This window comes from Pagrus major, chromosome 23 (genome assembly GCF_040436345.1).
Source record: "Pagrus major chromosome 23, Pma_NU_1.0".
NCBI lineage: Eukaryota > Metazoa > Chordata > Actinopteri > Spariformes > Sparidae > Pagrus > Pagrus major.
Genome location: NC_133237.1, coordinates 15821454 through 16107555, shown reverse-complemented (window position 1 = coordinate 16107555; position 286102 = coordinate 15821454). Strand labels below are relative to the sequence as shown.

The 286102-nt window shown below is 42.2% G+C and overlaps 16 protein-coding genes, 1 non-coding gene and 1 pseudogene across 19 annotated transcripts in view; 7 read left to right on the top strand and 11 right to left on the bottom strand.

Moving 5' to 3' along the window:
- The window catches only part of LOC141019757 (dual specificity mitogen-activated protein kinase kinase 6-like), an 11121-nt gene extending 3364 nt beyond the window's left edge, over nt 1-7757 (bottom strand). The window contains exons 1-8 of one of the 2 annotated variants that reach the window (XM_073494755.1): nt 7429-7757; nt 2743-2812; nt 1736-1784; nt 1528-1641; nt 1200-1319; nt 989-1105; nt 821-872; nt 599-726 (exon numbers count right to left, since the gene is read on the bottom strand). In XM_073494755.1, the coding sequence (XP_073350856.1) occupies nt 599-726; nt 821-872; nt 989-1105; nt 1200-1319; nt 1528-1641; nt 1736-1784; nt 2743-2812; nt 7429-7447 (669 nt within the window). In that variant the 5' untranslated portion in view covers nt 7448-7757. The remainder of the gene's footprint in view (nt 1-598; nt 727-820; nt 873-988; nt 1106-1199; nt 1320-1527; nt 1642-1735; nt 1785-2742; nt 2813-7428) is intronic. The other variant, XM_073494756.1, reaches the window with a different exon arrangement.
- Nucleotides 7758-9440: 1683 nt separating this feature from the next.
- On the bottom strand, nt 9441-12835 carry btbd17b (BTB (POZ) domain containing 17b). Its single transcript, XM_073495000.1, has 4 exons — nt 12721-12835; nt 12550-12639; nt 11010-11295; nt 9441-10515 (listed from the first exon to the last, which is right to left on the bottom strand). Exons 1-4 carry the CDS (start codon nt 12833-12835, stop codon nt 9441-9443), a joined length of 1566 nt encoding a protein of 521 aa, XP_073351101.1.
- Nucleotides 12836-19544: 6709 nt separating this feature from the next.
- On the top strand, nt 19545-22946 carry LOC141019961 (G-protein coupled receptor family C group 5 member C-like). Its single transcript, XM_073494999.1, has 3 exons — nt 19545-20511; nt 22669-22772; nt 22848-22946. Exons 1-3 carry the CDS (start codon nt 19545-19547, stop codon nt 22944-22946), a joined length of 1170 nt encoding a protein of 389 aa, XP_073351100.1.
- Nucleotides 22947-26785: 3839 nt separating this feature from the next.
- Nucleotides 26786-29403, bottom strand: ccdc137 (coiled-coil domain containing 137). The gene is made up of 6 exons (XM_073494320.1): nt 29235-29403; nt 28897-29033; nt 28586-28805; nt 28375-28457; nt 27478-27557; nt 26786-27377 (listed from the first exon to the last, which is right to left on the bottom strand). Exons 1-6 carry the CDS (start codon nt 29303-29305, stop codon nt 27177-27179), a joined length of 792 nt encoding a protein of 263 aa, XP_073350421.1. The 5' UTR covers nt 29306-29403; the 3' UTR covers nt 26786-27176.
- On the top strand, nt 28997-31689 carry LOC141019960 (retinal cone rhodopsin-sensitive cGMP 3',5'-cyclic phosphodiesterase subunit gamma-like; annotated as a pseudogene).
- Nucleotides 31690-32853: 1164 nt separating this feature from the next.
- tspan10 (tetraspanin 10) lies at nt 32854-34094 on the bottom strand. Its single transcript, XM_073494998.1, has 3 exons — nt 34005-34094; nt 33266-33861; nt 32854-33160 (listed from the first exon to the last, which is right to left on the bottom strand). The coding sequence occupies exons 1-3, from the start codon at nt 34092-34094 to the stop codon at nt 32854-32856; spliced, it is 993 nt and encodes a 330-aa protein (XP_073351099.1).
- A 9910-nt stretch (nt 34095-44004) lies between these two features.
- LOC141018971 (cytochrome P450 2K1-like) lies at nt 44005-49327 on the top strand. The gene is made up of 10 exons (XM_073493727.1): nt 44005-44086; nt 44759-44970; nt 45157-45319; nt 45407-45556; nt 45640-45800; nt 46214-46393; nt 46476-46617; nt 46729-46913; nt 47047-47188; nt 47283-49327. Exons 2-10 carry the CDS (start codon nt 44773-44775, stop codon nt 47468-47470), a joined length of 1509 nt encoding a protein of 502 aa, XP_073349828.1. The 5' UTR covers nt 44005-44086; nt 44759-44772; the 3' UTR covers nt 47471-49327.
- On the top strand, nt 49162-57701 carry LOC141018970 (cytochrome P450 2K1-like). Of its 2 annotated transcripts, XM_073493726.1 has the most exons (10): nt 49162-49184; nt 50170-50262; nt 50356-50518; nt 53063-53212; nt 53464-53624; nt 55026-55205; nt 55292-55433; nt 56400-56584; nt 56680-56821; nt 56923-57701. In XM_073493726.1, the coding sequence occupies exons 2-10, from the start codon at nt 50173-50175 to the stop codon at nt 57108-57110; spliced, it is 1401 nt and encodes a 466-aa protein (XP_073349827.1). In that variant the 5' UTR covers nt 49162-49184; nt 50170-50172; the 3' UTR covers nt 57111-57701. The 2 variants fall into 2 exon arrangements, with proteins under 2 accessions (XP_073349827.1, XP_073349825.1); XM_073493724.1 differs by lacking the exon at nt 49162-49184 and having other exon boundaries at nt 50029-50262.
- Nucleotides 57702-58279: 578 nt separating this feature from the next.
- On the bottom strand, nt 58280-87653 carry abca3b (ATP-binding cassette, sub-family A (ABC1), member 3b). Its single transcript, XM_073493754.1, has 31 exons — nt 87352-87653; nt 86246-86338; nt 82440-82686; nt 79524-79651; nt 77989-78154; nt 76942-77201; nt 76741-76857; nt 75432-75552; nt 72951-73124; nt 72658-72839; nt 70857-71003; nt 70607-70736; nt 70361-70515; nt 69992-70147; nt 69405-69615; nt 69142-69292; nt 68566-68664; nt 66822-67020; nt 66433-66739; nt 66079-66352; nt 65607-65811; nt 65297-65516; nt 64806-64964; nt 64350-64522; nt 62873-63010; nt 62565-62759; nt 62224-62411; nt 61939-62109; nt 61522-61718; nt 61213-61286; nt 58280-60628 (listed from the first exon to the last, which is right to left on the bottom strand). Exons 2-31 carry the CDS (start codon nt 86297-86299, stop codon nt 60497-60499), a joined length of 5130 nt encoding a protein of 1709 aa, XP_073349855.1. The 5' UTR covers nt 86300-86338; nt 87352-87653; the 3' UTR covers nt 58280-60496.
- A 2847-nt stretch (nt 87654-90500) lies between these two features.
- On the bottom strand, nt 90501-102509 carry ccnf (cyclin F). Its single transcript, XM_073494602.1, has 17 exons — nt 102272-102509; nt 101297-101451; nt 101036-101142; nt 100883-100950; nt 100520-100716; nt 100043-100096; nt 99565-99669; nt 99334-99411; nt 98671-98825; nt 97990-98154; nt 97619-97742; nt 97348-97528; nt 97104-97191; nt 94696-94795; nt 94441-94574; nt 92747-92925; nt 90501-92412 (listed from the first exon to the last, which is right to left on the bottom strand). The coding sequence occupies exons 1-17, from the start codon at nt 102282-102284 to the stop codon at nt 91973-91975; spliced, it is 2343 nt and encodes a 780-aa protein (XP_073350703.1). The 5' UTR covers nt 102285-102509; the 3' UTR covers nt 90501-91972.
- Nucleotides 102510-116813: 14304 nt separating this feature from the next.
- tedc2 (tubulin epsilon and delta complex 2) lies at nt 116814-123018 on the bottom strand. The gene is made up of 9 exons (XM_073494688.1): nt 122548-123018; nt 121486-121544; nt 120524-121121; nt 120378-120431; nt 120210-120288; nt 118952-119096; nt 118527-118598; nt 117434-117627; nt 116814-117290 (listed from the first exon to the last, which is right to left on the bottom strand). The coding sequence occupies exons 1-9, from the start codon at nt 122649-122651 to the stop codon at nt 117141-117143; spliced, it is 1455 nt and encodes a 484-aa protein (XP_073350789.1). The 5' UTR covers nt 122652-123018; the 3' UTR covers nt 116814-117140.
- Nucleotides 122195-122268, bottom strand: trnat-agu (transfer RNA threonine (anticodon AGU)). Its single transcript has one exon. It is a non-coding gene; the product is annotated as a tRNA-Thr (tRNA).
- A 4256-nt stretch (nt 123019-127274) lies between the features above and the next one.
- On the top strand, nt 127275-132549 carry hmox2b (heme oxygenase 2b). The gene is made up of 7 exons (XM_073494929.1): nt 127275-127355; nt 127854-127997; nt 128552-128647; nt 128740-128857; nt 129007-129498; nt 129947-130070; nt 130216-132549. Exons 3-7 carry the CDS (start codon nt 128565-128567, stop codon nt 130341-130343), a joined length of 945 nt encoding a protein of 314 aa, XP_073351030.1. The 5' UTR covers nt 127275-127355; nt 127854-127997; nt 128552-128564; the 3' UTR covers nt 130344-132549.
- A 915-nt stretch (nt 132550-133464) lies between these two features.
- On the bottom strand, nt 133465-138689 carry dnaja3a (DnaJ heat shock protein family (Hsp40) member A3a). The gene is made up of 11 exons (XM_073494474.1): nt 138450-138689; nt 137732-137868; nt 137569-137652; nt 137261-137467; nt 137000-137152; nt 136771-136918; nt 136093-136157; nt 135732-135860; nt 135521-135636; nt 135262-135359; nt 133465-134273 (listed from the first exon to the last, which is right to left on the bottom strand). Exons 1-11 carry the CDS (start codon nt 138655-138657, stop codon nt 134251-134253), a joined length of 1368 nt encoding a protein of 455 aa, XP_073350575.1. The 5' UTR covers nt 138658-138689; the 3' UTR covers nt 133465-134250.
- A 357-nt stretch (nt 138690-139046) lies between these two features.
- On the top strand, nt 139047-251757 carry coro7 (coronin 7). Its single transcript, XM_073494472.1, has 28 exons — nt 139047-139206; nt 141549-141645; nt 142079-142159; nt 142344-142414; nt 143244-143430; nt 144389-144465; nt 148929-148979; nt 174645-174728; nt 175184-175266; nt 244732-244786; nt 244917-244974; nt 245075-245220; nt 245309-245407; nt 245489-245593; nt 245690-245849; nt 245944-246119; nt 246242-246350; nt 246471-246557; nt 246674-246816; nt 246986-247090; nt 247187-247272; nt 247450-247591; nt 247689-247778; nt 247907-248023; nt 248780-248915; nt 249070-249161; nt 249308-249394; nt 250082-251757. Exons 1-28 carry the CDS (start codon nt 139147-139149, stop codon nt 250088-250090), a joined length of 2793 nt encoding a protein of 930 aa, XP_073350573.1. The 5' UTR covers nt 139047-139146; the 3' UTR covers nt 250091-251757.
- Nucleotides 197883-222523, bottom strand: vasnb (vasorin b). Its single transcript, XM_073495114.1, has 3 exons — nt 222330-222523; nt 215029-215084; nt 197883-201877 (listed from the first exon to the last, which is right to left on the bottom strand). The coding sequence occupies exon 3, from the start codon at nt 201868-201870 to the stop codon at nt 199789-199791; it is 2082 nt and encodes a 693-aa protein (XP_073351215.1). The 5' UTR covers nt 201871-201877; nt 215029-215084; nt 222330-222523; the 3' UTR covers nt 197883-199788.
- Nucleotides 251758-252685: 928 nt separating the features above from the next.
- pam16 (presequence translocase associated motor 16) lies at nt 252686-255416 on the top strand. The gene is made up of 5 exons (XM_073494475.1): nt 252686-252769; nt 253140-253224; nt 253762-253898; nt 254381-254446; nt 255256-255416. Exons 1-5 carry the CDS (start codon nt 252767-252769, stop codon nt 255334-255336), a joined length of 372 nt encoding a protein of 123 aa, XP_073350576.1. The 5' UTR covers nt 252686-252766; the 3' UTR covers nt 255337-255416.
- Nucleotides 255417-260685: 5269 nt separating this feature from the next.
- On the bottom strand, nt 260686-285847 carry glis2b (GLIS family zinc finger 2b). Its single transcript, XM_073494473.1, has 7 exons — nt 285741-285847; nt 265185-265386; nt 263631-263761; nt 262172-262321; nt 261944-262077; nt 261707-261825; nt 260686-261458 (listed from the first exon to the last, which is right to left on the bottom strand). Exons 2-7 carry the CDS (start codon nt 265360-265362, stop codon nt 260737-260739), a joined length of 1434 nt encoding a protein of 477 aa, XP_073350574.1. The 5' UTR covers nt 265363-265386; nt 285741-285847; the 3' UTR covers nt 260686-260736.
- Nucleotides 285848-286102: the final 255 nt, after the last annotated feature.

Here is a 286102-nt window from a genome sequence, read left to right as displayed (position 1 = left end):
ATGAGGGGCTTTTACATACACAAAATGTTGTGCTTTTTACCTTTCTTCTGAAAAAGACATGGCTGGTAATGAAAATTAATATTCCACTGAAATTCTTGTTGACATGCGGCTGGTCATACTCCAATTAACAAACTCAGCCTCCCTCTTTCTTTCGTTCAACCGACTTTTTGAAAAGGTCGGGGTCGCAATATTTGTGCGTATCCAAAAATCTGTTGATATCCAAGTCTTTCACAATGTTTACAAGTAGGTGTGTTTCTCCTTCTGACCAGAAATGTGGGCTTTTCTTTTGTGCATGGTCAATGATCTCAACCCCAAACTGTTGGCTAGGGCTATAGCTATAGCTATAGCTGACCATTTACAAGCAACGTCACAGTGATTTGGTCCATGTATGTCCAAAGAATCCTCCTAAAACCCGGCATATCTCAATGCTACAGTCGGATTAAGGTCTTAATCTGAATTCACCAACGGAGAAACGCTGTTTACATGACCCATACAAAATTTGGAATATTGTCATATTTTGCACAACTGTGGAACGTGCATGCAAACATTGACACCAATCTTAAATCTCAGCTAGATGGCACCAGGAGACCCCACTTACCGCCATGTATGGCTTACAGCCTGCATCCATTGTTTTGGCCACGGAGTCCACCAGGTGGCCACTGATGCCAAAGTCGCACATTTTCACTTGGCCCTCAGTGTTGATCAGAACATTGGAGGGCTTCACATCTGGAGAAGGACACGAGAGAAGGAACTTAGCAAACCAACAATAAGAAACATCATCAGGAAACTGTACACACTGACGATGTGATCCTCTGATTACCTCTGTGTATCACTGACAGGTTACTGTGCAGGTGCTCTAATGCCTTGACGATCTGCGGAGTGACAAGAGACAATTAAAGAAAGGGTTGAATTCTTTAAGACAAAATCAAGAGTAGAAAAATGTTGTAGTATTCCTTTAAAAAGATGTAAAATGTATGAGAGAACTTACTGCTACTGTGATCTTTCCCAAGATGTCCTCTGGGATGGTTATGCCTTTTTCAATAACCTTCTTATAAAACTTATCCAGAGATGTGTCCATCAGCTCCATACAGATCCAAACATCCCCCTGAAGAAAGACACAATACGAAACAAGATGATCACACACTCAGCGCAACATATGCAGGAGCTCGTGCCCGTCATGAACATTATCGTTCGTTCACCTCTCTGAAGAGGGCGCCATAGAAGGTCACAGTGAAGAAGCAGTCCACTGTCCTCATGGAGATGTCCAGGTCCATCAGGAGCCTCTTCTGCTCCAGAGTGTTGACAGTGGCACGAATCCTCTGTGGACACAAACATCACAGCATTATCCCCCGTGTGTGTCCTATAACCCTCAAAATAACATGTCATAGATCCAGTACATCTCATCCACATGTTTACAAGATGAGCTCATCAGCTGAATATATCCATGTGTCATGGTACTATTTTAAACACAGTGTATTTACAGTGACGCCACATCAGGTAACCTGATTCAGCAGCTCCCCAGCCTACCTTGACAGCCATGATAACACCACTGGGCACATGTTTCATCTTGTCCACCACCCCGTACGCTCCCCGCCCGAGCTCGCCGATCTGCTCCAAGTCATCTGCCTTCACCACAAAGTTCTGGACGGAGGAGACAAACATTTTATTCATGCATTTATTCAACTCGGGAAATGTTTTAAAGAGAAGGGATGGGCGTGTTTCCAGACAACTTTACCTGATCTCCAATTGTGACACAAGCTTTCGAGTCGAGATCTCGAGGGGGCCTGCAGGGAGAGAGCGACACTGGTTACAGTCGGTGCTAAACCAGTTGTACTCTATATGTTATGAATGTAACTCTGATGCTTGTCATTCTTGGTCAATTTTAACTTTATCTTTTATCTTCTTTCCTCTTACCTGTAGTGCTACCAATCCGTCTAGATTATTTTGGTGTGAGTTGCCAAGTTTCTGAGGTACCGGCTGTAGAGATGTCTGCCTTCACTCTAATATAATGGAACTAGATGGCACTTTGCTTGTGGTGCTCAAAGCGCAAAAAAAAGATGCATGCACCTACTCATGGACGAGAGACTTGTTCATCAATTGCTTCCCCCTCTGCTGAGCAGCAATGTTAGCATGCTTAGTTAAGCTAAGCTAAATCCATACTACAGGATCTTAGCCCTGATGATCATTTTTTGGGGTGTGCCTACAAAAAGGTTTAGAGGCAATTGGGGCTTGCTCACTTTTAATGCGTGACTTCCTGTCGTTGATCAGTAATGTAGTTTATAAACCACAAAGACTCCCGCTTACAAGAAAGGAAGTTGTGTTGTGTGAACAGTACAGCGATCTGACGACTTTGAAAATGGCGTAACTATTAGCTTGGTAAGCTTGCCTCTCATCCTTGAGCGCATGCACGTTTCCTTCTGCCAGTGATGCCTAAAAATAGTTCCTATATGAAACTGCTCACAGCAAGGTTTTTTGATAGTCTAGATGGATTGATAGCACTATAGGGAAGAGGAAAAATGTGGATTTCTGATTTAGGGGTGAACTGTCTGTTAATCAGACTGGTATTTCTAGTGGCGACTAATGAGGGTAGCAACGGCTAATTAACCAATCGTGCACATCCCTAATTTTCACCACTCAAAAGATATACATCACATTTTAGAGTGCTGGCTTTAATTTTGAGACCCTCTTGAGGTCGTATGGCTACCATCACTGCAACATTATAAAATAAAAAAGGTGCCTTACGCTGCTGCTGCTGGTGTGGGCTGCGCAAACACTTCTTTGGCCAGCTTCAGCCCAGGGTTCTTCTTCTTCCCTGAGAGACAAGAAATTAGAAAACTGTTACCACCTCCGCTCCATGTTGGATATTACAGAGCGATCGATGAAAGCTGTATTTAGCAGCAACAAGCTTGTATGATATGCAGTGTAATGTGGAAGAACTCAAGCAAATGGACTCCACACCTACAACATTACTCTGAGTTTAGAGCAGAGGTTTGCCACAACAAAGAGCCCCAGTTCTAATTCAGATCATCAAGTGCAAACTAAATGGACTTTGCTTGTTTTCACATGTGCACGTCGGCCTGTTGAGAGGAGGTTTTATTCTATTCTGGTTGCGAGGAGAGTTTTCAAGGTTGCAATCAATTTGTAGTTGCCTCCGACACAAACTTAAGCGAATGATCTGTTATCTAACTGGAGATTAGGTGTACTCAAAGCTGAGGCCCTGCAATGGAGAGAAGGTGGACTAAATGACTAATCGACATTGGTATGATGACTCAAATGGAGAGAGAGAGAGAGAGAGAGAGGAGGGGGGTGTTCCAGGGAATCAAGCTTTCCTTCCTGTCATGCTTTTTTACTGGTACAATCACTGCTATTTCAGGTCAAGTTCCAAGGATTTTTTTTTTCATTTTCCTAATATCTGGAGAATGGTGCCGTAAACTGTGCAGCCCTGGGACCGTTCTGTGTTAAATCACTGACAGCAGTCCATTCATAAACACAGTTTACCAGCAGCCTCTGGGACTTCCCACAACGGCCTGCGAGTCCATGCCAGAATGACACAGCTACCGGGCCTACGCGGAACAACACAGGAAAAACAACTCCACTTTACTCGGCGGGGACACTCGCGTTCAGCGTGTTCGCTCTTGCTGCAAGGTCGACAGGAAAAACAGAGCACTTTTCTTGACCTTTATTCTGTGTGTGCGCGACGACGCGGCCACAGTTTTGCCCCACTGGGAAACGATGAGAAACAGTTTAGAGCTGGCTGGTTATTTCCTGTTCTTGTCCTGCTGCACACAGGCTCAAACCAGGCCGTGTAGTCACTCTACCCCAGTTCAGAGAAACTGGTTTAAAGCGCAAACAAGTCGCCTTCACTTTAAAAACAAATGCAACAGCTCTTTAGAAAGCTTGCAAAAGTAAGCAACGGGGCAGTTTATTGGTGTGATTTCAACTCATTATTACTGCAGGGTTGTATTTGCCATTGAGTGAGTCACACCGCTCCAGCGTAGAGGAAGTGCGATTGGGTAAACCCCTCCTTGCTAGATTGAGCTGGAAGGGAAGTGAGGTTTTACTAAGATTTTTAGATTCTATGGCCAACCACTGAAACGTCAGACAGGTCCATTTTGTACTGCAGACCCAAAAATAGGCCGACAGTGTCTGGACAGACTACAGCAGTCTCATGTGGTAGGGAGAGATTCAAGTGTGATTTACTCACACATGCTCCAGTCAGAAATAGACTTTGCATTTCCTCTGCATGGGATGAAGTTTGAGCACTCAAAGCCTTCAGATGACCTGACGAATGAGACTAAAAAGCCCGTTGTTCGCGCAACAAAATTAGGGCAGCACGCAAACACGGTGGCGCAGTACAAAAACATCTGGCACGCCAACTTCTACGACACACATGCAGCATAAAATCCTGTACATTATGGTTTGAGTTGCTGCTAGACGTATTTACATTGGAGTATTAGTGGACTTGAAATACAAGCCCCTCTCAGGTGGCAGCTTGTGCAGCGATCCTGTAGCCAGGACTGTGGGGTTGGGACATGACTCACAGCCAGTCAGACTGGACACATCCGCTTAAAACACAACAACTGTCATGGACCCTTTGGGAAATATGATGTCACTTCACTTGGCCCCGGCTTGCTGCTCGCTGCCCCTGTCAGGGCCAACTGAGGCCAGCTCCTCAGCAGCTTTCTGCTCCAACACCTGGCTGCTGAGCCCGATAAGACACAATAGCGCCATGACATCGGCCTCGGCTGCAGTCAAGGTATATATCGAGGCAGGACAGGTAAAATAAATACATTTTCAAGATACCACTGACTTCGATAGTAGTAAGTAGAGGGAGTGTGCGCTGCCAGTAAGCCCAGTGCGTTTTTCCCCCACGCATGGGAAAATGTTTTTTCCGATCTAGTATCTGTATCGATACTGACATAATGCACTCATCGGGTATCGGGCTGATGTCACTGATCCAGATTCGATAGTCTGACGGTCAATTTCACTTTCGCTCTTTGATATTCTCGTTTCTTTTGAACCCATGTATAGAAATCTACTTACCAGTAATTGACAATACATTGCTGTGCACTTGATTTACTCAAGTTTTTCAAAACATTAAAGACGATGCCCTAGTAATTTAATCTCCTTCATCTGTTTGTAATGCAAAACATACTTTTTAAACTTACAGTTTGAATAAATTTAAATTGATTGCATTTTTGTGTTTTTTTTCCTCTGTTAAGAAGTCCAGTGTGGTTTCCTACAGCCTCATGCAACCTTACATAGCACCAACAACGATAATGACGATATTAATATTCAAGAAAAAAGAGCTCTGGGATCAGTATCTGCATCAGCAGGCATACAAATTCAAAAATTGGAATAAAAAGTGGGTCGGTGCATCTCTGTGTTAATAGGAGACACCGCTGAACAGCATGCTATGTACAGCTTGCTCTCTGTCACTCGCTACAGTACATTGAAGAAGAGATGAAGAAAGGGAGACCAGAGAGAACAAAGATGTTATTAAATATGTTCGTGCAATCTTTTTCACCCACATGACACGTACTGCTAGGGGATGAAACTATGTCATGGCAGGTGCATCGCTCAGAACACGAGTAAGTTCAGTGGCGAGTGTTGAGATGTTTGAATGTGCGGTTTTCGAGGAAAGCTGCAAGCACCGATACCTGAGGCCAAGCAATCGGCCCGTTGTGAGCAGGCACTGCACTTGTCTTAACTATAACAACTGGTCCATTAACTAATTAATCTACCGACGGAAATTGAATTGCCGAATATTTTGATAAATGATAATCGTTTTTTGTCAAGCAAAAATGTCAAACATTTGCTGGCTCCCGCTAAACAATCGGTCAGTTAATCATGGAAATAATCAGCAGATTATTCCATTATTGAATAAATCATTTGCAGGCCTAGTTTTAACAAACTCAATCTTTTTTGCAGATGCTGTGTTTGAGATCTTTGGGTCTGCATCGGCTGCTTTAAACTGCAAATGTGAATTCATGCACTCTGACAGGAAATGCATTCTTAGAAAACCAAAAGATGTTTTTCCGGGGAAACTACCAAGAGTGCAGTAATACATACGTAATGAGGACAAGAATTTCTGGATTGTGCATGGGATCAAAGTGCCAATAGCTGTGTGGGGAGTCACCACCAGGAAGCTCCATATACAGAAAAAGGATGAGTCATGCACAGATAATTTTCCACGCCACCCTATCTGTGCTATTGGGCAGAACCCAATCTCCAAACATGCCTCAGCAATAGGCAGAAAAAACACAGCACCTCAACACACTTGTGCCTTGCGGCGGGGTCAAGGGTGGAGTGGGCTCAACTCCTCCTGAGGTCCAGAGAGGGAAAAGCGCTCTCACAAAAAGGCACCTGGGGCCTGCTGTGGTGGTGCACGCAGTAATTAGAGCACAGAACCTGTGTGGCAGCTATGTGCTTGCAGCCAGTGAACTGTCAACAAAAGAGAGGCTGCACTAGGTATTGGTGCTGCAAGTCAAAACATGCCATGGTAGGCCAAAGGCTGAGATTGCCTGAGCCAATCTACGGCGGCCCTCTCAAAACAGTGTGTACTCCCGACCATGGTAACGCTAGTATGATTGTGTAACAGCACAAGCGGTGAACTTGAAATGTAAATTGACATCATCATCATCATCATCATCATCATCATGCCCTGTGTCTATGTGTGTGTGTGTGACGCAGAGGAAGGACCTTGATTTTTCCAAGGTGTGTATTTTAATCAACAGTGTACAGTAATTACACATTACACACTCGCTGGCTGGCTGGCTGGCTGGCTGGCGGAAGTGTGTGATAGCGCCTTTGCTTTTAAAAAATAAAGCAATTTCCACCCCCGGAAAAAAAAAAATGTTCACGTTGACGGCTAAAGATGATTGAGCGCTAACGCTGGCTAAAAAGGAGCAAACACTGTCGATCCGCGGTGAGTCAGGAGAGGCCGGAAAATACAAACACCTGTGGTCCCAGTGTGCTTTACTTGAACCTAAAAAAGGAGAAACTGATCCCAGCGCGGTGGTTTCCAGCTGCTTGATAATTACAGCTTGGCAAAAGTCCTTTATTGTCGAGAAAAGCGGTGTTAGCTAACCACAATACGGGAACTTCAAAGCCAAGCGACGCGCCTGCACCAGTTAGCTAAAATGTGGAAAAACTCAAACCTTCAGCGCACTTTCTGGAAGTCTACGGCGGCTATCTCCACACAGCAGGGTGTGTTGAGACTTTTCGTACTGATAGAAAGCAGTAAAGACATGCTGGCTAGCTTCTTTCCACCACCACCTCTCATACATGCAGCTTTCCACCTGGCAAGGTTACGTTACTCAAACAAAGCTAGCTAAACTACTTCCACGCACAACTGCATCTCGATGTTTAAAACAAATGCACGGTCGTTTCAAAAAACCAGAAGAAGAGAGGAGAAGAAGCACTCACCTCCTTTAGACAGAGACATTTCCCCTTTGCTTTGATGAGGGGGAAGGGAAGCACAAAGACTTTTGCCTTTTTTTACTCCCTCCCTCCCTGCATCTAGCCTTACACCCGCTCAGGATCGCTGGCTTCTGCAAAAAAAAAAAAAAAAAAAAAACTAGCAGCTTTTAAAACTAATTATTCGTCCGCGTGCAATCTCGGTGAGTCGATCAGCAGCTCGCACGTTCAAAGATCGATTATCGGATGAATGCACAACTTTAAATGAGGTCGGCGCGGGTCGGACAGTTCGAGTTAGTTTGCTAACAAAACCTGCACTTTTAGGGTGGCCAAAGTCTGACAGCTGAAGGTTCCAGCGACGTGGTGACGTGTTTCCGGCTTCGCGCTAAGCAGCATGGGATGCGTAGTTCCCCCTCGCGTTAATTCCCATTAAAAAAGTTTTTTTTTTTCTTTTTTCTCTTTCTTTTCTTCATCATTTCACCACAGGCAGATATATTATTTTTATTTTATTTATTTATTTTCCTGAATGTGTGTCAGGATTAAAGCCAGATAAAATGAATGTGTGCAAGCGTTAAACTTTAACGTTACGTTTTCTTCATTATTTGTTCCCTTTTTTTTAACATGTGATAAGATGTATTCGGAGAGGAAAAAATATTTAATTTCCACTTTAATTTCCTTCATTAAAGGTTATTTTTACAAACCATTACAGGTCAACACAGACAGTTTCTTATGTTTTTGTTTTTCGCGTATGTCAGGATGAAAATCACAATCCGGTGTCTTAAAAAGGTAGATAAAAGGAATACGTAACAATAAATAAATACCAGTGTATTTTTCTTTTTCTTTATCTTTTCTTCATCATTTGTTCATCATTTGAATTCCAACAATTACTGTAACTAATCAAAAATGTTAACCCACATTAAATTTTCTCCATTCTCCAAATTTTAACGAACCATTACAAGTCACCACAGAAAGTTTTGCTATGTTATTGTTTTTTATTTTATTTATTTATTTATTTAGTGTGTGTCAGGAGGAAAATCACAAACTGGTGTCTTTAAAGGCTACATAAGATTTGTAACAATAAAAAAATATATACATATATACCAGTATAGTATACATATATACTATATTTCTTCATCATTTGTTCCCTTGTCTACATGTTATAAGATTTATTCAGAGAAAAAAAATAATGATGAAAATATAAAAATTCAAAATTAAATTAAACTACTGTAACTAATCAAACTTATTAAACAGCATTTTTCTTTCATTGATGTTTATTTTTATAAATCATTACAGTTCAACACAGACAGATTTTTTTTTACATTATTGTTTTTTATTTTATTCTGATTTTTTTGTGTGTCAGGATGAAAATCACATACCTGTGTCTTTAAAAGCTAAATCAAATAAATGTGTGACAATAAATAAGAAAAATAAAATACCAGTCATCACTGTCTTGCAAGTAACTTACATTTTACAAAGGAACACTGATAATGGGATTGCACTTTCATTTACACAGTCTGGCATGAAAACAACAAACATGTATACAAGTACCTTGAACTAAAAATCTAGATTTGACTGCTGAATAGTGAAATGCATAAACTCAAAAGCAAGAACGTTTTCATTTTAAAGCAAAACCTCTATAGCACCTATGCAAACAACATTAACCAGCAGGTTTTACTAAATTCAAGGAACAAACCGCCGAACTATAAAATACCTGAACAAATACAGTACAGTGACGTGTTTGACTTCTTTTCTAAGTATGAATGAAACACTGAAAAAAACCCACCATCATTATTGTGATAATTACTGCGGAACTGTTGAATTGTGAGTCATTTATTGTACCAAACGCCTTCTTGCTAAATAGTTGGAAGACAACAAAATGCACAGACTACTCAACTATGGAGATGTCACAGACCTGATGCATACACATGTGCTGTGATATGAGTTGACTTTGGAATAAGTGCGTGTGATTGCGTGGGTGGAGGGTGGATGACAGACAATGGGGCCACACTGAATTCCCGCCTTTACTTCCTGGCAACAAGGAGGGTATGGTAGAGAGGTTTGATCACAACGTGCAGGTAGAGGGAGCTGTCAATGAGGTACTCGGATGCACGGCGCTGCAGGTCGGCATCCACCAGGAAATCCCCAGCCTCCTCTGTGCTTTGGTGGAAGTTGTAGACATGGCGAACCACCACTTTTCCTTGCTGTCTTGACATCACAATCACCGTCTTCTGGAAGCTCACACCGGCAAAGTCTGGGCTGGAAGTGGCCGGCGTTACGATGATGCGAGGTCGACCTCCGTCCGTGCGTGTAGGCTGCATAGCGCCCAGCTCGGTGTAGGTTGATCTGGCGCTGAGGGGGAGCCAGCGAGGGGAGAACAGGGCGTTCCAGGTCACTCTCTTACTGGAGTCATGGCCGCTGGGCCCGAGCTGGGTCTGGAAGCTGTAACTGCGGTCATCACGGGTGGGGTTATTGATGACCCAAGGGGAGCCCCAAGAGGACGACAGGTAGTTACGGGGAGTGAAAATACTGCAGTTGACATCAAAGTACTTGGCCAGTTGGATAGGCGAGGCGGAGTGAAATTGGAAAGCTAGATAGAGTAGATCACGGATGGACTCGTAATACTTCAGCATGAGCTGGGATTGCTTCTGAAGACGGAAGAGGTGCTGAGGGGGGATCATGCCGTATCGAACCGCCTTCAGGGCAATTTCCACTGTCGCACTGACAGGCTGGTTCTGGCTAATCCAGGCCTCCAGGGCCTCATAGAGCTCCAGCTCGCTCTGCAGAATGAGGTCAGAGCGCTGGAGCAAGGAGAGGAGCAGGTCTTCGCTGATGGCGCCCCATTCTCCGCTCTGCAGCACCGAAGTCAGGTTCCAGGCCAGGTACTGCAGGCAGCTGTCCCGCAGAGCCATGTCCCCGATTTGTAGTGCATAGTTGTACCAGCCGACCACGTGGCCCGTCGGAGATTCGCTCGACAGATGTTGGGTCATATACTGGGTCAGACCCTGCTGCAAGCCCCACACCCGGTACTTGCTGGCCAGCTTGTGCAGGGAGATGGCCTGATCTAGCCGCACAGAGATGTCCCCGCAGTACAGATACCTGCAAGAGAGAGTAAAGTCAGTGAAGCATATTTTGAAGCTCTTCTCTTTCTCTCCTCACATCTGAGTCACTGAGTAAACCCACACAGTCCGATTTTTCGGCTTCGAGCTTAAAACAGCAGATGTAATTTTAGAGAGCACCTCACTCCTCCGGAGGTGAGTAGCAAAATGGTGAGTGAGGACCGATAACTTTATACTTGTGGAAAGTACAATAGCATCTACATTTAGCTCCACCGTTTCTTGAATGTTTGCATTTGATCTGAATCAATTGGCACTGTGTAGTTTTGGAGAAGAAATTCAAACTCAAATTTTGATATTAGCCATATAAATGAGGTAATGATACAAACTCAGAAATGGGCAGTTTGTTTATTCAGTTTATTCAGTCATGACAATGAAGAGAGTTTGTTTGTTTACAGATAAAAAAAATCAGTCAATGAAGATCTTTCCCCTCTGATTGAAATTTCTACATAGTGCACCTTTAAGAGTCACCCTCACCTGACAAACTTATCAAAGACAGCCGCACAGTCGGCCGGCTCCCTCAGGACCAGAGCGCTGTTGTTGCGGCTGAGCAGCAGCTCCTCGAACACGTCGCTCTGCATTGTGAGAACCAGGCTGTGGGCCTGGATCACCTTCACCTCGTCGGTGTTGATGGTGTGCACGCGGAGAGTGACATCACTGCCATTCCCCATGGTGAGCAGGGTCTCCAAACGCTGCACCAAACTCATGGAGTGATTCAGCACCGTGGCCCCATTGTCCAATGCTGTCTCCTGCTTCAGGGCAGCTGTGGAGGGGAAATGAACAGAAATGTCATCATCACTATTTAAATGAAGCTTTTTGTGAGATTTCTTTCTTACTCATCTCCATCATTTGCATCAGCCCCGACTCTGCTTCTTAAGATTTCACAGTTGAATTCATGCACATTTGTTCTACAACTTTAATCAGATTTGACTCAGCAGGAACTGGAAAAGCACTCCCGAACTCTGAAGACTAAACCACAACTGTCGTGGAGAAAGCAGACGAGCACATCCTTCTGTTCTCCTGGTTTTCGATGAATAGCCCGGTGGCTGACTCAAAAAACCTCTCGTACCAGGTGCTCGGAATAGAGTTTGAAGCACCATTGCAGATGGCATCTTCTATGGGCCCTCTTGTGCGTAAGTACAAGTAGCACATACTGGAGAAGCACACATGAAAGCCTCAGCGTGACAAGCTACTGTTTCCATCCTGCTCTGCCACAGCCATCAGTGGCCCATTACTGGGGGCTTAATGAGACACAGGGGGAGCACACTTGGCTCCCTGGAACGCCTCACAGTCTTCATATCTTTACCACAATCAAGCACCCCCACTTCAAAGTAACCTTTTTCCAATTAGCCAGTCCTGCACCCTGAGCCAGCTGAGCAGAGTGGAGCGTGTGGGGGTGAGTTTTGTTAAAATGATTCTGGCACAGCGAGGCCAGTTGAAACGATATATACTATCTGTTACATAATTTAAGAAGAAAACATCGAAGAGATTCAATTCAAAGTCGACAAAGAAAGTTATGAATAAAGAATGTTTCACTCCAGCCGAGAGGAGCTAAATAAAACATTTTAAGCACAGAGCCTAAATATAGGACTCTGCGCTCATGAGGAATTTCAAATAAAAATCTGACAGCACAGGAATGTGGCCTTCAACAGCTTTCAAGTCAGACTTTCTTTTCTTTTTTTTTTAAAGGAATAAATGCCTTCCCTCACTGCTTCTACTGTACTGTATGACTGAGCCGGCACAAAGCCAGGCAGCAAATGGACCTGCCTGTCCTCCCCCTGCACCCAGCAGACAGACAGATGAGGACAGGATGAGTAGAATAGATAAAGACCCGTCCTCTGCCCTGAGGCTGAGCACGAGCCACGCATTCATGCTGTGCCCTACTATCCACTGACAGTATGAGGGAAGCTGGACTGAAATAGAACAATACAGCTTCTCTTAGAAATGTCAGAGAAAAAAGAAGATGCACAACTCTTTTAAATCAAACAATCCAAAGTGATGCCGTTTGTTGTCTTACCTCCTCTAACTGTGACAGAGTGGATTAAGAGGAGCAGGGTGCCCACATAGACCCAGGCAGGGATCCCTTGTTCACATGAGCGTACCATTTCTTCTCAGTTCTTCCCTGCCTCTCTTTCCTTTGTCCTTTCCCCCTCTCTTCCTCACTCTTCTCCTGACTCTGCTTTCTCGCCGCTGCTGTGCCTGGATTTGTCGCGTGCGCGCAGAAAGGTGTGTTGCCCCGTGTGTGCCGCCCGGCTCCCTGTCCCGCACTCTTTATGTAGGACGTTGGCCTTTCCCTGGCGCATCTCGCAACCCCACGGGCTCCATTGATTGGTGGAATCTGGCAGGGGCGTTGCTATAGCGACAGCTTTGATTTTGAATTTCTCCCTTTTGGATGTTACATGGCATTGATCGGCGGCACCAGGCCAACCAAGGACTCAGCTTAATGGTTTTGTTTTTTTGTTTAAAAGTCGGGGGAGTTTTAGGCACTATTAACAATCAATATTAACACAGTTTCATGTTTTAATGGTACTCAGAATGCAGCAAGTCTCCAGGCTGCAAAATGTTATTTATGGGATCTAAGTTAAGTACAATCAGTGCCATATAATTAGTCAATTAATTACAGGAGGTTGCCACTGAGACTATCTGCCAAAAGTAATTGAGGTCCTAAAATGTGTGACCAACTGCAGTCAATCAAATTTTTATAATCCATTTTTTTCAGCTGAGAGCAATTATGTCTCTGAAGCCATGTTAATCTCACTAATGGGAGGGTAATTTCATTGGCGCTGGGGCTGCTCATCAATCTCAGGCGAGCTCTGTTTATCAAATTCAACTGCCAATCAGGACTTTATGTAGTCACAATACTGATTAGAGCCTGACCGATAACGAGTTTTGGGGCTGATACCAATATTAGGGAGTGAAAAATTCTGACCATGTCGGCCAATATGCACACATTTTGGGGTTTATTTTGCAGTGATCCCTCAATAAAGATGGGATATTCTACAGTTTAAACTGGCAATAGACAACTTTTATGCTTTAACTAATCATCTGAAGTAAATGCTGATGACACGTTGTAATGACACCACCCGCATATAGATTGTTTCATATAAACCTTGCTTTCACTATGCTATTCGGCCTGCTGCCGGGCTTGATTTTTTTCCCCGCAAAGATAAATAATGAATTACAGGACCGTGCCTGCCATTGCCCAAACAAAACAGGAAGAGGCGTTGTTTTCCCAGGTCACAATCCACAGGTAACGGTGGAACAACTGGAATAACTGTGGAAACTCGACACTGCAAAAGAAAGAGAGCCCCGCTGATGGAGGAGGCTGAGAAAGACACTGAGGTGAAACAAAAGTGAACAGACGAGCCTTCACTCCATGTTGTGTCAAAGTCTGTTCCCTCGCTGATGTGTTTTTCCTTACCACAGGGACCTCAGACGGCTCAAACCCGACTTTATTTCTACTAGATCAGTAAGTAACAAAACCTGACAACTTATTAATACAACCCAGTGTTTTACTTTGCTTTTTCATAGCACTGAGATTCGAGGTCAAATTAGGATTCTTAAGGTAGGTTTTTCCTTTGGACAGTAGCCAGGTCGTTATCGGTAGCAATTTTGCTAACAAGGAACAAGGAAACACTTGGAGGGGTGAAGTTTCTCCATTGAAGCATCTTTAAAAAATCAGGTCTCATATTAACATATATGCTGATACAGATATATCTGCGATAAGCCAATATCGGCCGATAATATCGACTAACCGTCTAATGCCGATAGTGAAATATATGTTGTTGTTTTAAAATTATCTGTGTAAAATGCGTTTTCTAAAGGTCGGGTGATTATGCAGGATCATGTTCAGCTTCTTCAGGTGCAGCTGTTCACAAACCATACAGAGGGCAGAGGCAGAGGTGGAGATTTCGGGGATCAGGCGAAGGGATGCAGGGGAACATATCCCCCTCATTTTCCCCCGTCCCAGTAAAAACATCATGTTATTTGCCTGCAAGCCTTATATTCATTATACATTACTCTATAATATTTGACTTGTCATGACGACGGAGATTTGTGTTTTCCTTGAAACAAATAAAGACATTTCCAACATAAAATGATGCAGAAAAGGATTGGGGCATAATAATTTGCAGGAACTGAAATGTTTGTCACTCTAAATTTCCTACAGGAGGACCCCGATATCCGCTGCTTAATGTGGCACCCAAATGGTGAAATGAAGCCTGTGCCCTTGGGCAGAGGATTTAATGAATGTGTGTGATACATATTTCAGCTGCATACGGAGTTAATGGCTTGCAGCTCGCAGGGAACATACAATGATAATCAATACCAAATGCCAAAATGAGTCAATGTGCACTTGACAGCCACACGGCATGAGAGAGTAGAATAACATTATAGTATGTTTAATGTGGAATGGCAGGAGCCTTAATTTATCCCTCAGTTAGCATTGATCTGTTAGTCAGAGATGGGTCAGTCAATACTGAGATCTCCACAGAAAGATAAGCTCAGCATGCATCTGATTTTAAAAGAAAAATCTTTGCAGCTGACTATGCCATTAGTCCGATCACAATATTCATTCTTGCGTGCATCTACCGTGCCCGCAGACAGAGAGACAGACAAGGAGGAAAGACATCATTTCACAGGGAATTGGGTTGTTATGAAGCCCCGAGGGCTGCCAGGCTGCAGTGAAAATGCAGGAGAAGAGACGTCCTGCGAAACCCCAACCTGAGCCACTGCTATGAATAACCTGACAGGTTCTCAGAGGGGAGCGGAGCTGCTGAGGTGCCCTAATGAAGCCTGCTGCAACAAACTGGACGAGACAACACAGACGAGGGACAGGATCCTACTTTCTGTGATGGCGTCTTCTGTTTGTTTGACTTTCTGCATACATATGCACACAAATAAGATTCATGAGCCTCTTATAAATGCAATGAATCTATAACACAAATCTATACATATATATTTGGCTTAGATTGGTTTACAGCTCAGAATCTGAGTCGGGCAACTGTTGTGTAGCCACACAATGAGAACAGTATGAACCCAGAGCCCTTTATGCCCTTCATTCAGGTCACATTGCTTTCTCCTTTGAGATCAGCTCCTATTAAGAATCTGCTCACAGGACCACAATGCAAAGGGGCGGATCGACGGGCTGCTCGGTTTGTGAGAGCACCCCTCAGGACGATATCCATTGTGGGATCGATGCACCACGGGGGGCTCCATCCCGCAGTATAAACAGTACGTTTAGTGCGGGATGAGTGCCAGAGTCGGCTCCGGCAAGGTGTCCTGGATGACCTTACTCTGGCGCTGGGCCCGCAGGGGGTGCACTATAGTTAATCGGGTCTCCAAAACATGACACAAATGGCTTTTGATACAGTCATTTGACATGTTGCGTGCAGAAAGTGTACAGAGAATAAAAAGAGCAGATATGTAGGCTATAAAAACAGCATTTTGTCGTCTTACACTGATATGGGTTCACTGTGACACTGTTCTGCTGTTTTACAGCTGTTTTACAGCTAAATGAGGACAAGAGATGTGAGGGAAGTTTTATCACTTTAAATATCTTTGTAAAAAATCTCAGAAATAAGCCATAGGACACTAAATTCTGCTCTTAATAAACTGCTTTTTATCATTTTTTGTCACCAAAAAACACCAACTGACATCTAATGAATCTTTTTAGGCACAATAACAAATATTGTTATAGTTTCATATTCTGCAAGTTTCAGATGTGTAATTATTTAAAACAAAATAACATTTTTAAGGAATGTTTCGCAATTTTGCTGAGAAAAGACAATTTAAAAGTCTAAAAACAAGGTTCCTAATAATCAAATGATTGCTAAGTGGCCTGGCCCACAACAGATCAATATCAAGATCTATTCTGTTGTGCACTCTGATTTGATTATGTAACACAGGAGTCCATCTCTCCTGTAACAATATTTTCCACCAGGTGGCTCTGCAAACTGGCTGCACACTCTCCCCTCTGATGCTGACTGATCTAAAGTAGAGTGGAGTATGATTAGATGCCTGTTTATGTTTAAAGTATCAATGTAATTATTGAGCGTGTGCTTAATGGCATCAATTAGAGGTGAATCATTCTGAAACTGAACTCTATGTGGACATTTTTCAACTGTAAAACTGACGTATATCTAGCAGCCTTCACAGAATAAAAACAAAACCAGTTGTGGGATGTAACTAAGTAAGTATTCACTGAAGTACTGTTGGCTACTTCAGTACAACAGGAGGACAGTGATGCTGCAAACACATGACGATCTTATTGAATATGATGCATTACACTACATTAAAAATGCTCATCCTTATCACATCTACAGCAGTTAAATGCAACATAAACATGAATGCAGCCGTTAAAACATCACGGACAAACTTACTTAGTATACTGCAAAATGAGTACCTTTACTTTTGGCAATACTTCTTTAAGTTAAGTAAAGGACAGTGGTGAAAACTAACTAAGGGCATTGTACTCTTTACTGCAGTATCTTATAAAGTTACTTCGTGGATTACGATTAATATAATGAATTAAGATAACATATCATAATATATAAAACATATTATAACTATGTGGCAGAAAGTGTCACCTGTGTGATCTAGGGGAGGTTGAATATGAATTCAGGTTTAGTTCTTAAAGCAACAGTTTGTAGAAATTGGCATTTTGTGCAATTTGGCATTTGTCATTTATTAATGATGCCTATTATAAAATGTTGTATAATCATAATACAGTAATTATATATATGTATATATACTTTTTCTGAAATGGTATGGTGAGTATATTTTGATGCTATACTTTTACACCTTTAATTAAGTAAACAGAGTATTTCTACAGTGTTGTTTCACTACTTTAACTTATTTTATTTATCTTTTTAACGTGTGCACTTCTTCCACCTCCACCTCTGGTTAAGGATCTGAATACCTGCACCACTGATCTAATCACTAAAACCCGTGAAAGCCATTAATCATCGATGCCTCTGAAATCAAAGCCTGTGCCCACATGTCCACCAGGTCACAGCTGTGTCGCACAGCCCGTAAATTACAAGTGTGTCACGAGAGATGAGTGGCCCCTTTGTTTGGATGTAAGCTGCCTGAAACAAATAAGAAGGCTGGGTACCTAATCTCACCGAATATGCAAAGCCGCGAACACAGCAGAGAGGTCGGGCAGGGTCCGGAGAGTGGCGGTGAGAGAGAGCGCCGCACCGACAGGAGGACAAACATCAGGTGTGGACGGGACAGCTGCTCTCATGAGACTTATTCTAACATGATCCAACAGCGACAGACGAGGAGAGGACAGATGGAGGACTGTCCGTGAAGAAACACCTGTGGATCGATTCGAGTTTGAACGCGAAGATAGTAATATTTCCAGCAAAGTAACGTGCTCTGTTTGTCTGGATTACTTGGATACATCTATCAGACTCACCTGTTGGAGCGTCAGTCCAGGTGAGAAATCACTACCGGCTTATTACAGCCAGTATTCCTCATCATTCAACTCGTCCATGGACGTCATGCTGTGCTGAAACCTTATGGTAACACTTTATAATAACCATCATCAATTAATGGAAAGCACACAGTTAGTTATTTCACTGTAAAATGCGTTATAAAGCATTTATTAAGCGATTGTTTACTGTAAAGTTGCTCCTGGTGGTAAATGGTTAATACACACTGTGTAGTTCATCTATAATGGCCTTTATGAAGTTGGAACTTGTGTTTATAAACCTTTACAACTGCTTCATAAATGGTTTATAAAGTGATACTTAACTAAAAGTAAAGATTTCATGTTAAAAGTATCTGATATTAAAGTATCAAAAATACAATTAAAATCAATTAGACATATATTAAATGTATGTATATACTGTATACTATGTGTCGACTGATTGTCTGATCCCATATTCAGCATTTTTCTGATTAGTTGAGTCGATGTTTTTCAACCGATTGTCAAAATTCATCAAGAAAAAATGACGACTTTGGCTCTGATGCAGCATGAAATCTGCAAAGGAACTAGTAACTAAAGTTTTCATATAAACGTAGTGGAGTAAAAAGTACATTTAGCTACAAAATGTAGTGGAGAGGAAGTCTGAAGTAGCAGAAAATGGAAATACTGAAGTAAAGTACCTCCAAATTGTACTTAAGTACAGTTCTTGAGTAGATGTACTTAGTTACATTCCATCATTACTATTAACTAAACTTTAATTAACGATAAATGTACCATTTACTGATGATAGATGGTTATTATAAAGTGTCACGTACTGAACATTATAACATTTGTAAAGGCAGAGCTGTTGTATTAAATGTTGTGTTGCATTAGCCAAAACCTTGAATGCACCATTCTAGTTAGTTAGTTATTATTAATATCAGTTATTCGGGAGTAAAGTTCGTGTTTGTACTGTTCATATGTACTGTTGAGTTTTATTTGTTTTAAAGGCTCATCCAGGGACGGGTATTCAAATTAGCTTTGCCTATAAATGCTGTGGTGTGTGGCATCAGTTAAAACTACAATCTTGTCCCCAAACAAATACATTCAATAAATAAATCATAAAATTAGCCCGACATCTGACCAAATGTCAACTTCTCATGCAGGAAGTAATAGCCCCTGTGGTGGACAAAACATGGTGAAGTGCACCCTCTTCACGACTTTCTGCACGCTGGTACCTAAAGGACAGATGCAAAACTATAGTTCTAGTTATATTTGCATGTACATTTTCTCCGCCCCTGCCCCTCAATCACCCACTGTCCGCCACTGCTGTCATTACAACATGTTCCCATGTTGTAATTAAAGACAGGGGAGACCACTGCGCTATTCTTCAGAGACTCGCATGAATGTATTTCACTGGGCAGCAGCTTCAGCGTAACATAGAAAGCGATCGTCCATGGAAATATATTTGGTTTGGTATTCAAATTCAGTTCTTAAAGGATAGATGCAAAACTGTAGTTTGTAAGCATATTTGCATGCATGTTTAAATAACCAGGGCATTTTTGTTGCAGCTTTAAATAAAAACAACCTGCAGTGAAGCCATGGCTGAAGCTCCAAAAGGTTGTGACGCCAGCATCAGCTCCATATATTACAACCTGTGTGACCTGACGACAGTGTGGGGGATTGTAGTGGAGGCCGTCGCTGCAGCCGGCGTGGTGACCTCCTTTGTTCTGTTCATCATCCTCATGGCCACGTTACCATTTGTGACGGACAAGAAGAGGAAGGGTATGGTGGCCCTGCAGGCAGGCATCCTCATCTTCACTCTGGGACTCTTTGGACTCACTTTTGCCTTCATCGTGGGTCGATACTCCACCAGCTGTGCAGCACGTAGGTTCCTCTTTGGAGTACTGTTCTCAGGATGTCTAGCCTGCCTGCTCATGCACGGCTTGTGGCTCGCCCTGCTGCAGCGGCGAGGCCGGGGGCCCAGGAGCTGGATGTTGTGCACGGGAGCCCTGGGCCTGTGGCTGGTGGAGGTGATCATCAACACTGAGTGGCTCATCATCACTGTGGTTCGGAGCCCAGTCGGGAATGTCATCCCCGACCTGTCCTGCAGAATTGCTAACCAGGACTTTGTGCTGTCTCTGATGTATGTGATGGTTCTGCTGCTAGCTGTGGTGCTGATGCCTGTTCCCTCACTGAGACACAAGCACAAGCAGTGGCGGCGAGATGGAGCGTTCATCCTCATCACAGGGCTCTTCACACTGGCTATCTGGGTCGCTTGGATTGTCATGTACATCCACGGGAACATAGTGGCTGGGAGTCCAACCTGGGACGACCCTACTTTGGCTGTAGCTGTGGTGTCAAACGCCTGGGTGTTCCTCTTCCTCTACACCATCCCAGAAATCTGCTTACTGACCCTGGAGGACCCGGACCAGGAGGAGCCGCATGATGGAGACGTTTATCCTGCCAGGAGCCTGGTTTACGACAACATCCTGAAGGAGCCGGAGCCACCCCAGCAGAACATCTACTTGGAGAATAAAGCCTTCACTATGGACGAGCCTCCAACAGGTGCAGCATGACACATCATGATCTCATCTCACAATAACAGTGTCACAGTATGTGTAGATGTGTGCTGAATCATCAGAATCAGCAAGACGGCACTCCAATTAAATGATTAATTCATGCACTTCCAACCAAGCACAGATGAAATAATGAAGCATAGCAAGGCAGCTAATGGGAGATGACATTAATCTGATGTTGCCTCTGGAGCCGAAGGGAAAGATTGTGAAATAATTGTCAGATTACTTTTTCTATTTCTGACAAAACAACGAACACAGCAACCATTTTGCTGCTATTTGTCATTTCGTCTCCTAGTAGTATAATGTGATTCAAGTCATTTGATCCAAGTCTCAAGCAAGTCGAGTCCCAGCCACGTTGATCACTTTTTAATGCCACTGGGCAACAGTTGCAGTCCTTGCTGTCAGCAGCGTTCTGTATTTGCATGTGTTTTCCTATGTAGCAGTGCGGTGAGCCCTCAGACTTACTGTACTTTTAGCTTCACGTGGGATTAAACCAAGTGCATTAACCAAAAGTTTGCGTCGCGTTCACACATTTTGAGGTTTTGAATCGGAACTTGGTGTGAACATAAAACGGCACCCACTGTTAATCAGCGGCAACTGCTCAGTGTCTGAGAAGAGAGGGGGAGGGGATATCTGTGCGTAAAGACCTCTTAAATGTGATGAACTGAGTGGCGCCTGCCATGCAAAAAACAGTCTGTCTGATGCCTATTCCTGCCAGGAAAAATTCATCAGACAAGATAATAGCACGCTCTTTGATGTTGACCTGCCTGAGAGGTCAGGCCCGCCCACACTGAGTTGCTATTATGTCCACATAACATGACAGTGTCTGGCAGTGCCCATAAGAGTCTGCTTATAGGATAAAACTAAAAGAAAACTTTCAGAGACAAACGTCTGATCCACTTATTAAAGGTTGTGTCTATGGCAGGTGGTAACATCAGTCACCTCCTTGGAAACAACAAATACAACATCACAGTTAAAAAGTCTTTAATTAATAAATGTACTTACTTGTATATGGGATTTGCTTGGAAGTCTAACATTGCCTTACTAATAGCACTACCTATACTAGTACTATGAGCATCAGGTTTATCTACTACAACTCACAGAAACTTACTAGGAAGAGGAAAATAGTGATGTAGAATGATGAATGTTTGGTTGTCAGGATGGTAAATGTAGTGAATGAAGTGGTCAAATATTTAAAGGAGCAATATTTAAGAAATGGCCTGAATTTTAGTGTAAAACATTAAAAAAAAATGAACGAACATTATCAACAGTGTGAAGAAACAACAGTGTTGATGTTATGTGATAGATATCCATGTATTGTGCTGCAGAGATATCTACTGGAGTTAGCATGCTAACCAGCTAGCTCTGGTCTGTCCTGTCACTCATTTTTACACCTATTTTCGTCACTAAAAAGCAAAATATAACTTTACAACTTTAGATTCAAGTTTTTGAGCTTGGTAACTCATCGTATCCATCATTAACTTGACAAAAACAAAATAAAACACACCACAACAGTCTTGGTTTGTTTTTCCACAATCACCTCCACTTTGGTTGATATTAATCCTCAATTCATCAAGTAACATGTGAAAATATTACGGCTCTACAAGCCATTTTCCCCTGATACAGATGCCTGATTATCCATATCCTGTCCCCGTCTGCCATGTCTTCTCATCTTAAGAGTCATATTCCTGGTCAGAGCTGCTGTTAATCGCCTCCATACTGTATCTGCCGGTCTCAGAGGCTGTGTTCATTCCCAGTCTGGTGTCCAGCTGTGTGTACCGGGAGGCCATCCAAGGCTGTGGTTCAGGCACACTCCAGTCAACTAATAGAGTTAATTAGCTCGACAGCTAGCTAAGCTGATTGCTAACGGTGGCTAGTCGCTACAGCCAAAGATAGCTACAGCAAGTCCGGTATATTGTGCAGGAGGACCCGGTTAAGATGGAACTACCTTTGAATTCTTGCCATATCTTACAAATTACACCTTTAAAATAAGACACGTGTGTGTGTGATGTGTCTGATCAACCCAGACAGATGCAGCAAATATTGATTCGCTTATCTGGTTCGTTTAAGTAATGACTGTTGTTATCTCTTTAAACAATGGCAGATATTTGAAATAACAAACTATCCTCCGCCTTTCCTTTACCAGTACCCACAAAGCCAGTGTCTCCATACGGTGCTTACAACGGTCAGCTACGAAGCGGCGTGTACCAGCCCACTGAAATAGCCCTGATCGCCAAGGGCCTGACCAAGGTGAGTGTGCGCCCAATTTCAGAATCTCCTCTTCTGTCACAGCTGAAATAATCACTTCTCTGCACATTTCTACAGATGGACCAGGACGCAATGATCCCTCGAGCCAGAGCCCCGTCTTTGATTCCAGGAAGTGGCAGCTCCCTGCCTCGCTCAGTCGAGTCCTTTCCCCCCTAAGGAGCGTCACACGCCGGATCTCACAGTTCCAAGTATCGACTGCTCGTCTGTTCTGCATGCACAAGGGCTGAGTGTCACAAATCAAATGTTAAAAAGACACCAACAATATCAGACAAGGGCAGCGTATGAAGGCTAATGTATACAGAGCGGCCAGCTTAGCTCCTCGATTTCATTTCCGTTCTCAATTTTCAGGCAACTAGCGCCTTAGAGGTTTTACTTTCAGCTATAAACCAGCTTGCAGCTTCACTCCTTGGACTCCCAAAAAATCATAAAGAAAGAGTGTAGACATGTATGTAGCTCTATAGGGAAGCATTCACCTTGCAAAAACTGTTCTATTTACAAAATCTAAATCTAAAAGGTGAACTATTTATACATTTTTTAGCTGACACACGACCCACAGTAGGCTGATTTTGGAGCAACAGTAGTTAAGCATTAGATACAGAGAGCTTAAAGGTCTATTATTTAACTGTTACATATTACTTTTCATCGATGTGCATTGAAAGGTCTCACCAGTATCTTTTTATCATAAATATGTTGAGTGTAATTGATTGTAAAACATTATGTCGTGATTCAGACTTCCCATGAAAGCCATGTGATTTTGTAGCGTCTTTATAAAAATGTAATTTTATGTATAAATTCTAACTTATTAAACCTGCCGAGGTTACGTAAGCCCTGTGTGGATGTTTGGATTGTGACAGCTGACAACTCACAAAGAGGAAGGTGTGGCACAACGCAAGAGGAAGTGTCACAAGGATCATCATGTACACTGTACAGCACTTATTTACATATGTGGCTTTTAACAGTCCTACCTGAGGCCTCGTTCAGGGATTGTGTCTATTTTAGGTGGCGCTGACAGGGATCATGTGGGAATGTTACACCACCCGAACAGTAAGATGTGATAATGAACTTACATAATTCTCCTTTCAGGATGGAATTTAAAAAGGGACAGCTCACGCCAAAATCGAAAATACATACTTTCCCTCGTACCTGTAGCGTTATTTATTGTTCTGGGTGGTTTTGGCGTGAGTGGCGAGTTTTGACTTTCCCCTCTTCTTATTTCTCAGTTTGTACATCCTCGTCTCCTTTCCTCGCACCTTAGTCCCTCTCTACGATGGGAGCAGAGGAGGCAAGGAAGAGACATGAGGAAACCGGAATATGGGAAAGTGAAATATGACGTGTGGCACGACCGCATAATCTGTCTATTGTTTGGTTATAGCCTCCCGCTGTTTTATGATCTCTGTCAGACTGTTAATGGCAACTTATTTACTCTAAATTCAATTCACAACGTGGCACAATGTGACACGAGTTATATCAAGGTGAAATACATGGGTAGCACAGAACTTTACGAGGCGCTACACAATTTGTGAAGGGCAGGACGTTTCATCACCTCAAATAAGTTATACAACTCATGAATACAAAGAAACACATCTGTAGATTTCCGTTTCAACCATGGTTTGTATATTGCAGCGGGCCTCTTTTATGTCCCAGGTGCCGAAAAGAATACAAAGGATACACCTGTGCATCCTCATTCAAAGCTCCTCCAGCAAGCCTCATCTCTCCTTGAGGTGCATTTTAGGAATAGATGTGTGTTGAGATTAATTTCCAGACAGGAGTATGGAAGAGACAAGGAGACACAAAATAGAGAGATGAGAAGAGCTCATGGACTGAAGGCTAGCTAACTAAGCTAGCAAAGCGAAGATGTTATGGATGTTTACATCCCGCGTTTTCACAGCACAAGCCAAGAGCGGGTGCATGCTCCCTTCTGCGTGGCGATACATGTTTAGTTCAGTAGAAAGAAAATAGTTCCCGCATGAAACTGTTCACACAAGGTATGCGGATTATCTTGAGTAATCGGGTCAGGATTTCTGGAAAGAGATATTTCTGCCAAGCCGAGTGCCATCTGGTTCCATTATATTCGAGAGAAGGCAGACATCTCTACGGTTGATATCTCCAAAACTTGGCAACTCACACTAAAACAAGCACGATGGATACACAGCACTACAAGTAAAGAAGAAAAAAAATGTTTTAGATTTGAGGGTGAACTTAACCTTTAAGACAGAAACAGTGAGTGTGGTTTGATTATTGAAAATGTTATGTTTCAAAATGTTACTGAGGGTATATAGTTTTGAGACACAAACATTATTCTGAAAGGACATATTAGCATGTACTGTAAAGCCGCTTTGACTTCTGCTTTGAACTTGAGTTCCCCATTTTATCTACAGGGACAGAAACAATTATTCACAAATGATTTATCACACACACACACACACACACACACACACACACACACACACACACACACACTCTCAGAGCTCTAGAGTGAGTGTTGGCTGCCTAGCAGCAGGCTGAGTAGGCTCTATCCCATTTACTCCCACCACCTTGTACTGTCAGCAGCCACGAGTATTTGCTCAGTGAGGAAACTGCTCACCAACTGGAAATCATACAGATCAGAGAACATGTGCGGGCGTGTCCAGATTTTACTCTGCAATGGCCCATTTGATTGTGTGCGTGTGAACGCAAAGAGCTGAAAATTCATTTAAATTTAGCCGATTTAAACAAAGCAGAGCATTCAAACATTTCATACGGCATTTTCTTTGTGTTTCATACCACATTTGCCTCTTTACTTGTCTAACATCAATAATCTGGTCGCGCTATGCAAGCAACACGATTTTACACGTGCATCATAAAAAGAGTCTATTAGACATGAATTCCTGATCCACAGTAACTTGAGCTGAAATCAAAAGCAGCATCTTTCTCTGACAGACAGCGGCTGTAAATCCCCTGACAATATGAATAGCTGTCATGTGCACATGGACACGGGTGGTTACATGACCAGTGGCGGTGGAGCTTGGCTCGAGGGAGTCAGCCCTACCAATCACAAACAGCTGTCCCCACTTAATGCATTTCCTTGTCACTGTGACAACCCTCAGTGGACAAACACAGACAGGGAAAAAAAGCTGATGGAACAGGAATGACTGCGAACCCACAGACCAGACAACAGGGAGGCAGTATTAATAGGTAATAGCATCTGGTGGTGGTATTATATAGTAGATCTCTCTTGCACATCATATCACTATAATGTTTGCTTTTAGATCTGAACATGTCAAACTAAGTATCTCTGAATTTGTACAGTTTGTCCCAGACACCAATGTTTGAACAAAGGCCGTGTTCATGAAGGTAAACCTTTTAAGGATTACAAAAGTAAATAGCTGTGCCAGGCTCTAATAAGTGCCCCGCATTCAGAAAGGCTGACGTGATTTATTTATCCCAGGATTTAGGCACTCAGAGAGGTACATATAGAAACAAGGTATGAACTGTTTATTTGTTTAATTTACCAATATTATTTCTTGAAAAATATCACTTGATCTGCAAAGGCAATCATGTGATCTGTTGAAAGCTGCATGATAAAAGGATAGAGGATAAAAGTTCAGTAAAGAACTTTTGTCCTCATCTTTTTAAGCCGATAAAATCACCCTCAACAAAAAAGATTTGAACAACTCTGACAATCGGGCAAAAGCTCCAGATCAGCTACTAAACAAACCTTATGGTTGACTGTTTTATTAACTTATTTCTTTTTCGTTTAAAATGTAAATAAATTGTCATTTGAACTCATTTAACACTGTAAAGACTACAGCCATAAATCCACATGTATAGCAGCGCCACCAAAAATACATTTTTAAAAAGCTATGTTATTTAAAAGCATCTTTCAGCTCCCCATACAAACAATATTGTCTCTACTGGAGGACTGCCATCTAGTGGAACAACAGCAAACAACGAGGTTTATCGTCTCCTTGAGCCTTAATGATTTTATTGTCTACCAAATCACAAAAGTCATCATAGTTGTTACCTAACGATGCATTTATTAAAAACAGTGTATATACAACTGGACATCCAACACAGTTACAAAGGTAAGAAATCAACAGGTCGCCTGTCTGGATGTTTTTGATTAGGGATGATCAGTTTGTCTTCTTTATAAGACATTTAAACAGGCATTAATAATCTGAATGTCCTGTTGCTTCTGAGCTTTATGTAATACTAAAAGGTGAATGTTAATAACTACTCACCTCATACTGTGGACCTGTGGATGCAAATGTTTGCCTGACAGTTGTTAGAGACATTGTGCTAAACTCCCCCGCTGGCATATCAGTCCATCAGTTAACACATACAGATATGGTTATCTTGCGATCCTTCTCAGTTTCTGAACTTCACTGATGACTACAGCCTTCAACGTCACTGAAGGTTCTTGAGTTTTTCCAGACCAGCAGTCCTGGCCTCCTGCTGCTGCTGTTTCTGTTTCTTCAGATGGCGGTAGGCCTCCACCGCTCGCATCCTCTCCTCCTCCATGATCCTCTGTCGGGCCATGGAGGGCTTGGCTGTGGAGGACATGGTTTGGCCGAGGAGAGAGTTGAGGAGCAGCTTCTTTGGTGCATTCTGGATCGTGAAGGCAAGAGGGTGATAAAAAACATAGTGAACTTCTTATTCAACCACTCAAGTCACAGACATATTATGTGATAACTGAAGCGCAGGTTACCTGAGATTTGACCGGAGCTTTCCTGGGTTTGCTGCTAAAAGATGGCGGAGCCATTGCAACTTCACCAAAAGGAACATTATCTACAAAACAAACACACATCATATCATTATACAAACGAGTTCTTAATCGACAATTGGATCCTCCTCTACAGAGAAATTCTGAAGTGATAATACCGAAAATTTTGGCTATTATCGAGGCTGAAGAAGAAATTGTAAAAGCGAGACTTGTATAATCTCTAATTAAAGATCCAGCGTGTAGGATTCAGGGGCAGAAATGGATTATAATATTCATGATTATGTTTTCATTATAAAAAAATTGTCTCTTTTAGCTCTGCTCTGTAGTTCTATGGTAAATATATTGTTTGTTGCACCTTAGCTGCCAAATGCGGCACTTTGTTGTCCAGCTAGCTGCTAGGTTGGTTGGTGTGAGCAGGACTGTGGCCTAGAAAACTAAAAAAATTATACAAAATTTTTTTTTTTTTTTTTAAAAAAAAGCTCGGTACAGTTGAAGAAACAACAGGGTTGGAAGGTGATTGTTGAAGGTTCTTCATTATTATATAGCAAACAGCTATAGCAGCTTCTTTACACAAAAATCAAAATATAATACATTTTGATTTAATAATATTGCATTCAGTTACTTCTCACGTTGATTTCAGGACCATACACTTGTAAAAAGAAAACATGTTGAGCTACATTACAAATAAAATCTGTAGCCTTATCGTCACCTAAAAGAAGAGCGAGAATTACAGGTTCTAAGTCCTTAAAAGCAGGACTGCACCGATTGTGAAATTGTGGGTTTATACTGATATCAATGTTTAAAATAAGAATTTTGTAGTAGGAGTAGCTCCCTCACATCCTTCGTAGTCGCAAATGTTCCTGAAAAACATGCTTTTTTTACCTACGAACATCTCCTTCTCCATCTTGTCCTCCTGTCTGTCCAACTTTTTCAGCTGTAGCCTCTGTAATCTGCCTTTATCGTGCCTGCAGGCAGACAGACAGCAAAGATCAGGTAGATTATGCATCAGACATGTAACATCCAGGAATGATAATCACTGATGTGTAATATCATCACAAACACATAATGATGAAGAAAAAAGCTGCGCACTCACTCCTTCTTCTTCTCAGTCTTGCCCTTGTCTGTGGGATTGTCTTGCTTGTCATCATCCAGCTCAGGCTGTCTGTCTACTTGGTTCTTGGTGAGGAAGAGGATGTGTTTGGTCTCATTCTCCATGCGCCGCACATACGCTTTCTCACTTTCCTGATTTCCTCTCTTGAAGTGAGGGACAGGTATGTCTCCAACTTCCCCTGGTTTGCTTTGATGGGAGATGGCTAAATAGACAGAAACAAAGTCCCCACTGGTCATAAACAAAACAAAACAAAACAAACATGCATGCGAAAAGTCTTAAGAGGCTCGTCTCACCTTGTTTTAGCTTTTTGGCCTTCAAGGATCCCGTCTTCATCCTCTCCTTGCTCTTCATGATCTCTCGGAGCCTGAAGGGGATGTCTTTGAGATGGTCTGGCTTGGCTTTCTTAGCATCTCGTTTGAGCTTCTTGGCACTGAAATTAAGACACATTAGGAAGCATGTGGGAAAGAGTGGAGAGGTGTGTATAATACAGGTTCGTGTCCTCACTTGAATAAAAGGATAAAGTTGTCAAGTTGAGTCTCATTTTCATTATTCGCAATAAACTAAGAGATAATAACAGTTAGCTACTGCAGCTAGCTAGCTAGCAGTTTTCCTGTTAGCTTCCTGACGTTACCTTGAATGTTTTCCGGCCTTGTCCGCTTGTTTTCCAGAGACGTTAGTTTTCTTATTCTTATTCTTCCCCATGTTACTGCTGTTTATATCAATGCATGACAAATGATCTTAATAAAAACAAAAACACATGTGAAGCAGCGTGTATCGCCTTTAACCTACGAACTTTGACCTGCTGGCGACAGGGAGTGAGGAAGTGAAGAACTCTCACTGTGTGGCTTTTTTTGGATACCAACCTCATACTGTCTTACTTCTCCTCGATCTCACAGAGGCTTGAAGAAAATCTATTAAAGAAAAAGAATGTGCAGTTTCCCTCACATGTAAGTATTCATTTCGCCTTTAAAATAAAAAAAACATAATAATAATAATTTCAGAGTCTTTAAAAACCCCAATAACTGGTAATTTTGTGCATCTTGCTATTCTCTAGTTCAGCTGTATTTTATAGTGCTCTGTGTATAATTGATGTTGTTGAATAGACTTAAATTAATAATGACACAATGTTCATTATAATATCGTTAATAAAACACAATACGTACGTTTCTAACATCGTTTTCACAGACAAAACTAAAATTCTGCCTAAAGGGAAATTTTTGATCGCGGAGTGGTTCACTTAAATATTTGACGATCTTTGCTGGAATCGTCACGCTGATTGGCTAAAATAACTTCTGGTGCTTTTTATCTGCCATCACAAGATGGCGTCGTTTTCCAAGTTTATCCACACAGTGCTACTTTGATTAAACGGAATTTGAAGTTCAGATAAAATGCAGTTTATTTATGTATTTATACATAAAATAATGACTGAATGAATAACTAGCTTAATAAATAAATAAATGTCGACTACATAAACAAACAGATAACAGACAAACATGATGATAAAATGATATTTTATGATGCCTATAATGTTCAGTTTTCATAGAGATGTTGATAACATATTTTTTCAAATTTCATTGCTTGTAGACTAAATCAAATTTAGAGGCATTTTAATTTTTTTGTCCTCCGTATTTACATACACAAGGTGGCAGAATATCAGAAAGATCTCTCAATATAATGCAGCCCAGTACAACACCACCTTTAATCTCAATAATAAACAACAACAACATATAATTGAATGAACACATTTATGAAACATTATAAAATTGTTAGAGGCAGATCTGTTGTATGCAATATGTAGAATATCACACACAGAATTTATAGTTTACTTGCAGTTAAAGTTAAAGTATTAACTAAATTGAATCAGCTTTGAATTTCTATGTATTTATTTAATTTATTTAATTACTGCTTTTTTAACTGTCAAATACCTCCACACCAGTAATATTTTCCCTGTAATAATCTTGCAGTTTTGTAGTTTCCTTTAAAAAAATCTCCTTTCACTGGTCGACAATCTGATTGAGTAATTAATGAGCTCCTGTCAGGTCAGGATCACAAGCAAATTCAGCATGACCTCACAGTAATCTGATTATATAAAGGGTCTGTGAATTTTAAAGGCATTGTGGAGGGTTTATTATCAGTAATCTAAGTGTGGCATTACAAGAGCCTTCATTGTTTGTATACTGTACTTTAAGTTTGTATTTCTTTAGATATTAAGATCGATTTCTATCAGTTTGTCTGGTTTAAAAGCAACATACACAGTAGGAAGTGCAGGTTTGTCTTGAATCCAATGTATTGCCATGATAAAATTCTCAACATTTTCATGCATTACATCATTTTTATGACACATTGATTGTCCCATTACAGTTGCGACAGCATGGATTTCTATGTTGCCAAACATGAAGCCAAGTTTGCCAACAAAGCTGTTCTCAGAGCCACACGTCCCGAATCCGGCCCACCCAAGTTCTGACAGAGGAGCATCTGCCAGTTCAAGAGCAAGCTTCCCAGGAGGGGCAGTATGGGGTGGGCTTGTCTTGAGTAAACTGTCATGAGTGTCATCTTAGGTTTGCAATTCCCCACAATTAAGCTTTCTTTTCTCCGCAGCTTCAGAGAGGAGACCCCAGGAATGGAATGGCTTGGCACTGGTAAGCATAAATACCAAGTGAGGCCACTGCATTTTAACTACACACAAACCACATAACTTTTTACTTTTTGGCTACTAACAATGTGTTCTTTTTTCAGATATTGCCCTAATCTGCCCATGGGAAGCGTACAGCCATCTAGAGCTACATGAACGAGCTCAGTGTCTAAGTGTCTTCGCTGAGAAATTATTGTTATATCCACTAAAGGGAACTGATGTGGCAAGTTCAGCAACAACCACGCTGATCATCAATATTGGCTTTTTGTAATGATTAACCACTAAGAAAAAGAACTAGCATGTAAAAGTGTATATTATAGATGTAAATAGATATGTATAGATTGTATATAATGGACGCTGCTCTTTGCCCACATTGTTTTATACATTAAATCTAAGACTCTAAAGCTGCCTTTTTAATGCTGATCCTGAATGTGTCCTGCAGTCAGAGCTGTAACCGGAAGCTGGGTTACTTCAATGACGGACTTTCTCTACAATTTACGGGTTAGGGTTAGGCTTAGGGTTAAGCTTGAATTGAAGAAAAAACAATTGCCAAACTTTGTGTCTTATTCAACCATGCTACTGTTTTTGAAACATCAGAAAATTGCCATTATAATGTTTTATTTATCCCTTATCAACGAAGAGTAGCATGTGAATCTACTTACCTGCACATCTTATATCTTGCTTGTAATATAAAAACAACAAATAGTGGTTTTATGGCGATTATGCAGTGATGTTTGAGGGACTATTTCTTGTCCTGATAGTAGGTCCTCGCTTGATGGCCTTTCGCTGGGGTCTCAAGCTAAGGTAAGGTAGGAAGGAAGGTAAGGTATCTGTCATTAATATGCTGCCCATTCATTGTGTATGTAAGCAACCGTGCAAAGAGTTCTGGTAGCACTGCATTGTGTTTCTAGAGACGAGGAGTCGCGTTGCTCGCTCAACAGCAACTGCATGGCTTATTCCTCACCTCGTATAAGTGAAAGTTTTCAAACAAGCCGCAATGTTGATCTGGTTTAGGATCCCAGAGCAGATAGTCCGTAAGTGGTGCTGGACTTGTGGCTAAGCGTTAGTAGCCACACCCCAAAGCTTTATCATCTATTTTACTCTAAATGGGACCATAATTTATAAAATTAACTTCATCCAGTGTTGAAGAAGACTTTAAACTAGCGGCTAAGACCATAAACTTGTTAGGAAACTGCTTACTGAGGTGATAAATCAAGTGAGAAGTAGGGTCTTCTTCCTCCTAAGCTTACATATAATCTGACTTGTTTTCAGTGGAGTTTCCCCCTGATGGCTGTAAGAAAGAGTGAAAAGAAAGTGCACTCCATATTTTTACATTCTTTACATTCACATAATCAAAACATGGAGTTATGCCAGCCGAATAATGCACCTTAGTCTGTCACCTTGATGTTTAATGCTGGAATTTGATTTGCGTCCATAAAATGAAGAGTTATTTATCACTTCGACCGACAAAACAGGCGCAGTCGTCCGACTTCTTTGCAGTCAAGCTGAGGAATTTTCTTCTTGTTTGGTCGCTCTTTACAGTTTGTTTACAAGGTGGCGATCCAAAAGCACTTAGCACGTAATAAATATCAACGCACAACATATTCATCACCTTATGTTACATGTAAAGTTTATGCCACTGGATGCTTTCGAGCAGTCGTGTGGAAATAAACAGAGTCAGAACCTGGACCCCCAGCACAACAACTCCAACTGTTCCTATCAGGCCCTGGTGCTGCTCGATCCAGCGAGAGATTCCCCCGAGACAGCCGCCCAGGAAGATGACACTCTGAGCGGTAAACTCATCCAGCTGCTGGGCTCCGACACCACACTGAGAGTTCCACACCGTGCCGTTCTCCAGAGGGTCCACACAGCACGTGGCAGGGACGCCGCAGGCCAGCACTCCTGGAGCTGAGCAGTTGTAATATCTGGGGAGAGGGAAATATTTACTTCTTCAAAGCATTCCTGCATCATGACCAATTAGTCACAATGTACTTATTTATAAATATCCAACTTAGTCACCCTTTACTCACATGTTGATCTCCCAGTCGCGGTAGTTTTCTGCCCCGCAGCACTGCAGATTCGACTGAATCTCGTCCACGATGAACCTCAGATCCAGATCATCCTGGTAGCGCACCATGGCGGACAGCATCCCCGACCGCAGGTAGCCTCCGACTTGACCTTGTAGACTGTAGGCCAAAATGGCAGCCAGCACCTGGGCTGTGATGAGCACCAGCACCGCTGTGGTAAACAGCTTCAGTAAGGAGCAGTTCTCACGTAGGGCGCCCACACAGCCTGACAGGCAGAGCAGAGTCAACACGAAGCCCAGAGACACAAGTATCAGCATCGGGTCGGTGCCGATACTGCCGATCTTCTCCTGAGCAAACGACTCTTTACTGATGAGACCCCAGATGCCCAGACCAAGAACCACCAGGCCCAGAATTGTGAACGTCAGATTGCATAGGAACAGGAAGTATTTTAGGAAATAGTCCATAAAAGTGTATCTGTAGAGGGGTTGGACTCTTCCGAATACAGGGCTGTCGTTGTCCTGTCTATCGTTTGGATCCGTTTGGTGCAAATCAGTGGTGACATGACCAGGCTCCTCAGCATCTTCTTTTGCGGAGCCTGCCTTTAAAAACACAGGATATTTACTAAATACCATGGTTCATAAGAACTAGTGCCAACTTAAACCTTTACTCAACACAGAGAGGTACTCATTATTCAGAAAAGAACTTAACGAAACAAGACAGAAGCTCCAAAGTGACCCCTTACCTTTGGTATGAGCGGACTGGACTCATTCTGCGTGGTGTCCCTGCGCCACCACGGCAAAGGAAACCTTTTTATCCCCAAATATCTCCTCATGTTGTCAGCCACTGCAGGGAGACGACTCTCCCTGTGCTTTTAGAAACTCAGAGTGACCCAAGCTAAAGTACAGCTTAGGGGGAGCATTCACTACAGTATGTACAGCGGAGCATGTGAGCTGAGGAGGAGAAACCATGCAGAGTTTAGCCTCTGGCTGCTGCGAGGCGCAGGATTTCTTCATCATGTGAGAGTCACAGTTAGGGGATTACGGCTATCAGAGCGTGTATTACAGACTCACTCACACTGACTAGAACAAGAGACTTTTGATGTGAGGTTCACTCAAAAACCACTTAGATGTCAAGGTTTTATGTACCAAAATGACTGCACTTGGAAAGATTAAGTGTATAGTTAAAGAGAAAGTGGTATGTGTTTCTGAAATCAAAAACAAACCAACTGTTAACAAGAACTGTTAATTTAATATGTGCAGATCTGACTTTTTAGGTCAAGATCAGCTATAAACTTCAGCCAAATCTTTGGAGTCATGAGATGATTAACAGGAAACTACAGCAGAAAAAGGCAAACAGTTACTACAAGGCATACTTACAAGCTAATGGTTAGCAGGTATGTTAACCATATGCACCATTTTAGATTAGTGTGTTAGCTAACATGTACTAATTAGCAATAAAGTACAGCTACAGTATTTTGTCATAAACCAAAGAATTGGACAAATTCAAATTTTGACCTGATGGTGGCGCTGCAGGAAGAGTCAGGTGGTCAGTTCAGTCATTTTCCTGTTTTGTTTTGTAGGTTCTCTCCTCGTGTATCATGTGTGGTGTCGTGTTTTGCTTCACACTTCCTGTCTTTGTCTTTTTCACACCCTTTCTCCTGTTCACCTGTGGTTCATAGTTAATCTTTTAAGTCAGTGTTTTCCCTCACTCTTCGTCGGTTCCACTGCATGTGTATGTTTCCCAGTCCTGTTTGCTCCTTGTGTCCTACCTGCGTTTTCTTTGTATTATCCTGGTTTGGACTTTGTTTATTTCTTGCACTTGGTTTCTTGCTTTTGTTGCCTGCCATTGTTTTTTTTGTTTTTTTTGGAAGGTGGCTTTGCGTCATTAAAGCCACCTTTTTTTGTTTTTCTACCTGCCTGACTCGGTGTGTTGCGTTTGGGTCCTTTTTGGCTAAAACATAAAATACATTTGCATTTGGTGAATCTGGGAACTTTTACACTCAATTTACAAGTGTCTCGTATCCAGATGGTATTCAATACACTTTTGTTTACACTTAATTCAGATGCTTGCGTCTCGTGCCGGTCCTACTCCAATCCAGTGTGCACGTTTTTCAATGCAATTTAGCGGTTTAGTTACAATAACAGTTAAGCTTGCTACATAGCTGACAACTACTAAAATGTTTTATCGCGTTCATTTTTCCCAACTTTACAACCGAACTCCGCCTTGGTCAGGTGTAAATTCAGGTAGATTCCTAATATTTCTTGTCCTAACTATCTATATAGATATATGTAGTTCAGCGTCATGTTTATTAGCCAGACCATAATATTTACAGACTCAGACTCAGATCCAGTTCTAGAAACATATTTTCCTAATTGTTCTCATGTGAGCTATTTAGTCAAATATGTCTCACTTTCATTGCTCACACAGTTGAAGCTGTTTGGCTTAGAAGAACAGATCAGCTGGCCCCGGTGTTGTGGACTGGGATTTATTTTGCCAGCTGGAAGAAGACGACCAACCAAAGTTTCCACCATCCATCTCAACAGAATTTTTTTTTAAAAATCCAGGCTTGTCTGGTGTGTTGAAAAACAGCAGAAAGGCTAATAATAATGATATAATCACGCACATGAAACATGAATATGTTAGAATGACTGAAGTGCAAACACAAAAACATTTTGCTTTGATCACAGACGGTACCTTTCTTTGATGGAGAAGGGAGAAGGCGATCCAGGCTTGTTAATGTTGCATATTACAGGCTCCAGCCTGGCTCACTGTGTTTTAGCAGAAACAAAAATCACCATGCAACTCTCTCCAACATGGTGTTGTTATTATGCTGTGTTTGCCTGTTCCACCATTTAGTCCCAGCATCCAACAAAATCATTTCATGATCATGTTTTGAGTAAAGTCACTCAAGTAAATGTTATTAAAATCCTCACGAACGACTAAATATTAGGTTGTGATGCATGATGTGATCTGACCAGAGACGTGGACTCGAGTCAAGTCAAGTCACGGTTCTAACGACTTGCAGCTTGACTTGACAGGAAATGAATTACTTGACTTCAAGTTGGGAACAGGACATAAGTAATAATGATAAATAAATCTAAATGAAATGACTGATATAACAAAACCAACCAAAATCTAATTTCTCTAAAAAGTTCTTGTAACATACTGACTGCATCAGCACATTTATAATTTGGAAAGGCTCAAAGTATTTCTTAAATCCCATCCTGAAGGGTTCAAGCGATGGGCTAGACCTCGAAAACTTGTTTTTATAAATGTGAAATGTCCTCAGTGAAATGAATGAGTTAACAGCACTGCTGAACTTTGTGAGTTTTCTTTACATCCTTGGCTTCCAGTTTAAGTTATTAATTGGTTTAGGTGCCGATATAGTCTTCCATTTTTCCTCCAGAATCCTGATCTGCAATGATATTCATAAAACAGATGTTTAGTTGTTTCTTCTTTATTTTTTACAAAACTGACATTTGTTATTGATATCAACAAATCTCAACTGAGCATCCTCATGGTCATCTGTCTCCCTCCATAAAAAAATCGCATTCATGTGGCTCAGTAGGGAACATGTAAGTCTCATGGTGCACCTTCTGTTTGGCGTCGGTTTTTGAGATATAAGCGCTGCTGTAAAATATAGTTGAACTATCCTCCTAATACCGCTCTGATAAAGTCATTATGAAGTGATGTGCTGCTGTGAGTCAATAACAAGTAGCATAGGAGGGAGCAAATGGGACAGTGAGTTAAAAACCAGGCAGAGATCGGCCTGGTTATCTCACTCTCTGGCTCTGCAGGCCCGCTGCTGTCATTCTTTCCTCTGGCTGAGCTGGACGGAGCTGCAGGCAGCTGGAAGGAAGTCAGTCTACTGACTGCTGGTGGAGTCCAGATGGAGCTGTAAGGCTTAAAGGGCTGGGCATCATCAGTGCTGACTAAAATCTGTTTCCATATTAGTGTGTATGAACAGAAAAACAAATTAGTACATTTTGTTACGCTCATCACTGACCTCCCAGATGACTGTGTGCATAGTCTGTAATAGTTTTCACAGGAGTACAGAGTTTTTCCTTCTTGGCAGTGCAGATCATTGTGTGCGTTGGTGTGCATGTATGGATATACACTTAGGAGGTACCTGTTTTCACTGCTCTACTAATCTACACAGAAGCAGTGTTGGAAAGCAACTATGAACATTTACTTGAGCTACTTAATTTCCATTTTATGCTACTTTATGCTTCTACTTTGCTACATTTCAAGGGCAAATATAATACTCCCCACCACACATTTATCTTACTGTGAAGATTACAGATTTACATTCATGAATGAACCTAACATATCAAACATAAACAGTAAACATACCTTAAATACCTTACACATTAGTTACTTTTTGTGTATCTTCAAGTGAACTTATATGTCATAATCATAACTAATGAGGGACTACTTAGTAGCTACTCAGTAACTACTTAGTAACTATGTATCACATAATTTGAAAGAGTAACAAATGATTAAGTCATTAGTATTTAGTGAGTCTACTTGGTAACTACTCACTATTATGTTTCACTTTAATTGAGGGTGCACAGAGTAACTAATGATTCAGTAACTAGTAATAATGAGTTGTCAGTAGTTTGTGCCATTCAGCAGTTGGTTCACAGATAATCAGGAAGACATCATGAGGAAAGTAGTCAGTATGTTAATTCACAGATATTAATGAAGTAATCATTACCTAATGATTCATTAATGTTGTATCTCCTAGTCTCTTACACTCCAGTAACTCATAATTATCTACTATATAGTCCTTGAATCAGTTATTCAGAAATTTCTCATTAACAATTCAGTAACTATCAAGTTGTCCCTGACTCACCCCTCAGTAGTTTAAGTAAGTAAATTTGCCATCAACATAAAATGCATCCTGCAACCCAATCGCCACAATAAATTCTGGTGATGTACGTTTCTGCAAACCCTGGATATGTTGAAACTTTACATTTCTTTAGGTTGAATGTGAACATATCAGTGGTTTGCAAAAATGCCAACATTTTATTTTTGCAACTGGGAATACAACAGTGACCGAGGCCATAATGAGTAGTTTACTTACTTATGATTCCTCTTCCAGCTGATTGTTTTGTATTTGTACGTTGATAAAGTAAAGAATGCATGCCTTGTACTTGTATTGGACCATGTACCTGGAGGTGTTGCTCAATGTTACTTTCCTCCATACCTTTTCCTACTGCTCTGCTGCTATTGCACATTTCCACTGATGTAGTGGAAAATAATAAGCTGGGGGAACAATAAACTTCAGTCTGTCTTCAGTCTGTGATGATTGAAAGATAAACAATGACCAACTCAAATCATGGAAAATGTAATGAAAACATTTCAAACCAAAGAATTAACTGTGACTGGTTGTTGACAGGATGGATTATCGGTTGGGTGTCAGTTGAGTTCTTCTTTTACAAATCTCACTGTTGCCTTGTTTTTAAGTCTCTCGTGGGGATTCCCACTGTTTGAATAAAATCCAGCTCATTCTGTAGTGTTGTCAGCATTGAAGACGTATGGTAGAGATGGCATGATGTTCATCACACTTACAGCATGCAGTACTATCTTGTCTCTATGGGTTTAAAGTTAGTGCAGATGGCAGGGACCGCTGCCCACTCAGATTCCTTTTCAGCAGTGATGAAAACCTCATGCCATTTATCCGTTCTGTCTGCAGACATCAGCACAGGATGCAGCAGTATTAAGGAAGAAGGAGCTGATTTGGAAGAGATCAGAGCTGGAATTCCTTGCAACAAAAGGTATTTCATTTCGAAGATGACAAGGAAAAAGTGCTCCATTTGCCCGGTATTTCAAAATGAAGGGAAAATTTACTCCGGTGATATGTATCTTTCTTTGGCATCCAGCTGCATTTGCACTTCCCAAAGTCGTCCAGGATTATAGATTGAAGAAGATTATTGAAGAAATCTGTTTCAGGAATAAAATGAAAGAAGATGTGTTGCTTCAACCTCCATCAACAGTTTTATTAACAAGCACCATCGAGGGTGGCTTAATGTCAAACTTAGTCAAGCGATTTCCTAAATCATACAACAGCTTATTTGAGTTAGGGATGTCGGTAGTCTAGGGGTGATGAAATCACTTAGAGGATGTGTATTTTTCTAATTACCACACAATAGTAGGTAGATAAAACATGATAAAGTGTCCTCTAGAGTGCCCCTACAGGGCCCAGGTCCCTGCCCCCTCAAACATCCTGAGTCCACCACTGGCTAAAATGCACCCATTCACCAGAATATACAAGGTTGTATATGAGCTGTTGGGAAGAGGAGGCAGCCCCCTAGGGACCATCGCTCAAACTATGTTTTAAAACAGTAGCAAGCATCTAACCATTTGATATTTGTAACATGACATTGGGTAATTTTCCAGCTGTGTTTGTGGCGACAGAACCAGGTATTCTTACGCCAAAACATGATCTATTCCTAAACATATCGAGCGGTTTTTGTGCCTTAACCTCACCTGATCATAAGCACAGTGTTGTCACAACGTGAAACGGAACATTGAACTTAAAGAAACATAAAGTTGCAACATAAAGAAATGTAAAGGTTCAGCATATCCATGATTGCAGAAACACTGTTAAAACGATTTACATTTAAAGTTTCATTTGTTTATATTCAGCTTCATCACTCCTGACAGTTAAAGTGACTGGCTGGGTCTGTCGTAGCCCAGATGCTGAGCAGATTGTATTACAGTAGGCAGTAAGAATGCTATGCTGGAGCCACATGGTTACATCAAACACCTCCTCTGGATCAGAGCCCATAGGGAGTGCAGTTGCCCTCCACCACCCCCAGATGTGGGGGATACAGGGAGTAAAGTTAGGGGATTATTAGGACCTCCCATTCAGCCTCTGTGGGTTATTAATCATTATTGTAGATGCATTTTCTGCAAGGCACAAATCGGAGGCTGGAGCAGAAAGCATGTGTGTCTGCATGTGTTTGGGGAGATTTGCCCTCAGTGTGTCTGCGCATGCAACAGAGTGTGTTATTGCTGCATCACTGGAGTGGGTGGGAGCAGGTGGGGGGAACAGCCCGTGCAGATTGGGGAGGCAGTTATAAGAGGGTGCTGGCCAGGTCATGTTTTCTCAGTGTGTCACTGTTGAAGGATCGTAGCGCAGAGTGTGTGCTGCTTTTTTCACCTGGAAAGACTTCTGGCATCACTTCACAGGTATTAAAACTCATTATATCCTTTGTTTAGTGATTCACCTACAGAACAGTGAAACAGCATGAAGCTAGAAGTGAAAATTAAATTTCCTCAAGTATATGCATGCATGTCTTATATCAGAAATGAGGGACAAAATCTTGTTTTCCCAGTAAAATTAAAAAAAGAATCAGATTTGTGTTTATTGCCAAGTACTTTTTTTTAACACAAGGAATTGTTTTGGTTTGGCGGTGCATAGCAATAAAGATAATACTAGAAAAAGGAGCAGGAAAAGAATAAAAGCAGTTCTTTCTTTAAGTCAGTGACCATTAATAGAAAAATAAGACTGAAAATAAAGAATTAAAAGTAGTAAAATTATCATAATAGTAATAGAAACAACAGTGATAAAAGTAACAAGTATTTATAATGTGACTATTTAAATAAAAGAATTGTACAAATATTGTCCAAGGAATGTGCAGAAGTTCACAGTATTATTTAAGTTTTAGGTCATATTTAAGTATTATATTAATTGCATTAGTTGCAAGATTGAGTCCAATTAAAACGATATACAGTTTGTAAGGATAAGGATGTTGTGGCGTATCTACAGGAATGTACAAAAATTTGCCAGTACAGAGACAAACGTTAATGTAACACATTGGTACATGTGCAGATTATTAAATATATTAAGTGGAATTGGAACGTAAGTGGAATTTTTTGCCATGGTGTAAGAAGTTTTCTTCAAGTGAAAGTGGCCTAAACTTTCCTGGCATCACTTTTCTGTACACTTGTTTCTCAGCAGCACCCTCATTTTTATCATTTTTCTGTTCTGGTCAGGTGAGGAAGATGAAGATGAAGGGGATTCTGGTCCTTCTGAGCATGACCTTAACATGTGGAGCTCAGAAATGGAAACAGGAAACTTCACGCTGGGACCCTAAAGGTCAGGCACGACATGATTTTCCACAATTATCTTTTTAAGGTTAAATAAAAGGCTGCATGCTCTTATAAATATACATTTCTGTCTTCAGCAGAAGACACCAACGGAAAGACTTGCTCCAACCTGACCCAGGTGCTGGACAACTGGAAATATGCTATTGTAACCCAAGTGAAAGACCTGCTGATCAATGACCACGCCTCTGTCCTGCCTGAGTACAACAGGTGGGTCGCACTGACTTCTGACTGTAAATTGCGGTGACGGTATACGAAGAAGCAAGAACAAGAAAATAGAGTCAAGATGTTGAGTAAGAGAGAGGAGAATAACAGCAGCAAGTTACGTCAGTGAATATTTTATTGTTCACTCACAGTCATATGAAATTAGATATTATGTAACTTCCTTTGCTCTGCACATGACCAGCTTGTAATGTGATCCATGATTGTTCCGGTTCACTCGTCTTTTTAACTGATCTCACTTCGGAGGATGTGCCAGAAGAAGACGGGAAATGTTTCTGAATGGATTCAGTGTTTCTGGCAGATATTACTACAAGTCACAAACCTCTTCTCTTAGAGACAGTGATACAAACAGCTAAGAGCATGTTAGAGTTAACATTTCATTTTCACAGCAGGTTCGTGTCCTTTTCCAAACTTGGGCCAAAAATCAGCTATTTTTAATCTCATTTGAAGAGATTCAGTTGTTATGTCTGTTATCCTGATGTTTCCTGCAGATGATGGGACTGTTCCTGCTTAAACAGCACATTGAGACTTTCATGTTCACATTGCAAAGTTGACTTGGTTCTCCTCTTGGTTGTGTTTTTCCCAATAAACAATGTTCCTATTACATGTGAGCTCACAGAACATAACAGTGCCAATGAAATCATGTACTATTTTGAACTTTCCCAAATCTCTTTACACGTGTCCATCCAGGATCCAGCCTCTGTCAGATGCTCTGGGGGACCTCTACAGGCAGTTCAATGCCCTAAAAGACGAGCTGGGAAAGCTCACGTCAAAGTTTGACGGCGTGGAGGGTTTTGTGGACGAACTCAAGGCTGGCAGATTCACTCCGCCTCAGCGGCCTGTACAGAGGTTCCCCCCCGGCATTGGTCTGAGGTCTCCACTGCGAGCACAGATGAGGGCTCCAGTCAGGGGGATCATCAGGGGGCCAACACTGATCAGAGCGAGGAGGAGAGGGCCGCAGAGCCCTTAGACCTGCTGCCTACCAGCTTTTCTCTTGTATCAATGCTGATGTATAAACAAGAGTTGATGTTTTTATTCTATTATTTCAGAAGAAGACGATTTGTTTATACGATTTTATTGACGAGTGTGATGTGAGAATAGGTCACATGAATAAGACTGATGCATGGTGTAGAATATTTCGCTGTACAAAGTCACTTTCAACTACAAGGTGGCACCATTTATCAGATTATCTTGTCATCCTGCTGCTCTACGCGTGTTAAAAGCTGGACATTAAGTAACATAATGGCTGAAAATCAAGTCTTCAATTTTGTGATATGATATAAAGTATAAATATTTTTCTCTTATTAAAGGGGCACTATGTCGTTTTGGAGAAGAAATTCAGACTCAGAATTTTAATATTTACAATATTGATGAGGTAATAATACAAAGTCAAAAAAATATTTATTCTTTCCTTAACTGAATAAACAAGCTGTTCTCAGAGGAGAATGAGGTCCCCAGGACACTGTTTGAAGACAGAAAGCAGGGCAGGGTCCGCCAAATATAAACAGAGTAAAACAGTATGAAACTGTGTTGTCCTTTAAGTTCAGTCAATGAGGATCTTTCTCCACTGATAAAATTTTCTTCCCCAAAGCTACACAGTGCACCTGTAATGAACAGTGTATGATACTTGTTTGTATACTTTGATACTACTTTGTATTTTTTGCTCAAATAATTATTAAAAAATAGATGTGCAACTTACATGCATTAGCATTTGGCAGTCGTTACATTGATTGTAGTTATTACATCACTGGCTGCTACAAGAAACCCACAACGCAGCCAATTTAAAATCCATATTCTGTCACAATCTACATGGGCAACTACGACCCTGGACGACCCTTATTAATACAAACAGAATTGTTGTTCCTGTATTTGTTAACCATGAACAAAAAAAACTTGGCTGCAATGGCTGAACACCAACTGGAAGACTTTGACAAGTTAAAGTGCAACCTTTAGTCTGCTAAATGTTTTACCTTTTTTTTCAGACATCTGCTAAATCTATTCTTTTCCTTTCTTGCTAAATTATATTTTCAGCCAAATCTGGTCAGGAGCAGGTTTAATGTGAATTATTAACTTTGCAGTTATGCAGTAACGGCAGCTGTCCCGCCATGCTCTCTTCTTCACTGATGACTGACGGCTGTCATAATCATATATGTTTTTTAAAGCAATGTATTTCTGAGTTTGTATTATTACCTCATTAATACTGTAAATATTAAAATTCAGATTTTTTTATTTCTTCTCTGAAACTACACAGTGCCCCTGTAGGAGCCATGTATTTTATATGTGTTAAATGTAATACTCCTCCTGAGCACTAGGAGGCTGTATGGTAAAGGCTGAGGCTGCCACAGGTGATGTAAGTTCACATTCACAGGTGTTGCTTATGGGAACAGAGCAAACAGTTTGTGACTGTACTCGGACAAGATCACACGGCTGTATTTGTTTCACCTTTGTATCGACACTTATTGGAAGTGACGGACATGATGGACACAAGTAAGAAAATAAACGCATTATGATATAAAGTTATGTTGAAGACTAAGTAACATTTTTTCCGAGTACATGCCTAAACAATTCAGCCCAATGTATATGTGACTTGGCTGAATACCTGATGGTTATTATTATTATTGTTATTATTATTATTATTATTTTTATTATATTATGCCATTATATTACTGAGAGATGTTCAACTCAATACAAAAAATGCATACATTACAATGCATTTCAAACAGCAGCGACTGTGCAGCAAAACTTAATAAATGAATTTAGACCACCTTGATGTATTAATACTATTACTACAGCAACTACTAATAATGATGATGATATATTAAAGTTTGGGAAAAAAACATGTAGGTATCAGTTTACTCCAAACTGAACGTATGTACTCGTAAACCGGCTGCACAGCTTTGTCTTTGTCATGCAGCAAAACTGGTTTCTGCCTGCCCGTATGTTTAAGATAAAGGTCGCAATAAGGACACCAAATGAATCTGAACCTCTACTGAAGGAGTTTCATCGGTGCAATCACTGTGATTCAGAGTGGATTGGTGAAGGCCCCTGAAAGACGGAGGGACTATAGTCTGCAAACACACCCAGAAATGTTTACTGAGGTGCACTTTGAACTCACTCTGAGGGACATCTGTTTAGTAAAAAACATTTATTTGGCTCCAGGTATCTGAAGCATCATGTTTGAAGATCTTTTCCAGTCCGCCACGTCAGTCACCCTGCTGGTAGCCATTGTGGGCCTGCTGGTCCTGCATCTTCTTTACTCCAGCTTCACCTCCTACGATGAGAGAAGGGAGCCTCCAGGACCAAAACCTCTCCCCCTGCTTGGTAACCTGCTTCAGGTGGATCTCAAGAAGCTCGACAGTTGTCTTTGTGAGGTCAGAAACAAGTTGTGTGTCTTAAACAGCTTGATGCTTTCTATTGCTTTGATAGAAGACAGTTTAATTTTTATTTCAGTAATTATATTACTTGCAAAATCCAAAATATTTTAAGTAAGAGTCTAATAAATTTCATTTATTATCTCAGAATGAGAGTCTCACTTTTACCTGCCTCCATCTTTGTAGCTGTCCAGAACATATGGACCAGTGTTCACAGTCTACTTTGGACTGAAGAAGGTGGTGGTGCTGGCAGGATACAGGACAGTCAAAGAGGCCCTGGTCAACCATGCTGAAGAGTTTGGAGACCGGGAGGTTACTCCCATATTCTATGATTTCAACCAAGAACATGGTGAGAAAACATCTTAAGAGTTTTTTTGTTTTTTTTTTGTAACTTGCTTCTGTTCTTGTCTAAACAAGTCACCGCTGTTGTTTCCAGGTATAATCTTTTCCAACGGTGACACATGGAAGGAAATGAGGCGTTTTGCTCTCACCACTCTGAGAGACTTTGGGATGGGCAAAAGGCTTACTGAAGGGAAAATAATCGAGGAATGTCACTCCCTAATTGAAGCATTTGAACAATACGAAGGTAACATTATCTCCATGAGAGCATACCTTAGTGATACCTTACAGTCTCTAGCTAACTCTTGTCCGTAACCATTTTTCTCTCAGGTAAAGCCTTCAACAACACCCAGACAATCAGTTATGCATCTTCAAATATAATATCGGCTATCATGTTCGGAAAGAGATTTGAATACAAAGACACTGTCTTCCAAGCCATGGTGGAGAGAGACCACGAGACCATTCGTCTAACAGGATCAGCTTCTATCCTGGTACCTGGCACAACTACTACTATAATACTCAAGAGATCAAGTATTGTGTCCGTGTAGTCGCAGAAATATTTGGTAAAACTTTATTTTACAGGTCCTTAAAGGTGCAATATGTAAAAACTGGTCACCTGTAAAATTCATACTCAAAACAAAATAGAGGGCAGCATATGACCAGAGTAACCGCTAACTGCTTCTAACTGTAGCTGCCCTTAGCTAGTTAGCTCAGTTAGCCATGCAGCTAGTTGTTCAGACTGGGAGCTCAGGGATCAGGGGAGTGTTAGTTAGTGTTTACACAGCTAGCACAGGACCTGGTGCATGTTAATAATTAGCAGAACGGAAATAAAAACCACTGATTTAATGAAACCAGGTGAGCCTCAACGGTTATGTTACACTGTAATTATTGTGCTCCATTACAGTTATACAACATGTTTCCTTGGCTGCGCCCTTTTCTTAAAAACTGGAGAGATATAATGAAGAATGTGGAGGAAAACAAGCAGGAATTAAGAAGCCTCATAGCAGATCTTAAGGAGACCCTGAACCCGGAGATGTGCAGATGCTTCATTGACGCATTCCTGACCCGTAGGCAAAATCTGGAGGTGAGGTGTCCCAACTGCAGTGAATTCCCTCCTTGGCTTTAAATCATTAAGTATAATCTGTCTTTTGTGCATTTTATACTAGGAGTCTAAAATCAAGGATTCACTCTATCATGATGACAACCTGCTCTACAGTGTGATGAATCTGTTTGCAGCTGGAACTGACACCACAGGAAATACACTTCAGTGGTGTCTACTTTTCATGGCCAAGTATCCTCATTTTCAAGGTGCAAAAATACATCTGCATATTTGTCTAAGTTGGTAGTCCTCACATGAAACTTGAGTTAAAGTTGCATCTCATATTCATCAGATTTAATGCCTGTTTCACGTGCATTCAGACCAGGTCCAGGAGGAGCTGAGCAGGGTGGTCGGAAGCCGTCAGGTCCGAGTAGAGGACAGGAAGAACATGCCCTACACTGACGCTGTGATCCACGAGGCACAAAGACTGGCCAACATCGTCCCCATGGCTATTCCTCACAAAACCAGCAGAGACATCACCTTCCAGGGCTATTTTATCAAAGGGGTCAGTTGCCCGTGTCAGTCCAAAGCTACACATTTGTTTTTGTTATATATGTGCTTCTCTGAAAACACTTGAGAGCAGTGCTTTGGTTCAAACACTTAACATGATACACTCCACTTTCTTCCTTTGCCTACAGGGGACGACTGTGCTTCCTCTTCTTACTTCTGTCCTGTATGATGAGAGTGAATGGGAGAGCCCGCACACTTTCAACCCTTCACACTTCCTGGATAAGGATGGTAAATTTTTCAGAAGAGACGCCTTCATGCCCTTTTCTGCAGGTACAACAACTTAATTAGCTTGTTCTCTACAGATATTTAACAACTGTGAAGATATGATCTGCATTAACTTGTTGCGACTTGTTTGTTCTTGCAGGTCGCAGGGCTTGTCTCGGAGAAGGTCTGGCCAGAATGGAGATCTTTCTCTTCTTCACCTCTCTCCTCCAGCGCTTTCGTTTCACTCCTCCACCTGGAGTTACAGAGGATGACCTGGATCTCACACCAGTTGTGGGCTTCACCCTCACCCCCACACCTCATGAGCTGTGTGCTATCAGTCGCCACTGATTAAGAGAGCTGCAACTTCAGTAGACTAGTTGAATAGTTGAAGTTTGTCCAATCAGAAGAACGTGGGCCATAAAGAGACAAAAGCTAAAATGGCCACAGAGGATGAAGGGCTGCATAAAGGGCCAGTATACGATATATAAGCAATTGTCAATCATGCAAAACTAAGCTTGTAGGTTCCCAGAATAAAAATATAGAGCGGGAAAGGAGCATAATATGTCGCTTTTAACAAATCAAATTGCATCCATGATGTACCATACAATCATTTTGCTGTATTGAACTGGAAATGACTCATGTTCATATGATTGTTGCCTAATTTAAGTTAGACCCAGCTTTACTTACCCATACATAGGACAATATATATATTAATGTTAGGATGTAATCATATTGAAGAACATGTATATCTATAGGTATCACTTTCCTCCCAACAGAACTCTTGTATTCATACTAGTAATATGCAGTTTTTGTCCTTGTCAAGTAGCAAAACTGGTTTCTGTAGTGGGGGGATTTCGACAAGGACCTCAAATTAAACTGTATTCTGCTCCTGTTTACTGACAGGAGGAGAGCTCAAATATTGCATTTTAACTTTTGGGATTAGAAAGTGGATTTTCTGACGTTTCTGTTGTCAAACTTGCCTCACTGTTGATGTATACACTATTCAACATCCACCACTGATGATGAAATTCTATCTCCTGTGACTCAGGCACGAATGTTTAAAGTTTTATTTGCGTTAAGTTTAGTCTCATTCGACAACTTCTCTATTCCAGCAGTAGCGACAGGCTATGAAACTAACTGTTACCTAGAATAAAATTATGCATTTGCTGGGTTTGAACATTGTTGGAAGTACACATCTCAACAAAATATGTAACAAAGGCCTAGTCGTTTATAACATTTTAATGCAGAATATTTTATCTTTAACTCAAACCATCTTTTCCAAAGCCTAACCTAGCACTTTTGTAATAAGGAAACACAAACAAAATAACAACTCAAATCTACATTGTTTGTATATGTTTGCAGCGAGCAGTCCGGTGGCAAATGCCGGCTTCCCGAAACCAAGTCGTTCAAGCTGGGTTTGTTTGGCGAGGCGGTCCTGAGAGTAAATTAATAATAATAATAATGACTTTTTTTTGACAAATAACATGTTGTAAGGTGAGGTGCAGGATAGCATGGTGAAAGATAAAACATCACGCTGGCAGGGAGCTGTGCAGAAAAAATAGGCAGACTTTTATTTGTAGTTTCAAAAAAAAACATGAAACAAAGACAAACATTCTTTACACAGCTCAAGACAGTTCTGGTGCTACTCGTCAAAAAAAAAACAAAAAAAAACCCAGACCATTCTCTCCCCTTCCACTCACTTATATAGCACGAGAGTCCGCCTTTCCAGTTCAAACTGGCCTATGAGGGCAGATCTCTATAATGGAGAGTTGACAAGGTTAATAACAAATATACATAGTTTTCTTAACTTGCTCCTACCAACAAGGTCTAAATTCATTCTTCAACATGTTAAGATAACTACTGTACATTCAAAATAAACAAATCATTTGTACATCATTCAGTATTTATCTTAATTAGCTGTCATTTCATCACACGTCCACTATCCAATCAAATCTGAGAACACGCCTACTCATACACCACATAAAAAGGCTACTGTTGAGGCGCGCTTCCTCTTTCAGCACCAGCACAAGATGGCCACCACAAAGGACTCAAACGCTGACAGGTTATTGCTTTGATTACAGCATGTCTTTTAATATATTTTGAGGAATAAACTTCCCCCTTCTCAAATTCTAATGCTGAGTATAATTCTTTGTATTTATCAATTGATGTTGGAACTATAATTTAAATAAAGAAAACAGAAAACTGTGTGTGAGTGTTTGTCCACCTTTCTGAACAAAAAGGGTTTAGCAAATAGTGAGGGAGCTGGTGCTTCATCACAATGTAAAACTACAGTGACGGTACATTTTGGCACTGGAAAAAACCTGAACTGAAAGAGAAAAAAGTCAGCATTGAAACATTTATTCATTGGGAAATTAAACTGTGAGTGGTTCCTACTCTACTTGGATCAACTTCTGACTCGTTAAGACACAAAGTATTATTTTGTTGACGACCTTAAACTTGTCCTGAGGGGCATCTACATTTCTCCTCCACTTGACCTAGAAAAATGTCCACATTTCCAGGACAAGCCTTCATGTTGAGCTCTGCAAACATTCACTATAGTAACAAGCCAAAAAAGTCAGCAACTGCTGGTCAAGACAGGTACAACTATGAAGACACCAAAAGACTGTTAACCAACACAGATGACCTACATTTTAACCTATAATTACCTGTACCTGGAATCAGAGATGCTAAAGCATTAACACTATGGTCTATGAGCATGTTGGTTGACAAGTAAAACCTGTCAGATGAGTCCATGTGTTTCTACATGTGTGTGACCTGTCTCACTCATGTGACCCGCCTCTCACAGCAGAGCCCAGAGGGGCGGGGAGACAATTAGTAATCCTATACCATATCTGCAAGCACATTCCAGGTTGTGTATGTCTAAGTGCATAGCAGCAAGGCTCAGTCAGATACCACCGTCAACAGCAGAAAAGATGTCTCTTTTGGTGGACTTTATTACCTTTCTCTTCTCCACTCCCACTACTCTGTTGGGAACTGTTGTTCTCCTGCTCATTATCCATCTTCTTTCCAATGGTTTTATCACCCAGAAAATGGAGGAGCCTCCAGGACCGTGGCCTCTTCCGCTGCTTGGCAACCTGTTGCAGCTTGATCTCAAGAGGCCCTACAAAACCCTCTGTGAGGTGAGTTTAGCACTCTTGATGCACAACAACACCATTTTGTAACGCGTCGATCTATCTCGGACATATTCTACAACATTTTTGGTTTCTTTCCAGCTGTCAAAGAAATATGGGTCTGTATTTACGGTGTACTTTGGAACCAATAAAGTGGTGGTCCTGGCTGGATACAAGGCTGTCAAAGAGGCTCTGGTCAGCAATGCAGAAGAGTTTGGACAAAGAGACATCGCCCCTATCTTTTATGATATTAATGAAGGTCATGGTATGTTCTTCTTTTACATAATTTTTTACATATTGGTACAAAGCAAAATGATGTGAAGAGTTATAACCAGACACGGATTAATGCATAGGCTTCCCTAGGCTGCAGCCTAGGGGCCCCACGTGTGGAGGGGCAGTGGCGTCACAGCCGTGGGGGACTTTTAAAACAAGGTGATTTCTTCCCCCCGACTTTCTCCTAAGGTATTAAACCGTTGGCTCGCCCTCGCGGTGTACCAGTGTACTAAAATGGAGCGCACCTCAGTCCCCCATACATGAAAACCCATTGGCCAAGTTAGATTGATTGACAGCCATCAAGCCAATCACAGCCATTTGACCAAACACACTAGTCCCGGCCCCCGGGAAAGTAAACACGTACATGTAACACGGAGCTGCCGCCACTCGCTGCCGCAGACAGCGAACAGAGCAGAGGTGTGAAACGGTTATTTAACTAGTTAATAATGTAGGATTGTGTCTGTAAATAACTAAACTATGTCTTGCTTTGTGGCATGTCCGCTAATATTAAGCAAGCCAGGTGGCAAACAAAGTTAATGCAAGCCAGGTAAAGTTAATGGTAACTGACAGATAGTTTTCTAGAGACATCCACTGATTTTGATATTATTCAACATTATCATTATTCTTTTTGTTAGGAATGCCAAACAGGAAGAGGCAGCAGAAGATTGACTTCTTTTTCAAGTCAAGTTGTCATTTAATTGGAGTTATGTGACAGGAGGGAAACAGAAAGCTAGCTTTCAATCCATAAATGCACTAATTCAATTTTATGGTAGTACATTCATATTCTTGCATTGATGCCATGTAGGTGTTCATTTACGTAACTTAAAGCTATTTGTTGGAGCTTAAAACCTTCTTTTCAATGAAGAGATCTCCTACATCAACTCATCCCTGTTACTGCTCTCAGAAACTAGAAAAGAATAGAAATGAAGACAATGAAATGCAATAAAACTATTAAAATCTTAAATAATAAGAGGAATAAAATAATATAGAGTACAATAAAGGCTAGGATGAAAGATTAGTTAAAACAGATTAGAACAACAAAATATATGTAAAATAATTAATAAAAAGCAGATAAAAGAACAACAAAAGAATTGAATGTTTCCTAATCAAAATCAAGGCTGTTTGTTCTGAGTTTAAATAAAATATTTCAACACTTCCATGTTCAGAAATATTAACACTGAGTTCTTTATGTAGGATGTTTCTGAGGAAGGGAAGTTCAGGAGTCAGGACAAAGGAGAGCATGGAGAAGATGAGGGAGAGAACAGGAGAGAAGACAAGAGGGGGAGAACATGAGAGAAGGAGAGGGAGATAACACAAGAGAAGAGGGAGGAACACAGTGTTCTTGCCAATTTCACTCACTCACACTTGTTCTTTAATAAGACATATACATTAATTTCTTAATACCATGGTATGTGATTGCTTGTGAATATATAATATCTTAGGTTAAAGAGCGTTGTGCTATAATGTACATTTTGAATGCAATATTATTGGCATATCCTAGTGAAGAAAATCTAGAAATGCATCGCATTAGTTTTGGAGACTGAAACAGGGGCCAAAGGTGGTTGCGGTGCTCATGTGCTACCCCAGAACCCCCCCCCACATTTAAAATTGCTGCTCCACCCCTGTGGAGGGGTCCTTGAATTGGTCAGATTATTTTTTAGAAATTTAAATACACTTGTATAATTATGGTACTTGTACAATAATGGAAAAATTCATTGACCTCTATTGGTCCATGGGGTAATAAACAAACAAAAAAGCACTGATTGGGCAGACACGGGTCACCTCATCCAATCAAGCTCATCGATTCGATTTGACCTACCTGTGTGCTAACTGGAGTGTATGTGGATCATGTTTGCCGAATATTCTCCTGCACTGTTACACATGGTGCAAAATTACATTTTTTCTGGGAGAGCATGATGCATAAGGGGGGGCCCACATAAAAAATAGCCTAGGGGCCCATGACTACCTTAATCCTCCTCTGGTTATAACACAAATAATGTTGTCCTGACCCACCATGCATCCTGGAAAGTGACAAAGTTACATTTTTCGCTCTAAATTACATAATTACATAATCACCATCAGTAAACATGACGCTGTCTGACTCTCTCACTCGCGGGGAGGGATGCTGTTTTCTGGGGGAAAGTTCACTGAAGTCTCTGGTCGGGAAGGCTGACCGTCTGGTGAACACATTTTTGGCCATAACTCAAGAATTCATACAATTATGATAAAATGACAGGATAAAATGATGAAATTCATATGATTTGATTGACATTTGATATCAAAAGGTCAGAGGTTAAATGCACTGCTACATCATAATATTCAGCAAAAAATGTTCTGGCAATTATTCCACCCCACAGCTCAGGGGCAGCAACTTGACCGTTGCGCGGAGGCACACAACTAGTCATTATCTGTTCCAGTGTTCAGTCTTTTACTTTTTCGTTTGTTTTATTTTCATCTGAATCATTGATAAGTACGATAACAAATACAGTACATGACAAGTACAGGTTGATTTTCACTCACATGTCATGTTTGATAGGGATTCTGTTTGCAAATGGAGAAGTGTGGAAAGAGATGAGACGTTTTGCCCTCACCACCCTGAGAGACTTTGGGATGGGCAAAAGGATGGCTGAGGATAAAATCTTGGAGGAATGCCGCCATCTGATCCAAATGTTTGAAGAGCATAAAGGTATGGAGTGAAAATGCACGACAAGGTGTTCTGATATACAAAGATTACAGATGACGTCAATGTCTCGTCATAATGCTTATTGATATTTCTTCCAGGTAGTCTATTATTTTCCACATCAGGACACAGGCTGTGCTCAAATAATCCAACTTTTTAAAGAAATATTTTCATAGCCATGTATAAAGATTTTCAAGATTTGCACTTTTCGTGTTGTAGTCTTTATACTTTAATAAGTTGTCACTGCCACGTTACAGGGAATCCATTTGATACTACATCTCCAGTCAACTATGCAACATCCAATATCATCTCCGCCATTGTGTATGGAAGTAGGTTTGAATACAGTGACCCCCGATTCAAAAACTTGGTGGCAAGAGCCAATGAGAGCATACGCATTGCTGGCTCAGCACAAATCCAGGTAAACTTTATATTTGGTTTTTGAATTGGTGGCATTTATTATTAATAATAATAATAATAAGAAGAATGATAATAAAAATAATGAGCAAGAGTTTGTTCGGGAGCGAGTTCCAGAGGGTGGGAGGTGCAATGAAGACGGCCCTGTTCTCCCAGGTCCGGTGGTTAGTCCTCATCTGATACAGATTAGAAGTAATAATTGCGTGAATTAGAGTTTTACAGCTGAGAAGGAGTGGGATGGATGGAGACGGACAATGTTTTAGAGGTGTAAAAGGCTGGGGGGGTTTTTGGTGATGTGCTTGTCATGTTGATCAAAGGAAAGGCTTTGGTCAAAAATGATGCCGAGGTTGCGGACATGAGTGGAGGTGAGCACAGTCTATTTCTATTATGAGGGAGAAGTTTTGGGTAGATTTGGTGAGAGCTTTGAGACGTTAGGGACTTTTCAAATTGAGGAAGTTGGTTTGGAGCCTATTTCCAGAGTAGAGTGAGTGGTAGAGGGGATTGCTTTGGTGGAGATATAGAGCTGGATGTCATCAGCAAAGAAGCAGAGCTGAAGTCCATTACGGCAGATTATGTGGCCAAGGGGGGAAGAAGGAAAAAGGAAGAAGAGGAGGGGGGCCGAGAACTGAACCTTGGGGAACACCTTGGGAGAGGGGAGTAGTGGAGGATTTGCAGTTGTTGATGCTAATGAACTGATATATGTCAGAGGGGGCCAGGAGAGGGCGGTGATGTTGAAAACGGTTTTGAGGCTGGAGAGAAGGATGGAATGATTGATGGTGTCAAATGTTGATTTCAAGAGGATACCACCCATGATAATTCAACAGTAACTGACTAAATTCACTGGCCAAAGATCTTGCACAATCTGATATGGCTGTGTTGGATCATCGTCTCATTTTTATCATTGCTTTGCATCTCAGGAAAAAGACCTAAAACATATGCAGGGTCTATTCTAAGAGCCAAACCATGAACTTTTCTAAAACCTCACCTAGTATTTTTGTTGCCTGAAATGAAAAACAAAGTAAACTTTAGCCGAAACAGCTTGCTCCAAGTGTGGAAGTCTGGTCCCTTTTTACTCAGTTTTAATGATGGTCCTCTATATAGCAACTCATCCTCAGCTTCCATCTCCTGTGGTGGAGAGGCCACATTGTCCAAAAATAAATCTTTTCACTGTTATGCAGAAGACACACAGATCTACCTCCCCCTAGAGCCTTACAAATCCAATGGACCTCAATAACTGTCTTCACCACAACAACTCCTGGACGGCTGAACATTTTCTTCAGCTCAATGAGAATAAACAGAAGTTATTTTGTTTCTATCGCAGCATTTGAACAACTGTATCATTCCTCATCATGGCTGTTGTGTTGTCTTCAGTAATCTCTGTTGTTTTTTTACTGGTGTGTCGCAGGTTTACAATATGTTTCCCAGGCTGGTCAGTTGGATCAAAAATCGGCAGAAAATGTTAAATAATCGTGACATGACTGTCAAAGATGTCAAAGATTTAATCAAGCATCTGAAAGAGACACTGAACCCTCACATGTGCAGAGGACTTGTGGACTGTTTTCTGATTCGGCAGCAGAAAGAAGAGGTAAGACTTTTGTGTTTCTCAGCTGCAACATCAACAGCAATGTTGCACATGTCTATTTTATAATATGTGGTTGTTCTTTCTCTTAGGAATCTTTTGTTATGGACTCTCACTTCAATGAGACGAACTTGATATACACAGTGACCAACCTGTTCGGAGCTGGCACTGACACTACAGCAGCTACATTGAGATGGGGTTTGCTGCTCATGGCCAAATATCCACATATACAAGGTGAGGTGAGAGAGGAGGCTTGTTGACATGTGGGGTTTGGATAGAAATGTTTCAACAGCTTTTGGATTGCCACGACTTATCTTTTAACCTTTGTCTTAAAATTTGGTTAATGACTGATGTGACAGAGCAGCTCTGTCCCTGACTGTGGGCAGCACACACACACACTGCATATTTCTCCACTGTGTTGCTAGTTACGGGGCCCCACGCACACACAAAAAAACATGCGTTTTCAGGGTCATGTGCTCAGTAGAGCAGTTCATTGTGATTTTGTTGCACATTAACTTTGGTTATGGGGAAAATATTAAGACAGCGGTGGAAAACTGATGTGTAAAATATGCTTATGTTCAATAGGCTGTAAATGTCTTCTCTGCCAGATTATATTGTTAATTGTATATTCTTAAGTAAGTAAATACGCCCAGGGAAGGGGCTATTAGTTTAAAGGGAGCCATCTTGGCCTGGTGAGGTCAGTCTTGGTTCGGTTATGGAGAAAATAACATCCATTGAGGTCTCAGACTGCAAATTGGATTGTTTTTGTTTGTTTTTTTGCCTGTTTCTGATATTGAGTTATTGACTCAATTCACAGTGCTATTTGATAATCTTGTAAAGTTTATTTTAAAAATGGACTGTTCCTATATTTTTCGACTACGCCATAGTTTTTTAATGTTTTGAGGAGTTGGAAGTAGAAACCCATGACACTAAATACCAGCAAAAACTGATGACATTCCCAACAGCCTGTGTTTGGTGATAATCGGCATGTTGGCACGTTAAACTAAAGTGATGTACAAGGTAAACCTGCTCAACATCGCCATGTCAGTCGATGTGAACGAAGGGTGAGGATTATGCCGACATCAGCATTTAGCTCAAAGCTAAAACTGTGCCACAGAGCAGCTTCACAGAGCAGCCTTGACTCTTAGTCTTGTTAGAACGAATGCAGACAGTTTTAATCAATTTTTTGTGTGTGTTCAGACCAGGTTCAGGACGAGCTGAGCAGGGTGGTAGGGAACCGTCATGTCCGGGTAGACGACAGGAAAAATCTGCCGTACGTCGAGGCCGTCATCCATGAGACACAGAGACTGGCCAACATTGTTCCAATGGCTATTCCTCATAAAACCAGTCGAGACGTCACCTTCCAGGGCTACTTTATCAAAGAGGTTGGGTGCTCACATCTGTTTCAGAATCTGGGAATACTTTAAACTTTCATTTAGAGATTTTATAAGATATACCTGCTCTTGTCTTTTGCCTACAGGGGACGACTGTGTTTCCTCTTCTTACTTCTGTCCTGTATGATGAGAGCGAATGGGAGAGCCCGCACACTTTCAACCCTTCACACTTCCTGGATAAGGATGGTAAATTTATCAGGAGAGATGCTTTCATGCCCTTTTCTGCAGGTACGACAACTTAATTAGCTTGTTCTCTACAGATATTTAACGATTGTGATATGATCCAGTTTAACTTTGTATGTGGATTTTGCGGCTCTTCGTTCTTGCAGGTCGCAGGGTGTGTCTCGGAGAAAGTCTGGCTAAGATGGAGCTCTTCCTCTTCTTCACCTCTCTCCTCCAGCGCTTTCGTTTCACTCCTCCACCTGGAGTTACAGAGGATGAACTGGATCTCACACCTGCTGTGGGCTTCACCGTCAGTCCTTCACCTCATAAGCTCTGTGCAGTCAGTCGTCAGTGAAGAAGAGAGCATGACGTTATAACTGCATGTGCCAAATGGCAAAAATGTTGTTTTACTCACCCTCACACAGGGTTTAGTTTTCTCATACTGCAAGACGTAGCAAAAATCTTGACATTTCAATAACTGTGCACTTTCATTCATACTTTTATGCAGGGTTGGAAGGGTTACTTTAGAAATGTATTTTAATACAGTTAATTATCTGTTAAAAGATTTAGTCAGTACCATAATCCAAGTATCACAATATTAAAGTAATGTAACCTGATTACTTTGCATTATTTTTGGATTGCCGCAATAGCAAACATATCTAACATATGCAAAAAAAATGCTCGAGAAAAGAAAAATCAATAAGATGACTTCTGTTTAATCTTAATGAGTGTGTGTGTTCTGTAACAGGACACAATTGTGTAAAGAGCGATGTCAAATTGTAATGTTAGTAATCCCCTTTTTTAATGAACGTATCTGTAATCTGATTACATCTTTTTTCTGTAACTTTACTGGAATACAGTCACCCTTATTGTATCCTAATTACATATTAACGGTACATGGATTCAGTTGCTTCCAGAGCCTGCTATTATGTATCTTATACCTCATAAAAATAAAGTGAATTTATACCAATCTTTCATTTTGGTCATTGTGCTCTCCATTATTTTTCTACAGGAATACTTAATAATAACAACATACTAGAAACACTTTTTCAGTGTTTTCTGATGGAAAAAGACAAAAGTTAAGGTAATGCAGAGGATTTAATAAACCAATAATGTCTTCTTAAAACTGCTTTAACATTTTTGACCATTTGACAGTCAGCCAGATAATTAAAATTTGTCCTATTCATGTGCACACAAAGAGAACGGTTATCACAAAAAAGAAGACAAAAAATACCTTCACACGAGGAGGATGGCACAGAGGCCGCTGCAGGGAGGAAAAGGCTGAAGTACTCTGATCTCGCTGCAGAGTGCAAGGACAGAGGTAGAATGCTGCGGGTTCGTGGGAACATCAGTTATTCAGCAAACCAGCGGAAAGGCCCTGAAAGATCCGGCTGAAGAGGCAGAGAGCAGCTTTTGGCTCTGGTTGAGGAGGAAGTAACACCTGGCTAGCACGAGGGCCAGCTGCAGGGGGATGTCCCTGCCGCTGCCCCGCCACCAGGAGAAAAATGAGACCAGGCTCTGGTATTTGCTTCCATTTGCATAGAGCATTATTTAATTTAAAAAGAATAGCGATACACATACAGTTGACAAGGTCAGTTGGTACAGTACAGTACACAATTACAATGATGTAAATTCCCTTCTTTATATATGGTACACTGTATTTCAGCACAACTCAAACCTTCAATATCAGCAGCGCAAACCTTTTCACTGTTCCTCAAACTATGTATCTAACATTGCAATTGATTCAAGTCATACAAGTAATGAGACAAAAATTGTGCAAGTACACAAACAAATGTAACAAAGGTCAAAATGAAGATCAATAAGCCACATGTCCGTGTCTTTCTGGAATGTCAGTCTCTACTTTTTCGCCCTCACACATATCTGGTGACATGAAGAAAGTGCCGTAAATCACATGAAGTTGTTAATAAAAGCTGATTACTGAGTGCTTTTTGCTTTTGTGTAAGACAGTAAATACATTCATCTCACTTATGTGAAGTCAGAGTGATTCTTTCGAGAGTAGGAATGTCATTTGCACACCAATTCATCCTGGATTATAATATTGATCTCCACCGTGGATAAAAAGCAGGAAACTGAGAAAACATTTCTCATCAATATGTGTGGGAATTTTTTCCCCCCCTTTTTTGGAAACTGCATAATGTTATTCAATATATTCCTACAGAAGTTCTTTAAAGTACAGACATGACTCGGGGAATGATTAATTGGGCATGCTCTGAGATGAGGTTCATAGTAGCACATCCAAATGACAGAGGAACAAACATTGCGCTGATCATTCTTCCTCAAAAAGGCATCTATTTGTACGCAGAGGACTTATGTTTAACCATCCATACCACTGCTGGGCCTTTTTATTGCATTTCCTGGCGTTCCCTGAAGGAGCATCTCTAGAAAGTTTGTCCGCTGCACAATAACAATCACTTGGTTTTTGACATTTAATGACTATCATACCATTGTTTTAATATAGACGGATCGGATTCAGGAATCGTGTGTTGCCATACACTCTCACACACACTCACACATTTATAAACACTCACACACACGTGCACCGAGTGAAATGCAGAGCTGCAAGACATAAGAAAAAAAACAAATGTACAAAAACACCTTAAGAGGTCATTGCAGTCTTGTTGTTTTAGGTCCAAATAAACCACATGCAGTCTGAAACTTAAAGTCAAGACCTCCCATTTTTACTGTATCACACACCGATCATGATTTCTATCTAAACAGCTTCTGTTAAAGCTATAATGGCTGGATATTCACATGGTAGCACGCTGTTAGTGTAACTTGTTTGGCAGCAAAAACAGAATCATTGGTCCACAAGACCTGAACAATGGAGGCATACTAAATGTACTCAGACTGGACTACATGTTCTCAGAGGATTAATCCTCAGTAAGGACGGTTCTTCTAGCAGCTCTCTGCTCTCTCAGCGTCATGCACTCTGTACATCGTATTCTATGCATGCATTCGTTAATGTGCCCAAAACAGTCTTTAAATGAGTAAATCGTCTGCTCTGGTCTGAATGAGTAAGTGGTTTTTAGTACCATGAACACATCACATTATTTACATCTGGCAACAACATTAAGAGGCTCTTAAGGATAACCAGGCATTTTGTATAGGGCGGTATAAAGAAACAAGAACCCTCATTTGTTAGATAAGGCGCAAAAGGTGTGCAACAATTTCATAAATGTATCAAATGGAGTGGTTCATTCTCTGATCACAAAAAAGCACAACATAATCAAGTAATAAAATAAGATCATAAATAACAAAAAGACAAGCAGTACACACACACAAATCAACCCTGTCACACACAATTAAAAGTAGTGGTAGTATCTAATGAGTGGTATCATTGTCTTTGACCTCGCTAAGAAAAGGTGCAATACTCAAGAGTTCATCACTTGGTGTAATCAACATGTCATTATCTCAGTTCTCCTCCGTTCTCGTCACAGAACAACAACAATAACAACGGCATGAATGACCCAACAAAGACACACCGACATGATACAGTAGTAGAAATGCTGAAGTTGGATGCGACTGGCCCAGTGTGTGTGTGTGTGTGTGTGTGTGTATGTTGGTGGTTAAGGTAAAAATGGAGCTGGAGATTAACCACGCTCTGCTCCAGCCTGTGTACACAGCTGCTGTGTAACTGAGGCAAGTCCACGTATGCAGGTCCAACGCAAACACACACCGTAGAAGTGGACGATGGATGGGCGGACGGACTTCTCGCTCCACTCACTTCCTCCCGCTCTCTGTGCAGTGCTGGAACTGGGCAAAACTGAGGAAAACCTGCTCCAGTGATATCTGGCTCACACAGTAGTCTTCAATGTGGTATTTCTCTTTGGCTGCCTCCAAAGTGCCAAACACCTTAGTGGGAGAGGAGAACAGGGATTGAGGGAATATGGAAAAGTGGGCACCAAAAAAACAAACAGGCCTAAGTATACTTTATTGCTAGGTAATCCTAAACTGATTGATTTGCCAGAGACCGGAATTGAACTGTTTTTCAGCACGAATGGCCGTGACTCCACCAGACTCCACCAGACTCCACCAGACATGGAGCCAGTTTTATTTACCAGGAAGTTACGGTGAACAAACATTGTGATTCGGTCTACACAATTTAATTTTTTGTTAAAGAAAGGTTACAAAAATGTTTGTGTATGCCGTCAATTGAAATTCTCCAAACCCAAATTGGCAGGTCAAAAAAAAAACAAAACAGGATTCGACCAGACTGCCTCCTTTCACCATCCACATGTTAAACATCTGTGATCGCTATATAAATCAGGATTACTCCTGCGCCTTTACAATGAAAATGCCTCATCAAGATGTAATGTTTTTTTTTACAGCCACATCGCTTTATTTAAGAGTTACAGTGTGCCATTTTATCCACTAGAGGGAGCTCTAATACAGCACAAGTGCCGAGATGTACTGTACTTCTGTATACAATCACCTACCTGGGCCCAAGTAAGTGTTTTGTCAGTCAAATGGTAGTGCACCATTCCCTGGTGCTCGTCCTTCAGCTGACTTCCTGTAGTGGAAAAATAGATATAGGCATAGACATTTGAATAGGCAGATCCCAAAAGTGCAGCTACAATATCAACATTTTATTTGAAAAACCGACAAATACAATTACAGTTATGGTCTTTGTTTAAAACTTCTATTTTTTTTCTTATTTTTAAAGACACGTTAGTGGTAACTCCATCTTTTATAGTTTTAGTAATCTTGATAGTTGTATTATAAATGAAACACTGTATGCCTCTAACCTGGAAAGGTACTTTCGATGAAGTCTTTGAATAGCTGCAGGTCACTGTCCTCCAGCTCGGCCTCTATGTGAACTTTAGCCAGCAGAGTGTAGCCGCTGCCGAACTTGCTCTTCAGGTGTTGGGGGCTCCCGAGGCACTTGAACTGACCGTTGACCATCACTGCCAGCCTGGTGCACAGGGCCTCACACTCCTCCATGCTGGTGAGGGAACATATCAGGGTGTCACATCATGTATACGCTCTACTGTGTTTCTAAAACAACTTCTTTTAAAGGGTAACTCCACCAAGTGTAATCATTAGTGTGTTTACAGGTCTTGGGGAGTAATACAGTACTAGTAGTAGTATAAAGCCTTTTGTGCCTCCAGAAGAAGATGCATCATATGTGAAATATGAATAAAGCATATTTGCATAAAGCTCACCTATGAGAAGTGATGATTATGGCCTTTCCAGACTCTCGTGTGCGTGTAACAGCGTCCCACAGCAGCCTCCTGGCCACAGGGTCCATCCCGGTTGAAGGCTCATCCAGGAAGATGACCGGAGGCCCACCGATCAGAGCTATCCCTGCACTCAGCTTCCGCTTGTTACCGCCACTGCGTGTGTTGAAAGTCAGATAATATTACCACACACTTGCTCAAGAAAAGTAATAAAATGTGAACCGTACAGCACAAAAGAATGAGGAACAGCTCAGACTTTCTTCTACCTACCTGTAGCTGCGGACCAGTTTATCAGCATGAGGCTCCAGCAGCAGCGACCTCAGGACATTCTCCACGCAGCCAGACACATACCTCTCTGGTATTCCTCTCAGCCTGGCATACATACTCAGCGTTTCTCTTCCTGTCATGTGGTCCAACACGGCGTCAAACTGAGGGCAGTAACCAATGCGCTGCTGCACCTGCAAACCAGAGATAAGTGTCCTCTTTCAAATCTTGGCCTTTTGAAAGCAGCATGCCTCTCCACATTAAACATTCAGTACACTTAAATCCCAAAGTTGAGCCACTGAAATCGACTTATCTTTGAATTAAATGTCCTCTCTCTTTGCTCTCACCTTCTTAATGTCCCTCAAGATGCTGTATCCGTCAATATAGGCGTCCCCAGAGGTAACGCTCTCGTCACCTGTCAGCATCTTAAAGGTTGTGGTCTTGCCTGCTCCATTGAAGCCCAGGAGACCGAAGCACTCTCCTTTTCCTACTGCTAGAGACAGCCTGTCCACAGCCAGAAGATTCTGCCCGCTGCTGTACACCTGAGAGGGAGAGATAACAGTGGGTCTGTGCCATCTTGTCATTATCTCACAGAGGCAGACATATTTCAGCACTGACAGACACAAAAAAGACATTCGGACTCGTGCGTACGTACCTTGCTGAGCTCCTGCAGTATGAGGGGGCTGCCAACCATAGACTCTACTACGGGCTCCAAGCACTCCAGGATCCTCTTCCTCTCGTCAGCCACATCCCTGTCCTCTGGATGCAGGGTTGCATCCTCTATCAGAGGTAGCTAACACACAAAAAGTAAGAGATTAACCCTGTGTCAAAGTAAAATACTACTCAGACTTTTGGGGTAGACCAAAATAATACAAACACTTCATAAACAAGATGACACCATTCCTCATAGAGGCATTAAGGGCTGCAACTGACAATAATTTGAATTATCAATTAGTCTGCCTGTTGTTTTCTCCATTAGATACACAGTATGCATTTTCTGCCACTAGGGGTCTCTTACTCAAAACACCTCTCTAGCTTCAAACAGTGCTCTGGGGACCTTAATTTGACCTAGTTTGTATTATTACCTGATTAATATTGTAAATGTTGAAGTGCCCCTTTAATGGTAATAATGAAAAATATCTGTTACAAGCCAATAGATAGCTTGTTTTGTCTGAGCAACTGTCTAAACCCAAAGATATTCAATTAACTATCACATAAGGCAATCCTCACAATTGAGAAGCTAAAACAAATTTTGTGGCATTTTGGCTTGAAAAACGACATTAAAGATAATTCGATAATCGAAATGGCTCCCATTGCGGTCTATTAATAATCCATAATCATCTCATTTCAGCTCTAAATGTTTTCTGTTTCAACGCCGCAGTATCACAAGTGTTTTCTGAAATCGGCTGGAGGACTTTCAGTCTTTTAGATGAGATATGCAACACTTAAATCCCTTTATTAAAGTCGATGTGCTGATGAATGCAGAGGTGGTAATATATCTTAGAGGTGTGAAGAGGCTCAAGTAACAACACCTCGTTGCCTCTTCTGTCTGATGAAGAGCAGCTGGTCACTCTGGTTTCATTATGGAAGGAGCGATATATGAAATGTTCTGTGTCCATTCTGGAACAACTGGTTAGCATATTCATCAATATTCATCTTGTTTAATTCAAGATTATTACCCTTGATATAATACTAAAAGAAATCAACAGATGACAGCAGATGATTTAGCTTCTTTAGTGCTCTGTTATTACTCTCATGCTGCATTGAAAGCTCACAAATCAAAGTGTTAATTGCCAGAGCTCTTTTAATGAGCGACATATGCTGCCAACTGGCATTCAACCCAATACGAAGCAACCCAGTAGCAGTTTTTCTCACTGTGACTCAGTTACAGTTATGTTTCCTCTTTATGAAGTGTTTACACCATTTTCCATTCCCCGTACATTTAATATCAGCTGATGATCAGAGACTACAACCATTACTCAAGTTGTCCTCTGAGACTTCTCTTTTTTTCCACTTTCAGTCTGAGTCGGATATCTAACCACACTTTGAAAATAGTTTCCCAGGGAGACCTCCTTCGCAGTGCAATAAAAAGACAAACATGGCATTGTTCACTGCTCCCACAATTCACCTACCTGTTTGCGTCTCCTGCACAGGGAGGCGAGGAGTCGGCGGAGAGTGCGGACACACTGCAGCTCGATGACAAACAGCAGAATAATGAAGACTACACCCTGCACTGAGAAGGCCACGAGGAAGCGTCCCACGCCAGGCTCCGACATGGAGAAGTAGTTTGTTTGGTACGTGATGTCTGGAACCAGAAGAATACTTGAGTTATGTCACGTGAATAAAGAGCATAAATATGCAGTTTCTGAGGTTGTTTATGCTGTATAAAGTTACAGAACAGCTTGGATACATGTGTTGAAATGATCAACCATCATCATTCCAATGTATGTGTAATACTACCACTAACATTATGACTCATCATTATAATTATATCTTCTATAAATGTATCCATCACATATTAAATGGTGAATTCAGGTAGTAGACCACATTTTCATTGTTTTATTCTGTTACATTTATGCAGTACTTACTTAATGCGTCGCACACAGCTTTGGTGATGGGATTGGAGGGGCAAAATGATATGAATTCATAGTTCTGGTAGAACTGGCTGAAGGACATGCCCAGGCAATAGTTTGGGAAGATCAGGAACACCTTATCCAGTAAGTGCGACAGGTGCTGCAGCTTCAACTCTGGAGAAGGAATTCATAAGAAGGCCATCAATAGGAATCATAAGGAATTTATTTTATTTTCCAACATTTCCCCCAGGATTTCTAGAACATAATCCCTCACTGGCTTCCCACCAACAAATACTGCATATTTGTTTTCAATGAGGGACTTCGGCCAAGCCAGACGCACTCATGCTGGGGACTGAAACCAGCTGTAACTGCAACTGTATTTTAAAACAGCCGTCTGAAAAGGCGGGGCTGTCTTAAAATCAGCATCGTCTTTACATTCAAGCCAATATGGTGATTTGAGACACTTTAAAAGTCTGCCAGTGATGTTAGCCAGGGTCTCCTCTCACCTGGGATGGTCATGATGGTGACAGCCAGAAAGGTCGCTGTGCCAGTGATCATGTTGAAGATGGTGAGGCGTGTGTAGGCAGTAGCGGCAGAGGAGAAGAAGAAGCTGAGCAGATACATAAGAGGCACCACAGCCCAGCCGTACAGCAGCAGCATCAACAACACATCTACCAGGTGGTTTTTGTCTACAAAGGCCTTGACTCCGAATGCCTGAAATACCACCTAAAAGCATAACACAACACAACAATTTTATCCAAACTTAATTCTCTGACCAGTTTGTTTACAGTAAGTGATATCGGCAGTCATACTGACCAGCATGAGGAGACAGGGCAGCAGGAAGTTGACCAGGTCCCACAGAAGGGCAGAAAACCAGAAGTTTGACAGGTAGACGCCGCTGACCTGCTGCACATGCTTGGACTTGATGGAGGACTCAGTTACGAGCAGCAGGGCAAAGGTGCTGGACAGGGAGGCCATACCGTACATCAGGTTGATGGCAATGGCAAAGCCTGTCTTTCCCCTACAGATGGAGGAAAAGAGTGAGACGGTTAGGAGGAAAAATGGGGCTGATGACAGGAAACTGAAGAGAAATGGTCCAAAGGAACAAGGAAGGAAATATGTAAAAAAGCAAATGTTTTCCCCCGTTTGATCCATTTTCTACTTGGTGTGCCTCTGGTATTTGAAGTACTCTTAAATAACAAACATGCTGTTTTTAACTGTGCTAGAACTTGTCTCCCCCTTAGCTTCTGATATTAACCAAATACTTCCCAGCCTTCCCTCCACTCACTCTGTGAGCTGACTCCGGGCCATCTCAGACAGGTTACGTGGCATGGGGTAATTGCTCGTCTCGATGGAAGCGTTCGGCCCTGCTAGAAGCTTGAACAGAGCATTGTCCACCATCATGAGGGCTGTTGCTGGTGTATGGTAGCCCTGATTATTGAAGTAGGCTGTTGCTTCTGCATAGTGGCTGCTGCTGCCCCGGAAAGCAGCACCCACCACACAGCGCTCATTAAAGCTGCCGCCCTCCTCCTCTGCCTTATTCAGGATGTAATCAGTAAAATCTGATGGGAAGCAGAAGAACGTGGTGAGTAAATACTCAGCTAAGCAGTCAAATCATGTCCCTGTCTTTCACTTGGTTTACCTGTGATGTTGATGAGCTCGCCGAGCTGGGCAGAGAGCTCTGAGCTGTATGTGTTCGCCAAGACAGAGGCCAGGGGACCCGGCTCCGGCTGCAAAGCCACAGGGACTTTGGTGTGACCATAGCGGCTGAGTGCCAGCTTCAGCTGAGGGGCGTTCTGGTGGTTGGGTAAGGTGCGTGCCACAACTAAGGCCACAACTGTGAAGACCAAAGGGACCAGGAACTGAGCCACCATCACCTTCCAGTTTCTCCAGCTGTACAGAGCCCTCTTCAGAAACATGGCGTAGAACTGCTGCAGGTAGAGTCTGACCTGATGGGAAAGGAAAGGAAAATGTGAGAACATACATGTGCAGAAAACATGACAAGCCTTAGTTTGCTTCCTCTCATCTCACCCCGGTGTTCAGCTTGATGTTGGAGCAGTCCTCTGAGATGAGCGTGCCGCTGTCTGTGAAGTCAGTGATATCGGTCATGCCGCTGATGCTGCTGGCGTCATCTGTGGTCCAGTCGTGGGAGCGTCTCTCATGTTGGTACTGCAGGGCTGGCAGCTGGATTGCCTGGATGTCCAAACTGGAATCCACAAGCTTCCCAACTCTGAGCACACAAATCAATCTGTGGTTAACCAAAAGGACATCACGATGCACAAAGATCTTTAGTTGCCTCGCTTGGTTGGAGCTTTAAGCAGGACTGCTTTACTTTGAAGTGGTTTTACTGATTCTTCTGGTTACTGGAAACTTATTTCTGGGAATTAACTTTAATGATCAGTTAGCCATTAGTCAAACCTTAACCATATAGTCAATTTAAAGCCATGATAACAAACCTCCCTGCTTTGCGTGTTTTGTTCTGCTTTTTTTCTCGTTCTTCAACATCATTGTAAATGACGGCGCCCTCAATGGTTTAAATAAAAGGTTTGAATAAATGAATGAGCAAAATTAATGAATCCACCTACTTACTGAAAACAGTAACAAAATGTGCCTTATATGCAAAGTATTCAGTTCTGTCAGCAACCAGCCAGAGAACAGGAACATTTTAATTAACAAAATCCAGCAAAATAAATGACTGCTACTTTAAAAATCTTTGCTGAAATCAGAACAAGGCACAAAACTCAATCTATAAAACAACATTCAAGGGAGAACAACATCTCCAATATGCATATTTACAAAAATAAATGACAGCACTTTTTGTGTGAGAACAGTCACTTGCTGTAAAAATCCATCCACTCTGTCTATTTTTCATTCCTTTCAGAGGCTCTGTAGGGTGGAGAAAGGTGCAGAGTGCAGGGTTGCTTGCAAATAAAGCTGAACGTTAAAAATACAATTATCAGTGAGTCCATCTAATCAAGGCACCTACACAGGAGGGCAGATCTAACTACATTAGACAACCTCCTCCCTCCAGATCTAGTGTGAGCCTCATTACAACTTTCCTACAAGTCCATCAGTCTATCCTTTCTGCTCCGCTTATCCTGGAATTTAATTAAAGAAATTGAATAAACTGAGATTAAAGATTTGTTTTAAATTTAAACCATCACTGTTTGTATGTCTGAGCTCTATGACAATAAACCTGCTAAACTGTGACAATTCACAATAAAAACATTACAGCATAATCCAGTCTAAAATAGGGCTGCAACTCTAATTATTATTTCCATTGTCGATAAGATTGAAGATGAAGATGATTTAGATCTCAGGTAAAGACCAGTATACACTACTTAATTAGGGAATTTATGATAATGTAATCAAGAATGTAATAATGGCAGGAGTTTTACGACCTGACTGGCAAATTGTTTTACTTGGCTGCAAAATCCTGAACACCAGAGGAGAGCTAAATGACCAAATCTTCAAACCGCAGCTTCTCCTGGTGTTTGATGTTTGGTGTGTGGTGGCCAGAATGAAGCCTGTTGTGATGTCAAACACTCGTGCTAGTAGAAGTAGCATGCAGTGTTAGCAGTCCGCAGTGGAAGCGCTCTCGTGCTTGTTGCCACAGATACGAGTCCACAGGGAGGCAGAAATAATGGCTCAGTGTGCAGCAGGCAGCTTTGACTGAGATGTGTGAGCGAAGGCGAACATATTAGCCATAGCACTGGCTTGTTTCATTTTACGCTAAAGGTGTGGTTAAATGTAGACGTCATGTTTCATGTTCTACCTGAGGAAAACCTCTTCCATAGTGGTTACTGAAGCTCCGTAGCTGGCGATGCCCAGCTCCTCCCTGTTCATCTCCAGCTCTGCAAACAGCAGCTCAAACCTGACAGAAAAAACAGAGTGCACCAAGGAAACAGATCAAACAAATAACTCAATACTACAATATGAGCTCTTGATGAGTGTACAGGTGCAATATTTCACTCCTTATCACTTTGTTTTTAAAAGATGGAATCTGTTGTAGCTTTAATTCTGCCTTAAATCGAATCCTGGAACAGTTTTAAGTGCCACGGTGGAGTCAAAGTCCAATTTGTGGAGGGGAAAATATTGATTTTCTGACTATAAAAAGAACATAAAACAAGGTAAAAGGTGAGGTGGCTATAAAAGGAAAAATAAATAACCTGGAGAGAGAGAGAAATTGAAAGGCAATAGCAAAGTAAGAGATTTCCATTTTTGTGTAATATTCTGGTATAAAAAAAGAAAGGTTCAGCAGGTGTCACTTCTGGTCAATGGTCTTTCTCGCCTTGAGGCCACTTCACACTTTCCACTGTTATTGTTCTGCTTATGAACCTGCATGACTCACCTGCTGGTGCTTTCTTTGGGCAGGATGTAAGAAAGCTCGGCCCCAGCACTGCTCTCCATTGTGGCATTAGGGACGTACATGTGGACAAGGCGGGTGATCTCGGACACGTTACAAAGAGCATCCTTCACTATCACCATGTGGTAGCCAGCACCTGGTGAGCACATGAGATGAACAGGCTGGTATGCATGACATTTTCCTCTGAGATTGACATCTTGCTATTTTTTGAGCCTGCTGCAGCGATTTCCACTCCTCTCTCCACCCACCATATTTGTTCTTCAGGAAGAGCGGCGACCCGCAGCACTGCAGCTCTCCTCCTGCCATGATGGCGATGCGGTCGCCGAGCAGGTCAGCCTCGTCCATAAAGTGCGTGGTGAGCAGGATGGTGCGACCGCGCTTCTCCCCTTGCAGAAGGTCCCAGGTGGCACGTCGAGCCGATGGGTCCATACCTGATGTTGGTTCATCTAACATCACCACCTGGGATGAACAGAGTTAGGGGGGAGATGAGACTCTAAACTGATTTTATTATTAACAACGCTTTAAAACGTCACAGTTTTGTTACTGTAAAGGCTCAGCTACACTGGCTGTTACTGTTCTTGCTCTCAAGAAAGAGACATTACAGTATGGTGCATCATTTTTATTTTTCCATGAAAAAGCAGGAAAAGGAACATTGCACGGTCTATAAATTAACGCTCACCAAAAGGGCATGTAATATCGTCAAGGTCTTTAGTTTTTACTTAAACTTTTTTTTCTCAATTGTATCGTCAAAATCTATCCTAGATGAGACGAAGTTAATGTAGCGGAAGGATGGGAAAAAGGAATGAGAGTGAATAACACTCATGACATTCCTAACCTTCGAGTCTCCGATGAGGGCAATGCCAATGGAGAGTTTTCTCCTCATGCCACCAGAGAGGGTCTTGGAGCGAGCCTGTCGCTTGTCCTCAAGGTTCAGGATACGGATGATCCGGTCTACCTCATCTGGAATCTTGTCTTTGGAGTAGCCTTTCAGCTGGATATCAAGCAGATAAACATACCAAATGAGCCTTACTCTCATCCAAACACCCAGCATCTATGTCACAATGACGCTGATGCAGAGTTAGTGCAAGCAACAAATATACAGTACTACAGTCCAGTGCAATACCACCACTAACTACAACCTAAATAATATACATAAAGCTGAATTAACACCTCTTAGAAAGCCAAAGAGTTGCTGTGTGCGTACCTGTGCATAGAAGAGCAGGTGCTCCCTGACAGTAAGGTTATCAAAGAGTACATCGTGCTGGGGACAGAGTCCCAGGCTGCGGCGGATCAGAGCCATGTCCTGACAGATGTCGTACCCGTTGATATAAGCCCTGCCACTGGAGGGGGGAAACAGCCCTGTAGGCACAAGCACAAAGACATACAGGTGAGTTAAGATATGTAGGTGGCGTCTGTCTTGCTTGTGTGCAGGTGTGGTTGAGCTGCTCACCTGTCAGCATGGACAATGTTGTGGTCTTCCCAGCACCGTTGTGTCCCAGCAGCACCGTGATCTGACCCTCGAACATGTTCAGCGTAAGATCCCGCACAGCCTGCCGCGTCTTGTTGCCGACTCTGAATTCCTGTCGAGTGGATAAACATTTAACAGTAACATTTCTGCTTATTCACCATCTCACTGTCTGCACGTTTTTTAACTTGCAGCCCTTTACAGTACTTAAACATGTTAACCTTCTGCTGCTCACCTTAGCTAGGTGTTTAATCTTGATCCCAGAGACGAGTCCAGCCGGCTCCTCCTCTATAAACTCCCCTTTCAGAGCCTTTTCTGCATCCTCCTCTTCCTCTTTCTCATTCACCAAAGCCATGCGTGGACTGCTGCACCAGTATGAAGGCTGCAGATGAGGGGATTGGGAGAAAGCGTGGAAGGGATTAAAGAAGGAATTTGAAACTGACAGCATAAAATATTTCCACAAGATGTTTTACAGAATTAAAGTTAAAAATGACATCATATATTGGTATATTGGAAGCAAGGTAATTAATTACAGAATGTAATAAGGGAAGCAGAGGAACCGAATCATTCATAAAATCACAAAGAAGAGAAAATGGGCTGACATTGTTCATGTACGCTCTATTAGAAGTGAAGTTTCCTGACCAGACCTCCCCCTGCTGAACTTCCTACGAACCGACGTCAAACCACCCTTTCTACATTGTAGAAACAGTATCTCACACACACAAAGGACATAAAGTGCGTCAGCATCTAATCCACACCCTGCTGGCAGCCATTTGAATTCCTGACTACTTGGAAATGGTCGAGCATCAGTTTATTTTCGTGTGTGTGTCAAGGCACGCCATTTCGTGATCATCCAGAGTTGTTATAAAGATGAACTTTATTTGCATTGGCTGGACACACTCAGACACTTCCTGTTATTCTGGCTAACTGAACCCAAAGACTTCCTCTGACTGATATTTTATGACCTCAAGCTTTCAATCGCCCCCCCCCCACCTTCACTATATCAGAGCACTTTCTTTAATCGAATCTTCCAGGAGACCTTGACCTTGCAACTACCTGATTGGGGCTGTAAATGCTGAACACCAGCTACTTGCAGCATTTCATCAGATGATGATGTGTCTTTAACGGCAAACCAGAATATTTGATTTAAAGTTTGTTAAAGAAACAAAGTTTGACAGGAAAATAAAATAATGTTAAAGCAACTGCAAGGAACTTTTATTTTTTGTTGACTCTGGTGGCCCCCGTGGACACAAGTGGTGTAACTGTGCATTCATGTGCCGTCGGGAATTATCAGAAAAAAGTTTGGTACACAAGTTGCCGAGTTGACATCATATGACGCTGTTACTTCGCAGATGAAAGTAAGCATTGGGTTGATAGTGGGAAAGTTTTATCAAAGTCATGTATTGTTAGTCATTGAATCGTTTGCTTTTTCACTAAAATACCAGAAACAGCTGTCAACGTGTTGTTTAAACACTCTGAGTGATATAATCCAAAACAACTTCTTTTTGGCGTCCATGCTGCTTCCACGTTCCGACATGACTCACATGATCACATCGAAGTTTTATGACTTATCCGACCTGGTGAGAGCCATTTTGAATAACTATATAGAAATAGCCAATCTTCTCGCTGATGATCTTCTTTGCTTAAGAAGGTCATATAAAGGCATCAGTATCAAATTATGACTGTTTCATAACCAGTTAAAAGTTCCTTGTAGGATGTTTAAGTAATCAACAAACATGTTTTGAAATGTAATGCTAGCATCACGGAGAAAAACTGTTGACAACATATGACACAGCAAATTGTCCCTGGGAGAGGTGATTATAATAACCACACTGATGATTCTGTGTTTTTTGTTCGTGAGAAACTTCCCCCATTTCGTTGGTGTCTCAAGTCACTGTGACGATGATGATCAGATAACCGCAGTTAATCTTAAACATTTGCTTCACTTCCGAATGCATCATCCGTTCATGCATACATCCCACTTCTGTATCTGTGTTTACTTACAACCCCGGTGTGTAACAGGCTCTGAAGCTTACCAGTACAAAGAAATAAGAGGGTCGAGGCACGCCGTACTCCCCGGGAAAAACTGCCTCCATGTACCAGGCCACCAATCCATAGAGCATCGAGTCAAACAGCAGCAAGCCCAACACCTGGGCCATGGAGAAGTCATCGTCCACCGTCACAGAGTCAAACAAGTTCGACCACTGGATTCCTGTACCTATAGTGGGGAGAGGGGCCATTTTTAGAAATGCAGTTTAAAGGAAAGGAACAGAGAAATTGACCACGACCATGGACAAAATTCACTTTCCACCATAACATCAAGTCTCACCTTTGCCTTCAAACATTCCTATGAGCTGAGATCCCATGGCCATGGCCACATTGGAGATGAGGCAGGCAGACACTTTCTGGGCATGGCTCAGTAAGTCGTAGCGTGGCCACAGGAACAAATAAGGCAAGTAGCTCAGGAAATAGATGAAGCCGCCTGCTGCTGCTGCCACATTGGCTGAAGTCAGACAAGAACAAAAGAATGAGAGGTTGAGGGGATGCTGAACAATAGAAAAACTTGTATAACATCAAAAAATATGCGGTCTGACACAGACAAAACAGTGAATTGAACAGTGTAACCACAGCTCTTGTCACTGTTAGCTTCCACGATTGACAGATAAAGTCTGTGAGTGCTGCTCAGATGAGGCATTAAGGGTGAACAAGTGAGCGATGGGGAGGAAATGCTGTCGATGAGGCGCATGAATGACTGTCAGGGCGTTTATTTGCCTTCATTTCTGAGCACCATGACAAGACCTCTCAAAAAGAGCACTTGTGGCAGACAATTTGTGTGGAAAATGCATTGATTGAGGACAATTTTCAATTCCTATGAAGCACATAAGTGGGTGGGTAGAAGTATCCAGACAGCTGCTCACACAATGGAAGCCGGGACAGAAAAATAGTCCGTCTTTGTTCAGAAAAGGGCACAGAAGGATCTTCTGTCGGTTTGGCGTATTTTCTGTAATAGCCGCTTTCCTCTGAATCATCACGACTGAACCTTGTCAGAGTTAATTTCATATGATCTTTGTGTTGTTGCAGGTTTATATTTATGTCTAGTGTCACAACATCATGATGATAGAGCATCTGATGCAGTATTAAAGACTTTAGTCAGGCTGTCAAATGTCACAGTTTGGACAATTATTCATTAAACAGGCTGAAGGATGACAGAGAAGGCAGGAAGAAGAGAAGAAGAGCATGTCAAGATCTGAAGAATGACACCTTCAGTACCTTGTCTCATTATGTCAAAGCAGAATGGGAAAACTGTCTCGGCAGGTGACAGAGTTGGATACACAAGATGATAAATGGAAAGCGGATGTTTTTAGTTCTCTCTTCTCTTTAACTCAGGCCCTGTGGACAAAAGGCTAACTAGGGACGTTAATGATTACTGATTCATCGATTAATTGCAGTTAATACCGATATTATTACATTTTGGCCATTTAGCGGCCTCAATTTGCGTTGGATTTTGTTGGGCTAGTTGATGAACAGCGACAGATGGAAGCTCCCCAATTAAAATTAGGTCATTATTTTGTGTTATTTAGTTCATCATTAAGGGATTCATTGCTGTTTACTTTATCTGTTCTTTTAACAGATAACGTAGCCTATTCTGATTGTATTTGGAGTAAATAAGAACAAAAATAAATAAAGTACTAAAATATAAAAAGCACTAACATATAAGAATAACTTTTTTTTTAAGAAAGAAAGAAAAAAGGGCATTAAAACTGTAATATGTGACAAATGTGTATATATATTAAGAAATCATACTAGAAATATAGATGTAACAATATGTACCACAAAGTTATATATCAATATGTAAAAATTGAGAATGTTTTTCTAATAGAAACATATTTTATATATTGTTAAGGATCAACTATCAATGAGAGTAATTGCTTAAAATTTGCAACTCTAATGGAAAAACTGTGTGGGCAGGTGACAGAGAACATTACATTACTCAGAGTGTCATATACAAGATGATTAATGGAAAGAGAAATTCGACACACAAGTTACTTTTCTTGTCAACTCAGCCCCTGTGGACAAAATGCTTCATCATAACTGATAATTATCAAGGCAATGATTCTTATGACTGTAGTTGAAAAAAGCCAAAGACTACAGCGGGGCTGGCACATAACTGAGGAAGTGCTTCTGTGCAACTGCTTTGCAACAGAATGCAGACAACCGAGGCGGAGCAACACTTGCAACCTGAGCTGCTTTGTTGGGGAAAGTTGGAAGGACACTGATGCTGGTCTGAATGAAAAGAGAGTGAGTAAGAGTGCAACGAGGGAAAAAGAGGAAGAATATGAGAAAGGAGAGATGAGGCTTTTATGTTGTTCAGGCCAGACAGAATGAGCTCCCAACTACTGAATGGAGAAACACATTTCTAGTCTAGTTTTTATAGCGAACAAAACATTTCTTCTGACCATGAAAAGGCACCACACAACAACAGCAGAGGCTAAAACAGATTTTATGTATCAGTGATTGCATGACGCTAACATTTACGCTCTCAGAGTTAATCAATACAACTAGTTAACAGTTATATTGATTTGTTCTCTGATGTAGTTTAGACATGCTTTTTTATAGCTGGTGTGCCTTTTATTGCTGCCTTTATGACTTTGAACCAGCAATGAGGAAGAAGCAGCGCAAACAAAGCTTGGACCCACATCTGAGAGAACGCATAATGTTTCACCACACGTTCTGCACAGAGATCGACAATCACAAAGAGACGTGATTATCGTTCAGAAAAGAGTGGACAGACACAGAAACACACACACACCTCGTGAGAAGAAGGTACTGATCATGAAGCTGAAGTTGATGGTGGCCACGGTGAAGACGAGCAGGAACACAAAGACCAGTGTGGGGTCACTGTAGGTCAGCACCGCTCCGTTAGGGCTCACCTAGAAATGACAGTGCTCAGTTATGACAACCTGAGGCACATTTATAGCCTCTAAACCAAACATACTAACAACCTACTTAAAGTTTAAGTATCCAATGCAGTGAAAGGCCACGGTGATTGTAATACTATTATATTTTATATCAGTGGATTATTTCTGCTCATGCATTACTGTAGAATTTCACTGTTGGAGTTTGTTGAGCTGAACCACTTTGAGTAGGACTAGAACTAATGATTATTTTCAATGTGAATTAATATCCATGAATCGAATGATTTCTTTGAATGGTAAAATGCTGAAAATGGTGAGAAAACAGAATTACGCAAATTAACTTCCGACTAAACCTGTCAGTTGAATGTAGCATAATAAAATAAAATTTCCCGCTGAAATGTAGTGTAGTTGAAGAAATATGGAGAATTAAAACTGCCAAAATCGAATATATATACAGAACCATCAACCACCAAATCAATTTTCCATTAAATGCACCAAAAATACCAAAATTAAATAAATGTAGGCATTAATAAATTTACAAAATCTGACATAAATTGATAGTAGTTTTATTCATTTACCTTGTTTTAATTTCCCAATTTATTTACATTCCCATTTATTCAAACATTTAATTCATTTTTAAATTTATTGCACAAATGTATACAGAAATGTAAAAAGAAAACAGAGAAATAAAAATGTTTGTGGATATACTGTAAGATGCAATGGGAAAATAAATTAAAACTGAAATAAATACATTTAAAAATGAATACATTAATAAAATGAAAAATTGAAGTGGAAAGTAAATAAATAAGGGAATAAGTACAAAGGTAAATAAATACAGATGCAATTAAAACAGAAATATCAATTTATGTCACATTCTATAAATTATTTAAGGCCTACATTTATTTTTCATGTTACTTATTGATGCATTTAATGGTATTTATTTACTTTTGATTTAGGCAGTTTCGGTCCTCTATAGAGAAGTAGAAAGTGTCATGAAAAGAAAATACAAAGTACAGTAGAAGTACCTCAAATTTGTACTTAGGTAGAGTACTTGAGTAAATGTTGGTTGCATTCCACCGCCGCTAAACACTACTTAGATAATGACATTGTATAACCATTGGCTTATCTCAGAAGCTGCTTAAATATGTGGTTAAGGCATTACGTGCTGGAATGTGGTTTGAGTAACAACGAACACAAACTCACCTGAATACAGAGGAGCAGCGTGACGAAAAAGACTGACACGGAGAGGAAGAGGAAGAACATGAGGAACCAAGCGCTCCAGTGGAGCCAGTTGCTGAGACCCATCATCCTCATGTACTCCTGAAACACACAAGAAAAAGGAGGAGATTAAGGATCAGGTAGACCATTTTTCATCACTGGTCATAAGGAGAAACGAAAACACACCTTGAGCTTCCTTTCCTTCTCCTGCACCACAGCTCGTACAATGTTGAGCGAGGTGTAGGTAAAGCTGAGCACCAGCAGTAAGGGCAGTTGGTTCTGAATGGCCAGGATGAAGACGTCATATATAAAGGCAGGGTAGGGGAAGCGTGACAGGACCACTCTAGTCTGTCCGATCAGAGCGGAAGCAGCAGTTTTGTTGTAAGAGCGCATGATGGCTTTGTCCACTGCATGCTGTACAGCTAGGAATCCCTCTCGGAAATAACCTGAAAAGAGAAAATATGTTAATACCGCCATTACATCAGCAAGACCCTACTAACAAAGCTACCTGCTCCACAAGGCAAAGTCCTTCTAACTTCTACAGTTAACATTACAACGGGTGAGAGGCCTTGAGGAACCAAAGCAGCGCTGCAGTCGTGAGTTAATATGCATGTGGAGGTTGGAAATCCATATTCATGTGACTCTAAAAGCAGTTCTATTATGCTGTGAGGATGACTTCATGTTTTGGAGCAGGCCTCTTTGTCCCATTATAGTTACACTCAACTCTGGAACTTCATTATGAAAAAAGGATCTGGGCCTGCTGGGGGACAGCAGAACAGTCTCTTATCAAATCCCCAATTCATGGTAATCACATAATTTAAATCTGACAAAACAAAAGACTAGAGGTGGCAACTGTGAAGATCAAGTTCAGAGTATTTGATATCCCCTGACACCTCAGAAATGATGTGAGGGCAGGATGCATCCTCGTGGGGACAAAAGTATATTAATGCCGATAATGCTGAAGATGTGTAAGGCTGTGGTTGCCATGGAAACATGGCTTGTAGAGAGGGTTCTCCAGAGATAGCGGAAAATAAGTGCTTTTAGTCAATCATAGTCATTATGTCGGATGGACCAAATGCTAATATGAATAAATCTTCTAAAAAATGTGACATTTTAAAGAATATTTTTAACATGTATTTTTGGTTGAGAGCAGTCGGGATGTTTTGGCATGTGAGAGACAGATAAAGACAAAAATACAAAGTAGGTGAAACAGGAAGAGATAGCGGTTCTCACCAGGCGTGCCCCCGTCCTTGTCATACTGCTCCCTCGGCCCCGGCAGTTGAAAGAGGGGAAAGAGGCTGAGCGTGTGCCAGTCCAGGTCACTGTTCGGGCTCAGCTCGGACTTTTCTTTTAAGGGTGCGTTGCGTGGGGTGAAGGTGAAACGAAGGTGGTAGCGCACCTGTATTTGAGAGAATAGAATAAGTGAACCTGAACAAAGCCAAAAGAAATGAAGTGGTGTGAATTTCACACATCAGTGTCTCTTTTTCAACTTGGCTCCAAGCACTGCCGCTACCTCTCAGTTTCGCTGGAGAGTGAATAGATCAAATAAGCAAAAAATAAGCCTGGACTATGGAGTCAATGAAAGAGAAGGCTATTCCTATGAAATATTTTGGGTCTCTTTATGAAGTAAATGATAAGACTGATAGACTGAAAGAAATGCTGGAATGATTGGCATACCATTTTTAAAACAAACAATTAAATAGGATAGTAACCACAATTTGTGTGCATGCTGTTTGTGTATAAATCCAATTTTGCTTATTTGAGGATACAACAAAGGACTGATTGATGTAGCAGAAGGCTAAAGACTTTGGCAACTCATTTTCTTTGGCTGAGCTTTTGCTTTGAAGCTTGTGACACTAGTAACAAGTCACACTCCTTTGTTGTAAGAATACATGTGACAAAAAGGTTGCGAACAACAGATGGGGTGGCTGAAAAACAAAGCAAATGAAAGATGCTTATATCTAAGCTTTGTTTTATCGCCTTTTGTTTCCTCATGTTTACAGTTTTATTCATCTGGCAGAAAGGAGAACCTTCTACAAGGACAAAAACATTGTATTGAACTGATCTGAAAGAGGAATGGGGAGACAGGCACACAATTAAAGAACATCTCTCTCTCCAGAAGGTTTTGAGCTGTCTAATGCCTTGAACACACCGCGAGACTTTCAAAGTCGTCAGATCGCTTTGTTGTTCGCACTACACAACTTTCTGCCACACACTTGAGAAGTGACACGGGTGTGACGCGGTCAAGCAGTCCTCGAGCTTCTGGATCACGTCTTTTAACAGATCACACATAGCAATCGTCATTCACAGGAGTGCTTGCCTATCTGCCTCTGATCTGGAGCTTCTTGTCGGCAATCTCCAAAAAAGCATCAGCAACAGCAAGATCAGGGCTAAAATCCTGTAGTGTGAACTTGACATAAAGTGTTGAAGCCTCCTGATTCTATACTTTTCCATCACACACAAACCTGTGAGTTCACCTGTCCTCTGTCAGGTTTTTCCTGCTATGCAACAGGTAAGCAAAAACAGCAAGTAAACAGGTTTTCAGTTAGCAGAAAGTGCCTGAAGCAGTATTACTGGTAACATACTGTAAATGTTAAGTATTCATTCCTCCTTACACTAACAATGACTACTTAATCATGTTGTCCCTAGCCTCCCTAAGACAATAACCAGCCCTCAAAACTATGCACTGCAGTTGCAACCACTCGACAGGTGCAGATATCAACCATCTACCTGCCAGTGTGTGCGACAGTGTGTGTGCAGCCTCTTACCTTTATGGGCAGAGGTTCATCGTCATGGGTGTAAGGGTGCTCAAACACCACAGCAGCCAGCACCTTTCCTGATGCAGGGTCATTTCTCACAAAGTCCTCAAAGTGCTCCTCTGTCTCAAAGCCACGCACTGGGAAGGAGACACACACGCACACACAGATAGGAAGATCATTACATTAGTTATGGTGTGGTATTCATCTCACGTACGTCTGTTTTCATGCCTGTCTCATTGTCCGACCTTGGTGCTCGCTACTGTCGCTGACAGGCAGGAAGTTGGTCGAGACGCTGTCAGCATACTGAATTGTACGGCCAATATTATCGATAAATATTCAAGCCTGTTGAATACGCCTACATACATGCTTTTTTTGGACACAGATGCTCAAATACACAAAAAGCGAAGAGATAGCTGAAACACAAAGGAAGTAATAACACCAACAATACTAAAGAAACAGCTTGAAAAACCCAAGCAGTCCAAATGAAATGAAAAACTGACAACAGGATGATGAAAGATAAAAGAGATTAGGTTTTCTTTTTACTTCTTTCTTCGACTGGATTTCTCAATTACGTTTTTTGTTCCACTAATCAAGCACACATGAAGGTATTCTGAGTCTGGCAAAGGACGTCAGTATTACACATCAGTCCAACAGTCAAATCTGGGTCAGTCTCATAAAACAAACACTTAAATGACACACGGAGGGCACAGAGGGAAATGGGTCAAGGGCAACCTGGAGCCTAACAAACAGGTTCACGCATGCATTCAACATATTAGTCTTCACTTCAGCTGTTTTTTTTTAATACTACTGAAATGGTAAGTGGTTTAACGTAGTAATTTTTGTTTCCAGGGGTTACTTCGGCATTTGCCAGGGGTTATATAAAAATATTGAAGAGTGGCTTCACTAATTTGAAAAAAAAAGAAATTATGATTTGCTCAAAGTCATATATCCACATATTTCTGTTCAGGAAAAAATAAACATCCAAATAGATTAAAAAGCTAAAATTATTAGCTAACGTAATGGATAAAACAGTTAAAATGATTAGCTATATACAATGCATTGAAAGTTGAAAATTAGCTGACTTAATGGCCTCACAGTTTTCATAATTAGCTCAAGGTAATGGATAACAATTGAGAAAGATGGCTAAAATGAATAATAAATGGTTAAAAAATTAACTACAAGAAGCAACAAATCAAAGTAAAATTCTGCCACGTACCACAGCTTCAGATATAATCATTGATTAGTTTGATTGTGTAGTAATAGCCAATTGCAGTCATTTTCAAACTTTCCCATTGAGCTCTAATGACCAGTGAAGAGGATGTCATTACATTTAAAAATCAAATAAAAATGTTTCTTGCAGCCTTATGGCTGAATGAAAACATCTGTCAGTGATGATCTACACGAGATTACATCAACTTTTTCAACAACAAGAATAACACAAATGCGTTGCGTTTTTTAGCGGGTCCAATTCAACAATCCTTGTGTTGTTTAAATATGCAAAACTCTGACATTTGAAATATTACAGGGCTTTTAAACTGCTGTCAACTTAACCTGTTCAACAGAGGCTGAACAGTGAGGTCACCTTTTGGTTCATGACATATTAAAATTCCGCCTTGATCATTCCCCTCCACCTTATCCCTCTGAACGCTGCGACCAACTAAATTATTCATTCATGGCTGAGCTGGGATCTCACCCGGCTGTATACAGCACAACCTGCAGTTACACAGATCTGTCTACCTGCTTCCGATTCTCTACCTTCAGCCTCGCTCTGCTGCTATTTGTCCATCTTGCTGATCGTCTCTCATGAACAAATACTGTATGTAAATAGGCTGTTTGCGCACCTGTCAGTCAGACTGTATGTTTATCTGACTAGCTGGTCACACAGAGGAGTGTGTGTGTGTGTGTGTGTGTGTGTGTGTGTGTGTGTGTGTGTGTGTGTGTGTGTGTGTGTGTGTGTGTGTGTGTGTGTGTGTGTGTGTGTGTGTGTGTGTGTGTGTGTGTGTGTGTGGATTTAAAAGAGATGGACTGTAGTCTAAACTCCCAGCTGACACTAGTATAGGGTGCGGTCTGTTTGCTCTCTTGAGGGCCGTATCTAGAGAAACCAGTATTCCCAGCTCTGTCCTGAATTACAATCGGTGTCAAAGCTGTGGTATTTGTGCCACTGGTTGTAGTGGTGGTACTAACAGCTCAAACTGGGAATGTAAATATGTGGTTGTGCTGAAATAGAATCCAGATTTTTATAAACAACAATCCAATATTATAAAAGATTTAATGGAGCATCAATATCACTCCCATATTGCCCTGATAAATTTAAGTCTACATCCATGAGCCTGTTAGCTTAACTCAGGATAAAGACTGGAAACAAGGTGGAGAAGTTAAGCACATAACCGCATGTAAAACATTTAATTGTCGTTTCCACATTTCAGTTTTTGAACAGATTAAAGTAACAAGATAGAGCATGTTAATTGGAAGGATTTAGATGTGCTTGGCCTTCTTGTGTTAGCTGTTGATTGGCCAGTGGCATTCAGTAGAGCGCATACCTCTGCCAAAGCCCAAAAGTCCCCTTTTGTACTCACTTATAGATACCAGCCATCTAAATAAGCCTGATTTTTCTAATCAAGATCCATGCATTATATATATTATTCCCTGAGAAATAAACCAAAATGTGGGAAATCACAATCTCGCACTGTTAAAGAAAGTGAGTAAATATTGTCTTTATCTGAATCCACACTAAACGTTAATGGGGTCCGTTCTGGGGCGAGACCCAAGTTTCGTGGAAATCCGTTCAGTAGTTTTTGTGCAATGCCTCAGACAAACCAACAAACCAACAGGCCAACAAACAAATGGGACACGGGTGAAAACATAACCTCCTTTTTTAGTGTTGTATTGAACCTGCCGCCCATTTCTTGCCCGACTATGACCTACCTGAGGAGATGAACAGCATGCTGCGCACATCCTCTGCCACCTGACGCACCACACTGGAGTTACCGGGCACATAAGCCAGCTGTAAGCTTTGAAGATAACTATTGGGAAGGTCCTCAACAGCATAGCTCTCATAGACTGTGGCATTCGGGTAGTCCTTAAAAGGCACCTTCTGACGTAGCACGATGAGGATGCTGGAAAAGAGTAGAGGCAGGAGTATCTCCACCAGAGTCACCAGGATTTGACGTTTCTGGAGAGCAAGAATAGAGAAAATCGGTCATTAATGATAGATTTAAAAAAAAAAAAGAGTGAAAGAGGAATGAAGGGTTTGAGAGAATATAAGGTCATAAGAAGAATGAACTATGCTATATTTGACAGATTATTCATGACTTTAAGTAACTTAAACGTCCATGAAAATTAATAAATGCCTCCATATTTCAGCCACAGGTGAGCCATGTACAATGAATTCCCTTTTATCTCCTCAGACACCTGAACTGAGAGCGCTGCAGCTTTCAAAAGAAAACGCGACCCCATTTCAAAATGCTAACTACAAATTATTTTCAGTCAAGGTGTGGGCATCAATTTATTCTTTTCACACCAGTCAGATTTGGAACTAAAGGATTTCACAGACAGTTGGAAAATAACATAATTTATATGACGGCCTCCTGCTGTTGAGTGATTGGAGTACAAAGTGACTTGGACAGTTTCAGGACATTACAGTCAATCTCAGAGGGGTGCCAACATCAGACCTTCACCACTCAATCAAAACGATCACTTCGAGAGGAATAAATACAACTTAAGAAAAGACATCTTCCCTGTTTATAAAATGTGATTGAATGCATATATATTAATGCATTTAAAGTGTTTTGTGTAAGGCTGCATATTAAACCTGAATACTTAAAGTCACCTTATGGCTTGGTCAGTGTTGTTTACTTTCATCGGATATTATGTGAACTGAATAACAGTGTTTTTTAGATTAATCCTTTATTTTATGTATTATTGAATACATGTCTACACTCAGTAAGGAATCAAAATTTGTATTGTGCTGTTATTGAAACACCAAATTCCTAGTGCTATGTAATTCGATACCGGACTAATACATTTGGTTTTGTAAAATCAGAAAAATGTGCTACCGTTTGTTGAGCACAGATCATAGTTTTCAATCACAAATCATCGTAAAACCCACTGTTTAAAAGGTCATATTATGCTTTTTGAGTTTTTGCCTTTGCTTTATTGTGTTATGAAGCATTTTTGTGCACTTAATAGGTCTGCAAAGTGAAAGAGCGCCACGCCAAAGGGAGTTACTCTCTCCCACAGAAAACACTGCTCCTGCACCGCCTGAAACGCCTGGTTTGGAGTAGAGCTTTTACTTCTGTAACTTATGCGTGTCACTATGTAACAGGCGTTTTATAAATATATATTTTTATATATATTATTAAATATATACACTCTGGTCAGTCAGCAGACATACAGTTGCTACTGCTGTAGCGGCGGTATTTTAGATCACAGTACCTTGCTCGGCATGACCCACCCTACTCTGCCTCTGATTGGCTACATCCTGCCTGTTAAGTAATGCACATGTGCAATGTGATGTCTCACTCTGCAGCAATGCACCATATGAGAAAAATAATGTGTTTTTTGAAAGTTAAAGTATGTAAACATATTCTACTAGAACCACCAAATAAAAGTATGATCCTGAAAATTAGCATAACATGACCTATTTAATAATAAAAAAAAATAACTCAAATGATTTACTTTTGTCAAGCATGTACGCATTTAACTGAAACTACTGTAACTTCTACCATGAGTTCCTTTCAGCCGTATGTTCAGTGTCAGTATCCAGGACAGTCGAGACTGCCATGGTGCCTCTAATGTCAGTGAAGCAAAGGCCAAACAGGAAGTGGTGCACCGGGAACTCAATGCATCACTTGAATAACACTGGGGTAAATCGTTTCAAGCACTATCAGTGAAAACATGAGCTATCGCCTACAAATCATTGATAGACAAAATGCTGTTTTAGCTCAGTGATAACATTCATGAGTATAGCAAACGAAAGGCAAAAAACTGAAATCCCATAAGCTTGTCACGTTACATGTCATGTAAGTTAAAGGATAAGTTCACCAAAAAATGGAAATTCAGCTATTATCTACTCATCCTCATGCTGACGGAAAGTCAGGTGAAAGTTTCGTAGTCCACAAAACATTTCTGGAGCTTCACTGCAAAACAGCGTTGCAACATTCGCGTAAACAACTGAAGTGGATGGGGACCAAGTCTTTGAAAGCCCACAAATCCCAAACTGATTTGAAAATATGTTATTTACACCCTTGATGCACAGTCGAGCTCATGCACCTGCTTCAGATGGGGTGTGTGGTAACGCTATTAGAATAACGTCTTTTCAAGTCAATTGGGGATCTAGGAGCATCCAGAGACTTAAGTAGTGGTGTAATCTATGTTTTCTTTCAGTTTTTTGTCTATTTTTTACATTTTAAAACAAATCCTCATCTACTTCAGTCGTTTAGGAGAATGCTCCAGAAATGTTTGATGAACTTCAACCCTTCACCAGACTTTCCATCGACATGGGGCTGATGAGATAATGACTGGATTTTTCATTTTTGGGGGAATTTAATCCTTCAAGTCTCTAACTGGGTCAGTTGGCCCCACACCATGGGACTAAAAACAGGATGTCCCATAAATACAAGGTTGAATTATGTGTGGACACTGTAAATCAGAATTACAGAAGGTAAAATGTTGTAATTTTAAGTGATTAACATGCAGCCTGAGTCTGTTTTCTGCAGCCAAGATGGAGAAGCAAACCGACAATGCTCAGTATTTCTTCCTGTCTGCTCCTAATGGAGTCTCTGTGGTCTCTAGACAACCACCACTGGAGTAGCAGCGAGTGGATAAAGAATGTTGGAGCAACAACCTCACAGCAAGCATGCTATAAAGCAGATAGCCAATTCCATATCTGAATAGTTGTGCAACCATCAACTGATGTTAATGTTCAAAGTTATGCAAGCTGCCATTCAGAGCAACACACTGGCACTGTTTAGCTTACAAATTCTTTCTTATCTTCTGTAAACTGAAGACAGCCCCTGAATTTAAGGATATGGTTTTCTAAGAACTACACAAAAGCACAAACCTCAAGCGAACTGCAAATGTAAGGCGCCTTTGTCTGCCTTGGCGTGGGTAACCTGACAAACATGTTTACCAACAATTGAAAAAGTAAAAATAACTCATAACTTTTCACCCGCATTCTTTTTCCTTATTATTTAAATTTGATGTATTTATCTGCTCTCTATTTTATTTTTTTGTTTGTTTGTTTTCGATATTCTTACTTACAGCAACAGACTTCAAGTGACTGATGTCATTAAAAAATAAAAGTAGACGTCTGCATAGATATGTGAATCTGATTGTAATCATTCCTGTCTCGTGATCTATGTCACAACAATAAAAAATGTAAGCAACATCTTAAAGCGATTCCCCCCCCAGAAGATAGCCTTATAAGGCTGGGAAAGCATGTGACAGCTACTAGCTGGTTGACCTAGCAGAGTCTGTGTGACACAACAACAGTGCAGGCATGCTGTATATTATTGGGGTCAACCAGTTGCCTGGTAGCTGGGTAACATCATAAGTTTTAGAATACAAATTGTTAGTCAGTTTACTGTATTTATGATGCTCGCTTAACGCGTATAACTCAACAAATACTGTCATACAGGCCTCTGCTCTGTAAATACAGCTACCTCTGACAATTCACAGTTGAAAACAGTGTCAGCCCTGAAAAAGGACACATACATGATTTGTGAACTCACCTGCTGAAGATAGTTTTTCCACACCAGTAGTCCAAATTGTCGTGCGATAGCCATTCTTAAATAGGACACAGTCCAGTCAGCCTTCTACAGTGGCTGGAAACAGAAAAATAATGACATTTTTTAGTTTCAGCACAGAGTTAAAAGTACAATGTGCTCTTTTTGAAAAGGTTTCTTGAAGCTGTGTTGTTCTAAACCTTTTTCGACCAACAGTGATGCTATGAAGGTTCCTGACATAAGAAAAACTCCAGAAACCAAAAAAAGAGAAGTGAAATTGAGCAACATGCAGTCACAATTAGCATGATGTTTGGTATAATCACAAGATAGAGATTGGGAAACAAGACTATGGTATCATAAAACGAAAGGGGTGGTTATCTACTTGGAACTAAGACCTGTTGGGAAAAACCACCACAGGCAAATGACCATAAGATTGAAAAAAAAAAAAACGGTGGTTAACTCCATGATTTGGATGATAAGATAGTGACAGAGACATCTTCATGCCTGATTTAACAGCCCACGCCAACAGGATATGAACTTGTACTAATACTGACAGTCACATTTGCAGTTATAGACAAATAACTACAGATACAGCAGTCAGCTCTGCCTCATTAGATTTCAATTTCACAGCACACGAGTTCATAAATGTAATAAAGTAGTCATACTGGGACTGTCCGGATTCACACTAGTGCTATTCATCTGAGTAGCTACATCCCTTTCATGATACATCAGGGGTCAGTGAGTGTCTTATCCATGTAATTGGATTCAGAAGATCATGTGCAACATGATTACAACGACCATTTCTCTTTCAGTATCGTGTAGGAAACAATAAACAAGCCATTAGAGATGTGATCCTTTTCCATAAAAACAAAAAAACAGCCCTGCTCCTCTCTGATTGGTCCAGAGCAGGCTTCTGGGCCTCCTGATTGGACAGTCGACCTGCCCGTCAATCCCTAAGGATTCTGATGAATGCTAATGATGGAGCTGGGGGACAAAGCTAGGTATTTCTTAAACACAACGCGCTGACTCACCGACATTATGACACTTGGCACACTATTACTCATTACATGTTTGATTCGGACGTGTTTCACAACATTTCTGTGTCAAATTACCTCAAATAAAAGCGGGTTTCGGCATGTGAACTTCACGAGCTGTGGTCCCTCTTCCTGGTGGAGGTGAAAACAATTCCTCCTTTTTCCTCTCAGACCGACAACAAAACCATCACGGCGGGGCTTCTCCCTCCTTTCACCGACACTGTCGAGGCTCGGCTAGCATTAGTGAAGCTACGGGGACGTCTGCAGCCCGGGTCCAGGTTATTCCCCCTTCAGTTTGCTGCCTTCTAGCGAGGCGATGACATTGCACCAGCGGCTTGATAAGCCCGTGAATTCATCGTGCGAAGCGCAGCGACAACCGTCAACAAAACACCTCACGTGACCTCAGTGGAGCAGAGTGTCACGTGATCTCTACAGCTGGGCTTGTAGCCATATGTACCTAATAGTAATATAATGTATGTGCTGTGGCTATTTCTGTATTTTTCCATTAAATGTATTAGTCCAGTGTCTTGCACCAGTGCTGCTACTGAGTGTTGTGGTCTTTTATTTTGTTTTCTCTCAAGAATATTTACCTTTTTTGTTTTTTTCTATAATGAAATAATGAGACTCACCAGTGCAATGTGGTTGTGATGAGCTCATGAATTCAACTTTTTAATCTCCAAGCTGAAACAAAGGTTTACTATGTACAGTATGCCCTTCAGATGAGATAGGATAAAATAATCCTTTGTTAGTCCCACAAGGGGAAATGTGTAATATTACAACAGCAACAGTGTAACAGTGGCAATGAATAGAAAGGAAAGAAACAAAAACTCAAAGTTGCACTTTGTAGTTTTAGGGAAGACATTTTAATCAGAAGAGAACATGATTTTTGTGCCTGAACAAACTACATCAACAAACTTGAAAACTGAATTAATAAACTGATGATGTTTGTTATAATCACAAGATAGAGATTGGGAAACAAGACAATGGTATCATAAAACGAAAGGGGTGGTTATCTGCTTGGAACTAAGTTCAGTTGGGAAAAATAAAACCACAGGCAAGTGACTAAAAGATAAAAAACAAACGGTGGCTAACGTCCATGACTTGGATGATAAGATGGTGACAGACAGAGATATCTTCATGCCTGATTTAACAGTCCATGCCAACAGGATATGAACTTGTACTAATACTGACAGTCACAACTGTGTTGACCTTAAAGGACAACACAGTTTCATCCTGTTTTACTTTGTATTTATATTTGGCGGACCCTGCCACCGTTCTAGCTTCAAACAGTGTTAAGGGGACCTTATTTTCCTCAGAGAACAGCTTGTGTATTTAGTTATGGAAAAGATAAATATTTCAGAGTTTGTAAATATTACAATTCTGTGTTTGAATTTCCTCTCAAAAACAACATAGTGCTCCTTTAAGCTCAAGGAATGTTGGCCTGTTTATCTATTTAAGTGCTTTGTTTTTAAAGGGGCACTATGTCGAAACTCAAACTCAAAGAATCTTAATATTTACAATATTAACAAGGTTATAACATAAACTCAGAAATATTCATTTTTCCCATAACTGAATAAACAAACTGCTCTCAGAGGAAAATAAGGTCCCCAAGAACACTGATAAAATTTTGACAGATTTAACAGATTTAACTATGAAATTTCCCATTTTATTTCTTACATTTTCTGTAATGTTATGCTTAATTATGCATAGGACACACAGTGTAGTTAAATATGCACCAATTTGCATACATTTCCAAAAGAGAAATTTGAACATTGGATAAAGTCAAAGGTTTTTACAGAGGGAATTTTGGATATCGCTTTTAAGAACTCCATAAATCAGAAAATACTGTCAAAGGCCATGAAAAAATCTAATTGTGCTAAGTTTTTATGAATAAATTGTTATATTAAATCAGGCTATTATTGACATATGAACAAACCCCCCTGTAAAACCTTCAGAAAAGAGATAGGAATAAAACTGAAAAGTTTGGTATAAAAAGTGCTACTGAAGTGGATATTTCTGGCTCCAAGTATGAGAAAAACTAATTTTAAGGAAAAGGGCCTTTAAATACAGAGGGAAAAGGTGAAAAGGATGACCATTTGAACTAATACACATCACAAAACATCCCCAGTTGATTGCTTACATTAAGATTTATTTTTTTTCTGTATTAAAAGTTTTGATATTTTGTGTCTAGATGTGCAAATGATGCCAATTATTTGGACATTTCTTTTGACCATTCTGAAAGAAGACGTGTTATGGAAGCAAAATAGCCCAAAATCATTTACCATTAGATGAATAGATGATGTTCTCACCTGTGGTGTCTTGCCTTAAAGTTGTACTCTATATTGCAATTTCAATAAGGTGGGGGATCTTTCAAGAGTGAGATTTAAACAAGAATGGTCAAAATCCATTTAGCCGAGATACCCTGACTGAAGTTAGTCGCTTTTAGCTTCATAATGGCTTCTTAATGGCTGGACACCACAATTTCCATATTACAACTCATTAGTGTCTTTTAATTAGACCCTCCCAGCTGGGTGAACTACCTCTTTTCTATTTTGTATTCTCTCAGACTCTGGAAAGCTTCCTCCAGTGCTGCAGGAACACAATGTTTCCCGCTGGCTGTTAAAGGGTGAGAAGTACTGCTCATAAAAGGTTAATTAAACTTTATGGGAAAATTAAAAAAATAGTTATAGGGAAAATAGAGACTTCTGAGTTTCTATTTTAGTCATGAGTTTAATGAGCTTTCCTGAGTTTGTAAGGGGCTGTTGAATTTGCCTAAAAGGACAGCTCTCTTTAAAAACAAATATTGAAAAAAACATTTGACTAAGCACACAACTGAAACATTTCATAACTAAGATCATGTAGACACTCCTCCTAGTGGGAGTCCTTTTCACAGCCTCAGTATTTATTCTGTGGGTACTGCCCTGTGTAATAGTGCCCTCTGGTTTGGCCTGCTTTTGAACATAACTTCAATCTCTAAACCCAAACAGATACGATTTAAAAATATCTTTCAGACAGCCCATTTATTTCTTTTTCTGTTAACATATTTCTTCTCTAATTTGCTTGTGAAGAAAAACAGTTTGTTTGGGGAAAGGATACAAACTGCAATAAGCCCACATATTCTTATTATAAACCTCTGTTTGGCTCAAAGTAATCAGGGAACAATATATGTATTAAAAATTACACTGTCTGTGGTCACAAAGGCATGAAACATAAAACTGAAAGGAAGCTTGCATGATGGCTTCTTTTATTTGAATTCAATACAAAATTACATATTCACATCACAGGTCTATTGAGAAAACACTGTACTGGAGAACAAACAGGTTTCACAAAGAAAACTGCCTTTTTGGAATGAAGCAAAAAACAATTTCAAGTAGTGGCATTTTCTTTGTCTTTCTAGATTTATACATATACTACTATGTACAGTTATAAAACACAGGAGAGAACCAGTCTGGCGTAACAGTTTTAAAATTTACAGTCAGTCACAATCATTTACACACTATGTCCTCACTGTGCTGAATGAGGTGTAGAGTACTTTCAAAGCTCCACCGAGTTATAATTTTCATTTAGCGTCTGAACTTACCCCTCTCACTCCAAGAAGGCAAAGCAAATCGAACAAAAATATGTCAGCATTGATTGTTCACGCGAGGAAATGATTACATTTCATTGAGCTGCGCTCCTTCTGTGATGATCAAAGTGCTCGACATTCATTCAGACGGGAGGAAAAGTGGGTGAAGTCCAACTCCTCAGCATCAGGTACCTCATTAAATTTGAGCAAAATACTTAGTGACTGTGCAGCACTAAACACCTGGATGATGAGCTGAGGTTCGTACCATACTCATCCAGCTGGACATTGAGCATAGTGTGTCAATATTTCAACAGTTAACCTCTTAATGCCTTTCGGTGCCTGGTTGGATCAGTGTGCTGTAGATCTTTTCTCGACAGCACAACTGATGTATATGTACAAGACTCAAGAAGATGCAAACTACCAAAAGACTCATTTCACAGCTCTGTTTCTCTGTAACTAGAGGCCCCTGAAAACACAAATGACACCACCACAGTACCTTTGGCAAACACACGTAGAACTAAGGACAAAACTGAACAAGAGAAATTCATACAATCATTTCTTTTTTCGGCTTATAATGCAGACATTTCCATCAGATAGATGACAGCAGTCACCTATGGATGACATTCACCAAATACAAGATAGGTACTTGTACAGACAGTGCATCTCAGAAACTATGATAACCAAAACAATTACAATAACATGAAAGCATGTGTTAATGTTTTTTTCCCCACAAGATGATCTTGTTTTTCTTCCAAAAATAAGTCCATGAGGTTTCATTTCTTTTACATCTAAAGGTAAGCTGAGGTTGTAGAACAACAGAATTTGTACTTGGGTCCTGAGGAAAGTCAAGTCATGTTCCAGTGGTTTCAGAGCTGACTGCAAGTCTTTGATCAAGGGAGGTATTTCACTGTGCCTGTAAACGTGTAAATGAAATGTAATACAATGCAATAGAACGGCTAGTTTTAAAAAGGTAATTCATATTCATTTTCCCTTTGTCCTGAAACTTTAAGTCTCTTGATCGTTTGGCAGTATGGTGAACCAGTGCAGACTGACAGCATCGAGAACAAAGTGCTGGAGGATGATAACTGAGCAGGTGGTCTGTGAGCTTCCTGAGGCCAGTCGAACAACTGCTGTCTATAAGCTCAGAAACCCTGCACTGGCAGTATACTTATCTCCTTTCCCTTCTTCTTCTCCTTCTCCTTCCACCTCACCTCCACTATGAGCCGCCGAGTTTTTCCTCTTCACTTGTTTGCTGGAGGTGCCCCGGGGCCTCTGCATGGGCACCAAAAGGCGAAAGCCTGGCTGGGCATTGGCGGAGGCTGCACCCAGGGACGTGGTAAAGGTCTTGAATGTGCAAGGCATGAGGAGGGAGGGGGGAGAGGAGGAGGTTGTGGATGAGGGGCTGACACTCTGGATGGAGGAGTATCCTGAGGAGAAGGAAAGAGGGTCCCGATCCTTGCTCACCTCACTTTCTGCTTCACAGAAGCTGTCTTCATCGCTGGACAAGGCTCTGCAGTGCTCTAGTCTTTTGTCTTCGTCAGTCAGTGTGTGCAGTTTGATGGATATCATGGAAGCTATTGAAAGAGAAGAGGCGTCAGAGTTTATAACAGTGAATTACTTTAGACAAGGTTTACACAAAGCACAGATGCCAACACGCTCTGTACAGCTGCCATCATCCATCCTCATTTGTTCCTGACCGTAAGTCTGCATAATATTAAGGCTCAAGAGTACGTGCTGGTTTATTATGCTGGACGTTGCAACTGCTGAGTCATCCCTAACCACGTAATGTCCTAATGGAGGAGTGACTCATGCATTACTCTCCTCTCTATATACGGATTAGATCATTTATATACACTTAAGGGAAAACACACTGGAATAAATACACCCAGACCCTTTCTCAACACTTACAGTCTCCCTCTTTCTCCCCCTCGCTCTCCTCCTCCTGGTCCCCCTCGTAACCGGAAGAGGAAGTGTCCAGGCTCCAGTCCAGGATGTCGCCCAGCAGCGTCTCTTCCTGATTGGACAGCTCTGCTGTGGGCGTGGCCACGAAGCCAGCTCTGTGGGCCTGCATGGCGTCATCGCGTCTCCTGGGGAAAAGTGGACAAGCAGCGTTGTTAACAGCAAGTCACTGGACCATCTCACAGATGGCACAAACAACTTCTGGACAAGACGGTTCACGCGTCCCGTTTGTCACGGAGCACAGGAGAGAGGCGGGGGCGCTGGTCCTTTGACCGTCATTGGGTGAGTCGTTTCTCATAACATTTAATTCAATTCCTGTCACACAGGCACCTTAAATACTATGGTACCAATTAATTTTTTTGTGCAATATGTGTTGAAAGGTTGGAAGCAACAGTATGTGAATACACAGGATATTGTTATATGGGATAGTTTTCATCAGTGAGTATCAGAGTATATCGTGTACATTTGCTTATTCAAGGTATGGAATTCTATTGTATATTTATGTTATTAAAAATATACATTTTTATATATTATAAGTTTATATCAGGATTCATGTCTTTTAGGACATAATATCGTGTGAAATTTAAATCAAAATTAAGATAATCTTAATGTTAAAAGAGAGTTTAAACTCAGATTAATCAAATGGCCAGCAGGACAATGCACACTGCCACACCTCAAAAACTGCTCAGGAATGGCCCCATCCGTGGGATGTGCTGGAGCAAGTCCGATCCCTTTTTTCATAATGAAGTTCCAAAGTTGAGCGGGACCAGGAGGCCTGCTCCAAAGGATGAAGTCACAGCATAATAGAACTGAAAAGCTTTTAGAGTCACATGAATATGGATTTCCAACCTCCACATGCATATTAACTCACGACTGCAGCGCTGCCTTGGTCCTCAAGGCCTCTTACCTGTTGTAATGTTGACTGTATAAGTTAGAAGGACTTTGCCTTTTGGAGCAGGTAGCTTTGTTAGCAGGGTTGTGCTGATATAATGGTGGTATTAACATATTTTCTCTGTTCTCCCTTTTCAGGTTATGGTTGAGAGGAATTCTAGTCTGTACAGCATCCAGTGGACTGAGCCATCATGCGCACTTACAACAGAACTGTTGCAACAGATTAGAGTGGTCCTGTCACGCCTCCCCTACTTTGCCTTTATACATGATGTCCTCATCCTGGCTATTCAGAACCAACTGCCCTTACTGCTGGTGCTCAGCTTTACCTAGACCTCGCTCTCGTATCAGCTGTGGTGCAGGAGAATGAGAGAAACCTTTTCTGTTAATTTCGCGTGTTCATGAGGATGATGGGTCTCTGCAATTGGCTCCATTGGAGCTCTTTGTTCCTCATGTTCTTCTTCTGAGTTTCAGTCTTTTTTGTCATGCTGCTCCTCTGTATTCAGGTAAGTTACATTTATTAGATTTACTCAAGTTAGGCACAAATTTGACACACTTGTACTCAAATTTACTATTTTGTTTTCCTGCAACTTTCTACAGGTACACAGGCATTCTGTGGTAAATGCTGTTGTATAATATGTAATTGCATCAACATGCAGTTTATATTTAAATGTCTCTTTAATCCAAAAACTGTTTTTTTTAACATCACCCAGCCCTTAAGTGTCTGAATGGGAATGTGTTGGTGACTGGCTTACCTCTTGCTGGTGCTGGACGGAGATGCCAGGAAGGTGTGGATGTCTGCGGGTTGACCAGTGGGACTGGGAGGCTCCATCTGAGGCTCCTCCTCGGGAATCTCCAAGATCTGACACAACTCTTTAAAGTCCATCATCTTGAGGGAGGCCATGAAATAATTATCAGTGACCAGTTTCAGTGACAACAAATGAAAGAAATGTCTTTATTTTTGATGATTTTTCCAATATCTGCAATAAAAAAAAATACAAATCCAGTACCTTTTCTTTGCTGATGTGCTGGTAGGCCTCATCTTCAAACCGCTGCTTCACGCCGGTAAGAGACACGTGCCTGTAATCTTTGGGAACATCTTGGCAGAAACTAAAGGAGACAGAACGAGGGGGAAACAGAGACAAGAAAAATGACTGAGTTTCATCCACTTTGCTTGCTACATCTTTCTAATCAACTCTTGGGGACAAATCTCGTTACTTGTCCATTTGAGAATTATAGTTTGTCGATGGGATGCTCACCTATCAAAGTGACTCACCCCGAGGCACGTTTCTGTGACTCAGTTGGTGATTCACTGATGGTTACACACCCCCACCCCACAGCCTGAATGTCGCCTGCAGTCTTTTATGAATCTGCAGCTCTCCCCAGGCTTCAAGTTTGCTTTAATACCTTAATGGCCATCCATTTTCTTCGTCACCAGACGCTATAAACAATCTTATATCTAATCAGTGTTGCTATATGAGCATGTTGAAAACAGCCAGACACATCACCAATCAATTTTTCTGATCTGTTTGCGTGGGGGAAGGTGACTTAGTAGGTCTCGGTAAGAGTCAAGGTGCAGTAAGATATCAGAAAATGGAGTGGGTCATTTTCAGTGTTTCCTCCAGAATACAGGCTTTGAAAAGCTGCTGCATAGCATATTAATGGTTTAAATGAAAATAATTATTAATTCCTTGTTATAGAAAGTCTGCTTGTTTTCACTCTCTTTGTATTCCCAGGCTATGAACAAGATCCTTGACTAGCTACATCAGTTATGTCAAACACTTGAAACCTGGCTCATGACATGACTACTAATACAACAGTAAGGCTCTGAAGGGGTTACGTTGTATTACAGTAAAAGAGATTAAACATGGCACACAAAACTGCTGTCAAATAAAAAATGCAGAACAAGTTGTTCCCAACCTCAGGGTCGGCAATCACAAGGAATTCATGAGATGATCAACAAGTTAGGGGAAAAAAGGAACAAAAACTGACTCTTTAAAAACTCTTTCATTTTGGGAAATGTATCTATTTACTTTATTTTGAAATGTACTAGATAGTTTTAATTCTTCTCTTTAAAAATAATCAAATCAAACAATCTGAATTAAAAAAAAAAGAAAGAAGTTCTTTGCTTCAAGCAATCACAGCTTGTGGAATACAGTATGTACCATTTGATGAGGGATTGTGTGTTGACTTTGAATTGTTTGAAAACAAAACATGCTCACTGAAGAGAGGCTGTCCTGAAGAGAAAGGGGGGACATGCCAGAGGGAGTGAGAGGAGATGTTTCACTTTTTACAGATGGCATCATTCTCTCAGACTTTTATGACAGAACAGAAAATGCTAAGCTCTTAAATAAAAATTCAATATGTGGCCAGTTTTGCACTTCAATTTTGGGCGTTTTTTTATTAAAATACAATAGCAGTAAAGTAAAAGGAACGAATGTCTACTCAATGAACAAATCTCCTAAATAGTAGAATATTCAGGTCTAGCCATACTAATGAAATGTTTTATTTATCAGAACATTTTTTCAGGTTTTTTTTTTTTAAATCATTATTAGCTCTCTATTTCCCTGCTGTGAAGGAAAGAAACTACATATAGAAATCTATTCAAAATACATAACAGCATAGCAACTCTCCTTAGCAACCGGCTTTTAAGTGAGACTGTAGATTTTATTAGAGTAAAAATTTAATCTGCAGGGATTTTAACACTACTTTACTTGTATATATGTATACGACCTCAAAATGCAGCTTATGGATCTGTAATTTAAAATACACAGAACAAATCAGTAAGTCCCTGCTGTATGATGGGGTGTGTTTGGTCAAATGCCATTTTGCAGAAAACACACATAATTTCAACGTGCTGAACACTTCTCAGCCTTTAGAAAATGAACAAATATACAAGCTGGATAATGCTATGGTTTAATAGGAACTGTGCTGCCTACAGAAACAGACTAAAAACATAATTTACCAGTCAGAACCCACTTCACTTGTTGGCCTCGGCGATCAAAAGCATAGCTAGGGGAGGTCAGGATGAAATGTCAAAAGCTTTTCTTTATAAATTGGACCACTTCAAAAGCTGTACTTTTTGAACTGATTACATTCATCACTTGGGGAGACCATGCTGAGGTCACAACAGATGAAGTGCCTTTGAAATGTGCCTTTCAAGACCAACAACAACAACACTATGTGCTTGCTCTCCGTCTTCCAGGTCATGATAACACCAATGAAGTTCTTATTAGGACTTCTTTCATCAGGGCTGATCGCGTCACTTGAAACTAATGAAAAACAAACGGTTCGAGTGTGCCCTGTTGTGAAGACTGCACAGGGCTGTCTCTATATCTGTATGTATGGAGTTGGAGGAGAAAAAAAATGAATTGCTTGGCTACCAATCCAGTCAAAACACACACTGTAAGTAGCTTACCATTTGACGTAGAGCAGCACAGAGAGGGAGGTGAGGTCTTGCTTGGAGAAGCCTGTGTAGTCGACTAACTGGCTAGGCCAGAGGGGAGCTGTAGAGGGAGATCACAAACATAAGTCAAGGTGAACATAAACTTAACATTCAACTAAACCTGTAAATTGTATCTGTTTGAAAGGACTATACTGCATGCATTTCTTTTGTTCAAACAGGCTGTGTTGTACGTCTGAGTCTCAGTGAGTGTTATTACCATAGTGATGTAGTGCTCGTGTAAGCAGTAGTGCAGCGCAGGCCAATTTGGCAGGTGGCGGCGTGGCGAGAGCAGAGTAGAGCAGCGACAGCTCACAGACGTAGCTGAATAGGTGAGTGGTTCGTCTCTCCAGAGGGAGGAGAGACAGCAGCACCTCTCCATAGTCCAGCAGCGTGGGGCTCTGACGAGAAATTCAGCAAATTCAATACATATACTCCAACAGAATTTTTTTCAATCATTTACATTACAAAAGGATATTTGTTGTACTCACCCTGATCTTTCCCTCCAGCACAGACACAACCTCTCCCATCATTCGAACCAGGTCTTCATATCTGTAGGTGTTGTCTGTGAGCCAGACAGCTTCACGTATGGTCAGGATTTCTTTACTGATATAGCTGAAAAGAAAAGAACCAAACGTTAAAAACAGAAACCCTTTTATTTTTCCTTTTTTGTTTGCTGCTTGTTTTCTACCATTTTTACATACATTTTCTAAATCCTTACAATTTGTAGACTTAAGAAACACTTCTTTCAGCCTCAAAGCTGGTTTCCCTACATAATCCCTTAATCAATAGTGTCACAACATTAACATTAAAAAGGAAAGCACAGAAAGATTTCAGAGAATAAGCTTGCATGTATTCTCACCGAGTACAAACTACCATGCAGGCGATACCCAACAGCTGGAGGCAAGCCTTGGGGACTGAGCGCAGAGCCAGGTAGCGGTCCACACAGCCCACTGTAACATGCAGCGTCAGGCTGGAGAAGTCCTTCATGGTGGTCACCTCCACAAGCCAGTCCACCAGGATGTACCTGGAGAGGCAGAAAAAGAGGGAGAGGAGAAGAAATTGAGGGTCATTTGTATTGAAAAAGACAGGATGATTGATCAAGATTTTAGTCTTTTAATAAATAAATAAACAGTCTGTGACCCCCATGCCAAAGATCTTGTGCTAAATGATAAATTGAACAATGTTATCGCACATTTCAGATTTTGCTCAGATTGTGCAGGCCTACTACAAAACAAACTAGCAGACATTATCTGACCTTAGAAATTATCCACAATGGCAAAATCACAACTTAAAATCCGCCTGACGCCTTTGGGGTATGTCCACAGGGAAAAGGTTCAACTTTCTTTTCTGAGAGACCTTTGACTTGTGCTGGCGTTCTGTTTCATCTACCCTTTAGTAATGTCATTAAAGATATCTACAGTGATCAAAACAAAGCGAGTCATCACAATGACTAACAGGAACATTCAATCTCGAAAGATCTAATTCACCAACAGACTTATCATTCCAGTAATAACATGGTGGAGTTTCTGTTCCTGTTTACCTCATGGTGTCCTTGATGCCTTGTCTCAGGATGGCTTGAGAGGAGGGTCGTGATGCCGGGTTAGAGGAACTAAAAAGCTGGGCCACTAAGTCAGAGCAGGCTTTTGACTCCAAACCCAGTGGATTCCCACTGCTGCACACTTTGGCCAGGGAGAGCTGCAGCAAAGAAAAGACTGTTAAATAAATGTTTCAGAAAGGCTTACAATGACCTTACAACTTGTTGAATTGGGTCAACCTAAAAGTGAGTATTGCAACAGTCTGCTGCGGTAAATACAAAGCTTGTGATTTGGATGAGTCACATTTTTGTGATTCATTGGTGCCACTTTGGCAAAGCTTTGAAAGGCGTTATACACGCAGACACGCACAAAAAATCTAAATCAACAGCTGTCAAGGCCTCTTGACATTGCCTGAAAGTGCTTCAATAAGTTCCTATTCTGGACAAATGGAGGAGTGGGAAATGAAAATGAGAAATGAAACAAAACAACAGCTGAAATGCTGTCAAAAGACAAACACTTCACTTCTTTTGTGTTATTACAGTAAATGGTTGGGGAAATAAAAAGCTGCTGACTGACAAATAAGATCATCACGAGACTGAAAATGCACAACGACACACATTAAATCAACTGCTGCGGTAATTGGCAATTTTCTGCGTTTAATCACACACCTGTGCCTCCCAGCATCCTTTGCCAGCATAGTCTCTGAGGGTTCTGACACACTGGAGGTACCTGCCTGGATCTGCCATCTGAAATTCAAATACATAAAAACTAATCAAAAAAATAAATTCAATTCATGTTTTGGCAAAACGTCTTTCTGCCCACAATAAAATTGTTGATACATTAATACTTAATGTTCCCAAGAAAACCATTAAAAAACGAAATGAGAGATTCACACTCACAGCTGCTTTCCGGTTGTGCTCCCACAACAGGTAGGAGCTCTGTAGACAGCCAGCCTGTGACGACTGCTCCAGCATAGATATGGCATCGGCGCGCCTTTCATCCTCCTGGAAAATGTAACACGGTTTACAAAATGTTCTGTTCCTAGACACTAACAAAGTGCTCATCTACATAGAAATGCTTTAGTGTCGTGATCCTGAAAAATAAACCAGCGTTCTGTGAAAGCAGCGTGAAATCATTTGTCACTCCATTAAATAGCAAAGCACACCAGGGCTGTGAGTAAGAAGACTCAACAGGGACTGTGAGGCAACAGCTGTGTTAGATGAAGAGGAGAAAGCAACTATTAGCCCATCTGTGCTGGTAATGACTAGTCAGCCAAGCCCAGCACACAGCCATACACTTTGATTGGAGGCTAATAGAAACTAGGCTCACCACACCCATTAAGAGATAGTCGGTTTCAGTTTTTACTGTCATACTCACTTCGAACAGCTGCAGAACTCTGGCCAAACAGTGCAGCAAGGGTCCTCTCTTCTCCTTTAGAGGAAAGAAAAATAAATTAATTATCACCAATTTAGTATCATCTTCTTTACCAACACTCTGCAACCTGTGCAAAACTTTTTCCAGTTCAGTGTAAATGTTTCTGTGAATTTAAACCATGGCAGTCTGTCAACTGAGCAATAAAAGAAGATTTGCCTTGTTTTGGAGCTTTATTTGGTGCCAGGTAAAAAGTATGCAAAGAATTCGATTTGAATGGTCAGAGTCAAAAGAGTCTGATTTTGATAAAGCATTTACATTACTGCCACTGACCTCAGACTTGCATTAATACCAGTAGAAAGGTAAAGATTTAAGAACACCATAAGTGCTTATCAACTGTTGACACAAGTTAAAAATGACTGCAGATTAAGTTTCCTTTGAGTTTGGTTAAAGAAGAATTACATTTGCAGCACCAAAACCTACCACGTTGCTGTCACACTCTGCCTTGAGACGGTCAAACACCACAGCTTTGCAGCAGCTACCAGTGGGTGACCACGGTGGACGGATGAACACCCAGATGAAGGGATCCGCCAAGGGAGAGCGCAGGCTCTCCGCAAGGCTGAAGAAGTGGGAGGCCTTGCGGCCACATACATCCGCTCGCCCCTCGTCACTCAGCAACGCTGGTGGAGAGAAACAAGGCCCAGGTCAAAAACAGTAGTCACTTGTGGAAATCATTAAGATGGCCATCTGACCAATTAACCAGGATGCTCTTCTAAAGATAGATGCTTACATGTACTAACAGACATCTGTATATGTTCAATTAAGCAATTGTGTAGTTTAACTCACGTCCTTCGTTGTACAAATAAGCGATCCCTAGCTTCACAGCAGCTTCAAAATTCCCTTTCTCAGCAGCTCTGTAAAGAGAGAAGTTTCAGGTATAACATACAGAAAAACAGACAATATATTAGTGAGATTTGTTTTTGACAGAAGTGACTTTACCTTTCAAATAGCCATAATGTCTCGGGCCATGGCCACGTGTCCCTGAAACTGACCCTGGCCCAAACACTGGAGTGGTTGTCGACAATGTCCCGCAGCTGGGAGTGAACCTGTGACAGAAGAAGACAGTTGGTGCCTCAACAAAAGATATGTGTGACCTATCAAATGAGGTGGTCACAAGATGATCGGGGGAAAACAAATCTGGGATAACATGGCACATGCATGCTAGAGGTTGTGCACCGGTGTCACAGTGTATATACTCACTGCTCTGACAGACAGCAGGTCCTCAGCAGAGAGGCACTGGAGCACACATAGGAGGATCTCCTCAGGTAGAGACAGCAAGGTAAGGGCTGGAGTTCGCTTACGGACCCGCTTCCGTGCTGGGACTGAGTAGCATTTTGAACAACGACAGTGGACCACTGGAAGACAAAGTTAGGCAAAATTAGGCAAATAGCAAGAAGTTCCCCATTTTGTTGCATGGCTCTCAATCAGCATTTGGAGTGCACACAAAACCACAAAAAGGAATTTCACATCTCAGTGCAGAGCTCACAAACTAATTCACACATTATCGCCAAGCAAATATTTGCACTTCATTTAAAGCAGACCAGTGGTCAATATGTTAGCTGGCAGTCAGGCACAGCAAGGTGAAGGTTATGGCTCCATATTCAAAACGCCTAACGTAAGCCATCTCCGGGTGGTCTAGCAGACAAGCCCTCTGTTTGAATGCTATAAAGTTTGAAATTCATGCAAAGACGAATACCTAAAAAGCGCCAACATGAGCATGTAACATCATATAAGTCAAGCGTGTTAAGCATTAAAAGCTAGTTAACGGTGGCGATGTGGGCATCTGACTGGGAGAAGTCAAACCGAGTGAGCGCCCAAATTTCCCTCCTGAGGTTCAAATGAAACTAACGCAAAGTTACGACTAGGTTTCATGAAGTTTAACATTATATCATAGTTTTTAATGAGCACGAACGCGGTTAATACCAAGAGGAGGCACGTTTTAAACAAATATCGCCCGTGTTAATCCATTTGTGAGTACAGTAGCTTACAGGAGGACTCCATGGCTACCCCGGTTAACGTTTGTGTTGGCTAGGAGCTAGTGGAGTCACTAGTGCTAGCTTACTCCGTAAAATTGAGAGCATTTAGCACACATTCACAAACATTCATTACATTAAGACATACTTATATTTCTTCTAGTAAGAGCTGGTTTAAGTTGACTTCAGTTTAGTTACTTACCGCCCGCTTTCATTGCAAGTGTAGTGAGCTCTCCTCAAACAGCCTGTGATGCCTGTAGCTACAGCACTGAGCAGCGATTTAAACGTTACGGCGATGCTAGCTACTTTTACACAAACAAATATACAGACTATCTGACCAGAAAAATAAAGATGTACGGTGTTCAAAAATAGTCCCCACAGCCTATGTCGTGCTGTAGTAGTTGACTAATACCGTAACAAGTTGTTAGCTCTTGCCTGGATTCAAATTCAAGCACGCGTCCCCACTTGTTGGACCCGCCCCAATGCTCCTCTAGGACCGCCCGCGCTCACCGTTTAAACTCCACATTCAATCTGATTGGTCGAGCGTTGTGACGCCCATCTGCTACATAGTGGCTCTTTGATTGGCCAGCGTATGGAACGCCCGCGACGATTGGCCAGATTTTATAAACCGCAAAATGTCAGGAGATCATTGGACAACGTAACACCATTTCGAAGTACGCGCTCGCCACGGAATGTCTTTGATTGGTTGACCTGATTATGAAGAACGTCTACTGACACACCTATTTCCTGTAGTGCATGGGAAATGTAGTGAAACAGGAAATGCCGTTTAAAGGTACTGTGTTTAAAGGGACAGGTGCACAGTCAGCTCCAGAGTGGATTTTGTGTTGTGCCAGAATGCAAACAATTACCAAAACAAGCAGGGAAAGTGCTTTTAACACCAAGTCCTTGTGAAACAATAATAGTTTAAACAGGAGTGTTGCATAAAGTACCCAAAAGTCATTCTTTTTAAAAGTTAAAAAGTGAAAGTCACTCATGAATATTTCTTGAGTAAAAGTCTTCGAGTATCTGATATTGAATGTACTTATGTATTACAAGTAATTTTCTGACAATAAATGTACTTAAGTACGGAAGCCCTAAAGGGCCATGCATTCATACATTTTATTTCCTCCGTTTTCCCGTGATAACGAGTTAATTTCATTTGTTTTCTCGAGATCTCGAGTTATTATCTCGAAATAACAACTGCCGTTTTCCCGAGATGACGGGATAATTTTCTCGAGATCTCGAGATAACGAAACTTTGTTTTCCCGAGATAAAGATATAATTAATTTGAGATCTTGAGCCGTTGTAACATTCATTCATCCCTTCGTCAAAAACTAATTTAGTATAGAAAGCATAAACGCATAAATCAAATGGAGAAACAGACTTAACTACAGTCGTGTTCAAGAAACCCATCGGTCAGCATGCCGTGCCACTTGTGTGTGATGGAAATCTCAGGCCTATCATATCACAGTCATTATCTCGAGATCTCAAATTAATTATATCGTTATCTCGGGAAAACAAAGTTTCGTTATCTCGAGATCTCGAGAAAATTATCCCGTTATCTCGGGAAAACAGCAGTTGTTATTTCGAGATAATAACTCGAGATCTCGAAAAAACAAATGAATTTAACCACATTTGATTCAGATAATCAGAAAAATGCTGAATATCGGATCTGATAATTGGCCAGGCAGTACATACAGTACATACATGTAAATATATGTATAATTTACTTTTACTTAAGTACGGAAGCCCTAAAGGGCCATGCATTCATACATTTTATTTCCTCCGTTTTCCCGTGATAACGAGTTAATTTCGTTTGTTTTCTCGAGATCTCGAGTTATTATCTCGAAATAACAACTGCCGTTTTCCCGAGATGACGGGATAATTTTCTCGAGATCTCGAGATAACGAAACTTTGTTTTCCCGAGATAAAGATATAATTAATTTGAGATCTTGAGCCGTTGTAACATTCATTCATCCCTTCGTCAAAAACTAATTTAGTATAGAAAGCATAAACGCATAAATCAAATGGAGAAACAGACTTAACTACAGTCGTGTTCAAGAAACCCATCGGTCAGCATGCCGTGCCACTTGTGTGTGATGGAAATCTCAGGCCTATCATATCACAGTCATTATCTCGAGATCTCAAATTAATTATATCGTTATCTCGGGAAAACAAAGTTTCGTTATCTCGAGATCTCGAGAAAATTATCCCGTTATCTCGGGAAAACAGCAGTTGTTATTTCGAGATAATAACTCGAGATCTCGAAAAAACAAATGAAATTAACCACATTTGATTCAGATAATCAGAAAAATGCTGAATATCGGATCTGATAATTGGCCAAGCAGTACTTACAGTACATACATGTAAATATATGTATAATTTACTTTTACTTGTACTTTTGATACTTAAGTACGGAAGCCCTAAAGGGCCATGCATTCATACATTTTATTTCCTCCGTTTTCCTGTGATAATGAGTTAATTTCATTTGTTTTTTAGAGATCTCAAGTTATTATCTCAAAATAACAACTGCCGTTTTCCTGAGATAACGGGATAATTTTCTCGAGATAACGAAACTTTGTTTTCCAGAGATAACGATATAATTAATTCGAAATCTCGAGATAATGACTGTGATATGATAGGCCTGAGATTTCCATCACACACAAGTGGCATGGCATGCTGACCGATGGGTTCTTTGAACACTACTGTAGTTAAGTCTGTTTCTCCGTTTGTTTTGTGCGTAACAAATACAAGTCCCTCAAAATTGTACTAACTGTAAGAAAAAAACTTGAGTAAATGTACCTAGTTACACTCCATCACTGTTAAACAGATATAGCTTGTGTCTGCCTTGGGCATACACTTTTTTTGGCTCCAGAGGAAGCTGCATATAATTTGATATACTGCCTCCAGTGATGTCACTCAGTGGCTAAATTGCATTGTGGGTTATGTAGGCACCAGGTTTTGAAAAGCAGTCCACTGGTCTAGCACTGCATTCCTATTGCACTGTTGGACTCATTTTGGACAGTTTAACAGCAAATGATCAGAATCAATACAGCAGAATCAGAGATATTGCCTTACCTGGTGCCTACATTACCCACAATGCAACCTTGCCACAGACTGACATCACTGTAGACAGTTTATCAGAATACATGCAGCTTCTTCTGGAGCAACAAAAGGCTTTAAATCCTGCCAATGAAACCCCCAACCCCACTTGACGCACATTATTGCGTTTGATCTGCATAATCTTAACATATCAAACTGTAAAAGCTCAATTTGAAAATACCCACATAGCATATATGTAACTCATCAGCCTTTCAGGTGGAGACGTGCCAAGTTTTAATTGTATTGGCTTAGCATGAATCTACATTACATACAGAAGCAGCGTAGTGCGTATTCAATAATGCTTGTCAGGTTGAAGGTTAATCAAGGAAAGTCCAAAGTAAACCTATGTGTGAGCAGTGGTTCAGCTATTAAAAATAACAGTGGAGCAAACAAGAACATTGATGTGTTCTTTGTAATGAAGCATAATAAGAAATCATTATATCGGTTGCCTTGTCCTTTTACACATCACACACACACACACACACACACACACACATACACACACACACACACACACACACACACACACACACGTAAAACATATTAAGTCATCAATACTTGTGTGACCGAAGAGAGATGTTAACGAATAAAGGAACAGACTGGTTCGGCCTCTGACGCAGCTGCCTTTGAGGAAACGACTCAATAATTAGGAGCATTTTCTTGGATACCCATTGTGATTGAATTGACTATTCTCTTGGCTGAATAGTGTCTTCTTGATTGCTGCTCTTTAGAAGAGGGTCATCATCAAGGAGCTGAGTACACTATGGCAGTAATCACTTGTTCCTTTCAGGCTCACTATTGATCTGCACATCATCTGCTCACCCTTTTCTCATCATTACCTACAAGAGCAAGTGTGCCACATCACATCGACCACTCAGGAGAAAAAGCTTACGTAAATTATAAAACAAATAATACTTTATATAATTTAATCACATCTAAAAAGCATGACGCGAGTCCGATGAGAAGTTCAATGTATTTTCTGCATCAGTTACTCTTCTATAAACTGCACATTAGCGTTGGTGAATAAAGAAAACACTTTTTTTCTCCCTGTTCATTGAGCTGTGTAATTCTTGCTGGGTTTGGAGGTGTTGTAAGATCTAATTATCCTGAAGCCGGTTGACCCCAGACAGGGCAGGGGCTGTGACATCCTCAGTTGGATGCAGACAGCCACTGTTTCCATAGAAACTCCAACCAATCTCGACCACTTTCTCAGTAAAACACAAAGTGGACAGTAATGGCATGGGAGAAGCAATCGGTCGGTGCGATTAACCTAAATTGAAAATAATTATAGCAATAAAACCATACGGATTGTGCTTATAAAACCGTAAGGTCCAAGTGTGTCATTTTTTGTTCCCTGAGCATCCATTATTTCTTGGCATAATGATGCATCGTTACAAAGACGCTGCCTCACACAGGAAGTAATTGAGTTTGATCTGAGAAGTAGATGGGAAAGCGACAGCTTCACACCTGAGCAGTTTACGCTTAATTAATCAAATACAGAGAAGGAAGCTCTTGTGGACTGAAACGCTGACATCTGTTGACCGGCATTTGAGATAAAAAGAGAGAGGAAATCAAAAATTCAGAGAATGTTGGAGTAAACAGTAGGTGTGATTCATGAGGGATAGAAAAAATACAGCAAATCACGTTGGTTATTGGCAACGTCTCCTACTCATGCTCATCCAGAAAAGATAAAAAATAATCAGTGTTCAGTGCTTGTGCCAGTGTTTCTCTCAATCCAATAGCGTCACATAACATTTGTCTCTATTATAATACCTACATTGTGTTTTAATTTCATTTTCCCTGTGATTTAATTTGGCTGTCTGGCCAGGCATGTGTGATTTCCATCACACCTGTCTCCAAAACAGCTGGCATGTTATCTGAGGCAGATGCACCTCCGTCCTGCTACAGAGGTATAATTTGGAACTAACAGCAGGCGCTGAATGATTACATCCACAGGCACAGACGCTGTTGATCAGAAATTCAAATTACACATAAATAAAGTCATGAGGCCACAGTGTGGCTCAATTCCCGACTTCATAATCTCCTGCCGTGCTGCCTGTTGCATCAGTCTGTCTCTACGTTTTAAACTGATGTCACTTTTTCGTACTTCAGAGCATTTGATAAAAGCCAAATAGCACTGAATGCCTGGGTTTGAAGCCAAGTCCTGGAGATTGAGAGGCGGATGAGTTGCTCCCATCTGGTTTCCTGTAATCTGTGCTGACCCTAGCAATCCAACTGACCACTTCCAGCCCATCTGCACTTTGCCCCTGCTGGCCTCCCCGCCCTTTATCCAGACCTAAACACTGTTCCCTCCACACCCACAGCAGTTTCCCAGCACAGTTACCACAGAATGATAAATTATATAACGTGTTCCTATTAACCCCTGGTAAACTGCTCCGACCTGTATGCAATGGTGAATGGTAACTAAATACATTTACTCAAGTACTGTACTTAAAGGGGCTCTATGTAACAATTTGTAGCAATTTACATGAATAACTTTTTAATTGGTCGTATGTGAGCGGATTGTAACGTGACGTGAAAAATGTGACCTTCCCCGTCTCTCTTGGTTGCTTATAGAAGCCTGTGGATGCACTCGGGTCAAATGTTCTGCAACAGTCCAAAGGATGTGACTTTATGCACGTTCTCGAGTGCCTCGTCTCAGCGCCTCTCTCTGCTCCGCTACCAGAGAATAGCAGTAGCTTACATTAGAAATGGAGTCCACTTCAAGAAGCTAACAAAAAAACACAGACGGTGCTCAGAGCCCCTTTAAGTACAAATTTGCGGTGCTTGTACTTTACTTGAGTATTTCCCTTTTATGTGACTTTAAAGTTACTTTTCTTCCATATGCTTCTTTTCCAGCGAAAACCATTTACTCAATCTCCAAATGTGAAGATTTTGGTAATAAACTGAGGGATGAAGTATTCCTGTATGGGTTGAGGAAATTCTCCTGTTTCTTATGTTAAATAAACGTATTATATTATATTAAGATATATTTAAAAATGCTTCTACAATAGTTGGTAAACAGGCTGTTTTTTTCGGTGCTCATGAAAAGTTAGCTTTCATAGAATATGATGCACTGCTGTGGATTAAATTACTCAACAATATATAAATTAGATAAAAACAAAGCAGTGAAATGCAACATACATAAATATTAATCCTTAAACATTGTATACAACAGTAAGACACTGACAAGGGACCATCTTACTGCACATTAGGTACTTTTGATACCTTCAGTACATTATGCTGATAATACTTAAGTAAGGTTTGTGCAGTATAAGTACCTCTACTTAAGTAATATAAAAGTATATATCTTTGACACTGTGAGGGTAGTTTGCCTACTTTATCATTTTGCCAGTAGGTGGTGTCATTTATTCTGGGTGATACTGGACATGTCTGTTTTCATAACAACCAAAGGGTCCCGCGTGTCTCTAGGTATCCGACCAAGTCATCCAAGCTGGCAGGGCAGCACACGGCAGCGTGTCTATATACAGCATCAAAACTTCAAGCACAGGGGAAGCTCAGGTGGTGTCCTCAACAAAGATGTTTTTTATTATCTATGTAAATGGTTGAAGGATAAATTCACCCAAAAAATGAAAATTCAGCCCATACCTACTGACCCTAATGCTGATGGAAAGTCAGGTGAAGTTTCGTAGCCCACAAAACATTTCTGGAGCTTCACAGCAAAACAGAGTTACAGCACTCTCCTCAACAACTGAGGTAGGAAAAAAAAAAACTGAAAGAATACATAAAATGGCTCCATACAGCTTGTCCAGCATAATCCGAGTCTCCAGAAACCCGGAGATCCCAAATTGATTTGAAAATACTTTGTTTACACCTTTAACGCCACATCAGATGGGATATGCTCACGCTTTTAGTTTCGCAGCGGCAGTGATGATTTCGGCTAAAAATAAAAAAGGTGTATATAACGTTTTTTCAAATCTTGGATTTCAGGGCTTCTGGGGACTTGGATTAAGTTGGGCAAGCTGTATGGAGCCATTTAATATATTTTTATATCAATACTATTTTATGTTTTAAAACAAGTCCCCATCTACTTCAGTTGTTCAGGCGAATGCTGCAACACTGCTTGGCTGTGAAGCTCCAGAAACATTTTGTTGACTACAAAACGTCACCCGACACCCCATCACCATGTGGGTGAGGAGATAATGGCTGAGTTTAAATTTATGGGTGAACTAATCCTTTAACACAAAGTCATATTTAATAATTGCTTGAGGAGTTTCTCCACAAGCCACAAACTACAACATCGAAGACCAAGGCGTTCACATTACATTTATTTAATACAACAATTAAAATGTACATGTAAGTAGAAATATACAGTAGAAATATAAAATAATCGTATATACAGCACCAAATATTAGAGGGCACACAAATAAACATATTCTGCATCACTCGCTGGAGTGGCAAACAGCATAGGCAGACAGCATGGCTGTCTACTGGGTGAGGGACATACAGTATTTCCCCTGCAGCACAGAGAGGTAGATTTTCCCTTTTAGTTTTTCAGAAGGCAGAAGGGAAATCACTTCACATCACTAACAAACAAATTCTGGTCACCTGCAATCAATTTTTATTGTCAATAAACTGGCACATTATAGCTTGAAAATCAGCACGTACGACTATGCAACCACAATGTACAACATGTGGAAACTGCATCGATACACAAGCCAAAATTCAGGGCGGCGTAAAAGCTTATATTTGTGTCACTGTCATAAGCTAATGTAATGTAATGCTGGGGTTTCTCTCTCGCCTCACGGTTTGGAGGAAACTACTGCACTGTACTAAAAAAATCACACTCATAAATAGTCTGTGTGAGCATTATGTTTGACGTTTACCTTGAAAGAAAATAAGGGCCGATGTGGCCGTACAGCATGCAGGTGATCTATGTTAGTTTTTGTCAGTCGATAAAGATAAATAGAAGATTTACTATAACTTGGCCACTTGGCATTTTCACTGCCAGTAATGCATCACATCACCTAAGAATAATACTGCTCTGTTCAGGATGGCTGCTCCCAATCTAACTGCAGGGATAGCTCCCGACTCCAACATAAAACTGAAAGGAATGACTTTCCAGGTCCTGCTTTTGTCTTCCACTATTACCCCCTCACTCCCCGTCCTTCCCTTTGTTTGAGTTCGGCTGTCAATCTGTGTGTCACAGAACACCTAAATGCCCACTGAGCTGCAAATTATATGTGAGAGAGGACTGATACATTACACGTCTATTGAAGCAGGCAGGCAGATGCAGCCTTGTAATTGGAAAGCTGGCCCTCAGGACGGTCTTTGGCATTGTGTGTTAACTGCTACCTCTGGATGCATAGACACATTTTACTCAGCAACAAGCGTCACTAATCTGGGAGCCAGAATCGATGCAACAATGATCAATGATGGTTCTCAAGGGTAAAAAGGAGTGCTAGTACACGGTCCTTCACATGGAGACACTCGGTCTACACTCCTTTAAATCTCTATACACTCTGTACATTGCACTTTTTCCTTCCATGTTACATTCAGCGACCAAAAAGAGAACATTTAAGACACGAATAAAATGCCATTGTGTGTCTCATCCTGTGAGACCACACACCAACAGAAAGCACCTATTCACAGATGTGGAGCTGAGTGCAGCTACACTCGCTCTGAAAGAAAAAGTGTCGGAAAGGGAAACCCCCATGTCTAACAATCTGTTTTCACCAGAGAACAGAACATATCCTATTTTCAGACTGACAAAGAGACTCTCAGTCAATATTCTTTTCACTGTGAGAGAAAATAATCCACTTTCTTTGGCACAGAGAGATAAAGTCAGATGCCAATGGAATACGGGGCTTACATTTAAGCGTATGTGTATGTGTGTCTTAACATGTGTGTCAAAAGGCTGTACACACTCCCTCCTGGGCTATATCACAGTGGGGAAATGAAAGGGATCAAGGCATGTCGTATGGAGGAAGGCATATAGGTTGGATGAGGATGGCCAGAGAAAGAGAGAGAACAAGGGGGTAAATTCTCTGGGGTTCAGATGAGAAATGGGGGAATGCGACAGAGCCTTTTTCCATGAGTGCTTGCTCAAGGCACCAGGCGGGAGGGGCCGTAGGGGAGCAGGATCAGTCAAAGTGTCCCTGCAGTGGCATGTCCCCTCGGGTAGTGTCCTTCAATAATTCTGGCCTGTGGGGTTGAGGTGCCCCACAAAGACACAAGGCTGGGCGTAAATGCTCACATATTGACAGGAGGCCAGTCAGTCAGTCAGTCAGTCAGTCAGCCAGTCAGTCAGAATGTCAGTGCCCCTCTCCTTTGTAATGTGAGGCTTAAGCTACAAAAGGCCTTTCAGAGTGTGTTGCTCTACTAAAAGTTTTTCTTGCTTGGCATGGACATGGTCATATGTGCAAATCATTTGTTCCTTCGTAGTGAGGCCCAACAGTCTCTCAGGTCTTTATTTGAGCTCACACAAACACCTTCCACTTCCCCAGCAGGTCCTCTGCCCTCTCTAGTTCATCGTCCACACAGATGCCAGTAAGATCCTGCTGGACTCAAGTTCCACTCTCCCATTGCGTAAAAAAAGCCCCCAACACATTGCTGCGGTGTCACAGGACGAGTGAATGACGCTGGCCACTGACGCGGGTGTGCTGCTCTTTCGACTGGGTATCAGGTTGCCGTCTTTGGCCCACTTCTGGCCTCTTGGAGAGTCACCTGTCCTGGCAGGAGGAATGCTGTGACTGACGTGTCTAGTGACGGCAGCATTGACTCCAGCAGCAGCTCTGCATAGCGTGTTAGGTGTCTGCGCGAGCTCTCACTGTCACTCCCAGTGCATATGTGAGTGAGGACTGCGAGGGCCATGTATCTGTGCGTGTAAATATGCATGTAGTACGCAATGCATATGTGTGTCTCCTCGGAGGTTGTTTTGACACTGGACACCTGCTGTCTGATGATAAAAAGGACGTGGGAGGTGTTGGTGATCCCTCCTTGCCATTCCAAAATGGTCCAGACTAAACAGATCCTCAGTGTCCCGTCTATCTGTCCTTCCACTCTATGATTTCTCAGCCCAAGTTCTCTCCAGTATGAGCTGAGCCAAACTCTGCGATAAAGAATAGAGGGGAATTGGAGCTGGGAGGAGGTGAAGTGGCAGCTTCTTAGCCAACCCTTGAGCTCCCAGCCCTGGGTGTATCTCTGCTATCGAGGTCCTACCACTGCTTTCCCCGCGCGCCTCACAGGGGACACTGCTCAGACGTGAATGAGCCTCCCTCTTTCTTTTTCCTCCTCTTCTTCTTGTGGACAGTCCAACAGGCTGTGGCCATCAGCAACATCAAAAGTCCCATGACAAGCAGCACCACTGACACCACTTTAGTCTGAGGCAGGTCATTATAAGTGTAGGTCACTCCCGTTCCTGCAACACCGATCACCAAAGAGATGATTCCAAAGGGAAAGATGCAGCGGTACCAGGACTTCTCCATGCCCCCGGTGGCCTGCGACAGACGCTCCAGAGAGGAGAGCACCTCAGGCACTTTGGCGCCACCAGCCTCCAGGGACTGACCCTCCTGCCCCAAGCCGGTCTGGGGCTGGGTTTGGCAAGCCAGGTGGCCCGTTGTACAGCCCATCCTGATGGTGAGGTCTGGTGTATCCTGAAAACAGGCTGCAGCGTGAGCCTCTTGGATCCCGTTAGTCAGCTCTAGCCTGGAGAAACAGAAAGTAAGGTAGAAAAAGAGAGGAAGGAGAAGGAGGTCTATGTGAGCAGGAATGGCTGGAGCGTGTCAGATGAAGGCATCTAAAGTCAACGCTGAAATCCACTCACACTTTCCCGTTCTCTGCCTCCCTCTCTTGCTGTTTCTCTGTACACTGTCTGCTGGCTCTCTGGCAGCACATTGTACACTCTGAACTGCTGAATGTTGTGGCAGGAGATATATAAGGGACCATGGAAAGGGGAGGAGCTAGGGAAGAGAAAAGGGTATGTCCAAGTGCACTGATTGGTCTCCCTTTGTGTGACGTCAAACATTGAAGCAGAGAGAATAGGGGTTGACGAAGCACAGGAGGGGGGAGGGGAGAAGAGTTAACTGCTCCCTCTTTTCTTCATCTCCCCATCACTGCCTCTCAATTGCGGTCTTTTTTTTTGTTTTTTCTGCAGTACAGAAGCCACCCCTGGGGAATACAAAAGCCTATGCTGACTGGAAATCAGGAGGAGAAAGGGGAATCCCTCTGCCACAATATCTTTAATGGGGGAAGGGGCATCTCACCCCGCGCTGCAACAGCATGGATGTCTCACCTCCATATGGTAATTATATAGTAATGGTGTTCCCATTGCACCCCACAGCTAACAGAAATCCTACAACCACCCACACACTCCTCTTTTCATGTGCATGCAGGCACCAGATGACACCTATTTGTAGGAGGGCATTAAATATACAGCATTTCTATAATGCAAGTGTAAATACACTAATGAGCGAGCCCACACGTGACAAAAAACACATTTGTGGAGAAAACACAGGCAGCTCCCACTCCTTTCCCACCCACGCACACAGCTGGTGCCAGCCCTTTCTGAATGAAAGGCAAACGTAGTTGATCCACCAGCACGCTCGTCCGCCCGCCATGAAAAGAAAATCAATCCAGACAGCTCTCTTCTACTGAACTTGCTAATCTCATTCCTCCACATCTGAAAAGCTGCTTTAGGGAAGGATGAATGTGTGTACACAGCTGAACGTCTTGGTTTTTATTTTCACGTATTACTGGATTTACTATGGCATCAGTTTCTCTTCTTTTTCTTTTCCAAGCTTTCTTTAAAAAATGAACCGTGAACTTAATATTGATTATGGCAATTGTTGCTGAATGGCTTTGGAATTTGATTGTAACTTAAAGGTGCACTATGTAGTTTTGGGGAAGACATTTTAAGAAAAAGATGTTCATTGATTTATTTTTCTATGTCTAAACAAACTAAATGAACAAACTGACCTTAAAGGACAACACTTTCATACTGTTTTACTTGTTTATATTTGGTGGACCCTGCCACCTTTCTAGCTTCAAACAGTGTTCTGGGACCTTATTTTCCTCTGAGAGCAGCTTGTTTATTCAGGAATAGACATAATAAATATTTCTGAGTCTGTATTATTACCTCATTAATATTGTAAATATTAAAATTACGAGTTTTAATTTCTTCTCCAAAGCCACATAGTACCCACTGTTTTCAAGCATATTTGAAGATGTAAATTTGTGATGAGACAACAGGCCTCTTTCATAAGCATGCCAAAAAATATTTTACCTCAATATACAGGTCTTAAAAGTAATCTCTTGAAAATCTTCAGGTATAAAACCATTGCTCATGACGTTTGAATAATATCTCTGTGTTTTTTAGCTGAACAACAGGGCTTCTCCTCATAATTACATCAAAGGATTCCTGCTTTTCAATGCCCACAGGCAGAAATTATTGGATTAAGAGCTATGTAATATTGTCATAAAAAAGCAGAACATGGCTCAGTCTCCACAGGACTACTGTTTTTCAGTTTAGACACTGTATTATGTGCCTTGGCAGAAAAATTCAACTTGACGGAGGAAGCTGGCTCAGAGTGTTCGACTGGTGAGGAAAATCAAATAATAAACCCTAATGCAACCTAACGATCTCTGCTGTAGTTCAATGGGGCTGTAGACGGGCAACAGAGGAGTGAAAGAGGGGAAGTGAGGAATGTGTTTTTTGAGGGGCGGGGTGCAGGAGAAAAGAGATGTTCAATAGCAATGGCCATTTGAGGGAGAGAAGTGGATTCTTTGGGAGCACTGTTCGGTTTCTGTGGATTTGTACTTGGGAGTCCAGCACTGGAGTGGACTGAGGCTAAAAAGGGAAAATGAAAAGGGTGAAGTAGGAAGGAATGTGTACAACAAAAAACACTTCAACTCTGTCTCTCCCATGTGTGACATGGGAAAGAAAATGATGCTGCTTCCACGGAAAGTAAAATTGCCTCGGATCTTCCATTATGTGACAAAAAGAGGCGTGGGAAATATGGGACAAAGGCGTGAGACATGGGTAACCTGGGCAGGGCCAGGCCATGGTGGTGGGAGTGGAAGAGCTCTGCTGGTGACAGCCGGAGCAAGACAGCAGCTGATGTATGCAGGTCACAGGAAGGCTGAGTTGCGTAGGCGCCACACCCTCTGGGACCTGTGTGTAGTGTTGACGTGATCTCAGGGATGCTTCCTTGCCTCCTCCTTTATTCCCTTCACACACACTGATCCAAGACTGTATCAGTGGACCATAAGCCAACAGTGACACTTGCCTGCAATCCACAAGTGGTGAGACACTTGTGGTGCTGGAAAAGAGATTTTGCGAACATTTGTGATAATCTGCTGTTGTTTTAGAAACAGGGAACTGACTAAGTGAAGCTGAAATATTCCTCTCCCTTTTTGAATGTTTTTATTCCTCTACTCAGGGAAACATGCCATTTCCAGCTTGAAGCATTCAGAGAGCCAGGCCCCCCAAGTGCATCTTCTTTGTGACTCAGCCGGCTTTGGGTGTGCGTTTGTGTGCACACGAGAGTTGGTGCAGCAGTGCTCGAACGCCCACGTCATGCTGTGTGAACCCAGCGCCACCTGTCGCCCAGTCTGGCAAAGCCTGTGCCATCCACACGTCATCTGTGGGTATGAGCCTTTTAGGCCTCTCCAAGCCCTCCTGCATCTCACATTCGCCCTCACATCACATTTGCGGAGGGCAAAATCACAATTACCGGTCTTCTCACATCATGGAGACATAATATTGGCTCCATACGTGCCATCTATCATTCAATGTATGCCAGATTCTAAAAGTCAAGCATGGAAATCAAACACATCACAGAGTTTGGGTGGTTTCTCGTGTTTCATTACTAGTTGCAGGTCCCTCTCATACCGAACAAGCACAATCATTCATACTGTGAGCTCCTAAGACATAAGCCAAACAGTAGGAAGAAATGGGAACATATGGAGGATGAGCCTGAAGTCATGGCATCCCTGCTGCTTTCAGCAAAAGGCAGGATAAAACCAGGATCAAACATCTCCATTGTTCCTTTAAATCACTTAAATCCAGACACCAGCATGCTGACAGTCATGCAGCATACTGATTAGAAGCCGTTACTTATTCATGTTTTATCAAAACTAGTATTATTTCCACACCTAATTCTAGGTCACGGATTGAATCCAACTGATGACCGATTGATTGCTTTTGATGCAACTAAACAAGCAATTAGTCACCTGCTAACATGTTCTATGGTCACTTCTATGAGTTGAGTGCCACCTGCTGGTGCAGTCAGTGTTGCAAAAGCTCCATTACCGACTCCAGGTTTCCATTATACATTATTCTAGTAAAACACAAATATTAAATATAATGTCATTATTTATTTATTCTTTTATATTTTTGGGGCTTTTGTGCACTTATTATGATAGTGACAGCCAGAGATCCTGACAGGAAGGGGGGTGGGGCAGCAAAGGCCCACAGATTCGATTTGGCTCGAACCCCAGGCCACTGTGGCAAGGACACAGCCTCTGCACATGGAGCACACGCTCCACCAACCAAGCCACTGGCGCGCCCCATAAAATGTAATTTTAACATGAAAATAACAATGAACCAAGGTTAAGTGTTCCTTTGAGGGTTGAGAACATTCTTCTGCTTCTAAAGACAAACAAACCCTTTTAAAACCCAGTTTTGGAGATACTTCATTTTCATTGGCAAGCAACAAAATTCACAGTCAGAAACAACATTGAGAGAAATGCTAATAACAACATTGGCTTTCTTCTAGTCATACAAGTTATTAAATGGCATCAGTTATCTAATAAATACAGTCACTGCAGACTGAAAAAAACATTGATTCTTCACAAAAGTCACACTGATTCCTGAATTAAGGTTGAATATACACTTATTAGGTACACCAGCTTGTTCTAAAGCAATACAATATAATGATCCTGTTTTATTGACGGTGTCAGAGGGGAGAACTTCATAAACTGATAAATCAGTGTAATGTGGTCTGTAGTCAGTCAGGCTCAGAGTCCAGGACTATGGCAGGGAAACGCTGCCCTCCTTCACCGAGCAGGGAGTATACAGCTCTCAGAGCACTGACGTTGGGACATCCAGGCCCAGATACTATAGACGAAAGCTGAGGGGACAGAGTGTCCAGCAGAGCCTGTCACATAGAAGAAGAGACTGTCAGCATGTTACTTATTAGTATTTATGTACTACAACTTAACAGAACATACAGATGGTCTAATCAATTAGCACAATTAAATATCTGATGAGCTGTTATGTCACCAGGTGCATAACCCTTACCTGCTCGAGGGAAATCTCCTGCTGCAGCAGTGCCACCCTCATCCTCAGCGTCTCCAGCTCTCGGAGCTCTGCCTCTGTCGTGTAGGTTATAGTAGGGGGCAGGGGTGCTATCATCCCATCTCCCCACACACCATATGCCCCAGTGGGGCAAAGACAACCTCCCTCTGGCCTCCATCGATCCCATGCTTCCCACTCTGATGGAAAATACGGTTATTTTTAGAGCGTGAGCGTGAGCAACCGTACCCTAAAACGTTTTTCTGCTCTGCTGCTGCAGCTTTAAATAGCTAGGCCCTTGCCTAGCCACGTCAGGATAGACAGCTTTAAAACCCCACCGTCACGGGGAGGGGGATCTGTTGAGGCCAAGGAAAGTACTGATCTGGCACTGAGGTTTCACTGCGGCTCTGTTTTCATTTTCCATGCGCCAAGATGGAGAGGCTGCATTAGCTCGTTAGCACGCTGCTATCATCACAATCATTTTTCAAATGCTGCTAAAATGCAATAAACGATAAACCCCTCTATGGAAAATCAAACGCTATGAAATGAAACACTCGCTGAACTGTCGGTGTGAGATGCTAAATTGAATGCATATCATCACCACACCAGACGGAGGTGTGTGGGCCAAACAGGGAGTTAGAAATCACTGGAAACTTCTCTCGCACACTGGCTTTAGCGACATACTTGCGCTGCACTGGAGCTATAACTGGTAAACATAAACAAAACTTCCTCCCTGAAGGTGATACGGTCATTTGAGTGGCGTGAATGGAAAATCTCTGAGCATTCAGCTTCATTATAATTGTGTCGCTGGAGGAAATGGAAATCATACCATGTTACATACTGTAGGTACTGAGTGAGTGACACCCTGACACCCAGACATGATAATTCAAACACAGTTGGGTAATCAGAGTCAAACACAGGGTCATGATTTCTCCCGATGTCCTCTTTCTTATGCAAGTCTGTGCCGTGGAATAAATCATCGTAATAATGTTTTTTTTTTCTGCTCATGACCGCTGTCATATAACCAGAGTCAGGTTAACATTTGATTCTTTTAGGAGGGAACACATGGTTTTAAAAATAAATAAATAAAAATTCCTACCTTGTTTCACTTGGCCTGCAAAGTTTTGAAGCTCTGCTGCTGCCGTCTGCAACCTTTCAAGTGTCTTATCACCTGTACAGAAATACATTAAAAAAACAACATAATTTCATTTGTAACGTAACAGGAGATACAGCAGTTGTTTAGCTTCATTTCAGTGTGTTAATTAGTCTCATGGTTGCAGTCACTGTAATTGTTAAAAAATCTCACATGCTCATTCCAGGGTCTTGAGTATAATTAGCAGAGGAAAGGCTCAACCTTGATAAATCATTCTAAATAGCTCTCAGAAAGTCACTTCCTGCCAAGTCCCTGTGCAGCTTCTTCCCAAAATTATCATTTTCTGCCCACACACTTGTGTCATCAATCTCTAAATTTTCCCTCGTTTCTTTCTCAACATCTTTTGTGCGCAATTACGTGCGAGCTTTTACCCGGCTCTGTGGCTTCTTCTGGGGTCTGTTTGGCCAGAAGCTCATTTGCCCTGTAGCTGTGGATGAGGTCATGCCCTTGGTGAGTCAGTCTGTGGACCAGAGTCCTGGTCTGGTCTGGGCTACCATGCGGCCAATCCTTGGGGAACTAGAGGGCCAGAGAGAAGAGGTCAAACACAACGTGCTGGGAATCAGACTGCTTGGAAAAATGAAAGCATATTTAACAGGATTTGTTCAGAAATATAGTCTGAATGGAAATCAGTGGAATTCTACCTTAACTCTGATGCTAGAGCAGTGGTTCCCAGCCTTTTTCTATAGAAATCCCTCTTGTATCATAGTGTAAACCATCGGTGCCCCAACTTTTCCCATTCAAGGACTACCTATAGCATCGTATTGTTAACAAGTGTCACGCTGACCTAGACCAATTTTTGAAAAATCTATTAAATCATAATGATGTAACAGTTTTTGGAGTCTTGTTTGTACCAAACAAATATGTTTTCTTACATCTCGAGAACAGGATGTACAGGCCAGGGCATCGCTGCAGCTGCTTTGTTACACATTAGACCTTTTTCAGAAAAATTGAAGCTTCTGTGATTTAGATAATATTTTCATTACCTGTGCAGCCCTTATGCACATCAATACCAATACAGAACAGCTGATAAAATGTACAATTAACACAAACAGTGCATGGAGTTTATGTAAAACAAGGGATTTGGTTGTATTGTGAGGAGATTATTTCCTGTAAATATTGTATCATTTATGAGTTTTCTACTATTCTTGTATGTATTGTTTTATTTTTAACAATCATTCATACTTAATAGGTTTCTCTTTTTTTCACAAATTCAGTGTTTTCCTCTGTCTGATGTTTGACTATTGTTCTATCATCTCTTTGGTTGTTTTAACTGCATAGTTTTCGAATGCAGGAGGAGGCTGTTGAGCAGATAATTAAGGCTCTTTCAATATAGCTTGTATTCAGGTCTTCAACGGACCCTTATCCTGTGAGATTTCATTTAGTTTATATCTTAAATAATAATCTAACCTTAAAAAAATGTAGTTTTTGATATAAGCCTACTGTATATTTAAAAAAGAAATGTTTTCTTACGCCTCTGAAACTTTTGGCTACCCCTAGTGGGGGTCAGGTTCAGGTTGGGAACTTGTACACTAGAGTATGTTTCTGACCTCAAGATTACATAACAGGGAAAAACTTGTCTGAGGCTTCCCAGCCCATTTTGACGAGCTTCACTAGAAAAAGGAAGGATACCATCATTCTCATTCTCTCCATGAAGTGACTCCTCCCAGGCACAGATTTCCTTTGTAGGGCATCGACTTCATCCCACAACCTAAAGATAACGCAGAGAGGGAAACTTAGTTCCCAGGAAAAAAATTGTATAATGAGTTGTAAAATTTGATTTGAACTGATGTCGCCCACCTGTTTTTCTTTGTCCTTAGAGATTTCCATTTTGCAGTTTGATCGGAATCTGTCCTGTCATGAGACAAAGGCAAACAGAATGATTATAAAAACACAGAAAAATAATATTCAACCCATGAGTGTGGTCCAGTTGTGTAAAGACATACCTGTTCTGTCTGGGTAAACTAGACTCCCCTGTATGTGAAGCAGGTGCTGTCTTATTTGAAGAAGGCGTAGAGATAGCTGCAGCTTTGCCAGGGTCATTGCCACTCAACACTTTGCTTCTAATAGTCTTGTTTTTAGCGTGGAGGGCTGAAGTGTGTAACTGACCCAGGTCAAGAGATCCAGACGCTGAGACAGCCTGCTGTGATTTCCTTCCTGCCTGGTGATGCACAGTCCCAGCTGAATAGACAGCACGGGTCTGGATTGTGTTTCTGTTCGTGGTTTTGCACTGTACAGGATTGCAGCCAACTGAAGATTTTGAGCCCACTGTGGAGGATGCTGATGTGCCAGGCCTTTTTCGGTAAAGACTGGCAGAGTTAGAAGTCAATCTGGTGGTGGTTTGACTACCTTTAGAAGCTGCAGATGCCTGTGTTCCCTCTTTGGATGTTAGTACTGTAGGGCCTGGTTCCTTTCTTCGATGGGCAGATTGTTTCTTTGAGTCTGTTTTAGAAGGTCCAGTACCAGTACGGACCTGAAGGGCTTTCTCCAGAGCTCGTTCAAGCAATTCTATATCTTCTTTCTCCACTGGTGCGGTATCTGTGTCTGAAGACAGCAACACGCAAACATGTGCTTACAATTAAGTTATTTTACTTCGTATTAACCTAAACTTTCAGCCGACAGTCTCTAATTCACAAATAGTACAATAGTACACGAGAAGTGTGACTACTTTAAAGAGGAACAGTCATAACACTGCACATGACTGCGCTCTTCTCTACATGCATCAATAATGCTAAAATCCACCTTCTTTCATGTTACATGTGATGTTCTCCTCAATCTTTAGAATCTTTCTGACATTCAGCGAGTAACAGAAGAAAAGTTGCCCTCAAGCTCAACTCATTTACAGCTCTTATTATTATTATTATTATTATTATTATTATTATTATTATTATTATTATTATACTATTACCAGTAGCAGCATCATCAGCAGAATCCGACTCCTCAAAGCCTGTCTTTGGTTGTGGTGTTCTGCAGGAAAAAGACTTTGTGTCAATTAAGCGAGCTTAGGCAAGAATGATATATATAACATATAGTAATAATAGACAGAATTCCTAGTTGCAGTTGTGTATGAAACCGGCAGATTTGTTGAAGGTGCATTATGTAGTTTTGGGGAAGAATTTTTAATCAGAAGAAACACCTTCATTGACTGATTTTTATGCCTAAACAAACTAAATAAACAAACTCTGAGTTTGAACATATTTTTTTACAAAACTAGACTTTAAGACTTATCCGTTAACGGAATACAGATGTTACCACCTAGAAATATGCAGAGTACCATCGATCTAAAGTGATAAGTGGATTTTTCTAACATTAAGAGAATTTCTGAAAAAAATACAGTAAGCTTGGTTACTGAAGAACTGTAATCAAGAAACATTGGGAGCTGTAAATTATAAAGTAACAGAATTATTGTCAGTGCTCTCTTGGTGATAAAACAATGCAACATAATGTAAATAACATAATGCAATACCTCATTTAATAATGCAGACCCAGCACTTCTGTCACTATAGATACAGTTCCACACTAATCTGTCTTACTCTCTATACAGTACATCTTGCACATGACATACATCTGTCCTTGAATGCCTCAGTAAGGGAGGTGTAACTCTGAACAGCTTGAAAAGGCACTGCTGGGATTCGAACCCAGGATCTCCTGTTTACTAGACAGGCGCTTTAACCAACTAAGCCACAGCGCCGGATGGGGGCCTTCACACACAGATCATGAACTTAAACGCTCAAAACTCTGGCTTTGCTTGGGTAATACTAATAAAGTAACTACATGAATACGTTTGTGATCAATTGTAAATATTAATCGACTTAAGGTTACATACTAGCAGCATATAAATCGTTCTGTGATATAATTGTTTTGCACTTTTAAACTTAAAATTAGTCTTTTCTTACGAATACCCGACACAAGTGAAATCTCGACCACTGGTAAACCAGTATAGTTAATAACTCGGGTGTAGAGTACTTACAAGGCCTGTAATATGTCTCTGTGGAGTTGAATGCTGCCATTAATCCTGGCTTGTTCAGCTTTGCATGCCTTGATAGCATCCTCGACCACAGACAGAAGCGACATGCTTGTGTCTGGATGTCGCTCCGAATTGACTCCAGTCCTCTGCCACAGGCAAGAAACGATTAACCCACGAAACAGTTGGGTTTAAACTATTGTTATGAAGCACTGAATTAGTACACGCTAGTACACGTTAAGAGATATTGGCAGTCGGTCTCGAATCTGCGGAATACCTCGTTGTTAGCATCTCTTTATAAAAGCGATTTAACGCTAGCTGGTTTTTTCAGGCTGACCCGCGAAAGCCAACTCAAACGGGTGCGGAAGTCAACATTTCTCCTTCATCACTGCTGAAAAAGTAACTGTCAAGCAATGTCAATGACGTATCATCGCCGTGACATTCTTAAAACAGTTATTAACAATTAAAAAAAACATACTTTTTGTTGAGTTGATTAGCTAAACACGACGAAAAACTTTGCAGGTAACTTTGTCTCCACAGCCTCGACCGAGTTCTCACTCAGGTCTCGCGAGAGGTGTCATGGATACCAGGGACGCTTCTCCTTGTGTTGCCACAACGAGGCTGAAGACAGGCTCATTTGTGTGTGTGTGTGTGTGTGTGTGTGTGTGTGTGTGTGTGTGTGTGTGTGTGTGTGTGTGTGTGTGTGTGGCACATTTTAGTCTGTATGAACTGAAGTGGTTTGTCAAATCCAGTGGCACTGTTACCACGAGAGAGAAGGATCAGAAAGTAATCATTGTGAAGACTCTTTTTAATCAGATCCTGCTGATACACTTGGTTCATAAGTTGTGAATAACCAGTTGCAAATAAAGAGCACAACAACATTCTTTGAATTTTGTAATAATGTTCCCAAGTAGCCTGTTAACATTTACAGTTTTGTACAATTGCAGTCCCTGTGAGTGTTTTTGTGAAGCACAGTAAACAGAAACAGGATATGACTAACTCTTGGGTAATTTACTGTTTATTTGCTGCTTTATATAAAAGTTAATTATTAAACCAAGCCTCAAGACTCAGGGAAAACAATTTAAATACAGAAGTCCAAAAGGGTCCAGGCCAGCTACCAGCATGTTGTGCACATCAGTGTATCTCAGGGTCAGGGGCGGAAAAAACTAAAAATGGCACCAGCTGCATGCGGTAGGGCACCAGAGAACGGAAAGTCATGGAGCATTTACAGCGGAATATTTCCTCTGGCTAGAAATAAAAGTGTTTTATTTTGTGATCAGCATCATGTCTTCTCTGTGCCAGATCCCTGATATTGTTAATGCTGGCTTACAATTACATCAAAATTGAACAGAGCCATAAAATAAGGTCATTAGTTACACCTGTGCATCTTCTGCAAACATTTCATCTGGGCCTATAGTTTGTTTGGATACCACTTCATTTTATGAATTAATTTACAGGTTTTTTTTAATGGTTAAAATGTGTACTTCAATTAACTGACCTGTAGAGGTTGGGCAGAAACTAGTGGGAATTAAAATGGCAACAGAAGTTAAGCTAAAACCAGCTGGAGGGTTTCTTGGAAATGTTTTAAAGAAGATACCAGCTTACCAGCTTTATTAACTGCTTTTTAGAAGATAGCAGAATATTATTGAATCATGTTAGGGAAATTTTCAATACACTTGGAGGTAATCATTATGGTACTTATGGAAGTCATTTCGAAGAAATTTAAAATATGTTACTCAGTTATTATTATCACCTACTTACCAGGCAATTTGCAACCCTGAAAATAAATCAAGAGAAACAGCAGAGATAGCACATAAAAGGACTTGCTTTGCCCAAACCCAAATTAATCAGACTCGTAGACATTTGTCACAGCAGACTTGTAATAAGGCAAGAAAAGCACCGGTGGAACTGATAATCTTAATAATGCTGCTTCTGTATTCTTGTCTTTTTATAGACCTATTGGGGTTTGTGCTGTATTAACCTCTTTTTTTTATGCTCCCATTTCTTTTTTGCCATGATGCGATCTAAATCCTCAGATTAAATGCTGAAATGGACCTCCTGCTGCACGTCCTATGAGGCATGTTTACGTCAGAGTTTTGATGGCAGCAAAATAGTCAAATCGTGGCCGTTTAACATTTGTTTTGTGTGGTTCTCATCCATAAATGGACACATTAGCATCCAAGGGGATATGAAGTTTCCCAGTCATTTCCATCCAGTTTTAAGTGCAAAGTTATTGAACTCTGTTATTGAACTGCATCAGTGGCACAGAAGCACTCTGCAAAGCAATTTAACATAAAGGCAACAGCTTGCTGGCACCATTCGAGGGAAGTGAATCATCTTGTTAGCTAACCCCCCCTTCAACCAGCCTCCCCCGCTCAGTAGCAGGGGCACTCAGCTGCCCCACCAACTGAGCATCTGACACTGCAGCCGGCTGTCAGACCAATAACAGGCCCTACCACTCTCTCTCTCTCTCTCTCTCTCTCTCTCTCTCACACACACACACACACACAGACACTTTCTCTGCCCCATATGCACGTACGCACAGATAGATTTCTACATACACAACATACACGCAGGATGCCCACTGTCATACACTGTTGTACAACCTGACTCAGGGTCACAAACAACCACCTCGTGCATAATTCATAAACAGCATGCGTGAATCATATGTACACAGAAACAGCTGCGGAAACATGATTAAACTATGATCTGTAATTGGCAAACAGCACAGTGTAAACAACATAACATGGAGAAAACCTGTTTTGTTTGTGCCTGAGGGACTGACTGAGCCTTAGCTGGCTCCACGGTGTCTGCAATTTTTGAAGAATTGTATGTAAAAAAGTCAGGTATAAGCTTTGTGTTGTGTTTACGGCCAAGAGGTTCAATCTGTTAGAGCTTGAGATCTGTTGATGTTGCACTCAGGATCCACTTTGTACAGGAAAAAAGAGTGGACAGACGGACCCTGCTCATGTTACACTGACACTCCACTAAATCAGAACTGATGAGCTGATTTTACAACACAGCAATAAACACTGCCATAATAACAGAGATAATTGCAGAATGAAACTGATGTGGTTTTGTGGTTATGTAAGATCTACAACTGTATAATCATTTTAGTGTGGCCTGAGAGAGCAATAGAGGGTTTTGCCAAAGGGTAATTTGATGATAACACAGATTAAGACACAAATGGGAGAAATTCATTTCTGATTTCCAAATTTGCGACTCAGTTGAGTAAACTGTGGTGTTACCAATTAAAACGGCAATAGAATATGCATTCACTTTCAAGGAATGATGTATCAAATTTTACGAGGAATAAACTAAAACATCCCGTGTATAATATAAGAAAACAAAATTAAGTAATATTACACAAATAGCTTACAAAACATTACTTAAACTACAGCTATCAATCAGTCACAGAAAGAGATTTAACTGGCCATTGATCTATTTAAACTGTGAAACTGCATCCTGCCAACTCGTGGTATTTGCTTGGTGAGAATGCCATCTTGTGGTTATTCTCTTCCCACCTGCTGATGCGGTCTTTGTGATTTATGACATATGATGAAATATCAAAATATCACAGCAATTATTATATGATACTACCAGTAAACTAGATCACTCGGTAGTCATTGCTGTTTGGATTTTGCACATGAAAAAAGGATTAATTCAGAAAAACCTTTCGACAACAGTTGACAGTTTTCTTGTATTTGTGACTAACAAATCAGTGCTTTCCCTTCTCTCCTCTGAACTTTCTTGACAGTGACTTTGTTGTTTGTTGTCTTCTTCTTGTAACTCCAACATCCTCCCTTTTCTTCACAGCGACACACCCACACATGCTCTCCGATAAACAAAATTATGGGAGAAAAAACTCCTGATTACGAGATCAAAAATGCATAATTGTGAGGCTAATTTTGTTGTTTTATCTCATAATTATGACTTTTTATCTCATGATTTCGATTTTACTCATAATTTTGAGTTTCTGGTTTCACAATTATGACATGTATCCCATAACTATGACTTTTATCTTATAATCTTGACTATTTATCTAATAATTTCGAATATTATCTCATTACTATGACATTTTATCCAATAATTATGACTTTCATCTCATAATTTCTACTTATAATGTCGTAGTTCTGACATGTGATGACTTTTTGGTTTTTATAATCATGAAATTTATCCCATGAATATGACTTTTATCTTTATTCTTGATTTTGATCCCTTAATTAGGACTTTTATCTCATAATCATGACTTTTTATCCTATAACTATGACTTTTGTCTCATAATTATGACTTTTTATCCTATAACTATGACTTTTATCTCATAATCATGACTTTTTATCCTATAACTATGACTTTTGTCTCATAATCATGACTTTTTATCCTATAACTATGACTTTTGTCTCATAATCATGACTTTTTATCCTATAACTATGACTTTTGTCTCATAATTATGACTTTTTATCCTATAACTATGACTTTTATCTCATAATTATCACTTACCATGGGACTACTTTTTTCATCAAGCTTAGTTTTAATCTTATTTTATTTTATTTATGATAAGTAATAAACACCATTGATTACTGTAGCTCCCAGCAGTGCTAGTTGTAGCAGCAGTAGAAGCAGAGACACATTACAGACAGACAGCCTACAGACCTTTGGTAGCAGTTGCACTGAAAACTACAATCTCAGCACTTCCGGTGGAGGAGCACCTGACTCGAGCAGCCGGGTGGGGGCGGAGTTGGACGGACAGTTCCGTCCTGGATCTCTAGTCTGATTTGTAGTTAAGCGGACCGCTTCCCGGTGCTGGGGTGAAGGTTTGTAAATGTCTATTTGATACCAAAACACAATAATATACATTTCATATGTGTATAACCACGTCGAAGCTGCAATGTAATGTACCGCTGCTCGTCAAAGTTGTCAACTCTTGCTTGTTGACATGCTAGCCAGCTGTTAGCCAACTTCGCTAGCGTCCTCCAGTAAAGTTAGCTGTTGTTGTCAAAAGGATGCTCTTAGCAAGTTAGACGGCGTTACCGTCAGGTGAGACAAGCAGTGCTTTCATTTACATGTCGATGAAAGGTTGATTTCTGATTACAGTGAGGAACTGAACGGAATTAAATCAGTTCAACAACTCGCCTCATACAACACTAGCTAGCTCATACCTAGGTGACGCGTTGTTCTTTGAGACTTGTGGTAAACGCCAGAAGGCCTGTGCTGTGTTGTATGAGCTGCTTTTGTTTGGCTGTTTTCATGTAGTCGAGGCCAGCCCCTGCCAGACTGTATCAGCTCACATTGCCTTATCTTCCTCTGTTAAGAGTAAATGAGACCAAAGGCTTAAGGCAGCTGCATCAACGGGCAGAAGGCTTCATCACTTTGACCATCATCTCAGGGACATCAGCTCAAGGAAACAGGAGTGGGGTGATATCAGCTCCCCTGATCAGACCTCTGCTGCCTCTTTGGTAAGGGTTAATAGATACTGTATTTGTATATACAGTTTTCTGTCTGTCTGATACTTGTGGCTAGAGATAGTGAGTTATTGTAACGTCCAAAGGCAGTTTTAAAGGATAATGATGCAGAGAGAGGAAGTGGAAAGTTGGTAACATCCTTAATTTGCTAAATAAGGACCTGATGACTGTCATGGGCATTTTACTGTGGCTGTGTCTGGTGACCTTTCTCCCTGACTCTTGATAAAATGTAATGAATTATGAAATAAATAGTATTCTTGCTCCTGTATGTTGTTATTGTGCAGATGTACAGACCCCTAGAACTGCAGGGAACACCGCTGCCGGATTGTTGTTGTTTGTTGTTTTGCCTGAAAAAGCCGTTGTATGATCCTGGCTCAAATGAGACTTCTGGACAGTGTGAGAAATTAAATAGATTTGAATTCTGTAATCAATGTATGGTAGGAAACGTATCAGGATGTGAGAGGAGGGGAGATGACAGTTATATTCTAACGGTCATCCTCCTGTAAACACCTCAGGATGCACATTTTTTTGTCTTTCGCTGGTTCTAGAAACAAACCACTAATGTCAGCAGAGAAAATGGAGACATCAGCGAGTGTGTCCAATGGAGCGAGGCCTGCATATGAGGAAAAAGAAGCCACCCTCAGGTAATTCTCTCACCAGTATTGTCACAGCATTGTGTTGTTGTTAATCTGTCATAACATACAATATACCTCCTATTTTCCTCTTCTTTCCCCAGACCTGAGGATCTGTCTGAGATGCTAGCAGCAGGGACCAAAGAGGTGCACGAAAAGGCTGAGAGCACCCAGTTTGTGAAAGATTTCCTCAGGGGACGCATCCGCAAAGAGCTCTTTAAGGTTAGTCTGGAGCATGTCAGGGAGAATTTATACAATGTAATGTTAAAGAGTTCTTAAATAAACAAACGATGTACGGATTAATGTAATAAACATGCAGATAAAAAAGGATCAAAGACTTACTTTGAAACATTTCTTTCTTGCTTTCCCAGCTTGGTGCCGTGGCACTTTACCATACTTACACAGCCATGGAGGAGGAGATTGAAAGGAACAAAGACCACCCCCACTTTGCCCCTCTATATTTCCCTGCAGAGCTGCACCGCCACGAGGCCCTGGCCCGTGACCTTGAGTACTTTTACGGCCCCGACTGGCAGAGCCAGGTCAGTTGCTCCCAGGCCACCCAACGCTATGTGGACCGTATTCATCAAGTAGGACAGGAGGACCCAGTGCTGCTGGTGGCTCACGCCTACACCCGCTACATGGGGGACCTGTCCGGGGGCCAGGTGCTGAAGAAGGTGGCGCAGAGAGCCATGAAGCTGCCGCCCACAGGGGAGGGCCTGGAGTTCTATCAGTTCGATGCCATCCATAGTGCCAAAGCATTCAAGCAGCTGTACCGCAGTCGGATGAACGAGCTGGAACTGGACACGGAAACAAAGAAGAGGCTTGTTGACGAGGCTGTCAAGGCATTCCAGTTCAACATGGAGGTAAGAGACCAGGGAGGTCGGAGAGACAGAATATGTAGGGTATGTTTGGAAACATTAGTGTGTGCTCTGCTCCCTTTTCAGTAGAGGTGTGCTTCTTGTACCTATTTTTGAACATGAACAGAACTTTTGAAAAAGAGTTTAGGTATACGATAATTACTGAAGGCACTGTAATCCTCTAATGTTATCCTAATCAATGGTAACCATCTGTTTAATATCTCAGGTGTATTGGGCCCTTGTGGACAATGTTGTACATCCTCTTTCAGGGCTGTCTAAATGATAATACTTAGGTTTTTTAGACATTTACGGTGCTGGATTATCCAAAACAGACACTCAGACAGACCCTCTGGACCATCTGGTTGTTTTATCCATGAAATCGAGGAACATTTCTGGAACATAGATTATGAAACACGATCGATAACATCACATGCTGCATGTTTTGTGCTGGCAGGTGTTCGATGAGTTGGAAGAGATCGGCAAAACCATCCAGGAGGAGGTTTTAGACGCTGGCATGCCCGTCCATGGAGCAATGGATGGAGACATCAACAAGTGTCCCTACTATGCTGCCAAAATGGGTATGCTTTCATACTTCTGTTCCATCTGTAAACATTGTGCCATTGTGAATAATTATATAAATTATATCAAATGAAGGTTAAATCTTTTTAAAGCTACGTGAGGATCTAAGTTTGTTTTCGTCTTCGTGCCCCCTTTGTGTCACAGCGGCGTCAGGTGGAACGGCATACGCCTGTCAGCTCGCCATGGCCGTGCTCCGACACCCAACAGGGCAGGTCCTGTTTGCTACTTGGTTTGCCGCTCTGGCCGGATTGGCTGCGTGGTATCTGATGTGATCCAGCCGTCACCATGACGCTCTGCTGCTGTGAGAGAGAGAGAGAGAGAGAGAGAGAGAGAGAGAGAGAGTGAAGGAAGGACAGTAAGGAGACTAGGAAATTCCTTTAAACTGTGGACCAGTTTCAGACATTCGTATCTGCTGCAAGTTTATTTAATGTTACATGTTTGCTTAAAGGCTAGCTGACAGGAAATAAACTTGTGAATGATCTATAGGACCATAAGACATCAACTCCATCCATCCATACATCCATCCATCCATACATCCATCCATCCATCAAGCTTGTTACAGTTTATCCTCCTGCCTTTTTATTTCACTACCTCCTTCACACTGTCCCATTCGCATATTCCTGTGTGTTTGATGGTATTTTAACATTGGTTGTGATTGTTTTCTGATTTTTTTTTTTTTTTTGTCATGGAAGGACAAGGCTTGAGTTGCTAATTGTGTTGTGAAATGGCACTTTCTCCTGATTTTAAATGAAACTGACAGAGCAAGGTGACTTTTAGATTGTTAGACAGTGTTAAAATTAGTTAAGAATGAAGAAGGATTTTTGCTGATGTGAAACATGCTATGCACCTGTTATGCATGAGTATAACAGCACAGTGGGTTTTTGCTGGGTAGACTGCTGTGTTGTTTTTTTATTGAGGCCTTTGTGTTTTTGCGTCAGAGGATTGTAAATTTAAGTAGGGACGGGAAGTAATGTGCGAGTTAATAATGCCAGCAGCGAAACTGGAAATGTGGAAAATGTCTTCACAGACTGTATTTTATTTTTACTTGCCGTTTCAAACATAATGTGAAAACACATTGCACTGCAGCGATGTTCTTTTTTTAAAGTCCATCATCACATTTCATGATTCAAACCTGGCCTCAAAAGGTTTGCACAGGTGTACCATGAGAGAGGTAATAGGAGTCAGATTTTTTAAGATATATAGCACACCTACACTTTAACAAGTGTAAGATTAATAAACATCCTTCAGATACTAGTGAATATAGTAAAAATACGGGATATTTGAATCTCTACTGATGCATGTTCAGATGTACTAATTCTCTGCCTGTTGTTTGGTCTAAATGCATCGCTAAACTATCCATGATGTATGACTCACTGCTGATTCAGTTTTACCTGCCACAGGGGCCTATATTAGGACGAAGGTGTTAACAGAGGTGGCTGCAGCTGTTTTAAAAGGAAATATTCTTTTATAATATTCCTGGTTTGTCTCCTACATGAAGGCTAAATGAGTCTAAGCTTTGTGGTTTATTACGAACTACTTCAGGTTAGGTACATATATACGTAGATCCTTCCGCAGCTCAGCTCGTTTGTGTATCCAGTCATGATGGATATACGAGCAAGCATCATCACTATAACTGTGTTATCATTATTCACATGCTGTTCATACTGTATAATGGGAAAAACTGCCCAGCACAACATGGCAAAGGAGGAGTATGTTGTGCTGCGTGTACTGTATGCTGTGCAATTGCATTTTTCTGAAAGTTAAATATTTATCCTGACACAGTAATTCCATTTATTAACTTTGCTTTATCTTTCCAAGCAGACTGTTTTTTTTCTTCTTTGCTTGGATTTATTTGACACACCAAAGGAAACCTGCTGATAACAGCATTTCAACCAGGTTCCCGTGCTGTTTGTATTTGCACAATGCATTCACACAAATGGATGTAAAGTATTCCTTCATTTGCAAAACTCATTCAGGACAACAGCTGTAGTGCAGCTGTTTGATCACAGACATGACAATTTAAGAAACGGTTTTGTATATGAGAGTCTCAGGTTCATTTTGCAGTCAGATGGCAATATACAGTAACTGCATATGGAGGACTGATACAGAGACTGCCCTAATATACTCCTGCAGCTCAGTGTCCATGTGCTATTATAGTTTTCTGAAGCTAGTGTGATGCGTCAAAATGCTACAGTATTTTTTAGACATATTGAAGGGACATTTACTTGGATCTCAGGAGTTCAGGTTGTTTCGGTCATCGATGAAACTTGGATTAAAGTGAGTGGGATGCATGAATGATTCATGTTGACTTTGGATTCTCTTACGTTTTCATTAACTATGCTCTTAATCCCTTTGTGTATTTAACTGGACAAAGCTTTATTAGTGACTGGATGGCTAGAAAACTTTAACTGTATGAGAGTAAACAAATACAGGAGTATGTTGTGCTGTCTGTAATGAAATAAAGTCTGTTTTCCGGCTCATGCTGTTCAGTAGTGTTTGTGTAATCCTGCTGACAAAGCAACCAACGAACAAATGGACATGAGTGAAAATATATCCTCCTTGGTAGAGACAAAACAAATGTAAGTAGATGATTATCTTTGATGCATACTTTATTAGTTTCAAATCTTTAAGCTATGGAAGCCTATCTATCTATCTAAGTAGTAATTATGGGATAAAAAGTCAAAATTGAGATACAAAGGTCATAATTATTACTTATATCTCATAATTTTGACTTTTTAACTGATAATTTATCATCTTTCATATCTATCAGATGTTGTCTTGAAGATGCTTCGAACAAAAAGATCTGGGATTTATTCATGAAGCCTTGTACACTTTTATCACCAACATTGATAATAGTAATCTAATTTATGGCTTGACGTTTTGCTAACTTTTAAGCCGTGTTGCTCAGGAAATATCTCGACAAATGTTAGATGTATTGGCCATACTTTGTTTTATCCTAATTAGCAAATCTTAGCATGCTAACACACCTATCTAAAACAGTGAACATTATTTCTGCCAACTAAATATTAGCACACTGTTGTTGCTTCTAGTTAGCCTGCTAAAGTAAGCAGTTAGCTAAGAGCACCTCTATGTAGTACAGTCCCACAGGGGTGAAACATTGTTGTAGAAAAAATATCTACAGAACATCTTAAGTATTTTTTAATGAGATGATTAAAAGTAGGCTAATTACTTGGGTACACCTGAACAATTTGCAGCAATGTAATACAGTATCTCTGCAAATAATAATTAAACCTTTGTGGTTTTTGATGTATGGACTGTGTTGGAGGTGTTTTGGATTGCATTATATAGCATCGGAATTAGGATGAACGAATTATGTATAAATATTTTCAACCTATTAATGCCTAGATGGAGTGATTAATATAAAACAGAAGCTTTTCCCACACCATAGCTTTATTATAGATGTACAGTATATCTTCTATGTGACACATTGATGCAGCTGTATGATCCACAATTGTCTATGTACAAATGTAATGAAGGTGCAGAACTCAAACTGAATTCTTAATGCAAAGGGCTAAACATGGGACAGAGTCCGGTCAGAAGTGTTCACAGATGAGGAAAGCCAAACCTTTAAGTTTGAGAGAAAGGAGACCGACTAACCACTGCAGAGACACATCTTCACTGTCCAACAATTAAAGGGTAAACGTGGTAAGTCTGGTGATGTCCTGTTAGGAATGACAGCGCTGAGAATTTAGGGACGATTCAAGCGTTCATGAAGACACGACAGAGGCATAGACAGCAAAAGGATTAATAACAGGAGGTTCAGTTAATCCCAAATAAAATGTTTCACTCTGTCTTTATCAAGACAATAATTTATTTATGTGCACATGGATTCTGTTACCGCGCTCATGGTTTTTGTGGTGATAAATAGGAAATCAATGGGCACCGACTGCTCTGCTAAATGATAAGTCTGTGTTGGCCTCGATGGACATTTGACAGGGAGGTGACTGGAGCACTGGAACATCCTCTTGTGTTTGGATTCACTTTGGCAGAGGAACAGAGCAGGTAATCCTCTGCAGCACTGGTAGGTAGGTCCGTACTGATCCGTCTTAAACCTTTGTGGGCCTCATCCAACACCCAATACTCCTCGTCCACCTGTCCCTTTATAATGTGGTGGTTCTTGTTCTACGCTGTCCTCGGGTCTACTGCTAATGAAGCTCCTCAGTTCCAGGATGACCTTTTACCTTTAAGAAAGAAAAGAATGTTATAAAATATACTCTTGTAACAGCAACAATGGCACATACAAGATGCAGACAGGACATACGGGACATTCAGCACTGGCTAAACATCACGTCAGTGGTTTTAAGTGACAGCCACAAACCAGCTAATGAAGAAGTTATCCAAAAAATAAGTGTTGCATAGTGCATCACATCTATTTTCTGAAAAACAGAACACAAAAAATTGGAGTGTGAGGAATACCAGTCCTACCTGGTTTGTGGCTGTCAGGAAGAACTAAACAATTTCTTAATTTTGGAGAAGAAGCCCCCCTCTTGTTTCAACTCTCCTTTCTTCTTGTCATACCCGCTTTGCCCTGCCTCAGATGGCTTACCACCGCTGCCCCCACCTGGACAGAGATTAATACTGCATTAGCCAGTCTTTGGATTAATGATGCTTTCCAGAACTTGGTCATTTTTGACCTCTTATTAGAAAAATTAAGATGGAACCCTCCACAAAGTCGAGTTATGGGAAAACTCATCTACTCTCTGTTGTCTGATGTCACACAACAATGACGTTACCTGTCCGGAGGGAGGTAGAAGTGATTTGTAGACTACAGAATTTTATTTAGGTTGGTAAATGGAATATTCAGATAAGTTTACAAGCATAAAAATGCCACAGAATTAAATGTACACTGGCGCTATTACCACGTGCATTGTTTTTCTTGCTCTGTTTTGTTTATTATGTTCAAGGAGGCTGCACTGAACTGCTCTCAGTTCAATTGTATGTCCACCTGCCAAAAAAAGCTCACTTTGTCATGGTCAGCCATGTCTTTTGTAAATGTTTTGCCTCCTGCACCTGGAACATACCTGGAAATTTCAACTACTGACTTTGCCTGAAACGCAGCAGAAATACAACTTCCTTTCCCAGTAGAGCAGAGCTGTCTATCAAACAAAACAACAGGACTACAGGGATTGATAGGTAATTAAGTCTTTCACAGGGAGATTGACCTTTTACCTGTGGTGGTGGCAGTGACACCGTTCACCGTCCCTTCCACGTCCGTCTCGTCCTCAGCATAGCTCATTAGCAGAGCTCTTTGTCTGTCGGTCAGTGTCCTATGCAGGAAAACAACATCTTATGATCCTTCGGTTTGGAAAACATCCCTTTTCCTCTAGACTACAATGACTTATTGTATTCAATCACAAGGCCCTCTCATATCCCCGTCTGGTAGAAATACACCAGTTTTTACTGAAGCAAAAAGAGGAACCTTACTTACTTGGGTACTTTTATTTTGACATGCACATAATGGTCTCCGAAGCCGTAGCCACTGATACGAGCGATTCCCTTTCCTGACAGACGAATCCTCTGGTCTGCCTGGATGCCTGCAGGGATCTGAAGACAACATAAACAACTTAGATATTACACTGTAGGGGTTTGAAATGTTTCCCCATTAGAGGAGAAACCTGAGAATGTACGCGTCTACTTACTGATAAGTTGAGTGTTTCATAAAGGCCCTGTGTCCTGGCCGTGCCGCCTAGCACAGCTTGTGCCACAGAGACAAGGAGGTCAGAGTGGACGTCTGCACCTTCCCTCCTGAACACAGGACTTTTTTGGACCTGAACACAGACACAGAGCACATCACCATCAATCACACATGGTATCAAAACATCAAAAAGCGGTGAACTATCGTGTTGACGGTGTTAATTATAAGTAAAAGAGCTCAGACAGCTCGATGTCTCAAGACAATCCTATTATAGTGGCTCTGAAGTGAACTTGCACTTGTTTATTTCTGGCCTGGGTTTCTTGTGAGATCAGTTCTGATAATAAAGACTTTATGTAGATACTCACCCTAAATGTGATGAAGATCTCCTTCTTACCAACAGGCATTCTGACTGTCTGACCATCCTCCACTCCTTAAAGCAAAAACAAAACATGATCTATATTAGTGTTCAGTGTAAAAATCAATATGGAAGCATGGTCATCCTGATTTCATACTCATACCATTTCAAGTGGATGATCATTTTAATGATAAGTAATGTAACCCACAGATTTTACTACGGTCAAGGCTCAAACCATTCAATTGCAAATGTTTTTACAGTTTCACATTATAATGCATGTTATTTAGCAATACCGAAGCAAAAACAAATCAAAATGAATGGAAGGGAGCAGAGAAGTGTGATGATTTCTTTCAATTTTTTTTCCAATTAAACCACTCTTAAGTAAGACTACAGTTGTAATGATTGTGGATTTAGATTTAGAAAAATATCTCTTTTGATCTCAATTTTGCAGGGAAAAAAGGCTGCAACATCTAAAATGTCAGGAAAATCAACAGCAGAACAGACAGTAGTTGCTTCTGACTATGGCTAATACACTGCTGGGTGACTTTTCAGGCTTATAACTAGTGATAAAACCAATTACAGCATTTAATTAGCCTGAAAACCTGTGAACATAATAACCAGGCACAAGCGTACAGAACAGCTTCTATAGTAAGGAAACAGTACGATCAGACAGCTAAGTGAGACTGACCTGCAGGTACAGGAACCATCACGCTCTTCTTCTGCTTGGTCTGTCCCCTCCCACGGCAGGTGTGACAGGGGTCGGAGATGACTGTGCCTTTGCCGCCACACTGTCGACATGTAGAGCGCATCACAAACGGCCCCGTGTTCACGGTCTCCTACAGGGAAGACAACATACATGCGTTTAGTAACACAACCCAAACACAATTTGAAGAAACACAGCCTGTTAGAGATCTTACCATGCCGGAGCCATTGCAGTAGTGACAGTGCTGGACCTTGGAGCCTGGCTCGTGGCCCTTACCATCACAGCGCTGACAGGCTGCTTCTATGTTAACAGAGATCTCTTTGTTGACTCCCTTTGCTGCCTGGGTGAACGTCAGCTCCATGATGTACTGTGTCGGAAAAAATAAGAGGCAAATTCATCACTCTGATGCACAAATAAAAATAACCAGATGAGCTCTCAAAAGCTCAAATAAAGGCACTCCTTGGCTCACACTTACCTCCTGTGGCTGATCAAAAATGGCATTGAAGTCTCCAAAGCCGCGGCCTCCTGAGAATTCCCCAAAGATCTTGCGGAAGAGCTCCTCTGGGTCAATGTTGGTCGTCTGTCCAGACCAGTACTGCTGCCCTCCACCTGCTTGACCTGCGTCAAAGCCTGTTGAGCCATATGTATCGTACTGCTTCCTCTTACCTTCATCACTCAGGACCTGTGAAGGACATAGAGCAAAGATTTGCAATTCTAACGAGATTGAGAGAAAATACACATTAGATGTGTCAGTGAAAACTTGAATAAAGACTGAGACTAAACCTCGTAAGCTTCTGCCAGCTGAGCAAATTTCTCCTTGGCTTGTGGGTCTTCTTTATTGGTGTCAGGGTGATACTTTTTGGCCATCTGAGGGGACACAAACACACTGTCAACTACTGCGACGACTGGCTGTCTGAGAACAATCACAAGCTGTGAAGGAGCAGACCTGGTAGTAGGCTTTCTTGATCTCTTTCTGGGTCGCTGTGCGAGGTATGCCAAGGACCTGATAGAAGTCCTGCTTGCTGCTAGCAGGGGCACTTGTGTGAAAGGACAGTGAGTTGAAAGCATGTGGCGATTTGATACCTGAAACGAGTCAAAACAGGGTAAAAAGGGTAAGTAAATACTATCAAGAGCTATAGCTGCATTCAGGTATCATTTGAAAACTGGATTTTTGCAACTTCAAGGTAAATTGCGTGTCTGCCTTATTCTTTACTGAGCTGACAACATTAGGTGACACATTTGAAAAGTACAGAAGGAGATACACATCTGGTGAAGCTGCTCTGATCTGTAGAAGAGCTGCTTCTGCTATAGAAGGTTCCAGAAACTCAATACAAACGTTAATGTTGTTAGAGACATGCCTGGGTTGGTTTAAAGATATGGTTGGGTTCAGTTTAAGGTTCAGGGAGAATCCAATGGGAACACGATGTAACAGTCACATCACCCATAAACAAATTCAACTTGAAGACTGCTAACTAAAGTTAGCAACACAGATTGCACCATGATTTCAACAGCTAACAAGCTCTACCTAACGTTAACGCTCACTCGAGCCTTCATCAAGTCGTGTTACCGTAGTTTTCTTATCCTGCGTCACTGAAGTAAGTTAAACCAGCAATTGCAACAACATTAGCCTAGCTTAGCCTAGCTAGGCCACTAGCATAACTCACCTGACAGCCCTCTCAATGTCAACGCTCTCCCGGCTCCGCCACACGACAGGCTGCACCCTCGCCACAGTTTTTCCGCTGATATTGTAGAAACGCTGCGGACCCCTCCATGGCCAGCGCAGACAACTGCACCGGCGGCCCGGCGGTGTCCAGAGGACACGATGACTGTAATCCAGCGTGAGGAGCAACGGGCTGCCGAGGACGCCATCATTCCTGCGCTTGGTCGCCACTGCGGACACACTGCGCATGCGCCTGATGGAGTGGGCGTCACCGAGAGCGCAAAGATGTTCTGCTTGAGTCGAGAAGATGCACTCCTAAGAAAAACGACTTGGAAAAGTTTTACTTAAATTCTTGTGTTTCTTTTTATAAACTGGCCGCAAGTGGCTGAAACAGATACCAATTAGAACTGGATACAATTACTCAAATTTTAGGAGTTTTATTGCGCAAACGAGCATCAGATGTAGCAAATAAAAAAAGGATGCGCATGTTTTGTGACCCGGAGTAGCTCGTGACGGAACCACGGTCTACTCTAGAGCGGGGAAAACAAACACTCCGCCCAAACGGCCAGCTCCGTGGAGCGTAGCGAGCGGACACCGCGCGTCCAAACTGAACTGTCAGCTGTAGCAGGAGTCCTCTGCCGAGTACCAACCAGCTCGACAGAGACACCCGGAAGGCACGAAAGTCAATTTGAGAAAGCAGCATGAATCGTTTTAAGACCTCCAAATTCAAAAACACAACTCCGAAAATTGCCAAGAAAGATGTGAGTAGCTCGCGAGCGTCTGGGCAGAGACAGTTTTCTCTAGCTAACATTAGCATTTGGTTATTAGCTGTGCTACTTAAGTGGTGTTTTGGGGGAGCGCCTGCCTGCCTGTCTGCCTGTCTGCCTGCAAGGGATGTTGAACTTCCTGCATCTGGAAGGCTGCATAGTATTGAGAGAACTACACGACAATCTGAATTCACAACAGTAGTATTCAACTAACTTCAAGGCTACTGGTGAATACTACATCACATGTGGTTGCATGGAGCTGCTAGCCTACATCCGACGTAGTGACGCCCATCATCATGCTATTATTGTATAGCTAACTTGACTATTGTCACTGATTTCATACAATCAGGTGGTGTTACACAATTTCTGACTCGCACACTTGACGTTAGGGTGAATCTGCAGGGATTTGCTAGGTGGGGAAGGTGAATATTTGAATGGCAAATATTCAGGAAAAGTGATTTTAATATCCTCTTTCATTTCTGTCAGTGATACTTGTCCTGTAGGCTGTGAAAGAGGCGTCATGTCTGGACGAGAATGGGGTGTCTTGCACAAATCTGCCATTTTTCTCCCCCTCTATAGACCCATTTGTTTCAAGTTGCAACGCCTGCAGCTCTCCTTGCTGAGGTGGTTTATGTAATCTGCTACCTTGTTTTCACTGAGGCTGGGAAATGCCTGGTATGTGTAGAGACGGTGGATGATCTTTGGTATCTCTCAAAATCTCTGCACAGGCTCCGAGACAGCAGGTGGTGCTTTGCTGCTGTGAATGTTAAAGTGGCCCAATGAATATGTGTGATTGTGGTTATTCCAGTGCTGAGGTCATGTGACGGGAGCTGTCATGTCAAACACTGCAGGAGCAAAAAAGTGGGGCAAGGGACAGAAAGTGAGGGGAGGGGCAGACTCAAAGGGATTCTGGAAGAGAGAGGAAAGGAGAGATAGATCTTGAGTTTTGGATCGAGGAAGTAGTAGGGGCATAAATTAAGTCGGCTCATGTGTGGATGGCGTTGATGACACAGTTTTTGGTGCCACGTTTTTTTTTATAATCATGATCCCGTGGACAGTCTGACAGAAATGCCTCAGATCTTGTGCATGTTGATCTAAAATTATTTATGAAGGAAAGACGAGCCTTTTCTAGTATCCCTGTAAGATTTTGACAGAGGAATACTTGTACCTTTTTGAAGTCTTAGCGAGATTTAGTTCAGGAGAAATACTAAGTGGATAAGTGGATTACGTCCCTCTCCCCTGAAAGTAAAAGGATTGACTTAAGAATCTCCAGGATAGTGTTAAGCACAACCTTAAATGTGGCTTGATCAGAATAAATCAAGTGTAGGATTGTTATTCATAGGGGTTTGCTTCCACCTTAAACTCAAAGGATAAGTTTACCCAAAAATGCAGTGAAGATTGCAGCTTAAGAGTCTGTATATGATGTCTTTTTAAATCAATTTTGGATCATCTGGCTTGTGGACACTTGGATGGAGCTTTTCACGCTTTAAACAAGTCCCCATCTACTTCAGTTGTTTAGGAAAATGCTGCAACTCTGTTTTGCTGTCAATCTCTGGAAAAGTTTTGTTGACTACGAAACTTCACCCGAACTTTACATCGGTGTGGGTGACTAGATAACGACTTAATTTTCTTTTTTGGGTGAACTTTGTTGTCTGCTTGTCTTGTGACAGATGCACGTGCAGAATATGTGATCCTGTCAAAAAAGATGCATACTTTTGGAGGGTGCTTTGAAATGCATGGCTGAGTAAACAGCTGTTTCAGCTGGTAATTGTCCTCTGTAGCCAAATCTCTGCCATGGTTGGTCTCCTCTAGCTGAGGAGCAGCGCAGCAGTAGCCGTCGGAGACTGTTGCACGGACAGTCTGTCCTCTCCCCTAGTTAACGTTATGAAAGAGGTTTTTAAAGAGTTCTCTGCTGTGTGTGCAACGCAGGGAGCCCTTCCACTTCCTCAACACGTTGCTCATTCAGAGGCACTCAATGTGTGTGTGCTCTCAGCTAGATCCTTCCTGTTTATTTTGGTGTTCACTTTGTTTTATTCTAGCTGTGGCAGCAACTTGGTCTCTCGCGCTCCCTGAAATCGTGAGACTGTAAAACTATGTTTTTCTGTCGGGATTCTTCAGTGTAGCTTGTTGGCTGTGCTCTTGTGTCGACATGTCAAAGGAGCACTTAGGATTGTAGTCACTTGTGAAGCTCCTCTGCACTGTGGTCTGATGAAACACTTGGGCTCGAATTACATTTATTTTCTTCTCTATGGCCCCAGATATCCAAGCGTCTCATCATACCCTTGCTTCATCCATTTCGTTCCCCTTTCTAATGCTCTCTGTGTCTTTAAATCCAGGGATGGATCAACAATGTCCGAGCCGGTTCCTTCTCCTGCCAGGGGAACCACATCAAAGCCAGCTCCAAGCTGGTGGCCTTCAACACCGAGCAGGCTGGTAAGGCAATAAAAGTGTGGTCGACAGCAATGTTGGCTTCATGTACAAAGAAGGATCTACTGTTTTGAGTTCACCAAGTGTCTATCATGTAACCAGTTCACAATATGGAGTAGACTGACTCAACTTAAAGGACAGTTCACACCAAAAGTGCTATGATTTTAGATGGATAAAAAGCTCTACAGGTAAGAAAAAATCGATTCGGGGTTGAACTGTTCCTTTAAAATCCAACAAAAATGATTTTCTAAGAAATGAGGAGTAGTGTTTTTTTTCTCCTGAAACTTTATTGCTCAGAATATATGTAAATTTAATTTACAGTGACCTAATAAATTCACAGTGAGCTGGGCAGACATTTTGGATTTTGAAGCACTATAAAAACCCAGAGAGCAGGTTTTTAAAGTATGACCATTGATGTTTTGTGTCCATTTGTCTGCAGGTGGAGGTATGCTCGGCCTGTCCTCAGTCAAGCCTGGTTCAGATGGCCAATGGACAGTCACCCAGATTTCCTGCCATTCTGGTAGTGTTTCTTTATCTCAGCCCTTTAATCTCAGTTACTCTCCGTCGTCTCCTTCCCACTCCAGCCCTCAAGGATACTAAAAAAAAAACTGATCACATGTGAAATGCTAATGCTCAGAAATGAAATCAAGCTGTGGGTCCGATTGAATTTTAATTTTCTGTTTGCTTCCCCTCCTTTCTGTTAGATCTGGTGACTGATATGGACTTTTCTCCTTTTGATGAAAGTCTCCTGGCAACATGCTCTGGAGATGAAACGGTGAGCTCTCTGACGCCCTGCTTTCCGTCCTTCATTTGTTCCGTGTTTCTTTTTTATTGATCTTGTTCTATCTTGTTGGTGAATACTTACACATAAGTCCTCTTTCCATCCTCTCAGACTTTGTGGTTCCTGGCGGAGCTTTAAATACGTTTTCAACCTGCCTGGTTTTTATTATTTAAACCCTTTTGAAGACTCCCTCCTCACATTATCCTCAGCCACAGGTGCCCTAGCTTACAAGAATATGCTGAGCGTGTGTCTGCATCTTCAGACTCAGCAGCTCGGTTTACCTCAGGGACCTGTGTAAACACACACAACCATTGCCACACACAGACCTACAACACACACCAGAGTGGTCTGCAGTACCCACAATTTGCAGCGCACTTTCATTCCTCTCATCTTCTGCCAACAGGACATATTGTTTCTCCAGCTGGGTTGTGCTGAGCAAGTAAATGAGAGCGAAACTGGGGTGTCTTTTTACTGACTTAAAATTAACTCTCACTATTCAGCTAGAACATCATCAAATACTGCAAATAAGAAAGCTAAAAACAAGGAACAAACACTACATTTGAGGAGATATTGACTTAATACTAGTAAAATTATCTGTTCATTCAGCAAGATGAATTTACCGAACAAGAAATCTTGAAATAAGTTGGTTCAGTTAAGAAATAAGAAACAGGCAGTGATAGCGTACAAAAACTTTGAATTAAGTCTAAAATAAAGATTTTTAGATCAATCTACTTGAGATCAAACTTTTTTACAGCACATTACCAGGTGAAATAAATGGAATTTTGGAAAATTACTGAAGGAAGCTCTCTCTATGTGTGTGCAGGTGAAGCTGTGGCGTTTGTGTGACCCAGAGCTGCAGCAGCCCAGCAGTCCTGAGCTCACCCTGCGTCCAGGTCACGGCCGGCTGGAGCTGTTGGCTTTCCATCCCACCTCCTCTGGCTTGCTGGCTGTCGGCGCCAACAAGTCCCCCCTGGTTTGGGACACCAGTCGCCAGGATGCACCACTCGCAGGTAGATGCAGCTGAGGACATGAGCGGCAGATGTTTGTTTGTGCGCACAGTATATATTAAAAACGCACACCTAAATGAATGTGTCTTTTTTGTACATCATGCACTGTTTGTTACGTTTAACATTTCAGTCTTTGTCAGTTAGTCTTCAGTTTTTGTTTTGTTTCTATGTGCAACATGTGTATATATATGTAATTGGAGTGGCTGGTTTCCTTTTTCGTTGGGTGCTGTCTGACTGACACTGCCTACGTTTTACAGCCCTGTGGCTCTGTCTATGTGCCGGAGCAGCAGAGGTAATGTTTTTGGTTTGCAGTCCTGGTCCCAGTCTCCCCGGACTGGCCTCAGGATCACTATCCTCTGGCCTCACCCTCCCTCCACACACACATGAACACTGCGTCCCCCTACTCCCCAAAACCCCATGACAGCTGGCCTGGCTGCTGCTGCTCACTGCTGATTTTTTTTCATGCGCTGTTCCCCCACACACTGGCTGTCATCACCCTCATTCCTCATTCATATGTGGTTGAGGAACAACGTCTGAATGATAAAAAAGTTCATGTTGAATCACTTTGTGTGTAAATGTCTTAACAAGTGCACCTCATCCTTTTTTCATCCGTGTGGTGTTGAAACTGTTCACTTAAGGCGCTGCAGCCTAATATGTCTCATGCTCATAATCTCTCTCATACGCCTAAATCGTAATGATCTGTTTACATTGTATTTTCTGTGTTTTCTGAAGTTCATGCGCTTGATTTATTGCTTCACTTCTTCCCGACAATGTTCCTCCCGATGTTTTTCTGTCGTGGTCTTTGTCTCATCTGTACACGTGCCGTCATTCTGTGCTCATTCTGTTTAGCATCACGTTTCTCTTTTTCTAAACCATTTCACCTGGTCCCTGTAAAACATGAAAATTGTATCTCTTGTCCTTTCCTCCTCTCACCTCCTCTAAACGATGTGTGTGTCTGCAGTTCTGGAGCAGCACGGTGACCAGCTGCAGAGTCTGAGCTGGAAACAGGATGGTTCACTGCTGGCTTCCTCCTGCAAGGTAATAACAACTCGCACTTTGCCGTAGGTACATCGCAGTGACCTTCATGGCTTCACCTTTCATTTTGAAGCACGATAATGTGAAAGTTTTTAGTTTTACTCCCTGAACAACTTCATTCCTGTGTGGACTGTAGTTTCAGTGTGTGACCACTAGATGCAGCCAGTGGCTTACATTCAGTGCAGTGGTCACCGCTGCTCCTTATCTGTATGTATGGGGTTTGTTTAATCACAATGTCAACAGGGGTAATGCTCATAAAAAGGGCGGGGATCACATCACACATTGGAGTAGGAATTAGTGAGCAGTTCTTGAGAGGAAAAAGAATAAACCTGGAAAGCCCAATGACGTAAAAGCTAATAGCCAGTTTGTTTTAATACGGTAATAGTGATGACAAAGAAAGAAATCTTGGCCACAGTAGATAAAGAGCCTGTGGAGAGTTTAATCATATGACTGGAAACTGTATTAACTTGTCAGTTAAGGCACAAGCCTGTGCGGGAAGGATAAATCTATCAGAGCTCTTGTTTCGTCTCGACCCCGCCTGACCCCTGAACCTTTGTTTCCCCTGTACACACTCCTGGATGGCCCTTTAAGCCCTCATGTCTTCTGCTGCAAGTTTGACTCTAATCAGGATCTGTCGACCATCACTCCTTTGACATGCACAGTAGTTATGGAGCTAAGAGGAGAGAAAGTCTCCCTGAGTTTTTAGGCATCCATATGGCCCCGTTCTCATCAGGAACTAATCACACAGCTTGAAGAGCTTTCCAGTAGGTTGTTAATATTTTGTGTAGGAGGAGGAAGGAGGGTGCTGCAATGAGTTCATGAGCAGGGCAGAGATTGTAGGGCTTTATGAGTTGAGGTGGAATTGTTTCATGAATAGATTTTATTAATAGGAAGAGTTAGAGGCATTTTCATCAGTGGAGGGTAACATAATTCTTGCATGTTTTTTATACTCCCCAGACCAATTCCCCCAAAATGTTGGGATGCTGTTTAAAACATATGATCATTAGGCTTACCACAACTTCCCCACTCTTTTGTTGCCCCTGTGCCAACTTATTATTGCATCAAATTCAGAATAAGCATGTATTTACAAAAATCAATGAAGTTGATGAAGTACAACATTAAATATATTGTCTTTGCACCATTATCAATTGAGTGTAAATTTAAAAAATGATCACGTTTAGTTTGATTAATGTTTAAAAGGATCTCAACTCTTGGAATCAGGGTTGTATGAGGTTGATTGTGCACCACAGTGAATTCCTTTTTTTATAACCAAACCTGAAATGATTGATGTGAAAAAGAGCCAGAGGCCTCTCTGTATACCTTAGACAATGCATGATGAGCTTAGTCCTGCTCAAGACTGAATAAACTGTGACACAGAAATTGACCACATGTGTGTACTTAGCAGGTATGATTGTCAGTCCAACCCTTGCTGTTTGTCTTTGCTCTGACAAGAAACAAATTACTCCACCGATCACAGGCTACATCCCAATCATGACATTTACCTTGACAGGATAATCAGCCCCACTAAGCTACCACCCCAACAGTGCACCCTGAAAGAACAAGGCACCTGGGAAGAAAGGGAGGAGGGGGAGAAGGGGGGATGTGAGCCGAGATCAGAGTCGAGGGGCCTCCGAGGTTCTTGCCCTGTCGGGCTCTGGTGTCATTTAACCCGAAAGGCCCCTTTCAGTCTCTCCAATCCAACTTATTAAAGCAAATAGGGCCCGCCAACATGTGGGTCCAATCCCCCCCAGCCCTCCCATAGGGTAAACATTGGGGCACAGGGCTCGAGGGGGAAGATGAAGGGGAGACCACCATCCCAAAGAGCAGGAATCATGACAGGCCTCGTTTGGACCTAGAGAGATGTGTATTTATGACACGCTTAAAGGGAGAAAGGCGCCATTCATTGTAGGGATGGCCAGTCGACAGGTAGCAGGAACAGAGAGGGAGGAAAGGCTGTGTTTATCCAAATGATTGACGTGACGGGGTGGTATGCAGTTTTTAAACATAGCACCTCTTGAATTAAAGTCCACATTCCACCTTGAATTTTAACATCGTAACCGAGCTTGGTACTGTATTTCTCACGGTGAGAAGAGTGATGATGGGATGGCTCGGTGTAAAACTGCCAGTCGTGACAGGCTGTGACACTGGTAACCGTGGGAGACTGGGAACGGGAGGCTGGCAGCGCAGTGTGTTTGTTGATGTGTGGAGTGAAGATTCCCAGCGGCCGCGTGTGTGTTTGCGTACATGTGAAAGTTGTGTGCAGCCGACTCGCAGAGAAAACTCATTAACAGCAGCTTGAGAGTGAGGCTCCGTCACTTTGATTAAACAGCTGCTGTCTCAGCAGACAAACACACACACACACACAGACACACACACACACACACCCACACAGCTATCCTGGCCCTCCATCTGTGCATTTACGAGTTGAGGTGGTGTGTGTGTGTTTATAAGGGTTATTGTCATAGGCTTAAGAGAGTGTGTTTGCTTGTCCAATACATCTGTATGTGAGTAGCCCCTCGTGTGTGTTTGCACTGCCAGATAGTTTCATCCCTCGTGATATTTGCACAACAACACTTGAGGTTGGTGTGCCGGTGAGTGAGCTCAATTTGTCAAATGTGTTTTTGTATATATGTACAGTTGATATGTGTGTGTTGGGTCACTATAAGGTGTGTTTGCAGCTGAGGGGAGGGGACTCAGTGGCTTGTAAAAACTAAGCAGTGTGAATATGATTGTAAGTTCAGATGATGGTTGGCTTTAGAGCTGCAATGACTAGTCGATAAATCTATAAGTTGAGGGACGGAAATTAACGACATCTATAGAATCAGCTGCTTCCTGCTTATAAAATGTGAGCATTTAAAGGTGTAATTGATTACATTCAGCCACTTAATGTGGCGTTCCATCTCCCCACTACCTTTACATTCACATCACAACACCGCTGCTGTTCCAGTCACCTGCCACCTCAAGTGGTTGCCAGTTTGTGCACTAGCTACATTGCTAATGCTAGTGAATGCTGGACCCAACCGTCAGAATTCTTACACAGTCATAAAGAAAACAATAATTTTGGACCTGACAAATATTATAAAATGATTGATTCACAATCATGATAAGGAGATAATTAATTGTGAAAATTATGGGCAGATTCATCAATATTGAAAATAATCGTTAAATGTCTTTGGTGCTTATACTGTTGCTTCAGCAAAACATGACATTTGAAGAAGTCAACTTTGCTTGTGGGGGTGATTTTTCACCATTTCCTGACATGATACTGACAGAATGATTAATTGACAAAATAATCAGCAAATTTCATCGGGAACTGGGCTTTCATCTATTGGTCATGTGGTTAAAAATTGTGTATTCTTGCTGCACTGCTCCTTGAGCCTTTGGCTGGGGCCCGGGTCACAGAGGCCTGAAGATGCAGCCTTGGGGCATCGTGTTCGTGGGTGGGCTGCACACACACTAACACCCACAGATAGATAGAGAGGGAGGCTTGACAGGATAAAATGCTTTATTTATGTTGTGCATGTATAGCTGAATGTTGCATAGTACCCCTTTGTGTGTGTGTGTGTGTGTCTGTGTGTGTGTGTGTGTGTGTGTGTGTGTGTGTGTGTGTGTGCTTGACTGTGTTACTGTCAGCCTCCTGATTCCTCTTGACATTTATATGTGTGTTAAGTGTGTGCGTGGTTTAGTCTAAGCCCTTATTCTTATTACCTGCTATCAGCCCCGTACGTCTGCTGTGATCACAGTCACACAGCAGTATTGAGTGACACGGCTGCAGACACGCATGTCCCGGTCACAGCCTGATCCCATTAGGCCCCATTTCCTCTCAATCACGCAGGAGCCTCTCCGATTGGCTGCTTTGACTGAAGCCGAATGCGTGTTTGGGCTGGCCGGTGTTGAGGCACATGAGGCCATCAAGAGGTCACTGGGATTGCGTTAGCCGACGATGAGTCAGTCAGATCACACTGATAGATTAAGGGAACTTCAGAGAGTTTGTGTTATTCTTTATCTGGATCAGACTGAGGTGGAGGGACTCTTTATTAATGTTTTTAATATGTAGCTTTCATATTTCAGTTGTTCATTTTACTTTGTATGAAACAGCTGGATGAGGAGCCTTTAATCCCTCCCACCTTTCTTTGTTAGAACTTCAAAACTTGACCTTTCAGATGCTTTTTGACGTTCCTTTCATATCATATTTATGCTCCTCATGATGATAAAATTCACAGCACGACAAATGTGATTACATAATACAGTGGAATCAACACCTCTCTCAAATGATTTCAACCTCAACTAAACATTATAACCTTCATAGGTTAGATTTCTCGCTGGACTCTTGTATAACCTGACAACAAAGTGTAGGCAGCACAAAACCAACGTGCTAACTAATCACCACAACAAAATAAAATGTTTTTTTTTTCAGCTTTCTTTAGTCCTACAGTAAAGTTTGTCTTTCTTCTTCATCTGTCTAGGACAAGATGCTGCGAGTGTTCGACCCAAGAGCTCAGCTGACACCTGTTCAGGTAAGTCCCCTAATAAAAGCCCTCACCACGCTGCCAAAACACCTGGCAACTGCTCTTAGAAAGTAGGGAAATCAAACGCAGCTCACTAGCCTGGAAAACGCTTTATTTAGAAGAGACAGAAAGTTCAGAAACTGAGTTTTTTCCTGTGTTTTTTGATTATTAACAGACAACATCCATTGTGAAAGTATCAAAACACTCAATCCTTGGTGAAATGCACACAGCCCGTGTTCAAAACTATGCTTTTAAACGAGCCGTCAGGACATTCACAATGTTGTGATGTCACCGCCCTCAGCACGGTCAAGGTTGTAAAAACATTGGCTGAGCTAATGCAGGAGAGATGCCTGCTCAGGCCTGTGAGAACTGACCAATCAGAGCAGGCTGCACTTTATTCATAATAAAAGTATGAATCTGAAAATGAGCATAACTTCGTTTCTTTAAGGAAAACAGTGGTGAGGTACAGCCCTTATTTCAAAAATATTTGGACGCTGTGTTTCTTCTCACTTACAAAAAAACAAAGTTTATCAGTACATATCGTGTCGTAGTACCGTCAGTTGAATAGAGATTGAAAAGGATTTACAAATCATTGCATTCTGTTTTTATTTACGTTTTACACAGCGTCCCAACTTTCTTGGATTCAGGGTTGTGAATATGGTGGAAAATCGTTTTGCCATTTACTGTCAGTGTTTTTCCCCCCTCACTACATCTAGTGATAAATATGTTGACAGTAACCCAGCTAGCACACCACTGGCCACTCAGTGATTCATCTACTATTGATTTATGGATGTGCTCCACAAGCTGCAGTCCCTGCTCTCCTCTTCCCACGGGTACCAATCCCACACTAAACCAGTACGACCATGAACCTCTCCACTCATGTCTCACCAATGACTACCAGGCCTGAGCCGATGGGTCTCCATCGCATTTGTGTGTTGAGGGAAGATGGCCATGTAGGAGTAGGGTGGGGGTGGAGGGGGGCAGTGTGGAGTAAATATTCACACACTTTTTTGGCGGTGGACCTCCCAGGGTGTTTTAATCACTGAGATGCTCGGTGTGCCTCAGGCCGCTGGCTCTCTCATTTGTAAATATGAGGAATCCTGCGAAAACACTACATGCCGCAGCAGATTAAACGTAAGACCACAGACATACCTGCGAGGCACATCACACTGTATGGATGTCAGGCGCAGGATGCCTGCATATTTGTGAGCTCATGCGTTGTTCAGTATGTGTTGTGAAACTTAAACACCTTTGTTAAAGGCGTACTGTTTCAAAGGTATGTGATGTCGTTGATTCTGACAGGGAGGAAAGGGGGGGGCAGCAGGGAAAAAAAAGCGCAGTGGATTATTTACTTTGTGGCACGCTTAGAACTGTATGCCTTCAAAATACGAGTGTGAGCGCAGTGCTTTGCTTTAAGTAACATGAGCTGGGTCGGCTGGCTCCTCTCCAGTGTTTGAACCTGGTTGTTTACATCAGGTGTATCAGTGTTGAAGTCCCTTTGAACACACTGCTTTTCAACAGCCTGTTTGAATCTGACTCTGAGTCTGTCTCCGCCTCGCCAGACACGCTTTTCAGCAGTCCTCCAAATCACCCGAATAAATGCTATTCCAGGTCCTCGGCCACTTTTCATACTCTGTTTAACAAATGATGAGCAGTAATTCGAATAAAATTGCACTGATGATGCATTTAAATCACTTAGTGGAGCTAAAGGGTCTCATTAGTTTAGCTTGAATAGTGTTTGGGAGAGTCTGTCTGTCTGAAGCAGCGTCTCCAGTAAGAGCTCAGTGGTTACTGGTGGCGAGGATGTGCTGCAGGGTCATTCCAGTCAAGTCTATGGCATTTTTAACTTCATTAGATAGCTGACAGTGGTGAGCAAGAGACCGTATGGAGGAGAAAGAGAAGAAAAACATGTGACAAGCTTCTGGAGGCAGATTTTAATACAGAAAAGTTCGGCTTTTTGGTATGTTCTTTAGACAAACTGCTGCACCGCCTGAACTGTACTTATTACTTACTTATTAACTACAATATTAAGATATTTGTACTTGGGTGAGGGCTGAGGGGTATTCCGTTGGTTGCAATCTTCATTGTTCTATTAATCCGTACATACTTTTACCAAAGTAAGATATCAACTTGAAACAGAGTATTTTTAAATTGTTGTATTGCTGCTTTTACTTCAGTAAAAGATCTGAGTACATCTTCCACCACTGCAGGCCGTGAGCTGGTACCAGGCCAAGGAACATTTGCTACCAGCCATGATGAAATAATATGATTTGTATGTGCTGCATTTTCATCATCACTCCCCCAACAACAATTTACTGACTTTTAATTAAAGTAGGTCATGATTACAAGAGGTAAGCAGTCCGTCGTCACCACTTGAAATCGATGTGTGACCACTGCTTCTGCGTTGCTGACAGATACATGTGTATTGTTTTTAACTTAGTAAGAAACCACCGTGAAAGACAAGCCAAATGAAGTTGTTCCGTGTTTATTTTTTATGGTCTTTTGTGTGATCTGTTTTCTTTCTGACGTCTCTCTCCTTCTCTTTCTCTGTCATTTTCAAACACAGCCCACACTATGACAAAGGGGGGAGACCCCCCAGCATGTCTGCAGCAAAATAGTAAATTTAAAATGATCTGCGGTGTAAAAAAAAGATTGATTTCGACTACTGGCTAACCAGGACACAGAGACTATCAAGCAGAGTCTACTTGTGCCCTCTGTGTGCCCTTTTTCTTTCCCACTCTCTCATTAATCCCTCTGGTCTCACTGCCATGGAGAGGAGGAACAAGGAGTGAAGCAGCCTGAGTCAGCATACTGTCCTCCTCTGCACATGGCTTCACCACCTCAAACCAAAGAAGAGTTCGAACCCAGATCAAAGCCGTGAAAGGGCTGCTCTTCTTTTTTGTTTTTACGTTCTCTTGCTTTCTTGTTCTCTGTCCTGCTTTGAGAGGCTTTGGAGAGAGCAAAGTGGGCAGAGCTTCACCCTGACAGCTTTCAGATGTGAGCCTCTCTCCAGAGAATGAGAGAGCCGCTCCTATTAACACCCCATCTCCTGAAGGAGTGGGCGATGAATCCTAAACACACTGAAACATGTTGAGGCCAGGGATTTGGATGCATAGAAGAGTGTGAAGCTCTATTTTTACAGGAATCCTCAAAGCATTGTCCAACACCATAAAACACAACATTTCACATTGTATGAGTGGTTACAACCAGATTCCACAAAATAGTTTGTGTGTGATGCTAGGGCATGGTGAAGCCACTTTCTCCAGTTTGCATTTTGATAAATTTGGATGTGATGCGATGGCAGGAAATGGCCAATCTGGCCACAGAGTAAACAGAGAGGGGCAGAGAAAAGTGTCCAAGCTATTTGAAATTTGCAACCTCACTGGGAGGTCTGTTTGGCTTCTTACATGAGAGCCAGTCAGTTGTCCTCATCAAGGGAAGCCACAACTCTTTTCTGCAAAGTTTTCTGGGGAAGGAGATCTCACGAAACGCTGCAGAGTTTATTTTTCTATTTTGTTTATGCGTTTACATTTCGTTGTCCATGTAATACCTGTATGTACATGAAGACGGAACTGATAATCACCTGTGCTTTCACATGTAATTTGAGCTATTTTTAAAATCTCTATCAAAATATTGTGTTTATCCACACTTGTCCATCGGAGTCTGTCCCACATCCTCGTCCAAATGCATTCAAGACAGCAGTCCTCTTTTGTCCAAATAAGGAGGACGCAACCTCATCCATTATGTCACAAAATACACAGAACACCAATTAGTTGATTGATTGATTGATTGTTCTGGCAATGCTTGATTATTACAATTTGCATTTAAGTCGTTTTCATTTTCTTTAAAGGAGACATATTATGCTTGTTCTTTTTTATTTTCCCTTTCCTTCAGTGTTTTATATTTTTTCTTGTGCATGTAAAAGGTCTTTACCAACCAGAGCTCCTCTCTCCCACTGCTCCTGAAACGCCTCATCAGTAGTCCCGCCTTTAATTCCGTGCCTTTGTGACATCACACTATGTCATCATGTCACACATTTGCATAATTTATGTCTAGTGGCTAGTTTGGCAGGGGAGAAATAATTAATTGATTAAGCACAGCTGCTCTGTTGTTGTTAGTGGTGCTGGCTCAGGCATGTGTGAGTTGACCAATCAGAGCCGACTGGGTATTCGGGAGGGGGGGGGGCTTACAGAGACAGGCGCTAAAACAGAGCGTTTCAGACAGAGAGGGGAATACAGAGCTGCCGAACTGGACAGAATGAGAAAACGGATGTGTTTTTCGTGCATTAAAGCATGTATACTTGTTCCAGTGGTCACCTAAAATAAAATTATGAACCTGAAAATGAACATAATATGTCTCCTTTAAGATACACTACTTGAACTAGAACAAGTGACAGTTTAGTTAGTCAGAACCAGACAAATTAAAATTGGTACACAGTTTCCTAGTTTTCCATCATTTATAGAAGGGAAGGATCAAAATTGCACTGTAAATTGAGGTTTCGTGGAATTTGCCCCACTCTACCACTGGTATTTAAGCTTTGTTGGCTCGCAGAACAGCTCATAAACTTGGAAGTTTTTAACTTCTCCAGCTGAGGTACCATTCTCCAGCCCCCTGATAGCTGGTACCCAGTGCATGTGTGTCCACTGTTGTCCTTGTTCCACCCGTGGTAGCAGTCGAGTGGGGCTGGCTCATCCTTGTGGGCAGCACTGAACTGGCTTCTCCCCTAGCCAGGTGGGGTAAATATAGGCCCTAATTACAGCCCTGCCCTCGCTGTATTTATGGGAAATAAGACTGTGCAGGGTAATTAAGGTCTTGGACAGGAGGAGCAGTATATACTGCATCTGTAATCAGTGCAAGTGTGTATGTATGTGCACGGGTATACAGACGGTTGTATTTAGGTAGCTGGCACACTTTGGGAGAGTGCGTGTCTGTTCATGTGGCATCCTCTCTTTCCCCGTCCCACCACTGAAGAGCAGATCGAATTTCAGATTTGAATGTTGTTTTGTTGTCTGTTTTTCTGTTTTGCTTCCCCCTTATTTTCCCCAGTCAACAAGCCTTTCAGCTAATAAGTTTTATACATATCTTTCAACTTTAAAGTATAATATGCAACATTTTCGCATAAAAACGTCTAAAAACAACTAGAGCTTTGTTATATATTTGATGGGTTTTCTACTTACATAACCCACATGTTTTCAACAATGTTCAAAGCCAGACAAATCTGTAATTTTATTCAGCATGTCATGGTGCGTTTCATGCAGTCGCTTATGCTTTAACTTCATAGAGAGTCTTAGAGAGAGGAGGGAAGTCAGTTGACCAAATGTAATGTGAATAAATTACCTCGTCTGTGAACATTTCTGTTGAAGGCAGGATTTTCATCGCCATGGTGGTTGTTTAACAATGAAGAAAACAACTCTCATGATGTCTTTTGTTATTGTTTTGATTGAAAGACTCCTAGCGGCAGAAATGACATACTGTGCATTTAAACCTTAAAGGATAAGTTCACCCTAAAATTAAAATTCAGTCGTTATCTATTCATCCCCATGCCGATGGAAAGTTTGGTAAAGTTTGGTAGTCGACGAAACATTTCTAGAACTTCACAGCAAAACAACACTGCAGAATTCTCCTAAACAACTGAAGTAGATGGGGACTTGTTTTAAAATGTGAAAAAACAACTGGAAGAAAACATTGAATGGCGAAATCCAAGTCTCAGGAAGCCCTGAGATCCCAAATTGATTTGAAAAGACGTTATTTATACCTTTTTTTTATTGCCAAAATCTTCACTGTAGCTCCAGGCTAAAAATATTAGTGCACACCCTTTGGAAGTGGGTGCACTAGTTTGACCAGGGGTCGAGGGTGTAAATCATGTCTTTTCAAATCAGTTTGGGAATTCAGGGCTTCCTGAGGCTATGATTACGCCCTACGAGCTGTATGGCGCCTATATGGAGTTTTCTTTCAGTCGTTTTTTTAAGTTTTAAAAACATATTCATTTGTTCAGGAGAATGCTGCAACACTGTTTTGCATCGGCATCATGGTGACTAGATAATGGCGGAATTTTCATTTGTAGTTGAACGTATCCTTCAATGGTATGGATTAAAAAGCATCCATTAAAAGGCCTGGTGAGTGAAACTGTGGTTAACGCACTGTTATTAGTTGTCTTATTAGCGTTACAAAGCTTTTAAAATAATCTAAATTGACCCAAATCGATTGTCTGTCAGAGAGCAAAGAGGTGAATCATCAAGCACCAAAGATAAACATATGAAGCATTAAAGCTGTTTTATTTTTTACTCTTGGCTATTCTGGGTTCTGCCCTCTCTGCCATAACATCCCTATACTGGCCTCTTGTTTTTAGATGAGTTTCTTTCACATCTCTGTGTAGTGAGGCCTCCGCCCTGCTTCCATGCACTCGGCTGCACGACTGCTCAGACCTCAGTGAGAACACGCTGACCTGATCCCGGCGGTGTTTCGTGGATGTTAGGGACACGTGCCTCAGCCTTAGACACTCCTCTCCTGTCTTATTGTATCTTTTGATCCATCCCCGATGTCTGTGTATTTTGCTGAGTGCGTAATTCTGTATGTGTGTGTGAGCATCTGTGTGTAATACCATGTGTTCTTCAAATTACAGTGCTGAAAATACCCCTCATAGTTTCGGGCCAGTGCTGGCCATAGAGCTGTCGATCTGTGGTCGCTGGAAGAGGAGGGAGACAGGAAAAGGGAATAGTTTGCTGGACTTGGGGGCCAGATTCCTCTTTTTCAGCTCAGGCTTCTGCTGCTTTGGGTGAAATTAGAGAGGACCACGAGCTGGAATGGGTTTGGACTTGAGGAGGGAACGCTGGGCAGGGCCAAGGAAAAGCACAGCGGTTTCACTGCTAAAGGTGGCTGAGAGCAGCCACTCATACCATTTTTTATATCCCGTCATAAATTACACAGGCTGAACTCCCTGGTAGGTGTGCGTGTGTCTCCATACTTGGATTCATCATTGCAGGCATAATAAACTACATTTATACGTCTGTGTTGTCTGTGTGTCTTTAAATTCTTATAATTAGAAAAGTGTGTGTGTGTTTGGGCAGTGGGGGGCGAGTGTACGTGTGTGTCCATACTCAGATTTCTCATTATAGGCAGAATAAACTACCGGCGGGCATGGCGAGCTTTGTGTGTGTGTGTGTCTGTGTGTGGACTCTGGCAGGCAGCACAATGAAGCTCTTTGACTGTAGCAGAAGACTTTAGTTTGTATCACAGATGTAGACCCAGAGGGAGAAACATTCAGAGTGATGAAGTGAAAGGCAAGAACTTAATTTCGGTGTTTGTGCCTCTATAATCTCTTTGTTCAAGAAATGGGGTCTTAAACTGAAAGAAAATGCTTGTTGTCTTCTACTATGCACAGGTGTCACTGTCCCCAAGATTTCAGCTGTGATATCAGTTTTAGAGCCGGAACAAATATATTGGGAGGGCTGATTTTATTAGCTGATCCAGTATCAGATTATACAAAATAAATCACATTGCATTTTAGGCTTATTGCTTTAAATTTAATTTATGCTGGTTTTTTGTTTAAGAAAATATTGATCAATATATCTTTGATTTATTAGTTTTTGTGTACATTATTTGATTAATTAATATCCAAAAAGTTTGATAATCCATTAGTTTATTGTTTGTTCTTAAAGTTATTCATTTAGCTAACCTCAGCCCATCCTGTCTCGTAAAAACACTTCGTACCAGACGTTGCGTGAGACTTCTTCATTGTCAGTCATTTTGACGGACCCGGTCGTAAAAATTCATTCATAATCTGTTTTTTTAATGATCGAGACATAAAAAAGCGACTTGATCATATTTACATTTAATATACAGGGGGAAAAAAATAATATCAGGTTAACAAGACCTCTGCTGTGTACCTCAAGTGGTGATAGTCTGACAGTATAGGTGGATGCATGAGATCCCAATAACGGGCTGATGGTGCTCATTCCCAGAATCTAAGTATGTGACCTAGGTACTGTTATTCCCTATCGTCAAACTGGCCTCGGTCGATCTCGGAGGCTGTGTTCACTGGGAGGCTGCTGCTTCTGTTGCCTGCTTGCCCAGCTCCATCTCTTGTGCCCATTTCGGCGCTGCCCTCTGCCAGCATTTTCCAACACTTTCCTGGTGCTCCGAGCTCCCAGTCTAAGCTGAGTTAGCAGCAGTTAGCGGTTAGTCGGGGGATATGTTTGTTTGGAGCATGCATTCAACAGGTGGCCAGCTCTTACAAACTGCACCTTTAATTGACATAATAAAACACCTGAAGCAGTCTCTTAGGATTGAGCCACAGATTGAGGAGGACAGGCCTTCAGGGTATTCAAAAGAATATTATTTACAAAATCGATACACATGTGGAAATTCCTTTGTCAGTCCCAAAAATGCTCAGTATTCTGTTGTACCAACAAGTCATTTCTTCTCACAGAATGTCAGCGCTTGCCAGAGAATGAGATTTTGATACTTCCCGCAGAATGAAGCTTGTTTAGAGTTTGGAGAGTGTCTAATACTAACACCACAGGGATACAGAGTCAACATTGTGAAATGAGAAACATAATGTCTATAAAGAACGGGAGCTCCATCCAAGAATATGTCACAGCCTTACTCGACGCTGAGCTCCATTCCAGCAACACAAACTGCATTATTTCACCTAAAACGGAGCCAAAAATGCTTCTGTGTTTTGAAACATATTAATCTACAAAGCCTATATACCCTGTTAGCTGGAACATGACCATTACTGATAACATGTGATTTGATGACCAGTCTCTCATACTTTGTTTCTGCATGTGTAGCGAGGCTGTTCAACACAAACAAAAAATCTGGGTTTAACATCAATTTCTCCTTCCAGATGTAAACATGACACAGCAGAAATATTCCTCTGTACCCACAGCGGCATTCTCCTCCTGAGTGTATGATGGCATAAAGCAAACAGTTCAACACAGCAGTGTGAGATAACATAAACACATTTTCACAAATATAAACAATACATTTTTGTTTTTATTTTCTTCCTAGCAACACAATGATGCACTCACATCCTCCACTGCTTGTAGAAAGCTAATGCAAAAAAAGGACACCTGGCAAGAAATATGTCTTTAATTGTGAAAAGGTCAAGCTGCCAATTAGTAGGTCGATCGCCATCTAACTGATGTAATCCCTGTGACCTTTGACCTCCTGATGGCTCATAATGACGTACCTTTGTGTCACCTCTCATTAGTGAGAGCTTTGGTTGACATGTCAACCTTTTTTTTCCAACCCATTTATTCATGTGTTAAAATACCTCAGATAAGTTCATTTCTACATGTTTGTTTCTTCTTTAACTAAAGTGTGTGTATGTCTTTTATGGCTCACTCCTGTGGTGTTTTGATTTTCCGGTTTCTCTACTCCTCTATAACATTAAACTGAATTTCTTTCTGTTCTTGTGGACAAAACAAGACATCTGAGGACGTCTCCGTGGGCTTTGAGAAACCTTTTTCACCATTTTCTGACATTTTCTAGACCAAACAACTAATTGCTTAATCCAGAAATGAATTGACAATGACAATAATCATTAGTTACAGCCCTAGTGGTTTGCCTCTCTCTGTATACTCACCCGTTTTCCAGATCACCCCCTTGCAGGGTGCCTTGCGCCTGCACCTTTCTCCATCGTGCCCTGCTGGGTTCAGGACCTGGTTGTAGCCAGTGGTTAACTCAGCCCAGATGTCGTGCCCCCCCTCCTTTTCTTCTACTCTCTCTCCATCTCTCAACTAACTGGCTGCCCCACTGCCAGTGTTAGTTATAGTTTGAGGGGATCTGGCAGAGCTGAAAGGAGTCTTTCCTAATGAGGGAACAGGATTTGCGCTGTCCTGGACAGCTCCGCAAATCAGTGGCATAAAATCTGGATATTCCATTGCTGTGCTGGATGAAGTCTGTCTCAATAGCATTTAATGTCAATGCTTAGTTTTTGTGATCTAACTCCTCAGAACTCTTATTATCAAGAGATAATCTTGCTTTGGGTTTGGTTTGATGTCCTGTTTGAATTATGTTTGTGTGTCTGGGTGTAAACATAGGGATGAGTTAATGAATGTTGGTCAGTCTGGTTGCTGGAAGAGGAGCTGAGGGGGTCAAGCAGTGCAAAGTCGAAAGAGACGGGAATTTGGAGGGAGAGATTTGAAGTTTGAAGAAGTTTCGGCTGCCTTATTAACAAAGTTTGTCTTTGTGTGTAAGTGTTAGTGGGTGTGTGCGCTGGGGGTAGCGCTCAAGTATTTTTCTGGAGGAAAGGGGTAAGACTGGGTGCCAGCTGGCAGCGACGGAGCTCTTTGCTCACGTGTGTGTGTTGTTTGTGAGCGGAGGCCTCATTAGTGCGCTGGCTGCTCTGGGACCCTCAGTTTCCAACTATTTAAGGCCCAACGCACACATGTGGTTGACACCTGGAGCCAAAAAAACAGATGACGATCAGCTCTTTCTCCTGCTGCATCCTGAGAGTGAAGATTCATTATCATGGGAATTAGTGTCAGTCACACTTTGAATGACTCTTACTGCGTTTTCTCAGGTTTTAGGCACAAGAGGCTAACAGATTAAGCTCAGATTAAAGATTCAGTAATGAAATAATCAGTGTTGCTTCGTAAATGAGATCACTTCACAGGGGAATCACTTGTTTTTGGGAAGTTTATGTCATCAGGTTCATGATTAAGAAATGAATCATATTATTGACATCAGCACTGCTCTCGTGTGACTCCACCTCATTTGCCCTTGTTATCTCTACTTCACATCTCAGGAACTACAATGTGGCTTTAATCACCCTCGACACTGCTTTTCTCATATCATCCATCTTCTTTAGAAACAGAAAAATGTTTCTCTGTCTTTGCTTTAAACTTGGCTACAGTCTGCCCTTCCTGGAGGTTTTGCAAGAGCAGGAAGTTTTCAGCCTTTTTCTGCCTTTTAACAGCCAGAACAGCAGAATGAGGTGTGAATTGCCTCGATGTTGATCTTCTCTACTTTGTGTTGTTTTGCAAGTGATCAATTACTGTGGTTTATTTGTTAAGTGTGTGTGGTTTTGGGGGCATGCAAGTAACTGATGGTAGCACGCGCTGCTTGTGTGTGAATTGATGTCGGTCCTAACTGAACAGGGTGGGTGGGATCGTCTGTTGGTCACATCGTGGTGAGTTAAACACAAGCTGTGTGCATATAGTGACCTACAGTATTGTAAATATTAGGGATGCACAATATTTGGATTTTGAAGATATGAAGAATATGATATTCAGGTATTTTCCAACTCAGTTTAGCTGATTGCTGATGCCTGTACTGATATATGCACTTGTTTTTCCCATCTAATTGCTTAGAAGATCAAGTCTCTACACTAGTGGATTTAACATATTTTGCTCACTCTTACCGTCAAATCAGCATCAATCTTCATTTTCGGCTTATGTAGATAATTTGTTTTAAAGCCTTCATCAGCTGCTATTGATAACACGCAATTAAGATCCTGCATTCTTTATCAACGTGTGTAGAAGACAATTATAGAGACACACAAGTCTTTATGTTGAATCAGACTGAGAGGAAGCTGCAGCCGAGGTCGGCCAGTTAGACTGTCGGATGAAATCTGCATCCACATCCATATACGGTAGGCCCCCAAGGGACAGAGCGAGAGCGAGACGCAGCCGACACCAACCTCAGAGAGCCCCAAGGGCAATCAAACTCAGTGTGGGCTCCATCCACAGTGACGCTAGCTGACCTTAGTTCGACCAAACGCTGGTGCTATTTCAATTACTGTATTCTGGTCAGCCAGTGCATTTTAAAAGCTGTGTTTCCTCCATATGTTAGCTTAATCATACTGGTGGTTAGCTAAGAGGTCAGACAGTGGTGCTGCATACGAGAGGTGAGAGTTTTAAGACAGACGGGCTGGTGAAATCATCCTGTACTTTTCTCCAGTAGACAGCTAACTGAGAAGTATGTGCTTTCAACTTGTTGCCTGATAGAAAACAGTTTTTGTTTTCTAAGACAGAAAGGCAAGTTGGAACACGTATTGTGGGCACACCGAGATAGAAAAATTCTGTCTGACATTGATTACACTAAATGAGTTACTGGCTGAACATCACCTGGTAATTGTTGTCAAATTGTATTTGTAAGAGTTTCCATTATTTCAGCAGGCATGTGTAATGATCAGGAATAGTGATGGAACTTTTCAAAACTTGAACCCAGCTCTCTGCCGTACACTTGTCTAATCTAATGTTAAACTCATTATATTGTAAAACATTTAAAATGGTAATTATATTATTATAGATAATTTGCAAAATTACATGACAGATCAAGTAGAATAACAGCAAAGTGGTATTTTACTGAAATCAAGCCAATGGTAGCCATAAATCATCAGTGAATGAGAAAATATTAGTTTAAACACTGCTGATAAAATAATCACAATGAACACATACAAGTTTATAATGGGGCAGATCTTCTGTTTGACCACCGTGACTGTTTTTCCATATTGTTTAATCTTAATTAAACAACGAAAATCTGGTAAATGGACTCAATAGTCATGTTCAGTGCTACATACCTACATATTTGTGACCTGAACCTTGTATTTTATGAACCTTGACGTAAATGTGATGGTGTTTAACAGCAAAGTAGAATGTCCGTAACTGGTGGTGTCACCATTACCCCTTTAATGCCGAATAAAAAACCTGCTAACACCCACTAACATCTGGCTTTTGCCTTTAGTCTGAAAGGGTACAATCAGCATTCATTCCCGGGTCAAATGACTCTGTTGTCGTGGGTATGTATCGGCTCCAGCACGGATTGGCATTGATGGAAACATGATACCGAGGTGGACATGCTAATTTTCACCCCTTTTCCGGCTTGATGTTATGATGCGTGTTGAATTTAAGATAGTGGCTCATAGTTAGTTTCACACCCGTCTCTGTGAAAGCACTGCTCTAACATCGTTCAGGCACTGAATTTATAGGACAGACTGAAGTGAAAGAGGAAAGCCACTGTAAAGCTGCGTTTCCACCAAAGTACTTTCGGTTTAGTATCCTTTGAACTTTAGGTAACTGTACCTAAACGCCTGATCTACTTTGTGTTTCCACTGCGAACAGTATCCTTCAATGTAGGTGGGGTTGTTAGTGGCCAGCTTCGGGGTAACCCCCTTTCACTTTTCGGGCCGTTGGGAAACAACAGGGAGACTTTTCTTGATCATAAGCTGCTGCATTGTGTAACTGATACACTGTGACCTGCACTGAACATTACTGCCAGATTAACAACATATACAAAGACAGAAGATTGCTGAAAAGACAGGAGTTTTGGAAATCCCACATCGGAGCGCAGAGGCCGAGCCGCCTCTGGTTGTTCCATCTGAACAATCAGTGGTCTGCAGTGGTTTTACACTTTAGTATCAGATCGGTGTGTGAGGTACCTCAACAGAAGGGTTATGAAAAAAACAGGACGGCATGGATGGCTTTTTTGGTACCACCCACAACTTTTGAGCATGGAGACGCAAAAATAATAATTTGTTCAATATCTCAATATCTCCAATATTGAACAAACTGAACTGAACTACATCGGACTGCTTGGTGGAAATAAGGCTTAACGTTGTCACTGACCTCTACATGTGCTATCCAGAAGGTCCTTTTTTAAAACCACGTAAAATACACTGTGGTGAAAGCAGCAGAATACAAAGATTCAAAGATCCAATTTAGACAGCCCCATGAAATAATTCACCCTGTCTCCCAGAGGTGGTTTTAGAAGAATGCACTGTACTATAGTGCAGCTGCTGTTTAACACAGGTTATAAGAAAAGGACACAGGTGCACATACCTGTATTGGCTGAGTGTTTTTCTTCTCGGAGGCCAAAGAAAATGAGCAGCGTTAATAATGAGCTCAGGGGAAGCAGGCCCCTATATCCTCTCCTCTGTTTCTGTGAAATCTGGTTCACACATGTCTTATAAATGCCACATCCTTTTCCAACAAAAGCCAACTTCGACCATCATTTACTAATTGAGCTTCTTAAGACAACAGGTTCTGCTACAAATTGTGGTTTCATGCAAGAGCTAAATAGAAGTTCACGATGAGTGAAGCTGTTGAGTGTTGGGGTAAATATAGAGCTGGGAGGGCCAGGAGCAGTGTGAGCAGCGGCAGGAGATTGAGCTGTTTGTTAGCGAAGTGAAGATGAGGTACTTAATCAAATTGTCAGTCGACTGCTCTGTGCTCGCTGCTAGGGGTTCAACACTCGGGTGGCTGGCACTGAAATGATACCCAGTGTGTGTGCATTGGCGAGCATGTTCCACACATTTGATCTCTATGCACATTTATTTCCCTTTAGGCTAACACCTGCTACTGTAATTATAATCACATTAACTGTGTTTTTCTACCAGTCAGTGAAGAATTTGTCTTCGACTTGAATGATTTCTCATTCCTTGATGTTAATGCAGGAAAGTTCCAATACAACACTTTGATTACAGCAAACAAATAATAGATTACGAACACACTCACCCTTTCCATGATTATACACAAATGACATGATCCTGACATGCCTTGCACACATGTGCCTCCTGAGCAAACCCCACTGTGCACAATTCATGCTTCTCTACAAGTGTGTGGGGGTGCTTTGAAGATGTGAAGCATCTATGATGTGGTTTCAGGGAAGGGGGTGAGGCAAGCAAACTGTATCCATGGCAGCTTTGAAAGAGCCCTAGATGACAGCAGGCACTGGAGGGCCTGGTCGGGCTTTAAGGATTGAGGGGCTCACAGTTTCCCCCACAGTGTAGGCATGATTAGCTGTGTGCTGTGTTGAACACATCCTCTCTTCATAAGAAAACCTCCCAAAGAATCATCTCTTTGTCTTTTCGGAGCAGGTCTGGCGTGCAGATTCTCATCAGCCCCGGGTGTCGGAGTTCTTGCTGTCGTCAGCAGCATCATTCTTTCCTCTGTCATTAGTGCCCTGTCCTGCCGCATGGATCTCTGTTCAGATTTAAAGGACCAAGCCACTAAGTGCATCTCTAGAATATTCATTGCCTGAACCTCAACCACATTAACCATCAAAAACCCCAGAGATCACCAAACATGCACTTGAAATCTCCTATGGCTCTGCAGTGCTTCTCTTGGACTCAAAAGCAGATACGAGCAATTCAGTGGTCCCGTTAATCATGTTAGTTCCAGGAACTGGTTAGCTCTGCGTGGCGCTCCAATCCAAGACCAGCCTCTGTGACCTTGGGTAGTTTTCCCAAAGGGAGGCCCCTGCCAGTAGGCACGGTGCAGCTGGTGCCAGTCCCCCCTCAGTGGGCTGTGATTGGGTCCAATCTGTTGTCCCCCCTGGCCCCAGAGAGGGGTGACCACAGCCCAAGCTGGCACCAGTGGCTGGCTGGATCTCCGACTGTGGCCACACGGCCCAATTAGCACCGTGGCTCAATAAACACAGCCCTTCTACCACTTCAGTGTTTCATTTCACTTAGCAGGGCAGTTAAACTGATTTGTTCGCAGAGCCTGTACCAAAAATCACAACACAAGTCTGCACCCTAAACCTAGTTTTAAAAAACATTAAGAAGGACTCCAACTCAAACTTGGAAAAGATATTATGACATCCTGATGTATGATTCATCACTCTGCAAATAATATTAGACAACACCATGGGATTTAGGGATTATTTACTTCCTATATTTCAATTTTTACACCACTACTTTAGCTGGCCCTTTTCTCTGGATTCTTTGAGCGTCTGAAAATAAATCTCCCATCAATCTCTTACAGTATGCCTGGCCATCCAAAGCAAGCAAAATAAAAAACATGTGATCCTTGGCTAGATCTGTTGAGTGAATGATTGTGAGTGGATAGAAAACAACCTGCACTGGCTCAGGCTTGGTAATGGTTTTTACACCTGCCCCCTCAGATTCCTCAACAAACGCACATGCTGGATAAGATTACTTCCTCACCACCGAATAGCAGGGCAGGACATACAGTACCTGCAGTGTTTAGTATTAGTTTTTTGGCTGTACTTTTGACCAGTCACCTCCGTGGATCTTTGTCCTCTGACACAAATAAAAACATGAAATCTCTGTTTTTGGTAAGCGTAGCCCTTCTCATTTAGTTGATCTGTATGACTTTAAATGTTAATGATAGAAAAGAGAGTGCAGCAAACAAGTGACATCCTGCAGCAGTGGAGGTAAGGTCGCGTTTTGCCAGCTCCTGAAAGCCTACACTGGTGAGAAAGCGGGGCTACCAGAGCACTTGTACATACAACGTTCATTTTTCCTGCCTGTATTTTTAGCCACTCATGGACAAACCACAAACATCTTTACCTATACTCTTGTCTGTCATTCACTGCATTGTTCTCTTTGTCTTGCTAACTCTTCAACACGCTCTTTCTTTGCTCTTCTGTAATCCACTATCCAAAAAGGAAACCGATCTTTTGTTAAACCCCCTTTTTCCATCTACCTCTTTTCCCCCCTCTTGATTTATTTTTCCATGAGGAAGAATGTTTCCAGGGGCCAGTATTTTTTCCTGCCCTCTTAAAACACAGGGTGACGTCTTTGTGGCGGGCAGTCGGTGGCGATCAGTCTCTCAAAAGTCTCTGCGGTGCACAGACGCTGAGCCAGCTCTCTGTCCCGGTGTTACTATTGATACAGATAATGTTAGAGAGTTTAAGGTGTAGATCTGAAAGTTCATCAATCGTGAATCATGAAAATTAATTGGTAATGTTATGATAATCGATTAATTGTTGAAAAAAAATCCCCCAAATTCTCTGGTTCTAGCTTCTCAAATGTGAAGATTTGCTTCTTAGTCTTATGTGATAGCATCTAGAGATGAAACACAAAAACGTTGTATCGCGTGGAATGGGCAAATATACAGCAGCTGTTTTTCTACGTAACAGTGAAAGCTTTAGTTTACATTATTGATGAGCTTTTAACAAATAAGACAGATAAACCATGACATTTCCAAACTGTCGCCCCCTTTCTCAGCAATTTTCTTTCTGGATGTTTTAAAGACAGAGTGACACTTTCCAATCAAAAACCAAAATATTCACAGACTTCAGATTTAGTCTCCCTAGAAGGCTGAAAAAACACTCCAGAGAACTGTCACTGCCTTTTGCCATGTTTTTACTGATGCAAAACAAACCCATGTTGCACGTTGCACCTGGGAGACATTATCTAAAAGCATGGTAATCAATGCAGTGTTTCTCAGACGTTAAGAATTTACTTGTGGTTGTAATGGCAAGTGGTGCAGTGTGTGACGCCGTGTTACGTGACAATGTGGCTTGTGACTGTGTGATGGATGAGTTCAATAATAAACAAGCAAAGGTTTGAAAATATCAGCCTTATTTAGTGTTGGAGCATGTGAAAATAAAGATTGTATTTATGGGTGAGGTATATAAACTGTAACAACCTCCATGACAGCATTGCACCTGCCCCCTTATTACTGTATACAGGAAATATAGGATATATGATACATAGGACATGTAGTATTTGGGGAGTGTGTAGGATGAAATTGAGGAAATCCCTCCCTGATCCCCATAAGATTGATGTGCCTTGTGCATAAAACCAAGGGTGCAGTGTTCCCCTTTCTTTCACCATTCATCTCCGTGTCCTATCTTTATCCCTCTAGCTTGTTCCCATTAAGGCTAAGAAAAAGTGTAGGCATAGAAAAGAACCAAATCAAAACAACTGGCTATAGGGAAAAGACTTCTGGATATCCCATTGCAGCTGGACACTATATTTAACTGGGGAGCGGTCCAGCTCGTATCACTTGTCCCTCCGCCTGGAGTCTATAGAGCAGACCTGGCCCAGTAGCTGTGCTCATTGTCCTGTTGGCTCACATCTCTGCTAGTTTTTTACTGCACGGTGCTTTTTACTTGCTGACACAAAGGAAATGAGACTGGGGAAAGAATGACTGCAGGCAAGACAAATATGAAAAAAGGATGATGGAAGTCTGGGAGGTTAATCAGACAAAGTCAGACTTTGCTCTTTTAATTATCCTACTAAAGATTTGTTTGGACATTGCGTGTACTGCACAAGCTGACAGTCATACATCTTGAAATCATGAGGTGAGTTCAAGATGTACGATCGCCGCGTGTCAGAGGGGTCACCTCTCAGATTTGTGCTGTTACAGCTGCACTTTAGGATTAACGCCGTGTTGTCATTTCCTTAGATTACACTCTCTGCCCAGCTTCTGACCTTGCACATTAATTTTCATCTTCAGGAAAAGGGGAGAGAGCAGAGGAAGGAGAAGTATGGAAAAAATAAGAGAACGGCTTGTGGCTTCTGGACTTTTTGGAGAAATGGGCGAAATGTGAGATGGTTTCAATCAACAGAGAAAAAGTGGCGGTAGGCAGCAGAGGAAATGAAAGAATAAAATGGCTGGTTTGATTTCTATCTTCAACCTCCCCCAGTATGCTTCTTCTTCCCCCCCTTCTGTCCTATTTCTAGAAGTCCGTCTGCTTCTGTAAAGTCAGAGTTACATTCAAGATAGTGAATCCTGACTCAGAAACCTAACTTTAATGGGCCGTGAAGACAGAACAGGATGGAGAAAACCCAGTCATTGCTGAAAAGACTAATTAGCCGTGGATGAAAGGACTGAGAGGGAGACTGTTTTGGGGGTGATGAAAGCTACAAGGCAACGGTTATTGATTAGAGGAAGGGAAATGGATGGAAAAGAATGAGAAGAGTGGAAAGAGAGGGGGGAAAATGAGGAGCAGGTTGTAGAGATGAGTGGCTGCAGCTGGGTCTATACATGAAGTCGTGTTTTTATTAAACTCTACACAGCAACTAGAACTGTCTGATCTGGTGAAAAGACTCCTTTGTTAAAAAATACGTAGGAGAAATATGCTTGTTTACCGACAAAATTTACTGTATAAAATATGGACGATGCTTTTTTGGTCCAACCCTTAGACTTGCATTGTTTCTAATATCCGACAGGTAACTGGTTTCAAAAAGAAGTCCGAAAAGGAAGATTGTATGTAAGCTTATGAGAAAATGACCCCACTTCTCATTTGATTTATTACTTCAGTTAACAGTTTCCGGATGAGTTTATGGTCTCAACCACTATTTTCAAGCCTTCCTCAATGAAGCATGATGTTAGTGTAAAATAGAAGATAAAGCAGGGCATATTCGCTACCACGGTGGGTCCTCAGGTTCTACCTCCACCCTCTTGTCCAAATATGATCACTTCTATCTCTTCAAAACTGTAGTCCAGTTGTTTTTTTCCTCGGCCTTAGATGAGAAAATATACCATATGTCTGTATGACAAATATTAAGCTATAGCTAGCAGCTGATAAGCTTAGCATAAAGACAGGTGACATGGGGATACAGCCACAACTTGGCACTGCACTTTGTTTGTTATGCAGATTAACTGTATAACATGTTTATAATTAGTGAGGTTTAGAGGTGCTCGTAGGAGTTTTTGTTACCTTTGGAAAGAGCCAGGCCAGCCCTTTCCAACCATTTCTTGTTTTTATGCTAAGCTAAGCTAACAGGCTGCTGACTTACTACTTTTGGCAAGAAAACAAATAAGTGTATTTTTGAAAATTTCAAACTATTCCTTTAAAAAAAAGCCAAACTACACCAGCAATAAAAGAAAAACTGATTGATAATTATCTTTGCTAAACAAATATTATCCAAGTGAAAGATCTTCCATTTTACTACTATACAAATAAAACTGGATGAACTTCAGAAGTTCTCCATCTTTCATGACACTTAACAAATTTCTGCACCACTGGCACTTATTCTTAAACACTTACACGCCTATGTCGCTGATAAACAAAGAGCTGCAACGACAGATAGAAAGAGAGTCAGTGGGAGAAACGGAGGGAGATGCAGAGTTTGTGATAGTTCCCATATGTGCATACAGACACCTGATATTCGTCCCGGTGGGTGAATCAACATTCTCCGTGAGTGACACAGATGTGCACTCCGTCTGTTGAAGTTCAGAAGTTAAATATCTGAGGGAGAAGGACAGAAGGAGATAGAGTGATCCCCGATTGTTTATATTGGGAGAGGATATTAAATAGACCTATAAAACCATAATTGGCCAGACTGCTGACTGGCACTTTCCTGTGTCTGAATCTCTGTCTGAAAAGTGGTTCACCGGAGTGTAAACTCTGCCTGGTGTCATTTGAGTTTGATTTTCATTATCAAGGCCAGCGATGCTTTCATCCTTTTTGTTTTTCTTCTTCTTGAGCCCTTTCTAGCTATTAGATCTTGTTCATTAGCAGTCTGAAAAATATTTTCCCACATCTTGATGTAGACACCTGTGTTAGTAATACTCTTTTCCCAGGAGTGATGTCATTTCCTCCACTTCCTTTATCGTGTGTGTGAGCCAGTAACTCAAACAGGTGTAACTGATTCTTCACACCTCCTGCGCTCGTATTTTGTCAAGTCATGAACCATTTCTCTTTTCTCTGTCGTGTGCGAATTCCATCAACGCAGATCCTTTGTTCAGCTGCTAAGGAAAACATTTGTCTTTTTTTCCGATTTCTCACAACCTCTCTCTTGTTTTCTCTCTGTTTTCAAGTGTGTCATGATCGATTTGTAGCATGTCTGTAAAATTGAGCTCTGAGGCGGGGGCTGTAGGTGAATGGGATTTGAGTTAAATTTATGACTGCAGGAAGAGATACTGTTTGGCAACATTTATATATACACACACACAAGGTCCAGATGTTGTGTCCTCTGGCTGCCCCGGGGCGTTAGTAGTAATGTAGCACTCTGATGGCTGCGTTACGCTTCCTGAAGCTGAACTCTGTTTATTGGGAAAAGGTGAGCTGAGGCCCAGCACAAACCCCCTAATCCTCAATTGCACTTGTGTCGCTCCAGCTGCCAAGCCCTGCTGACATCTTCATCGAAGTGCTCAAAGCAGCGCGTGCCTTCATATCCGGGTGAAGGATGACATCATAGCTGTCTGTCGTTAGAGACGTCAAGCCGGTTTATCTGCCTTCAACCTTGGAAGTGGTTGGCTGAGGCAGCGTAGTGAAAGCCTGAGGGGTGCTGTAATGGCAAAACCAAGTCAGTCTGCTCCGGAGCCGGTTCATAGAAAGGTGATGTATTTTTTATATCGAGCCCCTGGAGGAGAAATGTGTCTGTTTGTCCTCTCTACTCCATAGTCAGATCTAAATATTTTGAAAGCTTCTGTAGAGCCATAATCACCAAGGATTGTCTGCCGGTCAAACTCTTCTGACTGAAATACAGCAACCATCGGATGGTTTGCCTTGAAATTTGGTGCAGATATCCACACAGTGATTCATTCCTCCCTCTCTCTCTAGTAGGATATTGGTATCGGCATCAACCCCAAAAATCAGGCTCTATTGAGCACCCCTTGAGGTTAAAATGTGTGGTTTTAGTTGAACCATCTCAACAACTATTGGATGTATTGTCATGACTTGTGGTACACACATTCATGTTCCCTTGAGAATTAAATCTAATACAACTTTAAGTGCTTTTGATTGTATTTTAATGCCTAGTGGGATGATTTTTTTTTGCCTAATAACCCTGCATTGTTTTACTGCAGCCCCTACATTGGCAACCTCATTGGTTGCCTTCAAATTAATGCCATATGCCATCTGTACGTCAACATCACCACGACCTCATGTTGTCCCATTCTTGTGAACTCGATATCTCAGAAACACCTTGAGGGAATTTCTTCAAATTTGGCACAAACATCCACTTAGACTCTAATTAGATTTTGGTGCTCAAAGGTCAAAGGTCCCTGTGACCTAACAAAACACATTTCCAGCCATTACGCAACAATTCATATGATAATTATGACATCATTTTACGCAAATGTCTAACAGGATAAAATGATGAACTTATGACATTTTACAACCAAAATGTCAAAGGTCAACTTCACATCATGACATCATAATGTTCTGCATGTTTCAGGAAGTTGACTGGTGCGTTGATGCTAGATTACAATTGTAGTGCATGTCTGAAATAGGTCTGAACGCAGCCTTGGTCTCCTTCACCTGTGAGCCTGCTTCTTCAGCTCATTAGAGAGTAATTACAACATTGCATTTGAGAAACAAAGAGGTCATCCTGACACACTCATCTGGTGCTCAGTGACAGATCAGCATGACTGAATATGGCAATAAAAAGTGCTGATGCAGAATTAGTGCTGTTTACTCTTGCGTGTAATATGAATCGCCTGCTGTTAGCCAGAAATATGAATCAGACACCACATGTTAAACAGACCTTGAACAGATTAAAATAGTCAGAGCTCAACTTGTTCCTAGTTTGGTCAGAGTGCCACCTCTGCATTGTTTTGCCCCTGGAAGGAAATCAGCCAGTGGTGCCGGTGATGAACAGCCCAATGGCAATGAATTAACTCTGTCTGTTTACACCGCTCTGCTTTAGCCGTTCTCCTTCCCTCACTCTCTTCTAATCTATTGCTTTTTTGGAGGTCTTGGTTTACTCTGGACCTCTCTCGTACATCTGGGTTATTTTTCAACTGACTCACTTGTATGGACTTATCAAGGCAAATATGAGTTCAGTTACCTGCACGAGGCGTACTGGCTGACTGCGGGCTGAAAAATGATCTTGAGTCACGGCTTAAGTGTTTATTCAAAGCAGGACTTATTATCAACTCCTTCAGTGCTTTAGTGGGGTAACTGCTGAAGCGTGTTTGAGAGCCAGGTCAGTAGAGTGTTTTCTAATCCCTCTCAGTGGATAAAACTATTTGGGAGCACACCAGAAGCCAGAAAACATCTGTATCTCATACAGATGGTGTCAGATAAAACACTGGTATGGACAAAGACACATCATCCCTGAGAGAGGTGCAGAAGTGCACATGTGAGAATTTCTTTTTTATAACCGTGATTTGATGTCAGTGTGTGTTCGCAACATATATAACACTGTCAAGTCGCCTCATAGCTGAAAACAATAAATTTGGTCATACAACAGTTTGACCTCCATAACATTCAGCTGACTGCTTATGATTTATGGTTTGTTCTGCTTCACGGACAGGGATGGTTCCAGCACAGGAGTCTTGGCTTAAGCTTTTAAATTCAGCGGAAAAGTCAAACAATTTGGGAAATAATCTTTGAACCCTTTCAACTTACGAAATTTATAGGAGATTTAAATTCATTTCTATGTATCCAGGAAGGAGGTATGCATGGTATGTTGCCTTGCATTGTTTAAAGAATAGTCTTCTTTACTGTCTTTCTGAAAGTCCGAAAAGAAGATTGATACCACTGAGCTAGAGCCAGGAGGGTGAGTAAGTTAAGTTTAGAGCGAAGCCGATCGAGGAAAATTCATCGCCAACTACTCTGATAATGGACTCATTGTTTAAATCATATTTATAATAAAAATGTCAAACATTTGCTTACTTTTTTTTTTACCTTAAAATAACAGCTTCATAATCATTGTAATGGTACAGTGTCTTGTAACAGGGTAAATCATGTGTCTGTCTCAGCCACTCCGCTCCACAAGTTGTGTGTGTGTAATTCCTGTAAAAGCTCCCGTCTCTTTAAGGCCTTAAATACCCAGTCTGCTCTGATTGGTCAGCTCACACATACCTGAGCCAGCACCGCTAACAGCAACAGAGCAGCTGTGCTCAATCAGTTGTTAAGTGCAAAACTAGCTGCTAGGCATACATTTTTACAAATTTGTGACTCTGTGACGTAGTGTGATGTCACAAAGTCACAGAATTAAAGGTGGGACTACTGACGAGGCATTTCGGAGCAGTGTTTTCTGTGGGAGAGAGGAGCTTCTGCGGACTTTGACCTTTTTTAACTTTCAAGATCTTTTACGTGCACAAGAACCTATAAAACACTGAGGGAAAGGAAAAAAACATAAAAGCGTAAGAGATCTCCTTTAAAGACTGAAATGTCGCAGAAACGTTAAGTGTAGCCGTGTCTCATTCTACTATGATTTGCAAGACAGTCATCTAAAGTTCAAACGTCACTTGGGTATTATTTGGTTACAACAGCGCACAAACTAAGCTACATGATTTTGGAGATGCTGCATGTGCTTAGTCACTGCCCCTTGTGGTCACTGATGAAGAAATGATTCATCCTAAAATTAGTGTCACATTTCTACATATCTTTATTATTCAACCAAGATAGGATGCGATTACAGTACACCCACTGGGAAGGGGAGTAGACTGTTAAAATTCCTTTTCATTGAAATCAATAAAACAAACAGCGGATCACAGACTAAAAAAATGACCACCCGTATCCTTAATTTTCCTCTGTCCCTAGAACTCCTGCTTCACCCGGAGGCAAGCTAACACGTGTGTGTCATTTACTGTCCACATGTACTGTAATAAGAAACACCCTGGAGAGGATTTGGGAAAAGCAAGCGGCGATGAAATGCTTGATTTAGACAGTTTAAAGAAATTTAAATAACCAGACCTTCCATTTTTTCCTCTAAGCAATCGATTCTCAAACCGCCGGGCCGGGCATGTGGCGAGAGTGACGTCAGAAAGGAGAGTAAAGGAAGTGAGGTTTGACTTAGAATTGATAGGGCCCACATGTGTGTGTCACATGGATTCAATCTTTCTTTGTTCATCCTTATTTGACCAACCGTTATTGGACTCAAACATAGTCCTACCTACTGTATTTTAATGGAGGTTGTAGAGTGCGGAGCCCTGTTACCCTGTTACCCTTGCATTCAAGGGTGCGACATGGCAGCTCAAGTTCTCCCCACTTGTTTTTGCAATTTGTCATCTGTGGCTATTTAACAGTGACATGAGAATGAGGCAGCACACTCCTGCAGAGAGTGTTGCGAGTTAGAAAATAAGCCTCTGTCCTCCTGCCATGCACAGACGTCCAGCCACGCTCCTCTGCGTTTGTGCGGCCATAAAAATGACAACAGTAATTTGGGGAGACACAGTGGGCTGACGGGCTAAAGGCTCCTGTTCCATGGAAACTTCATCGCTGACCTCCGGGCCTTATGGGAAAGCTGAATGTAACTCTAGAATTAGTACACAGATACCAAGGGGCTCACTTACTGTGACTGTGAGACTAGAAGTAGTTAGTACCTGGCAGATACGCTCTAAACAGCTTGATTTTAGGGTGTTACTTAGTAACAGCCTTGTGCATCTTGTGTCTTCTTTTGTCCTCCCCTCTCATAATTACTGCATATTAATGGCTTGATTTAGATAGCAGTAAAGTGTTGATGTCTACAGACTTACTCACATGGCCCCTTTCCATCTGCCTCTTGCTCATCTTTTACATGTTATCTTTACAAACAAGCACATGCTCTCATTTCAACACTTTCAGCTGATATCTCTATGAAAACATGTGTCAAGTGCATTTGAAGACCACCCATCAAACGCAGCGCGGCAGTGCTGTTTTGACACATATTCCCTATGGAAACAGCGTAACAAAGTCTCAGTAACGTTAACGCACACACAGACACGGTGTCACAGTTTGGTAACCTAAGCTGCACCCGGGGCAGAAGTCCCCTTGTCTGCTACATCAACAACAACAAGCGCTCCTTTCATGGGACAAGTCCCGTTCTGTCCAACCACAGGGATCTGTCAGAGGCACCTATGATAGTCCCGTCTGTCTTCCTTCCTTCCTTTCTCTGTCTCTTTCTCTTCCTTGAAAATCATTCACTCATCGCCCCCTCGTTATCTTGAACTATACTTCAAGGTTATGTTTGAAGTTGGGATTCATTATAGAGACAATGACTCAGAGAAGTCTATCAAATAGTCAAGTATAAGTTGTTTTATTTGTCTTTTTTTTGGTTGTCTGATTTACAATTTTGCTTTGTTTGTCCCACAGAGTGCCAAGAGCCTTCAGAACAACAAGGATTCAAGGATCCTGTGGGCCAAAGACAACTTTTTACTCACCACCGGCTTTGATATGGTGAGAAAAAATTTTTTTTATACTTTGTTTATTGGGTTTTGCAAGCTCATACAATTCTGTCATCAGAGAGTGACAGAAAAAAATGACAATTGACATATTGCATAACATCAAAACGGCTTCAAAGGACTGAGAAAGTTAAAATAACAGAACTGTAAACAAAAAAGAGTACAACAATGAAATATGTTCAAAATCAAGCACTTGCTTTTTGCAAAAAAGTTGCCTATGCTTTTGAGATTACAGTGTAGATGAGCGACCATTACCATTATGCATCATTAACACTGTGTTGGCTTAATGTGTAAGTAAGTATAACTTCTTAAGAACTCCTTAACAAATCATTTAAAAACTTGCAGGGGAAAATGGACACAAACCAATATGCCTTAGTTAGTTTATCCTCATCTGTAGGTAAGAATATCTGTGTGCTTACAATACTTATCCTCTCATGTTGTTGTGTGTAGATGCGTACCCGGGAGGTACGGCTTTGGGACATGAAGAAGCTGAACTCTTCCCTCAGCACGGTGTCACTTGGCACTTCCAGCGGGTGAGTACTGCACCAGTGTGAGACCACTGCTCCCCACAACTGACATGACACTGACCTTGTTGCACAGAGAGAGGTCATGTGTCACGGTACAAAGTGTGACTGTGTTTGTGTGTGTGTGTGTGATTTGACATACTAAGCATGCAGTTTATATGCATGGTATGTGGATATTGGTGTGTGGATCTATATGAAAAGATGTATGGAGGCCCTCTGCACATTGCGAAGCTTCCTCGTGGCTGTGTGGCTCGAAGGGCATGAAGACCTCCCAGAGCTCTGACACTGTCCCTCCACATTCCTGTTGTTTCTTGGGTCAGAGCCACACACAGAGACTCCTATCCCCCTCTCTCATGCAGTGTGTGCATGTATGTGTGTGCTCTGCATCCCTCTGTCCATAACCAGTGCAACGAGTCAGGCACCAGCAGTAGACACATCTACACTTCTCCCTCTAGCACCACCACTTGTCACTTTCTGCCCCTGACCATTTCCAGTCGCTCCGTTTATTTTTCCAAACACGGCTGCCGAGGAGCGGAGGAGAGCGGGAGCGTGGCCAGGCTCCCGAGAGGACAGGAATGGAAGGATGGAGGACGAAGGGGAACAGAGAGGGGGGGTGTGAGTGAGGACTCCTTTGTCAGATCCAGCTCATGCATTTTAGTACTATTATAAACAGGCGGGCGGGCCAAGTCATTCCAAACTAGAGCAAACCGGACTCTGCCGGGTGATTCAGCATGCTGTGGTGGATTTAATACATTTATTATTACTGTAAAAAGGCAGAGAGGTGATACTTGTGTGTCGCCTTTCTCCGATGAGGTAATGGCAGCACAAATTCCTCATTTGTTTTATTGCACAGGTACTTGAGAGTTGATATGTGCCCATGTTTGGCTGCAGATATTCAGCGTAACAGTTTTTATCAGCCCAAGACTACCGTAGGGAAGCGGTGGCTGAGGAATGTCATTGTTTTTTGCCTGTCTTTTAAAACCTGTGTGTGTTTCTTTGAGACGTTTAGGAGTTGTTCCTAAAAAACAACCTCCCCTCTGCCTCCTCCCTCTGCCCTCGTGCTCGCCACTCATCTCCATTTCCTCCACTTCCTCCTGCGTTTGAGTGAGACAGATAGTCGCCTGTCTGAGGGCCTCTTTGGAATCCATCGCATTGTTTGGTGCCAGCATGCTTTTCATGGAAATTGAGCATATCTGGTGCCACTGATGCCACTTTGCAATAGTGTTTTTTTGTGATATTCATACTAGATGTCTGGAAAAATCCCCACAAAACTCTTACAAGTGCGGCACATCAGGACCTGGGTGTCTGCTAAAACCACGGAAGACGGTGTTAATTAGTTAATTTTATAGGAAGGTTTGTCCTTGTGGCGTCTTTGCTCTTAGACGGAGGAATGTCGAAGTTTACTCAGAGTCTGTAGCCGCTGTTTTGCGGTGGGTGTGATGATGGCGCAACTGGAAGAGAATGTACCAGCAATGTGAGGATTTCTATCGAATTGTCCTGCTCATCTGGTGACAAGCTGTTGAGTCTTCCTGATGTCTTCTTACTCAGCCACTGTCTGACTTTCTAAGTGTCCACACTTTCTTAAATCACCATATTGGAATTATTAAATAGATATAATTCACTTGAATCTGAGAAAAGCCCTTTTTTTTTAGCCCGTTAATTTGAAATACTGTGATTTCTCATTGAACATAATTGCTTGGGTGTGTGCTAACCCATCTGCAGTATGTTCTGTATTAAATCACTTCAGTCATGCTATCATATGCCGCAATGGTGTGTCAGAGAGCTATCACTCCCAAGGCCACATCCCCTCCAGATGCCTGCAGACAGGCACTGATATAAAACAGGTAGGTAATCAAATGACAGATGAGACCTTGCCCTTTATTGCCATTCTGGTTTTTTCCCCTACTTCTCATTCTTCACTTTCCCAGCTCTTTTCACTGTTGAGCCTGAACGAGATCTGTTGCTGAAAATTGCTCTAAATGCATAATATAACTCGAGTGTTTCCATTTTTCTGTCAAGTAGAACAGTTATATAGGACTTTGTCCCACGCATCAAGCTTTTATGCACTAAAGATTTACATATTTGACCAGAAAAGCAATCAATAGTGAAGCACACACAATTGACAATACTTTATTGACAAATAAAATTAAAAACAACAACAAAGTATCTGCTGAAATACTGATTTTACTGTTCTACTGTGGTTTACCCTGCACCAGCTGGTACCCAGGAGAGTCGTACTGCTTTGCACAGTTTCTATTGTTTTTTATGTACATTTTTTAATTTTGGCTTGTGTTTAAAAGATCTGTAAGGGACAATTTTATGCTTATGAACAACGTTATCTATACTATCTCATCCATCTCCCCACATTACCTTCTTTTTTATCCTTCCCTGCATCCTTAAATGGAGCTTTAGCTTTGACCGAGGTCCCATCTAGGCTTTTTTTGACCCAAGCTGCTGTTACAGTTACAGAGGCTCCATTCTTGTCTGTTATCTGCACACTGACAAGCACCCAGAACACTGTCAAGAACAAACAAGGTTTCAGGAGTTAAATTGAAGGGAAAAATATAATAGCTTCTCATTGAGGCATATCCATCTACAATAAGCGCTGACCAAACACTTTATGAAGCTAAATAGCTCCTAGACGTAGTCTGCAATCAGCAAATGCTGATAACAGAAATGGCTGGCCTGTTTCTCGGTAATCTGCAAGGTCAAAATGTTCGTTTACTCGGTCTTGCTGTATCTTTTTTTATCAATGTTTTTAATGTAACTGGGGGATAGAGGCTCGTGTCTGGGCCTCCTTCCACTCAGGCTAGCCACCATTTATTCAGTATCTCACTTTGGAGTTTGGTTTCTTAGGCAAAGGCCCCACACTTTGCTATCATTCAGCGTGTTCCCTTCTGCATGTCCTCAAGTCCTCCGTGTCCTTCAGGGTTTTAATTCTTTGTTTCTGCTTTGTTATCATGGTGCCTTTTCTGTGGATAATTTTGTTTCAGTTCTGCATTGCCTCAGTGCATGTCTGTTGGGTATGACGACGCAGCGTTGAAAACGACAAAATGCGATAATCAAAAGGAGGCCTTGTCTCCATTTCTCTCTGCACTTGATGGATTAAGTTACGGCATTGTACATGAGCAGCTAAGGAAGCCCAAAGTCAAACATCCATAGTGGGACATTTCCTCCCTGTCATTTAAGGCCTGAGGTGCATGTAAAGATGGATTTGTTCTTTTTTCTTGTCTGCTTTTGATTAAAAGGGCCCTGGTAAACATGGTGTGTAATCGGAGTAGCTAGCTGGCTTGTATCAGGTTAGCTCTGCTCGTCCACAACATTCGGTAGGACTGTTTTCTTTGGAGTGTCACAACATAAAGAGGCCCCGTGAGCATGAGCCAGTAAAATGGGGTTGCGGGCGGAATATAATTTGGATGGAGAATAATGGAGGGGGAAATGTTTATTTTCTGGTTGGGGTTGAAATGGAGACTGAGGGACGGAGGGTGAAGAGTCTGAGACGGGTGTTTTTAACTGTGCAGAGGTAGCTATTACTGCATGCCCGTTTTCCACACAGGCAGCAGATCTGGACATCGGAGAACAGCGTGGATCTCTGTGTGCTACCCTCCCCCGTACTCTTCCCTCCATAAACCTGAATTATAATAATGAGTTTAATTGGGCCTCGAAGCCAGCTGCAATCAGTGAACTTTACAACTGGGCACGATTGCAACCAGCTTGCCGTGTAAATGCTTGAGACGTCATGGTAATTATCTGTACGCCCCCACTTGAGCAGCTCCACACACAAATTCACCACACAGCAAATTCTTCATGATGCACGCCTGTATAGTTGCTTGTAATGGTGCAATAAAACTGACTAGAGCGGCAACAATTAATTGATTAATCAATTAGGTGTCAGCTATTAAATTAATCGCCAACTATTTTTACCAAAAAGTCAAAACACTCTGGTTCCAGCTTCTGAAATGTGAATATGTTCTGGTTTCTTTACTCCTCTATGACAGTAAACTTTGGGTTGTTGACAAATCAAAACATTTGAGGTCAACATTTTCACCATTTTCTGACATTTTATACACCAAACAAGTAATCGGTTAACCAAGAAAACAGACCATCCATAAGTATCGTTGGCTGTAGTCGGTGTGGTGTGTCCCGCATTGTGGCACTGGACAGCCCTTGCCAGAGGCTTTTTGGACGATTCATCATGTAGAATTGGCTGCAGCTTGTCTCTGAGAAGAATCTCTCTCATTATTCTGTCCAGGTAAGCGGATCAGTGCATGAAAAGCGAGCCCCTTGATAGTTTAGTATCCATGTTTGCACCCAATTAGTGTGGATTCTCATTATTTTTCTCCTCTGTGTCTTCGCCAGTGCCTTTTGCAACTTTTTGCGTTTCCAAGTGGCTATATTAGCTAGATTTGTGTCAAAAAATGCCGCTTAATCATAACAATGGTTTGTCCATCGGCAGAGAGGTATTTCCTCTCATGCAGGTGCAGAACGTACAAGCTTGTTGGCAGCCGGCTGTAGTCTTTACAAGTTGAAGTGCAGCTTTTTGGACGAGATACACCAGACGTGAGTCGATGCAACAGTTGGCCTTCGTCACAGCTAGTTATTTGATGTCAGTTTGGTGTGTCAGGGCCATAAAGCTGACCGTGAGCCCTCCCAGGGTCCACTTGTTGAGGATTCAGCATGCAAAACTATTATATTAAACCTTAGGGAAAGTTCTGGCCATAACCCTGTAATTGTCTTCAGTCACTACCGATATTCTACCCCTCTCCTCAAGCACGTGAATACACGAAGTGGACACATGTAGGCCTCTACACACATGCATCTTCTATTACTCCTCGTCATGGTGCACCATTATTTGTGGCATGAGGCTGATTCAAACAGATAGCTGGGACCCAGTGCCCACTGGTATCCATCCAGCCGATTGGAGAGGACATAAGCCTGTCCCTGGAGAGCCGACCCCACTGTTTTCCCAACCCAGTCACGGGTTACACAAAGAACTTGCCCTCTGAGGCCAGCACTGCTGACAGACTGCGCTGTTAGCTGATGGAAAGGTTTTGCGGTGCAGTTCCCCAGGTGTGATGCACATACTCACACCCTCTATTGACTGTCCACAATCTATTTCTGTGTGTTTTCCTACCAGGGTCGTGCCTGGGAGCAGGGCCCAGTCATTGGGTGTAATTGAGCCAAAACTCCCTTTAATCAGAAGGATTGAGAGGAAGCCTGCACCCCAGAAGGGAACGAGGCTTTTACAGAACAGTCCCCCCCTTTCTCCCACCCCGGCCCAGGCACTCTGAAATCAGTCCCAGATGAAGGCTTTCCTGTGGGGATTAGGTGCAGCTGCAGCACCGCTAACCAAACCAGACCTTAAAAAAGCGCCACTGAATGTTTGAACGATGGTTTGACCTTGCTCCTTTCTCAGAGTTCGAAGAGCGAATGGAGCTTTTTTGTTTGGGTCCACCTCAGATATTCATGTTTAAGGTGGAGGGAAAGGCAAGATATTGAGTTGATCCTCAGGGTTAAGTCGATAGTTCAGCCTCTCTCCAGGATGGCCTTGGGGGAGGGTTCAGGCTAAAGATGTGAAGGCACACGCTCCGTCAAAGAACCTGAACCCTGCGTTCTGACAGTCGAAACATGGTGTCTGGAATCTGTTAGTCATTTGGGGTTTCAATTTGTGATTCAGCAGAGAGGGGGGAGTTGTGATCAGGAACAAGAGGATGAAAAAGGAGGAGGAGGGGAGCTCTGAAATCCTCTCTTATATTTTTTCTCCATGAGCTTTTATGGGCTTTTTGTGGAGGCTCATGTGGCATACCCAAACTTCTTTTACTCCATAACACCTCATTGAAGACGTCCTCTTTTTCTCTTTCAATCTCTGTGATCGACTAACAGAGCAAACGTCCTATTATTCCTGGGCTCCTGCTAACCTGTCAGAAATAAAGCCGTTATCCTTCAGTGAATCCTGTCTTTATCCTTATCTGGCCACCTATTAGACCATCTGTCTATTAGCATTTGTCCCCCAACTCCTCTTTCTCTCTTATCCTACACACAGTGCTGAGTTTTTGAAGGTGCTGGTGTCTGGGATTCTAATTAAGTGGAGTTTTTTTAGGTTTTTTTTTAGAGCAAAGCCAAACGGAGCCTTTCAGAACTGGTAAAAACACATGGAAGTATGTGGAGCGTTTGGCAGGGGATATTTAATATAATTCACAGAGGGTTTTGATTTCATCCCGCAGGTATGTGCTCAGCACTCCAGGGATCAGAAGGACCCTTTTGTGTGAACTCGCCACAGAAGGAAAAATAGAAAAAAAAATCCCTCCCTCCCACCTTCTGCTACCTCCTTCCTCCCTACCTCCCTCCCTCTCTTCTTCCATTCACCTTTATTTTCTTTTATGGTTTGGATGAAGCTCTCCAAGACTAAACTGGAGATGATTTGTCAAGGGAAGCTGCTCTGCATTATGTGGCAGTTAAGAACGTCTTAATGCTGTTAAGGTAATTGCACAGATGACTCAAAACTGGATGACTTTTTCTGGAACTTCGCTCTAATCTGTCTCCGTTTTTGGGAGGTTGAGACGGTGTCAGACTTCACTTTCCATCCTTTACAAAAACAGCAGCCGAGTTGCACTTGCAGCTGCAGATATTGCTTTTCTCCAACATCTGGAAAAATGTCTTTTTTTTCCCCTCCCTTTTTATTAAAAATGCACTGGCAATAACATTTGGGATCTTTGCCCTATACAAAAACCACTTTGGGCCTTCCAGAGTCCATTTCAGCACTTTTCTCCCTGCTCCGTGGGGTAGATATTCAGTAACTGAGCGTCTGATAGAGACGTGAAGAAGGCTGGGTTGGCAGAAGATGGAGGGCTAAAGTCTTGAGGTTCAAGTAGATCTCCCAAACTCCGAGCTCGTGTGAAAATCCACAAGATTGCCTTAGTGTCCCATTTGTTATAGAATTATCCTCAATATCTCGACTGTTATTCAAGTCTTCTAGTATTTCCATTCATCTTTCTACTGTTAATTTCCTTTGCCTTTAAGTTTTAATCCAATTTGGTAACCACGTCTATCTCATCTCTTATACACTGCCCTCTTCTTCCTCCCCAGCTCTCTTTCAACACGTGCATTTGTTTTATAAGGCTCATGATTGTCCCTTTCACGAGAATCAGGAACCGTGGCGCGGCAGAGCTCCCGTTTTTAAATCATGCCTCGCTTCTGGACGCCAGGCACCTCTTGGACGCCTGCCATCTCTCTCTGCTGTGGTAGAAAGAGCAATTTGAACGATGGAGAGAAGTGTGTTTCCCATTAGTAGATGGTTTCCTCTGCCCTTCACCCCACCCGCCCCGGCCCTGCAGCCTGGCTTCTACCGCTGCCTCTGGGACGGCTGCAGATTGGCAGCACGTCGCTGCACACCTCATAGGCTTGAAAAGAGTAATGGTGCTACAAAGGGAGTGATAGAGAGACTGCCATATTGATGCATGCGGACAAGCAGGAGTTGCTCATGCCCACGTAATTCATAAGTACAGACACATGGGAGGTACGGTGATAGATAGACCATCTTAAATTACACAGCCCAAGATAAAAACCAAGATAAAACTTGTGGTAGTACTTTTAATAATTTGTCAACATGGAAGAACATTTGATCAAAAATGGTTGAATTCTACAGTGTAATCCATAACTATCTGACATATTTATGTTGTGTTGGCTCTGTACTCTGGATCACAGCACAGGAAAAAGTGCTGAATTTAATTTGAGGCCGTTTACATCGACATCAGATGTGGAGTTCATTATAATTTACACTTGGCCCTGTTTTGTGTTGGCTTTAGGATCGTTGTCCTGTTGCGCGATAATGTTTTCTCCAGTGAGTTTAGATGCATTCGCTCACATCTGAGCAGGCGTGACATGCAGACTTCTCTTGAAGTCTGCACGTATTGATGTTATTATTGCTATCAGATGTGACCAAGGCAAAATGCCACCTCCCCTATGTCTGACAGATGAGGTGGTGTTTCCGGGATCATTAGATTGTTTTTCCTCCACGTTGTAATCTTCCAGTCACTCTGGTCCTGGTACTATAATGTTGATCTCATTTGTACATAACACCTTTCTCGAGAAGTTGATAGATTTCTTGCTGTACTTGTTGTACAAACTTAAGCCTGTCTTCCAGTTATGCCAGAGTGTGCTGACCCTCACCCAATCAGTGCCTCTCAGCACGGTAGTTGCAGGTAAATAAATGATGGAAACAGCGAATGAAAACCCAACTGAATTTAACAAGCCATCAATTAGCTTGATTTGGGGGACATTTTTCCACAAATTTCAACAGAAAACTGTCCTATTATGTTAAGTGCCTGGCACTTGAACACAATAGTCATTGTTTTATTTCAAATTCAGTCAAAAAAATAAATAAAAACAAGTCCTACAGTCAATCATGATTGCCGATAGCATTGCCAAAAGCTATTCTCTTAATATCTCAGCCAATAGCTTTTCCCATGTGTAAATGGTCTGTGTAAGATCAGCACAGCACTCTTCCACATCTGGCACACCAGCAGATCCAGCCCAGCTTTCCTTCTGTCTTAAAGTGAGTTTTGAGTGAGCAGACTTTTCCTATCGTTTAATAGAAAGAGCGGGCTAGGTGGATTGTCTGCTCGTTGTGTTCTCTTTTATGATCATGTTTCCATGATAGAAACCAGTGATCCTGAGTCACTGGCAGACCTGCTGTCTGAAACGGAAACAGAAGGAAACTCTCTACCAAAGAGGCTCCCTGATTGGTCGGCGGCAGGTGGGCCACATGTGCTCCTGGCTGATGTCACTTCCCATGTGGGCCCTATTTGTCTGCCCACACTGTGGAAACATGTCAGTGTCAGTGAGGCGGGAGTAATACGCCACGCTTAGTTTAATGGGAAAAGTGCTGAGGCATGCCGCTGCTCACCGTCTGTGTGTGAGTGTTTTCGCTACATAACCGGTCATATGACTGGATGCTCTAATGCCTCACTGTGTTGTAACTGTGTTGATTCACTAGATATCTATGAATGTGGACAACAGAGAGGAAAGTAGCAGGGAAAGGATCTCTTGTCTCCATGGAAATGTTATGACAACAAAAGCTGCTGCTGTGCACCTGCATGGCCTCCCTGTTTTTCTGCGCAAGTGCACTTAGCGTAAGCAGATTAAAAAAATTTCATCAAAAAGTAATTGGTGGGAAAGTTGAGGAGGTGACGTTTGCCAGGAAATAATTTCCCCATTGTGCAAAGCATGTTAGAGTGCTAGAGGAGAAGAATAGGTAGAGGACCCTCGGGGGGGGGGAACACCAGTTGGTCTTTAGTCCGTGTGCTCTTGAAGAAACTTTCCTGCTCTAACATCAACTGAATGTCCTCTGTTTGAAGCCAGCTAACGTTATTTCAGGAAGGTCAATTAGTCAGTCGACTTTTGTGTGACAGCTTTGTGTGAGACTCGGGGTGCAGGGGACTGAATAGTGGGGGACAAGCAGGAGGTAGACGGTTGTAAGAGTCAGGAGTGGAAGCCCTCTATTGTGCCTTTGTCGTCTTTTGTGTGGTATTTTTTTCCTCTGGTCTTAAAGATGACGAGCAAAGTGAACTTTATTATGATTGTTGATCTAGAGAAACTGTTTTTAAGGCATCATTATTCGATACAAGGCTCATTTAGCATGTAAATGTGCCATTTCAAATTAGCAGCTATTTAATTGTGGTGTTTGGGAGAAAATGGACCTGCGAGTGTTGTTGCTGCGACCACTGGTGCAGACAAACAGACCTACATGGATGATAGTGAAGGGGTGGTTTGCTATAGTGTGCTTTCTCCCATAAAGTCTATGGATTTTCTCACCCATAGCTCCCATTGCTCCTGAAAGTAGTTCCTGTTCTGGTCCATTATCCATTGAAGGTGTGTGGGGACAAGGGGAACGAGAGATTTTACCATTAACCCCAACATAGGGGCACTCTTCCAATGCACACCGCCTGCTTGAATGTGTGTGTGTGTTGAGGGCATGCGGGGCACAGGTGTCTCTCACACAACTGCCCAACCATGAGCTTGAGGGGCTGCATTCCTACCGGCAAGCTGGATAGGTCAGTCACACACACACATACATACATGCCACGCTGTCATAAAAACATGCATGCCCGGACGGATCTACCATTTCTTTGCCTTTTTCAGCACACGCAGACCATCGGCAAACATTTTTCATCATCACTCAGCAGGATTTGACAGGTGGAGTGACACAGTCTTAATCATCCATGACTTTCTGTAGTCAGGCGTTCAGGCGCCACGTAGGTGATACTTTAACAAGATAGTACACTTTAAAACAAACAGTATAAATTCCTTTTTTTCTTTCTTTGTTTCCATTTTTGAGTTCAGTCACTCTTAGTTCCCTGAGTAGGGCTGCGACTAACGATTATTTTCATTGGTGATCATAAAGGTGATATTGATAACATTTTTATGTAGCCAAATCATTTAAAAAAGATATTTGATCTACAGAGCTTGTAGAAAGGTGCAGGATAAAAGTATCCTTTCCTTAAAATCTTCCAAATTGATTGTTTTGTTTATCTCTGTGTAAGAATTCTGACGGCTGGTTCGAGCTTCTAAAAAAGTTTGAGAGCCAATAGCATAACGCTGTGGGTGTCAGGTGGTATCTGTGTTTTGTCAGCATCAAAAGTCTTGGTTGTTGCCAGTTTCTGGGAAAAAATGTAAAAGAGTTCTAACGTTACGTAGCTAGCTAGTGTTAGCGACATTAATGTTAGTTAGCATTAGCAACGTTAAGTTAGCTATCTAGCGTAAGCGACGTTAGGTAGCGCAACAAAATGGCAACCACTTGAGGAGACAGATGATTCGAACAACAGCTGAGTTGGAACGTGAATGCAATAGTATGGGGGAGATGGAATACCACATTTAGTGGCTGAAAGATATCAATAACACCTTTAAACTGATCAATCGAATATAAGAATATTTAGTTGTACACTAATTGATTAATCAATTAATCACTGCACCTCTAAAACTGAACGTAGGGATTGATCACAGTGTTGTGTCTCTCTTTGATCGGTTGGTCAAGCCAACATAATAACTACATTTTCTATTAGAAAATATATCTATCAGCTCTCTTCTTTGAGCTTCCACTTTACTTCCAAACCAGGAGCTACATTCTGTCAAAACACACATTGTAAAGCCGATGTGCCCACTCAGTTTTGTACCTACATGTTTACTGTATCCTGCTGTTTTTCCTTTCCAGTGGGTTTCTTTATATGCCAGCTGTGTGGTTTGGGTCTTGGAGTGAGGGTGAAAGAGCCACTCCTTCACAAAGCACCTTACACAAACACGTTTGACCAAAAGGCCAGCCTGTAGTAAAAAAAAAAGGGAGGCCCAGTTGCAGGAAAATATTTAAAGGACCACTTGTTCATCTGGGGCTAAAGGGACAAAGCTGGGGAGCTGCTGGGTCTTTCTCTCTGACCTGCCTGGGTGGTGTTCTCGGGGAGCAAGCCTTTCATTAGCACTGGACTGAAAACACACAGGCTTGATGGACGAGTGGCGATAGAAATTCATACACATGTGCACCGGTGAGGCGGCCTGTATTATTGTTAACTGTTGTCCACACATCCTGGCCATCATGGTCCGTCCACGGTCTGCTGCCGCTGTGAAACTGTGGGGACTCACAGCTGTGAGCCAGCCGGCGGTGCACTATCGCCACGGTCAGCTACGAGCTAACTACTGTGCAAGCTACCGCACGTGCATAAACACTTCCAGCAAATTCAGTAAATTCATGTAGTTTACTGCATGTTTAACACCAGTCATTTGTCAACTGATGTATTTACACTTTGAAGTGAGAGGTGAACATTTGACTTACTGGCCTTCAGAAATGACACTCTGCTGCTTTGTTTAGTGTTCGAGGAAGATGTTGTGTCTCTTGTGTTTCTCCTTGAGGAGTATCTGTCTGCTCTGGGTCAGTTTTAGACTCCATGCTTTCATTTTTCACTCCCAGATTTGTCCTTCTCAGAATCAACCTCAAACATGTTCAGTTATTTTCTTTTACAAAGCATTAGATGTCTCCTTCTTCTTCGACTTCTTCAACTTCTTTTTCTTTAACTTCTTCTTCTTCTCCCCCTTGCATCTTTTCATTCTTCTTCTTCTCCTCCTTCTTCTCCTTCCTCTAGTCCTTCTCCTCCTCCTACTTCTTCTTCTTTTTCTCCTCTTAAACCAAAACAGTTGATCAGTTAAGTGATTTAAATATTTATTTAAGTTAGATCTTACTCAGAAAAGGTGTTTTCGTCTCACATTAATTAACTATTTAACCTCCTCAAGGGTGCGTAAGAAACTTTTTGTGAAATTGAGGACATTTTTTGAGAATTTTGCCATTTCCATCAACCCCTTCTAGTGTAATTCATCGAAATGTTTATCAAAATACATTGATGGAAACAGTTTTGTGTTTTGACCCTAATGAAGATGGTGGTGCGAGTGGAACACCACTGCTTGCGAACCACACACGCTACAAAAACCAAGATTGCTAAAAGACAGGCAGTCTTTGAATAACACACACGAGCACACACAAGTATCTCCTAACCACAAATCCACAGTGATTGGAGTTAGTCCCATTAAAACATATGAAAAGGATTGGACGCTCAGACAGAGAGAAAGAAAGACGGTCTGACAAAGATGGGCACGAAACGAAAGAGAGACCGACAGAAAGAGCTAGAAAAAATGTGTTGGCTGCTGAGATGGAGTTGGCACCTCATGCTCTGCTCCTGACCTTTTAGTGGGTTTGTGTAAATTATATCCCTGACGAGGGAAAATATGTGGTGGTTAGACTGGAGAGGACCCCCACCCCCCCCTTCTCTTCTTCTCTTCTTCTCATCTCTATCTGCTGTCATTCACTCTTTTCAGTGTGTCCATCCATCTTTCAGACCCCCCTCTCTCTTCATGTCTTCCTCTTATCTTTGTTATTCATCCCTCTGTTTTATCAAGCCATTTCCCTCTTTGGTCAAACCATAATAACTCCAGTCCTATTTTGTCAATTCATCACCTCTCCCTCCTCCATCTCAACCCTCTACTTTTATGTCTTTATATCAGCCTCCCTCCCCCCTCTCCCTCCCCACAGATATGCTATTTTCTGCTGTGCATGGAGGATACATTTAGCTTGTGGTCGCTTGGGAAGTGATGGCTACATTAGTGGGGGGGTCTGGTGAATCGCTACCTTCTCTTAGCCACAGTGGGCTCTGTTCGGGCTGATGCAGACTTTCCACTGGGGTGAACTCGTCGACTTGGGGTGCCTACCGGGCTGCACGGCCGCCATGCCCACGCCCCCAGGCCACAGTCCGGGCTGGCAGGCACCCACACAGGCACGCGGCGTCAGCCTGCCCAGCGGGTGTCCCTGTTTATGTTTGTCTTGTGTGGTGGCTAGTTTCCCCACTGCGCTGTAGTGACCATAGCACCACCCAGCCCGGCACACCACCCTTTCTCTCTCTTTCGAAGAAGAAGAAATGTCCTCTCCGACCCTGGCCAAACCCTGGACAGTTGCGGGCTTTGAGTGGCCTTTGGCATCTGTCACTGCAACTGGACCGGACAGAGGCCGGCTGTGGCTGCCGGTACTGAGACAGTGAAGAGCTGGTGGTTTTGCATGTTTGAGCTCATGAAATACAAATTGTGTATTCTTTAAATTACTGCCTATCATTTACCAAAACATACCATAAATCTTTTGGTTGACGTGATCATTTCAGCACCAAAAAAAAACCAAGTGCGTCATATAACTAATCTTTTGTGGTGGCCGTGTAGTCGACTTACTTTTATGTTAAAAAAAGTTATTGTTGCTTGGCAGTTCAGCTGCAAACAGAGCACTTCTGAAAACTCTTTCTTGGTCGCTCATTCAAAGAAGCTATAAAACATTAGACACATGAGCTGAGTTTTAAGGAGAGATTAACAAAAAGAAAACATGCGTAATTAGATTTTTTGGCGTAATGAGAAGGATAAAATTAAATCACATACGACTAAAAAAATGTTTTTTTATTTTCCACATGTTTTGGGGAGTTCTTTGTTGTCCTCTGGACTGGCATGTCGATGTGGTTCACAGTACAGCATCACATTGAATGTTATACTGAGGCAGGGCTGGACAGTTGTCAATCAGTGCTCTGTTATCTCTGTCATCAGCAAGATCGACCCGGTTAAAGAAGTATTTCACCGCTGAAAAGATGGCCTTTGCATAAAACTGGGATGTCTATGCAGAAAGATATACATGTTTTTTTAATTGGTGCTTCATGTTCAGAGAAAACCAGACGTTTTTCAGTCTCCATTTTCACAGTACAGGAACAATATGGCGGCCACTTCAGGTTCACAGCTGTGGATGAAGGCAGAATGAAATATACCATTGTTCCTAACATTGTAGTGATACAAAGCTGGTTAAAAATCAGCAAAGTTCCTGTTTAATGGAGACCTGACAAACTGACCTGTCAAAGACAAATGCACTTAATAGGCTTACAACACTGTTGACTTCAGATCTTTTAAGGGACGCCTGAGCGTCTTTGTCCCTGTTTAGCCCTGACAGGTCCGGATATGTAAACCAGCACCCTAATTACCAGACAACAGCCTGTAAAAAAAAAAAAAAAATCAGCCTTATCCTGGTCTGCTACTCATTCACCAGCTCACTACTAATCAGCACCCAGACACTTGTGACTGCCCAGACGCCCCTACGGACAGGATTAACAGATCAACATTTTGTGTGTTAGAGTGTAATGACTCACTTCGAAGCACACCCCTCCCTCTGAGCGTTATTAGCAGTCAGAAACAAACAGGTGTTTGTTGGTTCGGAAGTTGACGTCCCATTCCTGTTGAGTTAGAGTTCACATGCAGGGGTCAAAGGTCAGGTGGCCTCAGCCCTGTGGCAGCAGGATGTTTGAGACGACCATTATGTTCTGCCAGTGAACGCTTGTGTTTGGGTTAGATGTGGATGTGTGTTTGGGGGAAGTGGAATTAGTGTGACTGATGTGGATTACTGAAGTCAATCTTTGCGCCAGAGCACGTAAGGATGGCACACTCTGTCCACACATGTGCATAGTTTAAGGCAGTTGTTTGGTACATCTGTTAAAAAATGGCAAGTTTTTTGCCAGGCACCTGGCAAAAACCTTGCCATTTTGTGACCTGAAAACACCCTTAATTGGATAAACAGCTTATACAAAGAACAAAATGCATAAAACTACATAAACTTGCATAATTTACATGTTTAGGCCTTAAGCGGGATTACTCCTTTACATCCTCCTTCTAAAAGCTTATTTTGATATTATTCCAACTTTTCCATAAAAACAATGCATTACAGCTTAACGACTTGACTCGAACACATGGGGAGGGGTTCCCATCCTGTAAGAGATGTATGTAAACCAGGCTGTCTACTACAGAGATACCATGAGCACCTACTGTGATGAAAAGGATTACAGGCACATAATCCGTGCCTGTCGCCACCCTCCACTTACCGCTCACACACAAACACACCAGTGTTTGGAAATGATTTAAATCCAGTTGGAATAACATATTCCACAACTAAGTGCCAACATATACAAATCTTTATTTCTCTAAAGGTGGTATTACTGTAAAATGTGAGGTATATCTATTTGCACTGGTGTTGGTAGAGCTAATAATTTGAGTGGAGTGTTTAGTTTCTCCTCACTTGCCCGTACCCGTTATATGCCCACCCACGTTCCAGCATAACTCAGCCCAGTTTGAGATTACACAGGAGCTCCAGCCACAAACAATGTGGAATCTGCAGATGTGTATACACGCCACGGCCATGATGCAAGCAGAGTTTGAAAGTTAGTGCAGGATGTGTACACAGCAGCATGTGATGGATGTGTGCTGGTGTCTTAAGGGGGATGTATCAGAGGCCTGAACGCCTGACCCCAGGGCTTTAGCTGGCTTGCTCCCCGTCAGTAGAGTTATGGACGTTATGCTCCCACTGTTTTGTTTGTGCTGCAGGTATTTGACTCTTAAAAGTTGGTGCAACTGTGGGAAAATGAGAAATGGAAGAATAAAATGGAGACTGGAGGGAGAGAGAGGAAAGAGTAGACCAGATCAGATGGTTTGCCTCCTGTCGAAAGACGAAAACATATTTGCACATGAACGATTGTTTGGGGTTTTATTTAGTTGTTGAGATGGGAGATTTGGTCGTAATTTTGCCTCTGTTTATGCCAAATAACTCTCAGCCTCAATCCAAGATTAGTTCCAAAACATGCTGCAGATTCCTCATATGGCTCTCATTCAAATATTTAAATTAGTATTGAAAAGCTGAAATTGCAGCTGTACTTTTTTATGTTTAACCATAGGTGCAATTTAACAGCAGTAGGGAGCTGCTGCAGTTCAAGGGATACACAGGAAGCAATTCCTTAATTGCATGCCAGACTCAACACTGCTTACCCGACCTGGAATCAGTGCTGCTTTCCTTTTTTCCAGCATATCACAAACAACCATAGATCCCTCTGTTTACCTTTATTTGAAGAGCAAGTCTTTGAGTTCATACCGTATGTTTCTTCTGCTGGATCAGCAGAAGCTCTGCTGATCTGGTGAGATGAAATAAGAGATTTTCTGCATTTTATCGAACAACGAAAACACGCCCTGCTTTATTTGGTAAATTGATTAAGAATGATTGTAGTTGAACCCTTAAATATGTCTCTATTATGTAATATTAGACACAAGTCTCTTGTAGATTAGTCATGGAAAAAATGATCCGTGCAAATTTTCCTTTTTGTGTCAAGCAGCAAAAAAGTTGTAGCATGATGTGCGTGAGTTCATTTGCCCTAATGTTGATACAGTGTGGCCCCTTGCAGTGATTTTATCAGATTATAAACCTGATGGTCATGCTAATGTGTCGCCGTGTCCAATTAATGTTTTTACGTTTTCTTAAGGTGGTTTTTGCTTTTCTGAAAAGAGTTTATGCACTTAATGGGAGATGGAAACACCTGTTTCAGATGTGGTTTTCTGGGTGACATTCTGCTGCACCAGGGTTTTAACTCACATTTAGCTGATCAGCTGTTTCTGCTCCGAGAGGCGAGGAAGATGAAGAAGTTGTTTCCACTGTTGACCTCTATCCTTTTTCCTCTCATAGATGGCCAAGACGACTGGTTTTGTATCTTATTGTGCATTTTTCTTTGAGGTTTATTAGCAGTACCTTTGCTACTTCTACTCTTTTCATTACAGCCATACGTAACGTATCCTACACTGATGCAACTATGCTTTACATAGCCCAGTTTATTTGCTTAAAACCAGCTGGAGAAAACATGCCTAAGTAGCATTTTTTTCCTCTTTTGCAACATTTCAAAAGTTTGCTTCAAATTTCAGACACAGCCATGTTAAAAGATGCATTGAAAAAAACAAGAAGAACTGTAACCAGAGGAGGGTTTTTAGGAAACCCAGAAACGATGACAGCTCCTAGTTACAGTCACTTGTCATGTTTTAATGTTCCTCTTGTCTGAAGACGGTTTTGGTCAGAAACATTGAGGTTTTGGGACAAACAAGAAAGCTTCATATGAATTGTGAGGTTTGGCAGACGCTCGTGTGACAACTGTTGGTGACAATCGCTGGAATTCACCACATAGTTTTAAAATTGAGCTCCTCACTTGCCTCTGATGTTGTCCACGAACAGCTGCTCAGACCTTCATCACCTCTCGTCACAGCTGTTTTGTTCCAAAGGCCATGCGAGGTAAGCAACCTTGCTCAGGGCTAGCTGACATCCAGACCTCTGCGCACTCATCCCAGAGAGACTCAATGGTTATTGAACACTGTCGCTCCCTTTAGGCTGAGAATGCGTTGTTGACCTCAAGGGAATTTAATTTAGAAACTTAATTCTTTAACAACGGGCCAAGAAATCGTGTCCTCCAGAATGACTGGATCTGATTAGTTTAAACAATCTCTTCACACTTAAGCTTTTAGCTTCATCTGCCAGTCTTAGGGAGCTTTTTTGGATTTGACTCACTCTTCTAGCATGCTTGATTGTTGGTTTTTAACAATATGTGCGAGTGTTTTACCCCCACCTGCAGCCCTTTCACCCTCAGCGGCTTCCTCTCCATCCACTACCACCTCATCTCCTCTTCTTTAACATATCACATTACTCGTTTGCTTTTGTTTTTCTGAATAAATAAAATTCCCCCGCCCACTGTCCCTCCATTCCTTTGAAATGAGAAGCACACTTGGTTTGACAGGCAACACACACACACATGCACACTCAATACCTCCACAGCTGCCCCCCTCAGTACCTCTCATCTGTTCATTTCCACAGATGGATAAGCTTTTCAGTGCATGTGGCCCTGCTTGGACTCAGCCAGTGACAGCGTCCCTCCACCCCTCACATTTCATCATCGCTCCACCTCGTTAATGTCGTGTAATTCTTTCCATCCTCTCCTCCTTATCTAACAGCATTGGCTGAATCATCCCTCTTCATTTCTGGTTTCCTAAATGATGTTTTTATTGTGCTTTGAGCCTTTCAACACATTGTGTATTTGAAGAAACTTAAATTTCTTTCTGCTGCTATAAAACTAAGACCAGACTTAGCCTTAAAATCTTAATTACCTTTCACGTGTGACCTATGTGACTTGTCAACAAAAGACTAGAAACTGCTAAAGGGCAAAAGGTACTAAGACACAAACAGAAATAATTTTACTTAAAATAATAATTTTAAACACCTGTTTCTTTCTGAAGACAGAGTTTACTATAACAAAAAATGTTCACATATATGTGAGGCCGTCTACTGATTTAAATGCCCTTCCACGTGTCATTTTTAGAAAATTAGGCTCAAGCATGAATGTGTCACATCAGGAGAAAAATAAATCAACACTGGTCAGGTGAAAACTGCTAACGTGGTTAGTGAGTGTTGTGATGCAGATTTTACACACAGATGTCCACTCCCTCCAACATGGCTCCTAACGTAAGTGACTTTACCCTAATATCCGCCCACAATTCAAAGCATAAGAGCAACGTGGCAACGTACTTTACAACTTTTTTTGTCGAGCCCTGGCTGGATAATCAACACTCGACATGAGCTGCGAATTCTCGATAACGCTCTGTCACTGCATCGATGCAGAATCTTCCACGTCTACATTTCGATCTGATAATTGAGAAATTTCCACACCTCCAATTTTCTGGTTCTAGTTCTTAAATAAGCTACTTTTCTTAGTCTTGTATCACAGCGAACTAAACACAGTGGACTTTTGTATGAACAAGCGATGTGAAGACGTGGCTTCAGGCTTTTGCCTATTTTGCTTAGGCCACAGGCTGGCTCAGAATAGACCCATATTGACACAGATTTATAACCCTGACTCACTCGTATTTCACATTACTTACCTGCCAACTTGCATTGTCCATTTCCAGTATGAGATGATGAAAAGGGTCGGTGTATATTCTACTGAGAGGAAAGACGGTGACTCAAAAAGACACAAATGACAAGCCTAGGGTGAAAGAAAATATCTACACTGGGGAAATCATGCTATTTGTTTTTATATCTAATAATCTTCCAAACAGCACGTGAAATGAATTGCATGTGTGCCTCCTAAAGCATGTTGCCAAGAACTAACCAAAGTCAAATTCTTCCTTTTGCTTTCTTTTCCTGTTTTTCCTTCTCTCTCACTTCTCATCTTTCCCCTCACTTGCTTTTTTCTGGACATGGCAGCATCTGGGCCATCTACTGGCACCGACTGGCAGCTGTATGGCATGAGAGGAACCGGTGGCACACCACCCTTCATCTGTTATTAGTACTTCAGAAAGATTTAGAGGGAGGGAAGGTGGGATGTGGGGCAGGAGAAGTGTAGGGAAACGAGCGGCGGGCCAGAAACCGGAGCCAGAGAACCAGGTTCCAAAAACAAAGTGGTGGTGTGTTTTCTCTACTCAGCTTTTCTTTTCTCTCTCAACTCTTTTACTCTCTGTTGCTACAATCCTTTTATAAAATCATAGCCGCCTGTTGATTAGCATGTAGCAGCATCACAGAAACTAAACGCTGCTCAAAAATGAAGATTAAAAACTAGAATACAGGCATACTGGTAGAGCGCATACCTCCGCTAAGGCCCTTTAATTTAGTTTAGCCAAATCTAATGTCAAATAAAACTAAATCTGAAATCCACTTTCCAGATATTTATTGATGATGAAAATGGGCAATATCTCAATGGTAAAGAAAGTGAGAAAAAAGTCCTGGATCCATATCAGAAGTTAATGGGGTCTATTCTGGGCTGAGACCCATCCTTAATCCAAGGTTCTTGGAAATCTGGTTAGTAGTTTTTGTGTAATCCTGTTCACAAACCAACAAATGGACACAAAAACATAACCTTGGTGGAAGTAATTATGATCTGTGTTGGGGAAAAAATAGATTAAACAAAACAGTTGGCAGTGTCTGCCGCTTGCATTAACATTTTTATCTATCATGCGAGAGGTCATTCACTTATCTGTATGCCATCTTTTATTTATAGTTCACGAATGCTTCAGCTTTTGAGCTTTGTGGAGTTAATTTCATGCCCCTAAACTGCTGACCGTAAATGCTCTTGGCCGAGGTTGGAGAGATGGTTTGAGGTTAGTGGGAGGTCAGCTGTGCCGTGTACACAGTAGGGCTATTTGGACGATGAAAAACAGAGAGGCACAAAAAGAAAGAAAAAGCCATTTGTGTATACGATTGAGAAGTGCAGAGGAAATACAAACGCTGCTTGCAGCCACATGACACGGTGTTTTAACACGTTGTCCTTGGCTGCCTTCTAGCAGCCCTGAATTTGGAAACAAATTAGAAACAAAAAATAGAGAGTGAGAGAAAAAACGAAAGGAGAGGAGAAGGAAGGGAGCAAAATAATATTTACTCAGAAGTAATTCCATGTGGAATTTTCTTTTTTCTTTTTTCTTTTTGGTTGATAATTGTGAAAAGGCTCCCTTGAAACTACAATAGGGGCCATTGAGCAGCGCAGGCTGAGTGTGAGCGTTAAAGTTGGCTCCCATCCAGGGACCAGGTTTCTCTTAAAGCCAGGGGAAGAAAAGAAGGACTGTTTTATGGAAGGAAAGGAGAAAAATAAGGCACACACTCTCCCTCTGTTCCTCCTCCCCGTGTCTTATCCACATACATGAACTATTTGCAGATGCCTGACGAGAAAGAAGGACAGAAACATGCATGCATTCTTTCAGCTGCAGGCATTATTCTTATCTGACATCATCTTTGTATCCTATCTGTCCTTTTACCTGGAGCCCCTCCACTATACACACATATGCTCGCAATTAAGCCCCATCCATCGTGCTCTCTAGCTTGCCATTTGGCTTAAAAACAGGCTCCTTTACTACTTGAAAAAATGTGCATATATCTGGTTAATGAACATTCAAAAATTCAGGACACATGGAGATTAAAACAGGAGGAAGGACAAAGAAATTAAAGTCTATTGACCTTCAGGCGGTGTATGTTTCTCCTGTTATTTAACTAGGAAGTTTGCCCCCTATGAGCAAATAGAGGTAATAGGCCCTGCATGACAGGAGTAGTGCTGTTTTATATGTTTGTGTTGTTAGCGTGGGACCTTGCACAACAGCTCCCAGCTATGGGCCAGTATATTTGCACATTTGTTTGTGGGTGTGGGCATGTGTGCGTGCATGCTGTATCAATTCCCTTCCAGCATCCTACCTATAAAACACATGGGTGGTCAGCCTGTTTATTGTGTGGGTTTACAAACAATGCTCACCCATTAGGTTTAGACCAGTGAGTCATTTACAGTGGTTAAATCTACTTACGACCTTAACCTGAGTGTTTTCAATCATAATCTTTATTTCCACTTTGCCTCCGGCTCACTGCTGGTAAGGAAGAACTCCAAGGCCTCTCACCCACTCAAAACACACGTTAGATATTCTTGTAAAAAGTTGGTTGGTGGTGCACTGTAAGCACCAAAAAATGTAATGTTTTTGTAGAACACTAAGATATTTTGCAATTCATCACGTCATCCTGGAAATCATGTGAGGCGCCTGAATGATTTGACTCTGCTATGCTTTGTTTTTATTGCCAATTATCAAATGTTAGCATGCTAAAATGCTAAATTAAAATGGTGAACATGATATAAACATTGTAGCTGCTTAGCGTCAACGTGTTGGCATTGTCACCGTAAGCATGTTCGCATGCTGACGTTTGCATTTAGCTCAAAGCACAGCCTTACTTAGCATAGCTCTAATACCTTTTAGTTTAAAACGCTAACCTTGTTATAATAGTATGGCATCCATGTTATCGAGCTCTAAAACGGGGACTTTTGAAAACGCTGCTGGCCTCATTTTAGTTTGAATTCCTGGGTTGAGTTTTAATGTATTCTTACTCTGGGCCAACATAACAGACGGGGCTAGAGTCTGTGTACACTCACATTAGTGTCCATGTATATGCTTGGTACTCTACCACTATTGACATTAATTTGTACAAATACATAAGCACGGTACAGACAGGCACACATGGACCAGCATAATATCCAGTATAATGATACCTGCTCTTCCACCTTTGTTCCCCTCTCTTACTCTTTCCTGGACTCCCCCTCCTGTGATCTCTCCACTCACCCCGTTGAGTGATGGCTTAAAAGAGAGGGAAGTTAATGGCAAACATAATCCACCCTTTGCTTGTCAATCTAATCCTTCCTCTTACAAGCAAAAGGTTGAAACTACAAAGAAGACAACTTGGCCTGTTTTTCTTTTTGGATAATCATTTAATGATAATATCACTTTTCCACTTGTACAAATAAGTTCACAGAATTATAAAATAAAAAAAAGCATCAAATGACAAAAAAGAGCTTCCCAAAATAAACAGGGAAATATTAACAATCACATTGAAAATACTTTTGGTTATCTTCAATGTTTTTTATTTTACAGACAAATATTCCAGTTGCATTGCTTGATTGTTTTTTGTGTGTGTTCTTTTGTGTGTGGATCTGTTAATTGTGCGCTGGGAATACTGTACACAGGTAACTTTACAGACATTCACAGATGTGTCTTTGGTGTGTTTGACTTGTTTGGGGCTTAATGTACTGCAAGGCATGCGGGCACAAAGAGGGGGTAACTGATAGTAACTTGATGTCTGCAGGTCTTTGGACAAGACTGAACATGTACTTGCATTATCACTGAAGTTGGCACACACATACACACACACACACACACACACACACACACACACACACACACACACACACTTTTGAGTCCTTTGCTCTGTATTCACAGATTTAGATCTGAGAATGCTGTGTCTGCAATAGAAAGCCTACAGTTACAAGTCTTGTAGTCCTCCATACAACAGTATTAACACTGTGAAGTTTGTTGAGCTGCGTGTCCGGCCTTTCCATAGTCTGGTGAGGTGCAAGTGAGCAAAACTGGCACCCTAAGTTCCAAGAAGAAATTGTGTACAGGAGTGCGCTGAGCAGGCTATTTTTACTCAACGGAAACACAATACACAACCACTATTTGCTTTGCTTGTTGTGGGCTAGGCCAAGTAGTATGTTGTATGTGAACTGTGGTTCAGGGATAAAACAGAGTTTCCCTTGCAGGGAGTATAAATAATAAATAAAATCTCTGAAGTTCTCTTTTGCTGTGGTGTAGTCATGTGAGTGTGTACTGTAATTTGGCAAGCTTAAACCTGGTTGTAACTCAATGCAGCACTGAAACAGAAGAGCTTCAGTAAACTGCTTCCCTCTGTACCTTTTGTAATCCTGCTTACCTTCTCCCTTTGTGATGGTAAAGCAGGCTAAGGGCTTCAGAATCGAGAAGGGGGATTTAGTCTTGAGTCTGTCCAGACTCACATCTACTTAGACTGTCTGACATTCTGGGGGCAAAGCCCTTTGATTGACTTTGCTGGTACCAAACGAGTTTTAATCTTCAAAGATTTTAATCTGCTGTTTTGTCTGTTAGTCACAAGAGGTGGAGGGTGGAGGGTATAGAGGGCTGTTAAAAGTCACAATGTTGCACAATAAAAAATAACATAAGACAAAAGTATAAAAAAAACATACATACAAAAAAATCACAAGAGTTTTAGAGCCAAATAAAGCAATACAAGCATCAGCTATTTTCTCTGCATAACTTCATTTGGTGCCTTAATGGTCATTCACAGCAAGCACTGATCCCTTTGGGCTAGTACTGAGGAGTTACAACATGCAGCAAAAACACTTGCTGATAGTGTTTAGATGAGCTGTTGTGACGAGGGGGGGGAGGCAGTGTAACCCCACTTCAGTGCACTCTCCTTTATGGACAAATAAAGGAGGGCATGAGGTCACTTTGTCCCTTAACCCTTAGTTGCAGCCAATAACAGCTCAGCTTCAGTCCCAGCATCACAGAATAGGAGCCAATAGGTTGCCATTTCAGCAATGTCAGTGAGGAAATATTATTGAAGCAGGGCGCAGCAATTAAATGGAGGAGAGTCACTGTCAATGCTTTTTACAATGTTCTTGAACTTGTTTAATGTCTCCTTAGACAGCCGGGGAGCATTGAGTTAAATACATGTCCAGTTTCCCCTTTGCTGGTTGGCTGGCTGATACTGTGTCCTCCTTTTTCACAACAGCAGTTGCTGCTCTCTGTATTTCACCAGAGAGGAAAAGTTAGTGTAGTCCAAGCCAGGTGTCAAAAGTACGAAGGCTTGTGTGTGGATGTATTGTTATTTGATGTACAGTGATCCTGTAGTAGCAACACCTCATACTCCAGATTGCCGTTCTGAACAGCAGGTTCAGGGATCATAAGTTGAGGCTGTTTCTGAGGCAGTGCCCCATTGTCTAAGCCAGCCTTAACTCCGTCCAACTCTAGCTGTGAGGGCTCACAGTCTAGGTCCAGGTGGCCCTTGGCCCTCTTCCTGCGAAGATAGCATACCACTCCCACCGCTATTGCTATCAGTACCAGCAACAGCAAGATGGCGATTGCAGGAACCAGCATAGTGGTCAGTTTTGGGTCAGTAAACTGTGCATCAGGGCCTCTGATGCTTTCAGCGGCTGTCTGGGCCTCAGTGCAGACACTGTCTATGCCACTAGGGGCACCTAGTGGACTGGCACACACAGCATAGGTGGAGTTGGGCTTCAGGCCTCTGAGCCTGTACTCTGGAAAGGATGATGGCAGGCTGAGTTGAATCGGCCTGCGATCTGGTCCAGAGAGGTTGCGGTAGGTTAGGCGTATTCCACGAATGTAAGGCCGCATTTCAATGTATCGGTGCAGGTCCAGCAGGATTGAGGTTGCAGTTGCTTGATGTGAGCTGATGTCTGGTGCGTCTACAGAGACAGTTGCCATGGGGATTTCAGCTTCAGGTGGTGAAGGCAGGTGATGGTTTGGGGTTTCACAATACCTGCCAGATGTGCCATGTGGACAGGTACACTCTACCTGACCATCCTGGTCCAAATGACAAGTACCCCCATTCAGACAGGTGTGAGGGGGACAAAAATGCAGCTCTTCATCTCGATCCATGCTGGTGCTACTGGGGGATGCAGGGACAGGCAGCAGGGCAGAGTCCTCATCTTTGTCTGGGGGTTTGTCACTGTCCCTCTGGACTAGAATAGCTCTAGTAGTACTTGGGACAGTCGTGACAGGGACAGGCAGGGTAGTAGTAGTTTTCACAGTACTAGTGGTGACTGTAGTTGTGGTAGGACAGCCAAAATCCCTGTGCTCCAGTCGTTCCAATACCTTTCCAGCATTGATTGGTGGGAAATGGCAGCGGGTCTCCTCTGTTCTTTCCAGGGTGATGCTTTGGGCTCTCAGCCATCTTGGGAACCACGCTAAGGTGCAGAGGCAGTTGAAAGGGTTCTCTGCTACTGTGAGCTTTCTGAGGTGGGGAAGGAGTTGGGAGAACTCTTCAGGGAGGCCCTGCAGACTGAGGCTGCTGATGTCCAACTCCTGCAGCTCTCCAAGGTTCTGAAGGTCCTGAACCTTAAGAGGACCCATTGGGTTCCCAGCCAGGCTAAGGTGAATCAGTCCTGGGGTCTCCTTCAGCACTGAGGGGAAGGACTCAAGTTGGTTCCCTGAGATGTCCAGTTCATGGAGGTTCTTGAGACTAGCCATGAGCTCCTCATTTAGGCTGGTGAGCCCAACACCACCCAATTTGAGTGACTCCAGGTTTGGGGTCTGGAGATCTGAAGGACCCAAGGTGGGAAGGACATTAAAGCGGAGGTCCAGCAGCAGCAGCTGGGGCATTGAGAGAGCAGGAAGAGATGTTAACTGGTTTCCCTGCAGCTTGAGTTCCAGCAGGTTCTCCAAGCCATTAAAGGCTGCAGGGTGGATGGTCTCAATAAGATTGCTATACAAATAAAGGCGCTCAAGCAGTGCCATGCCCAGGAAGCATTCCTCTGAAATGTGGGTAATCTGGTTGGAGGACAAGTCCAGGTTTCTCAAAGAGGCCAAATGTTCAAACACCCTCTCAGGAAGTTCAGTCAATTTGTTTTGACTGAGGTCCAGCATTTCTAAGTTCTCCAGACCCTCAAAGTCCTCTGTTGTCAAGTCCTCAATGCCATTGGAAAAGAGGTAGAGGCTCTTTGTGGAAGGAGACACTCCCTTGGGAATGGTAGAGGAACGTCTCATGTAACATAAGATGGATTCTGGCGGGGAACAGGAGCAACCCTCTGGGCAGTCGCTGGACAAGGTGCCATCAGGTAGGATGAGGAAGAGCAGAAAGGGCATCAGCGGAGTGAGAAAGACCTTCATGGTGTAGACTCTTTCTCTCTCCATGCTCAGCCTATAACAAGAGAACAAATGAAGAGTCAATGACCATTCAGAGAAACATACAGCAAGTGGTGACAGATTGTCCACAGATTGTAAAAAGTGGTACAGATAATTTTGTGAGGACCATGTTTGAGTTTGAGAGCATCCAGCTGTTGCACCAAGAAATGTGTGATATATACAGCACAATGTTGAATTTCTTTTTCTTGTATAGTCGTGTTTCCAAAACAGCCACGGTCAGCTATTGATTTACTATGTGGTTCTTTAATGTGTTTCAAGGAGTGAAATTACAAAGGTTTAACTATGCATAGCCAGTGATCAAAGGCAGTCTTTTGTCACAAGGTCTCTCAAACAATAGGGCTGTAACATCAGGCTTTTCTGCTATAGCTGGGGAAAAGTTGACACAGTGGCATTGTGCCACACTTTTCTGGCTAGAGGAGAGCCACATTCTTTCTCTAATGATCCTACAGATGCCTACATATATAAAGCATGTATATATGATAACACGTGCGTTGGTGTTTGTATTGTACGCTGCCACTCACTGCTATTTTCTGTACTTCACATACACTCTGTGGTTATAGTAGGGTCACAGCTCCCTGTTCTCTGTGTTTATGAGAGGCTCCATAGCCTATGAAACACATAGACACACAGCGGCAATGAAAAAGTCCAACTTGTTTTGTTTCTGAGATGATGTATCAAAGTAAAAACACAGAGTGAATATATTTCTCTCTCTCCAGAGTCACTGAAACAGCGGAAATCTTCACATACGCCCTCTGAATGATTCACCATAAACACTGCTCTGCTCTCTCCAGTTTCGTATAACCATACCGTGTCAACTTCATGTGGCTGTATGTCTGCCATGCTGCATGTGGCCACAAACCGGTGGATGATTTACTTTGTGGCGTTCTAAACTTGGAGAAGAGCTTCTCTGATAGCCCCGAGCTGCTTCCTTGACTATAGACGGTATATAAATAACACACACTTTCTATGTTGTCAGTACGCAGTTTGACCGCCAGTGCTCCTTGCCAGACAAATGTCTCTAAATCTGTAAAAAGGATGAAATATACAGACACTGAAGAGAGTAGATCATCAGGAAGATAACATCCTGTGATTTAGATCCATTTCACCAGAGTCCAAGCCCGACAAAACAAACACCCCGCTACAGCATCAACACAGTACTTGAAAGGGCAAAAAGAAGAAGGGAAATGAGAGAAGAAAGAGGGGAGATGAAGAAACTAGTTGCTGAGTCTGTGTGTCAGTTTATCATCTTGTGTTGAGTGAGATGGCCTTAGGGGACGAGGTAACATCTCAATCTGTTGACCATTTATCCTCTTTAGACAGCAGTCTGTCCCGTCACTAAATACTTTTTTTGTCCGTACTCCATCAGCAAGGACACCCGGGCATGATTTTTACAAATACACTCAATTCCCTGGTTTCCTGCTTTAACTTTGTTTAATATCACGATTCAAATGTATTGATGATGAGCGAGGATAGCGTGTTGCTTGTGTCTTGCTTTATGATGGATGACACCCACAAGTACGAGATGTTGGTCGACTTGAATGCCTGAGGGAGCTTATTTTAGGGCCTTAAATGGTGCAGTTGTTGATGTCTGCACTGCACAAATACCTGAATGAGAAGCCAAGTATGTGACTTACAGTTTAACACAGATGGAGCGTACACATAGAGAACATTCTGTTCTCACACTGCTTACCTCAGGTTGTGGCCATCTCACCAGAAAAGTCAAAGAAGTTGCTTTGGATATTTTAATTCTCTCATTTCCTTTCGTATCTTGGAACCATGTTATTGTCCTCTGAAGTACTGCAGAAGTTAATATTTCTTTCTTGTAAACTACTTCAATGTCATCTATCATCTAAAATACAGTAAAAAGTCTCTGATTCCAGCTTCTTGAATATGGATATTTTCTGGTTTCTTTACTTATTTTTGACAGTAAACTGAATATCTTTCTGATTGACATTTTTCACCGTGTCTTTGTTTGAGAAACAGAAAAAAAAAATAAGAAAGTGAAGAGATGCCAATGCCACCAAATAAGCTAGGCCAAGTACATGTTACAGTAGCATCAGAACTGCTGCCAACTTAAACAATCTCTCGTTTTAAAATTCATCCACTTCTCTTTCCTTTCTTTTTTAATGAAACGTTCTCTTAATACAAAAAAAATCGCCGCCTCAAATGTCAGAGCTTGGAGAGGAGATCAAGGGTTTTGAGGGGTGCATTAGAGAGGCAAAGTAAGGTCCGGTATCATCTCATCAGACCACAGCTATGGCATTTATTTTCCTTCTCTTTCAGCATACTTTCCTTTCCCCTTCTCCTTGAAATTGCAGCCTTCTTGGACAGATTCCCTGATCTCTTATTTTTCCTTCTCCTGTAACTAAAAGCAATCGTGGCATTTGCTCAAGCCCCACTGCCAACACGTTACCCTTATTATCCGGATAACTATTTCAGACATAGCAGAATTGTTACTCAGTGGAGCCAGATGCCAGTAGAAATGACCCTTCTCAAACCTCAAGGCTTGATTGAGCAAAGCATCTAACTAGCTTACAGAGTCGGCACCTGCTAACAGCACAGAAAACCTACCTAAACTTTGGCAGCCATGTGTAAAAGTCGGACCCACTTAGTGTTGTACTTGTTTCTGGAAAGTCTTGTCCAGAAAGTAACAGATAACATCTGATGGCGATAGTTTGCTACAGCTGAATGGGCAGCAGAGGTGAAGGGGTTGCAGTTATCCCATAATTTACACACAGTGCCTGGGGGAACTTTAACAGGTGAGTAATTACAAGTATTGAGTTGTGAAGAATTTTTGAGTCATGCCTCAGTGGCTGGGGAGAAAGCAAGAACATTTTACGTACTCCTGTTGGAAATAAAAGTGAATTGAATTGTAGCGGTCAATAATAACTGAAGTCAACGGCTGGTTCGTTACAGGGCTCAGAAATGATGAGGGCGCAGATGGAGGAGGGAAAATAAAGAAAATGTGTGGCTGCCGTGCTGTGTAAGTGTATGGAACAAGGGAAAACAAAAGGATTTGGGAAGATAAACAGGAGATGAAGGGGTTAGGGAGAATTGAGGAACAGCTGGAGCGTATGCTGATGGTCTCGGGTTCATATCGTCATTGTGTGTGGGGTTTCAGCGCAGGATACGGCATGTATATGTACACACTCATACTTTATGTTAAAGGCCGCCTGGTCAGAACAAACACTTCATGCGCTTTACTGTTTGTATGAGAGAAGTTCCAAAAATCCAATCTCATTCCTTTCCGGAGATGGAGAAGCTTGACTTTGGTACATTATATGAGGGTCTGAGACGAGTATGAGGGTGCAGTGCCAGAACACACAACAACATCAAGGCAGTCATGAGAGGAGAGCGAGCTATGCAGATAAAACTGAGAATATTTTTCTTAGAAACTCAACGTGGTGATTCTGCTGTAGCTCCCCGGAGCTGAATGTTTATTTGAGTGTGCCTCATTCCAAACTGGGCCAGGCACATCTGATAACTCAGTGGAGGAGAAACTGTGGCGCAGGCAGTGAATACTGCCAGATCACAGATAAAACCAAGCTTGATCAGTTAGATTCTCCTGTGTTCTTTCTTTTTGGATACGAGTGACTTGTGGAGGTCTTATCAGTGGGGTAAGATAATGCGCTATTGTGGCGTCACTACAGTATGGATGCACGGTATACTGTGGGGCTGAGTAACTCCGATGCAGTGAATGCAGTTGGAGGGCCCGGAGGGAGATAGTAGAAAGACAGGCTTGTCATCCTGAGCGAGCAGGAATGAAAGCCCCCTCCCTTCTCGCCTTCCTCCTCCTCTCTTGAGTTGTAATTTCCTTTTCTCTCCCCTGCGCGCTTGTTGAGACATTCCTGAGACAGGCAGCAGCTGAGGTTGAAAAAGTGAGCTTGTCTGTCTCACTGGCTTGGCATTTAGAGATTAACGGGGAGTCTTTCTGGGTTTATAAACAGACGATGGATTGGATGAATGATGGTGCTGCTTATACAAATACGAGTGCAAACATCTTTGTTACCAGATTTGTTATATAATGATTGTTCTTGCATCTGTGTTTTCTTTCAGCTTCAGTCTAGGTTTGTGGGTTGTATTAGAATAAAACGTGTTGGCTGATGAACATGTGGGCCAGAAACAGCAAGAAGCGAGTACAAAGAAAAAAGCATGGGAACGTCTTTGCGCAACACTGAGTGGAATACATGGTCAGCCCCATTGAAAAGACAAATTAAACAGGCAATAAGAAGAGGCAAAAGGAAGAAAAGCATTTTCCCCTTTCCCTCAGCTCACTCCTTATCCCACTTTTTCTTTCCTTTCAAGACGAAGAGGAAAAGAAAACACAAGCAGGGGGAACAGCGGAGACAAAAGCAGGTTTCTGTCAGCAGGGGCACCAGGGTGGAGAGCTGGATAAGGCCCTGCTTTGGGAGAGTGAAGTGGGCTTCGGCAATTAAATCCCGGCAGGCCAAGCGTCAAGAGCCCTTATCTTCAGAGCTGAAGGCCAACACTGAGGGGCAATGAAGGGTACAAGAGAGGGTAGAAAATTGCAGTGCATGTGTGCGGAGGAGTTGCAGGTCACTGTGCACTTGCATAATACGGTGGGCCGGGCCGGAGACTACGGGGGGCACCACGCCAAGTCACAGTAAGGGGATAAGGCTGCGCGCTACAGAGTGCATACTCCCATTAAAGAGGCCCTTTCTTTTCAGGGGCTTTATCTGTAAAAGGAACAACGTGTTGTGGTATGTGCATTAGAGTATGATCTACAGTGTGTAGGTACAGCTACTTCTTTAGATTTACAGCAGTAGCACAGGGACATGACACATTGGTTGTAAATGATAACTCAGGCACACAAAAGCTGGTGATGAAGGCTGACGTGAGCCCTCTGACCGCCCGTGTCTGTCTTTCCCCTCTCTATTTTTGCCCCTTTTTTCCATCCCCGACCCTCACACACGCTCCCTCTTCCCATCCCTTCCTACTGTCAGTCCTTGCCACAGCTGGACTCTGTTATCCACAATCTAGTGAGGTTATTCATCAACATGACAAAGGGGTCAAGAGTGAATACGCAAGGGGAAACAAGAGTTGTGCAGAATATCTGCGGTTCAAAAGATTACTTAAAAATGTTAATAATGTGAGTCTGTCGGCGCGCATTCTGCAAAGTTTTTCATTGTTTATGGCATGAGCCAACGCATCTTTAATGTAATGCTGCGTATTATGTGTGGATCAAAAAGGATCAGAAAGGAAGGCATGTTTGGAGATGGAAATGTGAGGAGTAAGAGAGCAACACTTGACTGTTGATCGTCGTCCAAGGTTTTCCATTTAGGGGCTCTTGGGGTGCTTGGCAGCAAATAAGGAAAGCAGATTTATTTTCCATAAGTTCTAAGTCATGTAATACTGAACACCTATTTGTTTTTGTACTGTCGAGGTAGGCTGCAACTGTCTGTCTTTGATCTAAGATATATCCAAGACGCTCAGATTTAACAACAGACTAGGTGTCCGAATATGAAGGCACAGCTACTTGAATCGTATGTAATGCCAGTAGCAGCTCTGCTAAAAAAAGGAGAGATGACTATGCTTTCCCAAAAATGCACTTACATTTAAGGTCAATCAAGCAGGCAGAAGACAAACACAGACGGGGAAGAGAAGAGGACATGTGGAATGGAAGAAAGATGATAGTTTTACTATGTCTGTCACTGGCAATACTCGTCTTGTAGCCACAGCATCATTGCTATGCTTTGTAGTGGTAAGAAGGGGGATTATGGCCTGTCGTAGTTTTACAATGTGCTGCACAAACAAAGCTTTCCAACTGATTTCAGCCTAAACCACAAGAAAAGACCCTGAAATAGTCACATCCAGCATGCATTGGCCCCCGCCAGAGCTTATTGATGTCAAAGTGTTGCTGTTTTAATTAACACGAACAACCACTTAACCGACAGACATGTTCCTGTCAGGCTGCTTTCTGGTTACAGACATTAGATCACTTTTCTTCTCTCATTCTACGTTTTTTTTAACATCTAAATTAGTCTAAAGGCACCTTATTATTGGTGTGAGGGGTGTCCCTTTTCATCACAGGATTTATGGTTTTGAGAAGACCTGCTTATAAGTACAGTGTGAAGTATTACCATTAGAGCCTGCAGCTGGAGGACTTGAAAGAGAGCATAATATACATACCAGGGGTGAGTGGGAGGGTAGTGGAATAGTAAAACAGTGAATATTTGCTGCACTATCGGAGGGATAATGACAAATCAGGATCTGGTTTTGAGGTCCAAGTCAGTAGTTGCAGCTTGGTTGTAAAATATTAACACTAAAGAGCATAAAATGAGAGAAACTGCGATGGCCGAACAATCTTCCCTGATAGCATCAGTCCAACAAAGCCGATGATGCAGTGAGGCAGAGAGCGACTCCTTGAGGTCAGAGGTCAGCCTCTAGATTAGTGTTTCCACCGCTGCTCAGTATTCTGTGTCCTCTGTTGTAACTGTGGCTCCGACAACACAGATAACAGGGCACACACCCAGCTCTGGTTACACACACACACACATACACCTGAAACTTGCTGATCCTCGTCTCCACAACAGGTGCTTTCTTCGCTCCTCCGGGGCAACGTGAAACCCAAAACCTCTGAAGTGTGTCTGAGTAAATGACGCGACATGTGCCTCAGCCGGCTGTGCGCAGGGGAGAGGGGAACGGAAGCAGGCCGAGGTGGGCGGCCGGGCAGCCAAAATTCAACCAGAACTGGGACTCAGCAACAGCACGTCTGCGAGTCTAGTTCTACCTCCTCTGAGCTTTAGAGTGAAGAGGTCAGGCACTACGAGTTCCAAGAGGAAATGTGGACCATTTCCTTTTGTTTTATTGCTGAAGGATATGACGGATGGTGCTGTGGATGCTAGACTTGATTTTGTTTTTATAAAGGCTCACATGAGGGGAGACACAGGACGCACTGGCTGAAGTAGCCTTCTTCTTTCAGACAGCGTCCTCTTGTTTTGTCCGGTGAGCGATGTCTCAACACTGACACGCGTCTTTCATCCCTCTACCCTGCCCTGTGACCTCCTGGGAGAGGTGTCATTGAGGTCACAGTTGCATTTCTTTCATAGGCACACAGACACACACACACACACATCTGTCTGAGATATTCACCACAGGACTCTCACATTACACAGACGCAGAGGATTTCAGTGCACCACTGACAACCTGAGCTTTCATCTGTTTTCTTACTTCTCTGTTGTGCTTGCACCTACAACTTTTTTGCCTGTCTTATCCTGCTCAGCCTGTAGGTGACATCAGCAGTATGACCCCACTAATCCACAGTGTCTATCTTTGACCTAACTTGAATAAGTCACAGCCGAGTGGCGTAGAAAAACAAACAACACCTCTCTGCCTTTCTCTCAAACACAGCTGCAAATCACACAACTGCAGTAGTCACAGTCGAATGACTCTGAAAGGGCTTCATCACCAGGAAACGGTAAATACGACATCCTAGTGTCACAAAGCTGGACTCTCTCCAGGACCATTCTGCCTCCTCCAAGAATCAAAACTTTATTGTACTGTCTGGCTCACTGACTCTGGCTCTAGCTCTAGCTTTGTCCAAGGTATGGTCTCGGGCAGAGTTTCAAAAAGACTCCCTCAAAAACACCTGAGAAAACTTTGAGCCTCAAGCGGGGACAGGGAAATGTTTGTGCTGCTCGTGTGCTTGCGGTTAGAAGCGGCTGGATTGACCAGTTTTATCACTCCGCCACAAGCCCGCTGTAATGCACACACTCCAAAACCTCTGCGTATACATTTGACATGCATTCGAGCTCCAACAGGACTGCAGTGCTAGTTTGTCACCTTGCCACAACTTCACGTAACTCTAAAGGATTTTTAAAAAAAAGGAAGAGAGAGAGAGTGGAAAGAGAGCTGGAATCACTGACTGCCTTAAACTTTAAACTTCATTCTTAGTCTCTTTGTATAAAAGATCAAGCGACGAACTGGATGTTGACAGTGGTTGTTACCTTTGTCCTTTGTTGCAACAGTACTGTGTAAGAGTTCAAATTTGAGCTCAGCTAAATAAGAGGGTGTATGCAAGCCAGGCGGCAGGCGAGCACAATGACTGGCAGGCTGACTATCCTTGTTAGACAAACAGTGTCACACGTACTCACTAAAGAAACACTCACAAATTATCCGTCTGCCTGTCTGCTCCTCTGTCTGTACATCCGGATTGTCTCTCCACTCGCTCTTTTACATACTGTAGCTGCTTAGTGACTGTAGTCCGACCGCACTTCTATCAAAGCTCGGACATTTATTGTGCAGACATACTGCCGACTCTTGCTTTGACACATCGCACAAATATTTCGAACATCTTCGGTTGCTTCTCCGCTCACCTCTGTCCTCGCTCTCAGGTTTAATCATGTACCTGGCAAGAGTATGACTGGAATCTGATGGAGGCACGTCTCCTCTGCCTGCCAAAGTACCCCTGCAGGGCCTCGTGGCAACTATGTAGCTGTCAAAGTGTTCATTACGCAGACACCTTGAGAGACCTTAAAGCTAAAGTAAATGAGCGGCAAACAGAAACTTGGAGCAGTGCTGACAGGTAAACATCAACTTGTTTACCATGTTAAAATGAAGCTCAGCATAGAAAAATGTAGACTTGGAAAGGACAAATACAAACTCACACCTCATTAGCAGTTTTTCAATTGGAATATGTGCAGATATTTGACGATCAGCATGTACAACAAAGTTGTACACTTTCTACACTCAGCCAAGTGTCTCTAAGCAAAGAAAGATTAAAAGAAGGTCATATTCACACGTTACTCAACGCTTCTTGTTTGTGTGAGGGGCAAAAGGGCAAACAAAGAGCAAAACATGCACCCCAAAATAAATACTTTTTTAAAAATGTACACTTGATAAAATGTAAGGTAAAAATTCTGTTAAGTATCAGATAAAACACAAGCAACAAGTCATTTTGTTTGGTTACTGTAATCAGGCTTTAAAACATTGTTTTACGTCACATTTTCACATATAACTGCGTAGTATCTTAATTACTCAAAATATAAGGTAACTAAAAAAACAGCAACCATGTGTTTGTTGTTTCAGTAACAATAAGCCAGGTAAGGAATTTTAAGTTGTTGGGACCTGTTGACGTCTACAGCAACAAAAGACGTGAAACATGATTGCTATGTTGGGTAGAAGAACAAAGCAAGAGATCTTTTGATAAGTTGAGTGATGTATTAGTTGTTTACTGTTGCTCATGACAAGTTTGGTATTCCATGTTGTCATGGCTTGAGTATGGTTTGAAATTAAGATTGGGTCACAGCCATATTCAGTCATCAGGAACATGTACCACCCCGATTCAAAAAAGGTTTGGACTTTTTGAAATATAGTCACTTGAAAACAGTACAAAAGCAATATATTTAATGTTTTACCTCATTAACTTAATTGTTTTGTGTAAATATATGGTTATTCTGAATTTGATGGCAGCAACATGTTCCAAACAAGTTGGGACAGAGGCAAGAAAATATTGGGAAAGTTGTGGGATGCTCCAAAAACACCTGTTTGGAACAATCCACAGGTAAACAGGTTCATTGGTAACAGGTGATAGTATCATGATTGGGTATAAAAGGGGCACACTCGAAAGACTCAGTCGTTCAAAAGCAAGGTTAGGGCTCAGGATGACTTCATAAAACCTTTATCGCTAAATGGTTTGTTTGCGTTCTGATTGCGTTCTGTTTTTATTTATGTCATCCCAACTTTTTTGGAATCAGGGTTGTAAATAATAATTTACAAGTCCATTAAATCTGGCACTAGTGGAAGTTTCCTCATTTGTTTCTATACCACCACCTTACTTTAAAATCAGGCATCTGCAGTGCTACCTGTTTTTCAGGCCCCCAACCGAACACCCCCTCCTTTCTCAAGAGTTACCGTTTCTGATTTTTCAAGTCCTTCTGCCCTCCGGGCTTTTTCCTCTGATAACACCTCAGACATGTGGCACACACACGCATGATAAATGTGAAACTCAGATCACTGGTGCTGATTACAGTGTCACAGAGGAATTTGTTGTGAAACTACAGCCAGCGCTGAGGAGGCTGCCACAGACACTGACATGCCTCTCCTCTAATGCCCTCAGGTGCCATCCTGAATCAGAATGTCCGCTGGTTTATTAGTGTGATTTTATTGAGTTATTCAAAGTGGCTTCTTATACAAACATCTGATTTGATTAATTGTGTCATTCCCTGGAGAACAGTTATTTCCTGTATCGTCTTTATTCAATTCTCAGCTGAATGACAAGATCCCATGAGCCAACATCAGTGTCAGTGATCCCTCATTTGACCTGCATACTCTCCTGATTAAACAGGTGAGCCCTGCCATCTTATCTCAGCGAGTATACAGACATCAGTCAGCAACTGTCTATTAAGACATCAACGCTGACCCTCAACAACTCCACAATTTGCCTGCAACAGGTGCACATTACAGACGACTCCTGACATCCAGCACAAACAAGGCAAGAGAGAAGAAGGGGGAGGAGGGCAGTGACAGAAGTGGGGGAATAAACAAGTGAACCGTCTGTAAACTTCAGGGTGTCAGGATACACAGCCTATTGCTGAATGCAACGATGTAGTGAACTGCCGGCAGGAATTCTTACATATACATTCGTACACAAGCTTCACCCCAGGCCTACTGTGTCCATTTAATGCACTTTAAAGGACCATATCACTGTTTTTTAGCTCTTTAACAACAAATTATGTTTGATTTCACTGTTCTGCAGACAGACTTAGCTCACTTTCCATTTCCTCACAGTTTGAAAATGTATCGGCAGACTTGTTAAACTTGCTGGAGTGGTATAATCCCTCACACACAACAAGCCTGGATTGACATTTGGCATATTGTTGCAGTAATGGTAATGCAAGTAAAGTTCAGTTTGATTTGAAAGTACTGCGCTGCATTACCTTATAACTGTTCAGACTAGAATCAATGAGGACTTCATGTTGGCGACTGAAGCAAGTCTCAATATTCTGTCAGTAGATTTTCATACTCTATGAAAATGAATGAAAACCAGTGGATGCAAATTTCTGAAACAGTAGCATCATTTACAGATTGGCTATGAGGAAGCACTGAACTATGCCTTCACTATATATGACCTGTGTATGTCTGTTCCCTATTGGTTAGTCACACTGTCAAATACTGTACAGAGAAATGAGCTGACAGAGAGAGGGGGGGCGGGGGGGTGAATGATGCTTTGTTATCGTAGCAGTTTGTCTAAATAAAGGACAGTGTGTTTGCTCTCACATCCGTTCATACACATCATTAAGTGACTACAGCAGATACCTGAGCCAACCTGTAACACAGAACAATGCATACCTGTGTGTGTTTGCTCACACACATGTGTGATCTGCCTGTGTGTGTGTGTGTGTGTGTGTGTGTGTTCTGATGTCAATGAGTTTTTTGTGTGTGGTAGAGTTAGAGTATCTGAATGTCACTGGGTACCCTTGTTTGCTGTTCCATGTTTGCTTTCAGGTAGAATTATTAACATTATTAACTGACAATTATACATGGTTGTCATGGTGGCAGGATGTTAATGAGCAACGGATTGACTCGGGGGGGTTTGTGTTATCGTTTTACCTTCATTTCTAGAAGTTGAAAACACACAGAGCTAGGTTGCATTGATGGGAAACACACAGACATTTGGCTTACATTCAGAGCCTTGTCACATCCATGTGCTCGTGTTTTACGAGATATTCAGAAACATTAGGTGTGGCACTGATGTGTAGTAAGGTAATGGCAGGTAAACACAAACACATACACACACACACAGGATATCACAATGCGCTGTAAATCATCATAGTGTGTACAAGCTTTGATGTTTAAACTCAGGATTAAGCCAGCAACAGAGCCAGTGTGTACACTGACATTGAAGCATTGCCTGCACAGCAAATAATTCACTCAGCCTGAGGGGATGTGCATGTGTTTGGGCCCAAAATCAACCCCCAGAAGAAGAACTCTCTTCTTCTCTTGTTTTCCCTAAAGGGAGACTGGGCTGAAGGAACTATAAGGCAATTAGCGAGTGTAGCGGTGTGCGTCCAGAAGCCCGAGGCTACAGTCTCGTCCTGTGCATGTGTACGTCTTTACAAGCCCTCACAGTCCCTGTCACAGCTCATTGACGACTAGCATAACACAGGAATGAGGCAGGATAGAGGGCGAGGGGTCAGGAGGGGTGTGTAAAGTGGAGCAGAGAATCAGAGCGACAGTTTTCACCAGTGACGCAATGACAGACGGTAACCGGACCCCAGCACAAACGTATAGGTGGTTTATTAGTTTTCAGTGCTTCCCCCACCACTGCCTTGGGTGGGCGGCCCACAACAGGACCCCTCCTCTCACCTTAAAGAAACAAAATATTTTATCTGTTATATTGTGAGTTCTTCACATGCACTGGCTATGTACATGTGACAGTAGGTGAGATGGGAAAAGCGAGGGCAGGTTGTCCACTAGTTAATCGATCACAGATGGCGTTGGTCTCTCGGTCAGATAAAAAAATAATAAAAGTAGGCCTAAAAAATGCTAAAATGGGTCGCCAAATATACTTGGGCACCCGTTAATGCCCAATAGGAGCAGGATCAATTCATTGCTGACAATGAGAAAAAATGCAGACGTATAATTTTAAATTAGATTAATCTCCTTCTTTATAAAAAAATCCACATCCAGTATTTTTGTATGAGTATTAAACTATGAGTTAGGCACACTGTAGATGTTAACAAGAAGCCCACATTCAACCCACTTCTGCCACAACTTGAGCAATCAGACAGGCACAGTAAACTCCATTACTTCCTTCCCTCTGTCTGTAACCCTACACAGCCTCACTGTATCTATTAAATGCTGTGTGTGTAAGAGAGCCGCTCTTGTTCTCCTGCCAGTCTTGTTAAGAGGCTCAGAGCTGTGTGAAAGGACCCTATTGAGGAAGCAGGGTGTTACGGTTAACACAATAAGGACCGCCAACAGCGTGCGGTCTGGACTCCTAGATGCAAATAATCAAAGGAGTGTATTATTATGTTGGTGTTTCTGACGTAATCTCTAACTGTATTGTGATGAAAGCTATTCCTGTTGTTGACAATGTGTTTGCATTAGTAGCTGGCCACATCTTTTTCATAATGACACAGATTAGTCATAAAACTGTCAGATTTAATTCCACGCTTCACTCACCCAGTGAAGAAGTGTCCTCCTCTACTCTTGCTCCACTTTTCTTTGGTTTCAGTTCCCTGGAAATAAAACAATAGTTGTACCTGTTAGCCAAATATGTTGCAATGTTTTTGTGTCCAGCCCCCTCCTCTCCTCCCGTCACGCATTGTTAATGACCTGCAAGCCAAACAGGAAGTTTTTTCCTGTTAATTGGTTGGATTCCAGCTGTGTGCGGGAGCGTGCTGAGCGCCGGCAGGCCATGTGGCAGCACAAGAGAATGACAGAGCGGGAGAGGAAGAATGCAGGCCGACCACTCTCCAGTCTGTCAGCTCCTTGTGCTGTGGTATCAGCCCATCAGCCGTGGCCAGAAAATGTGTGTGTGTGTGTGTGTGTTTGTAGATAGTGACTTAAGCTGACAGTGTTTTTTATAACAAGGTTTCTGGTATGATCTGCAAGATTAATTGAGTTTCACCCTTCTGAGCTGTTGAATGAGGAGAGCATCAGAAGTCACGCATGTAACAGTGTAAGAGTGACAAAAATGTGACAGATTTGTACCATTTTGCTAATTTCCAGTGCGTTTCTTCAGTTAGTGTTTTGATCAGGTGTGTGTTTAAGAGCTGCTGTGATTAGGTTATTATTCGATTACTCAAATACTCGATGGAAAGAAAATGAAACGCCCAGTATTTTCACAATGGATCAATTATTTCAGTCACATTTCAACACTTTCTTCCAGCTTATTAAATGTGAAGATTTGCAGCGTTTCTTTGTTATTTATGACAGTGAAGGAAGAGTCTTTGGGTTTTTGTCTGTTTGTTGGACAAAATAATCAATTTCGATGAACCCTGTTTCAATAGCTGTGTCTTTGAAAGCCAAAAAAAGCTTTAATTTTATAGCAGCCCTAAAGGGCCATATTGACCTTTTTTGTGCGATTTTAATGATTAGCGTCTCATTATCCATGACCACAGAACGATTTATGCATGCATTCGCGTGTTTGTTGCTTTGTATAAATACAGCATTGAATGTTATTTTTGAGCGCGCCTTTGAGCCAGTTTTGGGAAAACCCACACATAAAGTGACCACTTGATAGATGTTTTATTAGCGGGAGGCGTTCGGCCAAAAGCAGCTCCCACATTTCTTTCTAATGGCAGCCTTTGTACATTTTCATTTAATTGATTTAAGGCATGGTCATGGAACAGTTTCAGAGATACTACGACAGTATATCTTTCTTTTTCTCTCCCTTGTACTGTTCACTTGACACCTATCCATTCTGAACACAGCAGACTTCCAGTATGTTTCCACTACGCTGTGTTTTTAAGTGCCATATTTCATATACCAAAGCTCTGAGTCAAGCAGTCATGGAGATGGAAAACAGAATGGGGACCAGATCACGTGATTTACCTGATTGTGTAACACCTGAAACCACTGCTTTGCATATACCAACGCTGAGTCGCACTGCAGCACGCGCTCACGTCCACATACAGTGCTTTGTTTACATCTGAAAATGACCCGTCTCAGTCTGCTGGCCTGCTTTGAGGCCTTCTCTTCACTCTGCATCCGTGTGTTTATTTGTTTGAGGTGGTGTTTGGCAGTGCTGCACGAACTCTTTTGTTCATGTGTCCTGTGTGTGAGCTCATTGCATGTTTTTGGGTTATTTGCATACATTCCCTTAATCTATACCGGTCAATGTAATGATGCATGTTTACTAGCGATGGAGACTGATCACTTGCAAGCGTGCCCTGACCCCGCCGCGGTCAGTTTACGAGGTCACTGTGTCTCCCTCTCAGACAATCTCTTGACTGCCACTGTAAATATTTAGCTTTCAAAGTGGAACTTGACACTCAAAATAGATGCATATCGTCTTTACCGCACAGCTCCATGAATAACTGAAGCCCTTTCTAAAGAGAAAAAAAAAACTGTAACAACAATATTCCTATCTTGGAGAGCTTTAATAGCTCAGGCTTCCTCCTCCACATCTTTCCGTGGTCTTTAATTTGTATGGAGTGCACACTGCCAAATCATTGGCCGTATCTTTTAACCTGCCCTTGCCTCTTATTTTCTCTCTTTTCAGCATTATTGGTTTACTTTCATATTTACTCTCTTTTGAAGCAGCTATTCTTGTCCTTCTCTCTTTCCCTGATACTTTTCAGCCTTTTCGTCCACTATAATTTTCGTCCTTCCTCTGTGTTCATCTGTGAAACATAAATATCGTCTCCTCTGTTTCTCCTTTTCTCTGCCTCCCGCTGTGTCACTCCCTTTCTCTTTCCCCATCTGTTTTCATCTCCTCCAAAGCAGAACAGTGCGGAGCAGTCTGACGTTAATGTTAGAACCACTTTGTAGTGGCATCATCTAGAACTGCCAACAATTTGTCCAAATTATAGCTGAGAACATCAATCCAAGCCCTAAACCTGCAGAGGAGGGTTGGTATAAACAGAGAGAAGCTTCATGTTTTGCTGTAGGTGTGCACTTGTACGTTGAATATGTACACGGGTGACAAGCTGTGACTTGTGGCTGTCACAACCGCTCACAACCGTTGATTGCAGCGTTGACTGATTTAGATCTGGGCTGATACCCGGTGGCACTCGAATACACACATGCAGGCACGTATGCATGCAGATTATCCTCTCCGGGGCTGCCGCTTGCAAACAGCAGCAGATAAAAACACTATTTGCGTCCCTGGCTGCGACGGAAATAGAGCTCCAACATCGGCCGATGCAACGTAAGAGCCAGACTCTGCACGTACGTGTCCGATTGTATGTACGAGTGTGTGTGAATGCCACCACTTTCTGTGACCTGATGGTGAGCGGACACACGCCTACCTACGGGGACACACAGCTTGCAGAATTGACTCTACCATCTTATCATTCAATCCATATTTGGTAAGAGCATATGTTCATCTCAGTGGTTTAATATTTGACCTTCCTCTCAAACTGATATCGGTTTTCACCACTTCTGGTTTTGGTCAAACAGTGTAGGCATGTGTGGGTCTGTGTGTGTGTGTGTGTGCTCATGTGCCCTTGCTTTGCTCTTGCCCAGTAAGATCTGGTTCAAGGCTCATTTCCTAATTACAGTGCTGGCCAGAGGTAATTACAACCTTAGATTAAGAGCCGTTTCTCTTTTTTCACGGCCCCACTGAAATGCAGCAATTTGTGGTGGCTTTCTGGGATGAGCATCCTCCCTCTCATCCTCCCTCTCTCTCCTCTCTCATTCTCCATCTGTCTCCCACTCGTACTTCACTGGAGTTGGTTTAGGAATTCGGGGGGATTTTTGGCTATCGGGAGGTTTAAAAAATAGCAGGCTTTTGTTTAATGTAAGTTTCGAGAGGAGTTCTCGGATTCTTTGCTTTAGAAGACAGACAAGCTGGTAAAAATCTTGACGACGGCGAGCATGTGTGTGTCTGTGGACATGGAGGACAGCAGTTATTTGGGGTTTGAGCTCAAGCTGGGGCACTCCAAAGCCCACAGATCCCTTCTTCGCATGAGTGTGTGTGTGTGTGTATATTTATGCAAGGTTTTGAAGTGGTTCTTCTGAACGCATCATTTGGCTGCATCGGCAAGCTCTTCTTCAATTTAGCTTGGCAGGCGTACGGGATGGGGTTTGCCTCTGCATACCGCTGGGTCAGCATTGATGTGTGAGGCTGAGGCCTTTGAAGCCGGGGGTTTTACTTAAGACGCCACTTCTAGAGAGCGGCTCCAGATCTTAATTATCAACCAGGGAACGCCCCTCATCCCCTGCTGTGCAGCACCTGAGGAGGGGGACATCTTGAATTCTCACTCGGCACAGACTCCTCGCTAATTTTGATGAGCCCTCACTTTCACGTCCTTGAAGAAAAACAAACACACACATGTTCACACACTTATTCCAACTTTCTGCCCTGTCGCCTCCCCTCTCTCCGCCTGCTGTGTGAGTGCCCCGCTCTCGTCCTCCTCTCCTACCTCCACCTCCCTATATCCCTCCTCTCCTCCCTTCCCCAGGCCTCCTCGCCTCAGCACCTGACTTTTAACCCCCTAATCCCTCTGATGCGGAGGGTAAGATGCGTCAGCCACTGCCCCTAATTGGTGTAACACGGAACTCAGCCGATAGGATGTGAAAATCCTCCGCTCTCAGTTTGGAGAAAGACGAAAAGGTGGCGGTACTGAGTGTAAAGTGTTGAAATAGGCCCGACCAACAAATCAGTTGCCTATCACAGACAGATCGATATCGGTGTACATGTTGTTTATTGTTAAAGGGGCACTGTGTAGTTTTGGAGAAGAATTTTAATACTTACAATATTAATGAGGTAATAATATAAACTCAGAAATATTTTTTTTTTCCATAACTAAATAGACAAGCTGTTCTCTGAGGAAAATAAGGTCCCAGAACACTGTTTAAAGCAAGAAAGGTGGCAGGGTCCGCCAAATATAAACAGATGCCCGTCAGATCTTTGAATCATGTCTCAACACAGCTGTCAATAATCCAGATTTAGACATCAGTGCTCTTTATCACCCGAGCTCTTTGCCACAGATAATGAAATGCCAGCCTTGATTTTGTAAAAACAAAAAAAGTGATGGAAGCACAATCTGACACAATTTAAGAATCCAGATCCTGGATGGGTCGTGCGGTTTTGGACACGACTGTCACAGTGGTGCGACCACACGCCTGTGCTTAATTGTTTAAATTGGGTTTAATTACAGAGGGCTCCTTCGCCTGCGTCGTGCTTCCTGTCCACAGGCCAACATTTAAAGATGCAGTATGTAGTTTTGGGGAAGAAATTTTAATCAGAAGAGAAAGATCTTTGTTGACTGATTTTCTTTATGCCTGAAGAAACTAACTTAACAAATTTTCTTCATTTTCATGACTGAATAAACAAACTGAGCTTAAAGGACAACACAATTTCATACTGTTTTACTTTGTTTATATATGGCGGTGTGTTCTGGGGACCTTATTTTCCTCTGAGAACAGCTTGTTTATTCAGTTACGGAAAAGAGAAATATCTCTGAGCTTGTATTACTACCTCATTACTATTGTAAATATTAAATTTCCAAGTTTGAATTTCTTCTCCAAAACTTCATAGTGCCCCTTTTGAGTGCAGGAAATGTCCCGTGGGACAGGGAAAATTCACCCTGTGTGCATCTGTGTCTTTACATAATGCTCATGCACAATTGCAGCTAATATTTTGACAAACTTTGACTTTAAATTCACATTCAAGAGGAAGAGATGCAGTAAACACTTCTGCTTATCACAGCATTTCTCCCCTCAGACTTCTTTGAGTCAACAGGAGACAAACACAACAGTCTGCTGTGTTGTGCAGCTCCACAGACAGAAAATAACCACACTGACTGGCACAGCCGCTCTCTTGTACTGTAAGTGTTACAATCTGTGCAGCCAGAAAGTTCTCCACATTAGTGACGGATAATTGGCCTCCTGTGGCTGCTCTGCTGTGTCTGGTAGCCTAATATAAACCAATTACCACCATTATATACTGTCAGTGACACGGTAGCTTCTCCTATAGTGTAATGACAGGCTGTGAGGAAACACATGGCGAGGAAACAAGCGGTACACACCGGTGTAGGGGTTAATAGCGGGGCCATTGGAGCAGTTTACATCGCCTGTTTAGCCCCCAGGAAAGATTAGGCGATTTTACGTGCCTGTTTGTGGGGGCAGTGTAAAAGATGTTAATCTGACTGAAAGCTGGAGTCAGAAGACTGCTCTTACATGAATTAAGCACCTCAGACGGAAGCTTAAAAGAAAGCAGGTACTAATCGCTGATTCTCAGTTGGGTCTTGGGGTTTTAAATCGAAGTTTATATTAATATTTAGAAAGATAAGATGATGTTATCAGGAGAAAAAACAGATGCAATCAGAGTTCTCTGTGACTTTACTTTTCGGGGCAGAGATCGGTTGTCAGCGTGTTGAGTCATGTCACTTTATTGGACGTTAGTTTATTGGTGGAGTCGGTCACTCAGAGATTTAATCTTTAAGGAATTTGACCCCGTCTCTCGTTGCTCTGCTGTACACATGTTGAAGGAAGACTGGCTAATTTCTGCGTGTAACTTTCCCTCACATCTTCATCCGTCTCTCCAAGAAACCAAATGATTGAGTTATTCAGCTTTTAATCCGGGTTTGGAAATCATCCACACGTCAGTCACATTTATTTTTATTAATAATGACAAAGATGTTTCATCCATTTTATAACAGTAGCAGCTGTTGATAGACATATTTAATATCCTGCCTATGACTGGAACTTGGCCCCAAATTCAGTGTACGAGTTAAGTTTTTTCCTCGTCTTACATCCATCATACGGTGTGCCGGGAATTCCTCAAGTTGTGTTTTTGTTCTTAGCAGCATGAAACCAATCAATCACTGATAGTTTGGCTTGGCACTGGCACTTTTCTTTACTTTTTTTCATTTACAGTGACAAGCAGAGATCCTCAACAAACGGTGTGATCAGCTGCTGTAATGATTTGGTGATATCATACCACGCTCCACTTGTGATACAGTGGACAAGTTGTCAAGATGATGTGTTTTTGACATCACGCGTGCTGAAATACAAAAATATACTTCAACGCCCCTGTCCTATTGAACTTTCTGTTGTGGGACGTTCCCCATGTGGGTCCAAAAACAGCTGTCCTCTGCGGTGAACTCAGCTCGGTGCGGTCTAGACACTCGGCTCGGCCCCTGCGTGCTGCACGGCGTCCTGCGGTCCAACACCAGCCCGCCTCATTACCGCCCCGACGGCTCCTTCTGCTCCGGGCGCACGCTCGAGTTTTAAACATACATAGCAACGTTGTCTAATCGTCGATACTTGAAGCATTAGTTGGTTTCTACGCTGCTGATAAAACCTGTTGCATCTAATAAGTCACTGGAGCGCATGTTGTGTGTGTAACTCCTTTCTACAAAGAACTACAGCGTGTTTTTTCTTGCATTTTAAAGGGAGACCGTGCACATTTAAAGAAAACTTAAAGAGGGGTTATAATTAAAGTAAGACACTGTGCGTAAAAAGCACCAGACGTTTTTATAATATTGTGAACTCACTGTTGAGCAGAACAGAAACACGTTGGGTGATTTTTGTGCGTTTTCGTGAAGGGAGTTGTCACACAAGTGAAAACAATAACTTTAATCAGCAGGACTGGATTATACTTTAAAAGAGACGAACTTGATGAAGAGTTTGCGTTTTGTTTAAAACTGTTAAAATGTTCCTAAAGTCAATCATTTTCCACCCGACCGTATTTGTCAACACAAACGCATCCACGCGTCTTTACGCACCTCTCGATCCCGATCAAAGCGTTACACCCTGAAAAGCATGCAGTGTGGATCCTCATTTAATTAGTCAAAGCAGGAGACTCTTACCCTGAACTTCGAAGAAGTGAAATAGGGAGCGCAGTCGCGCTTCTGTCTTTATCCAAGCGGCGCAGTTCACCGATATAACTCCAGAGCTTGTAGTTTTCCGTGTGTGCGCTCGCTGTCTTTCTCTCTCAAACAAAAGTTTCTGTGAGCGTATCAAACTTATTAACGAACGGGCTTCATCAAATCCTTGGAGAGGTACACCGACCTCCACGTCAAGGAATGCGCTCAAGTGCTGACTCCCTGGACAAAAAGCGCTTTATTGGTGAGCAGCACAGAGGAGAGTTGGAGCGGAGGGATGGGAGGGGCGAGGAGAGGCGAGGCGAGGCGAAGAGAGGAGAGGAGAGGAGAGGAGAGGCGCACCGCAGCTGAGCAGAGCAGAGCTCAGAGCAGAGCGCAGTGGAGAGCAGCGACACACTCACCTGGCAGCCTGGCCAAGGAGAGAAATTCCAGCCTGCTCTCGGCTTGTTGTCTTAATTCCTACCTGCACGACCTGTTTTAAAAGAGACATTACTGGTGTCATTATTTACTCTTCAGAGAGTTTGGTTACACATCATTTGCATGATTATTCCTTATTTACTAATTGCTTTGCTTTTAATTTGCATTTTACTCAGCTCCTCTGTAAAAACAAAACATTAAAACAAAAATTAATACAAAAAAAAAACAATAAAAAAAAGAAAAGAATGGGGCTTTAGGCTTCAGTATTATGATGACAGACACTTCCTCGGGGCTAACGTTCAGATCAAACAAGCTGGTTATAAGAACACGTGCTAACAGTGTTGTAAAAAGTAGAAAAGTCACACTTGAGTTGAAGTAAAGATATTATATTAAAATATCACTTTGGTTAAGGTGCACTATATCGTTTTGGGGAAGAAATTTTAATCAGAAGCATCTTTAGCATCAAGTACAAGTAAAAGTAAATAAGACAGACTGAATATTTATATGTATGTATAAGCTGTATACTATGAGTTTACCGACTGATTATCAGAATTGATTTTTCTGGTTATCAGAAGTAAAAAGTAAAAAGTACAGTATGTGCCTCCAAAATGTAGTGGAGTGGAGGAATAATGTAGCAGAAAGTATTAGAAGTACCTCAGAACTGTACAGTGCTTGAGTAAATGCACGTGGTTGCATTCATTCGCTGCCCTTGAATTAAAATACCTGATCTAGTGAACTTTTGTAGTTAGCTTATATTTATGATAAATGAAGAAATAGACGCAAAGAAAGCTGTTAACTCCCATGTATGTCGATATATATCGATCTGTCTTTTGACATTTGAGGGACTTGTCGTTCGCCTCCTCAGTGTCGGTGCAGTGTACATTCGCACATATGGTCTCTTCATTCGCAGAGCCATCTCCAAGCTGAGAAAGCGATTGAATATTTCCTAACGCCAGGGACAAACTACCCGTCGGCAGCTGGCAGCCTATTTCAATGTCAGCTGGTCCCGACAAGGTACAGTAAGGTGATAGCTCTCAGGAACTGTGTCACCTCCGACGTGTACTTTTAGCCACATGTCACAGAATCACCCAGAACTCTGAAGCCTCTTGTGTACGCTGCTCTGATATCTGTATCGGTTGGACCCACGCAGAGGCTTCTGTTCTCTCCATGTTGTAAAAAATAATTGAAACCAGGCCAACTTTCTCTCTTTGTGTTGATGTGACTCTCCCTCGCCCTGAAGGGAAAAGATTCAACAAACAGATCTCTCTCTGGCCGCCTCGAGGCCGTCGCACGTGTCTCCTGAAACCACCCACACCCTTAATGTCCTCTGGACAAGGGGACGTTTGGGTTCCACTTGTTGAGCCACGCTTATGTATTTTGTTCAGTTTACTTTCTGATAGCAGTCTCCATGCAGTCTGTGGCTCACGTCTGTCTCCTGCTCCTTCTCCGTTTGCTTCCACTGTAGGAGTTATTGCTTGTAACTCACACACACACACATGCACGGTACCATCTGCAAGGCATTACAGTAAATTGTAGGAATAGAGAAATGATTTCACGCATGTCCCGCAGGGTCCAGATGTGGCTCCTCAGTCGTAGCCACAACTGAGTTTTTTACATGTTCAGGAGAAATAAAGGAAGGGGTGAGAAATAAATCTTTTACTTTATCACAATCAGTGCTTGTGCTCCGTCTATCTCTGTTTCTCCCCCTCAATTACTCGCTGACTTTCTACCTAAATAAACAGAAACCTCTGCGTTCCAACCTGCACCCACCAGGGCTGAGGTTATCCAGGTGACACTGCCAGTGAGTTATTTATCTAAGTCATTCAGTTTGTGTGTGTTGGGTGGTGAGGTAGGCCAGCGTCTCTGGAGCTCAGGTACTCAAAGACTCACCTTCAGACCAACGACTGTCTGTTATTCTTACTGCAGAAGCTCATTTGTTGCTTGAGTTTTGCAGCCAACTGCAGAGCAAACTGTCTTATAGTCAGCATGTTAGCAAAGTCAGCATGAACTGGTTGTCAGATTTAAATAAATAGATAAAATAGGTAATTGCAGTGCAAAAGAATGGAGTGGAAGTATAAAGAAGCAGAATGTGGAAATATTCAAGCAAAATACAAGTACCTAGAAACTGTTCTAAAGTAAAGTATTTGAGTAAATGTACTTAGTTACATTACATCACTGCCTTTGAATTAAAATACATGATCGAGTACGGGCATATTGTCTTTTATAAAACAAGACATGCTCGAAAAAACTGAACTTTTCTGATTATGTAACTTTTTTCTTATTTCATTAAGTAATTGATCTGTTCAATTATATTTCTTGTATTTTTGTCCTTTTGGTTTAAATGTTACTAAAATGTAAATATATTTATCAGAATCTGCCTTGTTTAATTATAGAATACTAACTTCCCCTCAAAATATGAAAACCCCCAAATTCACAGACACAATACAGAGGACATGACCTGGGTGCCCTTAGTGGTCCCTGAGAACATGTCTACATTTCTGTTCACAATTTATTATAAAGTTCAACTTATAATAAATTAGACTTTTGAATAAAAGAACGTTGTTTTCCTGACCCTTTCTAGAGCAGATTCTCAGCAGCATTCGACCTGGATGCCTTATTCTCTTGTAGTCTGTAGTCTGACATATTCGTACATTACCGTTTGGTCAGTGGTGTAAATCACCGTCCAACAGCGTGACTGTGTGTGCCGTCAGCACGTTGGGCTCCTAATCGCCCTGGCCCTGTAAAAGATGGCGAGGCGGCATACAGCTCACTCCGTAACACTGCCCAGGGGAACCAGTAAAACACTGGTTTGCTGCTGAGCCAACCACAGCCTGCTAACAGTTTAAAGCCTGGCGTGCGTCGCCACACAGAAAAAAGACATTTTTTAGAGTGTGACAGTGATTTCTTCCTCTTGTTACTCTTGTACCTTTTCCACACTCTCGCGCTTACCTTGTGCTCTCACCTTTTCTCCTGTTTCCTCAGATTTTATTTCCTTCTCTCATGCTATTTTATTATGTGTGTGCACAAACTCGTGCTTATGGCTTTTGTCAACCAGCAGACTTTCATCACTTTGTCTTTTCCCCACCCTCGTTAAGCCCTAATCCCCTTTGTTTTTGGCAGCTTCACTGTCTCTCACATTTTCTTCATCCTCTCTGAATTCACGAGTAATTTTCTTGCCTCCGTGATTTATGGTGACTTTTATACTGTGGCTTAACTTTATTTCCAGTTCCGCTTTGCCTGACATTTATGGATCTTGTCTGCATCATTGTATACCCACAGGGGGAGAGAGACACTTGTATTTGTGGCTGACAAAAGCACTGATGGATTGGTTTTATCTCTCAGTCCACAGAGGGTTAAAGAGTTTATCAGAAAGGCTAAACTGACTTTAACCAGACTGAAATGTCTTTGTTCTTCCTCCTCAAGGTGTTTACACAAGCTAGGTTGCCCAAAAAATGTGGTGGTGTTTTTAATTGAATTTTGAGAAAATCAGCAGAAGAAATTGCAAATTGATGTTCATTCTCGAGCACCAGTCGAAACTTTATTGACGCACCGTGTTTTTGCTTCAGCAAAGAGTAAAAACGTCTTTTGCAATCTTAGAAATTTTTCTTTTTTAGTCGAAAAATAACCTGTAGGAAAAAAACAGCCATTCAATCCTTATTCTGGGGCGAACAGACTGGTGAGTCTTTACATGCAGTTTTTATGTCCTGGTGACCATTAAAAGTGAAATCATGGCTTTAGACAGAGGCCTGGTCTTGATAGCTCCAAATAACTGCCCAAGGGTGTTGCCAAGATGGCTGCCGAGTAGTAAGACTTGCCTAGAAGGGCTTTGGTAGAACCTTGTTTTCATTAAAGGACCAGTGTGTGGGATTTAGTGGCATCAAGCAGCGTGTTAACAGATGGCACACTGCTAGATGCCACCTCATTAGAGAGTTTGGTTTGTCCATTCTGGGCTACTGTAGAAACCATATCACCAGTTACATTTATACATTACATCAGTCAGAGAGGTTTCACCTAACAGTGACAGTTCGGTCTTGCTTTGATTTTCAGATTGGTTTGTTTTGTGTACATCACGGAACAAACACAGACCACCATGAAGACACAATTATACTCTTACTACACAGTCATACTCTCCATGATCTTGTCTGTAGATCCACTCAGGAACACAAGCATGTTTTTTGGTTTGAGGTATGCGTGTTTTGTTGTTCACAACATGCTTGTGGGTTTTTTGGTTGTTTTTTTTTTACGTTTTAAGAAGTATGAACTGGTGAGTTTAGCAGACAGCAAACAAAGAAAGAGTGCCTGCAGGAGAGATCATAAGATCGTCAGAAAGAATGAGAGCAAGTCTCGGGGAATAGTTCACCACAAAATGACATTTCATTTATTCACTTAGTCCCCACATTGTCAGTAGAAACAACAAACATGCCTTCTTTTAAAGAAATTGAAGGTGGCGGGATGTTTTCTTTACAGCTCCAAGAAAAGAAAAAAATGTCCATCAAAACAGCTTGAGCAGCCCATTTTGTAGCCAAACAAGGCTATTTTTTACCTAAAATATTTGTCACACTGTGCTAATTCATCCTCAGTGACGATGCTGTGGTGGACTGGAAAAAGACCGGTTGCTGCTGCTACTGGATTCAAAGTTGAGCTCAATTGAGAAAAATGACATTTTTTGCTTTTTCTGGGAGCTCTGAACATAATCCAGACTTGGAAAGAACAAAACTGTATTGGAAGATTTCAATTTTGTAGCGGGATGCTCCTTTAATGGTAATCAACTACACAAGTGTTACAGGAATGTACAGTGTTAGTCATATTTTGCAATATTCAGCATAATTAGTGAGCACAAACACAGGAGAAGAAGGGTGGGAGCAGTTTTGGGAATCATGTGCGGCTTTCCTATTAGAACAGCCTGGGAATAATCGTCCTGGCTTGTTTTCCGATGAAGTCCTGACTCAAACCCAGCTCATTATTCCCCCAGCCTCTCTCCCTCCTTTAGAAGCTGAGGTTAGAGCGTGGTCTTTGTTAGCATTTTAGTATATCTGCATATGTATTGGCATCTGTGTTCATGTGTGTTTTGTGCAGATGCATGCCATCCCCCTCCGTCCACCGACTACACGTCTTCCCCGTCACACGTAAATGTGCTCTGACGGCAGTATGTGTGGGCCGCCATGAGACAGGACCAGGGCCCTCCTCACGGGGCCCTGGGCTGCCTTTCTTCAAGACGTCCGTGGGAAGGAGCGCTGAAGAGAAGGAACCTGGGAAGGGAGAGGGGAGAAGCTAGGGAACATCTATGGTTAATCAGCTGTGGGAACCTGGAGGGGACAGAGAAATATGGCCGACAGAGAGGCGAATAATGAGTGTACTCAAAGCAGAAGTTGTCACAGTTTGTGTGAGAACAAACACATAATGCTGTCATCAAATACACTGGATCAGATAAAAGTGAAGTGTTGACTCTTCCCACCTGTCCTCTCTTGCCAGCTTTGCATATTATCTGCGTCTCATAAAACTGTCTTCTGAAGAGGAACCTTTCCTAAATAACACTATTAAAACCACATGCACACTTTATTATCTTGTTCACCTTCTGTGGTTCATCTCTGGTTAAACACACAATATTTCTCTGAATCAAAACAAAACAAAAGACATTAATGGCGGGGGATCATCAGATTTATTCTCGTAGGGGAAAATGTATCTCAGTGACTCCAAAGATTTATAACAGAACTATTCCCCATTGCAGTCCAATGAAAATTGCTCACCTGGCACTTATGCCAAAAAAATTCCAACTTCTGGGTTTTTTCCTGGTTATGCACAAGGAGCCGAAAAATAGAAGGAAGGTTCATTACGTCACTGAATCTCGCTGTGGTGCCAGCTGTATTGAAGTCTGAGAGATGCATGGAGAAACACTAAAACTCAACATATCTACATTGTATGACCTCTGATGAAGAAATGCATCCAGGAAATGAAAGGACAAACTTCAGAGAGCAGGTTAATGACTGATTTTTGTTTTAATTGGCACATTGTTCATCCGTTGATTTCGTTTGGGAAAGGCTAGCAGTGTGATTGCAGTCTCATCAGTGATATTTGGTCACAATATTATCAGCCCTGTCAGTCATTTGCAAAAAAATCAGTTGTCAACCTACTGTCTAAAGTGGGTTCTTTCATTTTCCGAAGGTATTTCTTTATGAGAGTCGCCCATATCACCCATATGTTGGGTTTTAGTGTTTCTCCATTCATCTCCCAGCTGTTGCCACAGTGTCGCACCAAAGAAAAATTTGGTTCCTACTTTTTCAGGTTCCTTGGTTATATCGCTCCACTAAATATGAGCAGCAGAGTTTCTCCCAGAGTTTCTTTTCTCTTAAAAGAAATGACTCCAGAAAGAGTCATAATTGACCTTTGTTTGAGGTGTGATGTCAGGAGTTTTACAGTCCTGGCAAAATTGGAAGCAAGGCTGAGCAGCAACCCATATCCAGGTCTTAATACATGTTTGACACATCATCTAATCCCTGGATGATGGAAGTCATAGCGACCCTGGAAGTTATAGCAACAGGCGACCAAATGAAATGCACCGTTACCTTGAGAACAATTTCTCTGGGTTTGAATGTTATTGGAAACATTTGGGTCAGTTGTTTTTAGACATTTTAATGCAGAAATGAATACTATATCTACTATATGTCTTTGATTGGAGCCAAAATGGCTCATGAGGGAATATATGTCACAAATTGAACTCCAGTTTTAGGGTGAAGAGGGCTTCAGAGGTGCTCACCCAAAATATCTTTTTGCCCTTTCTCACCATTTGTCAGTCAGAGGGAGCGTAAGACAGGCTGCCGTAATGAAGCTCGCTTTGGGAAACACAGACAGGATGTCATAATTTGAAACATGTCTGGCTCCTGTTTGTCGCTTTGTTTATTGTTTTGTTATTGTGCTTTTTTTTTTATGATAATTGTGATTTTGGGCTTTTTGTTTCCCCCCGTGGACCCTGTCATGGCATTTGGGCCTCATTGGAACAAGCTGATGCGAGCTGGTTATGTCAGTGAGCGACATGAAAAGGACCTCAAGAATCTGTGCGCTGAGGTTTTAATGATTGCAGGAGTTTGTTTCACGCAGAGGAGGGCGAGACAGGGAACACAAAGAGGTCAGACCGTAGTTCACTTTGAGGTTTACTAGTCTGTTGACTCTGCGCACGCTTGCACTTCTCATTAAGGAGAGAGCCGGAGACAGACAGCACAGCTGGGCCGTGCATGCCTCAGAGCTGGACAAGCCATTAGTGCACGTTTTATTGTTGAAAGGATGAAGAATCCATCATGAAAACAATCCCGGCTTTACCAACTTGTATTATAAAGCTGATTGAGAACATGTTTCCCTTGGCAACTGTGTGATTTGTAATTTTCATAGCCGTTTAGCCTTCAAAGTCTTTAAAAGAAGACTCATGTGGGTGCTGTGTCAGCTGTGGTAGCCTGTATTTTTATAGAGAGCGGTTACGGCTGGTTTATCGGTTCTCCCTTGAGGTAAAAGTGAGGGATTTCTGCTTATCACTGCTGGTCTGATAAGAGTGATAGAAGAGGAGAGAGTGCAGAGAGGCCTGAAGGAGAAAGGGTGAGATTCAAGGGGAGAGGTTGGGTTGGGGGGCAGCGTATGGTGACCTCCCCATCCCCCGGTTACTCGGGGGGGTCACCCAGAAGTGGCATTTTCCCATGATATGTCATTATCCAGGATGAGACACGGTGTGATTTATTTTGACTTATTTAAAGATTCTTTTTCTGTCTTGCTTATTTTTCTCTCTTTAGTTTGGTTGAGAATTGACTTCTCAGTAAAGTACGAGATATATTGTGCTCAGCTGTTAAACTTTTGAAGTGAACAATATTTGTATATTCATAGATTATTGTAGAACTGCAAGGATTAGTCAACTAATAGATTAGTCAATCAAACTGATACGTTGGCTTCATCTACATCAGACTCACATCATCATTCAAAGCAGAATATTTTTAAATATTCTTAAAATGTGTGGAGAGGATCATTTGAGAATAAGCTAAATCGGTGTTATGCATCATGTTGTCGACGTGCAACAATCTAATCATCACAGTCAGGCTGGAATGATGCTTCTGCGAAGATACACATAATTGTCTCGTCGGACATTTGCAGGGAAGTGTGTTAGGGAGGGTCACAGAGGTCGGCCGAAGTGTCTCAACAATGCATCATGCAGACCTGCGTGTAGAGTGAGTTGATTGAAATTGAAAATAAAAAACACATACCAAAAGTATTTAGAGTATTTACACTAACCCTCTCTTCTTCATCCTTCCTCCCCTCCTCTCTTCCTTCATTTCCTACCTTCCCTGCTGTGCTCCCTCCTTCCTTCACCTCTCAGTGTTTCTCTCACTCTGCACTCTGGTATGTCAGGTATTGAGTAACAGCAGCGTGCCTGTGGTTTAGTGCGGGAAGCAAAGTGACTGCAGCTTAGTTACAGTATGTTCACTATGGCTGCACTGCTCTATTAGTTAAGACAGAAACTCTATCGGAGGAATGAGTGCAACTATGTGGCACAGGTTACATCAGGTCAGGCCTGGTGCACGCAGAGGGTAATTAACATATTTTGATGAAATAGTTCAAGGCCTGTGTACAGGATAATAATATATATTGTGTACAAGCACATGCAAATTTCTAGTTCACTTTTTTACGCGTTGTGTTTATTTTTTTCTTTGCTGCCTTCATTTGTAACTCTTTTTTCCTATTTAGTGTAGAATTCATGCTTATAAACTCGTTTTTCAGAGTGAAGATCGAGATTTCCACTCCTCTGATTCACAGTCAGTCAGATTCTATTCCAATCCAAAGCCCGCTGGCAGACAGAAAGGTTCGGTCAGTCCCCCTGCGGCCTTATCAGCCAGTCGGAGGCACCCAAGGCAGAAAAACAAACACAAAAATAACAGTTTTATTAAGAAAATGCATAAAATTATACATAAAACCATACTGCAAATCTCTGTTCTCTGTCCCTCGTTGCCCATCGTGAAAACCTTACGGTATTTTTTTTGTTTTAGAGAATTCTGTCTCTCTGTGTTGTGTGATGAGACCATGCCTCTGTTTGAATCCCTTGTGGTTTTGCCAAACAATCATTGGGTAATTTGGCTCTGAAATGACCTGTGTGGTTAAAAAACAAACAAACACATAAGCGCGCATGCACACAGATTCCCTCGGCTGTGACAGGATGGGGAGGCCTTCACATGGTGGAGAAGTCAAATAGAAGTTGATTGAATGAAAAGAAAGAGCAATGGAGAGCATCTTGGGTCTACATGCTTTATCCTCTAGAGAAGAACGCATCTGCTGTGTTAACAAATTGCTCAAGCTGCTTCATCATGCAGCGGTGGACGGGCCCGGGCCGAGGCAAGGATGTGGGCTTGTAAACTTCTGGTCAGCACTGCTTATTGTTAAGAGACGCTGGCTACATAAACGAGAATTGTGTCTTTATCTCTGTGTCTCTCTTTGTCAAATGCATATTTTTCTGCTTTCCTTTTGACCATAACACTCCCTATTTACTATGCAAAGTTTATACACTTGAAATATTTGAGGGCCGTTGGCATTGTATGACTGGAATACTAAACTGTGCATTAGCTATGGTTCCTCTGCATGGGTGGTCACAAAATGTGGTTTCCCTCCAAACAAAAATGCGTGTGTACGCTGTAGACAGACAGAGCAGTAATGGGAGTCGATCTCGTCGTACCAGTTGCAGCTCATCAAGGCTATCAAGTCAAGGCTACGCTGTCCTCTGTAACAATCTCTTACTTTCTCTCTTTTCTCTCCAATAACTCTCCCAGATGTAGCACGATAGAGCTCAAAGCATTCTCATGAGATTCACACACACATACATGTGTGCGGACACGCATATCTGTTGTGATTTACAACACGAATGTGATAGTGATCTTATCTCTTACTGCTCTCTGCCTCGCTCAGTGTCTCTCTTGTTCTCTCCCTCCCTCAGTCTCTGTTAAAGTAAATCTGCTCCGTTATGTGAGGTTTTCATTAGTTTCACTGTACATATCACGGGCTCGGCCATTAAAGCAGATGATTTATTGTGGGTGTGTTGGGACACACTAACAGTAAAACACACACTTGCATGTGCAGTCGGTCCGCCCAGGACAAAGGGGGAAAGGTGAGGTCAAGGCCGGGGGCCCCTCAGGCTGAGACTTGATGCTTAAAATAATTAGAGGTTGTCACATCTACACCATGATGAAGGTTTTTGTTTGTTTTCTACCTCCGCCAAGGTTGTTATGTTTTCGCCCATGTCCGTTTGTTTGTCTGTGTGTTGGTTGGTTGGTTGGTTGGTTGGTTGGTTTGTCAGCAGGATTACACAAAAACTATTGAACAGAAACTTGGATGGAGGATGAGTCTCCCCCGTTAACTTCCTTGTTTTTCTTGGCTGGTTGGAGTCCTTCTCCTGTTCAGAATTTCCCCGTTGTGTGTCACAGTCACCGTCCTCCATGTTTGTTTGACAGATGACAAAAAAAAATGTTGCAGTTGAGTTTGATTTACGACACGATAAAATAAACAATAATACGTAATATGAAAATAGGTGTTTCATCATATCGCACAGCCCTCACTTTTCATGTTTTTACTTGAACTCGATGACTTTATCAAAGTCCTACCTAACCCTGTTGTGTGATTTCTGTAAAGATCACAGTTGTCACTCTGCACACAATTATTTTCTTGTGTTTCCAAATGTTGGAGATACAAGATGCTCATCCAGCAGGAGTGGAATTTCTGCTTTTGATGTATGAGGGAGATCAGTGGAGTGGATAAGGGAGATGAAGTGGCGTTTTAGATGGACCAGAAAAGAGCAAGTATGGACACATAGGCGCAGCCAGCAAAGGTGTGTGTGTGTCACAGAAAGATGAGTCAGATGGCCTGGTTCCACACAGGCTGGTAGACAAGAGGGACTGATAAACGCTGTTAACTGACTGATAAAGCAGATCTCTAAGACACCACGGAGTCAAAACACATGCAATGACGGTCGATGAAAGGCGCTCTGTTGAACGCCTCCAGAATGTTTTTGTAGCTCTAGTCGAGCAGGAATGGAAAAAAGAAGTTGTTCTAGGGTTTATATTTCTCTCTTTACCTTTCTCGTTCCCCCTCTTGGGTTGACCCTCTCAATCATTTGCAGACACGTACTCGAGCTCGAAGGAAAAACAAATATTAAACTGTAATGTTTTGTGTCTGTAAATTACTGGGTTTTATGGTCGTAGCGTTTCCAATAATTCTGTCTTGGCTGTCCATGAAGGAAAGTCACACACACAAGTTATTAGGGCAAGTATGGTCTGAAAATGGTTTGGATCATCCAATGTGAGTTTTGGTATGAGGTCCATCACTGCCATCATTGTAGGGAACTTTGGTTGAGGATCTGAGAAACATTTGCCAAAAATATTCGTCCAGATCATGTGATATCAACCCAAACCGTTGCTGTGTTGCTGCTCTTTAGCCGCCCCGTGTCCGTCCAAGAGCGACCACGGTATGTTTAGCTGGACAGGATTTTAACAGGGCAGTAAGTCATTCATCGAGACCGTTATTGGTGGATTGTGTTTATAAAATAGACTTTATTGAGTGCTGCGGTGTATGCAATGGCGGATCCGCGACAGTTTGGACTTGAGCCTTTTCCACAGTAGGAAAAATAGGCTAGAGTGCACCTCGGACTGACATCATCTCCAATTTGTTCCTTATGACAGATCAATGCACAGCGTGGAGGGACTGAGTCAGTGGAGCCAAGTCGAACCCGAACTTATGATCATTACTGTTGCCTCTGGTAGGCAGAATAATTACTGTGTAATTCATGATATCCATGAATGATTTAGAGCATGAAATATCTTGATATTTAGTGGTTTATTCACTGAATTTAAAATTCTGACACAGAAAATGTGTGATTCAAATTTCCATTAACTGCTACGTCTGCTGATATATATCATATCATAAATAGCCTTTTTCATTTGTTTTCTTCTGGTTTTATTCATTCATTATTATTTAATCTCATGTTCAGATTTATTATCGGTATTTCCCACCTTGGTTTCATGTTATTTTGTTTAAAAAAAAAAAAACAACGTTTTTCTTTCTTTTCCTGCCATTAGACTTGGCTTGAATGTGAAAGAGACTTCAGTGGGACTGCTAATGAAACACTTAACCTGAAGCGACAGATGTTTATTAAAGAAAGGGAATAACCGAATGGAAAAGTAAGAAGTGAATCTCTCCTAAGCAAGGTTTTTCACTCACGCGAAGAGAAGGATTTTTTGGCAACTCCGTGTTGCCAGAAACATATTTCTTCCAACAATTTGTGCGCTGTCAAACTAGAGAAGCCTCCAGACTCTCAGGGATTGTTTCGCTGTAATTTTTGCACAATTTATCCCTGCCTCATTGGCAAAGATTTTGCTGAACAAAGTGCATCTGTAAAGCACTAACACTTGAGGATAATCCATCAACCGCTAGTTGAGAGTGCAAAACAGGTCGCTCCATTCTCACTTCCTCTGAAACATGTGTACCTCTGTCTGTGTTTAGCGTTTAAAAAGCAACCGTGACGAGAACCGGACTTTCCTCCGGTGGCCTAACAGCAGAGAGGGTCGGCGCAGGTCGTGACCCTCACCTCTCCTCATTCTGTCCTCTGCGCCAACGCTTCCTCTCTCTCCCTTCGTCTGTGGCCGTCGTAGCTGCCGTTTAGTTCCCAGGCCCCCGCCGACAGGTCATTTAATGGTCATCTAACCTGGGCCCTTGATGCTGAACCCCGGGGTTAACGCGGAACGCAACTTTTCCGGGGCTCCGCAGTCGTCAACAAGCAAGCACCGTCGTACATTACAGATGCAAACACAAACTTAAACACATGCCATGTTAGAAGTATGCATTTTTGCTCATTTACGTTCCCTTTATCATGTGCATTTAAAAGATTTATGATCCCTAGTAGTACTTTCACATCTTTGCCTCCCTTTCAATCTGTATACCACCCACGTCCTACAGCAACACCTTCCCCCACCCCACCCAGCACAGCACTGGATGTTGAGGGTCTTTATGACTGGTGACATGCCTGCTTTATAGCTAAGACAGTCTGGACCAGTTCACCACGCTATTACAGGTCCTCCTGAGTTTTAGTTAGTGTTTGAGTGCACATGAGTATGTGCCATTTTGAATACAAGCTTCTGATGTCTCTCATGTATGAGGGATAATAAGTAGATCTGTGTGTGATTAATAGGCCTGTAATAATCTGTTCAAGCAGTTGAAGCCCTGGTTTTTTTCTCTCTGTCTCATCTTGTAAAAATAAAGATTTGGGTTTTCATTTTTCATGTCAACATTATGCAAAACAGACACGCTTGTCCATTATGCGGTCAGACAGCATTGTGTGTTAAGTTGTCTTCAGATGTCTTCAACTGTCTTTTATATTGTGAGGTTATTTTTCTACATGAATTGATATTTTGCTGACGCCCCGAGGCTGTCTTGTTGCGGGCTCGATTCCCCCGCTGAGAGGGATTATGGGAGAATTGTACAACGCTGATTGTGGCTGCTTGTGGCGGTGTGAAGATGGAGCTGTATTGATGACAAGCTGGAGCGGTAATGAAGCGTTATTCTGTTTCTTGAGGACAGGAGGGGAATTACTGCTGAAGCTGCTGCATTTTTTCCATCTGGCAACTTTGCATGTGGTCGTATGTGGAATTGGGAGTGTGTTGGAGGTGTCACAGGGGTCACTGCAGACCTGTTGACACGGGACTCTGTGAGTTTAATTAAATCCTGAGCATACGTGTATGCACATGCATGTGTGCCACTACTTATGTGTGTGTGTGTGCTGGTTGTCAGGGGCCAGCGGACGGGGCCCGGTGAAGCGAAGAGAGAAGGGAGAGCAGCGAGCTTGGCAGCCTATCTAAGAGCCTCGTCACTGGGGCTCAGACGTGGCCACAGCTGGCCTCTTCACCAACAATCCTGGCTTTTCTTCCCCTCTCAGGAACGCAGCGCGTCAACCCTAATTCCCTTCTAATGAACTAGCCACTGAAGGTAGCTAGGCAGGCAGCACCTTTATTAAATACACACACACTGGCAACAAAACACACAGACTCAAACACAGAGGAGAAAGTGTGTTACACTTAAGTACATTTCCCTGCTCAGCATGGTGACTGTGCAGCTTGACTTAAACACCTGCAGAGGATCCGTGAACTCATCATGACTTAGAAGCTACATTCAGGACCACCCCAAGCAGAGCTGGGCTTTAGCCTTTAATACCATATAAGAACCTACAGTATCTGGACTTAGTGCTTCTTATGTATTATCATTTCCTTTGAGGCACAGAGCTAGGGATCAGTTTATCTGAAAAAAAAAAGTTTAATAACACTTACTGCTGTCTCCAAGGTAATCCTCAAAGACTCTTCTAACCATCTGGATGAGTCTGATTTACAGTTAAGAAGAACTTAATATTTCAAACAGCAGTTCTATGTCCTTATCAAAACCAAGCTGGCATCCAGAAATGACGTAAGCCAAGAAAATATTGTTTTCGTAACTCCTTTCAAACTGGACAAAGAAGCTGCTAACACCCAATTACATCTGGCTTTTGTCTTCAGAGGAATGGGGACAATCTGCATTCATTCCCAGGTTAAATGACTCACAGTAGTCACTGGTATTCATGGGCTCCAGCTCAGATCGGCAGTGATGGAAACACAACACCTAAGTGAAATTTCCTCCCCTTTTTGGTGTCATGCTCTGCATTGAAGTCCAGGACGCTGTGTATTATTACTTTTCCATCCATTTTCGTTCAAGCAGCGCTCGAACATCATTCAGTTCATGCTAAGTTTGACAGAGCAACTGAAGTGAAAGATTTAAAAAGCAGTCACTGTACCATTGTCACTGGCTTCTATGATGCTTTCTACTGTTCCCTGTTGAATGTTATAAACTTTCTTCTTGTTTCCTCAGAAATGTGTCTTTGACTTTAACTGACTCTTAGCTCTTTACTCAAATATAACAATAAAACATGAGGGAGACAAACTGGGGCCAATAACAACCAAGATGTCATTCTTTTCCCTCCTTTATGTCCAGAAATAAACAAGAGACAGAGAGACATATTCATACAAGGTGCCGTCAAACCAGTTCTGACACTTTGGTCCGGCTTTCATGTGAATAAAATTAACTTGGACAGTATTAAGTGAGGACAGTCAAATGAATTTGTGATGCAGCATTCAACCATTGAGAGAAGAAGCCTTGGTTTGAAGTTACCCTCTCTGTGACCCTGTGGTTGAGCTTCTGTGGTGCAGGCTTTGGAGCTCTGATGCTGCTAATGGAAATATTAGACAGCACGAGCACAGAGGTTTGATTGGCTCAGATGTTGAGAGTTTACAAAGGTGACAAAGTTCATCAGCTTTGATTTATTGTTTATTTGCTCGCTCCCAGTAATTTTTGCTGGATTTTTATGCTTCAATGTATGAAAGGAGTTCATCGCCGGACCATTTCTTCGCTGTTTAGACAACTTCATCCAAAATCCTCTGAAATATTCCCTCACATGTCTCCTGTGGAAAGGATTTATCTTCTTTTATTTCACATATTTGCACAACACTAGAAACCAACCTAGGATTTACCATCCTGGAGATGGTTTTACAGGTCCGGTGTTGTTCCATTATGAATCCCATTTAATCACCAGTGGATTATTCCGCACCAGTCCTTCCATTGTCGGGGTAATGTGAACACCCATGAACCTGCAGTGTAAGTGTGCATAAAACCATTAGCTGTGTCTAACTCCCTCACACAAGAGGAATAACACTGGAACAGAGAGAGTGTGTTCTGTCAATGAAGACAGGACGAGGGCAGGTTATCATAAGAATAAATCGATAATCTGTGGGTCATATGAGCTGTCATCAGACAGTGATTATGGAAATAACCCCCAAAAAATGAAAAAGCATGTGCTCATATGGTCATGCTTTTAAATGGGAGATACAGATGTTTAGTTACAGCCAACTGTTCATCATTCCACATATTTTCAATGATTGATTTTATCTGCCACATTATTAATCTGGCAGTGATTGTGTGCATGTGCGAGGGAGATAAAGAAAGGCCTAAAGTTTTTGCGAAACATGAGCAGATTGTTTTAAAATTGATTTACAGTTACATTTTATTGAGAGAAAAGCAGCAATTCCCTTTAGACCCATGGTGGCGGTGTGGCTCTATTGAAGTCATTGTTGCTGAATGTTTGGACCGACATTCATGGTCCCCAGAGAATGGATCATCGGGCCTTTCGTGATCTCTTTCTCATCTTTACTCTGGCACCACAGGCTGGTTAAAGTTTTCTCTTATACTGTGGAATATTTCAATATCTTCCAGATGGACTGGCTTGGATATGGTACCACATTCATGGTTCCCAGATGATGAATCCTAAGAAGTTGGTATGATTGGCTGACTTTTCCTTATTTATTTCAAGATTTATTCATATTCCTGGCAAAACTATGGATTTAAGGAAAATATTTGTGTCAACCAATCACCTTTTTTCAATCACTTATTTCACCAGGATTCTGAACTATGGCCTATAAATATTTTAAGGCTGTAACGTGTTACACAATATGTACCTTGATGTTTTTAATACTATCAAAAGCACTTCATAAATGATAGGACTTGGCGATAAAATCAAATGTCAGAACATCTTTGACCAAAACCTTGATAATACGACAATATTGTTTGGAATGATTGGTCGAACGATTGGTCCTTTCACAAAATATTAAGACAATGACATTTTTCATAAATAACCATTAATATTGTGGATATAATGACTAAATGGGTAAAGGGAAAGTAGAACAGTCTGGTAGGTTCAGAAAATGACTTTACTTTAATGCAACCTTTGAAACTATATAATATTAAAATCTAGTCTCAAAATCCAGATAATGATATAATATTAATATAGTGCCCAGCCTGGGCTTAAAATAGTCCTACTCTAAGACATTACATTAAAAAAAATCTAGAAAAACACCATAGCTTTGGTTGTATTTTAAAATCCAAGTGAATGTGAGAAGTGTCCTGATCTGATGTTTTATGGGGGCGACTGGGGTAACCAGTGTGCACTCTTGCAGTTGACTTGATGCTCCCAACACGTCCACTGTTTTTTCGCTGTGATAATCCAAACATTATTTTATGGCCGAGTCAGCTCTAGTTTCAGTCTAAAACACTGAGTCACCACTGGCCAGTGGGACAGCTGAGGATGGCCTGGACAGCTGGAGAAGCTGCAGGCCTGCAGCGTCTGGAGGCAGGAGGGCTGATAAAGTGAACTGTACGAGTTCACAGTTCAGCAGACCCTTCACCCTCTGAGATACCGCCTTACCACTCACTCAGTCCCACCCAGTGACTGATATAACCACAGGGCTGATAAAAAGAGAAGGGAGGAGCGGCTGATGGAGAGGAAAAGGATGAAGTGAAAATAGAATGAAGAGTTAATTACATGGTTTGACCGCAGCTTTATTCAAAGTCTGATTATGACCTCAATATGACCATGAAGACTCGTTTCCAATACTGTGGCGTGTCTCCACTGCTGAGATTTATATTATTCACCTTCAGTTTGAGGTTGAGACGTGTCTGAATGGTTGTGATTTGTGATTTTTTTTTTCTTTACTGGAAACTGTTTAAATCTGAACATTATCCAGAAGTTTGATGTGGTATAAAAGGACAAATATTCCTCAGAAGGATTTTCAATGTGTAGAGCATGCGGCATCCTCTATAATTAGATTGATTTAAATGAAGAAATACCTTAATGAGGGGGGAAAATGGAGATACTCCAGGAACAACTATTAAAAAAAAACATGTAATAGCTGTCGTATATATACAGAGTAGACAGAAATAACTATATTAAACCACTGCAGAAAACACATGATTAGAGACTGTAAAAATCATTTTTATAGATCTTTACATAGCGCTGGTTGGGATTTTGAAAGTCTTCTAGCGAGTGCCCATCTTTGAAGAGCACTAGAGCGATCCTGTGTGAGCCTAAAAAACACCTTAAATTGGAGAAGTAGACAACCAGCTGCTTTGTATAGGTTTCATATTCCCTAAATGCCTCCTCGCTCTTTCTTCTCTGCTTTCTGGCCAGCTCCTACCTGTCGACTGGAGCTTATTGTGCTGTCCGCTGTGTGTTTTTAGCAGTAAGGCCGGCCTCGCCAGAGACCATGATCTCATACGACAGAGAAAGGTCCCTTTGACTGATACTGATCTGGTCCTTGCTGCCATAGCTCAAGCTCATAACCTTATACCTCTGCAGGCTGCTTTCATTAGCTCCACCTATATAGTGTATATAATACACTACTGTGTGTGTCTGATGTTATCGGAGCATCTTGACATGCCTTTATGTGCTCACAGTGTGTGTTGGTGTGTGCATTTTGCTACTTACTTTTATATATTTTGTCATGCTTGCAGGTATTTACCTCTGCACCCAAATGTCTTGGAAATACTTTGTGTGTATGACTGTATCCTCAATTTGATTACAGTGACTACTCCTACAACCCCACCTGGTTACGGCCCCGTCACATGCACACCGCACGTCAAACACACACATAGAAACACACCATTTCTGCTTTCGTCTGTCATCCACATATCCATTTGTCTTGGCCCTCCATTAGTCAGTTATTCCACACTATCTGTTCCATTATCAAACGACAACACGTTTTAATAATCATAATATACCTGGGCTGACTCAGACCACAGATGCACATTAGAGTAATACACCCATCATATCTGCTGGTGCTGAAGGCTGCTGTCACGGGCAGAAGGTCATTTTTATGATGTGGGTTTGGGTCTGTGTGAGAGAGCGATGGCAGATGAGGCGGGTTCTCTCCACTCTCTGTTTTGTGTAAACTCTGATAGGAGCAGAGTGCCAGCGACAGACTGAAGCCAAGGGGGGAGTTGGAGCGTCCTGCGTCTCGTTGAAGAGCTGGAAAGGTGTTGAGCCATTAGAGGGTGCAGACATACCCTCGGAGGAGGAGTCCTGTTATTGTTATATGGATGTCTTTCCACCTTTATTCTCCTCTCTTTCTTCCTCTGATGTCACCATTTATACTCTATATATAGTAAATATTGATGACTAATTATCATTTGTTGGTGTGTGTGGTTAGACCTGTTCCTGTCACACACCAAACCCTCAACAGGGTTTATGTCTGGATTAGTGTGTGGACTGGATTCAGTGCTACACACACACTTCTCTCTAAGAGTATGAATGAGGCCTGTAATAGTTTTTCTTTTCATTCACAATCAGCCCATGTGATGTAGATCTGCACAACAAGCCCGCTCGCTCCCACAATTAACCCTGCATGACTCTGACTGCACATTCTCATAAATGCATGTGCACATACATCATTACACTGTGCTACTGGCACATGTATGTGTGCGTGCTTGTACATCTATATGCGTACACATGCGTGTATGTGTGGGAAAATGGGGCTGGTGGTGAGGTGGAGCATGAAGGCGATAGTAAACAGAGGCCATTATCAGTGATAAAGCTCCGCTCCTGTTATGTGGCTGTTTTACTGTGAGAAAACCAGAGATAAGGCCTCAGTGAAACTGGAGGCAATTTGGAGAAATAGTTCAGATTGGAGGCACAAAGAGATCGTGGAGAGCAAGGTGGTGGTGGTGTTGAATAGGAAAGGAAAGAGTGAGCGAGGGAGAGGAGGACGGGCAGCCAGAGGGGTGTGGGAATGGAGGTGTTTAGGGACTCCCTGTGGACTGACTCCGACATGGGAATGCACAGTCGGGCCTAACGAAGTGTGGCCGCCCCTTGCTGGTTTCACAGGCCAGGGATAGAAGGAGCGAGAGAGGGATGTGTAGGTCAAGGAAACAGCGAAATAGGCCTTCTGATAACAAATCAGCTTTGACAGATATTACACCTAATACCTTGGTTGGAGCAAAACATTAGCAGATACTTTTTAGAGGATTGTGTCCCTCAGCATGTACTCCAATGATAAAGACACCTCAGAGGCTACATAAAAATATTATCAACAGGACCTTTAATTCCATGCCAGAATTGCTTGATGTTCTCTGCAATAATGTTGAAAAATATCTTTGCCTGTATCGGTATCAGCCAAAATGAGTTGGAAAAATATCTGCATATTGTAAGTTGTCAAAAATCCAATATTGTTCATCCCTAATCCCTATTTTATCTGTTCTTGTACTTCAATTTCCCTCGGTGGGATCAATAAAGAAAACAATCAAAGAGACCTTTTACCCACATTTATGAAGTATTATTTCATTTTTCAGGACAATTTCCTCTTGGCAGGCTAGTTTACCAAAATCTTTTACGCCTTCACAGTCAGTTGTTTCTCTGACTGCTATTACTGCAAAACTGCCAGGAGCTAAATAACATCCAAAACTGAAACAAAAGACCAAATGAAAATAATACAGAGATTCTTGTCACTGTAGTTTGGGAAACATTTGCAACAAAAGGATGTAAGATATTAGGACCACAGAGTTGTAGCGTCCAGTTTTTATTGACTGAGAGATCCTGAACTTGTGAAAATCCTCTCTTTGTTACGAACACACTGCTGACATGCAGTCACACTCTCGTCCTCTGTCACTCTTGCACATGCACACAGCACAGACCATTGCGTGTCACTATGTGCCGTTGCTTAAGATACCCAAACTAAGTCTGTCATTATATTGTCATAGTTGGAGCATTACATCACCAGTGTGTCAGTTGATGTGGAGGCAGCCGAGTGGCGTTCCTCTCGAACAGTACCATTACACAAGGTCTTCATCATAAGCCAATCAGTGGGGCTGGCCTCTCCACTTAAAACTGTGGCCTGTGATGTGAAGTGGTTGGATCAGCCATCACTCTCTTTCCTCTTTTCCTGTCTGGAAAACAACACAGCAGGCTGCCTGCTGCTCTTGTTGATGAAGAGAGAAACTGCGGTATGAAGGAGAGAAAGAAAAGAGGCAGAGAATCAGGGAGATTTGTCAGTCATCCGTGTTTGTGCAAGTGTGCCTCGTGCCTAAGCTGTGATTTCCTGTTTGGTTTGTTTACTACAGGCAGTTGTACTTTCCCCCATTGAGGGAAAAGCGCCTTCAGTTTCCTCATCCCTCAATCTTCTTACCTCAGATCGTAAGAGGAGGCAGGTGACTGTGGGCTTGTTTAGGCCTGCACAGGTTGGAGCAACTATTTTGCTGATGAATTAATCATTAAAGTTATTTCTAAAGCAAAAAATGCTTTGATTTTTCCGAGAATTTGTTGTTGTTGTTGTTGTTAAAATTGGTTGAAGAGGTCACCTTTGACTTTAGGAAAAAGATGGGTGTTTTTCATGATTTTCTGTCCGTTTGTTGACTGAAATACTTTATGCATTCTATTTTTAACTTAATTTTTATTATTATTTTCATTCAGTCATTCAATTTTCTTTTATCATCAAGCCAGTTTTACTCTCATTTTATAGATTATAATCTTAATATAAGATTAATTATGAAGTTAGTTTTTATTTTCCTCAAGTAATACCTTTTTGTTGTGAAGCACTTTAAGCTGCATTTGTAGCATGAAAGGTGCTAAACAAATAAACTTTATAATTGCATTAATTCATTGAAAACATTCCGAGCAGATTAAGCAAGAATTAATTTAATAATCAGTTGCGGTTCTCGCCTCAGGCCTGTTTTTCTTTGTCTTTTGACAACATAAGCACTTGGAAACATATTTCTCATTGGTTTTGTGCCATTTCCTTCTTTGATAATAATCTTCTTAGTGTCTTATTGTTCATTTTAAAAGCACCAAGGAATGCAAACCAGTGAATGTGACTGACTTTGTGTTTGTTTAACTTCTCATGTTCAACCAAGTTTTTTCCCCAAAGGTTTCCTTAACCTGCAGATAAGTTTTGCCCTAAAGTTGAGCTTACTGCTCCACCTAGTGGCGCCTTTGTAAAACCTCAACCTACTTTGACTCATCTACAGTGATTATGTAATAGACAATGTACTACATTCCTGAGCAACATTTGAATGTGTGTTTTATGTTGCTTTTCCTCTCGTGTCTGTTTGTTTTCAGGACACTGATCCCTTTGTTTGATGATGACACTGGGCTGCTCATACTGGCCGGCATGGTAAGATACCGATGAATGACCCTTTTTTATGCATTCTCCCAGGTGGAAACTTTTAAGGAATGGGTTGAATATTAAATATTAATTCCTGAAATGTTTGTTTACTGATGTTTACTGATCTTCTTCTGCACAGGGAGACACGGTGGTTGATTGCTTTGAGGTGTCGTCCTCTGAGCCTCTCCTCTCGCAGGGTAAGGCTTGCTCGTCTGTTATCTGTATGGTCAGACTTTGACAGCGACCCCCTTCTATGATCTGATCTCCCTCTCTTCTTTTCTCTCTCTAAATCTTTAGTGAGCCACTGTCTGACGGACATCTCGACACGAGGAGTTGCCATGGTGCCCAAGCTGGCGTTGGATGTCATGTCCTGCGAAGTGATGCGCGTTCTTCAGCTGACAGACAGCTGCATCGTGCCAATCAGCTATCAAGTCCCTCGCAAGGTGTGTTTTCGTTAAATACTGACATAATGTTCTTGTTTGGGTGGTGTTTTCATGTATGCATATCTGTGTGTGCTGCGTTGTCTTCCAGCAATCAGGCCAGGAGTTTCATGACGACCTTTACCCAGATACAGTGGGCACAACTCCAGCCATGGTTGCTGACGAGTGGTGGCAGGGAGGGAACAAGCAGGTAAAAAAATCTCCACTCAACAAGTTTATCTGGTCGTCATACTGTGCGGATGCCTCAAACATTTAGCTGTGTTGAACTCAGGTGGAGAAAGTCAGCTTGAACCCAGACAAGCAGCCCAAACCGAAGGCTGCACCAGCAAAAGAGATGCCTGCAAAGAAGGAGCTGGCCAGCAGAGGGAGCAAGGAGGTGAGAGATGCACACTGACCTCCCATTGGGAATAACTCTACAAGTAAATGTTTTTTTTTATTTTGACAAGCTAACAGCTACTCTACTGTCCTACAGGATCCGGCACGTGGCTGCTCCACCTCCAGTAGTCCTCTGAGCACTCCCAGCAGCAGTGCTGCCCCGTCCCGCTCTCCCTCCTCCACCTCAGGCCTCTCCTCCGGCTTCCTCCCCAGCCCCAGTCCCAGCCAGAGCGCCAAGGCCATCCAAAGCCTGCTGGGTATAAACACACAGACACACAAAGCCTCTCATTATTCATCATGGTGTCTGTCATTTTATAATAATCATTCTTTGTTGAATTATCTGTGATTCAGGGCCAACCTCCAAGTTCCGTCACATCCAGGGTGCAGTGATGCACCGGGACACACACATCACTAACCTGCGAGGCCTCAACCTCACTACACCAGGCGAGTCTGACGGCTTCTGTGCCAACAGCCAGCGCGTGGCAGTGCCCCTCGCCATCTCCGGGGGCCAGATCGCCATCCTTGAGGTACGACAGCAGCTGTAAATTAAAAAAAAAAAAAAGTTTATGTCATGTTGAAAAGCTGTGGTTGTCAATTTTTTTCCCACTTTTGAAATGAAACTACTGTGCGATTTTTCTTCTCCCCTCAGCGCTCTCAGCCTGGCAGGCTACCAGACACATCCATACCCACCATCCAGAACTCTGTAAATGTGGTTGACTTCTCCTGGGACCCCTTTGACACACATCAGCTTGCAGTTGGTGAGTGAATACATTTGCTGTTTAAATGTGAATATTTGCAGCTGGATGCTCTTCTAACTGCTCACTGTCTGTCCTAATAACGTGTGATTTGATGTGTGTATCCGCCTCTCTCCTGACTAGCTGGTGATGATGCAAAGATCCGGGTGTGGCAGATACCAGAAGGAGGGCTGACAGAGATGCTGACTGAGCCTGAAGTCATCTTGCAAGGTAGGACCGGTCCCTCTTGCAAGACATCTCTGAAAAGATTATGTTGATAGAGAAAGGACAATAATGTTAGTTACAATAAAGTCAAGTTGACTGACAGCTGCTGCGACCCCTTGTAGGCCACACTGAGAAGATTTACTCCATCAAGTACCACCCTCTGGCCAGCGGACTGCTGGTGTCTTCATCCTATGACCTCACAGTCAGACTGTGGAACGTGGACAGTGGAGATGAGGTCAAAATCCTCAGTGGACACCAGGACCAGGTGGGTGACCAAGATCCAAATTGTCATTAAATCTTGGAAAACACGGCTAAATAAGTCAAATGCCACATGTAGACTGTTTGGACATTTATATATATATATATATTGGTTTGCTTAGCGTTCTTCTACTTCGTCCTTTTTCTCCTTCTGTCCGTTTGTGGGTTATATTCAGATCTTTGGGATGGCATGGAGCCCAGATGGAAAGCTCCTGGCCACAGTGTGCAAAGACGGGAAAGTTCGCATCTATGACCCCCGCAAGTCTACTGACCCAGTGCAGGTTTGTAAATTAAGCAATGAATTACATTAATGAATGAAATTTAATCGTTTTCAGTCACTAATTAAAACTTTACACTTGCTGTTTTCTTTCTCTCAGGAGGGCCCAGGTCCTGAGGGCCACAGAGGAGCTCGTGTGGTGTGGGTGTGTGACGGCAAGTACCTGCTGGTGTCAGGGTTTGACAGGTATGACACATGGAACAGATAAAGCAGGCAAAAATATCCGTATTTATATATATCCTTAAGAGTGATATCATTATACAGAAGGCTAAACAGTTTTTCTGCTTCTGAATTTAAAGGCATCATAATTCACAGTATTCAGTCAAAAGAAAAGCTCACCTTTTTCTTGTCGTCCTCCTTCAGTCGCAGTGAGAGAGGACTCTACCTGTACTCCACTGACTCCCTGTCCACTGGTTCCATAGCCAGCGCCATGGTAGACGTGTCCCCCTCCACCCTCATCCCTTTTTATGACCCCGACACCAGTGTGGTCATCCTCACTGGGAAAGTAAGCACATAATAACACAAAAAAAGTTACATTTGAACCAAAACTGAGAGGAAAATCAGAATTAGAAGCAAACTGTGTGTTTCATTTGCTTTTCCAGGGTGACACCAGAGTGCACATTTATGAGGTGATGCCTGAGGCTCCGCACTTTATGCAGTGCAGCAGTTTTAACTCTCCTGAGCCGCACAAGGTACTGAGCTGAACTCCCTTTCACTATCAGTCGCCATCCATCTGTTCACATGGACAGCCAAAGTGATAAGTGGTTACAGTGCTCTCTTTTAAACCTCTGCCATCTTCCTGATTGGTTCCTGTCTGCAGGGCTTGGCCTTTCTGCCCAAGAAGGAGTGCAACGTGCGCGATGTGGAGATAGCTATTGGACTCATGCTCACCAAGACCACCATAGAGCCAGTGGCCTTCAGAGTGCCGCGGGTCAAGGTGAGACAACTACACTCATACTTCGTTATTTTCCATATTTCTAATAGGCGGTGTCTGCAGGTCCTTCAAACGTCTTTCTAGGGCTTAATCTGTTGATTATTATCTTAATTAATTGATTGTTTTATAAAATGTCAGAAAAATGAAAAATGTCGATCAGTGTTTCCCTAAAGCCAAAGATGACATCCTCAGATGTCTTGTTTTGTCCACAACCCAAACATATTCAGCTTGTTTCAGTCAAACAAGCTGTTCTCAGTGGAAAATAAGGTCCCCAGAACACTGTTTGACGCTAGAAAGGTGGCAGGGTCCGCCACATATAAACAAAGTAAAACAGTATGAAACTGTGTTGTCCTTTAAGGTCAGTTTGTTTATTCAGTCATGAAAATAAAGAGAGTTTGTTTATTTAGTTTGTTTAGCCATAAACAATCAGTCATAGAAGATCTTTCTCTTCTGATTAAAATTTCTTCCTCAAAACTACGAAGTGCACCTAAGGTAGATTAATCTAACTCACTCTGATAGCCATAATTCTACATACAAACTCCCTCTGAACAGGACCACATACAGTGTATACTACATCATTTTATACTTCCCTGCAGTGTTTGATTAGGAAAAAAATAATTTGTCCAAGAATAAGTCTTAAATTCTTGAAGAAATCTTGAAAAGTGCTGAATTGAAATGTCTGATACCTGAAGACACCCTGTAATAAACTTCTGTGGCTTAAACTAAAGAAGTTGTAACTCTGTGTGTGTGACTCCGCAGAAAGAGTTTTTCCAGGACGATGTGTACACCGACACAGCCGTCTGTTGGGAACCAGCACTGTCTGCCTCCGCCTGGTTGGCTGGCATGAACGGACATCACAAAAAGATCAGCCTGAAGCCTAAAGACATGACGCCAGGTGCGGACACATACCAGAGAGCCTGAATACATAAACATATCTCGTGATCTTGTCTACCATAGCTCCCTCTAGATGAATATGCTTGCCTCTGTAGTCTACATGTCAGTACTGGATCCTGGTGTGATGCTTTGTGTGTTCTTTTGTTTTTGTTCAGTGAGTGAGGCCCCCAAAGAGGCTCCAGTCAGAAAGTACCTGCCCTCATCTGTTTACCTGGAGGAGAAGACTGATGAACAGAAGAAAGACGAGGTGCGGAGGAGCTGAAACACTTTCCACATTTAGTGTGTCAGCAATGCATATTATCCATGTGAAAATCTGCGTGTACATGTAGTAGTTGCTGAATCAAATGTTTTCTGATATGTGTTAACATGCATATTTGTGTTCTTGTCGCCCAGTTGCTCAGTGCCATGGTGGCTAAGTTGGGGAACATGGACGACCCGCTGCCGCAGGAGTCCTTCGAGGGGGTCGACGAGGACGAGTGGGTGAGTGAATGTGACAGGAAAGAGGTGTCCCACCTCTAAAAATGTGCAAGAATCTGCAACATCTTTGCAGGAAAAACTGCTCATATAGATTCTCCTGATAATTAGTTTTGCAGAGGTTAGTTTATTTATGGTTTTGTTTGTTTCATATTATAAAGGACCAATCTTGTTTTCAAGTCATGACTTCAAACGTCCAAAGATTAGCTGTAGTAGGGTTTCTTCAGGAGATTCCCAGCAAAATCCTAACATTATGTTATGTTGATAACTTAGGTTTTTTCAAGATAATTGCCATTAACAAGCAACCAAATCTGTTAGCTGTAAGCCACATGTCGGCTAACATAGATGTATGAACAGCATTCAAGCATAGCTGACTTTGTTTCACCATCGCTATGCATCCTGCAAACTGCTGTGATGAAAAAAGAGGAAGAATAGTACTCCAAAACAAAAGCAGGCTCTAGCCAGACCAAGATCTTTATGACGGGAGACGGTGCTGCACATACCATTTTTGACCACAGGGGTCGCCATAATCACAAAACAAAAATGAAAGTTCTTTGTAGCTGCTTTAACTTTTTTCTCGTACCAGAGTTGTTAAGATGTAATAAGAGCTTAACGTCCAAGATGTTCAGGTAATTCAAACTCATTACATGTCCATGATCCGCCTTTGCTAACGGTTGCCTTTGTGTGGTCCAGGATGACTAGAGGGGACCTCATCTTGCCTTTGGTTCGATCACGGTGCCAACAACAGGAGAGATGAGAGAGCGGATCAAATGTAAAGTTGCCATTTGTGCGTGCGATGGTGCCACCCAAACAACCTCTGAGCTCAATCAGTCAACATCTCAGCAGCGAACTGCACACACAAAGAATACTGTACAACGTGAGAGTATAAATGATTCTGGGAAAGAAAATTACAATAACCACAACACCTTCTGATATCAGTACGTATCACAGCATCTGTTAAGGTTTAGAAGATCGAATGTCATGTTTAGTAGTTGGTGTGCATCATGTCAGACTGCATGTAAATTTAGATAGATATTTCTGGGATAAATCTGATGTAGTAATTGCTTTGTTATATTAATGTAGACTGGAAATGAAATCCCACCATACAAGATGACAACACAGCAGTCAGTGCAAGATGAATTATTAAATAGCAGGCAATCAAAGCAATAATACTTCTGCTTTATGCTACATTACCAGTTACGCTGATGACAAATAACTGTTATTACAAATGGATTTTAGCACAGCTTCTCTTTCTGTCCGTGGTATGTGGTCATGGTGTAAGCATGATAATGATAATGGTCTCCTCTTGTGCCCAGTCTGTTATTTCCTGATCTCAAAGAAGCCAGGTTGTGATACCATCGCATACAAAGTTGTTATCTGTGTGCACATTTACCTCCACAGTGGACCACTGCTTGCTTTTTTTTCTACTGGCCAGTCTTAAGAGCACGCTCAGTCACAATGTGTCTTTAAAGATGTTTAAAAAAATAAATAGTGAACGTCATGCATATGATAACAAAAACCTTCGTCTTCCTGTTCAATCAGGTAAAAAACAAACACAATCACTGTAACATGTTCAAGCCTTCAGCAGCAAAAACCACACCGAGGATACAACAGGGTCACCAGTGTTCATGTTTGGCCATGAACTGGAATTTCTAATGACATTAAGTTCACTAAACAACGATTTTAACATTATAATGTGTTACTGTATGTGTACAAGTTTGATTTGATTGAATGTTTTGCCATAAGTCGGGGTTAAAGGTCAATGAAACTGAGATGTTGTTATGCATTAAAAGCCAAACCAGAGGGGCCTTTTGTATACTCTGAGACGATTGTTTCCTTTCTTGTTAGCTGGGCAGTTTTTAGTAATGATCTTTTGTTGGTTTCGGTAATATTTATCACTTAAATTAGCTAATTTTCTTATCTTATGTTTACTAGGACTGAGTAATCATGGTGTTAATTAGACAACAACAGTACAGTATTAATAACTTACAATGCAGCCATAACAGCCATCATGTAATCTACCAATCAGGGCTACAGCAATATCAATAACAATAATCCAGGCTTGAACCCACCAAGTTTGTTTACAACCTCTGATGGACTGAAATCCTTCAGCCATGCATGGTCGTGCACATCATGTTGTGAACTGCAGGTGTCGTCAGTGTTTGTGTGATGTATACTGTATGTGCTTGTGATTCTCGGATGCTATACTTCAAAAAGTTGGGATTGGATTAACTTCCATTGTGTTAAAGAAAGGACTTCCTTTTTATACATTGAATAAAGCATTGTTGTTTATTCTGTCTTTCTGGAGTAAAGGTTTGTGGATTTTTTTCAACGCTGTCTTACAATAAACACCTTTTGAACCCAGTGTACTACTTGTCTGTTTGTGTTTAAGTCACCTTTTCTGATTGGTTAGGTCTTTATCTACTCACATTTCTTAGTTCGCAAAACATTTCTGGAGCTTCACAGCAGAACAGCATTGCAGCAATTTCCTTAACAACTGAAGTAAATGGGGACTTTTTTAATTCCATGTAAAACATTGTTTTATTATAGTTTTAGGGTGCCTTTTTAACATCTAACCAGGGACAACACATTGAAATAAACACAATTTTTTTTTACAGTATATCAAACTTAATAGTTAATTCACTGTAAACAAACAATGAAATGCATTATACGCCATTTTTAAGCAATTGATTAAGGTAAAGTTGCATCAGATGTTTATAATACTACTAATAATGGTTAATAAATGGTTTATAATGCATATCATTGTAAACAGTGAAATAAAAATTAAATTAGGTTTAATTAACTATAAATTTACCATGAATTTATGATGATTATTATAATCAGGGAATGCACAATATATAATGGACAGAAACTATTGACCCAATAATGGAATATTTACATCAACATCATGCATCCCTAATTATAACATAATACATTCTCACACTAGCTTTGAGGCAGACCTGCAAACACTTTGGGTGACGCTTTCAAAATAAAATAGATAGTTAAACTTCCCTCCATCATCATCATCATCATCATCTTCCATAATCTATTCCGGGATTGTAAATATTAATTATTGCAGAATAGTTTCCTCTCATACATTTGCTCATCCTACTACCTTTAAATGAAATGAATGTTATTTTTCTCCTCTCACCAGCTGTTTCTTAACTATTTGAAAGCTCATTAAGTCAATGTAGGCTGCAGTTTGACTCCCTGCCACTAGGTGTCAGTGTTATGAATCTCGGCCGTGCTGCTGGCTTATCTTGAATTTTGTGTTCTCGATGCTTCCTTGAACTTTGACCCTGCAATAACCTTCATTGGTGTACATGTGTGAAAACAGACGGCGCTCACTGTCTGAGGGGACCTGTGTGGTATCATAAAATGGTAAGAATGAACTTTATAGTGGTCGCGTTTGTATTTCCAAACTCATAGCTGACGTTAGCGAGACACAGACAGAGTGTTATGCTAGGTAGCATTAGCATGCGTAGCTTTTCCAGCACCGTTACATAAGGTGGCTGTCCTGACTTACTTCCAGGGACATTTAAATGGATTTAGGGAGAACTTAAAGGACCAAATGTGAGGTAGCTCAGTTAAGAATGTGTGTATGGAAAGGCTGTCACATTGCTCACAGCTGTACTGAAGGTGCCTCCCTCATCCGCACCTGCAGACACCTCCTTCTGGTCTGACATCAGCTTCATTTTCTTTGGACAGATGTCTGATTTTTGTGATTTACTGCGCTTCATCTCCTCTGCAGGCTAAATATCTTGCACAGATCATTGTGATGGGAGCACAGGTGGTGGGACGTGCCTTTGCTCGTGCCTTACAGCAAGAATATGCAGGTATGATCCACTACATGACTCTAATAGTTCATAATGTGGTATGTAGGGTGGTGCTGCTGAGACATAATGTGCATTAATCAGATTTACAGACACTTGTTGTTGTTCAGTAGTAATTTGTTTAACCAAAGAAGCTAGATATTTTCTTCTTTACCTGTTCTACATTATTGTAAATCGAGTATGTCTTGAAGTTTTGGCTGTTCTGGTTTAGGAATACTGTGATGGGCCTTTTTCCAGAAGTTTCTGACATTCATTTAAGTAAACACAATAAGTCATCAAAGTAATGAACCGTGCTCCGGTGTTATCAATTACATCAGACTAATTCATAATATACTCTTAATAATATTACAACCTGCTCAGAATGAATCAAATGTGAAAAATAATATAATATCACATCATTCAGATAGGAGCTTGCAGAAATAATAAAGTTTCACCCAGCCTAGGTAGTAGCTCTTTGTGAGATAACCTTTACTTTCACATTCTTTTAGGTTTGTTGAATGAATTGAAGTATTTGTGTGTGTGTTGTGTTTTCTCTCACAGCCAGTCAAGCAGCAGCGAAGGCCAGGGGCAGTTCAGCTCAGCACTCTGCTGCGGCCTCGAGCATCACCGGGATGACTCTGCAAGAGGCGCAGCAAATCCTCAACATCTCCACGCTCACTCCTGAGGAGATTCAGAAGGTACAAACACTCTTTTTATCTTGTTTTCTAGACATGTCAAATATCTTTCGATTCACTGTAGCCTACATGTGCTATCTTTTTGGTTTTATTATCACCTAAACTCCACAAACTGTGGAGCTCATTAGTCCAAACTGTGGAGGAAATGGATTGCTATAAAATAATTTTCCCAACTCAAAATGTTTTCAGCTGAAACAGTCACCCTTTGGATTTGTGTGGTTGTAAAATATTGCTTAGTCATACCTTAGAAAATAATGGATAAACACACTGCTTCTGTATAACAGAGCTGCAAAGTCCCTATCCAAGATTTTGCAGCAATTTCACATTCATGTGTTTATTTGACCATTCGTCAACCTTATCTACATTTTTCTGTACCTTCTGCTGTAACAGTGATGAAAAAATGTGTCTATGTGTCTTTGCTGTGATATTAAAGTGATGATCAAATACTACTTGAGCACTAACACTTAAGTGATCATCTCTTCCAGAACTACGAGCACCTTTTTAAAGTCAATGACAAGTCAGTGGGCGGTTCATTTTACATACAATCAAAAGTAAGTATTCTGTACGTTAGGATGTGACACATTCACTTTGCTTTTATTAAAGCAGAATTTAGTTGCATTGTTCACATTGTGTTTTTCTAATGTGAGTGTCATTTGTTCAGCTATGTTAGTTTTAATGTAAAGTTGGTGTTGTTTGTCTTTGTTATTTTAACTGGACATTAACAAAGACAACATAAACATGCCATAGTAAGCCTTATTATCATACCACATATGACAGTTGAATGTGATGTTAACACATTAAGGTAAATAGTCTTGAAGTTGGATGAATTAAAGATGAAGATATTAAACAGCGCTATATTCCAAGAGTACCCACTGTCATAAAGTGTTTTGATCGAGTCATAACTAAGACGTCCCAAACAATGTCAACTTTGGATTAAAAATGGCATAATTGACCGATTGACACTTAATTACCAGATTCATAAACATTCATTTTTCTGCTTCATCAATTAGCTGTTTATTGTTGGACAGCATTCAGTCATGTAAAATGCCTGATATTGCAGCTTGTTCAGATGGGAGCAATGATGCTCAACAGTGACCTCAGCCACTCTGTTATTATGCTCATAGCATCCAAACAAACAATGATCGGTTCTCTTTCCACCTTTGTGTCCATGTTAAATATCAAATTATGAGTCATGTGGCCCCCAGTGTGTGGGAGGAAGCCACTCTTTGAACCGTGTCGCATTTTAAACGATGGTTGTTACTGATTTTATCTCTTACCCAGTCCTCTCTGCTCTGTGTGAATCGCAGCGTAATTTTGTTGTTTTAAAAGTGTCTTTCCTTTCATTACCATTTGTCACCAGGTGGTTCGAGCTAAAGAGCGTCTAGATGAGGAACTAAATATTCAGACACAACAAGAAAAGCAGGAGAAAACAGAAACATGAAGTATGAAATGATGCCCGTCCTGTCTTTCCCCTCCCCATCCTCTGTAAATTATAACCCAATAAAGCCTTCTTTTTCTTTAGCCTTGACTTTGCCTTTTTATATCTATATGTGAAATCTTATATAGCTGAAACTGCTTGTTAACTATTAATCAGGGCAATATGATTGTTTTTATTCAGATGAAGTGCGTACATGTCAGACTAAAGAGGCAGAATCACTTTACCTGGATGATGTCTTGAATATGTATATGTGCATCTCCATAAATGTCATTTTATTGCATACTTTGATCAGAAATGAAACACGCATGTCGTATCAAATACAACTTTATTAAACATTTTCCTTTTCATTGACATTATTATCAATATCGTAATAAAATTCCTCTAAAACAGGAGAACACCGCTATGTTGTACCAATTGGAGACTTTTACAACTCTAAAATTCTGCATGTTCAACCACAGAACATGATGCCAGGAAAAAATATATTTTCATATAATCATTTTTTTTTTCATATAGTGTATAGCTTCTATATTTTACCTATAATAAAAAGGCACTTGGAAAACTTAAAATACTGACATAATATCTCACAAATGTGCAAAAAACATAACTTGGAACAGGCCTTGCGTGGCCTTAGTCTTATCATTAACCCTTTGTGCAACACTGTGGCACTTCAGTCAATGGCACCCCTTAACAATGACACCGACCTAGCTAGCTAACGCAAATTTCGTGCCCTGGATTTCTGTTCAACTTTTCATAGCATTAAGTGAGGGTTACTTTAAAATCTCCAGGAGCAAGCAAGTACCGCTTTTATAATATATATATATATATATATAAAAAAAAAGAAAAATAAGATTTTAAATTCAGACATTTTCAGCAACTGAGGATGATTTTTTTTACAATTATTCTTGGTTCCCAAAACAACTGATGAATAACGCTCTACACTGAGACAGGATGTGGTAGCATCCCCGTATCTACACACGCTATGAGGGGAACAAAAGTGCAGTTTATTACAGACTGAGCTCAAAGGGTTAATGGATCATACAGCTTATTTAATATTGAAAAAGTTGTGGACCCCAGGAGGATCCGTGTCGTCTTATTGATCAGCTTTCTGCCGCCGCGCTGAGTCTCTGGCCCTGCCTTCGACCTGCAGAGGAGAGACAGACCGACAGGGAGGAGGAGAGTCGCCGCATCTGTGGGTTTCACTGTTGCCACGGAAACCATGTCTAGCCTACTTAACACCTGTTTCTGATGACATCACATGCCAGAACTGTCCACTCACAACGAGAGATTCTGAACCCGGAGACAGGCTACTGGTGTGTGTGTGTGTGTGTGTGTGTGGTGAGGAAGAGGAGGGGGATGGGTCGTCTGAGATAATGATGAGTAAGAATTACTGAGGGAGAAACGCAGGTATGCAGCTTTGCAGCCCGACACAAAGCTCATCCTCAGACAGGGAGGGTTATATTTGTTTTTGTTTACTGTGAATCTCTGGTGAAATAAAAGCTTTGTGGCCGGGAGGTGGGGGAGTTGAGCCTTTTGGGTTTAATCTATGAAAAAATAAAAAAGCCAGAGGGCAGACAGAGTTCAGTGGCCTAGTTTTCTGCAGGCTGGTATGCCTTGTGAGTGGCTGCCACATTGGGCACAGCACAGCCAGTGACTTCAGAGCTGAGAGGGCCGTTTGCTGGGTAGGTGGCCAGATGGAGGGCGGCTGCACGGCACAGCTATCCTCTGCCTCTTTTTCTCCTCCTGGCACAACGCCTCTTCCCTCATCTCTCTCTCTCCCTGTCGCCTGTCCATTCATTTATTCATTCAGCCAATCCTTCCTCTCCTCGCTCACACACTTTCCCAGCGCTGCCCGCCATTTCACAGTTGGATGTTATAGCTCTGTGGTTTCCCTTTAACTCACTGTGGAAATTGAAAGTCAGAACAAAGGAAGCAAAGTTTGCGCATCTAATTTGGCACAAAGATAATTTTGTGTCAGGACACGAAACACCAACGTGTATTTTAGGCACACCCTCTCGAAATAATCCTCATTTTGTGGAGGAATGTGATTTCATTTGGTCCACTGGACAACCCCATAAACCAGATTTCCCTCCTAGGGCAGTGGTATCCAATCTTTTGGCTTGTGACCCTCTTGAAATAAAAAAAATACTCAACTGTACTTACTACCTCTCTTGTAGTGTTATAGTACTCTAGATCGGTCTTGGTCTTGAGACCAGTCTAACAATTTTGAAGGAATCGTTTCAGCATCATTTTACAGGGTGACTGTTTAACATGTTCTGTACTTAAAGGTGCAATATGTAAGATTTGATCACCTGTCTAATTCAAAACAAATAGGAGTCAGCATATTGCTAGAGTAACCACTTAATGCTGCTAACTGTAGCTGCCGTAAGCTAGTTAGCTCAGCTAGCCATGCAGCTAGCAGTCCAAGTGTTGGCGTTCACACCACTAGTACAACTACCGGTTGGGGCTAGCTGGTTAGCATGCTAACTTCAGTGTATATCTTTGCAACACAATACATAGATGTCATAACTGTTGTTCATATCCAATGATAATTTTATTAAAATTTTGAATGTTTTCAACTAAAATTCGTACATATTGCACCCTTTAAGGATGTTTCACCCAGAAAACCTGATGCTTGCACACAAAATTGTATTGTTTTACATGGATGGAAGGTCAATTGGATTCTTTGATCGATTTAAGTAGCGTCTATGATTTGCATGTTCCGCATTTGATTGTAAGTCTGTCACACATGCAGGACTCACACCCTGCTGTGTCTCAGTCATGTCTTAGTCTCAACCCCTTGAGTCTTGCTATACGTAGTCTTGACTATAACACTGCTCCCTCTTCACAGTTTATGGCGTTAGTTTATACATATTGCTGTTAGCAGCTCAACCAGTCATTTTGTTTTCCCTTTCATTACGAAGGTTTCTCAGCTCTGAACAAATTAATATTTCACAAGAGTCTACAACCATGCTAGTAGAGACTATACTTGGCCACAGCAGTGTTTTAAGCTAAATGCAGTGAGGTAAATATTTACCTATCTCACCATCTAAGCTTAGCATATTAGCATGCTAAAATGTGCTAATTGGCCCAAAATCCAAAATACAGCTGAGGCTGATGGAGGTGTCATTGGCTATGCGGTTATTGGTCATAAACCAAAGTATTAAGATTAAAATTGGGTCCTGATGATGGCACTAGATGCAGAAATAATCCTGAGGGCAACAAGAATCTGTACAGAATTTTGTTGATATCCATCCATTAGTTAAAGAGACATTTAAAAACCTCATGGCGGCACTATGAAAAGTTTAGGGATCACCACAGTCCATGGGAAAAGTAAAATAAAATTACATAATTGTGTTAAAACGTTATCAGTGTAATCATCTTGTGACCCTTCTGATTCATCCTAACCCCCCAGGGGTTGGAAACCACCACCCTAGACGACCCCCCAAATCTCTCCCTCTCGTCTTCTCCTCAGTCCCTCAAAAGACTTGTCCTCGGCGGCAGAAAGCTGAGTGCAGAGCAGCCATCGCAGAACACAAGAAGCAACTTCAACATCAGAAAAAATGTCTCGTCTGAACAACAGCAAAAAAAAAAAGACAACAATATAAAACAGCAATAACTGATTATCTCTAAGACTGGGCGATGGAAGAGTAAGACCATCAACGTAAAAGCAGGAGGAGAGATGGAGGAGTCTCTTGAGGGAATGTTTCTTGTGTTGCGACGATCCTCTCCCACTCCCCTACCTCTCCTCTGTGGAGATGGCAGTCAGCATCACACATGCATTAGCAGTGAGCAACACAAGCCTGGAAGGACCCTGACAGCGAAATTGACCCTTGCAGAAAAATAAGAGCGAACTAGCTTTAAAGACTTGGCAGTAACATGTGCTAAAACATTTAAGGAATATAGTGTGTGGTACTGTAAGTGCATGTTGCCTGCTTAATCGAACCATGAGAAAAGATTTCCCAGAAGTCAAATGAGTCTTTTTTGTCTTTTTTTTGCCCCTTTGGACAGATAAAATGAGGCAGTTTGCAAAAGTGTGGCTTCCTAGTCAGTCCAGCTGTACGTGGCATTGAGTGCATCACACCCCCCTCTGTGGCACAATACATGCATCCCTCTCTCCCCTCTCTCCAGGTATTTTTGGCACAGCGTGGGACCTGCTGAACTTAAAAACCAACAAGGCTAAGTTGAGCTCTAACTGGACGACCACCTGTTTTTCACAGCTGGTTTTGGGTCAGGTCAATTTCTAAAACACAAGAAACTAGTGTTTATCACCACAGTGGCCCTTTCATACACAAACTGGCCGTGTTGATTCAATTACGGGAAAGCAGCTGGACAATCCAGAACTAAACACTGCGAGTTCTGTAGATGGCAGGCGGGATGTTGTGTATCGTGTCCTGCCAGAGGAGGGAGCCAGATGCACCAATGCCTTAAATTTCACTTGAGTAAAAGAGGAAGTGATGATTGGTCATTGCCAGGTGATGTAACACCGTTTGTCTGTGTCAAGTCCTCAGTTCGCTCTGTGCCCCTAAAAGCCCCTAGTCTGTACGCCTGGCACACATTCTTGTTGGTCACCCTCCCCAAACTGGGGATAGATTGTCAAAGGTGCTCTCTCCCAGTTTGTGTTAACACTGGGGTGAGCTGAGAGGTTAGCAGCAGTTTTGAGGTTTCAATACTAGAACCAGCTGACACTAATAAGTGCTGTGTTTAATTGAACTGTCTCTGCAGTCTTTTTCCTGGACAAATCCAAGACAGTTTGAGTTCACTTGCTTTGGTACGGCAAGCCTGTCTGAATCACATTAATCACAGCAGCCTGTGAGAAATTGGTCATAACTCTTAAAATCAACCGTGGAGAATCGTCCTATTACGTGCACGTTAGCCTAACTGTGAGCGCGTCGTTCGGTTTCGTGGTGTATCTATCTCACCGCTAAGCTGGAGGCACACTGTCAATGATTACAGTCGTATAAATACTACTCGATGAATCAGGACTTTTGTAAGAACACAGAGCACTAAGACCGTCACGTTCATGGTCCCTGTCCACAGAACCAGCAAACAGGAATGAATAAAGTATAAAAGAGCAAAGAGGAGCCCGTTGTCAGGCCTTGTAATAGAAATACAGAGTTCTTGGGCCCCAGGTTTAGTTTCCCATCAATACAAGAGGCTTGCGTTGTATACTTAAATCTTGTGAGGTGTAGTGTTTTCTTTTGTTCTGCTGATTGAAAGGTTTGATGAGATTCTCCGACCTCTCTCAGGCTGCATTGCCTGGATTTGATTGTGCGAGCCAATCCCTATCACCTTTGACCGCCCGTACCCTCACTATGGCGTTCCCCTCCCATCCCCACCCCCTGAGCTCTTCTGGAATGTGTGTGTGCGTGTGTGTGTGTGTGTGTGTGTGTGTGTGTGTGTGTATCAGTTGACCACAGCTGGCTTGAGCACCACAGTGCCTGGGGGGATGACCACCCAGGACAGGGGGTCATGAGACCCTCCTGTGGAGAGGTTCAGGACCCCACCAGTCACCTCATTCTTGGCCTGGTCCCCCCGGCCCTTCTTGGCCCTGCGCTCAGAAGAGGCCCCCATCATGGGCACCATCGGCAGGCCCAGGGCAGAGGAGGGGAACGCCGAGGAGAGCAGAGGGGACTTGGCCAGGCCCAGCGGGGAGCCGTTGAAGGACAGGATGGATCCCATGCCGGTTGGAGGTGAGCTGGGGCAACCCAGCGTGCTGAGGTCCAGGGGCCGAGGGCTGAGAGGGGAGAGGGGCAGGGCACCACCAAGACCCTGCAGAGCGTGGCCTCCCAGGAGAGCAGCCGCTGCCCCTGGGATGATAATGTGGGCAGCGCTCACATAGGACAGCTCTGAATCCTTCACAGCTTCGCCCGCATGCCCTCCGCTTTGACTCCCCTTCAGCAGGGAGCCCACCCCACCTGGGGAGCCGTGCTCCTGAGCCACAAAGTGGCCATGGGCCTTGATGTGCTTGCGGAGGGAGCTGGGGTCTGTGTAGCGCTTCAGGCAGCCCACCATCTTGCAGTAGTAGGGCTTGTCCACGTAGTGCGTGCGTGTGTGCTTGAAGCGGTCGCTGGAGTTGGAGTAACGCTTGTTGCAACCCTCGTAGGGACAGATGTAGGGCTTTTCACCTGCAGGGAGGAGAGATGATCCAGATGATGAGAATTCATTCATTTACACATACTAACGTTCCTCTCCAGTCAAAAAATTTCTTCTTGTTCCTACAGTTGAATGTTTGGGCTTCACTGTGTAGTGAGTTTGAAACTAGAAGGCTGTTTTCATGCCTCACATAATGTGTAAAATTAGTGGAGCTACCCTTTAATTATAAAGCTCTGTACACATTTTTGTCATTTGTGCTCCATTTTGTCCTCCTGCTGACCTGTGTGTGACCGGTTGTGTATCTTGAGGTTCTCCAGGCGTGAGAAGCTCTTGTTGCAGGTGGGACAGCGGTGGGGCTTCTCGTTAGTGTGAGTGCGAATGTGGATGAGCATCTTGTACCTGCCGACAAACAAAAATAAATTCATTGCAGCAGCTTCCTCTTGAATTCTCTCCATGTGTCCACTTCATAAATAATGATAATAAATGATATTGTTTTGTTACTGTGTGATTTGCTCACCGAGCATTGAAACCCCTCCCTTTGCGAGCGCAGCCCTCCCAGTGGCAGCAGTACCCAGAATCCTTTTCAGGCTTGACATGGAAGTCGTTGACATGATCCACCAGGTCTTGCAGGGAGTCAAAGAGCAGATGGCACTGGAGGAGAGAAAACATTCAGCATTTTTTTTGAATTGTTGTGATGATAAAACTGCAACATGCAGAAATGTGTTTCCTCTTTACTGGGCCCTACCTTCTTCCAGCGGCAGGCCAATTGCTCGTCCGCTGAGAGGTCAGGAGAGGCTCTCTTGTCACTCGTCTGGCCAATGAACATGGAGGACGGCAGGTGGAGTCCCGTCCCAGCTCCAATTGGCACAAAAAACTGAAAGGCCTGTGAGATGTTCTGATAAACAAACAGTGAAGGAGAAATAGGATTTACAGGGTTATCAATCCACTCCACGCATAAAGAAAGAAACTAGTATAAAAACATAAAAACAAAGTGGTGGGTGTGTTTTAAGGCCTCAAAAGTACAATAAAAACACTGTTCACAATCATGACTTTCTAAAGGTATGAGCTCAGCTGGGTGACACAGAAAACACTTGATAGAGACAAAAGTCTTTCGTTTCCTCAATGGAGTACAGAACTGCTAATCTTCATCTTTCCCTTCAAAAATCCTCTCCACTTATTCTCTTGTAGCCACCCGCTGTGCACTACAAAAACCTCCCTACATCCCTGAGCTCTGCATGAGAGCTGTAAGATTCACTGAACCTCAGCTGGGGCTCAAAGAGCTAATGCACTGACTCACACACACACAGATACATACACACACATACAGAGTATCTTAGCTCGAGCAAAAAACAGAGAGGAGGAATTTAAAAGAAGAGAGTAAGTCCGAGCTGTTTTGCGAGCGTTGGGAAGCACAGAGAGACAGATTAAGGGTGCAAATTGACCACAATCCTGTGGCTGTCTCTGCGTCTTCAGCTATGTCAGAAATGTGTATGTGACAAATTTCATAAAATGAGACCAATCCCCTGCGCCGAGCTCTGCCTCTGCATGCAAAACTATGTGAGCTGCTTTGTGAGATGCTGTAGGGGAGAGAACATGTGAGCGTGAGTGTGTGCAGCTCTTATTGTGAGAGAGAGTAAGGAGAGGGGGGGGGAAGCATCCTATCCGCATCTGAATATTGCGAGTGTGTGTGTGATGAGGGGGTCGGCGGCTATCTAGGACTCAGTGGGACGTGGGGCGGCTGAATGGTCCCAGCCAGCGTGTCTCAATTCAATTGGGAGGCAATTGAATTAGGCGGCGTGAGGCCTGCATGGCTGTACCTTGTGTTAAATCCGATTAAACACACATACACATGCACACAGGCGCACACACACGTCATGCCAGCGGGGCCACTGAGTTCAGCTTATGCAGACAGAGGCACTTGTTGGGGACACAAGAGGTGTTTGATAAGAGCCACCCCCCCCCTCTCTCACACACACACAGGCCTCCCCCCCTGTGCACAGCCTGATTTCCTTATGGAGAGTGTGACACAACCCCATGTTGTTCTTGATTTGCTGACCCCAGCAGGCTGAGTCACTTTCGGCTGTAGACAGGAAAGTGTTGGCCAGTGTTTATTCTTTCAACAACTCAGAGATGAACAGAGAGAATTATGATAAAACATGTCCTGGTGTGTGTGTGTGTGTGTGTGTGTGTGTGTTCATACTCACCCCTGAGGGGACGTAGTTGCCATTGGTCATTTCTGGAGAACTGGGGGTGTGGCGGGAGGAGGGAGACATGCTCAGGTCCACTGCAGGGGGGGTGGGGGTGTCTGTTCGATCATGAGGGACCACCTGCACACCTGAGAAAACAAACACACACTTGTGAAGGTGACCTCTCACCTGGCTGGGGGATCTGATATGGAGGCGCTGGTCTCACTCGGTCCGTGCAGTCGGTCCAGACTTAAATATATCAACAAGTACTGGCTGGATTGGCCTGCAATTTTGTAGAGATATTCATTGTCCCCAGAGGATGAAGCCTAATGACTTGAGTGATCCTCTGTGGATCACTCAAGTAAATTTTTTTTGCCTGTGCACCATGCTTGACGTGTTTGTGTGTAAATGTACACCAATCAGGTCATAACATTATGACCACCTGCCTAATATTGTGAAGGTTCCCCTTGTGCAGCCAAAACAGCTCTGACCTGTCAAGACATGGACCTCTGAGGGTGTCCTGTGGTGTCTGGCACCAGGGCGTTTTATCGTGGATCCTCTGGGCCCTGTATGTTGGGGGATGGGGCCTCCATGGATCAGACCTGCTCCAGCACGTCTTACAGATGCTCGATCAGATTGGGATCTGGGGAATTTGGAGGCCCGGTCAACACCTTGGGCCCTTTTTCGTGTTCCTCGAGCTGTTCCTGAGCAGTGTTTGCGGTGTGTCAGGGCACATTGTCCTGCTGGGGGTTGGGCCATCGGGTAGTGTTGTTGTGATGAGGGGGTGTACTTGGTCCACAACATTGTTTGGATGGGTGGTGCGTGTCAAGTGGCATTCACATGAATGCCAGCACCCAAGGTTTCCCAGCAGAACATCTCATTGTGATGAGATGATCAATGTTATTCATGTCACCTGTCAGTGGTTTTAATGTTGTGGCTGATCGGTGTATGTATGTACACTGGGTTTTGACTTGTTCATTATTATCCTGTGTGCGAAGCACTTTGTAACGGTGTGCTTTTAAAAAGTGCTAAACAAATAAAGTTATTTTTAATTAGCAAATGTTAACATGCTAAACTAAGTTGGTGAATGTGGTGAACATAATGGTTTTAAACATTCAGCATGTTATCATTGTCACTGTGAGTGTAAGAGGATGCTGGTGTTAGCATTTAGCTTAAACCACCACTGTGCAGCCTAACAGTGCTGCTGTCATGGCTGTAGACTCCGAAGCCTCATTTCCACTGCATGGTATGAGGTTCTCTTCTCAATTTCATTTTCCACTGCGGATAATCCCACCTAAATGTAGGCGGGAATCTTAGCTCATTGCCATAGCGACAACATCATCTTCAACACAACACAAACACAGGAACAACGGAGAACAATCAAGGCATGGTGTACTTGATTCTCAGTGTGTGGCTGTTTGTCACACTCGTAAGGAGACAATATTTAGGCAATAGAACCAGGCACCATGTACCATCCACAACTTTTGCCATGGAAAAGAACAAAACAGATGGTTTTGAGCCAGTCAAGCTGCAGAAGAAAAGAGGTATGTGTCTTGTTTTGTTGTTACCCACCTGTGTGCGGAGATGCTGGGGAGGCAGGCTCTATGACTGCGGTGCCATCATCTGCCATGCGGAGCTGGCGAGCTCGCTTGGGGTGCAGCGGGGAGAGCGGAGGCGAACGTGCCCCTCTGTCCCTCCCATTGGCCCGCCGAGGGAGCTTCAGGTCCAGGGGCTCATCCAGGGACAGCATGGCCACAACCTGCTCACCTCCCACCTGCACAAACAGTCACAGAGGGGCAGAGTTAAGCCGAGAGGGGTCAGTGAAGGACGGCTTGGTTTTCATGTAACCACACATACAATGAAATGCAGTGACAGATTCTCACACCTGCAATAGTTCCCACATGAATGTTGTGAAAGTTTCTCACATTCCACAATCCCGCTGGGTAAGAAATACTCCATAACAATGGCAAACTGGCCGCAATCGTAAACTGAAACACTGAGTAAGCCGAAGAAAAACAAACACACACACACACATAGAGATCTGAGTGACCCCCTCCTCTTTTTCCACGCTGACCTTTACTCACACACTCTTCCTGAGGAATGTCTACAATCCAATCCAGATGGTCACCCTCACCGCCAGCCCTGCTTCACCCCACCCCTCAACCAGTCACTGGCCCTTGCACCCTGTCACATCACCCCCCAGCCCACCCCCCACCGTGTGCACCTTCAGACCCCACGGACCTTTGAGACCCACCAGCGGCAGCCCCCTAAGGCCTTCGAGTCCAGCTGCACCCACTCCGTCTACCTCCTCCCTCCTCTAAACACACTGACCTCTGGACCCAGCCTGAGGCTTGTGGGCAGGGCGCTTCATCTAGCTGTCATTTTGAGTTCCAGTTGAGGTCTTCCTCTGCCACCAGACTGACCCAGCATCACTGCAAAGAACTTATGTACACAACCAAACACCTAGATGAATCCTGTTAGTCAAGTTTCATCATAAAAGGTTGATTATATTCAGCAGAACCTCTTGAGGAAATAAGATTTTTTTTAAGTATTCAAACAAGCCTCATCCTTTCACCTCAAATGTAAATAAACGCTGAGTCTTTTCGTGTTCTGCTTCACACATACAGGCGGTGCTAGTACTGTACCGCTGGTTCATAGCCAAGCTCTCCATTCAACACAATGCCTTCAGGTTCACTGCTTCTTCTCCACAGAATCACACACACACAGTCGCAGGGTGTCCTATATTCCTGTTCGAGTTCATGTAGAACAACTCCCACTGTGCATGTTGAGCCTTCACTGACACAGATGCACACACACACACAGTCGTACTTACAGAAGCGCGCGCGCACACACAAGTAATTAATCAAACTGTAATTTCAACAAATTCTCCCCTCCTCCCTCTCCCTCTCCCTCACACACATGCCGACACACACTCGTAGAAGAAACCATGGTCGGTGGTGAATGGTGGGCTTTGAGAGCGACTGGCCAGGGGCCACATGAGAAGCCCTTGTGTCTGGGAGGCACGGAGCAGAGAGGTCACCAGGTTCACCGGCCCAACGAGGGATGGTTTGGCCACCAGCTCACACACACACACACGCACACACACACACACACACACACACACACACACACACACACACACACACACACACACACACACACACACACACACACACACAGAGGCCGAGAAGGAATGGGGTGTATAGACTCAATCAGCCATACATAAGACGATGATGATACACACACGTACTGATGCAAACATAGGAACATACTGTATGAACATGGACACAGGGCAGCATTATGGCATTATCAGTGTGATCTTTCAGGGCTTAGGCATACACACACACATAGTATATATATATATATACACACACACATGCATGTTCCTCACATGCACATAAAGAAACATTTAAGGACAAATAACCTTTTGTTTTTATCACATTAGAGACCACACTGACAAGCACATGACCCACTGGCTCATCTTGTTTGGCAGTTTAGAATGACTTAATACCGAAAGGTTGGCGGTAACTTGAAACAAAAAGAGCAGGAACACCTACAGAAGCATGCTTCAAAATAAAATCATGATATTTTTAGGCTATATCACAATACACTATATATCTCTGCATTTTCAAATCTTCTAAAAGCACTTCATAAAAGCTAAACAAGAGTATTTTGAACCAAATACCTAAATATCGATATTGCGACAATCTTGTAGGGATGACTATTGTTACTTTCACAAAATATTAACACAATAAGATTTTTGGTAATGACTGTGTTGGTAATGGCAAGTATTAGACCCGTAAACACTGCTGTTTCTACACATTATTTTAATAATCTTCATTTCTTGACTTTTTTTACATAAATTCTAGCCATATCTTACAAATTGCCCCTTTAATGTATTATTTCCATCAGTTAAACCCAGGTCACTTGTGTAATGATAAAGTAGGGGTATAACTGGCAGTTGCTCTAATGATCGTTTTAACCATAGAGAGGTTGTTATGTGGGCAAACACTGTCATTAGCTGAGAAAATAAACATGTTTTGATCTGTGATCCTCAGCGGATATGATCCTGATTTAGAATGAGCTGCGGTTAATACCACATCTCTCTCTCTCTTTCCTCTGGACTGGGTGGGTATGAATAACTTACTGTAAGTCCTGCCAAGAGTTTTGGCTTCATTGTTTGGCTAAAATAGCAGAAAATCATCTGTCATCCACTTTAACTGAGTTAAAACCCTTTACCCCGAGGCACAGACGAGGAATCAGCTTAACCTTTCTACAAATCCTCCTCTCATCCACTGCAGGGACAAACAGAAAACTGGCCTCCCATCACTGACATAATCCACGCTATGAGAAACAGATCTGCAACTTTTGGATCCATACGACGACTGGAATATAAATCAATTTGGCATCTAAAATCATGTGATTCTACATGTCTCAATGTGAAACCCCAAGAGAGGTCTCAACACACAAAAGCTCTTCTCAGGCGGCTACTCCACGTGCAACCCATTACTATACCTCCATTATGGATTGTATAGCTCATCTTTTCCAATTTATTAAGCAGGCCTCCAAAGCTATCTCACTCCTGCTCTAACAACAGCCAGTCTCATGAAAACATGTCCTTTCCCCCGTATAATAGAGAGCATTGTTGGTATCTTTCAGCTTCCTGCATGACAACATATATATTATTTATATCTTAGTGAGGAAGTAACGACTTGTGTGTCATGAGTGTAAAACCTCTTGTTGTTTCAGATGCAGCGAACTTGTTTCCAGCATTTTACTTAAAGAGGTTGCATTACCTTTATACCGACCTTCAAGAAAAGATTGGTCCATTAATCCATTTATCAACTGACAGAAAATAAGTCAGCAAATATTCTAAAAATCTATAAATCATTTAACTGACTTTTCAAGAATAAAAAGCTGAAAAGTAATTGGTTTCAATGTCTAAAATGTCACCATTTCCCCCCTGTTCTCAGTCTTATATGAAAGAAAGCTGAATATTTTCGGCAGTTTGTCAAACAAGAAGAAATTCTTAAATCATCACTGAGTTTGGGAACTTGTTTTAGGCGTTACTATTTCTCACATTTTCTAAGCCGAAGAATTATTTGATTAATCTAAAGAATAGTTGCAGTAGATAATTTCAGCACTACAACAACATGCTGTCCAAGTGAGAGTAAACTTATTTTATTTCACATGGGTTGTTGTGCACAAAAATGACATTTCAAGATTTAGATAATCCCAGAATACATCAAAATCTCAAAATTGGGTAATTTATAGGTGGAATATGTAAGAATTGGCCACCTCCTGAATTCATATGGGGCAGCGGGTGACCAGTTAGCTCAGTTAGCCGTGCAGCTAGCGGTCTGGACCTCGAGCTTGGAGTGGTTTTACAAGACAGGACAGGCCAGGTTAGCTGGTTAACATGCTAACTTTGGTAGATATCATTGCAAAACAACAGACATGATTATACAAATTGCACCTTTAAAGATATAATATGTAATATTTATGCATTCAAATGCCGACAACGACCAGACCTTTGTTATATATTTTGTTATGTTGTCGTTACATTATTCCAAATGTTTCCAGCAGTGTTCAAACCAGAGAAATCACCATGTTTACTCAGGATAAATAGTGCATTAAATTTGATCACTTACTTGTCGCTATTACTTCCGTGGAAACACCAGATGATAAGCCAGAAAATGATGGAAGTGGGCAAACGTGACTAAAGGTAAAGTGAACTTTAAAACATTACCTTGTCGATTAATATTTCTGCCTGAGTCGCATCAAATTTTCATTAGCAATGGTGGTCAAAAACTCCCATGATCCCGGCAACTTACTTCTTTTCTTTTCTTGATTTAGAGACCACTAGCGGCAGATATAACATATCTATCTTAACCTTTTTACCTTTTAACAGGCAACCTTTGCATTTGCTGAAAAATGTTTTGAAAAGGTGGTTGTTATATTTTATTTTTTGTATTCATGAACTAAAAGTAAAGACAGTTTGTAGAAAGTACACTATTTTCTTAGCAAGGGATGTTGATTATGATGTTTTGTATACACGGTATAATGGTGATTTAATAGTCACAAGAGTGATGAGTTAATTGTTTATGAGGAAAACAGCAAACAGCCTCCGTCACCACCCACATGAAGGCAATTTAGCCGTATGGTGAAAAGAGCCTGGTGTAGCAGAGCAGAGCTGTGTGTTTTGATGGACACTGCTCCTCTGTGTGCACAGTCTCAATTTTTAAAATAAATGTGCTTGAATCGCTCTTGGACTTCTGAGAAACACAGCAGGTCATAAAATATCTACAATATCAAATACACCCGGGGCAGTCTGTACCTCACTAATGTGTTCCCAGGGGAGTCGGCCGGTGCAGCTCCCGGTGAATCAGTCCCCACTGCAGGATTTCACCTCAGCCCACCCTCGTGTTCATTTCTCGCTGGAGAAACAGTCTAGATTGGCCGGGAAGTGACTCACAGCGTGTGGATCTTGGACCAAAGCTACGGGATCTCGACTATATCCTCCGAATGGCCACAGCCGCCGAGAGGGGGTTGTGGGAAACGTGAGACAAAGATGTAGAGAAGGAAGGAGCGTGGTGTCGTTTGTGTGTGCATGCCTGCCTGATATGTGAGTGTGTGCATAAAGCTCAGTGGCGGATGGCTGTGAAGTTTGTGGAAGGGGTGTTGGCCGGCCCCCATGCAGACTTCCTTGCTCAACCGTGGGGTCGACAGTCTCTCTGAAAGACGGCATTGTCCCCTCTCTGGGCCCTCTCTCTCTCTAGCAGAGTAAACACAGGCCACAGCAGCTGAACGGGAGAGGAGAGGAGAGGAGAGGAGAGGAGAGGAGAGGAGAGGAGAGGAGAGGAGAGGAGAGGAGAGGAGAGATGACCAAGGGGGCCACAGCGAGGATATACAAGGAAGTAGAGGAGGAAGCGGAGTCCTGAAAGAGAGGTTTGTGTGTCCTCTTTAGCAACCCCCATCACCTATTCCCCCTGCATAACCCTTTCCCACATCCACCCCTCTGCATCAGGACACCGCCCAAGTCTCTTTGATGGAGTATTCGAGGTCGAGGTTGGCTGATGGTCGAGGGAGCACGGGGGGGGCATCAGGTCAAAGGAGGGGTATGGGTTTTGACACCTCCATGCTCCGAGGCTAGGCTCACACGGATCAGCGCCGACCTTTGACCACGCTCCAACCGATTGATCTCCAGCCTGATCCGATCGGAGGAGGATCGGTTCAGTCTGCTCGATCTGCCGGCGCAGAAACGAGAGCCAACGAAAAGCATCAGAGAATATCAAAACTGTGCAGTATAAGATGATTATGTTACAGGGTTTAAAACCCAGATTGTGTAATATTTTGTTTTCCGTGAGGGTGAAAGAGAGAATGTGTGTGTGTGCGTGTGTGTGTACACGTTTTGTGTGACCCCCTCTGAGGCTGGCTGTAACTTAATCTGCCTCCCGCTGTGACCCTGGGAGGTGGTCTGTAGGAGGTAAGCCATCTCTCCCCGGGGCTCTTTGCTCTCTCTTTTTCACTCTCACACACAAACACAGTGTGCAGGGAGAGCGAGCGAGAGTGAGAGAGCGTGGTGGGAACTTCCAGCATCTGATGGTGTTGATGTGATTCTGAAGGGCTCCAATGTGCTGTTTTAAAGCAATCATGCTGTGAGAAATGAACTTGCAGGAGGTAGCAGGAATTGCTACCTCCTGCAAGTTCATATTTTTTGATACAGTTAGGTATGCTTCTGAGGCAGTGGATACCTTACAGTTAGTAATTCTAAGTGCTGTAATGTAGGCAATTGGACTTGTTTCAGTTTCTTGAAGACGTTTCACCTCTCATCCAAGAGGCTTCTTCAGTTCTAACTGGAAGGGAGTTGCAGGCTTTTAAACCCAGCTGTCTACGATATAGCACTTAGAATTACCATGACCTGCATGACCAGGAGAACCTTCATCAACGTCATACAGTTAGTAAAGTATCTGCTCTAGTTCATGTCACCCTTGATACTGTAGAAATGAGGTCATATTTCTATCACAAACATTACAAAAATAAGATTTATCAAGCCCCATCGCCCAAAGTTCCTGTACCTTTGCAAATTGCCTTCCCCCCTGTGTAGGAGCTTTTTTTGGGGTAAAATGATTTAATGATGATGATTTAATTTTAGACCCTGCTCCATGTAGTGGATGCACTGAGTGCCTCCAAAGGTTCCTGGTCCGAGTGGAAATGTGGCGTAATACAATTTGACGACCAACACCTTGAAAAATTCAATATACCGGGAAAATTGAGACAGCTTTGAGATAAAAGATAAGGATAATAAGGCTTGTGTACTGTGTGTAATGCACAACCACATCTAAGATGATTTACTTCTGACCATAGTCAAAAGAGTGAGAGGAGGTGGGCAACTGTGGCACTGCAGCCGTGTGTGTGTCAACACACTGTCGGAGACTAGAAGTATCAATATCAGTATCAATACTGTTTTAAATGTTCAGAATCAATATGTATCAATATATCAATATTTTTGACAACATTAATTAATAGCTTTCAGTCCAACTAAGTAGTGGACAAATGATAATACTTGGATTGTGGTCTCAATAGGCCATCCTGCATTATCTGGCCTGGCCTCATGACCCTTCAAAGAATCAGGGTTGAGCAGATAAACCACAGGAAGGGTGTCACTTCAATAGTAAATCGATAAAGGTTGAAAAGACTTTTCAACGGAAGAGGAAGTTGACAAACATCAGCAAAGACGTTAAATTGATGTCTTTTGGATATGTTTCGCTCAGTGGGGTCTCCGTTATCCACCACAGAGTACTGACAAGTTTATTTTTCAACTGTGTTTTTTATTTTTTTAATACAAGACTAAATCTCCAGTGCAACATTGCAGCGACCACATTTAATAACCTGAAGGCAAACAACTCTGTTTAGTAAATGTGTTTTGCAATAGGTTTCGTAATTCTGTGCTTTAAGCCCTTCAGCTGCAGCATGGGTCGTGTCTGGACCTGCTGGTTTTTCCATCCACCAGGTGGGACAGACAGGGTCAGAGGTGACTGACTGAGGTGTGGGTGTGGTGTGACCTCTGACCCCTGACATTTGGGTTCTACTTGGGTTTTACATCTTTAACGAGGCCAAGGAGGAATAAACAACTTGGCATGTTTCAAGCAGGTTTACACCCAGAATAATCAGATTGAAGGAATCAAAGCATTTGCCTGTTTCAAAGTAAAGCGATTCCTGATAGCAGGATTTATATGGATTCATATCAAAGTCAGGTGAGATTTGCCAAAGCAGGACACGATGCAGGAAGTTTCACGCATGACCACTGACAATAACAAGATGGTTAGACTGAGGTAAGACATGCTTTCATCCAGTCATTGGTTATGTTTGACGCTGATCTGGAAACACAAGAAAAAAGCCCCAAAAATGGTCACTCCTTCACTCCCACTCCTGTCATTGCCGACGTTTCTTGCGTTAATAGCCGTGAGTGACCCCACCTCCGCTGACACATACACACCCGAGCCACAGCCCCTACGTACGCCCTCCACCCCCCAGCCCTGACGGCTCACTCAACACACAAACACACACAGCTGAGAGGGTTTTTTGCCTCTGTCCTCCTCAGCCAGCCGCCTCCTCAGACAGGAAACCTCAGTTTCCACTCCTCCTCCTCCTCCTCCTCCTCCTCCTCTGGGCCTCTCATTCCCTCTTTCTCTCTCTCTTCATCCCTCCATTCTTTGCTTTTGTTTTTCTCTTACGTTCACCTCTTTCAGTTTGCTTTTTTTCCTTCTCATTCCTCTCTCACCTGCAGCTGCGCCCCTCCCTGTTTTAACGGTGCATTGATTGCATAATTGTTTCCTCCATTCACACCATTTCGTCAAGATAAATGACTGTAAGCAAGACTTTTCTCTCACTCTCAACTTAAACTCTTTCTTTCTCCTGCCTTCTGCTGCAAAAAAGCACACAGGATTGTACACAGTATTATGTAATAGCAGCAATGCTTGAAGCCTTTGGGGAAGGGCTTCTGAGGAAAAAAGACAGTTGTTAGAGGGCTGGAGTCAGAGACAGAAGGGACACAAGCTTTAACACAGAGAGGAATAAGCACAAGACAAAGTTAAAGATGCAGGAGAGGACGGTGCATGAGACAAGGCGAGAAAGGAGTGAGTGAGTGAATGAAGGAAGGAGAGAAAGAAGGGAGGGATAGACTGATTGAAGGAGGGAGAGAGTGCAACAGGAAGCTTCTCAGCAAGCTACCGATGGCCTCCAGCCAAAGCGTTCAGACACTGAAGAATTCCAGGCAGAGGGCAGGCAGGGAGGGAAGGTGCCAGGAGGGAGGGAGGGAGGGAGGCACGGAGCGAGGAGGGCGGGGCGCACTCGCGGTTTGTTGTCAAAGGGGACTGCTACATGAGAAAGGAAGAGCAACTCTCCCTGCGGTTGAACATTAACATTCAAAATTTGTTCAGAAAAGTCGGACATTTGCTCTCCTAGATTTCGCAGTGTTCTTCTGATTTTGTTATGAATTTAGGTACACAGCTGAGTCGATCTTTACCGTACAATCATAACGGAGAGTGATTTTAAAAAATGAAAATACAAGTTGCAGCTTGATTTTATATGAGAATCAAGAAACGTCAAGTAGCGCTGAAACCACTAGTTTAATCTGAAAGAAGCGACGACAATTCATCAATAACTATATTGATAACCAATCAACTGTATTAGCGATGTTTCACACAAAAATGCCAAGCATTTGATGGTTCTAGCTTCTCCAGTGGGAAAATCTGCTGCTCTGTTTTTTATCATCATACATTAATTCTCTTTACTTCTCTTTTTTTCACAGTTTTGTTTATGACGCTTTATAAACAAGACTGTGAGATGGATTGACCACAGAACACAGTCCTACATGTCATGCACCATCGTTCATAGTTGCAACAGGGTGCATGAGTGAGTTGAGTTGAGTTGTGATTTGAAATTGTGACGTTGAAATAATATTTTAGATTCACTGTGGTGTCACTTTATAGACCTACATAAGTTCTGGCAAATAGAAACATGCATTTTAAACCTTCAGGATGTTGACCTTTGTGCAGCTGTGCAACACTTTTGTCTAGAGAGGCTTTTGTAAGAGATTTGATATCAATGGTACACCAGGCTGAATCAAACATTAGAGTGAGACTGTGAGTGGTTCATAATCTGAACTTGATAGAAAACACTCCAGCAGACAAACCTGACAACAGAACAGCAATTCCACTTAGCCCTGCCGTATATAGTGAGATTAGGCCACAAATGATCTATAAACAGCCATCTGACTGAGATTTCACATTGTGTCGGAAAGCCTTATGGCCCACTAAACCCGGGATTACTGCGTGACACAGTGACCTGACTCGACTCTTGGTGGACGGGTGGAAGGATGGCGGCTGATTTTCAAGGGAAGCATCATCAGATCGATGCAATGCTTTTGAACAAGAATTGTAATTTTAAAATGCAAACATTCATGCAAAGCTCTTGAGATATGTTTCGCCTTCTGCACCTGGGGGTGCAAATATCATTTGACAATCTGTTGGACAGGAGATGAGGCAGGTATGGAAGGAGAGAGTGGCTGCACATTGGCATGAAGCTAGGAAACTTCTCCCCAAGCCACAGTCGATTTATTAGGCTTCCTAGTAGCTGCTATATGACATGAACAGTACGTGATTAAGGGCCCACGTGCAGCAACATGTGTTTCGAGTCACTGCTAAGTTTTTCTCCCACCTACTCCAATTCAGAATCAGACGGGTCTGCATACGCTTTTAATCAACTAAAACAGTTTTAATCTAAACTGAAGTATCAGGATCAGCGGTACACAGATAATCCCGCCGGGGGACGATGACTCAGAGCGTCTAAACAGTAAAAGTACCCAGCACTAACACTCGAGGCACTTCGCACAACGGTACTGTAGACTTTGAAGAGCGGTGAGTAATCTTACAATAATGCGGGGCATTTCACAACATAGCAGTTTCATAGCGAAGGGAACCAATGAAACGCAGCAGGAGGCCTACCTCCATCCGAGAAGAGAAGAGAAGAGAGGAGAAGAGAAGAGAAGAGAAGAGAAGAGAAGAGAAGAGAAGAGAAGAGAAGAGAAGAGAAGAGAAGAGAAGAGAAGAAGTATTAGATATGATTGACATCCCCACCCTGGCTTACTTTGACCTCCCACTAACTCTCCACCTCCTGCAGTCTACTCATCACTCCTCCTCTCTCATGTTTGTTCCGCCATACTTCCCCATAAACAAGAAACGTGCATCCCCATCGTCTGTCATCACCATCTCCTCTTCCTCTCCTTCATCGACCCCCTCTCACATGTCTCTCTCTCTCTCTCTCTCCCCCTCCTCTTTTCAGTCCATTCCTGTGGCCTCTCCACACAGGCAGTGATGCAATCCTCCGACTCCTGCGCGCAATCACAGGGTCTGGAGACGGCTCGCCAGCCAAGCAGGGGCGTCACCGCACCACGCTCAGTAGGAAAGCAACAGGAGAGGAAAGAAAGGAGGTGGGGGGGGGGAGAGAAAAGGAGAAATGAAGCTAGTGAGAGAGGGAGGAAAACAGTCTTAGGCTGTAAGAGCTGGTGGTGGGTGATAGAGGAAAAAATACAGCGATAAAAGTTAACAGCTCAGTTTTACTGTTTGTGCAACAAAGCTTGAGGTAAACATGTTGGAGTTTTGTGTTCATGTGGTGAGGAGTGTTTTCGACTCTGTTGTAAGTTTTCTGGACTGAATGAATTAAGATTGTGGAGGATGAAACAACACAACATCCCGGCCCTCTCGTCCTCTCATCAGCCCACTAACCAGCTGTGTCCATTTTTGCTCGGGGTTCCTGCTGGATAGGGTTTGTGTTTCGGAAGTGATGGTTCTTTGCTATACTCCCACACTAAATGCTGTCATTCCAGCTGACTCACACCAACATTAGCATTATTCCAACAGCTCGACAGGCGGTATGAAATTCAAGTAATATCTGAGGAGGTTGTCAGATCTAACCCTCTCACTGGAGGTCTGTAGACTTCCAAACAAAAACGTCTTTTTCTCCATGGTTATTTGTGAGTATATAATGGATATGCAGCAGTACACTGAGCTCTTTCCGCTGTAGAGATGCATGCAAGCGAAGAGTGATCTTATCAAACACAGTGCACTAAGGCACGGATGGAAAGAGAGGTAATAGCACTTTGAAGGGCCATGTTTAAAGCTGAAACTTTGGGATGTGCACACACACACAGACACACACACACACACACACACACACACACACACATATTCACCTCTGGTTTGCCAGCTTTGCAGAGGCAGACCTCCCCTAAAGGCAGCAGAAATGAGCACAAGGTCAGGTTAGGAATGCAAAGCACTGGCACCTGCCTTGATCTTTAAAATACCAGGTTCTTTCAGCACACACACAAACAAAAGACCACTGGCAGCCACTCCCTAAAACTCAGGGCAGGGTTTAAGCCTTTGGAGAAACGAGTTCAGCCTTAAATGGAGGACACAGGTGGGCACCCCACGACTTGCAGATGCATGAAAGTAGGCTGCGACCCAAAGATTACTGTGTACGGACATCAGAGGAGAAAAGAAACCAGAAAATATTCACGTTTAAGAAGCTGGAATCAGACTTTTTTGTCTTTAAAAAAATGACTCAAAACGGTTAATCAAATATCATAATAGTTGACAGCTAATCGATAAATCGTTGCAGCTCTTCCTGAAGCTCCATCCTAAACATAACTGAATGTACGAAGCAGCTGCGGTTGAACTCAACAGGAGACGTCTGTTATATTCCCTCACTGGTGAAAACCCAGCACCAGTTCTTAGCCACCGGGCGGGTAGGAGGGAAATGGGAGGAGGTCCAGATATCTTTCTTTCTTTCTTTCTTTCTTTCTTTCTTTCTTTCTTTCTTTCTTTCCTTCTCTCTCTCCCACACAGTTAACAGTAAGCTGAGGGCAGATTAATAGGGGTGACATGCGTATGGAAACTGTGGTACGATAAGCAGCAAACCCGGGCTATATTTCAGCACCAGTTTCTTGGGCCAATGTGGTCTCACACTGTACACCCTCCTATGTAAAGTCATAAAGATATGCATACGTGTACAGCATGCTGAGTGTTGTGGAGTTCAGACCAGTTCAGAGTGCTGTGGTACCGCTCCAGCTTTGGGAGGGGTGCGCCTGTCTCACAGTCATTTCCTGGACGGGAATATTATGGCACCACACGCATGAGAAACAAACCCCTTTCGCCTTTACACACTGACCCCAGCCACTTTTATTCCCTTGCAACTCAATAAGCACAGAGTGAACTCCCTGGTGAGCGAGTCTCCTTATTCAATAGCCAAGGTAATATGATCCCAACAACAGCTTTATGCAACATGGCCTCCGGGAGGCTGGGGGCAAGGCGTGGGGTGGGGTGGGATGGTGGGTGCTGTCGTTATCGCTTTGCGGGGTTGACGAGGCCTATCGGATACGTCTACGGCCACAGGATTCCTGAATGGCCGCTCCCTGTCCCTGAGGAGGGCTGGGTGACACCTGTGCAGCAGGCATGCTGTGCAGGAGGGAGCCAAGAAGAGCCAGATGTGCTCTGGACAGGAAGTGTCTCCTTTAAAGGGGCACTATGTCAGTTTGGAAAAGAAATTCAAACTCAGAATTTTTAATGAGGTAATAATGCAAACTCAGAAATATTTTTTTTCCCAAAACTGAATAAACAAGTTGGTCTCAGAGGAAAATAAGGTCCCCAGAACACTGTTTGATGCTAGAGAGGTGGCAGGGTCCGCCAAATATAAACAAAGTAAAAAAGTATGAAACTGTGTTGTCCTTTAAGGTCAGTTTGTTTATTCAGTTTATTCAGTCATGAAAACAAGTCGAGTTTGTTTAGGCATAAAAAAATAAGATCAGTAATTTCTTCCCCAAAACTACATATTGCACCTTTAAAGTGTGTTTGTTAGCATGTGAGTCCATGCGTGTGTGTTTATGTCCAGAGAAGAGGAACAGGGCCAGGGCTCAGGCTTCCCGAACCAAAACATATTGAAAGGGGAAGAAAACAGGAAGAGGGAGAAATACAAAACAGCAGAGAGCAATTAGCAGACAAGCTGACGTGACGTGTGTGTGTGTTTGTGTTGTGGGGGCAAACTCACACAGTCGGGCGATCAAGGAGCTCCTGCTTCTTTAAATCTGGGCGTGCCCCCCATACTGTCTGCTATACCTCCATTTGAGCCTCCCTCACTGATCTCACACACATGTACACACAAAGCTTGTGTTGTCTTTTCCTTGTGCGGCTGTGCCAACTTAACGGCAGCTCCATGTCTGCCCCGTGCCCCCCACCCCACCACCACCACCATGTCTGGCAATAAGACAAGGTCAATATGACAGTCTTTTCTCTCCTCTCTTTTCTCCCTTTCTCTCTGTATTCCTGTATTCTCGCTCAACTAAGTGACAGGCTCCACCCTACAGCTTTTATCTTTCACGGCTCCATCCCAGAGAGAGAAACAGAGAAAGAGAGCAGAGAGACAGATGCAAAGGGACAGATGGAGGGCGACTGAGATGGCGACAGACAGAGTTGAGCATAATGCTGTAAAATGGAGTAGCACTGAAACTTGATTTGAATTTGTTGGCACGTCTAATGTCTGTTGGAAACAGATCTGGAGCTGATTCCTCTTCTCGTTTGGCGAAACACACTGAACAGCGAGGGCTAATTATTGTGCTGGGGACACTCATACAGTACATCGGTCGCCTGAGAGAGGATCTCAGTTAGTGTTGAAGGTCAGGGCGATGCTCACGCTCTCACACACCCTGTCCTGAATCAATGCTGACATTTAGAATCAATTAAGAAATAGCCAAGCTCGCTGTGACTGACAGGGCCATTTATTGAGACCCGAGCAAACAAGGGGGCACGGACACTGTGGGCATTAGGACGCAGTAGCAGAGAGAGACAGGCTGTGTTGAGGTTATTATTCAAGATGGCCACCGGGAGTCATTCATTACAACTTTTAGCGAGGCAGAAGTATCTAAGGTCAGAATAAGTCTTTATTTTACCAAACCTCAAACTTAAAAACATCTCCAAATTATACGAGGCTCCCTCATGAGAAAAAAAACACAGCCACGCCACATACGAATTGAATTAGCGCTGGCAACATCTCCACAACACCACAGAGAAGGTAAACACTCACAGGCCAAACTTTCTTCTCCCTCTCTCACCGCATGTATAAGACGGGGAATGTATTATATAATGTAAGCGTCACTCATGAAGCAGGGGGCTCATGGAAAGTGGGAGACGAAAGAGCACGGGAGGGAGGGGAAAAAAGGGAGCAGAAGTTAAAAGCAAGGAGGAGATGGAGTCCCAGGGAGTCGGGGATGGACGAGGGAGGAGGAGGAGGAGGGGGTGAAGAGGGGCAAAGTCTGGAAGCTAGCTGAGCAGGACTGGATATGCCCAGACAGGGAGCCAGGCCCAGGCCCAGACTTGAGAGCCTTATTGAGTCTCAGAAATGCCTCACCCGTCTCTCCCTCACTCCCTTCTTTTAAAAAAAGAAACTATCATCAATCCCTCTCTCCCCCGTCTCTTACACGCAGAGCCCCTCTCGTCCGACTCCTCCCTTTCTTTTCTCTTCAAACAAGCAAACACACACTTATACATACCTCAGTCATACTGCACTGCTGTGGTGCTATTGAGGTTGTACTAGAGAATCCAGGGTGTTGGCCAAGCAAGTAAATAATAATACAAACCAGCTGTGCCTCTACTTAAAGTGCATCGCTGGGAGCAGATTACGGTTCTGAGCCCCCAGATATCTAAAAGTTACATGTTCACAATGAAATCATTAAGTATGTTGCTGGAAACTAACCCAAAACTCAATTCCCTCTGCCAGCTCCTTTACATTGCTGCTATTCTTCCAAGTCTTGGCTTTCCTCCTCGATTCTTTCTTTAACTTTTCCTCATCAAGTGTGCCCTGCCCCAGACATGGTCTGCATATTGTCTGAAGGACTCTGTGAGCTGAAATTCTCTCACGATAGAAACACTAAGCAGAGAGCAGAGAGCACATGCAGAAGGAGCATTAAAGAGAATGAGAAGAGGTAGGGTGGGGTAGCTGGAGTGAGGCACTGAGTTGTCTGTGTTTATTTTGGAAATGCAGGCCTGCAGACTCGCAGCAGAGGCACTGACCCCTAAACTTCACCGTGGCAGATCCTTGCAGAAAGAGAGAGAGAGTCCTGAGCTCATGTGGGATGTCCCATACAGGTGATTTTAGACCCTATAGTCCCCCCGATGGGACTTTTGAATGCGCCCTGGGGACCCAGGAATGGTCTGCTCCAGGAGGAAACAGTGAGGCCGTGAGGTGATTAGTGGTTACAGTTTAACTGGAGAAAAATGCACGGTCCATGAGCCCAGCCAGCCAGGGAGCAAAGCGGTATGCACCGGTCTCCTTCAGTTTGCAAGTCGGTGTGAGTCAAGCCCTTTATATCCGCTTTGTCTGCCGTTAATGTATGGGTCCAGGAGACTCTGCCGAGCCACATCACACTGCAGCGCTCCAAAGTATGAGTGTGTCACCTCCACTGCTACACACATGGAAATGATTAGTGATAAAATATTAAGCACAGAGCTGGACTGTAATGCTGTGAGAGCAGAGAGAGGCATCTGCTGTCATTTTCAAAGGTGAACTGAAGTTCAGCTGTTGAATCAACTCTATTTCTACTCAAGATTTTAATGAGTCACAGTGATGCTAGCAGGCTTGTGACGCCTATGATTTCCTCTGGTATACACACCAGCCAATATCAGCTGCAAAACAACCAGGAAAAAACTCAAAATTAAAATTTAAAAAATGTACGGAGGTGAAGTAAGCAAGAACCGGTGGATTGTTAACGTCGACGAGAGCAATTTGTTGGAATTGTGGCAGAAAAATTGTTAATTTAAGACACATCATTCATTTTAACATAAACATTGTGACACATCAAGTGTTCATCAGGGCTGCAAAGAATGATTATTATCATTATCGATTAATCTGCTGATTATTTAGTCAATAAAATGTCCCCTAGCCCCCTTTTCTAAACCCAGCCCCAACACTAACCCCAACCTTATTTAACTTAATATTACCCAACTCCATTTTTTGTACTTTAACCTGCCCCCAGTTTTATTTCCTAACCTTAAGCTTGTTTAACTTAATGTTGCCTCACCCTAACCTCATTTTTGCACCTTAAATTGCCCCCAGCCTCTTTTTCTAACCCTGACCTTCTTTAACTTCATATTGCCTCAGCCTAGCCTTTTTGTTTTAGCTCTTATTCATCCCAAACTATGACCCCATTACATTACAGTGGCCTTAACTTACCCTTGTTTCTGTCACTTTAACTGGCCCATATTCCCCTTCCCCAACTATAACCTTTTAATTCACATTGTTTGTATTTACATTAATATCTTCCTCATCTCTTCTGCTTTTTAACATAATATTTTTTAAATCTTTTTTCATCTTTTATTGTCTGAGTATATCAGGGAGTTGTACCCAATATAAGAAAGAATAAGCATTATCTAGATAACAGACCAGTGCCTGTGCACACTCTCTGAGTGTTGACTTTAGTCCCCTAGCCGAACCCTTTTGTGTCTTTTGTCCAACCAACAGTCCAAAACCCCAAAACTCTTCATTTACTATGATAAAGGACAGAGAAAAGCATGAAACCTTCCACAATAAGAAGCTGAAATCAGTAAATGTTTCACACTTTTGCTTGGAAAATGAGTGAACCAATTGACCGATTCCTTTTTTGCCAAGCAACAAATCAATTAAGTGACTAACCTCGTTACTCCTATGATGTCCTCTGGCACACAGACCAACCAATCGGCTGCAAAAAAACACAGGAACTTCCCAAAAACTCAAAATGAAGTAAGGTGAAGTTGGCACCTACTAGTGAATTTTTAACCTGAATGATAGCAGTGTGTTGGTATTATGGTAAAAAACATTGATAATGAAAAGCAAATCATTCATTTTAACATAGATATTGTGACACATCTATGTGTTTATTAGGGCTGCAAAAAACAATCATTACTGATTAATCCTTTAGTCTATAAAATGTAAAAAAAAAAATGAGAAATGCTCATCACAATTTCTCAGAGGCTTAACTGACGTCTTCAAACTGCTTCTTTTGTCCAACCAACAGTCAAAAACCCAAAGACTCTGCATTTACTGTCATAAATCACAAAGAAAAGCAGCAGATCTTTACATTAAAGAAGGAGGAACCAGCAAATGTTTGACATGAAAAATGACTTAAACAATAAACAGATTATCAAAATAGTTGGGGATTACTTTTCTGTTGACCAACTAAATGACTGAGTGACTAATCCACTGACTCCTATAATTTCTTCGGGTATAAAGACCAACCACTATCGGCTGCAAAACGTCCAGCAATTCGCCAAAAACTCCAAATGAAGAAAGGTGAAAGCGGATTGTTAACGTGAATGAGCTAAATGTCATGTCATGTGGCTGACATACAAGTAAATATAATATTCTGTGGGATCTTCTCTGACATTTTTAAGTCCAATCAAAAGGTCAAGAGCTGTGATGTACGGCTCCATTTGACATGACACAACCTGCTCATATTTCATCTGTTGGATGAATCCCAACACTGTCCGATAAGAAATCTGATTAGCGTTAATAATCGCTGCAGAGTTCTTTGTGCAACCACAAGTGTAACCACAGAAAATGACATATCTGTCATGGGAATCTCCAATAAAGTGGCACTTCTCCCTGTGAAGATAAATGAAAGTGTGTATCAGGTGCCTTGTTTTCCCTGCGTGCTGCCTCATTCAGCTGAACACTATAATCCTCCGTCCCCTGCTGCTGAGTTGCCTTTCAGCTTGACCGTAATCCCCAGCAGCTATGGCACCCTGCTGCGATATCAATTCAAACACTCACACTTAAATTCCCCTCCACTTACTGCTAGCAGTCCTCCTCCTTCCCACAACAGTCCAACCACACTGCGAGAAAAACCGCTCTTGTCACCTTTGATTTTCAGATGAGATACTCGCAAATGAAAGAATCAGCTGAACATGCTGATGAGGCTCACTTTTATTAGCCTGGTTTTAAGGCATTAAGCACAAGTGCACTGTGGGTTCCCACCATCCCTCCACCACATGCCTCGTGGTTGCTCTCTGACGCAGGGATATGCCATTAGGGTCCACCTTTTCCACCATAAAGCAGCTGCCTTTCCCTCACTCATTTTAGGAGGACTTCGGGGGTATGATGTCACACAGTTGTGGCAAGGGAGGTGACAACCACACCCGTGATTTGATTTCGGAGGCTGGCACGACGGAGAGCCTTCATGGTATATCCTCCTAATCGCAGCAGATGCAGCGAGTTCGTGTCAGAACTTTGTGCAAGCTGTTGCTCCTGGCAGCTCTCCGAGTGTCTACATCTGGCCAAGCATGCAGTCAGGACGAGAAAATGTACAGAAAAACACGCATACACACATCCTGTAAGTGTGGAATGCCACCACGGGGATGCACAGCTGGACGACGGAGCTGAGAGCCTTTTCTCTGCAGCGACTAAAAAGTGCCAGTGTGTGCTATTGGTGACGGATGCCTCTCTGCCTGGTCTTTCCCCTCAGATTGATGTTATGGTCGACCTGCGGCTGAACCGATCATCAGCTGATTGGATAAACAATGCAAGGAACGCGCTGTGGATGTGAGGAGCACCTGTGCTCACAGTTCAGAGAGGGGTTATGGATTAAATGGCAGGGGCCTGGAAGAGGGAGGGAGGGGAGGAAGAGGGAGTCAAAGTCCTCCCTCTTGCACAAAGACTGCGCGGCCTCTTTCACTGCTCCTCTTCCCCTGCATACTTTGAGAGAGGTCCATGTGGGAGCAAAGCCAGACCACCTCCAGACCAGTCTCATATGACAACGTTTCAGCGTTCATACCTTGGAAACATACAGCCGTCCTCTGATCCCAAACACAACTGCAGCCCCCTGAGTGTGCCTCGATGTGCATTGTGGCCTAATGCTTTTTAATGATCAGGCCTTATTCCACTCCAGCACAGGGCTTGTTAGGTCCGCCTTGGCAGGGCTCTGCTCTTTCCCCTGGCATCTTCTGGAACAATGGGCCCATGGGAGGCAGCCAATGGGGAGAAGGTTCGTCCCAAACCCAGTCCCAGTGTGCACACAATTAGGCTTAGGGACAGTGGAATTGCTTAATTGGAGGAAAATAGCTCTTTATCTATGCCTCTCTGCCTGTGCTCGTCCTTGCCTCCCGCGCTACATGCTCGGCCTCAACTAACTTAGAAACCAAAATGATAAAAATGGAAAGACCAACGCATACAACTGTGTGACATTAAAGGTGCACTGTGTAGTTTTTGGGGGAAGATATTTTAATTAGAAGAGAAAGATTTTAAGTAAATAAACAAACTCTCTTTGTTTTCGCGAATAAACTGAATACACAAACTGACCTTAAAGGACAACACAGTTTCGTACTGTTTTACTTTATATCTGGCGGACCCTGCCACCTTTCTGGCCTCAAACAGTGTTCTGGGTACCTTATTTTCCTCTGCGCACAGCTTGTTTATTCAGTCATGGAAAAAATAAATATTATCACCTCAGAGTCTGAATTTCTTCTCTAAAAATACAGGTCATCGCATATTTAGTCTTTAACATTTTCATGTCATTTTGCGGGTGTTTTGCCTCGTATGCTGGCCACCATTACATTTACCAATACATCCCTTGTTTAAGAGCCAGCCTGCAGTCTGTAGACGTTGAACTCTTTATCAGATGTTGTGACAGAACATCAGAGAGCTCAGTGCGAGGCTGCATCTTGCACAACATCTGGCCGCTCTGTCTGTGATCTGTGATGTACGCCCCTACAGTATATTGGACTAGAATTACTGACACTGCTCTGTAAATGTCTCGGAGGTGCTGGTTCAACACGCGGAAAGGAGGCTGAGAGAGGCACCGACACGTTGGATGGCACGGTGAGAGCACGTCCGCCGCTGCCGGCCTCGAGTGTGTCTGTGCGGGGAGTCCGGGCTGCAGGATCTGGGCGCACCGCTGGAGAGAGACTCTGAAAATAGGTCACTACCCCGTTTGAACTCGTGCAAATCTTTCACATTGTAGCGGCGCACCGGGGCCAACGTGGACACACATGACAGCAGACACAATACACAAGACTGACATGCAAGATCGCATTGCTCCTGGCTTACCTTACAGGGAAAAATGCCGTGGATATGGCCGAGATATCTCCGACTTGGCCCCCCTCTTCCCGGTGCAAACTTCGCACGCAAAGTCCTCCGGCTCGAGCGGCGTCGGTGTCAAATGACTCCTCGTCAATTTGTCGCTTTTTCTTCGATAAAAAGCAAACACAGAGCTGATGCGTCTTGAAAAGATATTTCTAGGTGTCTGGAGAGGCGGTCCGTTCCCAGACCATTGTCAGGATTATTTCTAAGCATGGAAAAATCAAACATAAGCTCGGACGCAGCGTGTGTGACAGCTGGTTGTTTAAATAAAGACTAATCTATACAATGACAGCCTGGTCTGTTGCCGTGGGGTGAGAGATTGTGCATGT

Bases quoted from the DNA above. Each gene is read 5' to 3' on its own strand.
- btbd17b (XM_073495000.1), bottom strand. From the start codon at position 12,835: ATGCGCCAGGGAAAGGCCAACGTCCTACATAAAGAGTGCGGGACAGGG. The intron at 11,296-12,549 runs GTAAGACAACAA...TCCCCTCCACAG, and splicing joins CTCTGTCACAGTTAGAGGAG to CTGCCCTGAAGCAGGAGACA. The intron at 10,516-11,009 runs GTGAGGGTGACT...TCTCTCTTGCAG, and splicing joins GTCTTTGATAAGTTTGTCAG to GTATCTGTACTGCGGGGACA.
- LOC141019961 (XM_073494999.1), top strand. From the start codon at position 19,545: ATGGCTGAAGCTCCAAAAGGTTGTGACGCCAGCATCAGCTCCATATAT. The intron at 20,512-22,668 runs GTGCAGCATGAC...TTCCTTTACCAG, and splicing joins TATGGACGAGCCTCCAACAG to TACCCACAAAGCCAGTGTCT. The intron at 22,773-22,847 runs GTGAGTGTGCGC...ACATTTCTACAG, and splicing joins TCGCCAAGGGCCTGACCAAG to ATGGACCAGGACGCAATGAT.
- ccdc137 (XM_073494320.1), bottom strand. From the start codon at position 29,305: ATGGGGAAGAATAAGAATAAGAAAACTAACGTCTCTGGAAAACAAGCG. The intron at 28,806-28,896 runs GTGAGACGAGCC...CTGTCTATTTAG, and splicing joins GGCCAAAAAGCTAAAACAAG to CCATCTCCCATCAAAGCAAA. The intron at 28,458-28,585 runs GTGAGTGCGCAG...GTCTGCCTGCAG, and splicing joins AAGACTGAGAAGAAGAAGGA to GCACGATAAAGGCAGATTAC.
- tspan10 (XM_073494998.1), bottom strand. From the start codon at position 34,094: ATGAGGAGATATTTGGGGATAAAAAGGTTTCCTTTGCCGTGGTGGCGC. The intron at 33,862-34,004 runs GTAAGGGGTCAC...GTGTTTTTAAAG, and splicing joins CCAGTCCGCTCATACCAAAG to GCAGGCTCCGCAAAAGAAGA. The intron at 33,161-33,265 runs GTGAGTAAAGGG...CCCTCTCCCCAG, and splicing joins CGCGACTGGGAGATCAACAT to ATATTACAACTGCTCAGCTC.
- LOC141018971 (XM_073493727.1), top strand. From the start codon at position 44,773: ATGTTTGAAGATCTTTTCCAGTCCGCCACGTCAGTCACCCTGCTGGTA. The intron at 46,394-46,475 runs GTGAGGTGTCCC...ATTTTATACTAG, and splicing joins CCCGTAGGCAAAATCTGGAG to GAGTCTAAAATCAAGGATTC. The intron at 47,189-47,282 runs GTACAACAACTT...TTGTTCTTGCAG, and splicing joins CTTCATGCCCTTTTCTGCAG to GTCGCAGGGCTTGTCTCGGA.
- LOC141018970 (XM_073493724.1), top strand. From the start codon at position 50,056: ATGTCTCTTTTGGTGGACTTTATTACCTTTCTCTTCTCCACTCCCACT. The intron at 55,434-56,399 runs GTGAGGTGAGAG...GTGTGTGTTCAG, and splicing joins CAAATATCCACATATACAAG to ACCAGGTTCAGGACGAGCTG. The intron at 56,585-56,679 runs GTTGGGTGCTCA...TTTTGCCTACAG, and splicing joins AGGGCTACTTTATCAAAGAG to GGGACGACTGTGTTTCCTCT.
- abca3b (XM_073493754.1), bottom strand. From the start codon at position 86,299: ATGGCTATCGCACGACAATTTGGACTACTGGTGTGGAAAAACTATCTT. The intron at 78,155-79,523 runs GTAAGAGGCTGC...TCTCAAATACAG, and splicing joins ATGAACCTCTGCCCATAAAG to GTGCGCTACCACCTTCGTTT. The intron at 62,760-62,872 runs GTACGTACGCAC...TCTCCCTCTCAG, and splicing joins TACTGCAGGAGCTCAGCAAG to GTGTACAGCAGCGGGCAGAA.
- ccnf (XM_073494602.1), bottom strand. The intron at 100,951-101,035 runs GTAAAGTCACTT...CTCTCTTTACAG, and splicing joins ACATTATGGCTATTTGAAAG to AGCTGCTGAGAAAGGGAATT. The intron at 92,413-92,746 runs GTAAGTGTTGAG...CTCTTTCAATAG, and splicing joins GGGGGAGAAAGAGGGAGACT to CTTCCATGATATCCATCAAA.
- tedc2 (XM_073494688.1), bottom strand. From the start codon at position 122,651: ATGTCGCTTCTGTCTGTGGTCGAGGATGCTATCAAGGCATGCAAAGCT. The intron at 118,599-118,951 runs GTAAAAGCTCGC...ATTTCTGTACAG, and splicing joins AGAAGAAGCCACAGAGCCGG to GTGATAAGACACTTGAAAGG. The intron at 117,628-118,526 runs GTAGGAATTTTT...ATTTTCCATCAG, and splicing joins TGCAGGCCAAGTGAAACAAG to AGTGGGAAGCATGGGATCGA.
- hmox2b (XM_073494929.1), top strand. From the start codon at position 128,565: ATGTCAGCAGAGAAAATGGAGACATCAGCGAGTGTGTCCAATGGAGCG. The intron at 128,858-129,006 runs GTTAGTCTGGAG...TTGCTTTCCCAG, and splicing joins TCCGCAAAGAGCTCTTTAAG to CTTGGTGCCGTGGCACTTTA. The intron at 130,071-130,215 runs GTATGCTTTCAT...TTTGTGTCACAG, and splicing joins CTACTATGCTGCCAAAATGG to CGGCGTCAGGTGGAACGGCA.
- dnaja3a (XM_073494474.1), bottom strand. From the start codon at position 138,657: ATGATGGCGTCCTCGGCAGCCCGTTGCTCCTCACGCTGGATTACAGTC. The intron at 135,861-136,092 runs GTGAGTATCTAC...GTCTGTGTTCAG, and splicing joins AGATCTTCATCACATTTAGG to GTCCAAAAAAGTCCTGTGTT. The intron at 135,637-135,731 runs GTAAGTAGACGC...TGTTGTCTTCAG, and splicing joins ATGAAACACTCAACTTATCA to ATCCCTGCAGGCATCCAGGC.
- coro7 (XM_073494472.1), top strand. From the start codon at position 139,147: ATGAATCGTTTTAAGACCTCCAAATTCAAAAACACAACTCCGAAAATT. The intron at 246,351-246,470 runs GTGAGTGAATAC...TCTCCTGACTAG, and splicing joins CACACATCAGCTTGCAGTTG to CTGGTGATGATGCAAAGATC. The intron at 248,024-248,779 runs GTGAGACAACTA...GTGACTCCGCAG, and splicing joins TCAGAGTGCCGCGGGTCAAG to AAAGAGTTTTTCCAGGACGA.
- vasnb (XM_073495114.1), bottom strand. From the start codon at position 201,870: ATGGAGAGAGAAAGAGTCTACACCATGAAGGTCTTTCTCACTCCGCTG.
- pam16 (XM_073494475.1), top strand. The intron at 253,899-254,380 runs GTACAAACACTC...CATCTCTTCCAG, and splicing joins CTCCTGAGGAGATTCAGAAG to AACTACGAGCACCTTTTTAA. The intron at 254,447-255,255 runs GTAAGTATTCTG...ATTTGTCACCAG, and splicing joins CATTTTACATACAATCAAAA to GTGGTTCGAGCTAAAGAGCG.
- glis2b (XM_073494473.1), bottom strand. From the start codon at position 265,362: ATGCTGTCCCTGGATGAGCCCCTGGACCTGAAGCTCCCTCGGCGGGCC. The intron at 262,078-262,171 runs GTAGGGCCCAGT...TCTCTCCTCCAG, and splicing joins TGGCCTGCCGCTGGAAGAAG to TGCCATCTGCTCTTTGACTC. The intron at 261,459-261,706 runs GTCAGCAGGAGG...TCCTCCCTGCAG, and splicing joins ACACAACCGGTCACACACAG to GTGAAAAGCCCTACATCTGT.